General features: G+C 44.0%; 2 pseudogenes; both read right to left on the bottom strand.

Annotated features, from left to right (window-relative positions):
* Nucleotides 1-10,408: 10,408 nt before the first annotated feature.
* Nucleotides 10,409-10,526, bottom strand: LOC126425399 (5S ribosomal RNA; annotated as a pseudogene).
* A 229,156-nt stretch (nucleotides 10,527-239,682) lies between these two features.
* LOC126425558 (5S ribosomal RNA) lies at nucleotides 239,683-239,800 on the bottom strand (annotated as a pseudogene).
* Nucleotides 239,801-288,358: the final 48,558 nt, after the last annotated feature.

Raw genomic sequence — 288,358 nt, 5'->3', positions numbered from 1 at the left:
ACGACCGACCCACTGCGTGACGCGTCCACGGCGGTGTTGGGCACAGCTGAGGTGAACTTAAGTGCCAATGTGACGTCACTAACCCACCTTACAACGCACATGAACGGCAGTGTGGTGTCCTTTTTTTGTCTTTTTTGTCATATGTCGACACCTTTCTGTTCGAAGCGACGCCAAATCTGAAGGTGACATGGCAGAGCGTCGTGCTTTTGCACCATTACAGAGAAAGTTTGTAGACACCTTTGAGATACTTGTCGAAGCTATGTCCCAGACAAGGGGAGGCCACGACGTTTGGAACGCGGATTTACTGCAAACACTTCGTACGCTCGTAGTACTCCATGAGGTCAACAAAATGTGTAGGCAGTAGCGCGTACTTCTCAAGCGTTACTGAGAATATCACAAGATAATTTCGGTCGTCAAATATATATCTGTGCGTGGCCATTTTAACCATAAAGCGGCTGCAGCCGAGTGGATGTAAAAAAAAAAAAAAAAAAAGTGGTTAGCGTTCAAGTCCCGTAATCACCGGGTCGCTGGATCGACTCCCACTAGTCAGTTTTTTTAAATTTCTAACACAGTCATTTTCTTTCTATTTATATTACAATTGATGTAATGGGTAAATTACGTGTAGTAAAAAAAAAAGAAAAAAAGTGGTCAGCGCGACAGAATGTCAATCCTAAGGGCCCGGGTTCGATTCCCGGCTGGGTCGGAGATTTAAAAAAAAAAAAAAAAAAGTGGTGCCGTCACGGTAGCTCAGCGTGTTCAGTCAAAGCGTTAGCTTTCCTTTCTAATAAAAGAACTGAACCAACGGACCATCGGATGTCCGCCCTGAACAAATTCAACGAATAATATAGAACAAAATATTTTTAAAAAAAGTGGTTGGCGTTCAAGCCGGTGGATCGCTGGATCGAGTTCCGTTCGTCAAACGTTTTTTTATTTTCATCACAGTAATTTTCTTTATTATTTATATTACAATTGATATAATGGGGAAAATACGCGTAAACAGATGAACTTTTATTACATTTAGAATGTTATTTGGCAGTCTACTACTTTTATATGACAAATAATGTAATATTCATAACTATCGACTACTGATACTGAAAGTGTATGCTTGTCCGTGATTTGAGAAATCCCTTAGACCTGGAAGGAGCCCGAAACGGCTTGTTACCTCCAAGTTTCAACCGGCAAAGATGGCTTTCTTAAGATTTGCAATTAATCGTCGCTTTCGACTTTACGAGTACAAGTTGCAGGATGGTATTTTTCGTAAAAACATAGAAATCATAAAGTTAAACGGCACTAGCTGCATTGAATAAATGCTACGTTTCCGCATACGCAAGGTCTTTTGACGTTTTCCGTGGAAAAACAAATCTCTTTAACATTTTCAAAAACCTCTCTTTCAGACGATAGTTTGGAAGCAAACCATGCATAACGCAGTATTTCCTTAAAAATCGGAGCTGATAATTGGTTATGCAGTATCGAGTGTGTTTTAATACCGTCTTCCGATAAGCACTTTCTCGTTCTCTTTCGATTAAATACGAACAGTTTTGAAGGCACGGACAAGAATACATTATCAGTATCACTTTATGCGTTTGGTCGTGTACTAGTCGATAGTTATGAATATTGTATTATTTGTGAAACTAAAAATTACTAGACTGCCAAATAACATTGTAAATTTAATAAAAGTCCATCCGATTACACGTATTTTTCCCATTATATCAATTGTAATACAAATAGTAAAGAAAATGACTGTGTTAAAATTAAAAAAAAACTGACGAACGGAACTCGATCCAGTGATCTAGTGGCTTGAACGCCAACCATTTTTTTTTAACATCTTGTTCTATATTGTTCGTCGAATTTGTTCAGGGCGGACGTCCGATGACACCCGTTCAGTTTCTTCGTTCATCCGTTCGCTCAGTTTTTTACTAGAAAAGAGAGCTGACGCTCTGACCGAACACGCTGAGCTACCGTGCCGACAGCACTCGGCTGCAGCCGCTTTATGGTTAAAATGGCCACGCACAGATATATATTTGACGACCGAAATTATCTTGTGATATTCTCAGTAACGCTTGAGAAGTACGCGCTACTGCCTACACATTTTGTTGTCCTCATGGAGTACTACGAGCGTACGAAGTGTTTGCAGTAAATCCGCGTTCCAAACGTCGTGGCCTCCCCTTGTCTGGGACATAGCTTCGACAAGTATCTCAAAGGTGTCTACAAACTTTCTCTGTAATGGTGCAAAAGCACGACGCTCTGCCATGTCACCTTCAGATTTGGCGTCGCTTCGAACAGAAAGGTGTCGACATATGACAAAAAAGACAAAAAAAGGACACCACACTGCCGTTCATGTGCGTTGTAAGGTGGGTTAGTGACGTCACATTGGCACTTAAGTTCACCTCAGCTGTGCCCAACACCGCCGTGGACGCGTCACGCAGTGGGTCGGTCGTCACGCCTCCTCCTACTTACATTTCACCCCTTCTTTTGACGACTCTGCGAGTGCGGTCAGAACCACAGGGGATGGCATATAGGGCGCCAATGAAACCATGCCTTCCCTTGGGGCATTGTTTCTCACAGGGTTGGAACACTTGCACGCAGTGACATTTGCAACGAAGTGACACTTGCACGGAGACAAAGGCTCTCGCCAGACTAGCCGAATTTTCACAGGTAAAGCCACACTAGTGAAGCTAGCAGTTCGGCGCCGCTGCTCATTCGAGCTGGCTCGCGCTCACACCACAGCAGTGAGCAACCAGGTGTCGGCTCACCGTGGTTCATTAACGTGTTTCGTGGCAAAGTTACTTTTAAGACCGTTATATTAATGAGAACGGACAAAGAAATTCAACATGAAACTTCCTGGCGGATTAAAACTGTGTGCCGGACCGAGATTCGAACTCGGGACCTTTGCCTTTCGCGGGGAAGTGCTCTACCACGGGCACTTGCCCGCGAAAGGGAAAGGTACCGAGTTCGAGTCTCGGTCCGGCACACAGTTCTAATCTGCCAGGAAGTTTGATATCATATTTTGTTGTATATTATTCGTTGAATTTATTCAGGGCGGACGTCCGATGGTCCGGTCGCTCAGTTCTTTTATTAGAAAGGAAAGCTAACGCTCTGACGGAACACGCTGAGCTACCGTGCCGCCACCATGCGGCTGCAGCCACTTCATGGTTAAAATGGCCGCGCACATATATATATATATATATATATATATATATATATATATATATATTCGACGACCGAAATTATCTTGCGATATTCTCAGTAACGCTTGAGAGGTACTCGCTACTGCTTACACATTTTGTTGTCTTCATGGAGTACCACGAGTTTACGAAGTTTAGAGTAAATACGCGTTCCAAACGTCGTGGCCTCCCCTTGTGAGTGGGAGACAATTTTGGGGTTTCGAAAAAGTGATCCCTCAATTTTGTTGCACAGTGTATATTTACCAGCGTCACTTAAAGTGGTACAGTTGTTAAGTGAGTGTTATCCAGATGCAGAGTTTAATTTTATACAAATTAGAAACATGTTTAACCCAAACGGAATTTTGTTGGAAGTACAAAAATTAATAAAAAAACGCGTTTCAAATAATTGGTCTCGAAAGGCTAAAGAGAAAGTTTGATTCTAAGTTTCTCAAAAGTTCTCGTACAAAACCTGAGAATTTATTACAGTTCGATATTTGGTTAATTATTCGTATATATTTTTAACTTAATTTGAAGTCAGAATATTCTGTGCTGCAATCCTCTACAAAGCAATTTATTATAAAATAATAATATGACAACCAGCGGTATGCTTTAAAGTATAATGACATTCGCAGTCTCGTTCTACATTAAAATTAAGGTTATCAGTGTACAGCGTGTCCCACTCAAACCTCCCTGATTTCAAGGACCCTGGAGAGGAAAACCACAGTAGAAACGACAGTGAAAAATGCACCACATTGTAGAGCATCTCAAAGAATTTGTATTCCCGCATCAGAAGTGCCAAGTATCGTCGCCAGAGTGCAGCGTGGTCGCATGAAGTGAAAATGGCTACTCCACAGCAGCAGGCGCAAGTAGTCGTGCGGATTGCAGAAACAAAATCGCCGAGTACTGTGCAAACACTTTATCGTCGTGTGTATGAATGTGATCCACCTGATGCGAAAACGAGTAAGGAATGGTATGGGAATTTTCCGGCAAAAGGAAATGTTCTGAAACATTCTGACAGTGCATGTTACGGAATTTCGGAAGAGACAGTGGAGCATATCAGACAAACGGTTCTCACAAGCCCACGTAAGTCAATTCGTCAAGCGTCTAGGCAATTTGATGTACCTCGATCAACATTGCATCGAGTAGTTCCCCAGCGTCTTCGTATGTGTGCTTACAAGGTGCAAATTCTGCAACATCTGACGACAACAATTTGCTGCGGATATGCTGCAGCGTATTGATGTGGATGCCAGCTTCCTGGAAAGATGTTTATTTTCAGATGAGGCAATCTTTCATCTATCAGGAAGGGGTAATAGGCATGATGTTCGGATTTGGGGTTCGCAAAATCCACACGTTGTCATTGAACACGTTCGTGATAGCCCTACAGTAAAAGGTAGGTGCAGGGTAATGCACGACAGGATAGTTGAACCGTTCTTCTTCGCGGAACAAACAGTGAATGTGTCAGTGTGTCTGGACATGTTGGAGCAGTTTCTGTACCCTCAGATACAAGACTTGCAACCCATCATTTTTCAACAAGATAGAGCTCCACCGCATTGGTCAGCGGCTGATTGCAAGTTCCTGGATAGGACCCATTGCCTGGTTCACTCGACGTTAAGTCGCTTGATTTCTTCATGTGGAAATTGGTGAAGGGCCGCTTGTATGCGACCAAGGTGGACCATATTCCTGCGTTGCGACGTCGTATCACTAAAGCGATTGCAACAATAACAGAGGAAATGTTACAAAGAAGTTGGCAGGAAATTGAATATAGGCTCGATATTCTTTGTGCTACAAGTCGTTAACATGTAGATGTGTATTGATGATAAATAAGTTCTTTGAGATGCTCTACAATGTGGTGCATTTTTTACTGTCGGATATAATGTGGTTTTTTGTGTTAGCAGAAGAGCCAACACCGTATTACGAGTGGAGGACGAAATGCACGCGTTTTAGCTCACGCAGGCTGGCGTGAGGAGGGAAGAACTATACTGACGTGGTCTGGAACATGACAAGCAATGAGAATTCGGAAAGCGGACGTAATTAGTTTGATACTTAACTTTAATCCATTAATGATGAACGTCGCTCTTGACGGTACATGAGTCACAATATTATCTGTTCAGAATACATTCATAGTAACTGAATATGGCGCCCTGTTAGGTCGTAGCAAATGACGTAGCTGAAGGCTATGTTAAACTGTCGTCTCTTTAAATGAGAACGTATGTAGACAGTGAACCATCGTTAGCAGTGTCGGCTGTACAACTGGAGCGAGTGCGAGGGAGTCTCTCTTGACTAGACCTGCCGTGTGGCGGCGCTCGGTCTGCAATCACTGATAGCGGCGACACGCGGGTCCGACGTATACTAACGGACCACGGCCGATTTAAAGGCTACCACCTAGCAAGTGTGGTGTCTGGCGGTGACACCACAGTTTTCTTCTCCTGGGTCTTTAAAATAAGGGAGGTTTGAGTGGGACACCCTGTATTTTGTTAACTGAAGGTAGAGGAGCCGACCGCTGTGGTCGAGTGGTTCTAGGCGCTTCAGTCTGGAACCGCGCGACCGCTACTGTCGCAGCTTCGAATCCTGCCTCGGGCATGGATATGTGTGATGTCCTCAGGTTAGTTAGGTTTAAGTAATTCTAAGTTCTAGGGGACAGGTGACATCAGACGTTAAGTCCCATAGTGCTCAGAGCCATTTGAATCGTTTGAAGACTACATGTCTGTCCGACGCCATTTGAACCATTTGAAGGTGGAGGAAGGAGAATGGTAAGGAAAGGGAATGGACTATCAATGTAATTAGCAACTGCTACGAACACTGTTGTTCCCGCTTCTTATGTGTCGGTTTCTTCATTAATTTAACATTTGGTGGCGTGGGGTAACCTATTCTGATACTTTACACCATGCAACAGCTTACTTGCCGTTCTGAGTGCCGTCATTAGCCGAAAACACGTTTTCGTGATCTATAACCCATCACGAAAAAACGGGTGTTTCACCTTGACGCGTGTCACCCTGCATATCGCTTCAACCTTCAGCTTTCCACCTGAGTTTTTAATATTCGTACAGGAGTATCTGTCACCTCCAAATCTTCCAGCAAAAAAATTGCGTGGATTAACGCTGTCTGCTGAACAGATTGGTCTTGGTTCGACTCTCGGTCCGCCCTTCAGTTTTAAATGTGGCAGCAAGTTTCCCAGCAGAAGTGTCGGCATCCGCCGCGGTAATGACAGTATGTATTTCACACAGGCGAGAACTGGGAGTTGGGCCGCACATTAGCGATGTAAAGTGGCGGCAACTGACGCCGGATGAATTCGCCACAGCGTAGCGACAGCTGCGCAAACACGGGTTGCCTGGCCTGCTACAGTGTAGGCGACGCGCCTAGACGGCGCTCATTGGCAGGCAGAACACAGATCGGCGATCGCCGAGCAGAGCTCGTCCCGCGACGCGCAGAACCGGTCGCCGCGGCGCGCCTCGCCCGGGGCTGTCATTACGGGACATTAGGCTACCTGACTGCTGTTTCTTCAATTTTCCGCTCCTTTCACCCGCCGCTGCGGCCGCGAGTTTGCGGGACCGGGGAAGAAGCGGCGAGGTTTCTCCTCGGTGGCCGCGTGGGCAGGCTGACGGAGAGGCAGGGAGAGCGAGAGAGATTCGCAGCACAATGGGCCATCCATCAGCTGGCGCGGGGCATACCAATCTGTTAATTATGGTAATGCCTATCAAGGGGCGTAGCGGCCAATGAACACTCAGGTCGCCACCACCAAACAAGCCAAGGCAAACACTGCGCCCGGTGCTCTCCACCTCCGCCACTATCTCCCTCATTCCTCGCTTTTTTCCTTCCTCTGCATCTGGCTCTGCACCCTGTAACCCACCGTACAGTCAGTGATAGAGAGTACGTATGAGTAGAGTTCAATCAGGAATGAAACACATTTCCTTTTCTCGGCCAATTTCAGTTCAAAAAATGCGGAATTTGTTGTTTGGAGAACAAATATTCCCGCTTCAGCTCCTATGGTTCCATGAAGTTCCGAAATCTGGCGGCCCTATACGTGGCCTTCAGAATGCCAAGCAGAGAGATGTCATTGAGTTCGTTTTGGCATCGCAGATAGTTGCTTGCAGAATGTCTACGCAAACCTGGCAGTGAACAAAAACACAGTGACTCGTTGGGCGAGGCGTCTGCCATCATCGCAAGGTTATGCAGACCTGTCCGAGCTCCCACGTGCCGGCTGGCCGAGCTCAGCTGTGATTCCTGCAGCTTTAGAAAGTGTGGACACTCTCATTCGAGGTGATCGACGGATCACAGTCAAATATGTCGCTGCTCAACCGGACGTCTCTGTTGTTAACGGTGACACACTCGTCCACCAAATTAGAAGAGCATTTTGCAGGTATCGTTGAATCGCTAGTAAAACAACACTGACCTGTAAGTAGAGGCATCGTGTGCAGCGAGAACAGGAAACGAAAGGTATCAAATTACTAGTGTGACCAGTGTGATGTGGAACTGTGTGTTGTGTCTCGTTTCGAAATACATGTTACAAGGGGTAGAAGTGCAGGTATTTTTATATTTTGTACCTTAATGCGTATACACATCGGTGTGTTGCTTCTTTTTTCTCTGCGTGGGATACTCTTCTCACGAATTCGTCACAGACTTTACGACTGATGTTATTACACCACCTAGTGGACTACACCTGTCAGTATAGACTACCCGTTTTGCGGTCACGCGTCCAAAATGAACACCTCACTTGGTGCCCAGGGGAAAATAAGCGTTAATGACCATGGATGAAGGGTATCAGATGGATGCCATATTCCTTGACTTCCGGAAAGCGTTTGACTCGGTGCCCCAGTGCAGACTCCTAACGAGCATATGGGATTGGTTCCCAAGTATGTGACTGGCTCGAAGACTTATTCAGTAATAAAACCCAGTACGTTGTCCTCGATGGTGAGTGTTTATCGGAGGTGAGGGTATCATCTGGAGTGCCCCAGGGAAGTGTGGTAGGTCCGCTGTTGTTTTCTGTCTACATAAATGATCTTTTGGATAGGGTAGATAGATATGTGCGGCTATTTGTTGATGATGCTGTGGTATACGGGGAGGTGTCGTCGTTGAGTGACTGTAGGAGGATATCAGATGACTTGGACAGGATTTGTGATTGGTGTAAAGAATGACAGCTAACTCTAAATATAGATAAATGTAAATTAATGCAGATGAATAGGAAAAAGAATACTCCATTAGTAGTGTAGCGCTTGACACAGTCACGTTGATTAAATAATTGGGCGTAACATTGCACAGCGATATGAAGTGGGACAAGCATGTAATGGCAGTTGTGGGGAAGGCGGATAGTCGTCTTCGGCTCATTAGTAGAATTTTGGGAAGATGTGGTTCATATGTAAAGGAGACCGCTTATAAAACACTAATACGACCTATTCTTGAGTACTGCTCGAGCGTTTGGGATCCCTATCAGGTCTAATTGAGGAGGACATAGAAGCAATTCAGAGACGGGCTGCTAGATTTGTTACTGTAGGTTTGATCATCACGCGAGTGTTACGGAAATGCTTCAGGAACTCGGGTGGGAGTCTCTGGAGGAAATGAGGCGTTCTTTTCGTGAATCGCTAATGAGGAAATTTAGAGAACCAGCATCTGAGGCTGACTGTAGCATAATTTTCTGTCGCCAACTTATATTTCGCGAAAAGACCAGAAAGAGAAGATAAGAGAGATTAGAGCTCTTACAGAGGCATATAGGCAGTCATTTTCCCCTCGTTCTGTTTGGGAGTGGAACAGGGAGAGAAGATGCTAGTTGTGGTACGAGGTACCCTCCGCCACGCATCGTATGGTGGATTGCGGAGTATGTATGGAGGTTCAGATGTAGATGTACTCTTGCCAAATGGAGGTACTAACCAACCTAAAACATGCGACATTTAATAGCTATAATTATTAGTCTGAAAATGACGTAAATACTGATGTTATGCTGTTCAATATACCGGCCTGTCACCAATACGAATATCTCCACTTATACCCATTACGCCCTGTATATCACCCAAAAAAGTGTTTACGAAATGTGCTTCTTTGTAATGTTATCCAGTTTTAGGAACCTCAGCAATAGAAAGTATTCAAAGTAGACTTTGTTTTAAGAACTGAGGTGAGAATAAATACGGGACAGACTGCTATGTCAGCAGTTTAGCCCAGCGTCCAACAATACCACCACTTGCAAAGTAGGTTAGGAATCAGATTCATAATGTTGCTCACGCAGCATATGTTCGCTTTTTCGCGCAACAACAAAGTTATTGACTGTGGATGGTATCGTCAGAATGGAAATAATGAAGTCACTGTAAAAAATTCATTAATTTTAGCACTTATCTTGAATGGATTCCCATGTAGATTTCGTCAAAGTAGTTATGGCTCATCTTGTTGATTCTAGGGTGATGCCACTTTGACTGCTAGAAGGTTCAAATCTGTATTTTAGCAATATTTGAAGACCTAACAAATGCGTTTATCGGGAAATTCTTAATGATCAAACAATCCCACATCAGAACAATGGTATGGTAGAAATAATTTTTGACTTGGTGTTCACGATCCACATTTTTATTAAACTTCTTGTAAATTCACATATACTTCTTCTTAATTGCCACATCATCAAGAAAACAGTTTTGTATCAATCTTCATATATTTAATTTCCACTTTAACCAAACACATGACTTGGCTGTTCTTTTACAAAGCAAAATAACAGCTTAACTCCTGCAAAGTGAAAAAGACTGCTCTGTGCGCATTCGCGCCAAAACGTTTACAAGTAAGTCAAAGATTATGACAGTCTCACAGAAATGAATATACACAAGAACCATATCATTGTCATATATCGATACATCGGAGTACCTATACATTAATAAAACCAAATGTGAATATTGTCACAAAAATATGTCTGTTACTATTACTAGTATCGAGAACTGGGGTTCGAGTGCCGTAATGGTCACGTAAATAAAGAACCATTTCAAGCGGGCGATGCAGAACACACGTACTGCAGCCTGGAGTGGGCCGCTACGGCACGCCGAACAGTGAAATAAACTAATGTGAACTAAACTCCGCCGGAACAGGCCTTGAAGGCCCAATGGTACCGACCGGTCGCCGTGTCATTCTCGGCCTAGAGGCGTCAGTAGGTGCGGACGGAGTGGCATGTGTTCAGCACACCACTCTCCCGATCCTATGTCAGTTTAAGAGACCGGAGCCGCTACTTTTCAATCAAGAAGCTCCTCAGATTGCCTCACAAGGGCTGAGTGCAGCCCGCTTGCCAACAGCACTCGGCAGACTAGATGGTCACCCATCCAAGTGCTAGCCCAGCCCGACAGAGCTTAACTTCGGTGATATGACGGGAACCGGTGTTACCACAGCGGCAAGGCCGTTGGCTGAACAGTGAAATGTCCCTCAATATTAGTGAGTTAGTTAAAAATCCTTATTATTCAGGTAAATTAGTTTCTGTCGATTTATTTTAAGTCGGTTGTTCTTTTAGCCCCTTCTGTATTCACCATCCTTCCATTTTCTACGTCAGGTATCGTTATTTAAAGTTTCACGAAGACCCAAATTTAAAATAACGATATAATACATAATTTCAGTAGTATTCACAACTTCACGATCACGGTTTCTTCAGAAACACTTCAAGTTTACTGATGTAATAGCCCAGCGAACACAATCTTACCAAGTACTCAAAACCCTGACTTTATCTTGGAACTCTTCCATTTCGTCCGTGTTTGCATACAAAAACAACGATATGGGAATTGTGAGTCCGCCTTGATACATAACGCTTTTGTTATTTATTGACTAGTTTCAGCGACAAATGTCGTCATCATGAGTTGGTTATTTAAACCTAAAACATGTAAAAAATAGCATATTTATAAAACACAGTAAAACATTATTACGTTTATAATGTTTGCTCTTTAAATATTGATTTTTTTTCTTTTACAATGTAGGTTTAAGACTGTTGTCTCTGATTGCGCCATATCTTCTGTGTTTCTCTGTTGCCGTTTTTCTCGGCATACGTCATATGATTTGCAACTATGTGAGCAGCAGTTAGTACGCAAATACAAAAATGTGATCTTGTCAGTGCTATTCAATTTGGTATTGCGTTAGTGTTGTGGATACAGGTTTGGTGTGTTCTAGCCTGTTACTTAGTTTCTAGTGCACTCACGTTCGTTGGACCGCATGCAGCTAATTTTATACACCGAAAAACGTAACTTTCGCACTTAGTTCATAGTCAAAAACATTATGCCATACTGCTGTTCGAATTCGTCGTGAGAAATGTATCGCATGTTGCCAGAAGGCTATGAGTTCTGACGACCTCTGTTGCTCGTTTATATCTCTGTGAGTGATGGGGGAGTGGTTCTCTTGCGAGCGAGTGCTTTCTGTTTCGTGTCCTGCGTCATTTCTCTCACAGCGGTAAAGAGAGTGTTGTTGCAAAGTGTTGAATTTTCGTTCATAACGTTTTTCCCTTCCACTGTAGCCTTTTGTATGTAACAATTTTCTTTTTTGTTAGTTTTCAGTGTAAACTGTTGCTGCATTTCAGAATCACTTTCGGCATTAGTGCGGTTATGGTTTTTGTTCATTGGGCGTTCTGCGAAAGTGGAATCAGTGCTGCCACTCTTTAGAGCTCTCATGTGCTCTGTTTACCTCGTTCGGAAATTTCTGCTAGTTTGTCCTGTGTATTGAGCCACACAGGAGTTACACGTGAGTTGGTACATTCCAGCACTGCAGAATTTCTCTGAGTTCTTTTGTCTGATCTTAGCCTTTTTTGAACTGTGTTGTTTGTTTCGAATGTTACTGGAATGCTTTTTCAAGATGTTTCTAGTTCTACGTATGTGATACTTTACTATTGTATGTTAGTGTGTACCATCTGTTTCTTTTTCCTGATGTGGTGTAGTCTGCTGTTTTGTCTGTGTTTTCTACCTCTGGGTTTTCAGACCCTTTGGTTGTGCTCTTGAGTGCATAACCAATATTTTTATTTTTCACTTTTACCTTGCTTTTGAGTTTGTTCATGGTATCTGCTTTGTAGTCGTTTTCGGCAGCAATTGGTTCGATTATATTTATTTCCTGTGTGAATTTTTCTGGTTTAAGAGGTGCTCTGTTTATCCTGTGGAGCATGTGTGTTAAACTGGCATATTTATGCACTGTCGGGTGGTTGGATGAGCTATGGATAGCAGTCCTTTTGAATGTGGGTTCTCTGTACAGGGAAAATTCAGGTTGGTTGTTGTTTCTTGTAATTGTAAGATACAAGAAATTAAGTTTCTTGTCTTTTTTTTCTGTTTCCACTATGAATTGGATTTGTTGGTGTACTGTGCTGATCTTACTGTGTAGCTCTTCTATCCTATTTTGTGTTTCACCTACGAGACAGATTGTGTCATCCACATATCGGTACCAGTAAATTATTTTGTACCCTTCTCGTTTTACAATGTTATTGAATACTGTGTTCTCTATATGATCCAAGAAAATGATGGCTAAGGTTCCACTGATGGGGGACCGGATGGGTAGCCCCTCTTGTTGCAAATAGAAGTTGTTGTTGAAAGTGAAGTAGTTTTGTTCTGTGATTAGCCTAAGAATGGATGAGATTTCATTTATTTCTATGTGAGGGAATTTCTTGAATTTTAGCTGTTTGCTCTATAATGTTTACAGTTTCTTCTGTGGGTATGTGTGTGTACATGACTACAATGTCAAGAGACACCAGTTTTGCTGTTGGGAGGGGGGGGAGGGGGGATGCTGATGTTCTTAATTTTCTCTATTAAGTCTCCTTCGTTTTTGAGGCTTCTGTTGTTTTTGTATGTGTATGTTTTCTGTAGGAATGTGTGCATGTGTCTCCCTAGTAAGTAAGATGGGGCTTTTCTGATGCTCACTATTGGCCTTGTTAAGAGAAGAGCTTTAGGATTCCTTTATGTTGTTATTCTTTTTGTCTCGTTCTGTGCGTGGATGTGTGTGATGCTTTTTAAGAGAGTCTTTAGGTTCCTTTGGTATCTTTGTGTTGGATCACTCGTTTGATTGGTTATTTTATTCCCCTCCAGAAATTCTTCTACTTTAAAATATGTGGGAGCAAACTGCTGAGGTCATCGGTCCCTAGGCCTACACACTACTTAATCTAACTTAAACTAACTTACGCTATGGACAAAACACACACCCATGCCCGAGGGAGAACTCGAACCTCCGACGGGGGCAGCCACACGGACCATGATAAGGCTACACCGAGCGGCAATTCTATTTTGTGTATTCTGCCTCTGTTATTAAGAGTAGAAGCTCCCTTTGTCCGCCTTGGAAATGAGTGCATTATGTTGTTTTAATTTTCTGTGTTTTCCCATCAGATGTTTTTGTATTTGCGCTTATGGATGGTTTGTTCTTTCTGATGATTTGTTTCATTTCCTATGTCACTATTTCCCCGGCAACTAAGAACAGAGAAAAATCGTTACATACAAAAGGCTACAGTGGAAGGAAAAACGTAAAAGACGAAAACACTTTGCAACAACACACTCTTTACCGCTCTGACAGAACTGAAGCAGGACACTGAACAGAAAGCACACACACGCAAGAGAACCACACACCAGAGATCTGAATAAGTAAAAGAAATCGTTAGAACTACCGCTGCAACTTTCATAGCCTTCTCGAAAATGTTCAAAATGTTCAAATGTGTGTGAATTCCTAAGGGACCAAACTGCCTTCGTCATCGGTCCCAAGACTTAAACACTACTTAAACTAACCTGTGCTAAGAACAACACACGCATCCATGTCCGAGGGAGGACTCGAACCTCCTGCGGGAGGGGCCGCGCAGTATTTGCCTTCTCGCAACATGCGACACATTTCTCGCGACAGACGCAAACAACAAGATGGCATAATGTTTTGGAGTACGAACAGGGTGAGAAAGTTATGTTTTTCTGTATATAAAAGTAGCTGCAAGCCGTGCAACGAAGGTGAGTAGCCACAACACTCTCGTAATCCCTGTTCTGTAACTCTGACATTCGTATGTTCACGTTTTTGTATTTGTTTGTAACAGCCGCTCACTCAGTTCCATATGACGTGATGTATAACAAGAAAAAGGGGAACAAAAAATGGTTCAAATGGCTCTGAGCACTATGGAACTTAACTTCTAAGGTCATCAGTCCCCTAGAACTTAGAACTACTTAAACCTAACTAACATAAGGACATCACACACATCCATGCCCGAAGCAGGATTCGAACCTGCGACCGTAGCAGTCGCGCGGTAAAAAGGGGGAACAGAAAAGCGCAGGAAATATGTTGCTAACAGTGAGAACAATCTTAAAGCCATGTTGTAACGCATAAGAAATAAGACATTATGAAAGTATTCACAGAAAATAATATTAAAAAACAAACATTACACATGTAATAACCTTTTGTAGTGTATTACAACTATGCAATTTTGTGCATGTTTTGAAGAACCCACTGATGATGGCGATATTTGTCGCTGAAAGTAGTTTGGGGAATAAACAAAATAAATAACAAAAGTGTTTCGCATCAATGTGGACTCACAATTCCCGTATTTTTGTTTTCAAAACCTTTCAGTAATATAAAATAAGTTATGTATACTAGGAGTTCAAATGGAAAACGTTCTGAAGGCCATTTAAGAAAAAAAAGCGTTTCCGTTGCTACTGTGTTCTCGGTGCTCTGTTGCATGTCCCTCCCAAACTGTGGGGAAAAATCTGACAAACATGCGTTAGTTGATGGAGCATACTGTTTGTAACAAGCTCCTCTCTAGATTACCAAAACTCAAAAGTAACTGGTTTTTGTTGTACCACTTAAAAAGTTAACAAGTATATCCGTACTTAAATAATCACAAATAAAACATACTGTGTCGGTATTAATGGCACCTGGAACAAAAACTTTCTCCCTCTTGACTTTTTTGAGACTGTGGATGTTTGATAAATAGAAGCTGATTCGTGCAAAGGCGAAAACAACAACCAGCAACTGTTAATAATGCTCTTTATTCAAACAAATAGCACCGTTAGCGGTTTCCAACCGACAAGTTCTCCTTCAGACAGCTGTTTGCGTTTCTATCACATTCGTTGTCGTTTACATTAGATGTTGAAAAAAAACCCAGCAACAACTAAAGTAAGCAATGACAGACGTAATATAAACGCGAACAGCCGCCTGAAGATAAACCGGCAGGCCGCTGTGGCAGAGCGGTTCTAGGCGCTTCAATCCGGAACCGCGCTGCTGCTACGGTTGCGGGTTCAAATCCTGCCTCGGGCATGGCAGTGTGTGCTGTCCTTAGGTTAGTTAGGTTTAAGTAGTTCTAAGTGTAGGGAACTGATGACCTCAGATGTTAAGTCCCAAAGTGCTTAGAGCCATTTGAACCATCTGCAGTTGAACCTGCCGGTTAGAAACCGGTACGGTGCCACTTGTATAAATAAATAGTGTTCTTAACAGGGGCTAGTTCCTGCTTTCTTATCTGCAAGAATAATCTTGTAGAAAATTGTTGGCAGGTAGAACCATTCGATTTCCTGAAACGGCAGTTAGAATGTTCTTAGTAAACATTTATTTACGAATTCGATCATTATTTTTTGCTGTGATGTGATGAGCAGCATTGTCATGTGGTATCACAATGTCTTCTCAGTTTATTGGGTGCAAATCTAGTATGTACAAACAGATATAGCCTACATTGTTTTCTTCATTCTCCCGACAAGCGTCAGAAATAGCAATAAGAAAGTTTTGCATTTCGACTCTTCGTATAATGATAGTATCATGGCCTGAACATAATAGATTATGCCACGATTATTCAGAAAGACTTTTTTTTAAACTTTTACTTGTGAAGAGCAGGTTTAGGGCAAAGCAGCGAAAAAATTCAAACTTTTTAAATGCTTTTGTTTATTAGACTGTTACTTAAAGAGTGACGTTTCGAAGTTTCGTAACAGAAATTTGCTTAGGAATATATTTTAAAAAAGTTTCTTCGGCTGGCTGTCTGCACCTGTACGCCACATTTTTACGTGCAGAGATCCACACCTTCCTTAGGTTAGAAATTTGTTGTGTTAATGTTGCGTGGGGCAAGTTTAAAAGTGTTAGAAAGGCAGATTTCTGAGACGGATGAAACACTTGAAGGGCATGAAATCAGAAGATGGAAAGCGTTAGGAGGTGCTAACAGACTCACACACAAAGAAGTTCACACGTTACAAATATATTAAGGTAAAGCTATCAGGGACAATAAATGTAGTGCGGAAGCAATGTGTGGACAATATTCTTCCACAAACTTTCCACCGATAAGAATCCTCATTACTCCCTCTTTGACATTTGGTGGTGCGGATATCTTCAGGCAGAAGGCAGTTAAAAGTCATACGTCCTTAATCGTAGTTTGCCACTTGCTGTTTTCAGTGTTCTACTAGTCAGAGCTGAACTGCTCACAAAACTTTCACATGGGAAAGCGCAAAATACGAATGGGAGCTACAATCATTTTGTGCGGAAGCGTTGTTCAAAAACAGTATTTGCGACGGAAAATGTTCTGGAAATAGCTGCAAGTGTTTAATATTGTAGGTGGAGTTAAGTGCCTGCAGAGATTATGCTTCCATCAAAGTGCATTCACACTGACGATAAGCGGAAGCTTCGAAGAAGCAAAGCTTGACAAAGCCCAGGCAGCAAAACAAAACTTGCGAAAGTTGGCTAGGTGAAAGAGGCCGGGGAATAGAGTACTTCAGGGAGACAAAGAAGAGAATGAAGATTATAGAAATGGACAGCATTAGTGACTATAACTATGGCAATACTGTTAAAAATTTAAGGGGCTCCGGAAAGGCTCAAAATCATGAAAAGTTCAATTTTTACTTTTTTGCGTTTTCTGAATCTGCAGACTATTACCTTTTAATAGATATATAATTTATTCAATTCCGAAGACTACAACTATTTTTAAATTTTTTTTGAAATGTGTTCTACATGGGCGTGACCCACTGTGGCGCTGTTAAACTGCTGTCAAATGGTGTTATTATTAACGTCCGTGTTCATCAGGTACATTTTAGTGATGTGAGATAAAGTATGTGTTGTGGCTAACCTGTGATGGTTCAATATATATCGCTGGTGTGATTGTCGATTGTTTCATGTTTATTTACTCTGTCATTATCTCGAAAATATTCGTCATTAATTCTGTTTCTTGAGTCCCGGTTTTGTTGAAGTATAATAATGAGTAAAAGTAAAGTTATTAGAAATCCTCTGAAGGCTTTTAAGAAAAGGAGAAATGTTGGAAAGCCAAAGGTATGTAATATTACTGTAAACAATAAAGACGATAACCAAGTGAGTGAACCTAACCTCTCAAGTACACCTGCCCATAGCAGTCAAAGTGGGAAAGAAAATACTTCACAGAAGAAGCTTGGTTCAATGAGTGAAAACTATGAATATTTTATGGGCGAATCGGATGTGAATGAAATATTTGATATGTCAGTTCTCAAAGGAATTTTTTCAAACTGTGTAAGATGTATTCATTGTAGTGAAGTTGGTCTGGAACTCTCCATAATAAAGCACGTAGGACTTGCTAGTGAAATACAACTGAAATGTGATAAGTGTTCATACATGACCACCTTTTGGAACAGTGTTGCAGTAACTGCAACTGAAGAAAATGGTAGCAAAATCTACGAACACAACAACGAGCGATGCTTGCTTTAGACAAGGAACGCCTTCGGGCTGCAGACAGGGCTGTAAAGAGTCTAGAAATACAAGCAAGAGTAAACAGGAGGAGGAACTAGAGGAAGCTGGAGGAGGAGTTTGCAGAGGATGAAGATAATCCATCCTATGGACCTGGAATGCACTAAAAAGTTAATCCAATCTTTGTCGCTCGATTCCCAAAACTTTTATTTTCTCATACTAATTACATGTTTTCTAAGGATCTTCCAAACATATTTGTTTCAAACTTTCAGTAAATGTTACACAGTACCTTCTGCATAATTTAACACAGCCTTTTTCCAAAAAACTGTATATTTTTGAATATATAAATAAAAAATTGCAAAAAAATGTTGTGAATTTTCATTACAATTGAAAAAAAAATCATCTTTAATAACTGAACTAAAATTCTGTAGACTCCCTGTGTTAAGTTGTAGCCCATATTCCAATAAATAATCTGTAAAAAGTTCAACTTCCTACCTCAAATACTTTGTGAGGAAAGATGTAATTTATAAGCGTTATTTTAACATTGCAAGTATAGGGCGTTCCGGAGCCCCTCAAATATAAATTTGAAATAGCATTTGCCGTAGACTGATTTTTCTGGATGATCATGTACCTCTTCTCAGGAGCGACAAATGCTAACATCCCGAAATTTTTAAAAATCTCTCACTGAATAGCCCTGCGCAGCACTTTCTCTTTACCTCGACTGTGAAACGTTCTCCTCGACTGTGTGAGGAAAATGGAGCAAGGTTGGTTGACATAAAACTGTAAAATTAATTTGGAAACAAGTATGAGCTTAAACAAAAATCTGTTGCACACTTTTACCAGCCTTTATGAAGATATAAACCGTAACGTTTCACCTTTAATGCTCGATGTCTTTATGAGGAAAGGTATATTACATGTATAACGGTAATAAAAATTCAAATCCTGATAAAATGAATGTTCATGGACAATATCAAACAAAAACTACACATAATACTGTTCACTATGTTCTAAATGAAAGTCTCAAGTTTTAAGATTTTAACTGTAGTATTGAAGGAGATATCGATGTTTAAATGTCTATGACCGTCCTTCATAATAGCCACGGGAGATTTTGCTTTTTGCTGCAGACAGCGAAAATTTAATCTTGTGATGTGCATGAAAAGCCATAAGTTGTCACCTAGTCGCTGCGTCTTTCATGCAACAAGGAAACGAAAAACGAACGTTTTGCGGTGTTGTGTTAATAAATGTTACTAAAAATGTTATTAAAAATTTTTTATAGCGTATTAGTCGCAGTGGGGACGTTTGCTAGACAACAACCATCTGCACGAACAGTTCGATAACGTTTGCAGCAGCATGGACTATCAGCTCGGAGACCATGGCTGCGGTTACCCTTGACGCTGCATCACAGACAGGAGCGGCTGCGATGGTGTACTCAATGACGAACCAGGTGCACGAATGGCAAAACGTCAGTTTTTCGGATGAAACCAGGTTGTGTTTACAGCATCATGATGGTCGCATCCGTGTTTGGCGACATCGCGGTGAACGCACATTGGAAGCGTGTTTTCGTCATCGCCATACTGGCGTATCACCCGGCGTGATGGTATGGGGTGCCATTGGTTACACGTCTCCGTCACCTCTCGTTCGCATTGACGGCACTTTGAACAGTGGACGTTACATTTCAGATGTGTTACGACCCGTGGCTCTACCCTTCATTCGATCACTGCGAAACCCCACATTTCACCAGGATAATGCACGACCGCATGTTGCAGGTCCTGTGCTAGCCTTTCTGGATACAGCCGTACGACTGCTGCCCTGGCCAGGACGTTCTCCAGGTCTCTCACCAATTCAAATCGTCTGGTCAATGGTGGCCGAGCAACTGGCTCGTCACAATACGCCAGTCACTACTCTTGATGAACTGTGGAATCGTGTTGAAGCTGCATGGGCTGCTGAACCTGTACATGCCATCCAAGATCTGTTTGACTCAATGCCCAGGCGTATCAAGGTCGTTATTATGGCCGGAGGTGGTTGTTCTGGGTACTGATTTCTCAGGATCTGTTGTTGTTGTGGTCTTCAGTCCTGAGACTGGTTTGATGCAGCTCTCCATGCTGCTCTATCCTGTGCAAGCTTTTTCATCTCCCAGTACCTACTGCAACCTACATCCTTCTGAATCTGCTTAGTGTATTCATCTCTTGGTCTCCCTCTACGATTTTTACCCTCCACGCTGCCCTCCAATACTAAATTGGTGATCCCTTGATGCCTCAGAACATGTCCTACCAACCGATCCCTTCTTCTGGTCAAGTTGTGCCACAAACTTCTCTTCTCCCCAATCCTATTCAATACTTCCTCATTAGTTATGTGATCTACCCATCTAATCTTCAGCATTCTTCTGTAGCACCACATTTCGAAAGCTTCTATTCTCTTCTTGTCCAAACTATTTATCGTCCATGTTTCACTTCCATACATGGCTACACTCCATACGAATACTTTCAGAAATGACCTCCTGACACTTAAATCTATACTGGACGTTAACAAATTTCTCTTCTTCAGAAACGCTTTCCTTGCCATTGCCAGCCTACATTTTATATCCTCTCTACTTCGACCATCATCAGTTATTTTGCTCCCCAAATAGCAAAACTCCTTTACTACTTTAAGTGCCTCATTTCCTAATCTAATTCCCTCAGCATCACCCGACTTCATTAGACTACATTCCATTATCCTTGTTTTGCTTTTGTTGATGTTCATCTTATATCCTCCTTTCAAGACACTGTCCATTCCATTCAACTGCTCTTCCAAGTCCTTTGCTGTCTCTGACAGAATTACAATGTCATCGGCGAAACTCAAAGTTTTTATTTCTTCTCCATGAATTTTAATACCTACTCCGAATTTTTCTTTTGTTTCCTTTACTGCTTGCTCAATATACAGATTGAACAACATCGGGGAGAGGCTACAACCCTGTCTTACTCCCTTCCCAACCACTGCTTCCCTTTCATGTCCCTCGACTCTTTATAACTGCCATCTGGTTTCTGTACAAATTGTAAATAGCCTTTCGCTCCCTGTATTTTACCCCTGCCACCTTTAGAATTTGAAAGAGAGTATTCCAGTCAACATTGTCAAAAGCTTTCTCTAAGTCTACAAATGCTAGAAACGTCGGTTTGCCTTTCCTTAATCTTTCTTCTAAGATAAGTCGTAAGGTCAGTATTGCCTCACGTGTTCCAGTGTTTCTATGGAATCCAAACTGATCTTCCCCGAGGTTGGCTTCTACTAGTTTTTCCATTCGTCTGTAAAGAATTCGTGTTAGTATTTTGCAGCTGTGACTTATTAAGCTGATAGTTCGGTAATTTTCACATCTGTCAACACCTGCTTTCTTTGGGATTGGAATTATTATATTCTTCTTGAAGTCTGAGGGTATTTCGCCTGTTTCATACATCTTGCTCACCAGATGGTAGAGTTTTGTCAGGACTGGCTCTCCCACGGCCGTCAGTAGTTCCCATGAATATTGTCTACTCCGGGGGACTTGTTTCGACTGAGGTCTTTCAGTGCTCTGTCAAACTCTTCACGCAGTATCATATCTCCCATTTCATCTTCATCTACATCCTCTTCCATTTCCATAATATTGTCCTCAAGTACATCGCCCTTGTATAGACCCGCTATATACTCCTTCCACCTTTCTGCTTTCCCTTCTTTGGTTAGAACTGGGTTTCCATCTGAGCTCTTGATATTCATACAAGTCGTTCTCTTATCTCCAAAGGTCTCTTTAATTTTCCTGTAGGCGGTATCTATCTTCCCCCTAGTGAGATAGGCCTCTACATCCTTACATTTGTCCTCTAGCCATCCCTGCTTAGCCATTTTACACTTCCTGCCGGTCTCATTTTTGAGACGTTTGTATTCCTTTTTGCCTGTTTCACTTACTGAATTTTTATATTTTCTCCTTTCATCAATTAAATTCAATATTTCTTCTGTTACCCAAGGATTTCTACTAGCCCTCGTCTTTTTACCTACTTGATCCTCTGCTGCCTTCACTACTTCATCCCTCAAAGCTATCCATTCTTCTTCTACTGTATTTATTTCCCCCATTCCCTTCAATTGCTCCCTTATGCTCTCCCTGAATCTCTGTACAATCTCTGGTTCTTTTAGTTTATCCAGGTCCCATCTCCTTAAATTCCCACCTTTTTGCAGTTTCTTCAGTTTTAATGTACAGGTCATAACCAATAGATTGTGGGCAGAGTCCACATCTGCCCCTGGAAATGTCTTACAATTTACAACCTGGTTCCTAAATCTCTGTCTTACCATTATATAATCTATCTGATACCTTTTAGTATCTCCAGGGTTCTTCCATGTATACAACCTTCTTTCATGATTCTTAAACCAAGTGTTAGTTATGATTATGTTGTGCTCTGTGCAAAATTCGACCAGGCGGCTTCCTCTTTCATTTCTGTCCCCCAATCCATATTCACCTACTATGTTTCCTTCTCTCCCTTTTCCTACACTCGAATTCCAGTCACCCATGACTATTAAATTTTCGTCTCCCTTCACAATCTGAATAATTTCTTTTATTTCATCATACATTTCTTCAATTTCTTCGTCATCTGCAGAGCTAGTTGGCATATAAACTTGTACTACTGTAGTAGGCGTGGGCTTCGTATCTATCTTGGCCACAATAATGCGTTCACTATGCTGTTTGTAGTAGCTTACCCGCATTCCTATTTTCCTATTCATTATTAAACCTACTCCTGCATTACCCCTATTTGATTTTGTGTTTATAACCCTGAAGTCACCTGACCAGAAGTCTTGTTCCTCCTGCCACCGAACTTCACTAATTCCCACTATATCTAACTTCAACCTATCCATTTCCCTTTTTAAATTTTCTAACCTACCTGCCTGATTAAGGGATCTGACATTCCACGCTCCGATCCGTAGAACGCCAGTTTTCTTTTTCCTGATAACGACATCCTCTTGAGTAGTCCCCGCCCGGAGATCCGAATGGGGGACTATTTTACCTCCGGAATATTTTACCCAAGAGGACGCCATCATCATGTAATCATACAGTAAAGCTGCATGCCCTCGGGAAAAATTACGGCTGTAGTTTCCCCTTGCTTTCAGCCGTTCGCAGTACCAGCACAGCAAGGCCGTTTTGGTTATTGTTACAAGGCCAGATCAGTCAATCATCCAGACTGTTGCCCTTGCAACTACTGAAAAGGCTGCTGCCCCTCTTCAGGAACCACACGTTTGTCTGGCCTCTCAACAGATACCCCTCCGTTGTGGTTGCACCTACGGTACGGCTATCTGTATCGCTGAGGCACGCAAGCCTCCCCACCAACGGCAAGGTCCATGGTTCATGGGGGGGGGGTGGGGGGGGCTCAGGATCTATGCACCCAAATTGCATGAAAATGTAATCACATGTCAGTTCTCGTGTAATATGTTTCTCCAATGAATACCCGTTTATCATCTGCATTTCTTCTTGGTGTAGCAATTTTAATGGCCAATAGTGTAATATAACACAAAACAGGTTCTCAGTTGCTAAGTGCAAATAATCCCAGATAAATGTCACAGTATATAGCAGATGCAATTTACAACAACTGTCTGTTCACTTCTAAGAGTTCACTAAACGATGTTCCTTGTCTAAGTCAGCCCTGGGCGATGATCTGCAACCAATCGCGCGAGAGCTGCTCTTGTATCTTCCGAGCAGGCTATTGTCGTCCGCTCATTGGCGGATTGTACTCGGCCAGAAGGTGGCCGAGGCGAAGTCGATATCTTCATCCTCAGCGCCGCCCATGGCGCTGCTGGAACTCACGCATGTGGCGAGTCTCTATGGCACTGGCAACAGTCGCATCTTTGCACCTCTGATGCTTTGCCCTGACATTGTCTTGTTCGGACGACACAGCACGGTGGAAAACATTCTCAGTGGTACAGCTCTAATTCGGTATCACTACAGCTACCACAGGATTTATGTTGCGGCGTAAAGTCAGGCGCCAACACGACAGTCGGCACCGACGGGAAAGAGAAGGCTGTGAGAACAACATGGATTCGTGTGAGACCCAACTCGCTTTATGCCCTTGACTTCCGGAAGGCGTTCGATACCGTTCCGCACTGTCGCCTGATAAGCAGCCTACGGAATATCAGACCGGCTGTGTGGCTGGATTGAAGAGTTTTTAGCAAACAGAACACAGGATGTTGTTCTCATTGGAGAGACGTCTATAGACGTTAAAGTAACCTCTGGCGTGCCACAGGGGAGTGCTATGGGACCATTGCTTTTCACAATATATACAGGGTGCTACAAAAAGGTACGGCCAAACTTTCAGGAAACATTCCTCACACACAAATAAAGAAAAGATGTTGTGTGGACATGTGTCCGGAAACGCTTAATTTCCTTGTTAGAGCTCATTTTAGTTTCGTCAGTATTTACTGTACTTCCTCGATTCACCGCCAGGTGGCCCAATTGAAGGAAGGTAATGTTGACTTCGGTGCTTGTGTTAACATGCGACTCATTGCTCTACAGTAATAGCATCAAGCACATCAGTACGTAGAGTCAACAGGTTAGTGTTCATCACGAACGTGGTTTTGCAGTCAGTGCAATGTTTACAAATGCGGAGTTGGCAGATGCCCATTTGATGTATGGATTAGCACGGGGCAATAGCCTTGGCGCGTTACTTTTGTATCGAGACGGTTTTCCAGAGCGAAGGTGTCCCGACAGGAAGACGTTCGAAGCAATTGATCGGCGTCTTAGGGAGCACGGAACATTCCAGCCTAAGACTCGCGACTGGGGGAGACCTAGAACGACGAGGACACCTGCAATGGAAGAGGCAATTCTTCGTGCAGTTGACGATAACCCTCATGTCAGCGTCAGAGAAGTTGCTGCTGTACAAGGTAACGTTGACCACGTCACTGTATGGAGAGTACTACAGGAGAACCAGTAGTTTCCGTACCATGTACAGCGAGTGCAGGCACTATCGGCAGTTGATTGGCCTCCACGGGTACACTTCTGCGAATGGTTCATCCAACAATGTGTCAATTCTCATGTCAGTGTAAATGTTCTCTTTACGGATGTGGCTTCATTCCAACGTGATCAAATTGTAAATTTTCACAATCAACATGTGTGGGCTGACGAGAATCCGCACGGAATTGTGCAATCACGTCATCAAGACAGATTTTCCGTGAACGTTTGGGCAGGCATTTGTTGGTGATGTCTTGATTGGGCCCCATGTTCTTCCACCTACACTCAATGGAGCACGTTATCATGATTTCATACGGGATACTCTATCTGTGCTGCTAGAACATGTGCCTTTGCAAGTACGACACAACATGTGGTTCATGCACGATGGCGCTCCTGCACATTTCAGTCGAAGTGTACGTACGCTTGTCAACAAAAGATTCGGTGACCGATGGATTCGTAGAGGCGGACCAAGTCCATGGCCTCCACGCTCTCCTGACCTCAACCCTCTTTACTTTCATTTATGGAGGCATTTGAAAGCTCTTTTCGACGCAACCCTGGTACCAAATGTAGAGACTCTTTGTGCTCGTATTGTGGACGGCTGTGATACAATACGCCATTCTCCAGAGTTGCATCAGTGCATCAGGGATTCCATGCGACGTAGGGTGGATGCATGTATCCTCGCTAACGGAGGACATTTTGAACATTTCCTGTAACAAAGTGTTAGAAGTCACGCTGGTACGTTCTGTTGCAGTGTGTTTCTATTCCATGATTAATGTGATTTGAAGAGAAGTAGTAAAATGAACTCCAACATGGAAAGTAAGCGTTTCCGGACACATGTCCACATAACATATTTTCTTTCTTTGTGTGTGAGGAATGTTTCCTGAAAGTTTGGCCGTACCTTTTAGCAACACCATGTATAAATGATCTAGTAAATAGTGTTGGAAGTTCCATGCAGCTTTTCGCGGATGATGCTGTAGTATACAGAGCAGTTGCAGCATTAGAAAATTGCAGCGAAATGCAGGAAGACCTGCAGCGGATAGGCATTTGGTGCAGGGAGTGGCAACTGACCCTTAACATAGACAAATGTAATGTATTGCGAATACATAGAAAGGAGGATCCTTTATTGTATGATTATAGGATAGCCGAACAGACGCTGGTAGCAGTCACTTCTGTAAAATATCTGGGAGTATGCGGGCGGAACGATTTGAAGTGGAATGATCATATCAGATTAATTGTTGGTAAGGCGGGTACCAGGTTGAGATTCATTGGGAGAGTCCTTAGAAAATGTAGTCCATCAACAAAGGAGGTGGCTTACAAAACACTCGTTCGACCTATACTTGAGTATTGCTCATTAGTGTGGGATCTGTAACAGGTAGGGTTGACAGAGGAGATAGAGAAGAGCCAAAGAAGAGCGGCGCGTTTCGTCACAGGGCTATTTGGTAAGCGTGATAGCGTTACGGAGATGTTTAGCAAACTCAAGTGGCAGACTCTGCAAGAGAGGCGCTCTGCATCGCCGTGTAGCCTGCTGTCCAGGTTTCGAGAGGTTGCGTTTCTGGATGAGGTATCGAATATATTGCTTCCCCCTACTGATACCTCCCGAGGAGATAACGAATGTAAAATTTGAGAGATTCGAGCGCGCACAGAGGCTTTCCGGCGCACCATACAAGACTGGAACAGGAAAGGGAGGTAACGACAGTGGCACGTAAAGTGCCATCCGCCACATCCCATTGGGTGGCTTGCGGAGTATAAATGTAGATGTAGAAGAAGTCAGCCAATCGCACGCTAACCGGACCTCCTTCCAGGATGACAATGCGACAGGAGTGGCCCCCATATGAAGAGGACATAAGCGCCGCGATCGACTGGTGACCGCCCGATTCAGCAGTATTTTCATGATTAGCGACTTCTATATCAGCGTCAACGCTGTCACTTCGCTTGTATTCTCTATGTAGCACAGACTTGGGATTGTCTATATTGGAGAAGATTGATTATTTCCGAACCGAGTATGCAGGTGTCCTAGACACTGCAATTTAAATGCTTCGTAACAGGTTGAAACTGTGTGCCAGAGCGGAACACACACTTCACCTTTCATGGTCAGTGACCTTACCAGTTGAGCTATCCACAGACGACTGGTGACCCGCTCTCACCCCTTGACTGGTGCCTGAGTCTCTCTCTTACCTTACCAACTTCACAGCCACTATAGAATTCATTGCCCCAACAAGACATAGATTCCAGGAGTTTTGAGGTTTTTCTATTTTTTAATTGCAATATTAATTTTAGTTTCTAAGAATAATTTAATTGCCTGGGACAAATAAGGTTCATAAGATTTCGGGTCTGGAGGTGCAATATTTCAATTTTTTTTGTTTAACATCAAAAGATCATGATCCTTTTGTGGTGTCAGAAAAGTGACTTGCCAAAGCAGCGTACGCTTCTCGCGCCGAAACCATGGATAAGCTTAGTTGCTGTGTGCCGCACCGACAAATGAGCAACGCCGGAGGAGGCTCGCCTCCTAGAGCTTCGCTACGACACTGCAGAGGAGGAAAGTTGGACACCAGTTTGCAGTCAACGACCAAGACGCCAGCATGTCTGTGACAGGCAACAGCGCACCAGATCTCTGTAAGTCCATCTTTATACAGGATGGTTGTGGGACTTCGGCTGTTCAGTCTCAATTGTCAAATCAAAATCACGTTCAGCTGTCTACATTTCCAATTTTATTTTTGTGGTGTGCGTACTGTAAGACCTTCGGTTCACACACCATCAGATTATTTGACTTGTCGCTCTAACGAAGTAGGCGAGTGTCAGCAATATGCCTCGTGGTCTTATCGTGGCGTGTTTATTTTCTGCCGTTAGGTCTGACTATAGAAATGCCACTTGCACGCTTACAGTAGCAGATTGACGGTGACCAACTTTAAACAGAACTTGATTAATTTTCACACACATTTATTAAAATAATAAAAAGCATAGACATTACGTAACTTGATCCTGGATGCTGTTTACAATTGACAATCTGATGTTCCTTTGGTCTTGGTATGTTAATCTTATTCTCACATACCTCTGATACTTGACAAAGTGTCTATTCATTTATCTTCATGGTTATGTACAGGAATATGATAATCTTCTTAGGTGCAGACTGAAACTTGACTATATACTGGTACAGACTAACGGAGACTGGTACAGACTGGTGCAGACAAATGCAGACTGACTAATCGGAGGTCTGTACATTCGTTATAATACCTCGCACGTTCAGGTATCACTTCACGAGTGTCATCCGCGAGGAGAGAAGGTTCTACGTTAGCAGCAATCTCCTTAGCTGCGTTAGATATTAATACGCCGATCGGCGGAAGCAGAATTTGGTCCGTCTCTAAGGCAGCGCCATCTCGTAGTGCGGAGACGGACGAGCGCTGCGCCTGCGCTGTTGTGCTTAGCGGGGCGCGCTCTAGTGGGAAAGTTGAGCACGCCCTGACTATGCTGAACTATGTAGCCTACACAACAATTTGTTTGCGACCAGTTTTCGCCTTCCGCTACGCCATCTTCAGGCCCGTTTTTAAAGACACCAATAATAACAGAGTAAACTACACAGCAAATCGCCCATTTTGTTATATTTTTTACACTGCTATTATTGTCTTTACACTGGGGTATGAAGATGACGTTGTGGAATGCCAAAAATGAGCACAGAAATCGATTAAACTGGAAATCTAAACGGCTGAATGTGTTTTTGATGTGACAGTGTATTAATTCTCAACATTATGTCCTTTATTCTTCAAGTCTTCAAGTGAAGAGTTCTGTATACTTGTCTGTATCAAGGGATACTTTAATTTTCGGAGACAATACTCAGAACATTCCTCCGGAAATGCTTTGTACAAAGTTAGCTAAATCTTCATATTATTGTAATAATGTGAACTAATGTTTGACATTGATTGGCGACTCCATGGAGTGTTGTGTGCACCACGACCAAATAGTGGATAGAATTGGAAGGAAAATCAGCATTGGCCGTATTTTGTTGTTTTATTGTCAGCAAAATCGATTTTCAGTCACTTGGTGACCATTCTCAGTGCTGTAATATACAATTAAAATTGGTAGGCACTGATATCAAGCTATAACCACAAGCTTAGAGCGATCATATATGTCATCGCTCTAAGCTTGTGGTTATTGTGGTGTCACCGACAGACACCACAGTTGCTAGGTGGTAGCCTTTAAATCGGCCGCGGTCCGTTAGTATACGTCGGACCCGCGTGTCGCCACTATCAGTGATTGCAGACCGAGCGCCGCCACACGGCAGGTCTAGAGAGACTTCCTAGCACTCGCCCCAGTTGTACAGCCGACTTTGCTAGCGATGGTTCACTGAAAAATTACGCTCTCATTTTCCGAGACGATAGTTAGCATTGCCTTCAGCTACGTCATTTGTTAGACCTAGCAAAGCGCCATTACCAGTTACTATTGATGCTGTAAAACATGTACCGTCAAGAGCGATGTTCACCATTTACGGATTAAAGTTAAGTATTCCACAGCTACGTCTTTTTTTGCTAGTCTCATTTCCTTGACCTGTTCCAGACCTCACGCCAGCCTGCGTGAGCTAAAACGCGTGCCTTTCGGCTTCCTCTCATAGTGGGTTGGCTGTCTTGCCAATCCACAACAGTTATAGCTTGATACCAGTGCCTACCAATTTTAAATGTATATTGCAGCACTGAGGGTGGTCACTAAGTGACTGAAAATCGATTTTGCTGACAATAAAACAACAAAATACGGCCAATGCTGATTTTCCTTCCAATTCTAATGTTTGACATATTATAGTTCCACTCAATCTCCTCCTGGAGCTAACCAAAGAACACACAGTTGTACCGGCGAGTGCATTTTCATGCGGCACAACACCTCTGAATTTAAATTTGACGTATAATATTTTCGAGAAGCCGGTTACAGAATTTCAAAATGAGACGTTCTTTGAAGCCGATAGCTTGTTCTGCAGAGAACAATTAATGGGGAATGCTAGGGTGCTTGTTTGAGGAAGGAGGAGACAAAGCGATTATCAGCGCACCTATACAAATGTAATGGGTCCAGTTCCCCCTCGGTTATTCCATTTTTTTTCTGGCACTTGTAGTTTCTTTCACCTCTGGAAATGGTATGAGAGTGATAAAAAAAGTTAAAAATTGCACTGTAGGCCCCCAGTCAGAGTAAGGCAGTTCTAAGCCAGAAGAAGGCAAGTGCATTCCGCCGCCCACAGAAACCTGCCTAGTATTGTTCTGCAGTGTTCTTTTGCGTTAGGACGCCTTTAGATTTACACTTTTAACAAGGAAACAAATCGAAGGAAGAAAAGAAGATTGGGCTTAACGTCCCGTCGATATGGAGGTCATTAGACTTGGGCACAAGCTCGGATTCTGTCGAGGATGGTGAAGGAAACTGGCCGTTCCCTCTCAAAAGAACCATCCAGACACTTGCCTAGAGCGATTTAGGGAAATTTTGGGAAACCTAAATTTTGATGGTCGAACGCAGGTTTGAACTATTGTCTACCGAATTAGAGTCCAGTGTGCCAACCACTGCGCTACCTCGCTCTGCAATAAATCGAAAACCCTATATGTGCGTGTTCTGAGTGTGTGCGACACAGAGGGAGGGAGGGGGAGGGGAGCGAGAAACTGAGAGAGAGAGAGAGGAAAAGGGAGAGAGCTACACATCAATTAGAGTGTAGCGGTACTGCATTTGCAGTGGTCAGCCTTAGCCACGACCATAAAGCGACGCTGAGGGGGCAATGTTTTACAGCGGGACAGCAGGTAGAGAAAGAAGCTCTCAAGGCTAGGTCGGCAGACTCGAGCGTTACCGTGGGGCGTGGCTGATCTCCGTGCAGGCTGCAGCGCGGGTTAATGGCCAGACATTACTCCCACCGCTTCATTCGCAAACCGCAGTGGCGCTCTGGAGCTTTCGCCGGGGTCGCACCGCGCTATGCGGGCCGCTGGGCGGCTTCCGCTTCGTGGCACATTCAGAGACACAACAGGAGCAAAAAAAGGAGAGTGGGACAGAAAGAAAGGAAAGAGAAAGGGGAAGGGTGGAGAAGAGGTGAAGTGTGGGCGAGGGTGCCAATGGGCACGTACGCGAGGCGAACGGGAATAGCGAAGGATGCAGCTACAGGAAAACCCTACCTCTTCCCTGAACCTTTCATACCGGCTTCCACAACCCAGCAACTCTCTCCATCCCCCTTCCTCGACCTCCCCTCCCTTTTCTCTCCTCTTCCTCTTCTTTCACTACACCAGGAGAGGTGGTGCAGTGGTTATCACACTGGACTCGCATTAAGTGGGACATTGGTTCAAATACTTGTCTGGCCAGAAAAATTTAGTTTCTTCCTGATTTCCCTAGATCGCTCTAGGTTCCTTCGAAAAGGGTAAGGTCAGTTTCCTTACCTATCTATCCGAGCTTCTATGCCATCTCTAATTACCACACTGTCAACTGGATCTACCTTCCTTCTTACTTCTTCTACCCCCTTCCCGCAGTCACCCTCTTCATTACGGTTTGGGGCATTGCAGGGAAGGCGTAGAAGAATGTGGATGTTGGAGTAGGAAATGAGGGAGATGATGGAGTGAGTAGGAAAAGCATGGGGATTTGGGACCATGAAAGAATCGTGGTCTAGGAGAGGCATTTTTGATTTGTGATTAAAACTACATGGGTCCTAGGTTCGAACCCAGCCACTGATAAAATTCTGAATAAAAGTGATCACCAGTAGCGGCCGAAATCACCCGGCATAAAGAGCCATCCTTCCTCTGTCAACGGCCTTGTCAAAGAGAGCGGAGACCAGGACAGAGTTCCAGGGCTCTCTATTTACCTTAAGGTGGGAAATTCCCCTAAAAGTCGAACGAATCAGAAATGATGAAGTGTATGAGGATGTAGAAGGTGATGGAAAAGACTTCATTAAAGACAAGAAAAGTATCATCATGATCCCTCCATAGAAAATCTGAAATGCAAAGACCCAGTCTAGATATTGTGTAGTACGTGTAGTGAAATCGAAAGAAAATATGGAATTTTGGTCGGAAGAAGGTAGGGTAACATCAACAGCATCAACAAAACATATAACTTGAGTAGAGTTCGCTATGAATAGGAAGGTACGGCAGAGTTTGAGATACCGCGAACAGTTCTGTGATAGGGTTGTTCTTATCAGATTCTACAACAATAGTTGAGGTATACATGCCGATGTCGCAGACAGAAGACGAAGAGACAAAGTGAGTACATAAAGATATTCAACGGGTATTCAACATGTATAAGGAAACTTTGTACTCATCTGAGTCTATATCAGCTCCTGGCTATTCCTTACAATCCAATTTCTGATTTCGGAATCTCTGCCTGACCACCAAGAACCCGTTTCTCCAGTGAGGATGGAAGTGGGACACTGAAGTACAAAGGAATGATGCGACTTGTTTGAAGTTCGCTTAGGGTGTGGATACTAAGCTAAAGAACATCACAGTAGGCAGTTGAGATGAAGAGCGGACAGCGCTGAAAAGAGCACTCACCGATGTTGAGCAGCCAGACATAAGTACACGGAAAGTAACTCCAAAGAAGCATTCGGTAACAGAAGAAATACTTCATTTAATCGGCAAAACATGGAATACAAAAACTTCCAGTGAATAGTGCAATATAAATCCCTTGAGAGTGAAATAAATCTGAACCGCATCGCAGGGAAGATCAAACGGACACACGCAAAAGTGTAGAAATGAAAAAAAGAAACGATCGTCGGAAGGACTGACCGAGCAAATAGAAAAGCCAAAGCAGCCTTCGGTGAAATTAAAAGCCAGGGCGGCGATGCTAAGAGTGCAGTGGGAATTCCGCTGTTAAACGCAGAAGAGAGGGCGGATAGGTCTCTTTGCAAAGAAGTGATCTGTATCCAAAAAACTGAGAAGGCATTCTGATAAATGTAACAATAGCAAATGTAATATAAATGTGAACAGAAGATGAAGCTGTTGTTCGAAACCAGCAATGGGATTATGTGTGTAAATAGATACCATTATTATCAGTGATTGATTGATGTTTTCGTCCTTTCCTTCTTGTATTTTGTACACAGACGCTGTCTCAAAAGCGGTAGATTTCAAGAAAATAGCAGGAAGAGTTTTTTTCCAATTGCTGTTAGTGCTGAGGTACTTCTATTTACTACAATCCAATTAGGAAATACGGCAATAGGTTTTTAAATAGTAGAACTGTAATCAACAAACACTTCTCATATTTTTTTTCAATTTTGGAACTCCAGAGAGAATCACAGCTTGCTGTCCACCAGTTACCAATCATGTTTGAAAGGCTTTCTCCATGCTTTGGCAAATTTATAAAGTCTAGCGACATGCAGCGGAGTGCCGAGAACACAAAAGCATCCAAAACGTAGTTTTTGAAGAAGATACCCTTAGAAGTTTTTCCATTTTCACTCTTAATATGTACTTAATAATATACAACTCGGCAATGCTAAGTGCTGCTTAGCGAAACGCCACCCTTAGTATATTCACTTAATGACATCCTAGAAAATAGAATACAGAGACTTTATCTCGGCGTGTCTAAGAAAATGCAAAATATTCATGCACAGAAATACACGAAGACAATCATTAAACAATTAATTGCTTACCGTGTCCACTAACATGAATGCAATAGCAAGGACAACATTTGGGTTTGGCTTCATTCTATATCGAATTTTTCCTTCTCCTTTACAGAAATAATGGGTATTAGAAGTTTTTTCAAGAAACGAAAAATTGACATAAATTCAACCAGTAGCGAGAATGAGTAAGAAAAAGATAACAGTGTAGTACCAAGACGAATTTCTTGACCTCAAGTCGTAGAAAAATCAATCGCTTCAACGTCTGGCACATCTAGGTCATGAGCAGAACAAAATTTTGACCCCGGTGTGGTTGTTAATAACTGTATAATGTCTTTGTCTGTCGAACAAAAATATTTAGTTCTGAGGAATTGCGGAATCCAGTCAGAAATTAAAGCTTTAAGAATGACAATTTCTGCAATAAAAGGTTCTTTCGCCAATATAAACATTAAGATGCGTACTCAAAACTTTTGAAAGGAGTCCTATGTAAATTTTGTGTGTTATTTCTACAAAAAACGAAAAGGGTTTACAGAGGGGCATTTATTGCCAGTGCGTTTCAAAAATATATATGTTTCCATGAATCTGCAAGAAAGCGTGAAAATTCTCAGTGGCATAAATTATCAGTTGTTGAAGCCAACAACCGTACACCAATAATGGAAGGTAAACAAATGGCTCTGAGCACTATGGGACTTAACATCGGAGGTCACCAGTCCTCTAGAACTTACAATTAGTTAAACCTAACTAACCTAAGGACATCACACACAACCATGCCCGAGGCTGGATTCCAACCTGCGACCGTAGCAGTCGCGCGGTTCCGGACTGAAGCGCCTTGAGCCGCTCGGCCACAGCGGCCAGCAGGAGGTAATCAGCTGCCAGTAAATTTACATAATGTTGCTGATATACACGTTGCAGGAAACAGGAAAAAATTTTATTCAGTCGTATCGACTATAGCTATTTGGGAGCAAATGATATTGCCATTCGGCATAACAACATTTGGAAATTTATGAATTTATTACATTTTTTAGTTGAAGCCGTGATGATGCTGTAAGAGAACATTTGGAAATAAGCAGCTGAAACGGAGAAATGGAAAAAAAATATTCGAAATAACACAGTGGTTGTAGCTAACGCTGCTTTTGGCTTCTCAGTTTTGACAGATTAAACAACTGATATTGCAGCAGTTGAGCAGCTATCTCTAGGAGTATGATGTCCCAAACAAATTAAACGGCAAGCAAATATTTGAGAAGAATTTTAGGGATCTGTGTCAATCTTAAATCGTAGTCCAGACAGTATATACACAGAAAATTCGATAGCTTGTTCAAATTTTGAACTGTAAATGGAAAATTTATTTGTCCAAGGGTACGACGATTGTTCTGTAGTGGTAAGAAAGGAAAGAGGTGTGCAAGCAAATAATTAAAAATGAGAACCAAAAAACGATATTTTTCGTTGATCCTCTCATCGACTCGGTTTGGTGGTGTTCGACATAAATAAGTGATATCCGGAATATAGTTGATACAGCAAAAGTCGTAATTTCTTTTTTCGAGAAATTTTGGCTTGTTGCAGGAATTCTCATGTTGTATGAAACGCGATGGTTGCAGAAACAAATTGTAGACAATTTTAAAATAATTGTGAAAAATTGCTAAGATAGATGGAATACCTGTTGTACAATGCTTGCAGCACTCTGAAGAATATTTGCTAATCACTACTATAGACACGATATCGTTAATGTTAGCATCAGTTTGTCAGGCTTTGCATGCTGCTGAGCTGGATTTACAGAAAGCAATTATCGATGTACAAGAAATAATTAACATCCTTAAAAAGCACAGGAAAATTCAAAATTAGTGTTTGAAAATATATTTACGACTGGTAAAAATGTGACATGAAATAAATGTGAATCTTTCAGTACCAAGGGGAACAAAGATACGATCCATTTTAATTCCATGTTTTCATTTTTATTTTCTCTTTGTTGTACTGACTTCCATATGAGCATATAGAAACATTATATTTGTTTCAATTAGATCATCAGAAAATAGACCAGTTTACAAAAAAGAATTTGACAAAATAGCAACATATATTCAAAAATGTTATACAAATGAAACTATACGGTTCCAGAGACCTTTTCGAGACTCAAACATATGTGATGTATGCATTCAGACGGATTCGATGAATGAAAATTTGTACTAACACTGGGATTCACACCCAGGTCTCCTGTCCACTGGGCATTGGTGAGCTTTTGCAGAGCTGCTCGGGTTTATGAGGAATACCAATTGGGCTGAAGAGTGAATGGGAATTCGGAATGAGGAGGGAGTTTTGCTAGGGTAGTACGTGGAGTAGTGTGCAAAACCACTAAATCGTTCAGTGTAGTTTTAAGCAATTGACGCAGTTGGAAACCCGAGAACATTTTATTCAGTTTGAATAGTGTTTATTTCCTCCTAAGAACTATTAAGGCCGTCTTCTGGGACAATTTAATAAAGGAAGCTATTGAAATAAAAATTACCGCAAACACCCTGAATAGAGATGGTGGCTTGCAGCTCAGCGCTACGTGGAATCCAGCGATCGCGCGGTTGAAGAGGGCACATCGAACGCCGACTCAAAACACGCCCATGTATGGCAATATCACGGGCAACAGTGACGTCACAGCTGGCAGCTAGCGTATATAAGGGCCCACCAACAGCCCACTGGCAGTCATAACACTTGACAAAGGAGTGCTTAGCCGAAAGCTCGAGTAGTTTCAAGCAATTGACGCGGTTGGAAACCCGACTACCTTTTATTCAATGTTATCGCCGCGAGATTCTGCATTCATACACTATTCCAGTTGTTTACGCACAGCTGCCAAATGAAAAGCGAGAAACATATTGACGTTTTTTTTAGAGCTATTAACACTAATGTGACTGGATGGAACCGTGAATCTCTGATGATGTATTTCGAAACTGCCGTTTTCAAGCAGCTAACAGTTTGTTTACTGGAAGCAAGATTACTGGTTGCGACTAGCATTTTAATCGAGGTTTTTGGAAACGAGTTTAGTGTTGTCGCCTCGCTCCAACCTATAAGTAAAATGAGGGGATACGCTGTAGCATAAGAATGTGTTCTGCTCTAGCATATCTTCCCCTGGAGATGTCGAATGATGGTTGGCTGTGTACTGAGGACAGCACGCCTGAAAACAAATAGCTTCAAGACTTTTACGAATGGTTCGATGACGAACATAAGAGACGCGTGGCGCCATCGCACTAATAACGTCTCTCCATTAATACTAGAAGTCCATCCGAATGTTTACTCATTAGTGAAAAAATCTTCGAGAAGATGTAGGGTACCACGGCCACTAGTTTGACAGACTAATTTTAAACTTTGATGGGAAAAGAAGGGAAAAGTCACTAATGAAGACTGACGAAACAATTGCAGAGGTTTTAAGGGGGGGGGGGGGAGGGGGGGAAGGGGGTAGGATATGAAACGGGCCAACTTGGAGCTTGAAGCAGGAGAGGCACCACAGGACATTTTAAATTCCACTGTCTAAATTTTTACAAAGAAATCCATAAAACTTTGTCAGCATGACCAGTAAGGATTCAGGATTCACACTCATAGCAGTGTAAGTTCAAAAACATAACAAAATAATTTTTTATGTGAAATTTCATCATTTTTTCACTTACTATTGGCTGAATTTGTTGCTTTAGGTACACTTTTCGTCATAAGTAAGACAGAGTCTTCGATGAATTTTGCACAGCCTACAAACCATACTCACAGGTGTATGGAACTCTAGAATTTATTTAATTTATGAATAAATGGATAAGCTGTTACATTTTAAACTTCATGTTTAGAACAAAACTCAAATGTTATATTTAATTATCTCAATTTTTACTCCATTTTTAATAGAGTTGGAAAATTTGGAATTTCAAACACCTGTAAAATCAGTTTGTACGATTTGCAAAATTCGTCGAAGAATGTCTCTGACTTACGAAGAAACTGTACCTATAGCAACAACATAAAAAATTATTTTGTTATGTTTTTGAACTTCCACTGCTATGAGTGTGAATTCTGAATCCTTCCTAGTCATCCTGACAGAGATTTATGAATTTATTTGAAAAAGTGTAGACAGTGGAAATTAAAATGTCCTGTGGGGTCTCACCTGCTCCAAGTCGGCCTCTTTGACGTAATACCCCCTTAAAGAAATTAAAAACTAATGGGCACTTAAAAATGATCATAAGTTCCCATCAACTTAAAATCATTTTTAAGTTGTGTGGCCTACGCACAGAAGTTATAATGACGAAGAAAACGTCAAAATCATTCAAAAATTTGTAAATATGGAAAAGAAGTTTAATGTAATCTTTCGAAATTATCATAAAAAGTGTGACTGGCCGCAATTTTCCAACCTACCACTATATGTCGAAAGTTATTTCTAGTAACACGTATCATAGAGTACAGCAGGCCCGTTGTAGATGCGGCTAGGCAAGCAAGAGCGGTCACGCTCGCTCGCCGGTTGGGTTGTGGGCACTCGACGTAAAACAGGTCTGTTACACATCGTTACGTAGCGCAGCACACCGACTGGTAGCGCAGGAGTGTAAAACAATGTGCTGCCCTCAGCAAAATGACCATAATTAAGTTCGGTGTAGCCTCATACACGAACATACAGTTTATACGGCTCGGTGTTTAAGGGGAGACTCCGCCCAAATATGTAACTTTTCGTCTATTTTGTCGATAGTAGTCTAATTTTACAGTCTTGTTTATTCCGTAAAAACGTAGCAACACCAAAGATATGAAGCCCATAACTACATTGGTTTTCGAGTTTTGAATTTTTAATGTGATTTTAACGGTATTCTTGAAAAAAAAAAGTTTGCTACGCACACCACAGTTTCCACATGCGGGATTTTGTAGATATTGTCACAAGACATAGTTCAACGGTTCTACGCATTCCTTTTATGAGAAATATTACACTACTGGCCATTAAAATTGCTACACCAAGAAGAAATGCAGATGATAAACGGGTATTCATTGGACAAATATATTATACTAGAACTGACATGTAATTACATTTTCACGCAATTTGGGTGCATAGATCCTGAGAAATCAGTACCCAGAACAACCCCCTCTGACCGTAATAACGGCCTTGATACGCCTGGGCATTGAGTCAAACAGAGCTTGGATGGCATGTACAGGTACAGCTGCCCATACAGCTTCAACACGATACCGCAGTTCATCAACAGTAGTGACTGGCGTATTGTGACGAGCCAGTTGCTCGGCCACCATTGACCAGACGTTTTCAGTTGGTGAGAGATCTGGAGAATGTGCTGGTCAGGGCAGCAGTCGAACATTTTCTGTATCCAGAAAGGCCCGTACAAGACCTGCAACATGCGGTCGTGCATTATCCGGCTGAAATGTAGGGTTTTGCAGGGATCGAATGAAGGGTAGAGCCACGGGTCGTAACACATCTGAAATGTAACGTCCACTGTTCAAAGTGCTGTCAATGTGAACAAGAGGTGAGCAAGACGTATAACCAATGGCACCCCATACCATCACGCTGGGTGATACGCAGTATGGCGATGACGAATACACGCTTCCAATGTGCATTCACCGCGATGTCGCCAAAGACGGATAAGACCATCATGATACTGTAAACAGAACTTGGATTTATCCGAAAAAGTGACGTTTTGCCATTCGTGCACCCAGGTTCGTCGTTGAGTACACCATCACAGGCTCTCCTGTCTGTGATGCAGCGTCAAGGGTAACCGCAGCTATGGTCTCCGAGCTGATAGTCCATGCTGCTGCAAACGTTGTCGAACTGTTCGTGGAGATGGTTGTTGTCTTGCAAACGTCCCCATATATTGACTAAGTGATCGAGACGTGGCTGCACGATCCGCTACAGCCATGCCGATAGCCGGCCGGAGTGGCCCGAAGCGGTTCTAAGCACTACGGTCGCAGGTTCGAATCCTGCCTCGGGCATGGCTGTATGTGATGTCCTTAGGTTAGTTAGGTTTAAGTAGTTCTAAGTTATAGGGGATTGATGACCCCAGAAGTCCCATAATACTCAGAGCCATTTGAACCGTTTGAACCATTTGAACCACGCGGATAAGATGCGTGCAATCTAACTGCTAGTGATACGAGGCCATTGGGATCCAGCACGGCGTTCCGTATTACCCTCCTGAACCCACCGATTCCATATTCTGCTAACAGTCATTGGATCTCGACCAACGCGAACAGCAATATCGCGATACGATAAACCACAATCGCGAGTGGCTACAATCCGACGTTTATCAAAGTCTGAAACGTGATGGCACCCATTTCTCCTCCTTACACGAGGCATCACAACAACGTTTCACCAGGCAACGCTGGTCAACTGCTGTTTGTGTATGAGAAATCGGTTGGAAACTTTCCTCATGTCAGCACGTAATAGGTGTCGCCACCGGCGCCAACCTTGTGTGAATGCTCTGAAAAGGTAATCATTTGCATATTACAGGATCTTTTTCCTGTCGGTTAAATTTCGCGCCTGTAGTACGTCATCTTCGTGGTGTAGCAATTTTAATGGCCAGTAGTGTAATAATCTTTTTTCAGTGTTTATTTCAAATTCCAGCCTTAAATTTTCTGTAATCGTCGGTGCATAAATATAATTATAAAATAAGTAAACTATGTTAACTGAATCTTCAGTCGGTTCTTGGTAGAACAACATAAATGCAAAGCGCTAGTTTGCTTTTGTTCTACAGTAGCACTTTTATTGTGCTGACCGGTTTTCGGCTTACAGATACCTCTGCAGACATGTGTTGGCTGTGTATCTAGGAGGGGTATACAGCCTGTAGCAAAATACTGAACGCCTGCAAGTATAGGCTTTCCTACTCTGTTAAGAACACCACAGTTCAATGTGTTTTCAGTAGCAAAGATCCAGTTATTAGCCAAAGAAGGGGTATACAAAATTACCTGTTCTGATTGTGACAAGTTTTAGTTTGGCAGAGATGTAGCATCCAGGCCGGCTGGACATAAACACAGCTGGAGGTTGCAGAATTCCGACTTTGTATTTGCCCAGCAAGGGTCACAAGTACCAGCTGGAGTCCCATGTCCTTCAATTAGTAAACAAACAAAGGCCAAAAACTCAACCTGCTGGAAGCCGTGGAAATTAACAAACACCTAGCTCACAGTAATGATCTAATATTTAATGACCAGGCGCAGCTTAATACTTCCCCTCTCCTAAACGTCATTCAATCCCCTCCATTTTCCATTACTTCCCACACTGTCTATACCTACATATTCCCCCGTTTTCCTGTATTCATTGAATTCTTTTATTTTATTGACATTGTCTGTGTAATCCATATAGACTGTTGTTACAATTGTTAAGTCGCCCTTTAATTAGTACTTGTATTACTCTCCGTGTTTAATACATCTTGAGGTGTGTCACCAATTATCATTTTCATTTTACTTGCTTTATTTATTTAATGCAAACTGTTACACAGGCACAATTTTGAGCATAGTGTTAATGTTTTTCCTGTTTGCTCCATTTCTATTTGTATATTGTTCAACTTTACTCTTTTTTAAAATGCAATACCACCACACTCCCAGAGATAGCATTTACTGTATGTTCCCTCTCACTCCACCAGTTTGCTGCATTTATTCATTTCTGTTTCTCTTATTTATATTGCTTAAGTTCCCCATATATTCTGTAGTTACATTCATAATTGATAATTCTTTCTTTTAATTGCTTTGTGTATCACTCTCCATGTTTTATGGTTCCTGAAGTAGCCTTGCGAAGAATTAATTTCATTTTATTCTATAGGTTTTATTTATTAATGTAAACTGTTGTGTGCGCTTGCTGTTAAAGTTTTTCCTGTTTGTTGTTGTTGTTGTGGCCTTCAGTCCTGAGACTGGTTTGATGCAGCTCTCCATGCTACTCTATCCTGTGCAAGCTTCTTCATCTCCCAGTACTTACTGAACCTACATCCTTTTGAATCTGCTTAGTGTATTCGTCTCTTGGTCTCCCTCTACGATTTTTTCCCTCCACGCTGCCTTCCAGTGCTAAATTTGTGATCCCTTGATGCCTCAAAACATGTCCTACCAACCGGTCCCTTCTATTTCTCAAGTTGTGCCACAAACTCCTCTTCTCCCCAATTCTATTCAGTACCTCCTCATTAGTTATGTGATCTACCCATCTAATCTTCAGCATTCTTCTGTAGCACCACATTTCGACAGCTTCTATTCTCTTATTGTCCAAACTATTTATCGTCCATGTTTCACTTCCATATATGGCTACACTCCATACAAATACTTTCAGAACCGACTTACTGACACTTAAATCAATACTCAGTATTAGCAAATTTCTCTTCTTCAGAAACGCTTTCCTAGCCATTGCCAGTCTACATTTTATATCCTCTCTACTTCGACCATCATCAGTTATTTTGCTCCCCAAATAGCAAAACTCCTTTACTACTTTAAGTGTCTCATTTCCTAATCTAATTCCCTCAGCATCACACGATTTAATTTGACTACATTCGATTATTCTCGTTTTGCTTTTGTTGATGTTCATCTTATACCCTCCTTTCAAGACACTGTCCATTCCGTTCAACTGCTCTTCCAAGTCCTTTGCTGTCTCTGACAGAATTACAATGTCATCGGCGAACCTCAAAGTTTTTATTTCTTCTCCATGAATTTTAATATCTACTCCGAATTTTTCTTTTGTTTCCTTTACTGCTTGCTCAATATACAGATTGAATAACATCGGGGAGAGGCTACAACCCTGTCTCACTCCCTTCCCAACCACTGCTTCCCTTTGAAGTCCCTCGACTCTTATAACTGCCATCTGGTTTCTGTACAAATTGTAAATAGCCTTTCGCTCTCTGTATTTTACCCCTGCCACCTTCAGAATTTGAAAGAGAGTATTCTAGTTAACATTGTCAAAAGCTTTCTCTAAGTCGACAAATGCTAGAAACGTAGGTTTGCAGCTGTGTCTTATTAAACGGATGGTTCGGTAATTTTCACATCTGTCAACACCTGCTTTCTTTGGGATTGGAATTATTATATTATTCTTGAAGTCTGAGGGTATTTCGCCTGTCTCATACATCTTGCTCACCAGGTGGTAGAGTTTTGTCATGACTGGCTCTCCCAAGGCCGTCATTAGTTCTAATGGAATGTTGTTTACTCCAGGGGCCTTGTTTCGACTCAGGTCTTTCAGTTCTCTGTCAAACTCTTCACGCAGTATCTTATCTCCCATTTCGACTTCATCTACATCCTCTTCCGTTTCCATAATATTGTCCTCAAGTACATCGCCCTTGTATAAACCTTCTATATACTCCTTTCACATTTCTGCCTTCCCTTCTTTGCTTACAACTGGGTTTCCATCTGAGCTCTTGATATTCATACAAGTGGTTCTCGTTTCTTCAAAGGTCTCTTTAATTTTCCAGTAGGCAGTATCTATCTTACCCCTAGTGAGATAAGCCTCTACATCCTTACATTTGTCCTCTAGCCATCCCTGCTTAGCCATTTTGCACTTCCTGTCGATCTCATTTTTGAGACGTTTGTATTCCTTTTTGCCTGCTTCATTTACTGCATTCTTATATTTTGTCCTTTCATCAATTAAATTCAACATTTCTTCTTTTACCCAAGGATTTCTAGTAGCCCTCGTCTTTTTACCTACTTGCTGCCTTTACTACTTCATCCCTCAGAGCTACCCATTCTTCTTCTACTGTATTTCTTTCCCCCATTCCTGTCAATTGTTCCCTTATGCTCGCCCTGAAACTCTGTACAAACTCTGGTTTTGTCAGTTTATCCAGGTCCCATCTCCTTAAATTAGTACCTTTTTGTAGTTTGCCGGCCGCGGTGGTCTAGCGGTTCTAGGCGCGCAGTCCGGAACCGCGCGACTGCTACGGTCGCAGGTTCGAATCCTGCCTCGGGCATGGATGTGTGTGATGTCCTTAGGTTAGTTAGGTTTAAGTAGTTCTAAGTTCTAGGGGACTGATGACCACAGTGTTGAGTCCCATAGTGTTCAGAACCATTGGAACCATTTTTTTGTAGTTTCTTCAGTTTTAATCTACAGCTCATAACCAATAGATTGTGGTCAGAGTCCACATCTGCCCCTGGAAATGTCTTACAATTTAAAATCTGGTTCCTAAATCTCTGGCTTACCATTATATAATCTATCGGATACCTTTTAGTATCTCCAGGATTCTTCCATGTATACAACCTTCTTTTTCCTGTTTACTGCCTTTATATTTATTTACTGTTCAACTTTTTACATTTTACGTTACATTACAACCATACTGTCAAAGATGTTACTTACTGTACATTTCTGCTTCAGTCTAGATGTGTAACTTCTTTTCCAATGTCATTTAGAAACATTGTAACTTATTTGCCGACAATAGCCAGCAAATGTCTGAAAATGGCCTTGTAAGCCGAAAACCGATTAACACAATAAAAGTAATTCTGTAGAAGATAAGCAAACTAGCCCTTTTCATTTGTTATAAACAAATCACATTTTCGATCATGTTAATACAGGGAAGTATGCGAACACATCAAGACCACTTCCTGCAAAGTTTCACTCATTGCTGACAAAAAGTTGGCGCTGAGGTTAGAAAAACAATCGTATGGTAGAATGGTTTTCAACCTTTTATCAAAAAATGAGTGTGTTTACAGCCATAGATCCACTAAAATTCACCAGCATCACAACGTTTTCCCTACCAGCATATATGAGGCTACTTCTTGTATTTTCAAGATGAGGGTAGTCTTCTCTTGAAATTTCTGAATAAAAATCTACTCGCAGTCTGCCTGAGGAGATGCAGAGAAAGGGAGTCAATTCCTATTTTCTTCGAGCTTGTTGACTGTACTAAAGAGGACTTCAGTGTATTCCCTAACTTTATATTTACACAGTCAAAGTAACTGATTTCCAATGAATGGCTGCCAATTGTTTCACTTCAGTTTTTCTGGACATCTGGCAACTTGTTATTCCTATATTGAGTTTATCCCAAGTTCAGAGTAAAGTTGTTTCTGTTTGATAGTGGCAGATATCAAAAATTATCTTTGACATTTTTCAGTGTGTCACAGCCTCTTACGTAGACCACATTTCAAACATTTCTTAGACGTACGTATAATTCGAATACAGCCAAATTGTTTTGGGATCCAAAAGTAAACGCGGCAGACATGTGAAATACCAGTTAATTTTTCTTTTATTTTGAAAAAAAAAATCGAAGTATTAGGGTGGACTCCCCTTAAAATGTTTTTAAAGGGATAAAAAGTAGCATGATGGTCGGGTTAGGAACTTCAAAGCGGTTAGGCACAACATCAATTTATCAGTGCAGGACGCCTGGTGTACATATTTATTGTATGTGGTGGTGTCTTATTTAGTGCTTAGTACATACGTAATGTGCTTCAAAACTTTGATCGCAACGAAAAAACTCAGTTTATAAAAAGATGACAATAGGTTCAATGCAAAAGATTATGGACACTTGGAAGGCGAAAAGCGAGAAGCCAATGTGAGAGGAACTTTTTTAAGCGATGTGACTGAAGGAAGTATTCATAATATAGGAGCAGGGAAATGAATATATCAATAATTTTTCCAACATTTTCAGTACGAAAATACCTTTTCGTTTTCAGGATTACCACTCAACAAATGAATCTGCAATTAGATCAAGATACCATACTGATTTACAAATTGCAAAGGTATGTGCAGTTTCACATATTTTCGGGTTCCGTTGATACTGTGAAACCTCAGCTGCAGTTAGAAGTTATACACCTACAGGGTCACGTTTGCGTGATTAGTTTTATAGCAAAATCAGTTTCGTAAGACTTCTGTTTCCTCAGTGTAAACCGTGTCGATTTTACAAGTCTGCAGCTACGATTATATCGATTATATGGATGTCTACCGTTATATTGATGTTTAGACTTCGAATTAGCATTACTCGAAAACTGGTACCAGACTTTACTGAAAAACATTACATTCATTGACATTCTGTGTTTTTATGTTTGATGTTTAAATAAAATAGATACGAAATATAAATCTGTTAAAATACAAATTTCATCCTGAAACGGCAGTTATCATTAGGCTGTAATAGTCGTAAGAAATATAGTGTTCCTTACTTAGCTTCCCCCCCACCCCTTGTTTTGCGTCGTAAAAATAGTAAAATAGATGTTGAATTTCATTGACAGTTCTCATTGAATTCCATTGACAGTTCTCATTAAGCTGTATTTCATTGACAGTTCTCATTAATACAACAGTCGTAGAAATAAATTTTCTACGAAACGCGTCGATGAGCCACCTTGCAGCGACGCATGGATGCTCTGTGCTGTGGTGTGAGTGCGAACCAGCTCGCAAGAGCGGCTGTGCTGAACTGCTAGACTCCCTAGCGCGCTTGTACCTGTGGAAAACCGGTTAGCCCCGTGCAAATACCACTCCGTGCAAGTGTTCCAGCCCCCTTGCACCCTACGTCCTAAATTATTTGTTGTATATACTCCATTCTCCGTCTTCCCCTACAATTTTTGCCAGGTACATCTCCCTCTATTGGCGTGCAAGTTATTCCCTGATGTCTTTAACACGTGTTCTACCATCATGTACTTTCTTCATCGAGTGTTTCTCACGTGTCCCTGTCCTCACTGGTTCGATGGAGAGCCTCCTCATTTCTTACCTTACCAGTACATCCATTTTTCAGCATATTTCTATAGCATAACATCTCAAAGACATCGATTCTCTTTTCCAGTTTTCTCACAGTCAATTATTCAGCAAAACACCATAATTTATGTCCCAGGCGTACGTTCTTAAAAATTTCTTCTACAAATTAAAACTGATGTTTGATATTAGTAGTCATCTCTTCCCTAGGAAGTTTGGTTTTTTGTGCTCCTTGCTTCGTCCATCATGCGCAAATTAGCTTCTAAGGCAGCCAAATTCCTTCACTTCCTCTGCTTCGGATCCCTGATTTTAAGTTCGTCGCTAATTTCATTTGTGATATTTCTCTTTACTTTCATCTGTCTTGTGGTTTACTCTCGATCCGTACTCTGCACTGAATAGAGTATTCGCTACATCCAGTATATGATGACCTTAAAATGAATGTAATGTCTCACCAGCTCTTCCCATAATTACACCAACTAAATCGCCTGTTGTCTTTGTATTTGTGATTAGAGAAGAAGTGTAATAAGCGTTGCAATCACTCATAAATACTGGTATTTTACTGAATTTATTTACTGCACTCAAGCGTTAGTACACTACTGGTCATTGAAATTGCTACACCACGAAGACGACGTGCAAATGATTAGTTTTTCAGAGCATTCACGCAAGGTTGGCGCTGGTGGCAACACCTACAACGTGCTGACATGAGGAAAGTTTCCAACCGATTTCTCACACACAAACAGCAGTTGAACGGCGTAGCCTCGTGTAAGGAGGAGAAATGCGTACCATCTCATTTCCGACTTTGATAAAGGTCGGATTGTAGCCTATCGCGATTGCGGTTCATCGTATCGTGATATTGCTGCTCGCGTTGGTCGAAATCCAATGACAGCAGAATATGGAATCCGTGGCTTCAGGAGGGTAATACGGAACGCCGTGCTGAATCCCAACTGCCTCGTATTACTAGCTGTCGAGATGACAGGCATCTTATCCGCATGGCTGTAATGGATCCTTCAGCCCAGTTTCGATCCCTCAGTCAACGGATGGAGGCATTTGCAAGACAATAACCATCTGCACGAATAGTTCGACGAAGTTTTAAGTAGCATGGACTATCAGCTCGGGGACCATGGCTGCAGTTACCCTTGACGCTGCATCACAGACAGAGCGCTTGCGATGGTGTACTCAACGGCGACCCTGGGTGCACGAATGGCAAAACGTCACTTTTTCGCATGAATCCAGGTTCTGTTTACAGCATCATGATGGTCGCATCCCTGTTTGGCGACATCGCGGTGAACGCACATTGGAAGCGTCTATTCGTCATCGCCATACTGATGTATCACCCGGCGTGATGGTATGGGGTACCATTGGTTACACGTCTCAGTCACTTCTTGTTCGCATTGACTGCACTTTGAACAGTGGACGTTACATTTCAGATGTGTTACGACCCTTGGCTCTACCCTTCATTCAATCCCTGAGAAACCCTACATTTCAGCAGAATAATGCACGACCGCATGTTGCAGGTCCTGTACGGGCTTTTCTGGATCCAGAAAATGTTCGACTGCTGCCCTGACCAGCACATTCTCCACGTCTCTCACCAATTGAAAACGTCTGGTCAATGGTGGCCGAGCAACTGGCTCGTCACAATACACCAGTCACTACTCTTGATGAACTGTGGTATCGTGTTCAAGCTGCATGGGAAGCTGTAACTGTACACGCCATCCAAGCTCTGTTTGACTCAATGCCCAGGCGTATCAAGGTTGTTATTACGGTCAGAGGTGGTTGTTCTGGGTACTGATTTCTCAGGATCTAAGCACCCAAATTACGTGAAAATGTAATCACATATCAGTTCTAGTATAGTATATTTGTACAATGAATACCCGTTTATCATCTGCATTTCTTCTTGCTGTAGCAATTTTAATTGCCAGTAGTGTATATTAACATGCTTGAGGTCCGTCTTGTGGTCTAATTCTATTTTTGACTTAATAAATTTGTAGCCGACCGGGCAAATTATTTGACATAACATAATAGGATACAGGAATCAAGGACTTAAATAGATGCTTATCAACGTGTGCTTTCTTTTGAATTTCCGACTTATGGATAGAAGTAATCGTTACTCTTCCCCGACAGTTCATTATGTTCCACACTTCTCGCTGGTTTCGTTCATACAGGTGGTAGACAGAAATACGGAACCACCAAAAACACTACAAATTATCATGCCTAACAAGGTGTGGGAAACCTCTTTGGCATTCAAAACATCGACCACTCGTCTCGGAGTGGGTAAATACACGTCTCATATGGTTTCTAGGGAATCTCATACCATTATTCCTGTAAGATAGTGCCTAGTTTAGGTAATGGTGATGGAGATGAATAACGGTCATGCAAAATTCCCTCCAAAGCATAAAATATCAGTAATATTGAGAGCTGGCGCTTCTGGTGGCCAGGGGAGATACGACATTCTCGAGCTCACAAAACCAGTCCTGGTGGATGCGAGCAGTGTAAGCAGAGGCGCTGTCGTGTTGAACCTCAGGATCACCACAGGAGGCAAAAAGTTGTACCATGGGATGGACCTGATGAGCCTAAATGGTCACAAAATCCTTGCCAGTAATGCGACTTTTGGAGCTCAGGATCACCATTGGAGGCAAAAAGTTGTACCATGGGATGGACCTGATAAGCCAAAATGGTCACAAAATCCTTGCCAGTAATGCGACTTTTGGAGCTCAGGATCACCATTGGAGGCAAAAAGTTGTACCATGGGATGGACCTGATGAGCCAAAATGGTCACAAAATCCTTGCCAGTAATGCGACTTTTGGAGCTCAGGATCACCATTGGAGGAAAAAAGTTTTACCATGGGATGGACCTGATGAGCCAAAATGGTCACAAAATCCTTGCCAGTAATGCGACTTTTGGAGCTCAGGATCACCATTGGAGGCAAAAAGTTTTACCATGGGATGGACCTGATTAGCCAAAGTGGTCACAGAATCCTTGCCAGAAAAGTGACTTTCGGAGCTCAGTATCACGAGTTGAGGAAAAAATTTGTACCATGGGACGGACCTGATGAGCCAAAATGGTCACAAAATCCTTGCCGATAATGCGATTTCTGGAGCTCAGAATCATAACTGGAGGCAAAAAGTTGTACCATGGGATGGACCTGATGAGCCAAAATGGTCACAAAATCCTTGCCAGTAATGCGACTTTTGGAGCTCAGGATCACCACTGGAGGAAAAAAGTTTTACCATGGGATGGACCTGATGAGCCAAAATGGTCACAAAATCCTTGCCAGTAATGCGACTTTTGGAGCTCAGGATCACCATTGGAGGCAAAAAGTTTTACCATGGGATGGACCTGATTAGCCAAAGTGGTCACAGAATCCTTGCCAGAAAAGTGACTTTCGGAGCTCAGTATCACGAGTTGAGGAAAAAATTTGTACCATGGGACGGACCTGATGAGCCAAAATGGTCACAAAATCCTTGCCAATAATGCGATTTCTGGAGCTCAGAATCATAACTGGAGGCAAAAAGTTGTACCATGGGATGGACCTGATGAGCCAAAATGGTCACAAAATCCTTGCCAGTAATGCGACTTTTGGAGCTCAGGATCACCATTGGAGGAAAAAAGTTGTACCATGGGACGGACCTGATGAGCCAAAATGGTCACAAAATCCTTGCCAGTAATGCGACTTCTGGAGCTCAGGGTCATAAATGGAGGAAAAAAATTGTACCGTGTGACGGATCTGATTAGCCAAAATGGTCACAAAATCCTTGCCAGAAAAGTGACTTTCGGAGCTCAGGATCACGACTTGAAAAAATTTGTACCATGGGACGGACCTGATGAGCCAAAATGGTCACTAAATCTTTGCCAGTAATGCGACTTTTGGAGCTCACGTTCATTACTGGATGGAAAAAGTTCTACCATGGGACAGACCTGATGAGCTAAAATGGTCACAAAATCCTTGCACGTAATGTGACTTTTGGAGCTCAGGATCACCACTGGAGACGGATAGTGAACGAAAAGCGAACGAACGGTAGCGGTTTCAGGGGCAGAGGAAAAAAAAAAGTGCCACGGCAAGCCCCAAGGGGCGACAGTCTGTCCGGGTAGTAAGAGCAGTAGCAGTTTACTGCTATCTGCGACAGATCGTGCAAGGGTAGGGCGGTTGTTGGTTTTGGGTATCGTGCGATACTCGGTAGCGTTATCACAGCTCAAGTCGTCGTAAATAGTGTCATTTCTTTCGAGGAGGGGTTCTGCTGGGCTGGGCACCTGTTAAGTCTTCTGGACCAGCTGCAGCGTTTATATCTGTAAGATGCCGAGACTGTCATGCAAGTGGTCGACTGATCATAAATACTGAGAGGCACCCACATGCCTTGCCCATACTGTGACACCAAGCAGTCAGGCCTGCAAGATGAGTGGTCTGCCAAGCGAGTGGATTTGTTCTTATTTCTCGAGTAACAGCAATGACTGATTACGAGTTCTAGTACCCACAATTAGGCTACAAATTATTCTCCTGTTTGAATATTACGCAACGGAAACGGATAACGCCCATCTGACTATTAGGAATTTACACAACTCTGATTGTTCACTGCGCTCTGGCAATACCACATTTTCTTTCTTACCCAACGGATTTGATCAACTCGTGGCCATCACACTGAATATGAATGGCGCACACATTATAAATTCTGGATATCATGACTACACATTATTCGAAGAACAAGGCCACCAATCTTTTTCTTTTCACTATCTTTTTTATTCCGATAAATTCTATTATGATTCAGAGATAACCTAAACACACCATTACATTTTATACAGCAGTTACACATGAGAAACTCCGCTCAGTGGGCATGGCTTGAGATTGGTGATTCTCTATCTTATGGTCTCGTAATTATCTAATGCTACAGTGCACTTTCTGGATAGAATGGTGGATCTTTTGCTATATCTCACACTTCGACTCTCACACCCATTATCACGAAAATTTGCTCCAGACCGAGCGGTACAAAAAGGAACATGCATAACCCACTCCCTCTGAACCTATCTTGCTACTCTCCCATGTAAACCACACATGCTTAAATTAAATGAAATACATCACACTGGGAACATAGAATAGTCTCAACGTTAGAATCACTTCACTCTCAGCTTTCCCACTTCAATTAGTAGCCATCCCTGTTTCACGGGACACTGCGCCACTTCGTAACTTTTCTTTCATACTACGAACCATGGAGGATATATGCACGTCTTCCTATGCGATCCAAGCCAAGTGGCGTTGCTGGATAGATGGCTGACTCACCTAGCTTCTCTCTCAGAGTATTAGAGTTTGAATCTAGAGTCACACGGAAACATAACACGCAAAGTAATATTAAGATCATATTCGCCACACACGCAAGTCCTCAACTGATACCTTGGACGAGTACTTCTCTTTATCCTTTGTCTCATACACAGATTGAGACTCACACAGTACTCACCACGTGGAAGTACTCGTCTCTAATTTCAAGTTCTGCACGCGCCATTTCTTAAATATTTCAACTTATAGTGCACACGCTAGTAATTCAGCTTAACTTAAGCACTCGGAAGTATTTCAACTTATTGCTACACGTGGTTTCATTGTGACTGTTGGTCACTTCCGAAGATAATATTACCAGCCTATCATTTAATTCTCTCTCCAAAAGCTCCTGAAATAGAGAAATAATTATTCCAAACTATTCACATGCATACCATTCTCTCCACTCTTTTGTCTTTACGGAGCACACCTAAGACAGGTCTCACCAACACAAGATCCAGCGCCGGAGTGCTGAAACATGGCCGTTCTTCAGGTCATCTCGCACCTCCGCCGAGGTGAGGGAGCACCATGCTACCGTATTGGTCAGCCACATTTCAGGCGCTCAAAGCTCAGGTAAATTTCGTCTCTTTGGTTCCACCAAAGGATACCAAAGGACCGTCTCAAAGATGATCATATATTGCACATTCACTATCTGCAGTTAGCAGACAACCATACATTCATTCATTTCACGGATCTCACTAAACTGGGTGTAGGGATTTATTTTGTGGGAGTGCACATGTGATTAATTAAATAAATAAATTGTCCTTCTTTCCTACACTGGTATCCAGCTTCGGTGTGTTAAGTGAAATTGAGTTATTATTACAAAAAATATGGTGTTCTGACAAGAATAACAAAGAATGCTGTACCTATTTTCAGTGTCGGGCACTACTGTACCCTTTCAATACATCACGGTGTAGGGGTTTTGGTTGGGTTTGTCTGCCTTTAGTGTGCGATACGACTTCTCTGCGTTGCCAGTTGGTCGGCTAGGTTGCACCAGGAAGTGGCATTTAATTTTGCTGTGCTACCGGGGTTCACAAGTATTCGTCAAGTTCGTGTGCTGGTGTTCTCCATAGGTGGTTATTTGTCCCTAAGTAGTAGTACGTGGATGCTGGAAAAGGAACACCTTTATATGAGAAATATGCACAAGCATCAGAGGTGGAGAGTATTTAAGAAGGTATTACTAAACATGTACCATATAAAACTCTCAAGCAGTTAGTTACAAAATGAAGCATCTACACCGACAAACACATTTTCGTGGGAAACGTTATCTTAAGGGTAATGACGGTTCCATAGAGCCATACATACACTGCGTGATCAAAAGTATCCGGACACCTGGCTGAAAATAACTTACAAGTTCTTAGCGCCCTCCGGCGGTGATGCTAATTTAATGCGGTGTTGGCCCACCCTTCGCCTTGATGGCAGCTTTCACTCCCGCAGGTATACGCTCAATCAGGTGCTAGAAGATTGCTTGGAGAATTGCAGCCCATTCTTCACGGAATGCTGCACTGAGGAGAGGTGTCGATGTCGGTCGTTGAAGCCTGGCACGATGACGGCGTTCCAAAACATCCCAAAGGTGTTCCATAGGATTCAGATCAGGACTCTGTGCAGGCCAGCCCATTACTGGGATATTATTGTCGTGTAACCACTCCGCCACAGGTCGTGCATTATGAACAAGTGCTCGATCGTTTTGTAAGATGGAATCGCCAACCCCGAATTCCTCTTCAAGAGTGGGAAGCAAGAAGGTGCTCAAAACATCAATGTAGGCCTTTGCTGTTATAGTGCTAAGCAAGACAACAAGGGGTGCAAGCCCCATCCATGAAAAACTAGACCACACCATAACTCCACCGCCACCGAATTTTACTGTTGGCACTACACACGGTGGCAGATGACGTTCACCGGGCATTCGCAATAACCATCGGATAGTGACGTTGTCTACCGTGGTTCGTCACTCCACACAACGTTTTTCCACCGTTAAATCGTCCGTTGTTTACGCTCCTTACAGCAAGCGAGACGTCGTTTGGCATTTACTGGCGTGATGTGTGGCTGGACCATGAAATCCAACTTTTCGCACGTCCCGACTAACGGTCATAGTACTTGCAGTGGATCCTGATGCAGTTAGGAATTCCTGTGTGATGGTCTGGATACACGTTACGACCCTCTTCAATTGTCGGGGGTCTGTGTTAGTCAACAGACGAGGTCGGCCTGTACGCTTTTGTGCTGTACGTGTACCTTCACATTTCTACTTCACTATGACATCGGAAACAGTGGACCTAGGGATGTTTAGGAGTGTGGAAATCTAGGGTACGGACGTATGACGCAAGTGACACTTAATCACCTGACGTCGTTCGCAGTCCGTGAGTTCCGCGGAGCGACTCATTCTGCTCTCTCACGATGTCTAATGACTACGGAGGTCGCTGATATCGGCTACCTGGCAGTAGGTGGCAGCACATGTTTTTGGGGATGTCCGGATACTTTTGATCACATAGTGTGTGTGGAAAGAGCCTCCAGGAACATGAATCATTCATCGTCTGACGCTAGAAACTAACTGAGTGTCTATATGGTAAATGTACAAGTATGAATTTGTTGCAATTTGTAATTCGGGACTTGCAACGACTTTTATGAGGTCAGCAGATCCTTTAACCAGGTAATTTTGTCAGTGTAGTAGAGCCTACCTGCAACTCCTTTCCACTTCCTGGTGGATAGGCGGAATATTCAGCAACAGCTGGTTGGTACATTACTGGTAAGCCGCAGTGGTAACAGAGGGCAGGTTAGCTTGGCGATGCGACGCAGGGAGCTGTTGCAGAGAGCGGCCGTGGCTAGAGGTGAGCCCCAGGTACCGTACAGAAGGCTGGAGAGGCGGCGCCGCGCTGAGAGTACATACGGGTGTCTCTAGCCGAGTCCTAACTCATCGACACGACGTCCACCGTGCTGATTTACGCCCGGCCTCTTCCACGTACGGCGTCTCTCAAAGTTACTGCCAGTAAATTTCCCCGTCGGCATTTTAAAGGGGAAACTGAACCACCACAGGCTATTAGCCCTTCCAAACGGATTCTGTAAGGTGTTAGAGCTGCGCCGATTGCATCTCCATAATTTTATTGAAGCGCTCCTATCTCTTGCCACCTTTCTCTTAGTACCTGCCATTTCCATTTGCTCACAGTGACACACACGGCGGCCTGAACGTTTGCAAAGCTGACCTCACGACCGTATGCCACTCCGACTCAGTGGAGCTCCTGCAGCCACGGCAGCTTACAGCGTCTGTCAGACCTCGCGTCTGCAAGGCTGCGTTCCCGACTTTTCATTTCTCCGTCGTGCCTACCCAAGAGAAAGCAAGAAGGAAGACTGGGGTTTAACGACGAATTTTTACATCCAAATTAGCATGCAACAAAAAGGTATCGAGTGAAACAAGTGTACAGGGTGCCCGAAAAGTCATTCCCTGATTACATAAATTGATAACTCATGCTAGAAGTAAAATACAAATATGAAACTTGTGTCGAATTGTTTACAACTATCAAAGGTTTTTTTCTGTTTTAGGTTCACAATACGTAAGTAGTGGATGTGGTGCAGTGCCCAGGAAGCCATGTTAACCAATCAGGAGAGGGAACAGTGTGTCCTATGGATCCATGAGACACGATCACCAACCACAGTGCAGAGACACTTCCAGTCAACATTTGGAAGGAATCCACCTGATGTCAAGAGCATTAAAGCCTGGTATGAGAGGTTCAAGAACACAGGATCGGTTGCTGACTTTCCGAGGTCTGGTCGACCAAGAACGTCAGCAAACAGGGTGGAAGCTGCAAGGCAGTCTTTTCTGTGAAGTCCGAAGAAATCGGTGCGCGGGACCTCACGTGAATTACAGATGCCAAAAAGCTCTTTCCATGACATTTTACACAAACGTTTATTGTTTCGTGGATACAAAGTGCAAATCATTCAGGCCTTGTTGCCCAATGACAGTACACGTCGATATAACTTTGCGGTCGAAATGCTATCACGTGCCGGCCGGTGTGGCCATGCGGTTCTGGGCGCTACAGTTTGGAACCGCGCGACCGCTACGGTCGCAAGTTCGAATCCTGCCTCGGGCATGGATGTGTGTGATGTCCTTAGGTTAGGTAGGTTTAAGTAGTTCTAAGTTCTAGGGGACTGATGACCTCAGATGAGTCCCATAGTGCTTAGAGCCATTTGAACCACATTTGGTATCACGTATTGAGGACGATGATGGTTATCTCAGACGAATTGCCTTTTCCGACAAAGTGACATCTTTTGTCAGTGGAATAGGCATAATGTGCGCATTTGGGGTTCACAACCCCCTGGCGAGGTCATGGAGTGCACCAGAGGCAGTCCAAAGGTGAATGTTTGGTGCGTGCTATTGCACGATCGAGTTATCGGGCCATTCTTCTCCTCTGAGGCTACCGTCACATCTGCAGTGTATCTGGACATGTCGCAACTGTATTCTGTTCCTCAGCTGCTTCAGTATCACCCCGATGTCTTGTTTCAGCAAGACGGTGCACCGCCTCATGGGGGTTTGGACGTCCGTGCCTATCTCGATATGACCTTTCCTGGGCGATGGATTGGTCGCGGTGGGCCAACGGTTTGGCCTCCACGCTCTCCTGTCATAACCCCATTAGGCTTCTTTTTATGGGGTTATGTCAAGGACGAGGTCTACCGAACACGTATACCAGATCTTGAAACCCTGCGGCAACGGATAACCACAATCGCTGAATCGATCCCTCCAGTGATGTTGGCTAACGTGTAGACGGAAATTGAATATCGCCCATATGTGCTACGTGCTACCAAGGGTGCTCGTGTGGAAGTTTACTGACGTGTGAAAAAAACTTTGATAATCTGTAAACAATTAGACACCAGTTTCATATTTGTATCTTACTTCTAGCCTGAGTTATCAATTTATGTAATCAGGGAAAGACTTTTCGGACACCCTGTATTTTGGGTACAAGTGTTCATTATTTCTCTGTTTAAGTGCCACTAAGATGAAAAAGTTACAAACAAAATATCTTATATCTATCTTACCCTCTTGCTTCTTGCTCATTGTCTAAGGTCGGGTTCGTTATGTGATGATTAAAACAAATTTCTTCGTGTTTTTTCACCATTTGTTGACGTCAGATCAGCTGTTCACCGTGCAACTGCTACTGAGAAGGCAGACAGATGGCGAATATCGTCAGACGAGTGGCATAGTTCTAGACAGTCTGGCATAGTTCCTTTGCAGGTCAAAAGCTGAATGCAAAATGCAATAATTGCAGCGCAACGTCCATATATATAATCTTACATTTCCTTACGGGATTTTCGAGGAACAGAAACTTTTCAATTACAAAGTGGTTCAAATGGCTCTGAGCACTATGAAACTTAACTTCTAAGGTCATCAGTCCCCTAGAACTTAGAACTACTTAAACCTAACTAACCTAAAGACATCACACACATCGATGCCCGAGGCAGGATTCGAACCTGCGACCGTAGCAGTCACGCGGTTTCTTTTCAATTACAATAATTACGTAATTAGCACATTAATTTTGAGAAAAGTATACATGCTTAGAAACCTGTAAATTAGCTATACCAGACAGTGTTCCTTACTGAAATCTTATTCAGTTTTGCAAAAAATAATTCGATAGTGCTCAAATTTTTATCATCAATAACTTCAAACAAATTCAGTAAACACTACTCAAGGATTATTTTATTTAACCAGATCTGATTAGGGCCACCAGGCCCTGTCTTACATCGGACGGGTGTTGCATGCATACGAGAACAGTAAGTTTTTTCTTTTTACGTCAAACCTAAGAGTTTTGATATGACAAGTAGTAATACAATGATCTAAGTGTCTATAGAGGCAATGTGAGTAGATAATAATGTCTATAAAATATGTGGATGTATGAAAACTAAACGTTCCAGGTTCAACATCAAGGTCTGCTTTCAGATCCAATAGCGGAGAAAACAGGAGTTAAGCAAGGGTGCATGCTCTCACCGATTCTATTTAACATAGTTCTGTATCTTGTAATGGCACAAGCAATGGACAAAGTGAGAGGAATAAAATGGAGCAATGGAAAACGCGTAGAAGACTTAGATTTTGCAGATGAACCTTTGTCTTCTATCCCACAGCCTCAACGACCTGAAAGAGAAACTCGAAGATCTGAAATTCGCAGCGAAGTTTGTTTGAAAATTAGCACCCAAAAAAGAAAAGACTTGCGGGCAAGTGATGATAACACCGCAGATCTTAATCTTGTGAGACAGGCAATCAAAAGGCTGGAAAGTTTTTCTGCCTTGGAAGCATGATTACGCCATATGGTGGTGCAACAGAGGCTATTAACAGGCGCATCAACAAAGCCCAAAGGCGCTCTTAGAACTCTGCGCTATATCTGGAGGTCGAAGGAAACAATATTGAGGACCAAACTGCGGATATTTGAAAAACTTTATGCAATATATATTATGTAATTTCCTTGAATAAATTTTTTCAATAAAACCAGTTACACTAACACCTGACTGAAAATGACTTACAAGTTCGTGGCGCCCTCCATCGGTAATGCTGGAATTCAGTATGGTGTTAGCCCACCCTTAGCCTTGATGACGGCTTCCACTCTCGCAGGCATATGTTCACTCAGGTGCCGGAAGGTTTCTTGGGGAATGGCATCCCATTCTTCGCGGAGTGCTGCACTGAGGAGAGGTATCGATGTCGGCCAGTGAGGCCTGGTACGAAATCGGCGTTTTAAAACATCCCAAACGTGTTTTATAGGATTCAGGTCACGACTCTGTGCAGGCCACTCCACTACAGCGATGTTATTGTCGTGCAACCACTCCGCCACAAGCCGTGAATTATGAACAGGTTCTCGATCGTGCTGAAAGGTGCAATCACCACGCCCAAATTGCTCTTCAATAGTTGCAAGCAATAAAGTGCTCAAAACATCAATGTAGGCCTTTGCAGTAATAGTGCCACCCAAGACAAGGGGTGCAAGCCCCCTTCATGAAAAAGACGAGCACACAGTAACACCACCGCCTCCGAATTTTACTGTTGGCACTACTACACTCGCTGGCAGATGACATCCACCAGGCATTCGCCATACCCACACCCTGCCATCGGATCGCCACATTGTGTACCGTGATTCGTCACTCCACACAACGTTTTTCCGCTGTTCAATCGTCCAATGGTTACGCTCCTTACACCAAGCGAGGCGTCGTTTGCCATTTACCGGCGTGATGTGTGGCTTATGAGCAGCCGTTCGACCATGAAATCCAAGTTTTCTCACCTCCCACCTAACTGTCATAGTACTTGCAGTGGATCCTGATGCAGTATGGAACTCCTGGGTGATGTTTTGGATAGATGTCTGCCCATTACCCATTACGACCCTCTTCAACTGTCGGCGATATCTCTGTCAGTCAGCAGACGAGGTCGGCCTATACGCTTTTGTGCTGTACGTGTCCCTTCACTATCACATCGGAAACAGTGGGTCTAGGGATGTTTAGGAGTGTGGGAATCTCGCGTACAGACATATGATACGACACAAGTGATACTCTATCACCTGACCACATTCGAAGTCTGCGAATTCCGCGGATCGCCCCATTCTGCTCTCTCACGATGTCTAATGAGTACCGAGGTCGCTGATATGGAGTGCAGCACAATGCAGTAGGTGGCAGCACAATGGACCTAATATGAGAAACGTTTGTTTCTGGGTGTGTCCGGATACTTTTGATCACATAGTGTATGTTAGGTATTTAATAGACAGTATAGAAATTAGAAATATTATTTGAATCATTGATTATCCCTTTTATTTTTCATTACTTCCCTTATCTTAAAACAAATGACGTGATGAGAACCTTTATTACTAGTGTAGCACGCTACTAAAATTCAGGTCAGTGATTGTGGTGTAATTCACAAATGACGTAGTAACCGGTAGTACCACCGGCAGTACTGATAGCGTTGGCAGGGAAGTAAACGTAAATAAATATGTGAAGAGGAACTGCGAGCCGACGACTTCTCTTACTTATTTGTTTGTTTTTTTTCACATAATTAGAATCGCACATTATTCAGTGTTAGTTAATTGTGTATTTTATATCCTTAAAAAAATAAATTGCATTTTATACGCAAAAATTATTTGTTCGTGTAACCTCTGCTGTTTTATGTAAGCAAAACAATTACTTCCGATTCAAGTACGTTTACATGTTCAAACAAAAAATAATCTCTATAATTGTTGCGACTTTTTACTCGATATAGCATACTGCATCATGATCAAAGGTAAGAATTTCTTGTTATAATGCGAAAGTTGTTTAACAATAACAGAAACATGTGTTATATATGCTTGACGAAGTAGTGAAATGATGGTTGACATGTTTTACTTTTATATTTTTCAACTTTTAGCTTTTTTTTGAGGAACTTACAGTTTCCAGAACTATATCGTAAACATGTATTTTTTAGATTTTTGCTACAGCGTCCCTTCGTCTCACGTTAAAAATCAACAGCTCTCGAATGAAACCCGAATTAAACAATGGCAGTTCAATTTTACTGTAAATGCCATTTATATGTAAGTAACTGCCAATAGGATAACTAGGTAGAACACAAATGTCCGGTAGGTTAATCGTCCACAGTTTCTAGACAGTTCACCACTTCCAGTTTCTAGGGGGATCCAGTAAGACACTGAGAGTATGTGCAGACAAAGCTATCGAAATGAGGTAACGCCCGATGTGTACTCAACAGCCTGCCGGAGTGGCCGTGCGGTTCTAGGCGCTACAGTCTGGAGCCGAGCGACCCCTACGGTCGCAAGTTCGAATCCTGCCTCGGGCATGGATGTGTGTGATGTCCTTAGGTTAGTTAGGTTTAATTAGATCTAAGTTCTAGGCGACTGATGACCTCAGAAGTTAAGTCGCATAGTGCTCAGAACCATCTGATTTTGTACTCAACACACGTAACGTACGGGTAATGCGGTTACGATCTTCACTGGTAAAAGCTACTAGGAAAACTACCCTAATCTGTGTTTACTTGCTACAGTCTGTGGTAGTTTTACTACTCTATTTACCACTGTATGTTAAACGTACATGTTGTACTTAACTAAGGCTCAAAAGAAATGCTCTTATTAGTTTCGACCCATTCTGAATGAAATAACTACATACATGTGATTACAAGTGCCGCATAATTCAGATATAGAGTAGTATCTATAGCTATTATAAACTTTGTTATCGAGTACTACAGTAAAGGAAATTTAGCTACATACTCTCCTCATTCCACCTCCCCAAAGATACAGTTCAACATTCTGTCGACGACACGGTCATTAGCGATTAAGCACAGTGCGGAATGATGGGAAATCGAAACGGCCGTCTCCACACGAAGGAACCATACCCACATTTAACTTCAACGATTTAGGAAAATCAAGAAGGACCTACATCTGAGTGTACATAAAAATAATTATCCTGTACCGAGGGAAGTGTTTCAGTGGTTATCACACTCGACTATCATTCGGGAGGACGACGGTTCAAACCTGAGCGTCCGGCCATCCTGATTTAGGTTTTCCGTGATTTCCCTAAATCGCTTCAGACAAATGCTGCGATGGTTCCTCTGAAAGGGCAGGGCCAGTAGCTTCCCCCTCCTTCCCTAATGCTGTGGGATCGATGACCTCGCTGTTTGGTTCCCTCCCTCAGATCAACCAACCAACCAATTATCCTGTCTTGGCCACAACATTTTCTTAAGTAAATCACTAGTCACCATCAAAGACCCGTGTATGAACAAGAATAAGTTTTAGAAAATAATTAAGCGTAAAAGGTGATCTGCTGGTCTGTGATTGTATCCTATTTGGAAAACAGAAGCTAATCTTTAAGCCAGCCACAAATGTCCTGGCAGAAGCACGAATAGAGGCAACAGGAGTTGATTTCATCCCATCAGTTGCTTGGAAAAGACTCTGTGAAACGGAACTAAGGGCTAGACTTAGCAAGAAGAAGCCATTTTTAGCAGCTGCAGTGTGGAAAAAGGGGCTGGCACGGGCTACACTGCACGTAAACTGGACAAAGGAGCAGCGCGGACCGTGAAACGTGCTCCATAGTTAACGGTGTATGGAGCAATAACATACCGAGATGTTGGAAGGAAGCAGTTCGTTCAGAGAACAATGAACAGTGATCAGTACGAAGTTGTGATTCAGCGCCCTCTGATATTCATTGCTCGTGATGCTTTCCCGAGATGCAGATTTTCCAAAATGATCTGGCTTTATGCCACACATAAAAACACTGTGCTTTCGTTATTTTTATCTTTGTAATACAATTCATAACGTTACCGCTGTTACACATCAACCGAGTCTATAATTTCAAATTCGTCCTGCCATGACTGAATTGGATATCAGGAACTTACGTTGCCGAGAAATTCGCCAGACTCTAATGCAGTTGAGAATTTGTGGCGACTGGTTGGGAAAGGGGTTCAGAAGAAGAAGCCTGTAGCAAAACAGGAGCTGTTGGAGATGACTGTGAAGGTGTGGCACCCTGAAATTGACATCACTACCAATTGTTCAATTGTGTGTGAATTCCTAAGAGACCAAACTGCTGAGGTCATAGGTCACCAGACTTACACGCACTACTTAAACTAACTTATCCTAAGTACAACACACACACCCATGCCCAAAGGAGGACTCGAACCTCCGGCGGGAGGGCATCAGTCCCATAAGAAAATCAAACGACTCCATACCTGGTAGAGTGAAGGGTGTTGTAAGGGCCAAGGGGCTCCAGCAAATACTAAGGTCATTTTAAGTATGACTACTCTATAATTCACTTGTGATACCCAATATTTACACTACTACCAAATTAAAGAGAAATTTCAGTCCATATTGAACTGATCAGTGACATGGCATATCATTGCACAGATATCTACATCTACACCATATATCTAATGGTGTGTGGCGGAGGGTACTTTTGGTACCACTACCTGGACCCTGACCTGAGTCGAAACAAGGCCCCCGGAGTAGACAACATTCCATTAGAACTACTGACAGCCTTGGGAGAGCCAGTCCTGACAAAACTCTACCATCTGGTGAGCAAGATGTATGAGACAGGCGAAATACACTCAGAAAAAAAACGGCTCTGAGCACTATGGGACTTAACTTCTACAGTCATCAGTCCCCTAGAACTTAGAATCACTTAAACCTAACTAACCTAAGGACATCACACAACACCCAGTCATCACGAGGCAGAGAAAATCCCTGCCCCCGCCGGGAACCAAACCCGGGATTCCGGGCGTGGGAAGCGAGAACGCTACCGCACGACCACGAGCTGCAGACGAGATACCCTCAGACTTCAAGAAGAATGCAACAATTCCAATCCCAAAGAAAGCAGGTGTTGACAGATGTGAAAAGTACCGAACTATCAGTTTAATAAATCACAGCTGCAAAATACTAACGCGAATTCTTTACAGACGAATGGAAAATCTGATAGAAGCCGACCTCGGGGTGGATCAGTTTGGATTCCGTAGAAATATTGGAATACGTGTGGCAATACTGACCCTGTGACTTATCTTAGAAGAAAGATGAAGGAAAGGCAAACCTACGTTTCTAGCATTTGTAGACTTAGAGAATGCTTTTGACAATGTTGATTGGAATATTCTCTTTCAAATTCTGAAGGTGGCAGGGGTAAAATACAGGGAGCGAAAGACTATTTACAATTTGTACAGAAAGCAGAAGGCAGTTATAAGAGTCGAGGAGTATGAAAGGGAAGCAGTGGTTGGGAAGGGAGTGAGACAGGGTTGTAGCTTCTCCCCCATGTTGTTCAAACTGTATATTGAGCAAGCAATAAAGGAAACAAAGGAAAAGTTTGGAGTTAGTATTAAAATCCATGGAGAAGAAATAAAAACTTTGAGGTTCGCCGATGACATTGTAATTCTGTCAGAGACAGCAAAGGACTTGGAAGAGCAGTTGAACGGAATGGACAGTGTCTTGAAAGGAGGATATAAGATGAACATTAACAGAAGCAAAACGAGGATAATGGAATGTAGTCGAATTAAGTCGGGTAATGCTGAGGGAATTAGATTAGGAAATGAGACACTTAAAGTAGTAAAGGATTTTTGCTATTTGGGGAGGAAAATAACTGATGACTGAGGGGATATAAAATGTAGACTGACAATGGAAAGGAAAGCGTTTCTGAAGAAGAAAAATTTGTTAACATCGAGAATAGATTTAAATGACAGGAAGTCGTTTCTGAAAGTATTTGTATGGAGTGTAGCCATGTATGGAAGTGAAACGTGGACGATAAATAGTTTGGACAAGAATAGAATAGAAGCTTTCGAAATGTGGTGCTACAGAAGAATGTTGAAGATTAGATGGGTAGATCACATGACTGAGGATGATGATGAGCGTTTGGCGTCATTGGCCGGGAGGCCCCTCGCGGGGCAGGTCCGGCCGCCATATCGCAGGTCTTATTACATTCGGCGCCACATTGGGCGACCTGCACGCCGGATGGGGATGAAATGATGATGAACACAACACAACACCCAGTCCCTGAGCGGAGAAAATCTCCGACCCAGCCGGGAATCGAACCCGGGCCCAGAGGACGGCAATCCGTCACGCTGACCACTCAGCTACTGGGGCGGACATCACATGACTAATGAGGAGGTATTGAATAGAATTGGGGAGAAGAGGAGCCTGTGGCCCAACTTGACAAGAAGAAGGGATCGGTTGGTAGGTCATGTTCTGAGACAGCGAGGGATCACCAATTTAGTATTGGAGGGCAGCATGGAGGGTAAAAATCGTAGAGGGAGACCAAGAGACGAATACACTAAGCAGATTCAGAAGGATGTAGGCTGCAGTAGGTACTGGGAGATGAAGAAGCTTGCACAGGATAGAGTAGCATGGAGACCTGCATCAAACCAGTCTCAGGACTGAAGACCACAACAACAACAAACCTGAACCCTCGAACCCTGTTCCACTACTGATGTACGTAGTGTTGTCATATTTAATTGAACTAAAATATTAGAAAGAATCTTGTCCTTCGTTGCAATGTTACTTGTCACTTGTAAATAACGTTAGTAAATATCTGAAAGTTCGAAGACTAATGGATTTTTAGATGTTCTGTACCATAATACTCAGAATTCTATAATGAAGTCAATTACTTTAGACTAGTAGTGTACAATCACAGATGATGTCTATTGTGTCTGTTCAGGTAGGAGGGCTTCCAAAATGGCAATCATCCCGTCTATCATAACTGTGGAGTGTGGGTCCAGCTTGTACAATCCTTGTCGTTGGATTCGTGACACCCAACAGGAACTACCAGCGCCGTCACTGGAATTGGAGCCATCAGTATACACGATGTACACGTGGTGATAGTGAGACAGAAATTCCACTGCCGTTGCGTCGCAAACGACTTCACCACCCAAACAGCACCATTCGGTGCGGTACATGATGTCGTGCTGGGACAGCCGCAGCCAGAGCGGGACACAAAAGGCAGGCGTGACGCGACCAGAAGCCGGCTACGGGCCGCGGCGGAGAGGCGGAAAGTGTGCGCGTGCCCGGCCGGTCTGCGGACACACACAGCCAGACGCAGCTGCGACACCTGCGCCGCACCTGCGGCCATTGTCCCGCACCGTCCTGGACTCGCGCGGCACTTGTTTGCCAGCCGCGGGCTCTGGCGCAACACGCGACACCCCACAATGGCAACTGCGTCAACACCCGATCCTTCCGGCCTTCTGTCCGCAAGCAGGCTCCTGTCGCGCGTCCACCTGCGTGTTGCGAAACCGTCAGACAGTACGTACGTCAGCCAATTGCTTCCTGGTCTGGGACCCTGTTCATGTGCAGGAGCCACCAACACATGCTGAACGATTCACCAGGAGTTCTTTTTTTTCTTTTTTTTCCGGCCGGAGTGGCCGAGCGGTTCCAGGCGCTACTGTCTGGAACCGCGAGACCGCTACGGTCGCAGGTTCGAGTCCTGCCTCGGGCATGGATGTGTGTGATGTCCTTAGGTTAGTTAGGTTTAAGTAGTTCTAAGTTCTAGGGGACTGATGACCTCACCAGTTAAGTCCCGTAGTGCTCAGAGCCATTTGAACCATTTATGTGCATTTTGGCGACCCAGTAGCAGTGGCACAAAGACTAGCACCGCGGATTCACACTACCCCCTTCCCCCCCCCCCCCCCCAGCGTGATCGAAACCCGATTTTTAATTCTAGGCCACGCGGGATTAGCAGAGCGATCTGAGGCGCTGCAGTCACAGACTGTGCTTCTGGTCCCGGTGGAGGTTCGAGTCCTCCCTCGGGCATGGGTGTGTGTGTTTGTCCTTACGATAATTTAGGTTAAGTTGTGCGTAAGCTTAGGGACTGATGACCTTAGCAGTTAAGTCCCATAAGATTTCACACACATTTGAACAAAATGGCACAAACGGCTCTGAACACTATGGGACTTAACATCTGAGGTCATCAGTCCTCTAGAATAAATCTAACTAACCTAAGGACATCACACACATCCATGCCCAAAGCAGGATTCGAACTTTCGACCGTAGCGGTCGCGCGGACACATGTGAACATTTATGCATTCTATTTTTGTTCTTCATTTATCTACCCATGAAGATAGAGGATTGCGACATGAATGTTTTCCAATGTATACCGAATTAAGGCTGTCCTCACTCGTCTACTAATTGTATGTCTGGCGAATAAAATAAAAAGAATCGTATAGTGTTCCTCGATTCGTAATCATTGACAAGCGCCAGTTTTTGGGAAAGCGATCGCCGCGAAATTATTGCCAACACTTGAAATCTTCAGGAATATGAACGACGTTTCTTTCCCGAGTGTGATTCATACGAAGAAATACCACTATGGCAAACATGCCTTCACACGACGCTTGCAGTGTTGCGAATTTCTATGTTTCGAATGTTTCTACTACCAATATCATCCACGGGAATGCACCAAACCTTCCTGAAGAATAAGGATGAGCATAAACTATAAGAATTTAGAACTGATACAACAATGAAACACTAGAATATGGGGACTCAAAAATATGGTAACCCTTGTAAATGCTATACACATATATACTATATAATAAATGTATGCCACTTATCGTGAAACCCAGTTCTAAATTTACAATTAATATAACGCCCTTGTATCCCCAAACCCGATAAGAAACATTCGTGTAGTAAGCGTCTACTTACATACAAAGATAAACGATAGTATTGGTTAAAAACATTTCTTGGTTGCAATTTTAGTATTTTTTATTTTTCAACGACGCGTTTCAACGTATTTGGGCATCTTCAGGTTATCTTTTCTAGATGGACGCGAGAGGCACCAAGATCTGCATAACGCGTTCCCGTTCACAGGAGCGAGTAAAATGAAATAATAAAAAGATAAAATGAAATAAATAATAACAATAATCGGTTTTTGAACGTGGGACCGAAGAGTGGGAGGCCGCGACGTTAGCCACAGCGCCACCAATTTTTGTTTCTTTTTTTTTCTTTTCTTTTACAATGTAACCTTCCTGGAACCCAAAGGCACAGGCGGGGGCAAGGAGGACAGGAGTCGCAAACTGGGGCCAAGGAAAGCTTAGAGAACGAGGATGCCAAAAACGGATCAATGAGTCAAGTTTCTTTTTTCTTTTTACTTTTTTACTACACCCAGAGTGTAAGCAGGAAACCGACGCTGCGAGGAGGAGGCATCGGCAATTCGCCATACTCGGCTCGAGCGCATAGTTCAGTTCGGCTGCGCCTGTCGCGGGCTAGAAGACATCTTAACTACGTCGGAAATCTGGACGCTCGTCTTATCAAAATGGTTCAAATGGCTCTGAGCACTATGGGACTTAACATCTGAGGTCATCAGTCCTCTAGAATAAATCTAACTAACCTAAGGACATCACACACATCCATGCCCAAAGCAGGATTCGAACTTTCGACCGTAGCGGTCGCGCGGACACATATGAACATTTATGCATTCTATTTTTGTTCTTCATTTATCTACCCATGAAGATAGAGGATTGCGACATGAATGTTTTCCAATGTGTACCGAAATAAGGCTGTCCTCACTCGTCTACTAATTGTATGTCTGGCGAATAAAATAAAAAGAATCGTATAGTGTTCCTCGATTCGTAATCATTGACAAGCGCCAGTTTTTGGGAAAGCGATCGCCGCGAAATTATTGCCAACATTTGAAATCTTCAGGAATATGAACGACGTTTCTTTCCCGAGTGTGATTCATACGAAGAAATACCACTATGGCAAACATGCCTTCACAAGACGCTTGTAGCGTTGCGAATTTCTATGTTTCGAATGTTTCTACTACCAGCATCATCCACGGGAATGCACCAAACCTTCCTGAAGAATAAGGATGAGCATAAACTGTAAGAATTTAGAACTGATACAAGAATGAAACACTAGAATATGGGGACTCAAAAATATGGTAAACCTCGTAAATGCTATACACATATATACTATATAATAAATGTATGCCACTTATTGTGAAACCCAGTTGTAACTTTACAATTAATATAACGCCCTTGTATCCCCAAACCCGATAAGAAACATTCGTGTAGTAAGCGTCTACTTACATACAAAGATAAACGATAGTATTGGTTAAAAACATTTCTTGGTTGCAATTTTAGTATTTTTTATTTTTCAACGACGCGTTTCAACGTATTTGGGCATCTTCAGGTTATCTTTTCTAGATGGACGTGAGAGGCACCAAGATCTGCATAACGCGTTCCCGTTCACAGGAGCGAGTAAAATGAAATAATAAGAAGATAAAATGAAATAAATAATAACAATAATCGGTTTTTGAACGTGGGACCGAAGAGTGGGAGACCGCGACGTTAGCCACAGCGCCACCAATTTTTGTTTCTTTTTTTATCTTTTCTTTTACAATGTAACCTTCTTGGAACCCAAAGGCACAGGCGGGGGCAAGGAGGACAGGAGTCGCAAACTGGGGCCAAGGAAAGCTTAGAGAACGAGGATGCCAAAAACGGAGCAGTGAGTCAAGTTTCTTTTTTATTTTTACTTTTTTACTACACCCCAGAGTGTACCAGGAAACCGACGCTGCGAGGAGGAGGCATCGGCAATTCGCCACACTCGGCTCGAGCGCATAGTTCAGTTCGGCTGCGCCTGTCGCGGGCTAGAAGACATCTAAACTACGTCGGAAATCTGGACGCTCGTATTATCAAAATGGTTCAAATGGCTCTGAGCACTATGGGACTTAACATCTGAGGTCATCAGTCCCCTATAACAGAACTACTTAAACCTAACTAACCTAAGGACATCACACACATCCATGCCCGAAGCAGGATTCGAACTTGCGACCGGTGCGGTCCCGCAGCTCCAGACTGAAGCGCCTAGAACCGCTCGGCAACACTGGTCGGCCTCGTATTATCAGAAACATTCGAATATCCACGGATAAGCCGAGACACGTTATCGCTTATTCTGGCTCCTCTTCACCGAGTGAAGTTCCTGCGAAATCGAGTTACGGCACTTGCCGTGTTCTCCTCGTCAGTTTCTTCCCGTTCTTCGGGATTATCTACGGGTGGCGCCGCTTTTCCTCCCACAGTCGTCATCTTCTTCTGACTTCCGTCAAAGTTTGTATTCCTTGCTTCCATTGCCTCCTCCACTTCGTCTTGCCAGTTGCATCGTAGGCGATCTTTCTCCTGCCGCAAGGATGACATTCATCGTAGTACCCTATCTGATAGCCTGTCTTCGTTCATACTGTTCCCGTGGCTAGACCACATCAATTGTTTCTATGTACGTGTAGTCTGCGAAACGCTGGATAGGTCACTCAGAAAAAAGTCATTGACTGAAAGCAAAATGACTTTATTAATTCAACATATATGTTTCGGCATTTTCCATCACCAGATTTTATGGAACTCCAAGTAACCAGTGAAGATAATTGTTACAATCATGAGCTCATTCTTCAGTCTGAGCTTTAACTGTGTGGATATAAAACTGACTGAAATGATTATTAAATCAAGACCCCCAAGCTGTTGACAGGGGTTGATATACATCAATGGGGACGGTTGAAAATGTATGCCCCGACCGGGACTCGAACCTGGGATCACTCGCTTACATGGCAGATACTCTATTCATCTGAGGCACTGAGGGCACAGAGGCTAATGCGACTGCAGGGATTTATCCCTTGCACGCTCCCCGTGAGATCCACATTCCCAACTTAAAGTCCCCACACTACATTCGTAATGTCCCTGTCCATTACACTCATTACTCGCGGCAGACAATCTTACCGAGTCCCGTAAGAGTTCGGGAAATGCGTGTACATCCAGCACAGAAGAAGAAGTTCAATGGCCGGTTAGCCTTAACTACTTGAAGATGGTATCTGTTCTTTCGGAAATGTCCGAATGTGGGTCTCACGGGGAGCGTGCAAGGGATAAAACCCTGCAGTCGCACTATTCTTTGTGCCCTCAGGGGCTCAGATGGCTCGCCGGCAGGGTACCTCAGCGTGTCCGGTCAGAGAGGCGGTCCTCTGTAGTAAAAATTTAAAAAAAAAAAACTGAGTAAAGGAATCAACGATCAACTTGAACCGATGACATGTGACGTCCGCCCAGACCAAACGCAACGGAAAAAAATGGATAGAGCGTCTGTCATGTACCCCGGGCTCTAGTCCCGGTCGGGGCACAAATTTTCAACTGTCCCCGTTGAGGTATATCACCGCCTGTCGACAGCTTAGGGTCTTGATTTAATTATCATTTCATTCTAAGAGAACTGCATGGTCAGCGATGGTATCTGTTCTTTCGGACATGTGTGAAAGAACAGATATCATATTCATATAAAAATGTCTGCTCGCATTGCTTGTTAAGTTAATGCTTCAGGTTTTGAGATTATTTCCACTTAATTTGCAGTTATTTAATTTTCATTAATACAGAACTGCAAAAGATGGTAGCTGTTGTGTTGGCCGAAGAGCCAACACCGTGTTACTAGTGGAGGCTGAAATGCATGCGCTTTAGCTCACGCAGGCTGGCGTGAGGAGGGAATAACTATACTGACGTGAGGTCTGAAACATGACAAGGAATTAGAATTGAGAAAGCGGACGTAATTAGTTTGATACTTAACTTTAATCCATTAATGATGAACGTCCCTCTTGACGGTACATCATTCACAATATTATCTGTTCAGAATACATTCATAGTAACTGAATATGGCGCCTTGCTAGGTCGTAGCAAATGACGTAGCTGAAGGCTATGCTAAACTGTCGTCTCTGCAAATCAGAGCGTATGTAGGCAGTGAACCATCGCTAACCATCGCTAGTAAACTCGGCTGTACATCTGGGACGAGTGCTAGGGAGTCTCTCTAGACTAGACCTGCCGTCTGGCGGTGCTCGGTCTGCAATCACTGATAGCGGCGACACGCGGGTCCGAAGTATAGCTACTAACGGACCGCGGCCGATTTAAAGGCTACCACCTAGCAAGTGTGGTGTCTGGCGGTGACACCACAGTAGCCATTGAGCTATGTCAGAATCTCGCCAGCTCGATTCCTACTAGAACAATTAACATTTTAGTGCCGGTCGCGGTGGTCTCGCGGTTCTAGGCGCTTAGTCCGGAACCGCGCGACTGCTACGGTCGCAGGTTCGACTCCTGCCTCGGGCATGGATGTGTGTGATGTCCTTAGGTTAGTTAGGTTTAAGTAGTTCTAAGTTCTAGGGGACTGATGAACGCAGCTGTTAAGTCCCATAGTGCTCAGAGCCATTTGAACCAACATTTTAGTATCATAACGAAAATTAATTTCAACAATAGTTAAATAACTTCTGAAAACATAAATTTCAGTGGCCCCTTAGAGCTGGGAACCACAAATCTTTGTAGCACTAGTATCTTTGATAGAGGGACCGTTATGGGGTAAGAATTTGTCTACAATTTGTTCGCTGGTGTGGTGGCGATTGAATTACAACATAAGCTGTGACGTGTTTATTGAGTGTAATATCTTTTTTCGGTGTAACATCCCTTGCTGTTTGCCGAAATTATTGCAAATCTAGCCCCGCTATCCTCATACCGCCTTGGGCAGACGTTCAAGAGAAAAATAACTGCCTAAAATTAACAATATTTCGTTAGGTTACACATAAATCAATAATTAAATATTGTTAGAGTCAGCAAAACAGAAGCAGTTATGTAGGACAGATTAAATGCAAGTGCTCTACCGAGCGAACAAAAATACTTTCGTTTCCTGCGAAGAGTGAGAATTTGGTGACTTAATACGTTTTGGTGACGATACGCGAGTTAGCTGCGGCTTCGTGCGCTGCGACCTGTTTCTTCGGATCTCCGTAGGCGTCGAAACATTTTCTCTCCAGTAAATTAAAATACCGTTCTGTACCATACTACACGTCACAGAAAATTTTCTCATTTCCCTGATGAAATTCCTCACCTATACGAACCTTTTCATCTCAGAGTAGCATTTGAAAGCGACTTCTTAAATTATTTGCTGGATGTAATGCAGTCCCTCAATTTCTCTACAGTTCACTCTCTACAGCTCCTTCTAGTATTCCCGGACGTCTTAAAATGTCCTAACGTTCTGTCTCTTCTACATGTCAGTGTTTGATTCCGCGGAAAAACGTCCTCGTTCCTTATCTCATTAGTCTATTTAGTGTTCAACATTCTTCAGTACCACTACATCTCATGCTCCGGTTTTTCCATAGGCTATGTTTCACTACAGTACAATGCTGTACTCCAAACGTACGTTTCCAGAAATTTCTATTTCAAATTAAGACAAAAAATGGTTCAAATGGCTCTGAGCACTATGGGACTTAACTTCTGAGGTCATCACTCCCGTAGAACTGAGAACTACTTAAACCTAACTAACCTAAGGACATCACACACACCCATGCCCGAGGCAGGATTCGAACCTGCGACCGTAGGGGTCGCGCGGTTCCAGATTGTAGCGCCTAGAACCGCTCGGCCAACCGGGCGGCCAAATTAAGTCCTATGTTTCATATTAGTAGACTTCTCTCGGTGAGAAAGGCCCTTTTTTGCAGTGCTAGTGTTCTTTTGCAATCTTCCTTGCAACGTCCGTCGTAGATTATTTTGTTGCATAGGTAGCAGAATCCTTACGTTCGTTTATTTCGTGGTCAACAAGCTGATGTTAAGTTTCTCGGTGTTCTCATTTCTGATATTTCTCAGTACTATCTTGTTTCTTCGATTTACTATCGGTCCATATTTGTTACTTATTAGACTGTTTATTCCATTCAAGCAATTTTATAATTCTTCTTTATTTCACTGAGGATAGCAATGACATCAGAGAAGCTTATCATTGATACCTCTACTCCTTGAATTTTAATCCCACTTTCAGCCTTCCTTTTATATCCCTCATTGATTTTTCGATGTACATCTACTCAAATTAGTTTTTCCATTCTTCTCTATATTGTTCTTTTTAACTTCTTGGATGCATGAGCTATTAAGCTATGGTTCAAATTGCTCTGAGCACTATGGGACTTAACTGCTGTGGTCATCAGTCCCCAAGAACTTAGAACTACTTAAACCTAACTAACCTAAGGACATCACACATACTCATGCCCGAGGCAGGTTCGAACCTGCGACCGTAGCGGTCACGCGGCTCCAGACTGTAGCGCCTAGAATTGCCGGCCACTCCGGCCGGCTATTAAGCTATGTTTTAGATAATTTTCACACTTGTCGGATCTTGCAATCTTCGGAAATGTCTGATTGCATATCGTTATTCTTATGAATTGTTAACACCAACGTGAACAATTGCCTTGTTGCCATCTCCCCCAATGATCCTAGTAATTCTGATGGAATGTTATCTACTCCGTCAGAGTTAATTGATCTTAAGTCTTCCAAAACTGGTTCAAACTCCTATTCTAGCATTGGATCCCCTGTCTCATTCCCACTAACTATTGTATCTTCCTCTGCCACGTGTAAGACAAGTCATCCATCTTATACAAGCCTTCAGTATGCTCTTTCCACGTGTCTGCTCTCTCCTCTGCAGTTAGTGGAATTCCCATCGCAGTATAGCCGGAGTGACCGCGCGGTTAGAGGCGTCATGTCACTGATTGCGCTGTCTCTCCCGCCGGAGGTTCGAGTCCTGGGCGTGTGTGTTGTTCTTAGCGTGAGTTAGTTTCAGAAGTGTGTAAGTCTAGAGACCGATGACCTCAGCGGTTTGGTACCTTAGGAATTTGCACACATTTGAACATTTTTGTAAAATGGTCTACGTCTACATCCATACTCCGCAAGCCACCGGACGGTGTGTGGCGGAGGGTACCTTGAGTACCTCTATCGGTTCTCCCTTCTATTCCAGTCTCGTATTGTTCGTGGAAAGAAAGATTGTCGGTATGCCTCTGTGTGGGCTCTAATCTCTCTGATTTTATCCTCATGGTCTCTTTGCGAGATATACGTATGAGGGAGCAATATACTGCTAGACTCCTCGGTGAAGGTATGTTCTCGAAACTTTAACGAAAGCCCGTACCGAGCTACTGATCGTCTCTCCTGAAGAGTCTTCCACTGGAGTTTATCTATCATCTCCGTTACGCTTTCGTGATGACTAAATGATCCTGTAACGAAGCGCGCTGCTCTCCGTTGGATTTCTCTATCTCTTCTATCAACTCTATCTGGTACGGATCCCACACTGGTGAGCAATATTCAAGCAGTGGGTGAAAAAGTGTACTGTAACCTACTTCCTTGGTTTTCGCATTGCATTTCCTTAGGATTCTTCCAATGAATCTCAGTCTGGCATCTGCTTTCCCGACGGTCAACTTTATATGATCATTCCACTTTAAATCACTCCTAATGCGTACTCCCAGATAATTTGTGGAATTAACTGCTTCTAGTTGCTGATCTGCTATATTGTTGCTAAATGATAAAGGAGCTTTCTTTCTATGTATTCGCAGCACATTACACTTGTCTCCATTGAGATTGAGTTGCCATTTCCTGCACCATGTGTCAATTCGTTGCAGATCCTCCTGCATTTCAGTACAATTTTCCATTGTTACAACCTCTCTTTATACCACAGCATCATCCGCAAAAAGCCTTCGTGAACTTCCGATGTTATCCACAAGGTCATTTACGGTCCTACGACACTCCCCTGCGGCACACCTGAAGTCACACTTACTTCGGAAGACTTCTCTCCATTGAGAATCACATGCTGCGTTCTGTCTGATGAATTTTTATGTCTGGAAATGCATGGTTTCCACACTACAGACGATTTATTCAGTCATTCATCGTTACAGAGACTGCAGTCTAATACATGCTGTACCGTGTAGCCACAGACAGGATATATGTTGAAAATGGTCTCCATCTGCCTCAACGCACGCTTGTACGGGTCGGAGCACGTTCCGTCCTACATGTTGGCTTCGGCAGGCTGCATCTGAACAGTGGCAAAGGCAGCTTGAATACGCTGCATCATTGTCTCCACATCTGGAATGGGCCCTGCACACTCGATACTTTTGACATGGCCCTATAACCAGAAATAGCACCGGTTGAGATCCAGCGAACAAGCAGGCCATGCCACTCGTCCGATCCATCGACCAGGGAAGACACGACTGAGACGCACCTGGACGTTAACGGCGAAGTGGGCTGGAGCACCACCATCTAGCAGCCACATAACCCTTCTAACCATCATTGGCACTTCTTCCATCAGGAGAGGCAAAGTCGCGCGCAAGGAACTCCGATAGCTCTGGCCCGTTAGGCGACGTGGAGCGAAGATAGGCCCAACATTCCGGCTGCACCGATGCTGATGATTCGCTGTCGCCATACCATGGGGGGCACTGCATACTATCCCACACATTACTGTTACGAAAGCTGAAGATACCACTCCGCGTATAGGTGGCCTCATCTGTGAGTAGTATGGATGGCACAAATCGCGGAATCGTGGTTGCCTGGTGAAGAAACCAGTGAGAAAGCTTCTTGTTATGTGGAAAGTCGGCCGCTAGGAAGTCCTACATACGTTGTGAGCAGTAAGTGTAGTAAAAATTGTCACGGAGAATATTCCACGCAGTCGTCTGGCTTTCCCTGTACCGGCGGGACAATTGCCTGGTACTGACACGGCGGGCGACTTTCATATTTTTAATCACATTTTCCTCCAAGTCTGGCGTCCGAACATTTCGGGTACGTATTTCATCATTCCCTGCTTACTGAAACGACCCTGTCTCAGACAAACGGCGGCACTGTTGCAAACATTGAATGCTGCCGTGATTGTCGGTGGGGCTAGGTCTCCTGATACAACCTTGCTGCCCGCCGCCCGTTGCCATCTCCCTTTCCGTAAGTAAACACCATGTCGGCAACATCTCGATTAGAATACGGAAACATTGTGTACAACGCTGAATCATATCCACTAAAAGGTGAGTCAGCAAGAGAAGCGAATAGGACACACATTACCAATTACTATGGCAGGAGAGGGTGCTAGAGCCTGACATATGAGGAGCAGTACCTCCCTCTATGAGGAAACCATGCATTCCGTAGGGGAAGGCGGGGCAAGATGGGGAAGCTAACTTTAAACCTTTGCAAAAGGGTCAAAAATAAACAAATTCAAGTAGGTTTGATTATCATTTGTTTACTTAACCATTGAATTACAATAGCACGCAAAGAAACCTGCAAGCTTGTTACATTTAATTAGATTAAAAACAGCCGCCCCGTTGCAAAGGATAAAGTAGTCTTTACCTAGGTTTCGATAAGTTTAAACCTATCTTCTTCAGAAGTCGGCGTGAGGAAAATGAACATCGTGATTTATATAAAAGGTATACACATAAGTCAAGATTAGAGTTTAACATATATTAAGAGAATCTTGTGTTACAGAATATGAGAAGGATTTCTTGTACTTACAGTATTATACTAACATGGAGTGATACGTCATTGCCATTTTTAAACATCTAGAACTCAAAGACGGTAATATACTCAACGATCAGTTGAACCTTGCCTGTAGACAATTTTTTGAAGGCTTTAAACCCGTACTATTTAATTCATAACATTAATGTTGATAACCTCAGTTGTCTATTTCCTCAGGAAGCTATAATGCATTTTTATATCTCTAAGCTCACTACCTTTTATGCAATGTGATTTACTCATGATGTATGGCTGCCACTACACTGGCCCTCATGTAATTCTCGCTTATCCTAAAACCTCGGATCCCAGTGAATATATATTAACTAGATTGTGGACCAGCTTTCATAATTTACGTCTTAAGACACCATTACTGTTTATTCTTAAAGTTTTGACTTATGTACGTTCTATGTGCTTCACTAATATGGTAATATAATTATATTTTGGCTGTATATGCCACTGCATGTAACTCATGGCGTATGCGCCACCTACCTTTTTGAAACACGTTTCTACGTTATTGTTTCTAAGGCTCCCACATTGTCATAATGGGAATGTTAAATTGCTTTCCTTTTATTTACTGTCACTCTATCTAAGGACGCAATTAATATTTATATTTTACATGTTGCTTCAGTACTCCAATCGGCACATAGTACGCGACCTGAGCGCCACCTGCCCTGGTCGCAGTGCTACCACGCAGGCCGATTTTACTCAGTTGCTTATGCGCTCTCCAACTTCCATATACTTAATTTTATTTATCTGACAAACCCTACTCTTAGGGCTATATGTAATTTTGACTAATGGAGCTATGGAGATGTTTGTAAAAATGGCAATGACGTATCACTCCATGTTAGTATAATACTGTAAGTACAAGAAATCCTTCTCATATTCTGTAACACAAGATTCTCTTAATATATGTTAAACTCTAATCTTGACTTATGTGTATACCTTTCATATAAATCACGATGTTCATCTTCCTCAGGCCGACTTCTGAAGAAGATAGGTTTAAACCTATCGAAACCTAGGTAAAGACTACTTTATCCTTTGCAACGGGTCGGCTGTTTTTAATCTAATTACGTGGAACCGTTGCTGTTACGCAGCTATGTTTAAAATAATTGTTACATTTAGTTAGAAATATCTCGATTTGAAACATAAACTACCAATTCCCCGTCTTGCCCCATATGCGGGGTAAGATGGGGAACTAGCACAAATTCATCTCTAAAGCTTAAATATGGACTGGAATAACATGATAATGTGACGATAAGGTTTCGAAACATGGTTCTGCGAATTGTAGAATCAGGTATTGCGTTTTATTTAGGCCTCTTACTTTCACACAGTACACAAGTGTGGACAGCCTCGCCATCATCACTTTCTATCCCTGCACAAGTGCCGTGGGCCCAGCGTCCGCAGCTGACACACCGTGTCCAGCCTCCTTCAGAGAAGTCATAGCAGTATAAACATTCTTCACTCTCTTCCTCGTTGTCATTCGACCTCAGTTTATTAGCCCTTGAGCATTAAGGGGTGGTTAAGACGTCAGTAACGTTCGTCACTTTTTCGTTGTCATTATGTCCTTTTGGTAGTATCCCAGGTTTATTAAACGTCTTTGAGAAGAGTTTTCGTTTACATGCAGCACATTTGGGGACTCCTTTTCGTTTAATTTCTTCAGATAGTTCACTTCTATAAGGAGATTCGGTTGAAACAATGGGTTTTCCACGCCTGTTAGATGGTTTCCTTTTGGTTTTTTTATCCACCTTTGCAATAGCTAACACCATTTCTGGGCTGGTAACCTGAAAGATAGACGAAACAGAGGCTTGGTCGTCAGTTGTTAATTGTTCAGGTGTTTTACGTCTTGACAACATCTCTGGTATTTGGTCTTCCGTTTCTGTAACTTCAGATGTGTGAGCTTGATGAATGTCTGTAGTTGAACAGGGAAGGTAACCATTTTCCTGAAACACATTTCTGTTTACGGGCAAGATGCCTGTTTCCGAAACCCCTTCACTGCTGTGGACATTGTAGCTGAATGAATGAAGGCATTGTCGAATAAACTTCAACGTACAATTTACGTGTTCAAAACCCGCAGCGAGGTAAACACATGAGCCGGTAAGAACGTAATGGTTGGAAAAATAGTAGGGGCAAGACGGGGAAGCTCCCCGTTTTGCCCCACCCCGTCTTGCCCCCTAATATGCTGTCAGGTTATGTTACGCCTACATGAACACTATTTAGCGAACATTGACTACTGACACAGCAGTTTACTGTTAATAAGACGTACTATTCAGTGCTATATATACAGTCTGGACAAATGTTCACGAAACACATGTTTTAGGAACTCGAAAGGTGTAAAACATTGCAAATCAGTATAACAATTGTACATACCTTGCAAAGCTGACAACAAACCGCCGAGAAACTAAGGTTCAGCAATGTCAACACACTGAGACCTGTGTAATGATGATGTTGACGTAGCTGTCCACAGATGGGAGCACTCTAACTGTAGCTTATAGCCCTTCCCCGTCTTACCCTTACCTCCCCATCTTGCCCCGCCTTCCCCTAACTGTGGCTGCACGGTACAGTGCGTATTATACCACAGTCTTGGTAACGAAGTATGATTGGATAAATGGTCCCTAGCATAGAAACCATATATTTCCTGACATAAGTTCATCACACCTTTCTTGTTCGTATTCTCTCATCTATCAATCGCTAGAGTTCGTATACGGTGGAAAAAATGACCTGTATATACCGAGTCGGTTCTTCCGACATCATTTCTTTTTAGATTGCTTCACTTCTTTCCATTTCGTCTTAGCTTTCCTTTACTTTAGATTTATTTATATCCTAAGTGACTTGTATGTCTTTGTTCCTGAATTTCAGTGAACATTTTGTACTTCCTTCATACATCGATAAACTTCTCTGTTATTCACGGGTTTTTCGCATTTATCCTCCATTTATTTATGTTTTTCTTTCGAACTTCTGTAATTGCCCTTTTTAAAGATGTCCAGTCCTTTTCAAGTGAAGCGCCTGCTGGGCTATTCATTACTATTGTATGTATAGCCGCAGAGAGCTTCCAGCGTATCCCTCCATTCCTTTGTACTCCTGTGCTCCACTTCCTTGTACACTGAAACTTCCTGACTAGTATCTTAACTTCAGCCTGCTCTCTATCATTACTAAGCTGTGACTTGAATCTGTATCTGCACCTGTGTACGCCTCACAATCCAATATCTGATTTCGGAATCTCTGCCTGAACATGATGTAATCTGTCTGAAATCTTCCCGTATCTACCGGACTTTCCCAAATATTATTCCTCAAATTACGATTCTTGAACAGATTATTTGGGTATTACTAGCTAAAATTTATTGCAGAACTGAATTCTCCTCTCTCATTCCGAGTACCAAGCCCATATTCTCCTGCAACAACATTCCTTTCCCACATAATCATTATATTTTTCTCTTCCTATACGGACTGAAGTAAATTTTAATTATCCTCATAATAATTTCTCTATCTCTTCCTCTTCTGCTTGCTGTGTCAATATGCATACATGAGCTATTGTTGTCGGTGTTTGTTTGCTGCCGATTTTCATGAGAAAGACTCTATTACTGAACTGTTTAAGACTCTATTACTGAACTGTTTACTGTAACTCACTTTGTATCCTACTGGAATTCATAACGAATCCTATTCGCGTTATACCATTTTCTGCTGCTATATATTATAATGTACTTGTTAGATTAGAAACCCTTGTCTTCTTTCCGTTCACTTCACTGGTCCCTTCCATAGAAAGGTTGAGCCTTAGCATTTCCATTCGAGGTTTTCTAGCTTCTCTACCAGTTCAAACTTCGGATATTTACGTTTCATTATTATTCCGCTGGTTATTCCATGTTTGTGTCATGCGTGGTGACCTCACTCATGGCAGTCCCACCCTGCAGGTCCGAACTGTGGACCAGTCCGTAACCTTCTGCCAATGGAGAGATCATCATGACTTATTGAATGTGGAATCATATTTCTTTCCTAAGAATTTTGCCTGCTCAACTTCTGTCTTTTTGTGGCCATATTTTAGGCATGTACAGGGAAGAAACTGCTTACAAGTGCCGCATTGCATCTAGTGTCGTTTCAGTGATTACTGGCGAAGAATTGATTAGTAGTCATTTATGAATGACTAAGACAATTTCATTAATCGTTCTTTCTAAAATTCTAAACCTATTCTCGGATTGCCATTTATTGAGACGTTTGTAACATTTACAAAAAATCATACCTATCACCTGTAAAGGTTACTCCTGAAAGGTCATCATTGTACACAAAAAGGTAATGCCCTAATGTGGACCCCTGTGGGACACCGTGTGTAATTCATTCCGAGTTGTACGACTGAGACAGGACTCTTACCATAGTTTTTTATGTGGACCATATTAGCAACAAATCGCCATCATGTCGAAAATATCACTTCGTTCACAAATACGGTACAATGTCTTTTTCATTTGTGTGGCCATATTGTCCAGAGTTGTTTTATATTTACGGAAGGTATTTTAATTCCGTCAAGTCCAAGTCATACCAACACACACAAGCAGCGCAACCACATGAAAGTGGCATGCAGTGAAATACTGCATACAAAATGGATAATATATTCAAAAAGCAACACATAAAAATTGCGTACAAAACCCCATTCAGAAATGCATTCCTAAACTAAAACCAGATACATTTCAGAAATTTAGTATTGCAGCGACTGTCTAAAAATCTACGTTGGGATGGCCGGCAGCGCATTTGACACAGGCTATAAACAGCACACTGGGACATCGAAATATGTTACAAACCACTTAACATTTGCAAACATCCTTGAACAGAAGTACCATTGGCCAAGCACAACAGAAAAAAATTTGAACATATATTCGTAAATATCATTAGAGACTGACGCGTCCTACCTTCTCAAAAAAACTCCCATGTACACAGATCCTTAGCAGAACGTAGTTACATAGTGACCAAATAAATTTTGGAAACCAGCACTATATTAAAATAATTAAAAGTCACATTTTGCGGGACAAAAGAATACTTTCCGTTTCTCATAACTCACTCTCTGTCTCACGCTACCACCCCCTCCCCCATCCCTCCCCTCCTCCTCCACCACCTCGCCGCCATTCTCTAGTTCATTTCATCTGTCTCTCCTCATCCCTTTTCCACCAGTACATTTCCTATTCCACATTTATATTTAGACGAAGGTATATTTAGAGCAAAGGAAAAATTAGCGGTAAAGTTAGTAATACAACACAGAACACACGAGACATATTTAGCTAGACATACAAACAGGAGTGGTGCTACATTGCGGTGTGTTTTACATCAAGAAAGGCGTAGCACATCGATAGTGAGCGAGAATCACTCGAAGGAATACATCAAAAGACCAGCAAGCAGACTACAGATGTCAGCTGCAACCAGACATTTCATACCATAAATAACACAAATGTCTCGTGTAACGAACTGTTTTTGGACCCAGAAATCTAGGCAAATTGTACGTATCTTTAATTTCATTAAACAAAACAGGTTTAGTGTCAAAAACATGCATTTCCAGGAAATTTCAAAGACGGAATTCAAATATATTTAACAATGATACATTCCGTCTGTGGAAACATGCCTACATTTTGTCCATTTGCATTAGTATTTTTGTTTTTTGTTTTAATCTTTATCTACAGCTAAGTTTTATAAATGCTACCGAATCCCATACACATTACCTGCTTAGAAACCCACCTATGGAGGAGGAGAAGTTGTCAGTCCGAAATAATGTCTACAATGTATCGAAAAGGAAACGCCCTGAACGATTTACTGACTCATCATCGCCCAGCCGAAGCTGCAAAGGGCAGAAACTTGAAATCTGAAGACGGTGTTAATGTTCTGCTGCAGGTATCGTGTAAGAACGGATTTTTCAAAATTCGACCGATAAGGGAGTGAAATAAAATATAAAATGTTTTATGAAAATATGTTCCTATTAATTTAGTTTTGAAAACGGAACTATAAAAATTGGCATTCTCGGTCAGAAATAAAAGATACGTGTTGCAACCATTTTGGAAATTCTATCCTTAATGCTCTGAAGTAGTGGGTGAAAGTTTTTTTTAAGAAATATACAATTTTTAAAGCAACCTCTATGAAAACTGATATTTGACTTCTCGATTAGAAATAAAAAAATACTCGTTTGAGTGTTTCTGAAAATTAAACACCTAAAGGAATGGTATACGGGATGAAAATATTTCATTATGAAAAATTATGTTTGGCTTCTAGAATACAAATTAAAAAATACGCGTTTCACTGTCTTTGGAAATTTGACCCTAAGAGGTTGAAACTGGGGATGAAAATTTCTGTGAAAATATTTCGTTGTATTAAATCATTTTAAACCCAAATGTGTAACAAGTGGTAGTTGCCTACTCGGTTAGAAATAAAAGTGTATGTGTTAGCGGATGAAAGTTTCAATGGAAGTATTACTACAGGAATTAAAAAGGCAGGTTTAACAAAAACCTCTCGCTGCAGCTACAATAATCGCTTTTTGCTCAAAAACATTTGAATAAGACCATTCTTCTACGGCCTTAATTAGCGTGAAAAGTTTAGATGTTGGCATTTGTGACCTAAGTCAAAGAAAACTATATAACAGTCACCACGACAAATCGGCTTTGTCACACTTGCATAGAAAGAGGAACATCTGTTTTAAACATTAATTTTTATGTTGCGAAAAATGTGTTTACAAAATTATTTTTGCTGTAATTACCACGCACACGCGAACGAAGTAGATGGCGCTAAGCTAGTTTAGCATTTTTTAAAAATGCATGTTATCTGCCAACATCTTCAACTCACAAGGCAAGTAATCAACTGTTTTTATAGCTGCATACTTTCCTCCTTTCGGCAGAGTAAGGCTAAGTGGTGCGTAGTTGTGGCTATTTTTGTTCCTTGATGTACATTGATGAAAACCATTGTTATTTCCAGATAGTTCTTCACAACGTACTTGATGAGACGGTGTACTGTGAGGGTATTGTTGGTATGTCTCATTTTTTAGTTTCCTACATGAATTTCGAGGATGGATGCTATATATCTTTCTCGTAACAACTTTCTATACAAAGTTGCGGTTCACCAAGCAAACAACACTAAGGAAAAATGAAGACAAGTTCATAAGATTCGTCGACGTGAGAAAATGGGAAAACTATAGGTAAAGCCGGATAAAATATTTTATACAAAAGAACCAAGAGACAACAATAAGAGCAGAAGGTAAAGAATGAAGTGCTCGGATTGAAAGGGTTGTAAGACTGGGATGTAATCTGTCGCCCTTACTGTTCTGTACGTACATCGAACAAGCAATGACGGAAATAAAAGAAGGGTACAAGGGTGGCATTAAAATTGAAGGTGAAAGGATATCAATGTTAATATTCGTTGATGACATTGCTGTCCCCAGTGAACGTAAAAGAGAAGTACTAGATCTGATGAACAGAATGAACAGTCTAATGGATACAAAATATGGACTGAGAGTAAATCGAAGAGAGAGACCAAGGTAATGATAAGTAGCAGAAATGAGAACATCAATTTTGTTGATGGTGATGTAGATGAAGCTACGGATTTCATCTACCTTGACAGTGAAGTAGCCCATGACGGACGGAGTAAGGAGGTCGTAAAAAGCAGAGTATAACTCGCAAAAACGCGATTGCTGGCCAAGAGTAATCTACCAGTATAAAACATAGGCCTTGATTTGAGGAAGAACCTTCTGAAAATGTACATTTGGAGTAGAGGATTGTATTGTAGTGAGACGTGGACTGTTGGAAAAGCGGAACGGAAGAGAATCAAAGCATCTGAAGTGTGGTGGTGCAGAGGAATGTTGAAAATTAGTTGGAGTGACAAGATTTACAATGCGGAGATTTTTCAGAGAATCGTCGAGAAAAGGAGAATATGGAAACCACAGACAAGAAGAAGGGTCGGATGATACTAAACGTGTTAAGACATCAGGAAATAAGTTCCACGGTACTAGAGTGAACTCCTGCGGATACAAACTGTAGGAGAAGGCACAGGTTTGAATACATCCAACAGTAACTGAGGACTTAGGTTGCGAGTGCTACTCTTAGGTGAAGAGGTTAGTACAGGATAGGAACTCATAGCGGACCACATGAAACCATTCAGAAGACTGATGACGAAAAAGAAGGCTTGCATCATCATCATCAAGTATTACAATTTCTGTTGTTTGAATGTCAGGTGGAGAGTCATCTACATATAGCAAGATCAGGAATGGTCCTTCAATTGAGCCGTCTCGAGCACCAATAGCAATTTTTGCCTAATCCGAAGAAGATTCATCATGAGAGCTACATGACCCTTTGGTTCTTTATAGTCAGATATGAAGTAAGTCACATATTCATTATACACTCCTGGAAATTGAAATTAGAACACCGTGAATTCATTGTCCCAGGAAGGGGAAACTTTATTGAGACATTCCTGGGGTCAGATACATCACATGATCACACTGACAGAACCACAGGCACATAGACACAGGCAACAGAGCATGCACAATGTCGGCCCTAGTACAGTGTATATCCACCTTTCGCTGCAATGCAGGCTGCTGTTCTCCCATGGAGACGATCGTAGAGATGCTGGATGTAGTCCTGTGGAACGGCTTGCCATGCCATTTCCACCTGGCGCCTCAGTTGGACCAGCGTTCGTGCTGGACGTGCAGACCGCGTGAGACGACGCTTCATCCAGTCCCAGACATGCTCAATGGGGGACAGATCCGGAGATCTTGCTGGCCAGGGTAGTTGACTTACACCTTCTAGAGCACGTTGGGTGGCACGGGATACATGCGGAAGTGCATTGTCCTGTTGGAACAGCAAGTTCCCTTGCCGGTCTGGGAATGGTAGAACGATGGGTTCGATGACGGTTTGGATGTTGTTGTTGTTGTGGTCTTCAGTCCTGAGACTGGTTTGATGCAGCTCTCCATGCTACTCTATCCTGTGCAAGCTTTTTCATCTCCCAGTACCTACTGCAACCTACATCCTTCTGAATCTGCTTAGTGTATTCATCTCTTGGTCTCCCTCTACGATTTTTACCCTCCACGCTGCCCTCCAATACTAAATTGGTGATCCCTTGATGCCTCAGAACATGTCCTACCAACCGATCCCTTCTTCTGGTCAAGTTGTGCCACAAACTTCTCTTCTCCCCAATCCTATTCAATACTTCCTCATTAGTTATGTGATCTACCCATGTAATCTTCAGCATTCTTCTGTAGCACCACATTTCGAAAGCTTCTATTCTCTTCTTGTCCAAACTATTTATCGTCCATGTTTCACTTCCATACATGGCTACACTCCATACAAATACTTTCAGGAATGACTTCCTGAGACTTAAATCAATACTGGATGTTAACAAATTTCTCTTCTTCAGAAACGCTTTCCTTGCCATTGCCAGCCTACATTTTATATCCTCTCTACTTCGACCATCATCAGTTATTTTGCTCCCCAAATAGCAAAACTCCTTTACTACTTTAAGTGCCTCATTTCCTAATCTAATTCCCTCAGCATCACCCGCCTTAATTAGACTACATTCCATTATCCTTGTTTTGCTTTTGTTGATGTTCATCTTATATCCTCCTTTCAAGACACTGTCCATTCCTTTCAACTGCTCTTCCAAGTCCTTTGCTGTCTCTGACAGAATTACAATGTCATCGGCGAACCTCAAAGTTTTTATTTCTTCTCCATGAATTTTAATACCTACTCCGAATTTTTCTTTTGTTTCCTTTACTGCTTGCTCAATATACAGATTGAACAACATCGGGGAGAGGCTACAACCCTGTCTTACTCCCTTCCCAACCACTGCTTCCCTTTCATGTCCCTCGACTCTTATAACTGCCATCTGGTTTCTGTACAAATTGTAAATAGCCTTTCGCTCCCTGTATTTTACGCCTGCCACCTTTAGAATTTGAAAGAGAGTATTCCAGTCAACATTGTCAAAAGCTTTCTCTAAGTCTACAAATGCTAGAAACGTAGGTTTGCCTTTCCTTAATCTTTCTTCTAAGATAAGTCGTAAGGTCAGTATTGCCTCACGTGTTCCAGTGTTTCTACGGAATCCAAACTGATCTTCCCCGAGGTTGGCTTCTACTAGTTTTTCCATTCGTCTGTAAAGAATTCGTGTTAGTATTTTGCAACTGTGACTTATTAAGCTGATAGTTCGGTAATTTTCACATCTGTCAACACCTGCTATCTTTCGGATTGGAATTACGACCATCATTGGCACCAAGGCAGAAGCGACTCTCATCGCTGAAGACGACACGTCTCCATTCGTCTCTCCATTCACTCCTGTCGCGACACCACTGGAGGCGGGCTGCACAATGTTGGGGCGTGAGCGGAAGACGGCCTAACGGTGTGCGGGACCGTAGCCCAGCTTCATGGAGACGGTTGCGAATGGTCCTCGCCGATACCCCAGGAGCAACAGTGTCCCTAATTTGCTGGGAAGTGGCGGTGCGGTCCCCTACGGCACTGCGTAGGATCCTACGGTCTTGGCGTGCATCCGTGCGTCGCTGCGGTCCGGTCCCAGGTCGACGGGCACGTGCACCTTCCGCCGACCACTGGCGACAACATCGATGTACTGTGGAGACCTCACGCCCCACGTGTTGAGCAATTCGGCGGTACGTCCACCCGGCCTCCCGCATGCCCACTATACGCCCTCGCTCAAAGTCCGTCAACTGCACATACGGTTCACGTCCACGCTGTCGCGGCATGCTACCAGTGTTAAAGACTGCGATGGAGCTCCGTATGCCACGGCAAACTGGCTGACACTGAGGGCGGCGGTGCACAAATGCTGCGCAGCTAGCGCCATTCGACGGCCAACACCGCGGTTCCTGGTGTGTCCGCTGTGCCGTGCGTGTGATCATTGCTTGTACAGCCCTCTCGCAGTGTCCGGAGCAAGTATCGTGGGTCTGACACACCGGTGTCAATGTGTTCTTTTTTCCATTTCCAGGAGTGTATTTCGAAATCCATATTAAGCTATTCCAAAATAACGTCATCAGCACAGCGTAATACCACAAATTGATAAGAAGAAATCTCGATAGGTCTAATCTTGACGTTCAGATATTTTAATACTCGTTTAGTGAAATGGTCAGTGGAATGTTAAATGGAAAGACCCTTTTTGGAATAAAAATTGTGTGTGGCTAATGTCTTTACACCAACGGGAAAGAATCGCAGCATGAAAATAGTTAATGTAGACTAATGAAGTTTCGGGAGTACGTTTTTCTATGTAACATATTTAAATGATTAACACATAAAGAACACACGTTTATGTAAATGCGAGATAAGCCATTGCAAATGTGAAGTGCTGGTACATTAATAACCGGTGTAACAGCCACAATGTTGAATGCAAACATGAATGCATTGCGCTGTACCTGTGCAGGATGTCACTTCATAGGATAGAATTCTTTGCCTGTTGCACTTGGTCGATCAGTACAGGTACGGTTAATGCTGTTTATGGATGACGTTTGAGTTGTCATCTGATGATGTCCCATATGTTCTCGATTGGAGACAGACCTGGTGATAGAGTAGAGGGAGAGCTCTACAGTCTGTAGGGCGTGTTAGGTTACAACAGCGACATGTGGGCGTGAGTTATCCTGCTAGAAAACACGGCCTGTTCGTGAATGGTAGCACAACAGGTTGAATTACCAGAATGGTGTACAAATTTGCAATCACGGTTATTGCGATGACAGCACTCCTGCTGCCATACAGAATCGAACCTCCAAGTGCAGGTCCTGTAAGTTTAGCAAGCAGCCATGTTGGTTGCAGGCCGACATCTGGCCTCCTTTAAACCAAAACATGGCCACCACTGGCACCGACGCAGAACCACCTCTCATCAGAAAACACAACAAACGACCACCCTGAAGTCGTGTGCGGTCAGTGGCAAAGCGCGCGCCAGGGAGTTGGCTCGGATCTGTCCTTGAAGTAACCGATTTGTGACAGTTCGTTGTGTCACTGTGGTGCCAACTCCCGCTCAAATTGCCGCTCCAGGAGCAATACGATGCACCGGACTATACGCCGAATACCATGATCTTCCATCTCGGTAGCGCCACGTGGTCATTCGAAGCCCGGTCTTCTTGCGACCATCCAGACCATCCACTGTCGCACCGTCACTGCCAGCAATAATGTAAAGTGGTTACATTTATGTCCTCTGCAGTATCGCAGAAGGAACATCCAGCTTCTCGTAGCTTTATTACATCACGTCCTTCAAACTCAGCGAAGCCAGTGGCCTTGCCGCAGTGATAACAGCGTTTCCCGCAGGTCACTGAAGTTAAGCGCTGTCGGGCTAGGCTAGCACATGGAGTGGTGACCATCCGATCCGCCGAGCGCTGCTAACAACCGGGGTGAACTAAGCCCTTGTGAGGCAAACTGAAGAGCTACTTGACTGAGAAGTAGCGGCTCGGTTTCGTAAACTGGCAAACGGCTGGGAGAGTGACGTGCTGACCACATGCCTCTCCAGACCCGCACCCAGTGACGTCTGTGGTCTGAGGATGACACGGCGACCGGTAGGTACCTTTGGGCCTACATGGCCTGTTCGGGTAGTTTAGTTGTTAGCTATTTTTTTCAAACTCAATGAGGCGTTGATAATGCCTTAAAGAATTCTTGGCTAACATCAAAAATGGTTCAAATGACTCTGAGCACTATGGGACTTAACATCTGAGGTCATCAGTCCCCTAGAACTTAGAACTAGTTAAACCTAACTGTTGTGTTGGCAGAAGAGCCAACACGCGTTTTAGCCCACGCAGGCTGGCGTGAGGAGGGAAGGACTATACTGACGTGAGGTCTGGAACATGACAAGGAATTAGAATTCAGAAAGCGGACGTAATTAGTTTGATAACTTTAATCCATTAATGATGAACGTCGCTCTTGACGGTACATGAGTCACAATATTATTTGTTCAGAAGACATAGTAACTGAATATGGCGCCTTGCTAGGTCGTAGGAAATGACGTAGCTGAAGGCTATGCGGAACTGTCGTCTCTGCAAATGAGAGCGTATGTAGTCAGTGAACCATCGGTAGCAAAGTAGGCTGTACAACTGTGTCGAGTGCTAGGCAGTCGTCCTAGACTAGACCTGCCGTGTGGTTGGCGCTCGGTCTGCAATCACTGATAGTGGCGACACGCGGGTCCGACGTATACTAATGGACCGCGGCCGATTTAAAGGCTACCAACTAGCAAGTGTGGTGTCTGGTGGTGACACCACACTAACTAACCTAAGGATATCATACACATCCATGGCCGAGGCAGGATTCGAACCTGCGACTGTAGCGGTCGCGCGGTTCCAGACTGAAGCGCCTAGAACCGCTCGGCCACTACGGGCGGCTAACATCAACTCATCGTGTACAGTCTCAAAGGTAACTAACGCTCTCGAACGTTGCAGCGAGTATATAAAGCAAACCTGAATTGCATCTTCATAGCGGCGCTGCTAGCGCCTCTCTTACGCGACTGGCGCGGAATTTGACTATACATCATCTCTCAGATGTAGAAACCCGCGTAGCAACTTTTGTTTACGCCGCACAACTCCTTTTTGGTGTTGCGACGTCTTTTCGGTCAATGTATTTGCAAATACACTCACCCATTGTTAAATTCATTACGCTTTGTTTACTTGCTTCATTGCTGAAACAGCTTCTACAAATGCAGTGGTTCGAGGAAAGCCCGTGGTGATCGGAAAAGTGGCGTCAAAACATTGGCGCGGGAGTATTTGACCCCTGCGGAGGGGTCAACAGCCACAATCGGCCGAAGGCGACGCGCCGTGTAATGGGATTTGTGCTGCGCCGTGTTTGCGCAGTGCGTACGTGTGGGGTCAGCGGAAGCGCCGTGAGAAAGGAACGTTATGACTGGCGTGTCGCCGGCCGACCGGCGATCGGCGTTTCCAGCGGCCAGTTGTAATGGCGAGCAGCGGCCGTAAAAGTCGTCCCGCCGCCGCCGCCGCCGCCGCCACAGTGTTGCGGGCCTGCGCCGCCTGCCACGGCAGGCGTCAACATGCTGTCCCGGATCTGCACGCGGGGGTCAGCCGTGGTCGCCCAAGCACCGTTCCCCGCGCTCTGCAGCTGGCCTACTGTCCGGAGAGAACTGTTTCTTGCGTTGCTTCTCGGTGGAACAACTTCCTACTTATAACTGAAAAGCACAGTGGACGTTCGGAAGTCTTACTTTATTTCTCATTGACGTTTTGCTTACAAAACAAGTTGGCCTTATTACATCTGAATGTGACACGCCACAGAAAAACCCCAAGAGCTTTAATGTTACGTTCTTCTCAGTCAGCCTATAAAATGAGCGATACTTATGATTTTCTTTGGAAGAAACTAATGAGGCAACTCAAGTAAATATTTTTGAGCATTATTTCTTGATCGTTGGGTAACACTTTCCGAGTTTCTTAAGAAATTAAGTCATCACTAACCACCCTCCCAATACGAAGAATTAAAGTTGATCCAATCGAAACGAGGAATGTCCTGCAATCTAAAAATCTGACACGAAATAAAAAAAATTCTGAATCACTAGGATACTACGATTCAGCTAGCACAATTTTTATAAAAGTGAAAAGTGTAGTAACATGATAGAAAGTCTTCACGGGTTTTCCGCCGAATAGCATTGTGGAATATGCTCAACGACATCCGGTGGCAAACCCGTGAAAACTGTTTGCAACATATCCGCCAGGAAAGCTCGAAGAGTCACAATAAGACAGACGTTTGAGACACAGATGTGGTTTTGTCGCGTGTCTTTGGTCATGTTTTTTTGCAATCCTAATTAATAAATAGAAATAAAAAAGTAGCTTATAAGTCCTGGTGGACATACACGAGGAATAATTCAGCTAGATTTCTGAAAGATATCTTTATTAGTGTGCCCGCAATCCAGTGATACAGTGCATTTCATACTGACGGAATGGTTTTCAGATTCACTAACATAGATATCTTTCCGAAATTTAGCTGAATTACTCCTCGGCCATGTCAGCTCGGAGTAAGAATCTAATTTTTCTAACCGAGCGAGGTGGCGCAGTGGTTAGACACTGTGAGAGGTACCCACTTGCCTTTCTCATACTGTGGCATCAAGCAGTCAGGCCTGCAAGATGAGTGGTTTGCCAAGCGAGTGGATTCTTCCTTCATTTATCGAGTAACATGAATTCTCGTATCTTACTATTTAGTTACAAATTACTCTCCTGTATGAATAATACGCAACGGAAACACGCATCTGACTATCAGTGATTTATAGAACTCTGACTGTACACTACGCACTGGCAATACCACATTTACTTTTTGTCTTTTATTTAACGGCTTTTATTAACACGTGGCCATCCCACTGAATACGAATGGCGCACACATTATAAATTCGGGACATTATGACAACATACAATTCAATGAAAAAGGCCACTAATCTCTTTCTTTTCACTATCTGATTTATTCCTAAACACACAAATTCTACAACCCACAACAATATCACATGAGAAATTCCGCCCAGTGGGCATGGCTTTACAATGGTGAATCTCTATATTATGGTCTCGTAATTTATTTAAGGCTACAGTGCACTTTCTGGATAGGATGGTGGATCTTTTATTATACCTCACACTTCGCCTCTCACAATCATCATCACGAAACTTTTCTCCAGATCGAGCGATACAGAAGGAACAAGCATAACCCACAAATCTTTTGAAACTACCTTGCTACTACCCCATGCAAACCACACATACCCAAATTACATGACATACCCCACACAACAATATGAAATACTACACAAAGAATGGTTTCAACATTATCACTTTCAGCTTACCCACTTCAATCAATATTTATCCCAGTTTCACACGACACTGCCCCACTTTGTAATTCTACTTTCCTACCGTGAACTCTGGAGATAAATGCACGTCTTCCTGTGCAATGCAAGCCAAGTGGCGTTGCTGGATAGACGGCCGACTCACCTTGATTCTCTCTCAGAGTTTAAATCTAGCGTCACACGGAATCATATCATGCAGTTTAATATTAAGCACACACGCGAGTTCTCAACTGATACCATGGACGAGTACTTCTCTTTATCTTTTGTCTCATACACAGTTTGAGACTCACACAGTACTCACCACGTGGAAGTACTCGTCTCTAATTTCAAGTCCTGCACACGCCATTTCTTAAATATTTCAACTTATGGTACACACGCTATTTCTTAAATATTTCAACTTATTGTACACACGCTAGTAATTCAGCTTAACTTAAGCACACGGAAGTATTTCAACTTATTGCTACACGTGGTTTCATTGTGACCGTTGGTCACTTCTGAAGATTCCTACAATCCCATTAATATTACCTGCCTGACATTTAATTCTCCCCACAAAAGTTCCTGAAATAGAGAAATTATTATTTCAAACTACTCTTAAATATTCCACATGCGTACCATGTCTCCACTCTTTCATCATTACGAAGCACAACTAAAACAGGTCTTAACAGCACAAGATCCAGCGGCAGAGTGTCGGAACATGGCCGTTCTCTAGGTCCTCTCGCACCTGTGTCGAGGTGGGGGAAGCACCTTGCTATCGTATTGGTCAGCCACATTTCAGACGCTCAAAGCTCTGGTAACTTTCATCTCTTTGGTCCCACCAAAGGTGGCCAAAGGATCGACTCAAAGATGGTCATATATTCACATTCACTATCTGCGGTTAGCAGACGACCATTCATTCATTCATTTCACAGATCTCACCAAACTGGATGTAGGGATTTACTTTGTGGGAGTGCACATGTGATCAATTAAATAAATAAATTGTCATTCTTTCCCACACTGGTATCCGGCTTCACTGTATTAAATGAAATTGAGTTATTTTACAAAAAAAATGTGTTGTTCTGACAAAAATAATGAAGTATGTTGTACCTATTTTCAATGTCGGGTGGTACTGTACCCTTTCAACTGGACTCGCATTCGGGAGGACGACGGTTCAATCCCGCGTCCGGCCATCCTGATTTAGGTTTTCCGTGATTTCCCTAAATCATTCCAGGCAAATGCCGGGGTGGTTCCTCTGAAAGGGCACGGCCGACTTCCTTCCCTAATCCGATGAGACCGATGACCACGCTGTCTGGTCTCCTTCCCCAAACAACCAACCAACCAATCTAATTTTTCTATTATAATTTATTCATTAGTTATTCAGAAAACGTGATCAAAGTAACACGACAACACAACTTTGTTAGAAACGTCCATCTTTGTACTCTTTTTTCAAATTTCAGGAAACAATGTTATTACTGCGTATTAAATGTCGCTTATATTAAGAAAACTGATTGTTTTTTATTTCAGGTAAGATTTTCTGGCTGCAGGGGTTTTTTCATTGTCACACTTAATTTTGGACAGAGTAGTTGCAATTCCTTAGATGGTGGGGCTAACGATGATTAAATTTCCTAAAAGAATCAGAAATTGCTGTCCAAGATCAAGTAATAGTGTTCAAAAACATTGATTGCTTCATAAGTTTTTCAAAAAAATTGTAAAGATAACTTATTGTATAGCTTGACAGAGGAGAATCGACCCTCACTATATAATTATACAGAACAGGAAGGTCTCTTCTTGTTTAAGTAATAGGAAGCATAGATACTTCCTGAAGCTCTCATAGATGACTTCCTCTTCAGAATGAGAGCAAAATTTTACTCGTGTTACACAGGATACAATTCTTGGGCCCATCCTGTTCTTGCTATGTGTCCACGGCCTTTCCATCTCACACTGATGCAGATCCTATGCCTTTTGTTGGTGGTGCAATCATCATAATCAAGCCTACCTAACTTAATGGCTTACAGGGCAGTGACCAGAACTTAATTATATTCCCAATGAGGGTATAATACTAGTAAACAATAGTGCAAAATATGTCAATTACTAAACTGTTCTGAGCTGTCCCTCTGCGAGGGACTTTTTCAAGGGAGATCGTAGCTTCCTTGAATGTCGTCTTCACACCCTGGCTCGTTAGTGACTGCTAAAAAATCCCGCTTCCGCGGGCTTCCGCGCAGTGGCGTGTCGCCACATGTTATGAATACCCCACCAATGTTGGCAGTTGTCGGCTGCCGTCGTCCGCTTTTGCTATCACCCCGTGATGGAAGACTGATACACATCGTTTTCATCATCCGTGTCAGGATGTCACTAAATTTCACACACCCCTCCCTCCTACTGAAATTCCTCGAATGTTTTACAATGTTAGTCGGCTCTCTGTACATCTACATCTACATCTACGTGAATACTGTGCTATTCACAATTGAGCGCCTGCAAGAGGGTTCAATGAATCACCTTCAAGCTGTCTCTCTACCGTTCCACGCTCGAACGGCGAGCGGGTAAAACGAGCACTTAAAGTTTTCTCTACGAGCCCTGATTTATCTTATTTTACCATGATGATCAGTTGCCCCTATGTAGGTGGGTGGTAACAGAATGTTTTTGCAATCGGAGAAGAAAACTGGTGATTGAAACTTCATGAGAAGATCCCGTCGCAACGAAAAACGCCATTCTTTTATCGATTGCCGATCCAATTCACATATCATGTCTATGGCACTATCTCCCCTGTTTCGCGATAATACGAGTCAAAGCTGCCCTTCTCTGAACTTTTGAGATGTTATCCGTCAGTCCCATCTGATTCGAATCCCGTGTCGCCCAGCAATACTCCAAAATAGGACGGACAAGCATGGTGTAAGCAGAGACTGCTTTAGTAGACGCACCTTCTGACTGTTCTACCAATGAATCGCAGTCTTTGGTTTGCTCTACCCACAACCCTACCTATGTGATCGCTGCAGTTTAGGTTATATCTAATTGTAATCCCTAAGTATTTAGTTGAATTTTCAGACCGGCCACGGTGGCCGAGCGGTTCTAGGCGCTTCTGTCCGGAACCGCGCAACTGCTACGGTCGCAGGTTCGAATCCTGCATCGGGCATGGATGTGTGTGATGTCCTTAGGTTAGTTAGGTTTAAGTAGTTCTAAGTTCAAGGGGACTGATGACCTCAGATGTTAATTCCCATAGTGCTAAGAGCCATTTGAACCATTTGTTGAATTTACAGCCTTCAGATCTGTGTGACATATCGCGTAATTGAAATTTAGAGCATTTCTTTTAGTAATGATGTGAATAACATCACACTTTTCTTTATTCAGAGTCAACTGCCACTTTCCGCACCATGCAGACATCTTTTCTAAATCACTTTGCAATTCATTTTGGTGATCTGATGACTTTACAAGACGGTAAATGACAGCGTCATCACTCAGATTGTCTCCTATGTCGTTAATATAGATAAGGAACAATAGAGGGTCTATAACACTTCCTTGGAGAACGCCGGTATTACTTCTGTTTTACTCTATGACATTCCGTCCATTATTACGAACTGTGACCTTTATGACAGGAAATCACGAATCCAGTCGCCCAACTTAGGCGATATTTCATAGGCACGCAGTTCTCCTGGCTGCAAGGAGGAGGGGGCGGAAAGCGGAATGACATCTGGATTCTGGCGCTGGATTCTGACAGCAACAGCGGACTACGGCAACAGACAACAGGGAGTTGCGCCAAGGTATTCTGAGCCAGGAAGTACGAGGAAGACAGATTTTGCGCCAGTTAGTAGCGAACCAGGTTGTGCAGACATTCAAAGAAGCTACTGTCCTCCTTGATAATGGCCTTCCCCAGATGGGGACGAATGTTGAGTTTTAACGCGTAATCCATTCCACCACGACCTAATACCCAGGATCATTTTATTCACTGTGACATTTTTGGCCTAGAGAGTTACATTTTACAGTGCAAAGATGTCACACATCGAAAGTAAATGTCATCTTTGGCAGAACATTGCTATTGTAACTGAAAATGTTAAAGTTAAACAGAAAATAAATGTAAAGCTGAGAAAGCAGAAAAGGAAAACACTGAATCTTAAAAATAAAACTGTGTGTGTCTGTGGGTGTGTGCGTGTCCACTCGCACCTGAAAATGAGATGGAAGAACGGGGAACAACATTAGCAACGCACTCAACAGAAGAGAGAATTTATGTAAGGGGAAACAGGCTAATAGCATATACGAGTCAGTTAAATGAGCAGTCACAAAATATAATTTTTTTTTTAAATGGAAGATAATGCAGAATCAGTGAAACGTAGAATTCACAATTGTAACAGGAAGGACATAAGCTAAATAGTGCATCATTGGCATGAAAAATTTCTCTTACTGTAGAGACAGCGTACATATTACAGAACAACACATTATACGTACATTGACCACCACATCAAAAAAATAAGTACAGGGAAAATTGAGGAGTAGGAATGAACAGACGGTGTGGGAAGAAGAGGAGAAACGAATTAAATGAAGTTTGGAAGACATATGACGCCGTGTTTGGTCATTTAATATAAAAAAATTTGTTCCTCCGTGTGGTGTCACCGCCAGACACCACACTTGCTAGATGGTAGCTTAAATCGGCCGCGGTCCACTAGTACATGTCGGACCCGCGTGTCGCCACTGTGTGATCGTAGACCGAGCGCCACCACAAGGCAGGTCTCGAGATACGGAATAGCACTCGCCCCAGTTGTACGACGACTTTTCTAGCGACTACACAGACGAAGCCTTTCTCTCATTTGCCGAGAGACAGTTAGAATAGCCTTCAGCTAAGTCCATGGCTACGACCTAGCAAGGCGCAATTAGCCTTACATAGTTTGATAGTTATCGTATGAAATGTCTCATCAAGAACGTTGTAAACCAAAGGACTATATAAAAGTTAAGTATTCCCAAAGCAACGTACTTTTCTTGCTACCATTCACTACTTATCCTGTTCCAGAATTCACGCCCGTCTGCGTTAGATAGCGTGCATTTCGGCCTCCTCTATCTACAAGGTGTTGGCACATTTGCCAACACATCACTCCGCCTGCCTCCTCCTCCTCCACGGTAACCTGAATCCTCGGATTAATCCTGTTGAGACGCTTGTGGAAACGACGTAGCTCCTGACTGGCATGCCTCCTGTTGTATTCTCTTTAGACGCTTCTATGTCGTCTCGTTGTTTCTGTAGAGCTGTACCGTGGGAAGCAAGGAGAGGATGTTGGTCGGTGGCTGGTATCTTTGTTCTATGACACAAACTGCCCGCAATTAATAACTGGGGTCTTTATTCACAAACAAAGGGCTACTTAACTTTAGTTCCTATATGCTGTGGTACAACCTCTCCTCTGTATAATCCACGTAGCCTCAATGCTGCTGAAATAGAAGTCTGCTATGTTCACTGTAAGGTTGCTATGTGGTGCATGTCTCTGTGCTAGAGACTAAGTCCGTGGCTCCGTCATGGTGACAGGCTGGGACTCACACAACGTATAGACTAGAACTACCTGGCCGAACTGGAACTAACCAGTTAGCTAATCTCACTGGGTAAACTGGCCCCCTGGTCCGCGGCGGCGATCCTAAATACTGGCAGCTGAGAGGGCGTTGGCGGCGCGTTTCCAGCGAGTCTTGTCGTTGGCCTCTACCAACACTCTCTTGACCACTATGCTGCCAGCGTACGCCAGTGCACCTCCAAAAAAAAACGTATAATCCCTTAGCGGGATCAAATACCCTACTGTTTGTTGATGGATTTCAGTGCCAACTCCTCGAATTTTTCCATATACAATAGGACGGAAGAGGGCATGAAATTAAATGACATTTGAATCCTGGTGCTGAAAAATATAAGTACCAGTCTTCCACCGTGGACTGAAAATAACAGCAGAAGACGGCAGTTGACAGCGGCCAATTGCTCTCGGGTATTCAAGGCAGGTGACATCACGCCATTATAAAATTTGCAGTTCCTGAACAAAGTGATATATCACTTATAAACTCACATGGCAAGTATTTAATTTTATTTTTTTAAAATATAATCTACGCTAGTTCAAAATGCTAAAATTACTTCAAGATCTAATAAAATCGGTTTTTTCGAGGAAAAGTGACGAATAGATTGGTAAATCTCTCAAAAACTAAAGTGTGACGCCAAACGAACTGTTTTTAAGAAACGTGGCCACTGTAGCAACAGAATTCTTAGAACATAAGAGGCAGATTGACAGACAAAATGATTGATGAAGTATAGCAGTGTTATGGGTTGGCCATTAGAAATAATGCTGAGGATTTGTCGAAAATGAAGCAGTTAGTATGGGCTACCTTCTTCCACAAACTGTCAACTGATGAAGAACCAGTACACCACCTTTGCCCTCCTGGACCTGATTCATGGTGCAATTACCACAATGCTCAGTACTCAAACAGTTCATCTACATCTACTACATCTACATTTATACTCCGCAAGCCACCCAACGGTGTGCCGCGGAGGGCACTTTACAGGCCACCGTCATTACCTCCCTTTCCTGTTCTAGTCGCTTATGGTTCGCGGGAAGAACGACTGCCGGAAAGCCTCCGTGCGCGCTCGAATCTCTCTAATTTTACATTCGTGACCTCCTCGAGTGTTATAAGTAGGGGGAAGCAATATACTCGATACTTCATCCAGAAACGCACCCTCTCGAAACCTAGACAGCAATCTACACCGCGATGCAGAGCGTCTCTCTTGCAGAGTCTGCCACTTGAGTTTGCTAAACATCTATGTAACGCTATCACGCTTACCAAATAACACTGTGACGAAACGCGCCGCTCTTCTTTGGATCTTCCCTATCTCCTCTGTCAACCCGACCTGGTATGGATCCCATACTGATGAGCAATACTCAAGTATAGGTCGAAAGAGTGTTTTGTAAGCCACCTCCTTTGTTCATGGACTACATTTTCTAAGGACTCTCCCAATGAATCTCAACCTGGCACCCGCCTTACCAACAATTAATTTTATATGATCATTCCACTTCAAATCGTTCTGCACGCATACTCCCAGATATTTTACAGAAGTAACTGCTACCAGTGTTTGTTCCGCTATCATATAATCATGCAGCCATAAACATTCCATCCATCATAAAACCTATTTACAGAGACCTGGTAAATCCTGAATTACTGAAGAAGTGTCTGCATGGTCAGACTCAAAATCGCAATGAGTCGTTCAGCAATCTTGTATGGACTTTTTGCTGGAATGAACACTATTGTGGGGGGTCAGTGATGCTGTTATTGCTTTTAATGATGGCAACATTGGTAGGGTGACAGTGCTACAGGATGTGAGAATTAATCCTGGAGCAAACTGCATCAGAGGAGAATGGATAGACGAGGTTGATAAAGCAGAGTATGCAGTACAGTTAGCCAGTAAGGAGTTCAGAAAGAAGAAAAGAAGGAAAAACTCGGAAAAAGATCAAGAGGATGATATACAGTATGGTGCAGGGTGCTTCTGAGTAAAAATAAATAAATTAAGCATATATTAAGTCAGTTACAGCTCTTTCAAACTTTAGAAGCCATTCCTGAAAATTTACATTTTCTGAAGCATTTTTTCGTAAATTTCAGAACCCACTTCTAGTATTTGCATGGAGTAACAACATACATATCCTGAGCCTACGGAACTAAAAGAAGATCGTAATGTTCTGTATAATTAAAATTAATTAGGATAATGTACAAAAAAAGTACACAAAATTTTAACTGTGTAATTAAAAATAGTATTTTCGAAAGCAGTTGCTGAAATGCAATAGTTTGTACTTCAGTAGACTCAGAACATACAGTTTAAAGTCCTGTAAAAGTTTCATGTCAATGGCTACAATGGTTCCTGAAATACAGGGAAGTCAAGTCACTAAATTTAACATTGTCCGGATAGGGCGTTCCAACTCCCCTTAACTTAAGCTGCTTGTTGTGGTACAAGCTCGTCCGTGCTATTCCCCGTTAGCTCCACTGCTGGTGAAGTACAAGTCCACTATGTACACCATTCCGGTCGCCATGTGGTGCCTGACCCTGAGCTAGAGGCTGAGCTAGATGCGAATGCGACTCCCCCCACTGGGCTGCAACTGAAGACTCAACTAGTTGACTTGTTGACTCACTGAAACTGACTGGGCACCCCGGTCTGCAGTTGCGATCTAAATACTAGTGGCCAGAAGGGCGTTGGCTGCACGTTTCTTGTGAGTCTGTCCTTGGCCTCTGTCGATCTTCTCGCTACCTCTTTGCCGAATGGTGCGCTGGCAACAGCTTACGCCAGCACGTTGTTTCTCACTGAATACTCCAGAAGAACAGAAGATCGTTAATATTGGTAAGCTACACCCTCCACCCTGAACTGAACTCTTGCTTGCGGAATGTATATGGTGATGAGGATGTAGATATATGACTGCTCATTTTTATTCGCTTTTTCTCTACTCAGCGATAATTTGTCCAAGTGTGTCTCGCCTGTTGTAAGTCAAGGCACGGCAGTGTCAAGACCAGTTCTTGAAACGAGACAGCACTACGCAGAGGCAATGCTGCGCAGAAAGAAGCGAGTGGGCAAAAAGACGTTTTCGGCGTGTGTTGTCGGACAGGGTGGAGAACCACCAGTTGCTGGGCTGGACGGCACGTGGGCCGCGCGTGGGCGGCGCCGGACACGCTGAGTTAGGGGCGGCGCGTGCAAAAGTGCAGGGTGACCCGGCGCCTCTACGTCATGAGCGGCCATTGCTGGCAGGAGATTTACAGGACAGCTAACGAGCTAACCGCGGCGTTGCGTTATTAATCCGGCGTGTGTGTGTTTGTGTGTGTGTGTGTGTGTGTGTGTGTGTTTCTGCGCGGCCTCGCTGCTCAGTATTCCGAATAGCAAGTCCGGGCTGGTCAGGTCCATCAGCTGCGGTCCGCGGAACGTGCCCTGCGGGAATGTCTGCTCCGGGATGCTGAACCTTGACATTCAGTCCCTGGGAAAACTAGTCCGCTACAGTATTTCTTGAAACCTCACACGTCGAACTTCACACTGCTCATGGGGTCGTTCTTTGCAGGTACGCATCGTCAGAAGCAAACGCAGCGTTTCACATCTATAGGATATCTCAGCGGGAAAGGAATGCTTACTATTTAACAATTTTTGTAAAACAGAGAAATTCAAGAACAGTTCTTAAAGGTTAAAACTATGTGCCCGACCGAGAGCACTTGCCCGCCAAAGGCAAAGGTCCCGAGTTCGAGTCTCGGTGCGGCACACAGTTTTAATCTGCCAGGAAGTTTCATATCAGCGCACACTCCACTGAAGAGTGAAAATCTAATTCTGGAAACATCCTCCAGACTGTGGCTAAGACATGTCTCCGCAATATCGTTTCTTTCAGGAGTGCTAGTTCTGCAAGGTTCGCAGGGGAACTTCTGTAAAGTTTAGAATGTTGGAGGCGAGGTACTGGCAGAAGTAAAGCTGTGAGGACGGGATGTGAGTCGTGCTTGAGTAGCTTAGTTGGTGCCGGCACGGTAGCTCAGCGTGTTCGGTGAGAGGACCGCGTGCTCTCTGTAATAAAAAAACTGAGTCAAGAAATCTACGATCAATTTGAACGGATGTCTTGTGACGTCCGCCCCGACCAAACGCAACGAACTATATCGAACAAATTGAGTAAAAAAAAAAAAAAAAAGGCAAAAGACCGGAGTTCGAGTCTCGGTCCGGCACACAGTTTTAATCTGCCAGGAAGTTTCATATAAGCGTACACTCTGCTGCAGAGTGAAAATCTCATTCTGGAAAGTTCTTAAAGGAATTAAAAAATCGTCTTCTAATGTAACCTAACATGCCTTTCTTTCAAATCACTAAAAACTGTAAGTTACGTATTTTTTCCATTTTTCAGATAAAAACCTGCATGTTTCCCGTTCTGCCCTACCAGCAGAACAGAAAGGGATAAGGTATTTTTTTTCTTTTTTTTGGGAAATTCTTACATTAGTGCTGAAATTCTTAAGGATACCATCTTAGAACTAGAACATAGAGCTGTTTAATGAACAATTTAGATTAAGGAATATGGATTCTTTTGATGTAATCGTTCAGAATACGAAAATATTTTGATGCGATTTTCAGTGTTTTATACTAAGTTTTTGTTTACGTTACTTTATTGAATCTCATCGCTTGTGTACCAAATACATTTTCTGACTTGAGAACAGACTACACAGGATGCTTGGTCATAAATCTTATAACCAATTCCAGCCCACCAAGACAAGTTTCTTTGGCAACTCTGCGTGCTAAGCCATTTCCTCCTGCTAACTGATAAACTGATGATCCGACACCCAGATGTTTCATCGTTGGACTAAAAGGTCTCCTTTCAATTTACTTGAGCTATGTTACACGTTAGTCTTTTTGCTCTGGGGTGAACACATTTTTAAATTTTCCATCCAATTTGCCGGCTTAGGCTATTCATAGCATTACGAACGTATCTTTCTAACGTTGATTTTCGAGACAAAACAGCTGAAACTGCCACTTCAGTGGCCTTAATATCTGTCTAATGTTAGTTAAAAACGTATTGGAAAGCTAGAATAAGAAAATAAATACATTGACAGAAAAAAATAGCAGCACCATAAAATAATTACTGTAAAGTAATGAAATTTGCGGAATACATTCGTCTAGGTAACATATTTAAGCGATTTACATTGCAAGATCACAGGTTATTGTAAGCGCGTGATAAGCCATTGCAAATGTGAAATGCTGGTACATTTACACTGAAGCACCAAGTAAACTGGCATAGGCATGGGTATCCAAGTACAGAGATATGTAAACAGGCAGAATACAGCGCTACGACCAGCAACGCCTATATAAGACAGGAAGTGTCTGGCGCAGTTGTTAGATCGGTTATTCCTGCTACAGTGGCATGTTATTAAGATTTAAGTGGGTTGGAGCGTAATGTTATAGTCTGCGCACGAGCGATGGCACACAGCATCTCCGAGATAGCAATGACGTGAGGATTTTCCCGTACGACTATTTCACAAGTGTACCGTGAATATCAGGACTCCAGTAAAACATCATATCTGCGACATAGCTGCGGCAGGAAAAAGATCTTGTAAGAACAGGACCAACGATGACTAAGAAGAATAGTTCAGGGTGACACAAGTGCAACCCTGCCGCAAATTGCGGCAGATTCCAATGCTGAGCCATCAACAAGTGTCACCGAGCGAATCATTCAACGAAATATCATCGATGTGGGCTTTTGGAGACGAAGGCCCAATCGTGTACCCTTGATGACTGCACAACACGAAGGTTTACGTCTCGCCTAGGCCCGTTAATGACTGGAAACACGTTTCCTGGTCGGACGAGTCTCGTTTCAAGTTGCATAGAGCGGATGGACGAGTACGGATATGGAGACAGCCTCATGATTCCATGGTCCCTGTATGTCAGCAGGGCACTGTTCAAGCCGGTGGACGCCCTGTAACGGTGTGGGTCGTGTGCAGCTGCAGTGATATGGGACCCCTGATACGTCTAGATACGACTCTGACAGGTGACAAATATGTAAGCATTCTGTCTGATCACCTGAATCCATTCATGTCCATTGTGCACTTCGATGGACTTCGGCAGTTCCAGCAGGCCAGCGCGACACCCAGTCCAGAATTGGTGCAGAGTTGCTCCAGGAACACTCTCCTGATTTTAAACACTTCCGCTGGCCACCAAACGCCCGAGGCGTTAACATTATTGAGCATATCTGGGATGCCTCGCAACCTGCTGCTCAGAAGAGATCTCCACTCCCTCGTACTGTTACGGATTTATGGACAGTCCTGCAGGATCTGTGGTGTCAGTTCCCTCCATCACTACTTGAGACATTAGTCTAGTCCATGTCAGGTCATGTTGCTGCACTTCTGCGAGGTCGCGGGGGCCCTACACAGTATTAGGCAGGTTTACCAGTTTCTTTGGCTCCTCAGTGTATAATCGGTACAGCCACCAGAATGTTGAATGGAAGCATGGAAATACGCATGAAATGTGTTGTATAGATGCCTGCTGTCAGTTTGTGGGTTGGTATTCCACACTTGCCGCTTGTGGTCGGTCAATGCAGGAACGATTAATGCTCTATATGCTTGACGCTCGAGTTGTCATCCAGTCATGTTCCATATGTGCGCTATTGGAGACTGATCTCATGATCGAGCAGGCCAAAGCAACATGTCGGTACTCTGCACTTCATGGTGGATTACAAGAGTGCACAGACGTACATTACTAGACTGTCAATACGGTACACATTATGACTTGTATCACTGAAGCCAACAATTTAGAACCACAATACGGCGGCGAGCGCAAAGGACATGCAAACAGCTGTTTGCATTCTGATAAAACAGTCGCGAGAAATGGCGATAAACTGATATAAATACGTTACCTTTAGAGTTTTGACGTAATGGTCAATACATGCTACGTATTTCGCTGTACTTTTTCGTACAGCAGACGGAAGAGACACAAAAAGATACATTTATCAGTACAAGCACAACTAGAAACATCTTATGAATTTTTGCTTTTGTGCTCTGTGTAAGTCTTTTCTTCGAATACCATGTCGTTATGGAAGCATTCCTGTAAGAAGAAAGTGTTATTATTTATCGTTGATAGAGGAGCTTTTATTCATTTCAGTGCACTTACGATAACTACAGTCCGCTTTAAATATGTATTACTGTATGATCTCTTCTGATAACACTATCCTCCAATGTCCGCAGGTCGTGGTCTTGCGGTAGCATTTTCGCTTCCCGCGCACGGGATCCCGGGTTCGATTCCCGGTGGTTTCGGGGATTTTCTCTGCCTCGAGATCACTGGGTGTTATGTGTCTCCCATCCTCATTCACTCACAAGTCGCCGTAGTGGCGTTAAACAACTTGTGGAGCGGCGGCCGAATCGCCCCGCGAGGGGTCTCCCGGCCACCAATGCCATACGCTCATTATTATTATTATTATCCTACAATGAGTGCGTTAAAGTCAACAAACACTCAGATATTAACACAGCTGTAGAACTTGTCGACGTCGCAAAGATTATTTTCGTATCAAAAAATCTTAGTTGCACCATAAAAGAACTGTCTGAAACTGCAGTCTTACCTCACTAAACCCCAGGCTTCAGTAGAAGATACGCCTTTGCCATTCTAGTAACGTGTTTCTGCGCAAGGGCGGATGTGGCCGGGAGTTACGCTGTTGGAAAACACCCGTTGGAATGCTGTTAGTGAATGGCAGCACAACGGGTCGAATCACCAGATGTCATACAGATTTCCAGCCAATGTGTGTGGAATAAGAACGAGAGGGCACGTGTTGTTATAGGAATTTGGTCTCCAGACCATAACTCCAGGTGTAGGTCCAGTGTGTGTAGCATGAAGATGGGTCAGGCTGTCTGCAGGGCCTCAGCGGGCCTCTTTCTTTCTAACACACAGCCATCTCTGGCCCCGAGACAGCTCATCTGTAAACACGTCAGACTTCCACCCTCCCCTCTAATGAGCTCTTGCTTGACAACAGTCCAGGCCGGCTGGTGTGACCTAGCGGTTCTAGGCGCTTCAGTCTGGAACCGCGCTACCGCTACGGTAGCAGGTTCGAATCCTGCCTCAGGCATGGATGTGTGTGATGTCCTTAGGTTAGTTAAGTAGTTCTAAGTTCTAGGGGACTGATGACTTCAGATGATGTCCCGTAGTACTCAGAGCCATTTGAACCACTTTTGACAACAGTCAAGTCGCAAGTTTGGGGTCAATGAAATGCACGCACGCTACAGGGCGTCTGGTTCGGAGCTGTCCTTGAAGCAACCGACTTGTAGTAGTTGTGTATCAAATATTCATACTGCTGCTGCAGATGCAGTACGATGCGCCAGAGCCATAAACCGAACACGATGGTCTTCTCTCTCTGTAGTGACACGTGGCCGTTCGGAGCCCGGTCACCTTGCGACCGCACATTCACTTTGATGTGTTGGCAAATGTGCCAACACCTTGTAGATAGAGGAGGCCGAAATGCACGCTATCTAACGCAGACGGGCGTGAATTCTGGAACAGGATAAGTAGTGAATGGTAGCAAGAAAAGTACGTAGCTGCTATACTTAACTTTTATATCTTCATGTGAATACAGCATTCGTGATGAGACATTTCATACGATAACTATCAAACTATGTAAGGCTAATGGCGCCTTGCTAGGTCGTAGCCATGGACTCAACTGAAGGCTATTCTAACTGTCTCTCGGCAAATGAGAGAAAGGCTTCGTCAGTGTAGTCGCTAGCAAAGTCGTCGTACAACTGGGGCGAGTGTAAGTCCGTATCTCGAGACCTGCCTTGTGGTGGCGCTCGGTCTGCTGATCACACAGTGGCGACACGCGGGTCCGACATGTACTAAATGGACTGCGGCCGATTTAAGCTACCACCTAGCAAGTGTGGTGTCTGGCGGTGACACCACACACTTGACCACCGCACCCAGCGTACATGTACAGTGGCTACATTCCTGCCAAGTCTTTCTGCATAATCCCTCTAGGAGAACATCCAGCTTCTCGTAGCTCTGTTGTACGACCTCGTTCAAACTCACTGAGGTGTTGAGAATGGACTTTCTGTCGCCTTAAAGGCGTCTTTGACCAGCGTCACCTCACAACGTCCAATCCCAAAGGTTACTAACGCTCTCAGCTGTTACAACGTGTCTTTAACGCATATCTGATTTGCTGGCGTGAAGTTTGAATACACATCATCTTTTAGATGTAGAAATACGCTTACCAACTCTCGTTATGTTGCACAGCTCCTTCTTGTTGTTGCGATTTTTTCCCGTCAGTGTATATAGTTTGAAATCAACTAACATCAAAAAATGAAAATATACACTACTGGCCATTGAAATTGCTACTCCAAGAAGAACGCAGATGATAAACGGGTATAAATTGGACAAATATATTATACTTGAACTGGCATGTGAACACATTTTCTCGCAATTTGGGTGCATAGATCCTGAGAAATCAGTACCCAGAACAACGACCTCTGGTCGTAATAACGGCCATGATATGCCTGGGCATTGAGTCAAACAGAGCTCGGATGGCGTGTACAGGTACAGTTGCCCATACAGCTTCGACACGATACCACAGTTCATCAAGAGTAGTGACTGGCGTATTGGGACGAGCCAGTTGCTCGGCCACCATTGACCTGACGTTTTCAATTGGTGAGAGATCTGGAGAATGTGCTGGCCAGGGCAGCAGTCGAACATTTTCTGTATGCAGAAAGGCCCATACAGGACCTGCAACATGCGGTCGTGCATTATCCTGCTGAAATATAGGGTTTTGCAGGGAACGAATGAAGGGTAGAGCCACGGGTCATAACACATCTGAAATGTAATGTCCACTGTCCAAAGTGCCGTCAATCCGAACAAAAGGTGACCGAGACGTGTAACCAATGGCACCCCATACCATCACGCCGGGTGATACGCCAGTATGGCGATGATGAATACACGCTTCCAGTGTGCGTTCACCGCCATGTCGCCAAACACGGATGTAACCACCATGATGCTGTAAACAGAGCCTGAAAAAGTGACGTTTTGCCATTCGTGCGTCCAGGTTAGTCGTTCAGTACGCCGTCGCAAGCGCTCCTGCCTGTGATGCAGCGTCAAGGGTAACCGTAGCCATGATCTCCGAGCTGATAGTCCATGCTGCTGCAAACGTCGTCGAACTGGTCGTGCAGATGGGGATCTGTTGGCTCAGGGATCGAGACGCGGCTGCACGATCCGTTTCAGCCATGCGGATAAGATGCCTGTCATCTCGACTGCTAGTGATACTAGGACGTTGGGAACCAGCACGGCGTTCCCTATTACCCTGCTGAACCCACCGATTCCATATTCTGCTAACATTGGATCTCGACAACGCGAGCAGCAATGTCGCTATACGATAAACCGCAATCGGGATAGTCTACAATCCGACCTTTATCAAAGTTGGAAACGTGATGGTACGCATTTCTTCTCCTTACACGAGGCATCAGAACAACGTTTCACCAGGCAACGCCGGTCAACTGCTGTTTGTGTATGAGAAATAGGTTGGAAACTTTCCTCATGTCAGCACGTTGTAGGTGTCGCCAACAGTGCCAACCTTGTGTGAATGCTCTGAAAGTTATCACAGCATATTCTTCCTGTCGGTTAAATTTCTCGTCTGTAACACCCTATGTTCGTGGCGTAGCAGTTTTAATGGTCAGTAGTGTAGAACGGGACACTCTCTCTTTCAGAACTTTCCCATTCCACCCCAAGATAATAACCGACGGATTTAGACGTACTGTGTAACTGACGTATAGCTAATAGCATGCACTTTAAGATTACGTGTCACGTAAGGCGTAAAATTAGAAATGAATGACTTATCTTTCCATTAAATTAATCAAAAGTTTTAAAAACAAATCTGGAACCCTCACGAGCGACGGTTCACTTACAAATCGCTGTCCTAACTAAGTCAAAATGACTGCCGCACCTTTCTTCCTTTCAGAGACGTACCTACATGTCTCTACGATAGGTCTAGGCATTCTCCAGTCTAGAGAACAGTAGAATCCTGTCGTGTCCCGTTATCCTGTTGTGCACTAAGGTCCCATAAATATTATAAATTAGTCATGGCATCGTTTCCTTTTTTTTTTTTTTTTTTTTGCTATTAGGTTATGGCTTACCTCACACAGGTTTCACTACTAGGTACCCCAAGACGAAACGAAACGTTGTTTATATCATTCTTGAGGGTAGTTTTGTTCTGTCGTTGCAACTACAAAAATGCAACTACGGATGCTATGACCACACAAATGTGGAAGTTGTGTATATACACTCCTGGAAATTGAAATAAGAACACCGTGAATTCATTGTCCCAGGAAGGGGAAACTTTATTGACACATTCCTGGGGTCAGATACATCACATGATCACACTGACAGAACCACAGGCACATAGACACAGGCAACAGAGCATGCACAATGTCGGCACTAGTACAGTGTATATCCACCTTTCGCAGCAATGCAGGCTGCTATTCTCCCATGGAGACGATCGTAGAGATGCTGGATGTAGTCCTGTGGAACGGCTTGCCACGGCATTTCCACCTGGCACCTCAGTTGGACCAGCGTTCGTGCTGGACGTGCAGACCGCGTGAGACGACGCTTCATCCAGTCCCAAACATGCTCAATGGGGGACAGATCCGGAGATCTTGCTGGCCAGGGTAGTTGACTTACACCTTCTAGAGCACGTTGGGTGGCACGGGATACATGCGGACGTGCATTGTCCTGTTGGAACAGCAAGTTCCCTTGCCGGTCTAGGAATGGTAGAACGATGGGTTCGATGACGGTTTGGATGTACCGTGCACTATTCAGTGTCCCCTCGACGATCACCAGTGGTGTACGGCCAGTGTAGGAGATCGCTCCCCACACTATGATGCCGGGTGTTGGCCCTGTGTGCCTCGGTCGTATGCAGTCCTGATTGTGGCGCTCACCTGCACGGCGCCAAACACGCATACGACCATCATTGGCACCAAGGCAGAAGCGACTCTCATCGCTGAAGACGACACGTCTCCATTCGTCCCTCCATTCACGCCTGTTGCGACACCACTGGAGGCGGGCTGCACGATGTTGGGGCGTGAGCGGAAGACGGCCTAACGGTGTGCGGGACCGTAGCCCAGCTTCATGGAGACGGTTGCGAATGGTCCTCGCCGATACCCCAGGAGCAACAGTGTCCCTAATTTGCTTGGAAGTGGCGGTGCGGTCCCCTACGGCACTGCGTAGGATCCTACGGTCTTGGCGTGCATCCGTGCGTCGCTGCGGTCCGGTGCCTGGTCGACGGGCACGTGCACCTTCCGCCGACCACTGGCGACAACATCGATGTACTGTGGAGACCTCACGCCCCACGTGTTGAGCAATTCGGCGGTACGTCCACCCGGCCTCCCGCATGCCCACTATACGTCCTCGCTCAAACTGCACATACGGTTCACGTCCACGCTGTCGCGGCATGCTACCAGTGTTAAAGACGGCGATGGAGCTCCGTATGCCACGGCAAACTGGCTGACACTGACGGCGGCGGTGCACAAATGCTGCGCAGCTAGCGCCATTCCACGGCCAACACCGCGGTTCCTGGTGTGTCCGCTGTGCCGTGCGTGTGATCATTGCTTGTACAGCCCTCTGGCAGTGTCCGGAGCAAGTATGGTGGGTCTGACACACCGGTGTCAATGTGTTCTTTTTCCATTTCCAGGAGTGTAGATTACCAGCGAACGCGGCTGTGCTTCACAACAACCAAATGTCTACTCTACGTCCCAATCTCTGCCCCTCCCTCTCTCTCTCTCTCTCTCTCTGTCAATCACATTTTGTCCTTCTCTGACTCGGTCCAACTCCTCCTCTCCCCTGTCTTTACATCTCCTTGTTCCTCCTCTCTATGTCCGTTTCCTCCCCCTCTCTGTCGATGTCCACTTCCCCCATCCCCGTCTCTCTGACCCTGTTTATTGTTACTGCAAATGCAAACAATATCTTGATTGGAAACTGACGTCACTCAAAATGAGTGGGTACTCCAGGTGGAATCCTTTGATATTGGGGGTGTGAGACAGACCTCTCCAGGTGCTGTATCTGTGAGTGTAGCAGCTTCAGTGACAGTATTTTGCATAGTTAAGAAGGATTTCAAAGCTTCGAACGATTCAGATTTCGTAGTAGAATTTTTATCATACGTCGATAAGCCATAAATGCAATATTTCTATAACAGCCAACAGCGAGTAAGAAAACAAAAGAGCACATTGTTGTGTTCTGTTTGAAAATGTATGTAAAGAGAAAGAATATATATGGGAGAAAGAATTTATCTATTGGTTTAAGTGCATATTTTAATAACGCACCACAGCACAGCGGTTTCTTCTCTCTGTAGGTCTTAACAGAACTCCTCTACATTGTTGTTTAAAAAAAGAAATGTAGCCCATTTCTGTATGAATGTTTAAGTCATATTGTGCAAAAATTTGATGTAAAGCAGTCGAGAACTTTTGACGATTTTTGGTAACAACTTGTATCCTTTCATATTATATACGCATTTATATGTATTATACATAAAAATATATAGCCTATGTTCATCCCAGGGATTATCAGAGAATCGTGTAAAAGTTTGAGACAAATCTGTCAAGAACTGCTCCAGAGTTTTAGTAGTAAGAATGATAAACCATGTGTTACGTTATACAGAGTGTTCATTTTAACTGAAGACATCGGAAAATCTCGAAACCAACACAACGGATAAAAAAAAGTTATAATTCCCATTTTTTTGTCTCGGAGGGGGACATAGAACGATACCACATTTGAACCGCCAACCCACCCTGTGCGTGGGTGGCGCTGAGCAACTTTGAAATCGCCAATGAGAACCCCCCCATTTTTTTACTGGAGATTGCGGTTCTACGGCAAAATATTCATATATTTTTTTTGAATCTTTTTCTGGGTTTCGCCACACAGGAATAGAAACTGATGCACAATCGTAACTTACGATATGCTGTTCAATGGCCATTGAATACCTAATGGCACGTGGGACCCCCCACCTCTAGGCTGCGAGTTTAGGGTAGGCCAGTATTTGGTAACTTATAATAGGAAACCGCATTCGCAACGCTGTATTCCACCCATCGAAGCGCGCCATGGCCGAGTAGCCAACTACGACGTATCATAGCAGACAAATGCGACCGGTGTTCACCTATTGTGCAGACGTAGAACGGGTAGCGGCTCTAAATATTACAAAACTTGCGCAGTGTTTATTACCGGCACACCTATTACCTATCATCTGGAGAACAGATGTACAAGTGGACGATGAATGTTGCTACCACAGAGGAAAAAATTCGAAGTGATCCTTTAATTTACGTCTATGGTCACAAACTTTTTGTTAACAAGTTACCGGTTTCGGTCTATAATGACCATCATCAGACCTCTTTTATAAAAATAAAAGTCCTAATGTACTGCATCCATAGTGGCAGTACATTAGGACTTTTATTTTTATAAAACAGATCTGATGAGGTCATTATAGACCGAAACCAGTAATCTGTTAACAAAAAGTTTCTGACCATAGACGTAAATTAAAGGAAACTTATTGTATATACGGGTCAGTGTTCTATTCGCTACAGTGTCGCAGCTTGTGATGGAAGAGATCATTATTTAGGAGAACGTAGGAGAAATTTTCAGACTGCTGTTGACTTGTACGCCGAGCATTTTCCAGAGAACGCTCGCTCTTTTATTCTTGTACAAGAATGTGAACGCCTTTATGTGTGCTGGCAGGGTACAGACCAACAGAAGGAAACGAAGCAGCAGAAAGCTAATGAAATAGCTGTACTAGCAGCAATGCACCACAACCCACGTTAAGTGCTTGGCAATTACACCGCTGAACCCGTATGTCCGTAGGTAATATTGTCACAGTAGTGAGACGTCATTAGTGGCATGAATACCGCGTGTCCCTGTAATAAGAACTTTATGGCGCCGATTTCAATTAGTGGATAGTGTTTTCTGAAAGGGCGTTATCGAATGCAAACGACCCCCACTTTCTTTGCCGAGACACTATTTCCGATGAGTATACATTTACAAACCATGGTAGCGTTTATCGGTCTTCAGAAATGGCTCCGAGCACTATCTGAGGTCATCAGTCCCCTAGAATTAGAACTACCTAAATCTAACTAACCTAAGGACATCACACACATTACTGCAAATGACGTGTCACTGAGCACATTTGTAGTGTGCATGCAGTATACGTGAGGTGCCTAGTTGTTTCCACTGACCTGTGTGAAATACGTAAGTTCTTGTACACTTCACTAACCTGCTGTCCTCATGATGACGATGTCCCCAGCGCAGGAAACAGCATGCAGGTCGTGGATTCTTTTTCTTGAGGCTGAAATTAACTTCGCAAGGAACTGCTGCTACGAATAAACTATAACTCATTTGGGATGCCACTCGCGTTTTTATTGATATAGACACGAGAAACTATTCTTGATAACAACGTATTGAACATATCTTTCCACAGTCATTATATCTGGCTAAAATAACATGAAATACATCCTGCCACAGACAACATATCTGTCTACTGGAACCGCCAGAACTGGAGAATAAAATTACATAAAGCAAATACTACTATTACAAGACAACATGTCTGTACCTAGCGACGGTCGGAACTGTAGTAAATAAAATTGCATGAAACAAATACTGCTACAACAGACAACATGTCTGTCTACTGGAACGGTCAGAACTGGAGAGCCGGACTGCCCGAAACACTTCGCGCGTCAAGCCAGCAAGGTGTGACCCGAACGAAGTGCATCGGCAGTAATATCGTCAGTCTTTTGTTTTAGTAATAGTTTAATAAGTTTGAAATGGCTGACTGATATCTGGCTGTTGAGGGATGTTTATTTAAAAAAATGAAGTAATTTGGGTGACAGGTTTAATTAATAATAGCAACTAAAGTTTAACGTTTTGGCGACCTACCGCCGAACACAGCAGCCAATCACAGAGCAGCAGCATCATGCAGGCGGTCTTTCTCACGGGAATGGTACCGAAACTAACATCTGTCACCGGTACCTCATCCCACATTGCGTCATCTCTATGAATCTTGCATCTCCACTGCTCTGGGAATAACTTCCTGGAGCGTAATATGATGGCTGAATAAGCCAGAAATATTACACTGTGCTACATTCCCGCAGATGTGGTTCTGTCCTGTGTACGGTCATTTGGAACGCCTGAGCTGATATTGACGCAAATATGCTTCTGTCCCTTTACACATTTGAAAATCAGATAATCAAGTATATTGAAGTTGGCTTTACTACTTCTTAACTCTTACTCTAACCGGAAAAGTAGAGTAGCGTTCGCCTCGAGCCACGGCCATAGTGCCTCGTAGAGTAGTCCACTGTTCCATACGTCGGAAGTAAACAACATTGTCAATGGGGTTTCCAATTAGAGGCTATGAAATACTTGCCTGTTCTACTCTCGCAGTCTGGAGGTGAGGTTACCGCGTGCCATTGGATATTCAGGGACTATTGAGTAGCATGTCGTAAGTTACGATTGTGTACAAATTTATTTTCCTCCGATTACAGTGCCATCTGTGGCGAAACGAATGAATTGCTTCAGGCTAAACATATGTAGGTTTTACCGTAGACTAGAAATCTGCAGTAAAAAACGGGGGTCGTACTCAAAATTTCGAAGTTGGCCCCCTCACCCATGCACGGGGTAGGGTGGGGAGTCGAGTGTGACATCACTGGATGTCCCTCTCGGAGAAAAACAAACTGGAATTATAACATTATTTGGTAAGATGTACAGTTTTCAAGATATATATTAGTGTCTTCAGTTAGAATGAGCAGCCTGTATAGTAGTGTGGAGTATAGATTATCGCTCCCCGTACTAAACCGTGGCCGTGAAATTAAATGTAGTACAGAGAAAGTCCTCTACACGTGTGACTGCACCTATGCAGCGGTGTTCGGCTGCGTGTGCTGTGTGCCGTTCCTCACACTGGTGACCTCATCGCGTGCATGGCCTCATTCCATCCGCACATTCGTCACAGCTATCGGACAAGCAGACAGGGTCAAGAGTAACAGGCCTCACCTTAGCGGATTCTGACGCTGGTTCGACCCCTCGGTGATTTACTCCTCTCATTACACCGTGAGGAGAAGCGGAGCGAAGTTGCTGGTGTTTTCGTTCAAGGGAGTATGGGAAGTAGACGGCTTTCTAACCGTGGGGCTATTGTAGGCAGACAGTTTGTGTCACGCAGTGTCCAAGGGAGAGCTGTCATCAGTCTGTAGCTCGACCGGCTAGCCGCGCGGTCTAACGCGTTACTTCTCGAGCGGGACGGCCGCGGTGGTCTAGCGATTCTAGGCGCTCAGTCCGGAACCGCGCGACTGCTACGGTCGCAGGTTCGAATCCTGCCTCGGGCATGGATGTGTGTGATGTCCTTAGGTTAGTTAGGTTTAAGTAGTTCTAAGTTCTAGGGGACTGATGACCACAGATGTTAAGTCCCATAGTGCTCAGAGCCAACCCGAGCGGGAAGGCGTACCGGTCCCTGGCACGGATGCGCTGGCCAGCCTGTGCCGGTTTTCCATCTATCTCGGCGAATGCGGCCTTGTTTCCTTCATTCCTCCTCAGTTAATGTCGGCGATTGCTGCACAAACACTGCCTCCACGTAAGCGTACACCATAATTACGCTACCACGCAAACATTCGGGGCTACATGTGATGTTCACAGGTTTCCCGGCGTACTGATTGTTCCATAAAAAGACGGGAGAACTGCCGGATGTCAGTAACGTCCTGAAACGATATTTCGGCGCAGAGTCTTGTGGTCATCTTCAGATGAGTACCACTGTAGTAGTACTGGCGAGTCTGCAGCTCGTGTTCGTGCGGTAGCGTTCTCGCTTCCCGCGCCCGGGTTCCCGGGTTCGATTCCCGGCGGGGTCAGAGATTTTCTCTGCCTCGTGATGACTGGGTGCTGTGTGATGTCCTTTGGTTAGTTAGGTTTAAGTAGTTCTAAGTTCTAGGGGACTGATGACCATAGATGTTAAGTCCCATAGTGCTGAGGGCCATTTGAAGCAGTACTGGCGAGTACGCGCTGAGCTCTGCTATTTAAAGCCATACTGAGGTGACATTGCGCATGCGCTGCTCAGCGTGCGTTCCTATCAACTCCGTGCGCTGCGCCTCGCGCCCTCCACGGTGATAGCTTGGCGTATCGATATCAAGTCCATTTTCATCTTTATGCAGGTAACTACGTCGACTACGAAGTTTCTCTATAACAGGATTCGAAGCAGAGTTTAGCTGATAACCTCTATCACGATCGATGAGAGTCTCATTGTCAGACAACACAATAAAAGGATGACAGCCAAAAACAGTTGCAGGCTGTCATCCTTTTATTGTGAAGAATTTTAACGGTTGCTGCTACAGCCATGTCTAAAATCTTGAAAATTGTCAGACAATCTTATTTCCACAGATTCATTGATAATCGAGCTCCAAAAGTTCGATATATGGACAAAAATTTTTGTGTCGTAATTCATGGAGTGGTCTGTGGAAACACAATGTTCGGCGATTGCGGACTTGCTGGGCTGGAGAAGTCGAGAATGCCGTTGGTGTTCCACAATGCGTTCCTGCACGGTTGGTGTTGTTTACCCTATACATGATTTGCCGCATTCACACGGAATATTGTAAACACCTGATTAACGCAGGCCCATGTCGTCCTTGACGGATTCCACCAGTGATGAAATTTTGGAAGGAGGCCGAAAGATGACTCTCACTTGATACTTTCTCAATATTCTGCTTATCTGTGAAGAAATATTCCCAATAAATGATAGATAAGCAGTCGACCTGAAGGCCTCTTCGTCTTCCTTGATCCCTCGTTTGTAGGTCTGCATCACTCTATTCACTTGCCTAGTTGAACAGCCATTCTTCAGAAATACTTTTTTCAGGTGTTCCGCTTGAAGACTGTCGGCGTCACAGTTTGTATGGGCACGGTGGACTAAGGTTTTGAGAAGGTCCATTGTGTGTGCTGGATGGTGGCAACTAGTAGCTTGCAGATACAGGTCTGTATGAGTGAGCTTTCTGTACACCAACTGACCAAGTGTGCCATCACTCTCACGTCGCACCAAGACGTCTAAAAACGGCAAGCAACCGTCTTTCTCCATCTCCATGGTAAACTTTATGTTTTCATATATGGAATTCATGTGACGTAAAAATTCTTGGAGACGGTCCAAACCACGAGGCCACACTATAAAAGTGTCGTCAATGTATCGCCAAAAGTCGGTTTAAAAGTGGCAGAGTCGAGTTACTGACATCCTGCAGTTCTCCCGTTTTTTTTTTTTTTTTTTTTTTTTTTATGGAACATTTGGGGGTACACTCGTCTGGTATGAGACGTTCCCATCGGCGGGGAGAGGGGTTTACTGGGGGCCGAAATGCACAATAACCCTGGGTTGGGTGTGGGGGAGGGGGGGGGGCGTTGTGATGGGTGGATTGCTGTGGCTTATTATGGGGTTGTGTACCACTGAGGACTATGGCGGGACGAAACCTCTCCGTCGTTTCTAGGTCCCCGGTGTAAATACGCAATACAATGCACAATACACACTCTGTAACAACATGGAGTTCAACAAGTAGAGATCGTATTGAGAGTGGTATGATCTTGGTTTCCTCCCACCACTGAACCAGATCTCTTCAATATGGTATCATCGTAAACACCATGAACAAAAATCTGTCATGGTGGAGCAGCTGAGCGAGTCTGAGTGTTCACTTCTGGGAATGGGGGACATTCGCCGAATCTGGATAGAGTTAGCCCGGGGTTCGGTGTGCTAATCGGCCTGGGTAAGGACCCAAAACCACAATACCAAAAATGGTTCAAATGGCTCTGAGCACTATGGGACTCAACTTCCAAGGTCATCAGTCCCCTAGAACTTAGAACTAATTAAACCTAACTAACCTAATGACAGCACACACATCCATGCCCGAGGCAGGACTCGAACCTGCGACCGTAGCGGTCGCGCGGTTCCACACTGTAGCACCTAGAACCGCTCGGCCACCACGGCCGGTGAAACCACAATACAGCTCACCATTCTTTACTTTATAATACGATCGTCAGAAGTGAAAAATTAATTAACAGAAAAAATCCTAGGATCGAGTTTTTATACAGGAAATTGTAATTATGATTACAAATGGCAATGTCAGTGAATTACAGCTGTGTGATGCACAGATTTTTTGTTTTGTACGTTATTTTAAGACTTTTTTACTTTGTAACTATGTGTAAGTGCACATTTTTGTCCTTCTGACTTCCTTTTTTCCGTCGTGTGGCTCTCCTCCTTACTCCCCAGGTATATAACGTAAAGTCTCATTACAAAATGCGTAACTAACGTATAGTTGACCCGTGGTCAACTATACGTTACCGGCACGGTAGCTCAGCGTGTTAGGTCAGAGGGTTAGCTGCCCTCTCTAATAAAAAAACTGAGGGAAGGAATTAACAACGAACTTCAACGGGTGTCATGAGAAGTCCGCCCCGAACAAGCAAAACAAAAAATAACGAGCAAAAGAGATAATAAAGGGGGTGGTAGCGTCTACGACTAGTAATCAAAACGTCCTCAGTCCAGGATTCGAAATGCACCGTTCAAATATTAATTAATAATCAGCATTGGCAGCCGAAGACTTCCGGCATAAGAAGTCACCCTCATTCTGCCAACGGCGTTGTCAAAGATGGCGGAGAAGCGGACAGAGGTTCAGGGCACTCTCTTGTCCTTAAGGTGGGAAACTGTCCCTAAATGCCGAAGAATCTGCAATAATCAACGTCATGATGATGCAGAAGGCAATGTAATCCACTGCATTAAAGATACATAACGTGTATCCACAGGACATGTGGCCTGCAGTTGAAAAAGTGACCTCACTGTTGGCAAAAGTTTGCGGAATAGTCCCCCATACGGATCTCCACAAGAGGACTGCCAATGGGGAGGTGACCATAGGAAAAAGATTGAATAACCAACGAAAGGATAAAGTTCTACAAATCGGGGCGTGGAATGTCAGAAGCTGTAATGTGGTAGGGACGCTAGAAAATCTGGAAAGGGAAATGCAAACGCTCAATCTAGATATAATAGGGCTCAGTGAAATGAAATGGAAAGAAGACAAGGATTTCTGGTCAGAAGAGTATAGTGTAAAACCAACTGCAGCAGAAAATGGTATAACGGGGTAGAATTCGTTACGAATAGGTCGGTAGGGCAGAGGGTGTGTTACAACGAACAGTTCAGTGATAGGTCCATAAGTGAAAATCATCAACATACCGTAGTATTACGCGCAACTGAGGAGGACAGGACCAAAAAATTGAAGTTCAGTGATAGGGTTTGTGCTTAAGAGAATCGAGAACAAACCAAAACCAACAACCATACTTCAGGTATACATGACAACGTCGCAAACTGAAGATGAAGAGAGAAATAAAGTAGATGGGAGACACTGAAGGAACAACACAGTACGTAAAGGGAAATGAAAATCTAATAGTCATGGGCGACTGGAATGCAGTTGCAAGGGAAGGAGTAGAAGAAATGGTTGCATGGGAATATGGGCTTGGGACAAGGAATAAGAGAGGAGAAAGACTAGTTTAGTTCTGCAATAAATTTCAGCTAGTAATAGTGAATACTCTGTTCAAGAATCACAAGAGGAGGAGGTATAGTTGGAAGACGCCGGGTGATACGGGACAATTTCAGATAGATTACATTCTCAGACAGAGTTTCCGAAATCAGATACTGGGTTGTAAGGCGTATCTAGGAGCAGTTACAGACTCACACCACAATGTAGTAGTGATGAAGAGTAGGTTGAACTTTAAGAGGTTAGTCAGGAAGAATCAGTATGCAAGGAAGTGGGATATGGAAGTCTAAGTGGGATACTATTCAAGGCTGTAGATACAGCAACACGAAATAGCACAGTAGGCGGTATAGGTGAAGAGGAATGGACATCTGTGGAAGGGCAATCACAGAAGTTACAAAGAAAAACATAGGTACAAAGAAGACAACTGCGAAAAAGCCATGGAACGGAAGAAATACTTCGATGAAAGAGGGAAGTACAAAAATGTACAGGGAAGTGATTGTCGAAGTATTGACTCAGCGTATAGAAAAGCCAAAAGAACCTTCGATGAAATTAAAAGCAAGGGTGGTAACATTACGAGCGTAACGAGAATTGCACTGCTAAATGCAGAGGAGCGAGCGGATGAATGGAAAGAGTACACTGAAGGTCTTTATTAAGGGGAAGACAAGTCTGATGTGATAGAAGAAGAAACAGGAATCGATTTGAAGAGATGGGGGATCCAGTTTTAGAATCAGAATTTAAGAGAGCTTTGAAGGATGTAAGATTAAATAAGGCAGAAGGGATAGATAATATTCCATTAGAATTTCTAAAATCATTGGGGGAAGTGGAAACAAAAGGACTATTCAGGTTGGTGTGTAGAATGTGTGTGTCTGACGACATACCATCTGACTTTCGGAAAAATATCATACACACAATTCCGAAGACTGCAAGAGATGACAAGTGCGAGAATTATAGCACAATCTGCTTAACAGTTCCAGCATCCAATTTGCTGACAAGAATAATATACAGATGAATGGAGAAGAAAATTGAGGATGTGTTATTTGACGATCAGTTTGGCTTTAGGAAAGGTAAAGCACCAGAACTCCAATTCTGACGTTGCTGTTGATAATGGATGTAAGAGCAAAGAAAAATCAAGACACGTTCAGAGAATTTGTTGACCTGGTAAAAGGGTTCGACAATGTAAAATGGTGCAAGATGTTCGAAATTATGAGAAAAATAGGGGTAAGCTACAGGGAGAGACGGGGAATATACAATGTGTACAAGAGCCAAAAGGGAATAATAAAAGTGGACGCTCAAGAACGAAGTGCTCGTATCAAGAAGGGAGTAAGACAGGTATGTAGTCTTTCGCCCTTACTGTTCAATCTGTGCGTCGAATAAGCAATGATGGAAATAAAAGAAAGATTCAGGAGTGGGATTAAAATTCAAGGCGAAAAGATCTCAATGATACGATTCGCTGATGACATTTCTATTTTGAGTGAAAGTGAAGAAGTATTACATGATCTTTTGAACGGAATGGACAGTCTAATGAGTACAGAATACGGTCTGAGAGTAAGAAATACGAAAGAAATGAGAAGTAGCAGAAATGAGAACATCGAGAAACTTAGCACCAAGATTGATAGTCACGAAGTAGATGAAGTTAAGGAAATCTGCTATCTGGGCTGCGAAATAACCAATGACGGACGAAGCAAGAAGGACATAAAAAACATACTACCACTGGCAAAAAGGGCATTCCTGGCCAAGAGAAGTCTACTAATATCAAATATAGACCTTAATTTGAGGAAACAAAATCTCAGAATGTACGCTTGGTGTACTGCATTCTATCGTAGTGAAACATGGATTGTGGGGAAACCGGCGCAGAAGAAAATCGAAGCATTTGAGATGTAGTGTGCAGGCGAATGTTGAAAATTAGCTGGACTGATAAGGTAAGGACTAAGGATATTCTGTGCAGAATCGTAGAGCAAAGGAATACGTGGAAAACACTGACAAAGGAAAAGGGACCAGATTATAGGACATCTGCTGAGACATCAAGAAATGAGTTACCTGGTGTTAGAAGGAGCTGTAGGTGGCAAAAAGTGTAGAGGAAGACAGAGATTGGAATACACCCAGCAGATAATTGAGGACGTAGGTTACAGGTGCTACAGGTTGGCACAGGAGAGGAATTCGTCACTGGACGCACCAAACCAGTCGGAACACGGATGGCTCAAAAAAAAAATATTAATACCTAACTGGCACAGAAAGGGGTCATGAAGCTGCATCACGTTACATAAAACTATAGACAGGAAAACACATAAAGCACACCTCACAAGTAAATAACGAAACTACAATCTATCCCATCGCTCTTCCATATATAAATTAAGTAATACAGGGCGCTTTCTGTTTCTATGTTAGGGCTAATCTCAGAAGCTATTGTTAGCGATATCGACAATGTTTTCACTAATCGATTGTACAATGGCAATGTCATCTCCGTCGACTGCCACAACGCGGCGCGCACAACTAACAGCTACGGCAGAACGGCAACTTCAAGCCTGGAAATCCACTGGGATCGTATTCGTCCGACTGTCCGTCTTCTTACGGCTACAGCCGGCCGGCAGCTGAACTGAAGACTTTCTTGATGAGGCAGTCCCTGGCGTCAAAACTCGGACCAAACCAAACTACATTCGACAAACGTCTTTCTAAGACTCGACAAGGGAAATAATGTTCATTTGGAACAATTAACGCAGAATCGAGATTGCTCCAAACAAATGTTGATATTGATAATCCTGATAGTGTTGACATACTCAGATGTATATGCTCTACGCTGGTAACACAAAGCCATAGGTCTAATTGACAAGGAGGAGGGAAGAACCAGCATATAAAATCACTTGTCAGACACACAATAGCCAAAAACATAATCGTCTGTCGGCGAGACTCACTGTCTCGGTGCAGCGTATTCCGTCTGAGATAAATTTATGACGTTCTCTTGCTCAAAGAAAGAACACGAATGGAAGTAGTTTGAGTATCTTAGAGAACGTGACTTACATAGGGGGAACGTATCGTTGAAGGTGCTCTTCTCCATTTTGTTTTTAAATACAGTTTCTAGAATATATGCCGGCCGATGTGGCCGAGTGGTTCTAGGCGCTTCAGTCTGGAACCGCGTGACCGCTACGGTCGCAGGTTCGAATCCTGCCTCGGGCATGGATGTGTGTGATGTCCTTCGGTTAGTTAGGTTTAAGTAGTTCTAAGTTCTAGGGGACTGATGACCACAGATATTAAATCGCATAGTGCTCAGAGCCATTTGAACCATTTTTTTTTCTAGAATATTTTTAAACAGCCTTATTAAATGGAGTGCTTGCAATAGGTCTTTGAAATGCAAAATGAGCTCCGGATTGAATAGGAAATCATCACAACATGTGCTTTTTCTGAGATCTGCTTTGCGTCTGCCACCTTACCGCAGTAAAATGATTGTACAGACGTAGGCGGGACGGTATTGTGGATCTTCTTTAGGTTTATATCGATTTTTCTTTTAAATACAGTTTTTTAAGCAGTCTTATTCAGTGTATACCGTACATGGCGTATCACATATTCAATAAATCACACGACACAGTATTAAGTTTTTTGCTACTGTACCGTGAATTTATTTTCAAAACTTTTTCTTAAGTATTTATTTTATTTACTAGCGATTCATCAAGAACATTAACACATTTAACCACACTATGTGAGCGTGGAAGTAGTTGCCAGGGAGTAACTGATGAAATCAAAGTGAAATTGCTTTTAACAAATGGGAATTTTATTCCTAAAAGCTTTAAAATTATAAGCAGAATGCTCCCTCTAAATATCAAGTTACAATTTATTCAGAGGCAGAAAGAAACTAATTTTTGGGTGTATGAGCTTTCGGGCTGAGAACCTTGCCGCTCCCATTTGACACGGCCGTAGTCACGACCGCTCACAACAACCTCTGAAAGACTACACAGGTGCCAATCTGCAACACACCAGATTACCTTAAATTAAAGGTTTTAACAATTCGTACAAGCTCACAAACTACGTACCCAGTAGGATGCAAGGAAATGGTACAAAACACTAAAATTAAAAGATTAACTTGCCACAGAAGGTGCAACTTGATTTTAACTTCTAAGAAAAGTCTTACGGTGGAAGGGTGGCAGATTTATATACTAAAATGACCATTTAAATAAAAGCCCATGAAATGCAATCTTACATAAAATTATACAAGGTTGGCCAAACATGCCCTATAGTACACACATACCGCCTCTCAAGATGATAGGCAAGATAAAAACATATTTCAGGAATTAGGCTGTTACATTTCAAGCAATAAATTCGTTAATACACCGAATCCGACGATCATGACAGAGGCAGCTATTAACGTACGGCAGATTGATAAGGAGATTACCGAACAACCCCGAACCGCAGGTTGCTCTAACCCGCCCTTACTCCACATGGGAAAAACGTACCACCCAATTCATAAATAACCACCTTCCCGCGGGTGGGCAAGCGGAGAAGAATGGTGGAACAACCCCAAAAACAAGTGGCTGGTGACCTCACCAAGAAAACAAGTAGAATTTAACAAGTAGATCAAACAGCATATCACGAATTACTTAACTTCTAATAAACTGCGATTTCTGGCGAAGACCTGGCGCAGCACCCCCAAAACACTCTCTTGAACCGTTCGCTGCCAGCCTCTTCAACGGACGCAGGAAGGCGGGCCGATCTCCCGTCTCACAGCGTCGCAGCTCGCCCCGGCGAGACTGATGTCGCGGGTTGACTCCTGTTGCTCTCGTGTCGGCGGCGAAGTCACTACCCCTCGCTGTACGGCGCGGCCCACTGGACTCACGTGGCGACCTCACATGCGCCGACGCTCAAGGCGGACAAGTCATCTTGTGTCTCAGTGCGCGACTGACCAACCGATCGATCCAACCGCCAATGACCGATGCCTGAGCAACTCGAGCAGACTGGCGGCCTAACGCGCAGACTCAGATACAGGAACTAAGCCCCCCGACTGGGAGATCATTCATTGAGTTCTCTCGCTGCGCCACAAATTCGGACAAGAGGCAGACTAGCAAGCTGGGGACGAGAGACTGACCCCAGACTGACTCCACTCACCCAGACTGATCAACTGGCGAGCTCATCGCGCCCCTATATATAATGTGTGACGAGGGCCTCCCGCCAGATAGACCGCTCGCCTGGTGCAAGTCTTTAGATTTGGCGCCACTTCGGCGACTTGCGCGTCGATGGGGATGAAATTATGATGCACGTGAACAGGCAGCCCCTCCCCTTTTCCACCAGAAGGAGACACCAAAGCTGCGATTGCCACAGCGGCGCCACCGTCAGAAACGGAGGGCGACTGCTTCACTCTACGCGCTGCGGCGCGCTCTTCAAAACAGCAATTTTTACCGCGGCTCAGCTACTTTATGATTAGAATTTCCATTTCGTTTCCACACTCGTCTTCTCTGCAGTGACCTGTTGTCATTCACAAGACTTATACGCTTCTCTAAGTCCATGGTTGGTAATTAAGTCCGAAATACACACAGACAGTATCAGCAACTGGCGCTCGCTCGCACGTGTTATATCCGACTGCGTCCTACCATCTCCACTTCACTTGGATCCGTCCGTTAGCCGGTCCTGTGCTGGGGACGCATCTCAGTGCCGCTACATGTCTTGCATTTAATCGGCCGCGTGCGGTCGCATACGAACGTCCAACTATACTCTGTTCATCATAAGAATAAACCTCATGTAAACATTACTCCATGTAGTCTTTCGCATTTGCTTGAATCTCATTCGATTTCGTTTCACGTGGAGCGGAAACCACGTTCTGATCAGTACCGTCAAGTACAGCATAAGGATACATTCTGTGCTGTGTTACGCGCGCATAGACTGGGCGATAATGTACGGGACAACAGCATTAGACAGTCCTGCTCAACCAGCGGTGCAACTGACCTCCAACGACGTGAGCAGTTGCAGTTCATAGGTAAAAAGGGACGGGAAAAGAAACAATATAGCCTCGAATGTCCTTTAATTTTTAAAGAAAATGAAATAATATTCGCAAAACTCCAGCACTACTGCGCTCTTCTTAGGTGACCAGACGGAAAGCATCAAATGCTCTCGTTCTCACCTGATGTAGTTTTCATAGTTACAAACAAGAGTGATGAGCGAGCCATGTGTGATGCAAAAGTATACTACAGGGACTTCACCGTACTGTTGAATACTGAAGCCACTCATGGTATTAATTACAGTCAGTCGTCTGGTAATCTATTAGCTTCTTCCTTATCCGAATCTGAGAAATAAATATCAGTACTTGAACTGTCATCTGCTACGTTGATAACGAGTTGATCAATAACAGAATGGACGGAGCCACCCAGGCGCCATATTTTCTTCCCTTCTTATGTGACGTGTCATTCTGCACTACTGGCCCTTACAATTGCTACGCCACGAAGATGACGTGCTACCGACAGGAAGAAGATACTGTGATATGCAAATGATTAGCTCTTCAGAGCATTCACACAAGGTTGGCGCCGGTGGCGACACCTACAACGTGCTGACATAGGGAAAGTTTGCAACCAATTTCTCATACACAAAACGCAGTTGACCGGCGTTGCCTGGTGAAACGTTGTTGTGATGCCTCGTGTAAGGAAGAGAAATGCGTACCATCACGTTTCCGACTTTGATAACGGTCGGATTGTAGCCTATCGCGATTGCGGTTTATCCTACCGTGACATCGTTGCTCACGTTGCACGAATGACTTTTAGCAGGATATGGAATCGGCGAGTTCAGGAGGGTAATAAGGAATGCCATCTGCGCGAAGAGTTCGACGACGTTTGCAGCAGCATGGACCATCAGCTCGGAGACCATGGCTGCGGTTACCCTTGACGCTGCATCACAGACAGGAGCGCCTGCGATAGTGTACTCAACCACGAACCTGAGTGAAACAATGCCAAAACGTCATTTTCCCGAATGGATCCAGATTCTGTTTACAGCATCGATGGTCGCATCCGTGTTTGGCGACATCGCGGTGAAACATTTGAAGTATGTATTCGTCATCGCCACATTGGCGTATCACCCGGCGTGATGGTATGGGGTGCCATTGGTTACACGTCCCGGTCACGCATTAACGGCACTTTTAACAGTGGACGTTACATTTCAGATATATTACGACCCGTGGCTTTACCATTCATTCGATCCCTGCGAAACCCTACATTTCAGCAGGATAATGCACCACCGCATGTTGCAGGTCCAGTACGGGCCTTTCTGGATACAGAAAATGTTCGAGTGCTGCCCTGGCCAGGACATTCTCCAGATCTGTCACCAATTGAAAGCGTCTGGTCGATGGTGGCCGAGCAACTGGCTCGTCACAATACGCCAGTCACTACTCTTGATGAAATGAGGTATCGTGTTGAAGCTACTTGGGGAGCTGTACCTGTACACGCCATCCAAGCTCTGTTTGACTCATTGCCAAGTCGTATCAAGGCCGTTATTACTGCCAGAGGTTGTTGTTCTGGGTATTGATTTCTCAGGATCTATGCACCCAAATTGCGTGAAAACGTAATCACATGTCAGTTGTAGTATAATATATTTGTCCAATCAATACCCATTTATCATCTGCATTTCTTCTTCGTGCAGCAATTTAGTGTATTTCACCTTATCAGTCCACCTAATTTTCAAAATTCGTCTGTCGCACCACATCTCAAATGTTTAGATTCTTTTCTGTTCCGGTTTTCCCACAGTCCATGCTGTGCTCCAGAGGTATATTCTCAGAAATTTCTTCCTCAAATGAAGGCCTATATTAGACACTAGTAGACTTCTCTTGGCCAGAAATGCCCTTTTTGCCAGAGCTAGTTTGCTTTTGATGTTCTCCTTCCTCCGTCCGTCATTGGTTATTTTGCTGCCCCGGTAGCAGAATTCTTTGACCTTATCTGCTTTGTGAACATCAGTATTAATGTTAAGTTTCTTGCTGTTCTCATTTCTGCTACTTCTCATTACTTTCGTCTTTCTTCGATTTATTATCAATCCATATTGTGTACTTATTAGATTCAGCATATCATATATTTCTTCTCCACTTTCACTCAGGATAGCAGTGTCATCAGCGAATCGCATCATTGATATCCTTTCACCTTAAATTTTCATTCCACTACCGAAGATTTCTTTTATTTCCATCATTGATTCTTCGATGTACAGATTGAACAGTAGGGGGGAAGACTACATTCAAAGGTTATACACCATAAAAAGTCCTCGCGGGGTAGCCGCGCGGTCTCAGGCGCGTTATCAGTGTCCGTAGGGCTTCCTGCGTCGGAGGTTCGAGTCCTCCCTCGGGCATGGGTGTGTGTGTTGTCCTTAGCGTAAGTTAGTTTAAGTCAGATTAAGTAGTGTGTAAGCTTCGGGACCTATGACCTCAGCAGTTTGTTTCCATAAGATTTTACCAGAAATTTGCAAATTTTCCATAAAAAGTCCGTAAACGATAATATTCTTTCGCAAAGGAAACATGAGCGCCGCTGGATGTTCTTACTATACGTCCATTAAGCATGGATACGGAGGAACTATGCGTCGCAGAATATTGTAACCATCAGGCTGTGTCTCCTTCAAAAAAAAACAAATGTACCTTTTCAGTACCAAGCATATTCTCGAGAGACGAATACAGTTTTCCTTATTCGACGACGCAATTACTTTGGTAAATGAATCGTTACAGTTACTGTAACACTGCATGAAACGAAAATTCCTGTAGTGGCGACTGCCAACAAGGTTCAAATGGCTCTGAGCACTATGGGACTTAACTTCTGAGGTCATCAGTCCCCTAGAACTTAGAACTACTTAAACCTAACTAACCCAAGGACATCACACACATCCATGCCCGAGGCAGGATTCGAACCTGCGACCGTAGCGTTCGCGCGGTTCCAGACTGTAGCGCCTAGAACCGCTCGGTCACCTCGGCCGGCTGCCAACAATGGTTAAACCACACAAAAGATAGACCTACTTCTTACAGCATTAAGACAATTCTCTTCTTTGTAAAATATCATTACGGCGAGTAAGTGCTGTAGTACAAGAAGTGCTATTGCTCTCTCGCCATCTTTTATAACGTCTACGCGTATTTCACGCGACACAGGAATGATAATGTGAGAATGCCCCACAGGTGAGCGCAAAGCCTTCTTCGAATTCTGTATAGTCAAAACGTCGATCACCTAACCAGATTGACTACAATTTGAAGGGAACACCTCCGCAAGCATTTTTTTACTAGGCTGATGATGCACACCTGCGCCTAACCGTAGATGAGATTTTCGTTTCATTTAGAAAGGCTTCACCACCTGCGCCTAACCGTAGATGAGATTTTCGTTTCATTTAGAAAGGTTTCACTTCCTTTCAAAAGAAGCAGTCCGTTGGTACTTTACGCAGTCTGATGTCCGTCCCTACTTCGAAATAACCCATTTCCTACCTGAACAAGTCGTGTCCTACAAACGGTTTTGATAGGCCGGTACTCGAGCCCCTATACCCTGTTTATCAAAAATGGCTCTGAGCACTATGGGACTCAACATCTTAGGTCATCAGTCCCCTAGAACTACTTAAACCTAACTAACCTAAGGACATCACACACATCCATGCCCGAGGCAGGATTCGAACCTGCGACCGTAGCGGTCACGCGGTTCCAAACTGAAGCGCCTAGAACCGCAAGGCCACACCGGCGGGCCGCCGTACACTACCCCTACCTACCTACAACAGTCAGGTCAACATGGTGCACTGTAGTGAACCGCAAATACCCAGCGATGATAAAAAGTAAGTAATACAATTGGCAGGTTCGCCCATGTGTCTATAATTCGACATGCTTGATACAGACGACCACCGGCTTGTCCGCGCCGAGGCATTGGCTGTCTGGACTTCAGCAAAGAAGATAATAGCGTTGATGTGGCGCATTATATGTACAGCGATGTTTTCCGACATAGTGTTTTTTTCAGAGGAAACGTATTTTCCGCGTCATAATACGAATGTCGATGCGTGGATAACAGGTATGACGCTCCATTACAAATACAGAGATACACATCTGAACGTACTGCAAGATGGACACACAAAACTGTTACGCCTACGATAGTACAAGGACTGGTATGCAAGTTTCCTAGGAACGGTTTTTGCGGATACACCATATACTTGGGGTGTGCCGGGTGCAAAAAAAGATGAGCGGCTGTGATGACGTTGTGTAACCGTCCAATAAAGATATTAGTGAAAGAAAACTACATAAGCACGCGACCCAGGAACAACTAACACTCGCACAGATAGCAGTGGAATGTTTCTTTTAATTGTGTTTTAATATCTACAAATACTTTATTTTCAGTGTGCCGGGGTGCCCCAACTTTGACTTTGCTGTTATTTCCTGCAGCATGGTAGGACGGCAGCGAGGTTCCTTCCAGGGCAGTTATAATGTTATAAGGTCGTACTAAATTTTGTGAATATTAAAGGTTTCTGTTTCTCTTACATTCCTTAAAAACAAAAGAGAGCAAAATTTTAAAAATAAAAGAAACAAAATAAAAAACAAAAAAGTGGTAATGCAATTGCTCGAAAAAAAAAGACGCTTTGTAAAAAAAAGTCGCTAGAGCACTTTGCCCCGAAACGCAAAAACCCCGAGTTCGAATCTCGGAAAAAAAATCGGTAGAGTCTTCTGAGTTATCTCAGCACATGGTTCGCTGGTTCAAGTCTCGCCCGAGTCAGTTTCTTTTCTCGTTCAATTTAAGTAACCTACATCTAGTAATTGTAAAATTCGTCACCATTTTTTATGCATAATGCACGTCTTCTTGATTTTAATTACATATTCTACGCAAATTTCCTGTTTTAATTTCGAATATAAATTCCCCTGATAACAAAGGTTGCTTAAATTAACACAACAATTTAACTTTTTAAAGCAAAAATGAAAAACTAAATACTCATTATCTGGACTGCGTCCATTCTTTTATACAACATAACTGTCCTAGAGACATGAAAAACCATCATTTTCACAGCATCGAGCACACCACACCAATGCTGCATTTTTACTTTTGCCACTGTACCACTACAGTAGCAACCCAACAGCACTGATCTGGAGCCACGTTAAGAGACTCGGCACGAGAAATAAAAAGACTGTTAAGCTGCCAGACGTAGTAGATATAACGCAAGCAGTTTTCTCATGCCACTGCCGAACGTTAGCAGGATATACACTACTGGCCATTAAAATTGCTGCACCAAGAAGAAATGCAGATGGTAAACGGGTATTCATTGGACAAATATATTATACTGGAACTGACTTGTGATTTCATTTTCACGCAATTTGGGTGCATATATCCTGAGAAATCAGTACCCAGAATAACCACCTCTGGCCGTAATAACGGCCTTGATACGCCTGGGCATTGAGTCAAACGGAGCTTGGATGGCGTGTGCAGGTACAGCTGCCCATGCAGCTTCAACAGGATACCATAGTTCATCAAGAGAAGCGACTGGCATACTGTGAAGAGCCATTTGCTCGGCCACCATTGACCAGACGTTTTCAGTTGGTGAGAGATCGGGAGAATGCGCTGGCCAGGGCAGCAGTCGAACATTTTCTGTATCCAGAAAGGCCCGTACTGGACCTGCAACATGCGGTCGTGCATTATCCTGCTGAAATGTAGGGTTTCGCAGGGATCGAATGAAGGGTAGAGCCACGGGTCGTAACACATCTGAAATGTAACGTCCGTTAATGCGAACAAGAGGTGACCGAGACGTGTAACCAATGGCACCCCATACCATCACGCTGGGTGATACGCCAATGTGGCGATGACGAATACATGCTTCAAATGTGCGTTCACCGCGATGTTGCCAACACCGCAGCCATGGTCTCCGAACTGATAGTCCATGCTGCTGCAAACGTCGTCGAACTGTTCGTGCAGATGATTGTTGTCTTGCAAACGTCCCCATCTGTTGACTCAGGGATCGAGACGTGGCTGCACGATCCTTCACAGACATGCGGGTAAGATACCTGTCATCTCAACTGCTAGTGATACGAGGCCGTTGGGATACAGCACGGCCTTCCATATTACCCTCCTGAACCCACCGATTCCATATTCTGCTGACAGTCGTTGGATCTCGACCAACGTGAGCAGCAATGTCGCGATACGATAAACCGCAATAGCTGTGGACTACAATCCGTCCTTTATCAAAGTCGGAAACGTGATGGTACGCATTTGTCCTCCCTACACGAGGCATCACAACAATGTTTCACCAAGCAACGCCGGTCAGCTGCTGTTTGTGTATGAGAAATTGGTTGGAAACTTTCCTCATGTCAGCACGTTGTAGGTGTCGCCACCATCGCCAGCCTCGTGTGAATGCTCTTAAAAGGTAATCACTTGCATATCACAGTATCTTCTTCCTGTCGGTTAAATTTCGCGTAAGTAGCACGTCATCTTCATGGTGTACCAATTTTAATGGCCAGTAGTGTATGAGGACGTTCTGCACAGTATCGGAGAGAAAAGGTATATGAGGAAAACACTGACAAAGAGAAGGGACAGGATGATAGGACATGTGTTAAGACATCAGGGCAAAAACGGAAGAGGAAGACAGAGACGGAGATTGGAATACATCCAGCAAATAAATGAGGACGTAGGTTGCAAGTGCTGCTCTGAAATGAAGAGATTGCCACAAGAGAGGTACTCTTGGCGGGCAGCATCAAAGTAGTCAAAAGACTGATGACTCAAGGAAAAAAAAATCTTTGGACGACTATAACCCACTTTTCCTCGGACGTGGCATCCTATCACACGGACGTATTCTGGGTGGTCTCTGTAGATCGCATGATGCATTCTTTTCACTTTCAGCTTTGGAACAAGCTGCTGCACTATCGGCGAGAGTGCCTTAGAACAAATCTACGGAAGTTCCAACGAATGAAAGTACATTTCATACTTAATATGCAAGCAACAGCTGTCAAATAAAGAGAGCAGTAACTTTTCTCAGGTGTTTGATAAATTATAGTAATAAAATATCTCATCACTTATAAGTTTCAACTTTATGGAGTACTTTAACTTTTGTTTTAGCATATATAGGGAAGTTGATTAGCGTTATTTTAAAATCTTGGCCTGCAACCGTGAGCAAGCCTCAGACCTCTCTTGGAATGCCTACCTCGTCGTAAAACATTTTATGTCTGCAGCTTTTAACAGCTCGTAACGCACACCTGTGAACAACTATTGCGAATGGGAAAAGAGAACTGCTCAGATATCACATTAAACATTACTACGTACGTAGTGGCGTCGGCGCTCAATTAAAATGATGTAAATATCGATATGCGAGCGTGCCTTCCTGTCGCTAAGATCCGTGTATAAGATAAAGAGTTTCGGACATTGGCACGTGGGTGAGGAAACTTTACTTTGGTTATGCCGTCGGGCGACACATTTTTTTATCAGCAGATAAATTAAAAGACGGTGTTGTGTAAGGAGGTGCCGGCCATTGTGGCCGAGCGGTTCTAGGCGCTTCAGTCTGGAACCGCGTGACCACTACGGTCGCAGGTTCGAATCCTGCCTCGGACATGGATTTGTGTGATGTCCTTAGGTTAGTTAGGTTTAAGTAGTTATAAGTTCTAGGGGACTGATGACCACAACAGTTAAGTCCCATAGTGCTCAGAGCCATTTGAACCATTTTTGTGTATGGAGGTAGATCAGGGTTAAAAATTTTTAGGTTAATTTTTTTGGATTGAAATGTTAGTTGGAGAGGTTATTTTTACGTTTCATCCGTATAAAGTGTGCCGTTATTTTTAAAACATGTTAAAACCGCGATTTACTTCACGGGGATCTGGCGCGTCCGAGCTCTCGAATCCAACCGATGTAACACTGTAAGAGTTAGCGAATGAATAGGGATTTGTTAGTTTCGGACAGTATCGCAGAGTGCATTAGTATAACTGAAATCCTATTCTCAACAAGATTTCTCTTCGTAACATGATTATGATAAACTGTCTGAAAGCACGTGCTTGCCTCGCGTCCGCTTAACTTATCATTTCGCCCGTTTTTTATACGAAGTAAACCGTAAGTTCTCAAAAAAAATGACAAACAAAGGTATTTACAAGGATAGAAAACGTTCGAAGAGTACTCCGTGTCGTGCAGAAAAGGCCTCGATTGGTAAGCGGAAGCCAGTTAATCGATATAATTTCGTGAAAATATGAGCGCCTCGACAGTGACGGAGGAAAGGTCAGCTGTACGCCGCTGTTACTGCCGATTTGAAGGTTTGTTCAGCTGCAGTATCAAAAAACACAAGTTCAGACTTAAACGCTTGTTTTTTGAAAACATTTTTCGAATTGGCGCGAGATATGACACATGATATATACACGCAATCACGTTATACCTTTCTTATAACTTGTCAATCCGTGTTATTTCTACAGCAGTACCCAGGATTTTAGCACTATATTTTAATTTAGATTTTTGGTGAACATTTTTACAACTACTTTGCTCTCAAAAATATTGATTTTATTGCAGAGTGCCGCCATTTTGCTAAAAGGAGTTTTGTTAAATATCCCTACGTACTACATCGGACTACATCATCCGTTTGAAAGCAGTTCTCTCGGTGTCCAGGGCTCCCACCAATCGCCCTAACACTCCACGATGTCATTTCGTCGACGTCGTTTAGCATCCTCTGCGTGGAAGTTTTTTACTTAAAAAATGCATAATACAATGAAACTTCCTGGCAGGTTAAAACTGTGCATGCCGGAGACTCGAACTCGGTAGTTTGCTTTTCGCGGGCAAGTGCTCTACCAACTGAGCTACCCAAGCACGAATCATGCCCCCTCCTCACAGCCTCACTTCCGCCAATTCCTCGTCTATCTTCCAAACCTCGCAGAAGCTCTCCTGCGAATCTATAGAACCCTCCTGGAAGAAAGAATATTGCGGAGACATGGCTTAGCCACAGCCTGGGGGAGGTTTCCAGAATGAGATTTTCACTCTGCAGCGGAGTGTGCGCTGATATAAAACTTGCTGGCAGATTACAACTGTGTGCTGGACCAAGCCTCGAACTCGGGACCTTTGCTTTTCGCTGACAATTACTCTATTAACTGAACTACCCAAGCACGACGTAAGCCCCCTCGTCACAGCCTCCTCAAATAGATCACTTGCCCGCGAAAGGCAAAGGTTCCGAGTTCGAGTCTCGTTCCGGCACACAGTTTTAATTTGCTAGCAAGTTTCATAACAGCACACACTCCGCTGTAGAGTGAAAATCTCATTCTACAGAATACAATCTTAATAGTGTAGAACGGTTAGTTTTATAATTAGTGCGTTATTTTATTGAAAAAAAGTCATGAATGTTTGTTCCAAAGTAGAGGATCACCCTGGTCTATCCCTTTAAGCCGCAACTGCTGTGTTTGACAGTCCCTCATTCTGAGTCAGGTGGTGCCTCGTGTGCCGAAGGCGATGAGGTTCGGCAGAACGGCTTGCTAGCGGCACTTGTGTCTGCGTCCAAACGGAAAGGTTCTCTTCAGGGACGAGGACCGCAGTTCGGCAAGTGGCCAGAAAGTGAAAATACCTGCTGTAGCATTGTACTGCAACGGAAGAGAGCGCTGCATATTGTAATGTAAGTTACTTAGTTACTGAACCGGTCTGGTACAGTGTCCACTGCCGTGGATCGATTGCCATAATTTATGCACTTTATCGCCGGGCAACATTCGTTGCAGACCTAGGTGGTGTGATAGTGGCACTACGAACAGATGATTCATTATTATCAGTGGCCCGGTGTCTCTTCAGAGGGTCGTCCGGCAGTCGCTTAGATGCCTAACTCCCTGTGACTTTGTCATTCCAGTGTGAGCGTGTGTTTAGTGGTGCCGCAGAGGCATTAATTTGACTGGGATTGCGACGATTCTGGCAGACGTGTGGTACAGTTCTGAAGACTGGTACTTTCACAGGTTGTACCTGATTGTGTGGTGCGATGTGAAGCCAGTTACAGTCTGCTGCACCTTGGGAGTTGATGACTTGTAGCTAATGTATGCAGGACGAAGAAATGGCTCTTATGCACTTATGTAGGTGGGCATCGCCAGTGTTTGATGCATCAGCTTGTTGACATCACAATTACTGGTTAATTACAGCCATATTATACCAAATACAACTGTTTTAAGGTGTTTGTTTAAGGGAAATTTTATTAAAAATGGCCTTAAGACGGTAGATTTGTTATGTTCGGACATGTCCGAAAGAACAGGCACCCTTTGGTCCACCATCCATTATGAATTAAGACAGAAAGGAATTACAGACGCTGGCTGCGAGCTAGCATTGATTGGAATCCATGAGGAAAGTTGGTTTAGTGGTGTGTCTAGTAAGCGGGAGACTCGGGTTCGAATCCCCGTCCGGTATAAATTTTCAAATTTCCCCACTGATTTCAATGAATGCCCACTCGTAGCCAATGTATGTAATTCTTTTGAGGCACTAGATTTTTGTAAATTGTGTTGCATCGTCAACGTCTTTTACGTTACGTGTTGTGCTCCCTAAACAATTCTATGCGCTCAGCTATCTGTGAGTCTTTTTACTTTTATTGTAAATGCCTTTAACACTGCTACTACTGAGATGTAATGCTTTTAATTTCATAATTTTTTAAGCTATTGCTTTAAAGGTTTATAGTTACTAATAATTCATTTCTTTTTAACTGATTAAATTTGTGTCAGGATGGTGTGGATTCAGGTTATTTGCATTAAGTTGTATCTTGTGATCTTTAACAGTGTAATCTTTTCTGTGTTTCAGTCCTGTTTACAAACTGTAGCTAATCATTTGTGCACGTGGATGGAGGAGTAAACTAAAATTCCTGTCTAAACTTCCGTGATGAGAATTGAGCTTAAACTGTTTCCTGTTACGCTTACCGACAGTTTGGTTAAGTTGGTTCAGTTTGTGTACACTGAACCAACGAATTTTGCTGTCACTTGTGAAATTTAAAGGTTTTTTTTTTTTTTTTTTTTTTTTTTTTTTTTTTTTTTTTTTGCGTGGTACCTTTCACTCACCCAGATCCTCTCTAGAAGTTTCAGATACATTTTCCACACATCATTTGAACGATTCCTTATCTAGACGATATGGAACGATTCAGTTTACTGGATGTGTACACACGATTAATGTTTACATTAATGAACACATTATTCCTTAGTCATATTTTTGCAACTACATTAAAACTTGCTTCTTTTGTTACAGAACAATAATTTTTAAATAGAAATTCGTCCATGGAATAGAAGGAGTTGTTCGAGATAGATGATTTTATGTTAGATTTAAAATTAGCTTTGCTACCTATTAGATATTTTATGTTACTGACCAAATGAGCAAAATTTTTTGTTATTGCATTGTGAACTCTGTTCTCAACCACTTTAAGAGTGGGTTCCAATTGTCATTTTTTTTTCTGATGCTGTACGTGTGGTCTCAAACTGCGGTGAATTATGTATGACGAAAGTCGTTACTACCGAATTACGTATTGTGATAGCGAAGTTAAAATGCAAAACTCCTTGAAGGTGTACCGATATGACGACCGCAATTGGCCACCACATATTATTCTTACTGCTCCCTTTTGTGCAATCGCCGGCCGGAGAGGCCGAGCGGTTCTAGGCTATTCAGTCTGGAACCGCGCGATCGCTACGGTCGCAGGTTCGAATCATGCCTCGGGCATGGATATGTGTGATGTCCTTAGGTTAGTTAGGTTTAAGTATTTCTAAGTTCTAGGGGACTGATGACCTCAGCAGTTAAGTCCCATAGTGCTCAGAGCCATTTGAACAATTTTTCTTGTGCAATCAATACTTTCTTTCTAAGTGATGAGTTACCCAAGAAAATTATTCTGTACGACATTATTGAGTGGAAATATGCAAAATATGTCAGGAGGCTGATTAGTTTGTTTCCAAGAATATCAACTTCACGAAGAGCAAAAGCAGCTGAACTTGATTGTTTGAGAAACTTAGTAATATGCTTCTGCCAGTTCAAGTTTTCATCAAAGTGTACATCCAAAAATTTGGAATACTGTGTCCTGTTTACTGACTCCTGTTCATGTGTTACATCAGTAGCTGGTATGGCTGTTTGTTGTACAGAATGAGTATATTGTATTTTCTCTAAATTTGGGGAGTGTTCATTTTCAGAGAATGACCTAATAACTCTTTTAAAAATTCATTGACAATCTCTTCCGTTGCTTTCTCTCTAGGGGATTTATTGTAACACTGCATCGTCTACAAAAAGTACAAAATCTGCTTGCTGAATGTTAAATGGCAGATCATTCACGTGTATAAGGAATAGGAGCGGACTCAAAACTGGACCCTGTAGGACTCCGTTTGTGATTTCTCCCAAGTCATTAAAGTTCTCTGAACTTCCTACATTGTTCGAATTATTCAGCTCAACTTTTTGTATTCTCTTTGTTAAATACGTTTCAAACCAATTGTGTATAACGCTCCTTACTAGTTGCAACAGCGCATGGAAAGCGAAGAGGAATTCAGTACAGCGCGGTACGCTAAGGATATACTAGACCAAGCTGTTGTTAAGAAACTTTAGTTCATTCGTTTGATAGTAAATGAATTTCCAGGAGCGAACATGTATAAGAGGAGATGCAGTTCATTCAACAACATCATGAATTGAATTGGAATGTTCTGTTTTGCCCTCCACCGAGGTGCTTCTTAATTTTAAGACTGGGTATTTGTCTGTCCCCTCATGTCATGTACCTGATTTGTTAGGGTGTCGAAACTACTATGTAAGAAGACTGCACTACCTTGGGATCAGGCTCTAGACAGCAATGTTCCGTGGCCCTTAAAACGGTCTGAGTTTTATGAGTTGTGTTGAAGCAACTCTCCGGTCATGTTTCAGACACTAGGATTTGTTTGACCTGTCATGATGGCTCCCGTCTAATTGTATTTCCTTAGGCAAGTGTTGGCTTATAACAAAGCTTCGAGGCTGCATATTTCTTCTCCTGTGCCCTCCTTTCCAACTGGCACCCTGCGACCTGAATCATCTGTCAGATTCATTCCCATCTGCGCCTTCCTCTGCAGCTTTTATCCACTGCAACTCCTTGTGGTATCATGAAAGTTATTCTGTAATGTCTTCGCATCTGTACTATCGTCGTGTTCCTTGTCAGTGGCTCCATGTCATGCTCTCCTTGCCGAATCTGCAGAGGAATATGTTTCTCATCAGTCCACATAATTTTCGGCATCCTTCTGTGGTACCACAAATCACGTGTTTTCACTCTCTTCTTTTCCGGTTTCGCCACAGTCCATGTCTCGCTTCCATGCAATGCTGTGACCAGACGAACATTCTCAGAAATTACTACCTCAAACTGAGGCCTTCTTTTGGACAGGAATATCCTCTTTGCCTGTCCCGGGCTCCTTTTGATGTCCTCCTTGCTTCAAGCGTCATATCAGGAAGAAATAAAAATAAATAATAACTGGTCATTATGTTTTAATATCTTGGAGATACTATACAGCAAAATCGACTAGTAAAATTTGCAGTAAATGTGACGACCAGATTTTGTGTCCATTTGCATTCTTAAAGTGCTGAACAGAACATAGGTACGTCAAAGGAAGATTATCAGAAAAATAATTGCTACAGTAAATCTATAATGAGAAGTAACAAGAAAATCTATGTAAATATGTGGAAATAATACCAGAAGTGATGGTAAACCGAAGGTTATACTTCCTTGGAGAATGAATGAAAACAGATTAACGAAACAAGTATTCGTGTATTTCTGCAAATTGAAATCGACAATAGCAGTAATAAGAGTGATAAGGAAAGATCTAGAAAGAAACGTCATCCAAGAATCGGAGATAACAGAGAGAAATCTTTTTAAGAATAAAACGGTAAAATTAGGAGGCTCTCCTGGCTGAAAAAGAAGAATGAACTTGGACAGAAAAAAAGGAAACTGCAACGTAGGGAGAATATGGAGCACTGGAAAAATACGAAACAACGAAAACGTAAGAGACATCGATATTGTTACGTGATATTCCGACTGTAGCAAACTTCCATGAAGTGTTTCTTTCCTCTCTTGAAAACGTACTGGACTCGCGTTTCGCTCAGTGAGGAACCCTGAGGTTCGCTTTGTGGCTCATTGAGAGGGACGGGAAACAAAGAAATCGAGCAGAGAACATTAATGCATAAGATTTGATTATGATAGTAACGTAAATGGTGTGGTGGTGACCGTGATTTGTAGACAACCGAGTGGGAAGTAGATGGACTATTGGAAGCTCTTCTATAGATTCCGAGAGAAGGATAAAGATACAATGACCTGACCGGAGGTGGGTTGATAATCTTATAAAAAAAATGTAGCAGCAAGATGGGTGTATGGAAGTATCTGGTTGGTTGTTTTTGGGGAAGGAGACCAGACAGCGTGGTCATCGGTCTCATCGGATTAGGGAAGGATGGGGAAGGAAGGCGGCCGTGCCCTTTCAGAGGAACCATCCCGGCATTTGCCTGGAGTGATTTAGGGAAATCACGGAAAACGTAAATCAGGAGGGCCGGACGCGGGATTGAACCGTCGTCCTCCCGAATGCGAGGAAGTATCTGAGGGAGACCTTTATCCACTAGTGGGAGGCGGACGGCAAATAAAAGTCTAACTCGGAGATACTTAGCGGTCTGACTAGAAAGATAGGTACACGTACCTCCAGATATTTTATCGCACCTAGAGCTTTGCTTGAATGAAACCGGGCCAGCAGTGACTGCAAAATTAAGAGGTAAACTTACCCTGGAAAAGCTCACCTGAGCAGGCAAAATACGAGAACGCGTAACTGTCACCATCTGCTTCGCCGCAGAATAATCCTCCATAATTTCTGCCGGGGTCTCAGCGGACAAAGCACGTAGGATTAACACACACACACACACACACACACGTAGAGAGAGAGAGAGAGAGAGAGACAGAGACAGAGAGAGAGAGTGAGATACACACAATATCCTACATTACGTCATGGCACACTATTATTGTCTGTCGTACGTCACAAGTCTCGCCGAACAAACTGGAGCAAAACGAGACCGCTGGTGTGAGGGACCACCGCACGCCGCGTTACGGCTGTCACCACTAAGGCGGCAGCCCAGACCGTCATCAGAGGCGTCGTGCATTCTCCTCGTGGTCAGCCATTACATAAAGAGAAGCCACATAACAGACACGTATTTAACTTTATTACAGCTTATTAGGGTACTTGTATTAAAATCACGAACAGTAGTTGGCGGTTATAGATAGCGTCATCGAGAATTTCGTGTCACTAGAACCTGAGACTCTGTAACTACTGAACAACAAAATCGTGTTTTAGGCTCTTCGAAGAGGAAAGAGAAGACTTTCTCATTCTCATATTAACAATCGATAACGTCCGTACTTTACTAAGGAGCACAGAGTCTTCGGCAGATCGTGAAATGGAAACATACACTATCGCTAAACGGAGAAAACAGCCAAGATAATGATAGTGTTTAGTTGCATGGAAGGTCCACTGCTTATTCATTGCAACAGTGAAGATCAAACAGCGAGTAGTGATAGCCACAGCGAGCATCCGCGAGATCTGAAAACCAAACTCAGAACGAAAATGGCAGGGAGGCACTGAATGCGTGTGAGTTTGCTTCGGGATAACGCCCGCCGATATGCAGATGGGAAAAAAATAATCCACTGCGTTCAGAGTCATGGTTTGGAGCCACGTCATTTTTCACTCTTTTGCGACCGGTCTAGGATTCCCTGTCATAATACATGTTTTCGTCGAGTGTCGGGATTGCAGAGATCACGCAAGATTTGATATACACGCTGGCACAGTGCCATTTGCAGGATGGAATTAGAATGATGAGTTTAGGAGCATGAAAGGTCCACTGGTTACTCATTGCAACAGTGAATATCAAACAGCGAGTAGTGATAGCCACTGCGTGCAACCCTGAGATCTGAAAGCCAAACTCAGAACGAAAATGGCAGGTAGGCTTTGACGCCCGCATCTCGTGGTCGTGCGGTAGCGTTCTCGCTTCCCACGCCCGGGTTCCCGGGTTCGATTCCCGGCGGGGTCAGGGATTTTCTCTGCCTCGTGATGGCTGGGTGTTGTGTGCTGTCCTTAGGTTAGTTAGGTTTAAGTAGTTCTAAGTTCTAGGGGACTGATGACCATAGATGTTAAGTCCCATAGTGCTCAGAGCCATCTGAGGTAGGCTTTGAACTGCGTGCGAGTTTGCTTCAGGATAACGCCCGCCCATATACAGATTGGGAAAAAATAATACACTGCGTTCAGGTTCATGGTTTGAAGTCACGCCATTTTTCACTCTTTTGCGACCAGTCTAGGATCCCCTGTCTTAATCCATGTTTTCGTCGAATTGCAAAAAATGGTTCAAATGGCTCTGAGCACTATGAGACTCAACTTCTGAGGTCATCAGTCCTCTAGAACTGAGCCTCGTAACGAGCAAGCAATTCCGCACAGATGGTCCTTCCGTGCCCTTTATGGTCTTCTGTTAGGCTTGGGCTGTGCGGCTGGTCCCGGCGGAGGTTCGACTCCTCCCTCGGGCATGGGTGTGTGTGTGTTCGTCCTTAGGATAATTTAAGTAAGCTTAGGGACTGATGACCTTGACAGTTAAGTTCCATAAGATTTCACACACATTTTGTTGTAACTGCGACCAGGTCGGTCGCGGGGCAGCAATGACGGAAAGCGCGAGGGGACCCTCGGAGAGGCCTGCGAACAACAACACAACGGGAGAGGACGGACACGATCAACGAAGGACAGAACGAATACAAGATCGAACAACGGAGTCACAAGGAAACCTAACAAACACGTCCATTCGTACACAGAACAAGGAAGTAAGCTGTCTAGAGCGAAGTGAGGTGTGAACCGACGAACGCCGAGCGCGAGGCAAGCGCTTAAGTATGCTACCGGGGACGCCGCTATTTGCCGCTGGGACCACGTGTTCCACCATGGCGCCCTCACACTAAAAGCGGGCCAGGAGGGGCGCGCCGCCACAGCTTACGGCGCGATGGTGCAGCGACCTCTATGGGTCTTCGACGTCCATGACGTCTGGCGCGGATCCAAATTCCGCGGCGCGTGGTACCAGACATTTGAACATTTTTTCTTCTGTTAGGCGGTGAGGAACAGCCGGTATCAGACATTTGAACATTTTTTCTTCTGTTAGGCGGTGAGGAACACAGCCGGAAAACACGTTTGACTGTCGCAACTGGTGAACGAGTGTGCCACCACTACCAGCCCACGCTGATAAGACAAAACACTAAACACTACGACGTTCGACGTCGTGCAGTGGCGCTGCAAGCACGTGACGCGAAGACAAACGTATGTAAGCGGAGCAGACACGCACGGAGGACCATCCTAGCTAAGGTATGGGCTGCAAAATGGGAAATCCATTCAGATAAATGGACAAAGGGCTGATTACACTACTGGCCATTAAAATTGCTACACCATGAAGATGACGTGCTACAGACGCGAAATTTAACCGACAGGAAGAATATGCTGTCATAAGCAAATGATTCGCTTTTCAGAACATTCACACAAGGTTGGCGCCGGTGGCGACACGTACAACGTGCTGACATGAGGAAAGTTTCCAACCAACTTCTCATACACAAACAGCAGTTCACCGGCGTTGCCTGGTGAAACCTTGTTGTGATGCCTCGTGTAAGGAGGAGAAACACGTACCATCACGTTTCCGACTTTGATAAAGGTCGGATTGCAGCCTATCGCGATTGCAGTTTATCGTATCGCGACATTGCTGCTCGCGTTCGTCGAGATCCAATGGCTGTTAGAAGCATAGGGAATCGGTGGGTTGAGGAGGGTAATACGTAAAGCCGTGCTGGATCCCAACGGCCTCATGTCACTAGAAGTCGAGATGACAGACATCTTATCCGCATGGCTGTAACGGATCGTGCAGCCACGTCTCGATTCCCGAGTCGACAGATGGGGACGTTTGCAAGACATCAACCATCTGCACGAACAGTTCGACGACGCTTGCAGCAGCATAGACTATCAGCTCGGAGACCATGGCTGCGGTTACCCTTGACGCTGCATCACAGACAGCAGGGCCTGCGATGGTGTACTCCAGGACGAACATGGGTGCACCAATGCCAAAACGTCATGTTTACAGCATGATAATGGTCGCATCCGTGTTTGACTACATCGCGCTGAACGCACATTGGAAACATGTATTCATCATTGCCATACTGGCGTATCACCCGGCGTGATGGTATGGGGTGCCATTTGTTACACTTCTAGGTCACCTCTTGTTCGCATTGACGGCTCCATTTCAGATGTGTTACGACCCGTGGCTCTACCGTTCATTCGATCCCAGCGAAACCCTACATTTCAGCAGGATAATTCACGACCGCATGTTGCAGGTCCTGTACGGGTCTTTCTGGATACAGAAAATGTTCGACTTCTGCCCTGGCCAGCACATTCTCCAGATCTCTCACCAACTGAAAACGTCTGGTCAATGGTGGCCGAGCAACTGGCGCGTCACAATACGCCAGTCACTACTCTTGATGAACTGTGGTATCGTGTTGAAGCTGCATGGGCAGCTGTACCTGCACACGCCATCCAAGTTCTGTTTGACTCAATGCTCAGGCGTATCAAGGCCGTTATTACGGGCAGAGGTGGTTGTTCTGGGTACTGATTTCTCAGGATCTACGCACCCAAATTGCGTGAAAATGTACTCATATGTCAGTTCTAGTATAATATATTTGTCCAATGTATACCCTTTATCATCTGCATTTCTTCTTGGTGTAGCAATTTTAATGGCCAGTAGTTTATTATTAGTCAGAGCCTGTGAACGAGTATCTCGAAACCAGCAAGGCTGGTCGATTGTTCACGTGCTAATGTGGGCATCTATGGAACTGGATAGAAGGACAATGAAACTACAGCTAGGCGCAAAATGGTTGGACGTCGACGACTGTTCACTGAACGTGGGGCTCGGAGGCTTGTCTGCTCTGTAAAGTAGGACAGATACCAATCTGTAGCATCTCTACCGACAGAGCACACTGGTAGTAGACGTTCTAGTGTTTCGGAGCAAACCGTTCATCGTACATTGTTGAACATGGAACTCCGCAGCAGACTACCCCCACGTCTTAACGTGTTAACCTAACGACATCATCAGTTACAATTGCAGTGGGCACGGGAACATCAGGATTCGACCGACGATCAACGCAGACTTGTCAGCTCATCTGGTGGATCACATTTTTGCTACAGTGGGTCGAGAAGTGGCCAGCGCACCCCGGGCGCAGGCTGGTGGGGGCAGTGTTGTGCTGTGAGGGACACTCTCATCCGCTTGCATGGGGCCTGTGGTAGTAATCGAAGACACGCTGACAGCTGCGAAAACCTGCATCCCTTCATGCTTGATGTCTTCCCCGATAGCGATATCGTCTTTCGGCAGCATGATTGCGCTTGTCTCGGAGCCAAAATCGTGATACAGTGGTTTGAGGAGCATCTATGGCAAGAAGTAGAAGGACAATGAATCTGATCGCTGTCGGATGCCATCAACGCGTACGCAAATCAGCGGCCAGTTATTTACACGAATTACATCGCCTGTGCGTAGACATCTAACTCCACATACCTTCACAAACCGACCAACAAACTATCCGACACCTGACACTCAGAATCAGTGATGTATTTCGTTTCAAAGCCTGACAAACAACCTATTAAGCAGATGGTAATGATGTTTTTGATGTCCACTGTAGACGTCCAGTTGAGCTGCGAGATGCTTGATTCTGATACGTTGATCACCTCGAGTGAGAGTATCCACACGTTACGACACTGCAGGAGTCATAGCCGTGTGCGGCCGGCCGGCTCGCAGTGTATCGGACAGGTTTACGCCATCTTGTTGCGACGATTACAAACGCCTCGGCCAACGGCTCTCCGTGCTTTTGTTCACTGCGACGCCTCCGTAGGCATTCTGCAAGCGTCTCCAAATGCCTGAGACACCCTGCTTTTGCGCCAAAAGAAACGCATTGACACCTCGGTTGCAGACGTCCTTTTGAAGGCTACATACAGCGGTGCCACTTATCGGAACTTCATAAAAATTAGGGCCTGAAACGGGAATATTCCACGACGTTACGCAACAGATTCTTTCTCTTTCAACCGCAACCGGCCGAGAAAAGATATTGTTGCATTACTTATTGGACACCCCTCGTATGAACAGTGAAAATCAAGTACGTCGCCGCTCGGAGTGGCCATGCGGTTCTAGGCGCTACAGTCTGGAACCGAGCGATCGCTACGGTCGCAGGTTCGAATCCTGCCTCGGACGTGGATGTGTGTGATGTCCTTAGGTTAGTTAGGTTTAATTAGTTGTAATTTCTAGGCGACTGATGACCTCAGAAGTTAAGCCGCATAGTGCTCAGAGACATTTGAACCATTTGAAGTACGTCGATGAGGTAGAGAGTACGAGAGACATCCTTACAATCTCTGTGATTGAGAGAAGATCGGCTCTAGGTGAACGCACTTGACTCGCTATCGCTATGGGTTTCAAATAGATTTCGTAAATCAGTTAAAGCAATCTCAACACTTGCGCCTTTGATAAAGCACACGGCTGTTTCCTTCCTCACCATTCCCGACTCAGAGCTTGTGACCGGTGTTTAATGACCTCCATTCTGACGAGACATTAAACCTTTTTTTTTCCTTTAGAGCACCGTGGGAAAGTCACACTGAATTTAAGGAATGCTGATATAAAGACAGACAGCCGTTCGCAATCGTTTAAAGCGTGCAATTACTTGTAAAAGTTCGGAAGATGTGGCTTAACGTTTACCTGCGGTTAACCCTCTTCAGCACGCCTAAATCTGCCGTGCCAATATAAACACGAGTGTAGCTGCTATCGCTATTAAAGAGCACCTCTTCAAGACCCTTCTCCCTGTTTCGGAACTTAGCGTTCCGTGACAAGAAGCTATTATCTCAACTTCCGGACAATAAAAAAAAACATTATTATTCTACATTCTGTGAGTCTGAAAGTACCTGTATTTCGAAAAACTCCTACTACTGAGGGCTGTCGTATTGCTCCCGGCAGCAATTAAGGCATGACACGTACCGCCTATCTAAACGTTTTGTGTCTATGCGTGTGTTTGTGTGTGTGGGTAGTTCAAGTTAATCTCCAAGGGATTGAAAATACAATACGTAACTTATGGAAGAATATCACCGAAACATTCCTTAAGACAGAGAGCTGATTTATCCAAGTTACAGACCAGTAAAGTATACAGAACAATGGAAAATCGAATTAAGGAATCTGTCGAGTGCCGATGGTTTCTTTTAAATGAATGGACCCTAGATATGACACATGTTAATCAATCACCCTCCAAAACAATCAATAAGGAACTGCTGGAGAAGGCGTTGGCAAAATGTTGGTTGAACCTCCAAAGTAACGAGTTGGGAATCAAAAGACTGGAAATCAGACAAGAATCACTGTTATTTCGCTTTATTCCGATATAGTTATCCATAAGACAATTTGCTTTAGAAAAGATAAAGGCTCCAGGGAGCCAATTCTGACGTTGTGGTTGATAATGGAAACCAGATTAAAGAAAAACCAAGACACGTTCATAGGATTTGTCGTCCTGGAAAAAACATTCGACAATGTGACATGGTGTAAGATGTTCGACATTCTGAGAGGGAGAGACGGGTAATATACAATACGTACAACAGTCAAGAGGAAGCAATAAGAGTCGACGACCAAGAACGAAGGGCTCGGACTAAAAATGGTTTAAGACGGGGATCTAGTCTTTCCCCTCAGCCGGTCGCGGTGGCCGAGCGGTTCTAGACGCTTCAGTCAGGAACCGCGCGACTGCTCCGGTCGCAGGTTCCAATCCTGCCTCGGACATGGATGTGTGTGATGTCCTTAGGTTAGTTAGGTTTAAGTAGTTCTAAGTTCTAGGGGACTGATGACTTCAGAAGTTTAGTCCCATGGTGCTCAGAGCCATCTGAACCATCTTTCCCCACACTCTTCAATCTATACATCGAAGAAGCAATGATTAAAATAAAAGAAAGGTTCAGGAGTGAAATTAAAATTGAAGGTGAAAGGATATCAGTGATAAGATTTGCTGATGACATTGCTGTCGTGAGTGAAAGTGAAGAAGAACTACATTATCGGCTGAATGAAATGAACAATCTATTGAGTACGGAATACCGAGCGAGGTGGCGCAGTGGTTAGCACACTGGACTCGCATTCGGGAGGACGACCGTTCAATCCCGTCTCCAGCCATCCTGATTTAGGTTTTCCGTGACTTCCCTAAATCGCTTCAGGCAAATGCCGGGATGGTTCCTTTGAAAGGGCACGGCCGATTTTCTTCCCAATCCTTCCCTAACCCGAGCTTGCGCTCCGTCTCTAATGACCTCGTTGTCGACGGGACGTTAAACACTAACCACCACCACCACCAGCAGTACGGAATATGGACTGAGAGTAAATCGAAGAAGGACGAAAGTAATAAAAAGTAGCAGAATGAGAATAGCGAGAGACTTAACATGAGGATTGATGGTCGCGGACTAGATGAATTTCAGGAAATGTGCTGCCTAGGCAGCAAAATAACCAATGACGGACGGAGCAAGGATGATATAAAATGCAGACTAGCAATGGAAAAAAGGGCATTCCTGGTCAAGAGAAGTATCAAACAGACGTCTTAATTTGAGGAAGAAATTTCTGATAATGTACGTCTGGAGTACAGCATTGTATGGTAGTGACATATGGACTGTCGGAAAGAAGAGCTGTCGGAAGAAGAGAATCGAAACATTTGAGATGTGGTGCTACGGACGAATGTTGAAAATTAGGTGGACTCATAAGGTGAGGAATGAGGAGTTTCTGCGCAGAATTGGAGAGGAAAGGAGTGTGTGGAAAACGCCGATAAGGAAGATTAGATGATAGGACATGTATTAAGGCATCAGGGAATGACTTCCGAGATACTAGAGGAAGCTGTAGAGGACAAAAACTGTAGAGGAAGACAAATACTGGTATACACCCAGCAAATAATTGAGGACGTAGGTTGCAAGTGCTACTCTGAGATGAAGAGGTTGGCACAGGGGAGGAATTCGTGGTGGGCCGATTCAAACGATCACAAGACAGATGCCCCCCGCCCCTCCCCCCCCCCCCCAAAAAAAAAAAGAAAAAGAAGAAGATAATGGACTAACAATGGCAGAATTTGTGTTATAATAACTTGGTGTATCTCACAAAGGGCGTCAGGGGGAGATTATACTGATGGAAAAATGTAATAAGTGCAATTACAAAGTTGCACCATGACTGTCGTGATGTTAATTGAAGAACATTTCGTTCTTTAAGAGGAAATATATTGTTGCCGGTGGTCAGGGCTGAAAGCAGATTGTTAACTGAATCAAAATGTAAAAGCTTCAAATAACAGGTCTACTACAAAATGATTTTAAGTTCCCTACGCTTCATCATACGGCTGAGGCTCGGTTTCACCATACCAAATTTTAGGCGGAGGCTGACATGGCGGCATAATCTGTCAGTTCAGCCCGAAATTTCTCAAAGTCCCTCGAGACATCAGCTCTTGTGGCGGCAAGCAGGTGGCGACACGGACAGTCAATGGAAGCGTCCGAAGATGAAGTTCCTCGATGGACGCTGACGGTCAAGTAATTTCTGATCGAATGTTTACCAAAAGGAAACCACATTATCCCCGATTATTCCTCGATGCTTACTGTACTTACATCGACTGCGTTTCGAATCTTCCGGACGTCGACGGGTAAAACTGCTCCTCAGAATACACCAGTCTCCTCCCCTGGGCTGTTCCCTAATTGGCTAACCAGTAACATGTGCTCTAGGTCTTCACACAGAAACAAATTGTCTCTCTCTCTACCCGCCACTCTCTGTGAACAATAAGATCGCCCCTCATCAACGGAGTCAAGATTATCTAACTTCTAGTTTATTCCTTTTAGCAAATCCTTGCAGTTCTTATGTCACACAAACATTCTGAGAATTCAAACGTACAGCGGGATCTCATACTTAAAAATCTCAAAATCTGCAGGCCCTTTTCCATATTCGAGATGTTTGTCTGCGGTGTCTGGTGCCTTCCAGAAATAACTCTGCATCCTAAACTTGTGCACAATAGTGCCTTCTGCTAAAAACTTTCCTCCTCCTTTCACTCCTCGGTCGTAAAAGTTTGCAGCTGGGAGCCTGCGCCACAGGAGGGCCTATCTGTGTTTCTCCACTATGGTCTAGGGGCTCGGAGGTGGCGTTACAAAAGCGACTATATGGCGATTGACCTGCGCTTTCCCCAGTGCATCTTTCTGCAAAATTTCACCAAGGGTACTAGCAACTTTTCTCCATGGCAACCTGAATGCTTTTTCGCTGTCCCAAATCTGCTTTCAACGTATATAAGGCATCCAAATGCAAATGAAGAGGAAATGAAGAGTAAGGTTACGTAGGTCATTGCATATTTAGCGTTTGTAATCCTTTATATACATTTGTGACAAGTTAATTTACATATTTCCTTTTGTGCTTTACATAGTTCTGGAACAAAGTAGACTTACAAAGTATTTTTATTCATGTAGTATTATCTTCATTTTTCTTAACATTTTAGTTTTGTACTTGCAGAATGGCACTGGAATTTATCAATGCATAACAAATAACATAATTCAAGTAATTATTCACTTAAAATTTGTTATGCTGAATCTTCGAACTTGAATGCATATTTATTTAGTGAGTTTTTTATACAAAAACGTAGATTACACTTTTTTAAAAAAAAACTAGAGCTAAATATTTATGAAGAAGATGATATTGTATTATTTTATGTTGAAATAAACATAAAAAGCTCAAAATCATGTAATTTACACACTTTCACTTCAAATTTGTTGTTCAGTGTTATCGATAACCGAGCGGCAAGATTCTTCTCTGCACACACCACAATCGTCGCATCCCTGCACCCGCTACCCTTAAGCTGAAACCGGCGCTGGAATGACGTAGTTGCGCAAAAGACACTCATAGCGCTTACCAGTGACGGTACAAGTAACAGTACCGGAAGCACCTGTCTCTTCCTATGATAAATGCTGCCGTAAACCCGCACCACACAGTGACCTTTTCAGGATGAAGTAGTACTGGTTGATTTGCCTGTGAATTGTCCGTTGCCCATATTCGACAATTGTGTGTACTGACGTACCCTGTCAGGTGGAAGTGGGCTTCGTCTGTCCACAAAATCCTCCACCGCAAAACATTGTCCACTCCCATGCGAGCAAGAAATTTCAAAGCAAAGGTCTCTTTTCATTTAGGTCAACAGGAAGCAACTCGTGCGCATGGGTAATTTTGAATGGATAGCAAAGAAGGATGTTTCGTAGGATTTTACCCACCGCGCTCACGGGTATGTCCAATGTTCGGGCAATTCTCCGTGCACTACACGTTTGCAAACCGCCACTCGTCTCCTCCCGCATTTCTGTGACCACTGCTTCCACTGACGTCGAATCAATTCGTTTCCTCCCTCTACCAGGTTGCACACCAAAAGAGCTCGTCTTTTAGAATTTCCGAATCATTTTCTCCGACCAACGACAGTCGTCGGACCAACGCCATTTTTCAAACCCTTCAGCGTCCGTAACTTCTGCAGAGCGACGTGTGCACAGACATCATTCTTGTAATACAGCTTTACAAGCAGAGTGCGATCCTGCTTTGCGACAGTCATGGCGAACGTCCTAGACGCGAAAGGAGGAAAAGCCGTGTACGCAGCGTGTTTATACCAACTTCAGTGGGTCGTGCCCATGAAGGGTGTTTTCATTTACGTATTCTGCCACATAAGCGCCATGTATTGCTCAGTTTTCAAGCTATTTTTTTTTCTTCTGCCATACGTTTTCCCTCTTCTCCGATAATATTCCGTTCCAGTTTGACGTCATTTTGACCAGTGGTGTTATTTATACAGCATTTGGGAGTTTAAATTTAATTATAATCACCCTGTATATCCATAAATATTATAAAAATGGAAGAGTTTTTGTACGTGTGTATGTGTGTGTGTGTGTGTGTGTGTGTTTAGATTTATTACTTCTTCGCTACTAATTCTATTTGTATCATATTTCGCAGACATACACAAATATATTATTGTATGACGGATATTTCAAGAGATAAGACGTCAAAGACACGGGGATGCGTGAAAAAATACCGCATCAAGCATGGCGTTTTTGTATACTTATTCTTACACTCCCACAGTCAAGTCAATTTAAGGAAGTCCCTGACACTGAAATGACGGTGAACGTATATTCAAAATTATATCATTGTGCGACACATAGATCAGATGATATGACATCATAAAAACGGAGGTGTGTGGAAGACTGCCGCATCATGCATAACGTTTAAATTTATTACTTCTTTGCTACTGACTCTATTCGCAACTTATTTTCCACACAGATTACACATATGCCTTGAATGCGCCTACACCGAGCGAGGTGGCGCAGTGGTTAGAGACTGGACTCGCATTCGGGAGGACGACGGTTCAATCCCGCGTCCGGCCATCATGATTTAGGTTTTCCGTGATTTCCCTAAATTACTCCAGGCAAATGCCGGGATGGTTTCTCTGAAAGGGCACGGGCGACTTCCCTCCCCATCCTTCCCTAATCCAATGAGACCGATGACCACGCTGTCTGGTCTCCTTCCCCCTCTTAAAAAAAAAAAAAAAAAAAAAAAAAAATTTGCCGACATAAATACTTTATTGTATCACAAATAGATCAACAGATAAGTCATAAACACTGAGGTGAGTGAAAAAATGCCATATCATGTATGGAGTTTCAGTGCATTTATTCTTTGCTACTCAGACGCTCTTACAGTCAAATAGGAAATCCTTGACACCTGACAGCGCTTTCGACGGCGTTGGACTGGGAAGCACAGACGACTGTAGACGAAAAGAATAGCTGTTTATAGTGCTATGAAGAGGCATTGGTGTAGATACGTCTACAAAAATCTCGGACACTGTATTTACACGTTTGTACGTTATGCATACAACTCTGTACCAGTGTTTCACAATTCCAAAGGTGTCTTTGTGGTGTCACCGCCAGACACCACACTTGCTAGGTGGTAGCCTTTAAATCGGCCGCGGACCGGTAGTATACGTCGGACCCGCGTGTCGCCACTATCAGCGATTACAGACCGAGCACTGCCACACGGCAGGTCTAGAGAGACGTCCTAGCACTCTCCCCAGTTGTACAGCCGACTTTGCTAGCGATGGTTCACTGACAAATTACGCTCTCATTTGCCGAGACGATAGTTAGCATAGCCTTCAGCTACGTCATTTGCTACGACCTAGCAAGGCGCCATTATCATTTGCTATTTATCTTGTGATGCATGTACCGTCAGACCGATGTTCCCCAATTATGAATTAAAGTTAAGTATTCCAGCAGCTACGTACTTTATATGCTAGTCTCAATTACTTTAACTGTTCCAGACCTCACGCCAGCCTGCGTGAGCTTAAATGCGTGCCTTTCGGCTACCTCCTAGTGGCTAGTGGCTTGGCTGTCTTGCCAAGTCACAACAGTCTTCACGAAAACATGTATATGGAACTACTTAGATATTAAGCTACAAATATAATTATATATATATATATATATATATATATATATATATATATACTAAGATGGTATCTGTTCTTTCGGAGATGTCCGAAAGAACAGATACCATCTTAGTATATATATAGTTAAGGCTCACCGGCCACTTGACCATCTTCTTCTTCTGTGCGAATGCACAAACAGTGCCCGAACTCGTACGGGAATCGGCAACGCGCCGCGAGTAATGAGTATAATGGGCGGGGGCACAACGAATGTAGTGCGGGACAATACGTTGAGAATGTGGTTTTCGCGGGAGGCGTGCCAGAGATAAGTCCCTGCAGTCGCGCTATCTTCTGTGTCCTCGGTGGCTCAGATGGCCCCGGGCGAGCTGGCCCATAGTACTTCAAGCCGGCACAGTAGCTCAGCGTGTTCGGTCAGAGGGTTAGCTGCCCTCTGTAATAAAAAACTGAGTTCTCCGATCAACAACGAACTAAAACGGATGTCTTACGGCGTGCCCCCCGAGCCAATGCAACGAACGAAAGCGAACAAAATGATATTTTAAAAAAAGATGGATAGAGCGTCTGCCATGTAAGCAGGAGATCCCGGGTTCGAGTCCCGGTCAGAGCGCACATTTCATCTGTCCCCGTTGACGTATGTCAACGCCTGTAAGCAGCTAAATGTGTTCATTTCTTTGTAATCACAAATATAATTGATTTTTCGTTTTCGTTTGTCAAAGAGAAAACTGGCAAAATGAATACCCAGACAATGCCGGATTTGTCAGCTAGTATCAATAAAAACTGACAGATGCAGTAAAAATTATTTCATGTAGAATCGTAAACGGTTCCAGAATTATTTTAGCTGAACAAGCCTTAGTTCAGCGACGTCTGGAGTCACGTGTCGCACTTTGGTTATGCTACGAAAACGGGGGCGCGACACGGCCAATACGGGCTGTTTGCGAGGTACCGCTTACGAACCGCCAGCAGGATCAAAGGCAAAGTGTCTGCGGGTCGGCCGTTGGATTACGGGGACTTTTCCGCGCGTTCAGCAGCCTGATCTCTCGCCGGTATATCCTGCGAACGGCGGTGGAGAATCGGAAAAGGGCTGGACACTGAGCGCGTTTGTAGCAGGGCAGAAGATACGTGCCTGCTTGTTGCGGATATCGCGGCGCGGCGATCAGAAAAGAGATGTGGAGGGCCATCATCCGCGGACGTGACCGCGGGAAGGGTTGCACGACGCTGCGGGGAAGTCCCGAACGAGTTGCACGCAGCCGCGGGGAAGTCCCGTCCCGTTGGAGAGACTGAGAGCGGGTGGAGCCAAACACAAGCTGGTCTTCCGAAGAGCTCTCTAGGCAACCCTCCGTTGATTGAGAAATCCTGTTTTATTCCGAACACGTAAGCAACACATTCTCACTCGGGTTTACATCTGTTCACCGCGTGCCAATTTCAGCGTTTGGCGGAGAGAACTGCTAATACCAACATTCCCTCGAATGGTCAGCAGGAAGCGTGACTGGTGATAAGCGTTTCACATCTACAACGACGGCTACATACATACTTCGAAATCTAGCATACGTTACATGGTGGAAGGTGCCTTCTCCCATTGCTAATTATTTCCTGTTCTTTAACAGAATAATTTTCAGTACTCGGCGGCTTCATTACGAAACGCTGAAACAACTAAAGTAGCAATGTTACCGCGACTAACTACTGGGTTCTGGTGATAGCCACCTCTCAGGTGCAGAAGGCTATTGGTTGACGGGTGATGGGTAGGCAACAGCAACCGTCAACTTGTACCCACGGGTAGTTCCTTTTTCCAGCAAAGAGACGTTGATGTCTCTAATGAAATGATAATTAAATCAAGACCCTACGTTGCTGACAGGCTTTGATATACCGAGTCATCAAAAAGTCAGTATAAATTTGAAAATTTATTAAACCACGGAATAATGTAGTGCTTGGAATGACATGGGGTTTTAAAAGAACAAAAAAAAAAAAAAATACTACTACACGCGTGAAAGATCTCTTGCGCACGTCGTTTGGTGATGATCGCGTGCTCAGCCGCCACTTTCGTCATGCTTGGCCATACATGTCCCCAGACCTCAGTCCGTGCGATTATTGGTTTTGGAGTTACCTGAAGTTGCAAGTGTATCGTGATCTACCTACATCTCTAGGGATGTTGAAAGACAACATCCGACGTCAATGCCTCACCATAACTGCGGACTTGCTTCACAGTGCTGTTCACAACATTTTTCCTCGACTACAGCTATTGTTGACGCCATCTGTCGGATATTTTTGAGCTTTTTTATTTTTTCGGTTCTAATAAAACCCCATGTCATTCGAAGCATGTGTGTCAATTTGTTCCTCTCTATCTACATTATTCCGTGATTTATTCAGTTTTAAAACTTATACTGACTTTTTGATCACCCGGTACATCAACGAGGACAGTTGAAAATGTGTGCCCCGACCGGGACTCGAACCCGGGATCTCGTGCTTACATGGCAGACGCTCTATCCATCTGAGCCCCCGAGGGAACAGAGGATAGTGCGACTGCAGGGATTTATTCCTTGCACGCTCCCCGTGAGACGCACATTCCCAACTTAATGTCCACACACTACATTCGTAATGCCCCTGCCCACTACACTCATTACCCGCGGCAGACAATCTGACCGATTCCTGTAAGAGTTTGGGCAATGCGTGCGCATCCGCACAGAAGAAGTAGGTCAGTGGGCGTTTAGCCTTAACTATATATGGAAATGGTATCTGTTCTTGCGGACATTTCCGAAAGAACAGATACCATCTCCATATACATTCCTGGAAATGGAAAAAAGAACACATTGACACCGGTGTGTCAGACCCACCATACTTGCTCCGGACTCTGCGAGAGGGCTGTACAAGCAATGATCACACGCACGGCACAGCGGACACACCAGGAACCGCGGTGTTGGCCGTCGAATGGCGCTAGCTGCGCAGCATTTGTGCACCGCCGCCCTCAGTGTCAGCCAGTTTGCCGTGGCATACGGAGCTCCATCGCAGTCTTTAACACTGGTAGCATGCCGCGACAGCGTGGACGTGAACCGTATGTGCAGTTGACGGACTTTGAGCGAGGGCGTATAGTGGGCATGCGGGAGGCCGGGTGGACGTACCGCCGAATTGTTCAACACGTGGGGCGTGAGGTCTCCACAGTACATCGATGTTGTCGCCAGTGGTCGGCGGAAGGTGCACGTGCCCGTCGACCTGGGACCGGACCGCAGCGACGCACGGATGCACGCCAAGACCGTAGGATCCTACGCAGTGCCGTAGGGGACCGCACCGCCACTTCCCAGCAAATTAGGGACACTGTTGCTCCTGGGGTATCGGCGAGGACCATTCGCAACCGTCTCCATGAAGCTGGGCTACGGTCCCGCACACCGTTAGGCCGTCTTCCGCTCACGCCCCAACATCGTGCAGCCCGCCTCCAGTGGTGTCGCGACAGGTGTGAATGGAGGGACGAATGGAGACGTGTCGTCTTCAGCGATGAGAGTCGCTTCTGCCTTGGTGCCAATGATGGTCGTATGCGTGTTTGGCGCCGTGCAGGTGAGCGCCACAATCAGGACTGCATACGACCGAGGCACACAGGGCCAACACCCAGCATCATGGTGTGGGGAGCGATCTCCTACACTGGCCGTACACCACTGGTGATCGTCGAGGGGACACTGAATAGTGCACGATACATCCAAACCGTCATCGAACCCATCGTTCTACCATTCCTAGACTGGCAAGGGAACTTGCTGTTCCAACAGGACAATGCACGTCCGCATTTATCCCGTGCCACCCAACGTGCTCTGGAAGGTGTAAGTCAACTACCCTGGCCAGCAAGATCTCCGGATCTGTCCCCCATTGAGCATGTTTGGGACTGGATGAAGCGTCGTCTCACGCGGTCTGCACGTCCAGCACGAACGCTGGTCCAACTGAGGCGCCAGGTGGAAATGGCATGGCAAGCCGTTCCACAGGACTACATCCAGCATCTCTACGATCGTCTCCATGGGAGAATAGCAGCCTGCATTGCTGCGAAAGGTGGATATACACTGTACTAGTGCCGACATTGTGCATGCTCTGTTGCCTGTGTCTATGTGCCTGTGGTTCTGTCAGTGTGATCATGTGATGCATCTGACCCCAGGAATGTGTCAATAAAGTTTCCCCTTCCTGGGACAATGAATTCACGGTGTTCTTATTTCAATTTCCAGGAGTGTATATTGATGTCTCTTGGCGCCGGTGGCTTGGTCGTAGCCACACTCCATGTTCATGTTGTTGGATGCGCTTAACTATTTCGATAGCCTCTCTCGTTTTTGGTAGGTGTATCCACGGCTGCTGAGCAAGCACACGAGGTTGTTGAAAATTATTAGACGGGCCGGAGTCTTAGTGGCGTTCTGCTATAGCAGTTATGTTGTGTTGCCCTTGTCACACGTAGCCTTCATGCGCCGACACGCGAGACCTGGTTGGTTTCCTGGTTTCGCCAACGTTGTGTTCAGTGGATTCACATCGAAGTACGAAGACGCCTGCAGTGCGGAGAGCATCTACAGAATCAATCGTGGACCTCAACATGCAAAATAGCAACTATGTTACCTGGTATCTGTAAAAATGTGTCACCATTTATCTTATTTTTGTGGTGTCGTCCGAAGAGCGAGGTTCCAAAGCGAAGTATGGACCTCGCAACGCAACCACAAGAAAAGGTAGTCACTTCCAGCCGCATCGGAGAATGAACGACTCCGATGTAGCCTCGGCCAAGAAAGTTTCGCTACGCCGTCGCAGCCGCTCTTCCACGTACGGCCGAGCGCAGGACCGCTCAACCTTGGATGCAATCTTCCACAGAACTCTACGGGAAGGTTATTGTTTAATGTGTACTCTGAGGCAGAGAGATTTGTTTTTTGTTTGTATCAAGGGATGCGTTAATACTCAGAGGCAGTTGTGAATACTCACGATATTATTGTGGAAACAGATTACAAGAAATTAAATAACACTTATCACTTGTCTTTTAATAAAGAGAACCAATATTTCATTCGTTACAGTATGCACTCGGTTTCCTCCCAGAGCGAACAACAGAGCTACAGTCTGGAACCGCGGGACCGCTACGGTCGCAGTTTTGAATGCCGCCTCGGGCATGGATGTGTGTGCTGTCCTTAGGTTAGTTAGGTTTAAGTAGTTCTAAGTTCTAGGGGACTGATGACCTCAGATGTTAAGTCCCATAGTGCTCAGAGCCGTTTGAACCATTTGGCTGCCGGTCACGTTATTTTTGCTGTAGTACAACTAGAACTGCTGTTATTATGAAACTTGTCATAATTAAAGGTTCCTTTTTAGACTTTGAACTGATATTGTTGTTGTTGTGGTATTCAGTCTGCGGACGGGTTTGATGCAGCTCTCCATGTTACTCTATCCCATACAAGCCTCATCATATCCGATTACCAACTGCGATCTACAGCCCTCTGAATCTGCCTTGTGAACTCATCCTTTGCTCTCCCACTACGATTTTTATGCCCTCCTCCCTACATACTTCTCTCCAGTACTAAATTGGTGATTGCTTGATATCTGAAAATGTGTCCTATCAACCGATTCCTTCTTCTAGTCAGGTTGTGGCACAAGTTTCTTTTCTCGCCAATTCTTTTCAGTACCTACTCATTAGTAACACAATATACCCACCTGATCTTCAGCATTCATCTACAGCGCCACAATTCAAAAGCTTTTATTATATTGTTGTCTAGACAATTTATCGTCGATGTTTCACTTTCATACGTGTCTACAATCCATATAGATACTTTCAGAAAAGGCTTCCTACACTTTGATATATGTTCGATGTTAACAAATTCCTTTTCTTCAGAAACGTATTTCTTACCATGGCCCTCTACATTTTATATCCTCCCTACTTCTGCCATCATCCATTACTTCGCTGATCAAATAGCAAAGCTCATCTACTACTTTGTGTCTCATTCCCTAATACAGTTCCCTCAGCATCTCCTGATTTCATTCCATTATATTCGCTTATACTGTTCTGCTTTTGTTGATTCTCGTCTTATATCCTTCGAAGACTCTGTCCATTCCGTTCAACTGCTTTTCCAAGTCTTTTGGTGTCTTTCACAGAATAACAATGCCATCGGAAAAACTCATAGATTTTATTTCTTCCTGAGGTTTAATTCCTACTCCAGAGGCCGCGCGGAGTGGCCGCGCGGTACTAGGCGCTATGTCATGGATTGCGCGGTCCGTTCCGCCGGAGGTCCCAATGGTCTCTCGGGCATTGGTGTGTGTGTTGTTTTTGGCATAAGTTAGCTTAAGCAGTGTGTAAGTATAGGGACCGATGTCCTCAGAAGTTTGGTCCCTTAGGAATTCACACTCCAGATACTCCTTTTGTTTCCTGTACTGCTTTCTCAATATATAGATTGAATAAAATCGGCGATAGGCTACAAACCTGTCTCACTCCCTTCTCAACCACTGCTTCCCTTTCATCCCCTCTATTCTTATAAATGCAGTCTAGTTTCGGTACAAGATGTAAATAGCCTTTCGCTCCCTGTATTTTACGCCAGCTACGGTCAGAATTCGAATCAGACTATTCCAGTCAACACTGTCAAGAGGTTTCTCCAAGTCTACAGATGCTATAAACATTGGTTTGCCTTTTCTTCTTCACCTATATTCTGAGAGAAGTCGTAGGGTCAGTATTGCCTCCCGTGCTCCTACATTTCTCCAGTCCAAGCTAATCTTCTCTGAGGTCGGCTTCTACTAATTTTTCCACTCTTCTGTTCAAAATTCATGTTAGATTTTGTTACCCTGACTTACGGCACTGATAGTTCGATGATCTTCACACCTGTCAGCATCTGCTTTCTTTGGAATTTGAGTTATTACATATTTTTTGAAGTCTGAAGTTCTTCCGCCTATCTCATACATCTGGCACACCAGATGGAAGAGTTTTGTCTTGGCTGGCTCTCCATAGGCTGTCAGTAGTTCTGACGGAATGCCGTCCACTCCTGTGGCCTTCTTTCGGCTTAGATCTTTCAGTGCTCTGTCTAATTTTTCTCGCAGTATCACGTCTCCCATCCCATCTTCATCCACTTTCTCTTCCATTTGTGTAATATTGCCTTCATCTCCCTTGCATAGACCCTCTATATATTCCTTCCACCCCTCTCCTTACCCTTTCTTGTCTAGGACAGGTTTTCTGAGCTCCTGATATTCATACAGCTGCTTTCCTTTCTACATAGGCCTCTACAATTTTCCTCAAGGCTGTATTTGTCTTTCTACTAGTGAAACATGCTTCTAAATCTTTACGTTTGTCGTTTAACCATTACCGCTTACCAATTTTTAATTTTTTATTAATCTTTCATTTGCCACATTTTTGTATTTTCTACTTTCATCAATTAAATACAATACCTCCTTTGTTATCCAAGTATTTCTACTAGGCATTGTCTTTTACCTATTTAATCCTCTGCTATCTTCACTATTTTGTCTCGCTAAGCTACCCATTCATTTTCTCCTGTATTCCTCTCCCCTTTTCTAGTCATTCGTTGCCGTGCTCGCTCTGAAACTCTCAGCAATATCTCGTACTTTCAAACTATCTAGGTCCCATCACCTTAATTTCCTGCATTCTTGTAATTTATTTAGTTTTAATCTACAGTTCATAAGCAATAAATTGTGGCTAGAGCCCACATCTGCCCCTGAAAACGTCTTACAATTTAACATCTGGTTCCGAAGTCTCTGTCTTACCATTACATAATAAAAACCTATCTGAAACCTTCTGGTGCCTCTACGCCTTTTCCACATACAAAACCTCCTTTCATGATTCTTAAACCAAGAGTTAGCGATGATGTCAGCGATGACAAAGCTACCTGGTGTAGAAGTATGAAACCGGAATTTTACAATAGACAGTGCTAGCTGTCAGTGTAGGGCCCGTGAGACCGTGTCTGCAGCGTCATTTGCTTTCTGTGACGGCTCATGACAAATGTCAACACGAAGTAAATCAAGTAACGGCTGAAGACAAATGTCGACACGAAGTAACCCAAGTTCAATAGATCGGTATCTGTTTCAAACCCCTTTTGTGCCTACGAACTACGATTTGCGGACAACATTGGTTTTATGTTATCATTTGAAAAAAAACTGCTGCGGAATCGAATCGAATACTTCTCGAAGCTTTCGGCGAATGTGTTCTTGGGAAAACACAGCGTTTCGAGTGCTTCTACCAATTCAAAAGTGGTGATTCTGACGCGAGAAACGACGAGCGCGAGAGACGACCGAAAAGTTCCAAGACAACGAATTGCAGGACTAATTTAATGAAGATGATACTCAAACTCAGCAGGAACTCTCAGAACAATTGAATGTGACGCAGAAAGTTGTGGGAAAGATGCAGAAAGTGGGAAAATGGGTTCTGCATGAACTGAATGAAAAACAGCAAGCAAATCGAAAGACCACTTGTGAATTGCTGCTCACCATATACAAATAAAAGTCGTTTCTCCATCGAATAGTGACAGGTGATTAAAAATTGATATATTTTGAGAATCCTAAGCGTCGTAGATCATGGGTGAATTCAGAGAAACCATCGACATCCACTGTCAAGACCAAATCGCTTTGGAAAGAAGACAATGCTCTGCGTTTGGTGGAATCAGAAGGATGCCATATGTTAGGGAGCCGCTAAAACCTGGTGAAACTGTTAACACTTTTCGCTACCGGCAGCAAATTATCGATTTAAATCGAGCATTACGTGAATAACGACCGCAATATGGAAAAAGGCAACACAGAGTTTTATTGCTCCATGATAACAACCCATCACACACAGCAAAATGGGTGAGGGAAACAATCGAGGCGTGCAGTTCTGAAATACTATAACATGCGGCTTACTCTCCAGACTTTGTTCCGTCCGATTATCGTCTATTTGCATCACTTGGAAACCCTCTCATTGAACAACCCTTCAGTTCATATGAAAATGTACGAAAATTGCTCGCTGATAGGTTCACTCAAAAGAAGAACTCTTTTTTGAACGTGGCATTCATAGCCTGCCGGAGAGGTGGGACAAATGTATAAATTACAATAGAGACTATTTTGAATAAAATATTGTTTATCAGTTTCAGGCAACAGACGTGTCATTATTGCAACCAAATTCCGGTCTCATACTTCTACACCTGGTATGCTACGTGCAAAATTCTGTCAGGTGGCTTCCACTTTCATTCCTTTCCCCAGTCCATATTTGCCTATAATTTTTCCTTCCTACCTTTTCCTTATTGTGTACTTGTTCCCCACAGTTCAAAATCTTGCAGATTCAGCATGAGATATAGGAAATGGCGGACTCGCATGACAGTGGACACTTTGACAGTGGATGACCATCTCACTGGCTGAATACGATACCGTCCGCATAAGCTGAGTAATTTTTTGCTAACTTCATTTACTCTCTTGCGAATTGTTACGTAATTATACTTATTAACTATTTATGTATGTTACCAGCTTGAGTCTTGATATTACCTTATTATTCTTCGAGAAGCTGTCATATACAGTTTCTATGAGCTACTCTCACAATATATTGCCGATTTTTAAGGCAAGTGTGGAATTTTAGGTATGGTACAGTTGAACGCCGAGTTCTTGTATTATTACTAGTCAGACTTTTGTTAATTTCATGCACTTACAGTTAGAGTTAACTAAGATTGGCTCTATAGAAATATATTTAAGTTTTAAGTGTATTTCATTGTTGTGCTGATGCTTCATTAGCTTCCTGTGGTGTGGCCTTAAATTCCACTCTGTGGCATTATAAATTTTTTAATTTACTTTCTTAAATCTTAACTTACTTCAGAATAGAGTGTTAAAAATTTACTTTTTAAAGAATCTAACTCGAATATTTGGGTCAAAGGTTTTGAATAAAGTTTTTGATAATTTTATGCAAATGCTTAAAGGTATCATCTTATTAGTTTTTACAGTTCTGTATTGTGTTTTAACACCGAGTGTAATAAAATATTTGTTAAAACGATTCCTTTAATTTCTTCCCACCATCTCACCACAACTTGTCCATTAACTATCGTAACAGAAAGAAACGATGTATGCGTCTCAGGCAGCAGCTGTTTGACAAGCACTTTAGGCCGAGGTCACTATGCATGGTAACTTTAGCCATTTCGTCTATCAGACGGAGGACACAGGTGGTGGAGTGTGTGTGAGCACCCACCAGCCCCACACCTCCATTCCCCTCCGAGCGGTTCCCACCGCAGAAGCCCGGTCGGCAGCCACCCTACCCTCGCCTCCGGCGCGCTCCCTTAAGTAGGTCACTGCCTGACCGCCGGATGCAATAAGCTGGTTTCCGGTCCCCGTCTCAGGGCGGGGGTGCTTGGACACACACACACACACACACACACACACACACACACATATGTGGCCCGCAGCTCAGTAGCGAACCCCGCCTGCTTCTTGTAAAAGCATGGTTAGGTCAGGGACACCGCATCGCCCTCTGTAGTTCCCAGCGAACGGTCTTGCTTACCACAGGGATCAATACTGAGCCCAATTTTATTCTTGTAACGTACACAGATAAATTGCAGCAACAAAGGGTACAATTCGGTAGAGCATATATGAGTATAAGCTGGAATCAGTTAAAAAATTTTATGATTAACGAATGCATTAATCACATGGAAAAATAATTATTTAAAGATGAAATAATTTATTACAAAATGTACTTTGATGATACCATTATCCTGTGTAGTGTTAGACTTACTTAACTTAAACTGTGTAGTGTAAGACTTAGAGAAAGCTTTTGACAATGTTGAATCGAATACTTTCTTTCAAATTCTGAATGTGGCAGGGGTGAAATACAGGGGGAGAAAAGCTATTTACAATTTGTACAGAAACCAGATGGCAGTTATAAGAGCCGAGGGACATCAAACGGAAGCAGTGGTTGGGAAGGGAGTGAGACAGGGTTGCAGCCTCTCCCCGATGTTATTCAATCTCTATATTGAGCAAGCAGTGAAGGAAACAAAAGAAAAATTTGGGGTAGGTATTAAAATCCATGGAGAAGAAATAAAAGCTTAGAGGTTCGCCGGTGATATTGTAATTCTGTCAGAGACAGTGTTGTGGCCTAACAAGCTTGCTACGCCACACTGGGAAGGGAGCCGAAAGAAAGGCACGCGTACACACACGCCGACTGGCGTCAAGTCTGGAACAGGATAACTATTGAATGGTAGCAAGAGAAGTACGTAGCTGCTTTATACTTAACTTTTAATCTTTGTTGGTGTACAAAGTTCTTCTTGAGACATTTATACGATAACTCTCAAAGTAGGTAAGGCTAATGGCGCCTTGCTAGGTCGTAGCCATGGACTTAGCAGAAGGCTATGAGAGAAGGGCTTCGTCCGTATTGTCGCTAGCAATGTCGTCCGTACAACTGGGGCGAGTGCTCTCTCGTATATCGAGACCTGCCTTGTGGTGGCGCTAGGTCTGCGATCACACAGTGGCGACACGCGGGTCCGACATGTACTAAATGGACCGCGGCCGATTTAAGCTACCACCTAGCAAGTGTGGTGTCTGGCGGTGACACCACAGACAGCAAAGGACTTGGAAGAGCAGTTGAACGGAATGGATAGTGTCTTGAAAGGAGGATATAAGATGAACATCAACAAAAGCAAAACGAGGATAATGGAATGTAGTCGAATTAAGTCGGGTGATGCTGAGGGAATTAGATTAGGAAATGAGACACTTAAAGTAGTAAAGGAGTTTTGCTATTTGGGGAGCAAAATAACTGATGATGGTCGAAGTAGAGAGGATATCAAATGTAGACTGGCAATGGCAAAGCAAGCGTTTCTGAAGAAGAGAAATTTGTTAACATCGAGTATAGATTTAAGTGTCAGGAAGTCGTTTCTGAAAGTATTTGTATGGAGTGTAGCCATGTATGGAAGTGAAACATGGACGATAAATATTTTGGACAAGAAGAGGATAGAATCTTTCGAAATGTGGCGCTGCAGAAGAATGCTGAAGATTAGATGGGTAGATCACATAACTAATGAGGAAGTGTTAAATTGGATTGACTAGAAGAAGGGATCGGTTGGTAGGACATGTTCTGAGGCATCAAGGGATCACCAATTTAGTATTGAAGGGCAGCGTGGAGGGTAAAAATCGTAGAGGGAGACCAAGAGACGAATACATCAAGCAGATTCAGAAGGATGTAGGCTGCAGTACGTATTGGGAGATGAAGAAGCTTGCACAGGATAGAGTAGCATGGAGAACTGCATCAACCGAATCTCAGGACTGAAGACCACAAGAACAACAGTGTTAAAACTGAGGAGATTAAAAAAACTTCTAAATACTCTTACTATCACGCATAATTTCAAATTTACTGAAAACGAACAACTTCTCCTGTCACCCAGTACAACAGAAGATGAAAACCTTAAGATCTGGGCTTTAATAGTATAGATAAAGTCGGATTAATTCCCTTTATGAATAAAAAGAAATTAACATTATCAAAGGAATAGCACAGAGGAATGGATACAACTCACATACGGGGTGTTCAAAAAGTTTCTCCGCAGTGCTGTCAGTTAGCCGCGCTTGCCGTGTGATTGTTCGCCTGCCTGGGTTACTTCCCTTCAAGTGGACTCTCCCAACATTCTACTGTTTCGTTTATCTCAGCCAGCATCAGTAGTATCGATGGTGAGTGTTGTTACGTGTTGACGTGAACGTTTAAGTTTAGTTCCTTTGTTATTTTGTTTAGTTTTTGTCACTGTTAAAATGTGCTTTTAGTCGAACAAGTGTTCAAAACTGGCGGTAAATACACAGTTTCAGTTCGTCAAACATTTAATTGAGTTTTCCCGGAGACATCACTCCCACATCGCGATACTGTTCGAAATTTGATTAACAAATTTCGATGTATGGGTTCAGTGAACCATGAGTCCGAACAAGTCAGTAAGAAAATTCGCCTAGGAAATCGATGTTAGTGTCGGAACGGCCCACTCCGCTGTAAGGAAAAAATTCGGTCTTTTCCTGTACAAACTAACAGTCGTGCAAGAACTGAAAGATACTGATCATGGAAAGAGACTGCATTATTGTCAATAGTTCAAAAATTTCGTTCAACAAAATGGAAAGGATATTCTTAATGAAATGTTTTTCACTGATGAGGCGTGGTTTCATTTATCCGGGTACATGAACTCGCAGAATTGTCGTATGTGGAGTACTGCAAACCTGTTGTGTATTCATGAGGAACCACTTCATTCTGTGAAAATAGGAGTTTGGATTGCAATTTCTAGACGTCGGATTGTGGGTCCCATCTTTTTCAACGAATCAATAAACGCACAATGATACTGCAGTGATATTCTCTACCCATTCATAGAACTTGTGTTAAGTGAAATACTGAAGGGTTATTTTCAACAAGATGGTGCAACCACGCATACAGCTCGCGTTTCAACGTCACTGCTTGCTGATGTTTTTGGTGATCGCATAATTTCACAGGGACTTTGGCCTACATGATCACCTGACCTAACACCACATGACGTTTTCTACTGTGGTGCAGCGAAAGCAAGTGTCTATAAAAACCGTCCAAAATCTATCGATGAATTGAAAACTGCAACATCCACTTTCACTGCTTCTGTTATAGAAGAAATGTTACAGATTGTGTTAGGAAACATGATTAGACGAACTGAATTGTGTATTCAAGAACACGTGGGACACTTTCACCATTTAATGTGAAAATTTGTAAGTAAAAACGAATATGCAATAAATTAATAACTTGTATTTCACTGAGTTTCATTTCGGTGTATTCACTGCGGCGTACGGCACGCGCGGCTAACAATCATACGGAAATTCTGAGAGACTTTTTAAACACCCCGCATAATTGATAGACTTCACAAAAAATCAAAAAGAAACAATGCATATCTTCTAAATCAGAGCCACAAGAACAAATTCACACATTTTTTCTCATGTCCTCAATAGGTAAAATTTCAAACCACATAGCCAACATTTTTCGTATTGAATACTTTCTCAAAAAATTATTTTCAACAATTTGTTCAGCGGCAGACTCTTAATAAAAATTGATACTAAAACACACTTGATCTCTTAGCAACAAATAATCATAAGCAAATTGGGAACATCATGGCGAGTATAGGAATTAATTTCCCACGAGGCTGTTGTAGCTAGACTGAATACCGTGACATCCAAACCCACCAAAATAAACGCAAAACACGTCTGTTTAAGAAAGCAGATAAAAATTTGCTTGACGCCTTCCTAAGAGACACTCTACACTCCTTCCAGTCTATGTAAGCGTCGATCAGATGTTTCGGTTCAGAGAAGTAGTATCAACGAGAGTTGTGAGACAAATACCAAATAAATTAATAAGGTGTTGCACTGAGCCCCCATTCTAGACTAAAAAGGGCAAGTAGCAAAAGCAAAAGAAAAGCATACCAAATGTAAAGGAACTAAAAATCCCTAAGATTGGAAAAATTATAGAGAAGCTTGGAATTTAGAGCTAACTACAATGCGACATGCTTTTAACAGTTTCCACAATGAGACTCTGTCTAGAAATCTAACCCAAAGAGATTATTATAAGGAAAGGAAACACCTGCAGACGTTCTTATGATCTTAGTTATTTTGTAACAACCAATGCGTCATCTCCGTGCCGTAGTTGATGCTGAAGGGGTTGACACGACAACCCCTTCAGCATCAACTACAGCATGAAGCACCGAAGCGCCGAAGCCGGCAGCTACAAAATAAATAAGATAGTAAGGACGGCTGTAGGTCTTTCGTTTTTTTCAGTAGGAAACGGCCGTGATCCCCAAGACCTCCAGTCAAAAGAGTGGACATACAAGAACTCAAAGAGATTATAGTCGTATGTAAAGACCAACGGCAAGACGGGAACAGCTCCATTGCGCAATAACAGTGGTGATGTTATTGATGACAGTCCCACTGAAGCACAGTCACCAAGCACGATATCCGGCATTCCATTACCAGAGAAGACTAAGTAAATATTCGTCACTTTGAATCAAAATCTTCTGGCAACATGGGTAAACTAGAAGTAGGTACCATTGTTAAATCACTTACTAAAGCAAGGCCTCCGTTTCTTTTACAGTATGCTGATACAATATCTCCATACTTAGCAATCATATACAACCGCTCCCTTGTCGAAAAATCTGTATCTGTCGACTGGACAGTAGCACTAACGGAGAACGGAAACAGAAGTGATCCCTGAATTACAGACGCATGTCACTAACGTTGATCTGCAGTAGGATTTTAGAATATATGCTGTGTTTGGCGTCATGAATTACCTCGATGAAAACGATATGTTTGCAAATAGCCAACATGGATTCAGAAAATCTCATTCTTGTGAGAGACAGCTAGCTCTTTATTCTCACGAAGTAATGAGTGTTATCGACAGGGGACGTCAAACTGATTTCATATTTTTAGATTTCCAAAATTCTTTTGACACATTTTCCAAAAGTCACATGTAATCAACTGCATGCCTGTGGACTGTCATGGAAAAGACCCCGTGATGTAGGGGTAGCGTCTTTGATTGATAATCAAAACTTTGTCAGTCCCGTGTTTGAAACACACCATCGCTTAAATTTTGAATAATAATCAACATTGGCGGCCGAAGACATCCGACACAAGAAGTCACCCTCATTTTGCCAACGGCCTTGTCAAAGATGCCGGAGGAGCGGACAGAGGTTCAGGGCACCCTCTTGTCCTTGGGGTGGGAAACTGCCCCAGAGGTGGAACAATCAGCAATGATAAACGGCACGAGGATGCAGAAGGCAATCGAAACCACAGAATTACAGACATATGACGTATACACACAGGAAATGTGACCTGTAACTGAAAAAGTGTCATGATGATCTCTCCATTGGCAAAAGATTTCGGAATAGTTCCACATTTGGATCTCCGTGAGTGGACTGCCAAGACGGAGGTGACTACGAGAAAAAGATTGAATAACCAACGGAAGGATAACATTCTACTAGTCGGGACGTGGAACGTCAGAAGCCTGATCGTGGTAGGAAAGATAGAAAATGTGAAATGCAAGGCTCAGACTAGATATCGTGAAGTGAAATGGAAAGAAGATAAGGATCTGGTCAGATAAGTGTAGGGTAATATCAACAGCAGCAGAAAATGGTATAACAGGCATAGGATTCTTTATGAATAAGAAGCTAAGGCAGAGAGCGATGTTACTGTGAACAGTTCAGTAATAGGGTTGTTCTTATCAAAGCCGACAGCAAACTAACACCGACAACGATAGTTTAGGTATACATGCCGAGGTCGCAAGCTGAAGGTATGGAGAAGCCATATGAGGATGTTGAGAGGATAATACAGTACGTAAAGGGAGATGAAAATCTAATAGTCATGGGTGACTGGAATACAGTTCTAAGGGAACGAACAGGGGAAAAGGTTACAAGCGAATATGGGCTTGGGACAATGAATGAGAGAGGAAAAACACTAATCGAGTTCTGTAATACATTTCGGCTAATAATAGTGAATACTCTGTTCAAGAATCACAAGAGGAGGAGGTATACGAGGGTTGTTTTTTAAGTAAGGGCCGTTTTTATTTAAAAAAAAGATACAAATACTTTTGTAAAAAAACTTTTATTTTCTGATTCTACACACTTTTACCTATTTTTCTACATATTGCCTTGTTTATTTAAGCACTTGTCATACCGTACAACTAAGTTTTTAATTCCCTCTTCAAAGAATTCGGCCGCCTGCTCCGACAGCCAAGAGTTCACGGCCGCTTTCACTTCATCGTCGTCATTGAAGCGCTGCCCACCAAGATGAGTGATATGGGATACCCATGTTTCATCTCCAGTGACAATTTGACTCAACATGTCTTCCTCGTAACGAATCAAAAAGTCCAATGAAGTGGCAAATCTCCTCCCTTTGTGAGGTTCTTAAAGTTTAGGTTTTCAGACACAATTTTGTACAAAACCGATCTTAAAACTTTTGGAAATTCCAAAGAAAGAGTGGAAATTGTGAATCTTCTGTCCTCACGAATCTTTGTTTCGACTGCAGCCACCAAATCATCAGTGATCACAGAGGGCCGGTCTGAGCGTTCTTCGTCATGGACGTTTTGACGGCCATTTTTAAACACTCTAACCCATTGACGCACTTTACCTTCACTCATTGCATTCAAGCCATAAACTTCTGTTAACTGACGATGAATTTCTGCAGCTGATAGGCTTCTCGCGGTCAAAAAACGTATCATTGACCGTATCTCACACGCGGCGGGCGATTCAATAATCGTAAACATTATTAAGTAGCACAGCGATGCGTACACGTCAGCCACAGAGCTGCAACTTGCATCAGTGTGAACGGGAAGGATGCCGGCAAGTGGCGCGGTGGCTTGTTGCGGCGTCCGCGCGAACTACGGGACTATACGCGCGAACGGCCCTTACTTAAAAAACAACCCTCGTACTTGGAAAAGGCCGGGAGATACGGGGAGATTTCAGTTGGATTATATCATCGCCAGGCAGAGATTCCGAAATCAAATTCTGGGTAAGGCGTACCCAGAAGCAGATATAGACTCAGATCATAATGTAATAGAGATGAAGAGTAGGCTGAAGTTTAAGACATTAATTAGGAGGAATCAACACGCAAACAATTCGGATACGGAAGTACTAATAAACGACGAGGTACGCTTGACGTTCTCTAAGGCTATAGATACAGCAATAAGGAACAGCTCAATAGTCTGTACAGCTGAAGAGGAATGGACATATCAAAAAAGTGCAATCACAGAAGCTGGAAAGAAAAATGTAGATACAAATATGGTAACTGCAAAGAAACCGTGGGTAATAGAAGAAATGCTTCAGCTGATCGATGAAAGAAAGAAGTACATACACGTTAGGGGAAACAATTTGGAAATTTTTGGCAAGGTCTTATGGGACCAAACTGCTAAGGTCATCGGTCCGTAAGCTTACACTCTACTTAATCTAACTTAAACTAAAATACGCTAAGGACAACACACATACCCATGCCCGAGGGAGGACTCGAACATCCGACCGGGAAGCCGCGCGGACCGTGACAAGGCGCCTCAGACCGCTCGGCTACTCCGTGCGGAAAAATTGTGCCGTTCCGGAAAATTCAGGAATGCAGAGAAACAAGTGGCTGAGGAATGAAGTAAACCGGAAGCGCACGTAAGCAAAGACTAAAGGGTTGCATGAAAAATGTGAAGAAATCGAAAAAGAAATGATTGTCGGAAGGACAGACTCAACATATAGGAAAGTGAAAACAACATTCGGTGAAATTGGTAAGAAGGGGGGTAACATTAAGAGTGAAACGGGAATTCCGCAGTTAAATGCAGATGAGAGAGCCGATAGGGTGATAGAGTACACTGAAGGCCTCTATAAGGGAGAAGATATGTGTGATGTGATAAACGAAGAAGCAAGAGTCGATTTAGGAGAGATGTGGGATCCAGTATTAGAATCAGAATTTGAAAGAGCTTTGGAGGACTTAAGGTCAAATAAGGCAGAAAAAACAGATAACATCCCACCAGAATTTCTAAAATCAAATGGCAACAAAACGACTATTCACGTTGATGGGTAGAATGTGTGAATCTGGCGACATACCATCTGACTTTCGGAAAAGCATCATCGACATGTTTCAGAAGGCTGCAATTGCTAACAAGTGCAGGAATTATCGCACAATCAGCTTAACATCTCATGAATCCAAGTTCCTGACAAGAATAATATACAGGAGAATTAAAAAGAAAATTGAGGATGTGTTAGATGATGATGAGTTTGGCTTTAGGAAAGATAAAAAGAGGCACTTCTGACGATGCGGTTGATAATGGAAGCAAGACTAAAGACACATCAAGACATTCTCATAGGATTTGTCGACCTGGAAAAAGCGTTCGACAGTGTAAAATGGTGTAAGATGTTCGAAATTCTGAGGAAAATAGGAATAAGCCATAGAGAGAGATGGGGAATACAAAATATGTAAAAGAGCCAGGAGGGAGTAATAAGAGTGGACGACCAAGAACGAAGTGCTCGGATTAAAAAGGGTATAAGTCACCGATGTAGTCTTTCCCCCCTATTGTCCAGCCTGTACGTGGAAGAAGCGATGAAGGAAATAAAAGAAAGGTATCGGAATAGAGTTAAAATTCAAGGTGGAAGGACATCAGTGACAAGATTCGCTGATGATGTTGCTATCCTGATTGAAGGTGAAGATGAATTACATGATCTGGTTCAAATGGCTCTGAGCACTATGGGACTTCTGAGGTCATCAGTCCCCTAGAACTTAGAACTACTTAAACCTAACTGACCTATGGACATCACACACATCCATGCCCGAAGCAGTATTCGAACCTGCGACCGCAGAGGTCACGCGGTTCCAGACTGTAGCGCCCAGAACCGCTCGGCCACTCCGGCCGGCAATTACATGATCTGCTAAACGGAATGAACATTCTAATGAGTGCCGGCCGGTGTGCCGTGAGGTTCTAGGCGCTACAGTCTGGAACCGCGTGACCTCTGCGGTCGCAGGTTCGAATACTGCTTCGGGCATGGATGTGTGTGATGTCCATAGGTCAGTTAGGTTTAAGTAGTTCTAAGTTCTAGGGGACTGATGACCTCAGAAGTTAAGCCTCATAGTGCTCATAGCCATTTGAAACATTTAGTCTAATGAGTACGTAATATGGATTGAGAGTACATCGAAGAAAGACGGAAGTAATGAGAAGTGGCAGAAAAGAGAACAGCGAGGAACTTAATACCAGGATTAAAGGTGACGAAGTACACGAAGTTAAGGAATTCTGCTACCTAGGCAGCAAAGTAACCAAGCAGACTAGCACTGGCAAAAAGGCATACCTTGCCGAGAGAAGTCTACTTGTATCAAACATAGGCCTTAATTTGGCGAAGAAATTCTGGCAATGTGCAATACATTTGGTGTGCAGCATTGTATGGTAGTGAAGCATGGACTGTCGAAAAAACGGAACATAAGAGAATCGAAGAGTTTGAGATATGGTGCAAGAGACGAGCGTTGAAAATTAGGCAGACTGATAAGGCAAGGAAAGAGGAGGTTCTGCGCAGATTTGCAGAGGAAAGGAGTATGTGCAAAACACTAATAAGGAGAAGGGTCTGGGTGATAGAACATCTGTTAAGACATCAGGGAATAAATTCCATGGTACTAGAGGGAGCTGTAGAGGGCAAAAGCTGTAGAGGAAGACACAGACAGAGATTGAAATACATCCAGAAAATAATTGAGGATGTGGGTTGCAAGTGCTACTCTGAGATGAAGACGTTGGCACAGGAGAGGAATTCGTGGCGGGCCCCATTAAATCAGTCAGAAGACTGATGACACTAAAAAAAAGTCATCCCATCTGTGTGACAGAATTTGTGATTTTCTGTCAGAAATTCCACAATTCGTAGTAACTGACGGAAGTCATCGAGTAAAACATCTGGTGTTTCCCGAGGAGGTCATGTTGGCCCTCTGCTGTTCCTATTCTATACAAACGACTTAGGAGACATTCCGAGCAGCCCTCTTAGAACGTTGACAGATGAAACTATCATTTATCGTCGTGTTAAGTCGTCAGATCATCAAACTCAGTTGCAAAATTATTTAGACAAGAGATCTGTACAGTGCGAAAAGTGGCAATTGACTCTAAATGATCAAAAGTGTAAAGTCATCCACACGAGTGCTAAAAGGAATTCGCTAAATTTTCGTTACACGATAAATCACAAGTAGTTAAAGGTTGTAAATTCAATTAAATACTTAGGGATTGCAATTACGACTAACTTAAGGTGGAATGATTACGTATATAATATTCCGGGGAAAGTAAAAGGACTCCGATTTACATCCAGAACAGAAAATGCAACAGATTTACTAAAAAGTCTCCTTACGGTACGCTTATCCGCCCAGTTCTGCAGTATTGTTGTGTGGCTGGGATCCATGTCAGACAGGACTGTCGGAGGACATCCAACTATTTCAGAGAAGGGCAGCTCGTTTTCTATTGTCATGAAATAGGGCAGACAGTGCTACGCATCTGATACCCCAAAGACGTTTTTCGTTAGTAAAGAATCTTTTTATGAAATTTCTTTCTCCAGATTTCTGCTCAGAGTGTGAAAATATTTTGTTGGCGTTGGGGAAATTATCAGCATAAAAAGTAAGACAAATCAGAGCTCCCACGGGAATATATTGTTTGTTTTTCCCCCGCACTGTTCGAGAGTGCGACGGTAACTCGAAGTTCCACTGCGACGCACTTAACTGTGATTTGCAGAGTACTATAATCATGTAGATGTAGATGTACACAGGTATTTAAATATCTTTCAGCACTAACAATAGGCTAAAACATCACATCTTTTACTGGAGCTAGATAAATAGCCAGCGTCATAGTAAATCAGGTATTTTCTAATTTTTGTGTGAGAAATTCCCACCGTTGTACATAAGCTAGACAGAAAGGAGCTTCACTAGAAGATACAGGGTACACGTGAATGTCTTCCGGCTAAATAACTTTGACAAATCCACTTTCGCAACACATCTGAAACAACTTGACCACTCAACCATGGCCAGTGAAGATAGCCTGCAGATACTACACACTGGCAGCAGGAGAAAGAAAATGAATCTTTTTGAAGAATTCGATAATTACATTCGCAGCTCCAAATCACGACACCTCATTATGAATGAACAAGTGGATCTTGCAGACGAGTCGTTTAGGCACATCTCAAAAGAAACATTTAAAAATGAAAACAGGCAAAGAGAAATACAATGACTCTCTGAACATTATATGATTTGCCCAAAACCATATATATAATAGCGTGGTTCCACAATTACGCAACAATTTCATTTTCATAATGAGGCAATGTGCGAACTGACTGCCTCACTCACAGACTCGTCCTAGCCCAGTCCGAACCACTGAGTACAGAAACTTCAACTTTGGACAGGGTGTGGATCTTATACTGTAGGATTAATCTAAGAAGATATTCCGTGCCTAAGAGCGTGAAATAGGGGATAGAAGGCTTTTTTAAACAATATGTCGCTGCTAAGACAATTTTTAAGCTAGAACTACGAAAATTGGTATTTGGTTTCTCGGGCAGAAATACGGTACTACGTCTTATACCATTCTCGGAAATGTAGGCAGTATCATGTGGAATAATGGGTGAAAGTCTTTTCTCTGAACGTAAATCATGATTAAAGAACTGCTAAAGTTTTTTTTTTTAAAGCTGTATCTTTGAAATTTAGTATTTGACTTCTTGGTTACAAGTATAAATACGTGTTTCGGTGATCTTGCGGAATCGACCACTAAGTGGTTCAAATAAGGGTTGAAACGTTTTTTTGAAAATATTTCATTATGAAAGCATTTTTAGAGCTAATTCCATAAAAAATTTGAATTTGGTTTCTCGGTTGGAAATAAAAAATAAGGTGTTTCACTGTTTTTGGAAGTTTAATCCCTATGAGAGTGAAATAAGGGATAGAAGTTTTTATGGAAATATTTCATTATGCAAGCCATTTTGAAGCTAGACCTCTCTCTTGGAAATTAAAAAAAAAAAAAACGCCTTTCATTGTTTATGGGAAGTCACCCCCTAAATGGGTTACATCGGGAGTGACATGTTTCCTGGAAATATTTCATTGTGAAAGCAGTTTTAAAGCTTATCTTAGAAATTTAGTATTTAGCTTCTTGGTTGGAAATGGAAAAAAATGTGTATTTCACTGTTTTTGAAAATCAGTCCCTAAGGCGGTAAAATAGGGCCAGATTGATTCTCTGAATCTTTGTCACCCTGACCAAACAGATAAGGACAGAAATTTGAAATCTGGAGAAGGTGTTGGTCTTACACTGTAGGCAGAGTTCATAATTCCACTCGTCAGGGGGCGAAATAGGAGATGAAAGGCTTTTTGAAAATATGTCGCCATTAAGATAATTTTTAAGCTAGAACTACGAAAATCGGTGTTTGCTTTCTCAGTCGAAAGTGAGAATTTCAATTTCTGTAAACTCAACGACTAATGGCTTAAAACAGTGGAAGAATTTTTTTGAAAATAAATCATTATTGAAGAACAACTAAAGCAGTTTTAAAGATACGCCTCTGAAAACTGTTATTTGACTTCTTGGTTACCATTAAAAATACGTATTTAAGTGTCACTTGAAATGCAACTCTCTCAGGAAATGAAATATAGTATAAAAAGTTATCACAACATCTCCAAAGATAAATCTATGAAACTTTGTATTTGGCTTCTGTGTTTGAAATAAAAAAATCGTGTTTCACTGTTTGTGAACGTCAACCTCTGAGGCAGTGAATAGGGGATGAAATTTTTTAGTAAAATATTTCATTATACTAAATAGTTTTAAGCTAAATTTATGAAAATTGGTATTTGGCTTGACGGTTGCATACAAATAAAGATATGTTAAGGGATGCATGGATTTATGGAAATATCACCAAAAGAACTCTAATCGCATGATTAACAAAAGCCTTGGACTCCAGCTACCAGAATCGCCATTTAGACAGAACTGCATTCGGGAAAGGTCATTCTGCTATGGCCATAATTAGCGTGAAAAGTTTAGACGTTGCAATTAGTGAGTAACATAAAAAACTGGTTAAAGAGAACCAAAAATATCTGTGCAGACCATACAGCCTATGCACACGAAGCAGCGGGCTTCGTTAATATCTGTTATGTCTATGTTGTTGAAACAACTCTGTAATTCTTAGAACTATGGTCTTTGACCGTAATTTCTGTTTTCCCATGTAAACACGTAGGTTGTTGTGAATGGATGTGCTTCTGTAGTTATTAACATCCACAACTGTATCAAACGCATAATACTGAAGTACCAGTGATTACCATGGTGACTAACATACAGTTAACGTGAAAGAAATCGAAATATTTTTGGAATAAATGTGATACATGTAACATGGAAAGAATATGGATAGTCCAGCACATGTCGCTTACCTACTTCCAGTTGTTTAGGTTGTGTCTGTTTAGTCATCATCACACTGTTCTCTTTTTTTACTTAAACAGTGATCCACAGCATTTAGTGCGGAAACGTGTAAATGAACGTAAGCCATCTGAAGATGGGGACAAACTCGAAACCGGCCGGGTGTTACACGAAACCACCTTTTATTGTCACTGGTAACGTTTATTATTCTACAGCCTTAAAAATCGTTAATCACTAACTTGGAAAGAAAATAATGAAATTAACAATGAAATCGTAGGGCTTGTTGACAAGTTTCTGTGTATAGGGCAGACGAAAGCATTGACTGTTTGCACACGAGTATAAACCTATATAAAATTAAAAATGGTGTTGAGTGATTTTGATAAATAGGCTTGTGCTATACTGGTATCGACTTCTCACTACCGATTAGTGAGCACGCTACACACGCTCTTCTCCTTCCTCCTCCTCTTCTTCTTCTTCTTCTTCTTCTTCTTCTTCTTCTCAATCTTCATCCTATCTACTCCCCGACGTAAGTTTCTGCCACAGATTACCATTCCGATCTTTACTGGACTGTTTGGATCCAGTTTTCCTTGTGCATTTCATTGAATGTCGTCTTTCCGTCTCGCCAGACGACATCTGACTCTTCTCTCTGACTTCCTCGGACTCAGTGCCAGTTTTTGGGTCCCTATGAGGCTCTTCTTGCCAACACGTCCTCTCCAGTGCACACATTATATCATAATCCAAGACAACACGCGTTATCAGCTGACATCAGGACCATGGTGACGACGTTTGGCTTCTGTTTTGCGTACCGCAATTCCTTATTCGCTTCCCTGAAAAAAATGAGTCAAAATCCCATCATAGACAGTGAGCTATTAAGCAAAAAAAAGGGGATACCATGTTATTGTCATACATTGCAATACTTTGCGAGTAAGGTTTTCCCAAAGGGAAAGAAGAAAGGAAAATAGGTAAAACGATTTTAGTGCCCAGTAAATAGATGGTTCATTATTATTACTACTACTATTATTGTAATTCACTAGTGCTACACTAAAAAAAAAGGTTCAAATGGCTCTAAGCACTATGGGACTTAACAGCTGAGGTCATCAGTGCCCTAGAACTTAGAACTACTTAAACCTAACTAACCTAAGAACATGTCCGAGGCAGGATTCGAACCTGCGGCCGTAGCGAGTGCTACATTTTATTCGAAACCCTTACTACGTGTAGTGCGCTGGTGTAAGCTGTGGTTCGCACACCAGTCAGCAAGTGCCTATAGCGGGACCAGCAGTGAAACTAAATTTTGTAATAGCAAGATTGCCGATATTGTGTGCAAGAGGACTTTTACTGATGAGCTTGTACCACAACACATGGACCCCACTCAAGATAAGTAAATGCAGCCAGTTCGTGTAAATAAAGGACTCGTGTTAATAAAGAACCATATTAATCCACGTGTGCATTTGTGTTGCAGATAGGGGATACTGACCACCCATAACAACATCCTCTCCCTTGCCTCCTTGCGGTACAACATTCTACATGCAGTGTAAGTAATACTTCACTGTATGGAGTGTGTCGTTAATCAGTAAGGGAGAGTGCTGTGCGCTGGAATACTTTGCAGACTTTTACATCCAGCCCCTTAATGGAAGTTTAATATATTTTCTTATTCCGTTTTGAAATGACAGCATTCAGTTAATGTGTACTGTAGTATTTTTCTGAAATTACGAACATCACCTCGCAAACTATAGTTTTACAAAATGTGAAAAACCGTTCCAAGGCACAACATGGAAATGTACCTACGGACAAACTTTCTATTCAAATTTACAAATGGTGCAATCGGGAAAGCCAACGGCCTTTTCGCAGTGGTAACACCAATTCGAGTATGAGCACCGAAGTTCAGCACTGTTGGACTTGTGTGTGTGACTGTCCGGGTCTGCCGAGCGCTGTTGGCAAGTGGGGTGCCCTCAGCCCTTGTGAGGCAAACTGCTCACAATAGTCAACTGTAAAACCATCCAACAAAACACAAGCTAACACCAGCAACAGAAACACTGCAGGTATAACAACTGACACAACACGTATCTTCACAAGCGTTCCCTGTTCAGGCACATCATCACAAAAAAATTGCTGACTCATTTAGAAACACCAGTATTAACATATGCTTCTCCACAAACGACACACCTGGACACCATTTACCTCGCACAGTAAACACAAACACCTGAATAACAGAACGCAGTGGAACATATGCATTGTAATATCACTGTTGCTATGTATTTTACGTAGATAAGACAGGAAGAACTTCCCATATATGTTACAAAGAACACACTGATGCTTTTAGACTTAACCACTTGGACAAATCCACAACAGGTAACCACATGTATGTCAATGCTCACAAACTGAATGACATCCACGGCAGCCTGACTATTCGCACAAAAACTGTGGCAAAAACTTTATGTACTAGAACAATTATAAATAATGTTACACTAAGAAAAACCTTCCATTAACGTTGCGAATGAACAGAGTTTAGAAGCCACTATTTTATCAGTAATTTTAAAAATTTTACTCGCACAGTAAACACAAAAAACTGAATAACAGAACGCAATGGAACATATGCATTGTTATGTCACTGTTGGCATGTATTTTACGTAGATGAGACAGGAAGAACTTCCCGTATATGTTACAAAGAACACACTGTTGCTTTTAGACTTAACCAGTTTGACAAATCGACAACAGGTAACCACATGTATGTCAGTGCTTACAAACTAAATGACATCCACGGCAGCCTGACTTTTAGCACAAAAACTGTGGTAAAAAATTGATGTACTAGGACAATTATAAATAATGTTACACTAAGAAAAACCTTCCATAAATGTTGTGAATGAACAGAGTTTAGAAGCCACTATTTTATCAGTAATTTTAAAAGTTTATTTTTCCTAAATAAACAAATATTTAAAAGTGCAATACTTTGACACTATATAGCCACATTTGACATATTCACAAGCATTTGTTTTAAAAATGAAATCTATGTCTGATTATTAATGTAACAGCTTTATAACTTCTTTGAAATAATATCGCCTATGCATTTGAAGAAATGCAGCATCTTTGCTGTGTAATGGAAAGTGTACACGCTTACATAAAGATGTCTACACATACTGTATTCCAAATCTTTGTATCCTCTACTGGAAACAGTAAGCTACTTTTCGATTTGTCTTAGTTCTGTAAAATTTTATTTACAATGTACCACATTGCAATATACCTGTGTAACCTTACCAGGACCAGAACTAAGCTAAATTTGGGAAATTAATTCTTGTGGGCTGTAAAAGTACCTGTAGATGAGTTCTCCGGGTTGGAAATGCATTGTGCATTCAAATAAAATAACGTGTGTGACTGAAAGGGGTTGCCCTTTGTTTTAGGAAGGAAATCCATGACACAGCTTGACTGAAAGCAGGGGGAAGGTGCGGTTGATAGGGCGCTTTGGTAATGGAGTCAAGTATGGAGCGTAAAAATTAAAGAGGGAGATCAAGGGTGTAATTTAAATGGATGTATGTTGCAGGAACCGTGCACACAGTGAACTGCAGATCTGTAACACACAGTCATCCAACTGAAGTCAACAACACAATAATAAGTTAAAATTCTGCTCTAAACAGCTCTCGTTTATGACTGGAAAGTCATGAGAGCTTCAGGGCCAGTTAATTTGAGACGTGGGCTAGCATCAACTATACCCTTGCGTAACTGACATGCAAAGTGAATTCGAAAAGTATCGGCAGCTACAAACCTGTGTATAGTCACTTATCTGAAAGAAGCGAAATCTGTCAAGTGTCCTGAGAGGCAATTTAGCTCCCTGCAGTCAGGGCAAAACCTGTTCCTGCAAATCGGAATGCGCTAACGAGATTGCCTGACACCGTATTCAATATTGCGGGTATGATGTACGGCGTAAGCCGTGTGTGACTGCGCACTCTGCATCGGCAATTGCAGTTCCAGGAAGTTCGCTGCATCTCAGAACGAACGAAAAGAGCAGTACGTATATCATTGTCCTCTGTATTAAACTCCCACTGCAGTGTTGCCATGAGTCAATGTTTTCTTTTGAGGGTAAGTGCCTTGCCTCTATTTGATTTCGCCGTCGAGAATAATCACAGTCACGAGTTAATTTTCCAAACCGGTGTAAACAGGTAAGCGGCCCCAAGTCAGTAATATCTGTCAGGCAAGGACGTAACCAGCATCACAAACATAAGACTCTCTGTTTGTGGGACCTCATCTTTTTTCGTTCATATCAACAGTATTCCAGTGAGAATTTTTAAGGAAAGTTGTTACGGAAAAGTGGTCAGCGTCGATATGATTACTTAACTGATTTATAAAATGAACCTTCCTTTCTGCAGATTAAATTGCACACAAAATATAGAATAAAATATTTGATGGTAGTAATATTACATACACCACTGGTCATTAACATTGCTACACCAAGAAGAAATGCAGATGATAAACGGGTATTCATTGGACAAATATATTATACTAGAACTGACATGTGATTACATTTTCACGCAATTTGGGTGCATAGATCCTGAGAAATCAGTACCCAGAACAACCATCTCTGGCCATAATAACAGCCTTGATACGCCTGGACATTGAGTCAAACAGAGCATGGATAGCGTCTACAGGTACAGCTGCTCATGCAGCTTCAACATGATACCACAGTTCATCAAGAGTAGTGACTGGCGTATTGTGACGAACCAGTTGCTCGGCCACCATTGACCAGACGTTTTCAATTGGTGAGAGATCTGGAGAATGTGCTGACCAAGGCAGCAGTCGAACATTTTCTGTATCCAGAAAGGCCCGTACAGGACCTGCAACATGCGGTCGTGCATTATCCTGCTGAAATGTAGGGTTTCGTAGGGATCGAATGAAGGGTAGAGCCACGGGTCGTAACACATCTGAAATGTAACGTCCAATGTTCAAAGTGCCGTCAATGCGAACAAGAGGTGACCGAGACGTGTAACCAATGGCACCCCATAACAACACGCCGGGTGATACGCCAGTATGGCAATGACGAATACACGCTTCCAATGTGCGTTCAAACACGGATGCGGCCATCATGATGCTGTAAACAGAACTTGAATTCATCCGAAAAAATGACGTATTGCTATTCGTGCACCCAGGTTCGTCGTTGAGTACACCATCGCAGGCGCTCCTGTCTATGATGCAGCGTCAAGGGTAACCGCAGCCATGGTCTCCGAGCTGACAGTCCATTAGTCCATGCTGCTGCAAACGTCGTCGAATTGTTCGTGCAGATGGTTGTCGTCTTATAAACGTCCCCATCTGTTGACTCAGGGATCGAGTCGTGGCAGCACGATCCGTTACAGCCAAGCGGATAAGACGCCTGTCATCTCGACCGCTAGTGATACGAGGCCGTTGGGATGCAGCACGGCGTTTCGTATTACCCTCCTGAACCCATCGATTCCATATTCTGCTAACAGTCATTGGATCTCGACCAACGCGAGGAGCAATGTCGCGATACTATAAACTGCAATCCCGATACCCTACATTCCGACCTTTATCAAAGTCGGAAAGGTGATGGTATGCATTTCTCCTCCTTACACGAGGCATCACAACAACGTTTCACCAGGCAACGCCGGTCAACTGCTGTTTGTATATGAGAAATCGGTTGGGAACTTCCCTAATGGTAGCACGTTGTAGATGTCGGCACCGGCGCCAACGTTGTGTGAATGCTCTGAAAAGATAATCATTTGTATATCACAGCAACTTCTTCCTGTCGGTTAAATTTCGCGTCTTTAGCACGCCATCTTCGTGGTGTAGCAATTTTAATGGTCAGTAGTGTAAATAGCTAAACCGCTCGCTTTGAGAAACTAATACAACACATGTTTTTCTGAAAGCAAGTTGGTTTTATTCAGGATTCCAACACACCATACTGTCCCATACTTTAAGCTACAAAACCTTATTTGTCAACATAATCTATGTTCAATGCACCACCTTACTGGGAGGGCCCGGATGCCGGGGTCAGCGTCTCGCTGCACCAATAACCTCGCCATCATCCATGAATTGCTTCCCATGGAGTCCATCTTTTATTGGGCCAAACAGATGGAAATCGGAATGGGCGATATCCGTGCTATTGGGTGGCTGAGGAAGAACAGTGGAAGAAATCTTGTGAGAGCCTCTCGAGTACGGAGACTTGTGTGCGACCTTTCGTTGTCATGGAGAAAGAGAAGTTCGTTTGCGTTGTAATAGCGTCGCACGCGTGCCTCAGGATAGCACAGCTGTATCCAGCCGGCTGGCACGCGCGTGATCGGACAGGTTTACGCGACCTTGTTGTGTTTATGACAGTTGCCTCGCACAACGACTCACCGCGCTTTTGATTATTGTCAGTTCTCCGTAGACATTCTGCGAGCGCCTATGAGTATCTGCGATGATGTCTAAAGAAACTCAATGACAACTCTCTGCTAGGAACGCACCTCTTTTTCAGACGCCATTTTGAAAGCTGCTCATAGCGTGGCCACCTGCTGAAACTTCATGAAACTACAGGGCATGAGCGGAAATATTCCACGATGTCCTACAAAGAATTCCTTAGCTTTTTAACTGAAATTGGCCGAGAAAAGAATTCGTTGCATTATTTACTGAACACCTCTCGTTTATTAATATTGTTTTTCGTAATTGTTTTTAGCTTCAATTGTTTCATCGTAGTTAATATCGATATTTTTGGGCTCGAACATTGAGGCAAATGATCTTGAACTGCTATTTAAGTGTATAACACTAGCTTGTAAAATCGAACATACTATCTATCAAGATAAGAATTTTCTGTTGCTACGATGACCGAACTTAAAATCATAAGATGGGACTTCAAAAAGTAAGTTACACGCTGCTATGACGGGCCATTAACTGAAATATGCACTTCATTTCAAAGTAACACAGATGAGTGACATTATTTTTCAGCGTAGTCGGCAACTTTTTGTGAACAACGTTGGAAACGTCCTACCAATCGTTCATTCCTCGACGGCAGAAATCCGCTCTTTGGTCATGGAGCTGTCCCAGAACCGCTGTGTCAACTTCCCCATTATTGGAAAATCTGCGACTGCTGTGAATTCTGCCGTCTGTGCTCGATGTCGATGGCCTTCCTTTTGGAGCAACATGACCGACGTCTATGCGGCTACCATCAAACTGATGACGCCATTTCACTATCGCTGGTGGGACTTTGCATTTGTTCCATATACGCCGAGAATTTCGTTGTGAATCTTTGTGCAATTTGGACGTTCCACCAACAAGAGTTGTACCGTCCGCCTTACTTCAATTTCGATCATCGTTGCCAGTGGGTGCCCCATTTCGCACAGTGGGAAACCTTTACTCGAAGAAGAACTGCGTCTCCAGAAAACATTGGAGATGTACTCCCTTCTGACAAAAAGCCACTGTTGCCGCACAGTGGTCATAGCGTGGGACGACGTGTGTAACTAACATTTTGAAGTCTCCACGTATTTACACCGAAGTGATAAATGTCGTGGGATACCTTCCAATGTTGTGTCGGATCTCCTTTTGCTCGGCAAAGTGCAGCAACTCGACGCTGCATTGACTCAGCAAGTCGTTGGAAGTCTCCTGAAGAAATACTGATCTATGCTGCCTCAATATCCGTCCATAATTGCAAAAGTATTGCCGGTGCAGGATTTTGTGCAAGTACTACTGACCTCGCGATTATGTCCCGCGATTGTCGATGGGATTCATGTAGGGCGATCTAGGTGGCCAAAATCATTCGCTCGAATTGTGCAGAATGTTTTTCGAACTAATCACGAACAACTAAGGTCCAGTGACAATTCCATCGTTGTTTGACAAGATAAAGTCCACGATGGCCTGTAAATGGTCTCCAAGCAATATGGAGCCACCAGCCGCTAGCACAGCGGCTTGTTGACAAAGTGAGCCGCCTTCAAGGTCCGTTAATTTCCATCTTGCGGCCAGAATCACGTCGGAAAACGTTTCACATTAACCACCTGAGTAAGAATGATAGCTACGCCAATGCACTACCCTTCTAAATCTTGTGTACGCGATACTCCCGCCATCTATGTATGCGCATATCGCTATTCCATTACTTTCGCCACCTAAGTGTAAATTATTGCTTGCACTTATCTCAGTGTAGTACAGTAAATTCTCGATTATACGCTGTAATTGTGGACTTGAAAACCGTGGATAATCGAAATCCGTAGATAATTTGCAATTAAAGTATGTAGTAATGTATTAAGGTTGCTCGAAACTACAATATCATAATTTAAAATAATTAACTTGCCTTTACTATAATTTCTTTCTTAATCATCATGGTATATGTGAAATTTCGATACTTACAACGAATGTCGTACAATCAAATTTCGCTCTGTCTTACAATACTTTGAAGCCGTGCGGGATTTGCCGAGCAGTCTCAGGCGCTGCAGTTTTGGACTGTGAGGCTGGTCCCGGCGGAGGTTCGAGTCCTCCCTTGGGCATGGGTGTGTGTGTTTGACCTTAGGATAATGTAGGTTAAGTAGTGTGTAAGCTTAGGGACTGATGACCTTAGCAATTAATTCCCATAAGATTTCACACACATTTTGTCACACTACTTTGAAAGAAAACACAGTCCAGGTCTTGCAGTTTTCGAGCGGCACGTTGGTTACTAAACTCGATGACCACTCCCACATTAATGGGAAATTTTCAGGAGTAGGAAAAGTAGGAGAAATAGGCCGCGGATAATCCGCAGAGGGCATATTCCGCCTGCAAATAACCGAGTGTTTACTAAATGTCTGTACTAAGCATCTTCCTTCCTTCTACAACCGCGAAAACGTTGATGAGAAATATGACATAAAGTAACATACACATATTTTAGCTATAGACGATATATCTAAAATAGGCTGTCTGAATCAAAGTCAATACCGAAAGAGCTAAACTGCACAAAGGGACATTCCATGCAGCTTCAACACGATACCACAGTCCATCAAGAGTAGTGACTGGCGTATTGTGATGCGCCAGTTGCTCGGCCACCATTGACCAGACGTTTTCAATTGGTGAGAGATCTGGAGAATGTGGTGGCCAGGGCAGCAGTCGAACATTTTTTGTATCCAGAATGGCCCGTACAGGACCTGCAACATGCAGTCGTGCATTATCCTGCTGAAACGTAGGGTTTCGCAGGGATCGAATGAAGGGTAGAGCCACGGGTCGTAACACATCTTAAATGTAGCGTCCACTGTTCAAAGTGCCGTCAATGCGAACAAAAGGTGACCGAGACGTGTAACCAACGGCACCCCATAACATGACGGCGGGTGATACGCCAGTAAGGCGATAACGAATACACCCTTCCAATGTGCGTTCACCACGATGTCGACAAACACGGATGCGTCCATCATGATGCTGTAAACAGAACCTGGATTCATACGAAAAAATGACGTTTTACCATTAGTGCACCCAGGTTCGTCGTTGAGTACACCATCGCAGGCGCTCCTGTCTATGATGCAGCGACAAGGGTAGCCGCAGCCACGGTCTCCGAGCTGGTAGTCCATGCTGCTGGAAACGTCGTCGAACTGTTCGTGCAGATGGTTGTTGTTGTCTTGCAAACGTCCCCATCTGTTGACTCAGGGTTCGAGACGTGGCTGCACGGTCCGTTACAGCTATGCGGATAAGATGCCTGTCATCTCGACTGCTAGTAATAAGAGGCCATTGGGATGCAGCACGGCGTTTCGTATTACCATCCTGAACCCATCGATTCCATATTCTGCTAACATTCATTGGATCTCGACCAACGCGAGCAGCAATGTCGCGATACGATAAACCGCAATCGCGATCGGCTACAATCCGACCTTTATCAAAGTCGGAAACGTGATGGTACGCATGTCACCTCCTTACGCGAGGCATCATAATAGCGTTTCCCCAGGCAACGCCGGTCAACTGCTGTTTGTGTATGAGAAATCGGTTGGAAACTTTCCTCATGTCAGCACGTTTTAGGTTTCGCCACCGGCGCCAACGTTGTGTGAATGCTCTGAAAAGCTAATCATTTGTATATCACAGCATCTTCCTCTCTCTTAAATTTCGAGTCTGTAGCACGTCATCATCGTGGTGTAGTGTAGTTTAATGACCAGTAGTGTATTACGATAATCGTGTAATAAGTTACATCCAATACAGAATGCAGGATTTAGGAATTAGTATAGTGCAGTAGAAAACACATTCGTTCGTGAGAAGTACAACAGTAATAATGAACTGCATTAAGGATGATTTAAACTGCAAGAACTAGCAAGCATCGATGTGTGCGAGACAAAGGATGGACGGAGGGGGAGTAAGGAGAACGTGATAAACCACAGATAAAGAAGATAGGGGTATAACTAAGTAATGTCCCTGACTGAAAAATGAAGAAAGAAAAGTGACTTGGAACTGTTGGCAGCGGTTGCTTTGATGTTTGACAGAGGGAAAGACGGCCACATACAGAAATTCTTGCTAAACATCATTAGGTTGGCTTGATTGTCGCTCTTGATAGAGAAATCGTCTATTAGTAAGCACATGTATAGTAATGTATATAAGGCACAAACTTTGTTTGTAGTGTCATCAGCTACAAAAAATAATTAAAACGAGGATTCAGTCACACAGTTTCGTTGGGAATATTGACAGGGAGTGGAAATCTGCGTATTTGACGCAATTATAAATCAAGGACTATGTTGTAATAGCTCTGCCATATATGTGCTTTCTACACACTCAAAGAGACTTTTTTCACACAGAACTTCGCTCATGAATTTCATGGAGGGGATAGGGGGGGGGGGCGAGGTATATGTTTGGGGGGGGGGAGGGGGTAGTGGTTGAGATGTGAGTAATTGTGGGTAAGATGTTCTTCAAAGTGGCAATGAAAATTTGTGGAGGTGATCTTGATCTTTCCTAGTCCTGATTGGTTTTGTACATTCTTCCCGCATTGTTTATGCGTGTTCCCAACGAAGATAGATCTCCTTTTCCACTTCGCTGATCGAATGGTGGTGGGTCATTTCAGGCACAACCTGGCGCTACGCTATTTGTTTTTGACTCAGAGTATTTCAAACAGTGGCCGTGCGGTTCTAGGCGCTACAGTCTGGAGCCGCGTGACCACTACGGACACAGGTTCGAATCCTGCCTCGGGCATGGATGTGTGTGATGTCCTTAGGTTAGTTAGGTGTAAGTAGTTCTAAGTTTTAGGGGACTGATGAACTCAGAAGTTAAGTCCCATAGTGCTCAGAGCCACTTGAACCATTTGAAGTATTTCAAACAGATGGACGGTGTTGTGTTGGGGAGGCTTTTAGTTGCAAGCATGGCTAATCTATTCATCGAGAGCTTCCAGCATATCGTCTTGGGCACGAGATCCAGGATACCGAGTCATCTTCACCCTTAGACACCGTAGCCGTCTAGTCAAGGTAGCGTGAAAAATTTCTATAGTTCTTGGAACACCTCAGCACAGTTCGGATCAACATCGAGTGGACGATAGATGTAGCAAAAGCCGGCGCCTTACATTTCATTGTCGCCTACCACATGCGTTGAAAATCCATCTGCTGTCTCAGCCACAAGGTTTACAGGACGCGAACGGTTAAGGAACCGTTTCTGTTCGATTTCAGCTATCAACAGCCGGCTTCAAAGCGGACTGACGCAAAGGTCTTAGTTCATTCGGCGAGATTCATCCCTGATGTTGAGAACTACCCGACAAAGGAAGGGAGGTACAAGAATATATTGTCGGAGGCCAATGTACTTCGTAAATGTAAACACCATAGTTGGGCATGTAAATGATAGTATGACATTTGTTGGGAGACCCCCTACGGGATTTTTGCACCGCTTAGGAACCATTTGACGCCACTTGAGTTGCGCGTCGATAGTATGAGATGTAATGGTTAGGACAACCGAAACATCCTGTCCCCGAACGAAGAAAATCCCGACCCGGTCTGGAATCGAAACCGGTATCTCGAGATGTAGAGATGTCGAGACTAACCGCTGTCCCAACATGTAGAGGTTTAGGTAGAACGGCCAACTTAGTGCGTTAATGTAGTTGGTGTTTAGTATTGTTACCAGACCTGACAGGGTTATACACTGATCAGCCAGAACATTATGACCACCGATCGACGATCGATATAAACCAATCCAGGAGATGGCAGTGTAATCTGGCAGGAAATGGCTGCTAGTCAGACACAATGCGCGCGATCTGTCTGAGTTTGACAGAGTGCAAATTGTGATGACCCGGAGGATCAGCACGAGCATTTTGGAAACTGCACGACTTGTCGGATGTTCGAGGAGTGCTGTGGTGAGTTTCTTCGACACGTGGCGAAAGGAAGCTGAAGCCACGTCCAGACGCCACCCCTCACTACAGATGCCAGAGAATGTGGGCTGGGCAGACAGGTAAAACAGGATGGGAGGCGAACTGTGGAGGACCTAACGTAAGACTTTAATGCTGGCCAGATTCCAGGTGTGCCAGAACACACAGTGCACAACAGTGCTAATGATGGGACTCCTCAGCCGACTACCTGTGCGTGAGCCAATGTTAACACCACGACATTGGCAACTACGACTGGAATTGGCACGTAACCATCGGCACTGGACCTTGGCGCATTGGCAGAGCCTTGCACGATCTGATGAATACTGGTATCTTCTTTATCATGCCGATGAAAGGGAGCGAATTTGTCATCTTTCAGGAGAACAGCTCCTTGACACCTGTACTGCGGGATGGAGACGAGCTGGAGGAGGCTCCATTATGCTCTGGAGAAGATTCACGGGGCATCCATGGGTTCAATACAAATCGTGCAAGGCATCACGACGGTCAAGGAGTATCGAGCACTGGCTGCAGACCAGATCTGTTTACATAGCAGTGGCATTTTTCAACAAGATAATACACCACATTACAAGACCACGAATGTGATGGAGTGGTTCGAGGAACACAGTGGCGAGTTCCAGTTGATCTGCTGGCTCCCCAACTCGCTAGATCTAAACCCGATCGAACACATCTGGAATGTGGTCGAACGTGGCGTCAATAGCTTATCGCCTTCTCCACGGAATTTACTGCAATTAAGCGACTAGTGTGTGGAGATGTGGCGCTAGCTCCCTCCAGCAAGCTAATAGGCCTTATTGCTTCTTTGCCACAATGCGTCATCACTGTTATTCGTGCCAAAGGTGGACCTACCGGATTCTACGAGGGTGAGTCAAATGAAAACCTTAAATATTTTTTAAATATTATTTATTGTGCAGAAGTGATACAAAGCTGTATCACTTTTTAACATAATCTCCCCCACGCTCAATGCAAGTCCTCAAGCGCTTACAAAGTGCATACATTCCTGTAGAAAAAAATTCTTTTGGAAATCCGCGCAACCACTCATGCACCGCGTGGCGTACCTCTTCATCAGAACGGAACTTCTTTACTGCCATTGCGTCTCTGAGTGGTGCAAACATATGGAAATCACTTGGGGCAAGGTCTGGTGAGTATGGTGGATGAGGAAGAACACTCAAAATGCAGGTCTGTGATTGTTGCAACTGTTGTACGGGCACTGTGGGGCCTTGCAGTGTCATGCTACAAAAGGACACCTGCTGACAGCAATCCATGTCACTTTGATTTGATTGCAGGCCGCATATGATTTTTTAGATGATCTTTCTGTGATGCACTGGTGACAGTGGTCCCTCTAGGCCTGTAATTCTCCAAAATGACGTCTTTGTCGTCCCAAAAGAGAGTCAGCATTACATTCCCTGTTGATGGTTCTGTTCGAAACTTCTTTGGTTTTGGTGATGAGGAATGGCGCCATTCCTTGCTCGCTCTCTTCATTTCCGGTTGGTGGAAGTGAACGCAGGTTTCGTCGCCAGTAACGATTCTTGCAAGGAAGCCATCTACTTCTCGTTCAAAGCGCCAACACATCGTTCTCTCATTTCAGGAGTCAGCTGCCGTGGCACCCATCTTGCAGGCACTTTGTGAAACTGGAGCACATCATGCTCAATGTGGTGTGCTGACCCATGAATTATCTGTAAACATGCTGCAATGCCATTCAGTGTCACTTGGCGGTTTTCCTTCACTATGCCTTCAACTGCTGCAATGTTCTGTGGAGTCACAACTCGTTGTGCCTGACCTCGACGAGGAGCATCTTCCACTGAAGTCACACCATTTGCGAACTTCCTACTCCATTCGTAGACTTGCTGCTGTGACAAACATGCATCACCGTACTGAACCTTCATTCGTCGATGAATTTCAATAGATTTCACACCTTCACTAAGCAAAAACCGAATAACAGAACGCTGTTCTTCCCTGGTGCAAGTCGCATCTTTATACTGTAGGCGCCCCGGTGGTCCCGGTCACCTATGGTGGACTGGAAGCTGAGCGGTGACCTCTCCAGTTGTCAGGATGCTAGGAAATGACTGTGGACGCGTCAGAAACGCCAAAGAAACGTTATTAATTCACGACACCTTTATTCCTGCTAAGTACAATGTGGTCCACGTAACCCAGGCTGGCTGAGCTTGGTGATATCAACGACTTTCCCTGAGTCCTCACTGACTTGGAGCGGGCCGCACCAGTCTTGCTAGCGCAGCAGCGCGTGCTGTAATGTAGCGGTGGAATGCCCTTACTTTGGCCGCGCGTGTCTGGCGGCGACCGGCTGGCCGGCTGGCTCGGCGGCGGACAGCAGGCCGCTGCATGTAGGAGGCTCCGGGTTGGAGTCCCGGCTCTGTCGGCACGAGAAGCGTTCTCGTAGTGCGGGGTGTACTCTATCCCACCCCATCTTCTTCCCTGTCCCTCTTGCTGGCTCGTCCGCCGTGGACGGGCGGAACGGGCTGCAGTCCCCCAGCGTCGTCGGCTCACCCGGTTGTGACGGCGGATGCACAGGGCCTAGACCCCGCACGATCTCGACGACGGCTCACTGATGTGGTCAGCATTGGCGGCGAGGGAGTCTGCCGCGATGTCTGCTAATCCTAGGTTGATGATTGACAGTGGCAGCAGAGAGGACCAGAGCTGGAACTGTCCCCGCACGTCTGCTGCTGGATGGGCTGCCCTTACTGCCACATCTCCTTGACAAAGATTAGCATGTCGATCTCCGAGCTGAGCGCTACGCAGCGTCCCAGTACACACCTAATTTCAAGTCTAACTGCGAGTGCCTTGTTGCTATCAAAGCTGGCGTATTTAAAGGAAGCACGAGCGACGTCCTGACGTCATGCTCGTTTGTAATGAACGCATTCGTTCCACTTATACTGCTGATTTATCTGTCGTACTTGCCCCTTAGGTGTTCTTGTGACAGAGTTACGTGTTGTTACGGCAGACTTACGCGAATTTATGAAATGCAGTACAGCTGACGCTATACCTCTGTCTTACACACTACGAAAGTCTCCGTCTAATACAAACCCGCGTGCTAAGCAATTCTCTCTCGGCTGTTGTGTGTAACCAGGCCACTGCCCCTGCGTGACGACACATTCCGATACATGTGCAATCCTCTTACCTCTCGGCTAACCTACTGCCTCTGGCTCTTGGCATAGGCAACAAAACTTTGACAATATTCCACGTTTCCAACTCTTTACTATTCCGCGACACTACAATACTGATGCTGTGACGGTATGTGTGCATCTGCACCATGCTGCCACCTACAGGCCATTCTGCTCGCTGTTTGTAGTAAGCTTACCAACTTACACGATAACGGCGCAAAATTTCGATTTGTTATTACAAATTTAAGATTTTCATTTTACTCACCCAAGTACGTACGTTGTAACAATGTTCTGGTTGACCAGAGTATAAGGGGCATGAACACAATAGACAGCATCACAAACAAGTTAGTTTGGGGCGGGTGTCGAGACTTGAAAGCTGTTGTTTGCTATTCTGGATGACCGTTATCGGTGAGTTCAGAGGCGACCTGGAAGAGGTCCCATTGTTCACATCTTTTGGAGGGACACAGCGGTGTTACTCTGGCGTCATGGTGTGGGAGCCTTTGGGTAAGAATTCAGACCAAAGCTGCCGCTGACTGAGGAAATTCTGTCGACACAACGGTATGTCCCAGACATTCTCGTCCTATTGCATTACCTCATATTTGACAAAATCACTGTGCCGTTTATCAACAGGTAAATGATCGTCCACGCATGCTGCGTATATCTACGAACTGTCTGCGTGATTTTCAGATACTCCCGTGGCCAGAACAGTCTCCAGATTTGTCCCTGATGGAACACATGCGGGGCCAGCTAGAACGCCAACTCCATCCCACTGCCAATATCCATGCCAATATCGAGCTGTATCAACTGCGGGTAAACATCCCTCAGAAGAGGATACGACTGCTGTGTGGCATCTGTCCTAACGTAATCAGTGCTTGCCTACAGGCCAAAGGTGGTGCAACGTCGTACTGCTAAGGGGCTCCATTGTAATCGCGACTCGACTTTGGAATTAGTGAAATAACGTCTCAACATGTAAAGCTGCATTTCGTTTCCTCCTATCCTTCTGAGTGATTCAGTTTTTCTCGCGTGACAGTGTATTTCAGTTTACCAGTTCCTCAGCTTACTTTCGGAGAACAGATCGGAATGGACAATTTAGTCAAGCAAATGACAAGAAATATGTAGGCTACACTTAACGGGACCTACCCACGTGGTTGGGTTTGGGATTTTAACATTTCATGAGGGTAAAGGCACACATATGCACGGAGTGATATCTACATCTACACCTACATCCATTCTCCGTAAGCCACCTGACAGGGTGTGTGGCTGCATTTCGTTTCCTCCTATCCTTCTGAGTGATTCAGTTTTTCTCGCGTGACAGTGTATTTCAGTTTACCAGTTCCTCAGCTTACTTTCGGAGCACCTCTATCGGTTCTTCCTTCTATTGCAGTCTCGTATTGTTCGTGGAAAGAAAGATTGTCGGTATGCCTCTGTGTGGACTCTAATCTCTCTGATTTTGCCTCATGATCTGTTCGCGAGTTATACGTAGGAGGGAGCAATATACTGCTTGACACCTCGGTGAAGGTATGTTCTCGAAACTTTAACAAAAGCCCGTACCGAGCTACTGAGCGTCTCTCTTACAGAACCTTCCACTGGAGTTTATCTATCATCTCAGTAACGCTTTCGCGATTACTAAATGATCCTGTAACCAAGCGCGCTGCTCTCCGTTGGATCTTCTCTATCTTTTCTATCAATCCTATCTGGTACGGATCCCTCACTGGTGACCAGTATTCAAGCAGTGGGCGAACAAATGTACTGTAATATACCTCCTTTGTTTACGGACTGCATTTCCTTAGGATTCTTCCAATGAATCTCAGTCTGGCATCTGCTTTACTGGCGATTAATTTCATGTAATCATTCCATTTTAAATCACTCCCAATGCCTACTCCCAGATAATTTATGGAATTAACTGCTTCCAGTTGCTGACCTGCTATATTGTGGCTAAATGATAAAGGATCTTTCTTTCCATGTATTCGCACCACATTACACTTTTCCACAGTGAGGTTCAATTGCCATTCCCTTCACCATACGTCAATTCGTAGCAGATCCTCCTGCATTTCAATACTACAGCATCATCAGCAAAAAGTCTCGGTGAACTTCCGATGTTATCCACAAGCTCATTTATATATATATTGTGAACATCAACGGTCCCACGACACTCCCATTCGACACACTTCCGAAGACTTCTCTCCGTTGAGAATGACATGCTGCGTTCTGTCATCTAGGAACTCTTCAATCCAATCACACAATTGGTCTGATAGTCCGTATGCTCTTACTTTGTTCATTAAACGACTGTGGGGAACTGTATCAAACGCCTTGTGGAACTCAAGAAACACGGCAGCTACCTGGAAAACCGTGTCTATGGCCCTCTGAGTCTCGTGGACGAATAACGCGAACTGGGTTTCACACGATTTCGAAACCCATGCTGATTCCCACAGAGTAGATTTCTAGTGTCCAGAAAAGTCATTATACTCGAACATAATACGTGTTCCAAAATTCTGCGACTGATCGACGTTAGAGATATAGGTCTATACTTCTGCACATCTGTTCGACGGCGCTTCTTGAAAACGGAGATGACCAGTGCCCTTTTCCAATCATTTGGAACGCTACGCTCTCCTAGAGACCTACGGTACACCGCTGCAAGAAGGGGGCAAGTTCCTTCGTGTACTCTGTGTAAAATCGAATTGGTATCCCATCAGGTCCAGTCAACAACAGAACAACAGAACTGACTTCATTCGAGAATGCACAGGTAGAACCGGTGAACGTCAGGAAGCTGAGCAGGGTAAGACAGAAAGGGGAAACCCTCCACAAACAAAATACAACAAATGCAACACTTTTTTTCCTTGGTCAGTTTAGGTTGAAAAAAATGTAGAAATAGTTCTGACACATCGCAGAATATTCCCGCTTTAGCCCATGTAGTTTCATTAAGTTTTGATAGGTGGCGGTGTCATACGCAGCCTTCAAAATAGCGTCCGTAGTGGAGGTGCCTTCCAAGCAGAGAGCTGTCATTGACTTTCTTTTGGCGGGAAACGAAAGCATGGCAGATATTCATGGGTGCCTGCAGAATGTCTACGGAGGCCTGGCAGTGAATCAGAGCACGGTGAGTCGTTGGGAGAGGCGCCTCTCATCACAGCAACCAGGTCGCGCAAACGTGTCCCACCTCCTGCATGCCGCCCGGACTCAGATTGCTGTGACTCCGGCAGCGTTGGAACGTGCGGACACTCTCTTTAGAAGTGATCGACAGATCACAATCAAACATCTCGCAACTCAGTTGGACGTCTCTTTTGCCAGTGTTGACAGAATCGTCCCTCCTCTTGGTGCTGTCCGCAGACGACCAACCACTTGCCGATTCTATGTGCTGGAGCGGGATATCCTTGTAAACAGAAGAGGGCAGGTATTTATTGTGGAAACGCCAGAGCTTTGACCCCTTCCGGCCAGAGTGTTGGGCACGTATTTTTCAGTTGGACGTCTCATGTGGTTTTAAGCGGAAAGCACGATCTCTTCTTGGGCACCACAAGCAGAAGCGATTCAGATATTTATCCTGTGTATTTTGTACCGGCCCATTCGACCAACATCTTTCGGCATAATGCTTGTAGAAAGCTCCGACAATTCGGGTTGTATTGACGTAACTGGAAATTATGAGAGTGTTGGAGTTATGAAAACTCGTGCATTTTGCTTTAGAACTTGCCGTAGAATGTGTAATGCGTTTGTTCCCGCTTTTTATCTCATCAGAACACGTGGTGATCGATACCCTTTTCTGAGTTAACCACCCGTAAATTCAGATGACTTAACAGATTTTCTCACTCACAAAGTCTTTTCCAGAACTACGCAAATTAGTTTCTACTTTTGTTTCCTGGTTATTAGGGAGTGTAGTTCGCAGATGTGAAATATATTTGTCCCGCTAAAATTGAACGCATGAGGCCCAGTTTTAGGACACTCTAAAAGAGTACCGTATTGTGTTAGCCGTCAGAGCTCTTTTCAAAATCTTAGTTGTGTTGCTTTCGCCGGCCTGAGTGGCCGAGCGGCTCTAGACGCTTCAGCCTCGAACCGCGCGACCGCTACGGTCGCAGGTTCGAATCCTGCCTCGGGCATGGATGCGTGTGATGTCCTTAGGTTAGTTAGGATTAAGTAGTTCTCAGTTCTAGGGGACTGATGACCTCAGATGTTAATTCCCATTGTGCTCAGAGCCATTTGAACAATTTTTGTTGCTTTCGAGTAACGCCCCACCGTGTCGTCGCGCTTTGCGTTAAGTTTTGCCACTTCGCAATATGACGAGAGATTGCATTATTAATGTGTCATATTCCGTGTTTGAAGTGTGCGTATATTTCAGGGCAGACACCAATTCTAGTGTTATACGAACACTCGGGTACAGTTTGAAAACGAGTGGCAGGTTTTCAACTTCGATTTCACGTTGACATAGTTAACAGAACTTTTGCAATAAATTACACGATGCATGATCTAAAGTTTTTCGGAAATGCATTTTCTTGGACGTTATGCTAAAGCTATTTGTTATTCACTGGCGTAAACAAATTATTATTATTTTTGTTATTGCATTGAGATACGTGCTTAACTATTACTAAAATCATTCATAGCTGTGGCACAACAAAACTGATGGCCAACGGGAAATATTATAAATTTACAACGATCTTTCCCCCATCTCGCCCTCTCCCCACCCCACGCTCTACCACCAAAGCGGAGCCTTCAATCCAAGCGTGTCTCAGGTTCAGTGGCAGAGCGAATAATCAGCATCGTAACTGGACATAATGTCAAGGTCAGACTTTACTCCTGCGGCTAAGATATGCCGGCCCCAGGAATATCGACGCTTACCAAACTCCGTCTGAATGGTGAGATACGGATAGAACATGAGAGGTGTCAGAGACTACGATACCTACAGAAATCGGCAGGAACCAACCGTCATGCATCGGAAATCACACATAAAACTGCAGCCGACGACCTCTTTATCACAGCGACGGCTAGCGGTTTGTGGGATAGCGTAATAAAAGAAGAAATAGAGGTCTAAATACCTAATAAGACGCCCAATAAAAAACGCAAGCTTGCAGCTGAGTCCTGCGGGGAACGCAGATAAGTTAATGCGTCTGCGTCAGAAGCGAGACAAAAACATAGCCTTATTCGGCGATGGTCGCAGCGGCAGTGACGTCACAGTCTTCACTACGGCTACAAGCACTCCGGACAAAAAATTTGTCATGCTCAGGATACATTACGCTGATACCGGACAACAAACCGCCAGTGAACTTGATAATGGCCTCAATTCGGTGAAGAATAGACTCCGTGATTTCTTGAGGTGTGTTACACATTCAGCTAATGTCATCATTTATGATTAGATTCTGTAGAGTTACAAAATTACGGAGAAGATGACTGATACATTTCGGCTGCAGTTCCCCATAGTCCCAGACTTTTTCTGTGGATTACGGACTGCTGATTTTGTGAGCCACTCGATGTTGACAGGGCAGCTAGAGTTCGTGAATGCAGGACTGCATGCGTGAACCCATGCTTCATCTTGGAGGACCGAAGTGTTGTGCTGTGTCAAGCTGAAAACGCACATTTCCTTTTTTCGTGTTTTGGAAGTCACCTTCACTTACCCAATCAGCATCCGGAAATAGGTTTAATATGCTAGGACTGAAGCAACTAGTTCCTCACTTTTCCGCTAGAATCAGTTAAACACTAATATATTTGCATCACTTTTTTGATTCGACACCACCATTATTCCGTTTAGTCCCTTCTTTCTCTCGCTAGCTCAGGGCGTGCTGCTTATCTGAAACTAATTCTATAGGTGAGTGAAATTTTGACGGTTTATTTATGTACTTCAAAACATTTGTATACTTTGGCAAATTATTATTTTTTTTTTTTTTTTCGGTCATCAGTCTACTGACTGGTTTGATGCGGCCCGCCACGAATTCCTTTCCTGTGCTAACCTCTTCATCCCAGAGTAGCACTTGCAACCTACGTCCTCAATTATTTGCTTGACGTATTCCAATCTCTGTCTTCCTCTACAGTTCTTGCACTCTACAGCTCCCTCTAGTACCATGGAAGTCATTCCCTCATGTCGTAGCAGATGTCCTATCATCCTGTTCCTTCTCCTTATCAGTGTTTTCCACATATTCCTTTCCTCTCCGATTCTGCGTAGAAACTCCTCATTCCTTACCTTATCAGTCCACCTAATTTTCAACATTCGTCTATTGCACCACATCTCAAATGCTTCGATTCTCTTCTGTTCCGGTTTTCCCACAGTCCATGTTTCACTACCATACAATGCTGTACTCCAGACGTACATCCTCAGAAATTTTTTCCTCAAATTAAGGCCGGTATTTGATATTAGTAGACTTCTCTTGGCCAGAAATGCCTTCTTTGCCATAGCGAGTCTGCTTTTGATGTCCTCCTTGCTCCGTCCGTCATTGGTTATTTTACTGCCTAGGTAGCAGAATTCTTTAACTTCATTGACTTCGTGACCATCAATCCTGATGTTAAGTTTCTCGCTGTTCTCATTTCTACTACTTCTCATTACCGTCGTCTTTCTCCGATTTACTCTCAAACCATACTGTGTACTCATTAGACTGTTCATTCCGTTCAGCAGATCATTTAATTCTTCTTCACTTTCACTCAGGATAGTAATGTCATCAGCGAATCGTATCATTCATATCCTTTCACCTTGTATTTTAATTCCACTCCTGGACCTTTCTTTTATTTCCATCATTGCTTCCTCGATGTACAGATTGAAGAGTAGGGGCGAAAGGCTACAGGCTTGTCTTACACCCTTCTTAATAGGAGCACTTCGTTCTTGATCGTCCACTCTTATTATTCCCTCATGGTTGTTGTACATATTGTATATGACCCGTCTCTCCCTATAGCTTACCCTTACTTTTTTCAGAATCTCGAACAGCTTGCACCATTTTATATTGTCGAACGCTTTTTCCAGGTCGACAATTCCTATGAAAGTGTCTTGATTTTTCTTTAGCCTTCCTTCCATTATTAGCCGTAACGTCAGAATTGCCTCTCTCGTCCCTTTACTTTTCCTAAAGCCAAACTGATCGTCACCTAGCGCATTCTCAATTTTCTTTTCCATTCTTCTGTATATTATTCTTATAAGCAGCTTCGATGCATGAGCTGTTAAGCTGATTGTGCGATAATTCTCGCACTTGTCAGCTCTTGCCATCTTCGGAATTGTGTGGATGATGCTTTTCCGAAAGTCAGATGGTATATCGCCAGACTCATATATTCTACACACCAACGTGAATAGTCGTTTTGTTGCCACTTCCCCCAATGATTTTAGAAATTCTGATGGAATGTTATCTATCCCTTCTGCCTTATTTGACAGTATCTCCTTCAAAGCAACTTTTAAATCGATTCTAATACTGGATCCCCTATCTCTTCTAAATCGACTCCTATTTCTTCTTCTATCACATCAGACAAATCTTCACTCTCATAGAGGCTTCCAATGTATTCTTTGCACCTATCTGCTCTATCCTCTGCATTTAACAGTGGAATTTCCGTTGCACTCTTAATGTTACCACCGTTGCTTTTCAAATGTCACCAAAGGTTGTTCCGACTTTCCTGCATGCCGAGTCTGTCCTTCCGACGATCATATCTTTTTCGATGTCTTCACATTTTTCCTGCAGCCATTTCGTCTTAGCTTCACTGCACTTCCTATTTATTTCATTCCTCAGCGACTTGTATTTCTGTATTCCTGATTTTCCCGGAACATGTTTCTACTTCCTCCTTTCATCAATCGTCTGAAGTATTTCTTCTGTTACCCATGGTTTCTTCACAGTTACCTTCTTTGTACCTGTGTTTCCTTCCCAACTTCTGTGATTGCCCTTTTTAGAGATGTCAATTCCTCTTCAACTGTACTGCCTACTGCGCTATTCCTTACTGCTGTATCTATAGCGTTAGAGAACTTCAAACGTATCTCGTCATTCCTTAGTACTTCCGTATCCCACTTCTTACCGTATTGATTCTTCCTGACTAATGTCTTGAACTTCAGCCTACTCTTCATCACTACTATATTGTGATCTGAGTCTATATCTGCTCCTGGGTACGCCTTACAATCCAGTATCTGATTTTGGAATCTCTGTCTGACCATGATGTAATTTAAATGAAATCTTCCCGTATCTCCCGGCCTTTTCCAAGTATACCTCCTCCTCTTGTGATTCTTGAACAGGGTATTCGCTATTACTAGCTGAAACGTGTTACAGAACTCAATTAGTCTTTCTCCTCTTTCATTCCTTGTCCCAAGCCCATATTCCCCTGTAACCTTTTCTTCTACTCCTTCCCCTACAACTGCATTCCAGTCGCCCATGACTATTACATTTTCGTCCCCCTTTACATACTGCATTACCCTTTCAATATCCTCATACACTTTCTCTATCTGTTCATCTTCAGCTTGCGACGTCGGCATGTATACCTGAACTATCGTTGTCGGTGTTGGTCTGCTGTCGATTCTGATTAGAACAACCCGGTCACTGAACTGTTCACAGTAACACACCCTCTGCCCTACCTTCCTATTCGTAACGAATCCTACACCTGTTATACCATTTTCTGCTGCTGTTGATATTACCCGATACTCATCTGACCAGAAATCCTTTGTTTTCCTTCCACTTCACTTCACTGACCCCTACTATATCTAGATTGAGCCTTTGCATTTCCCTTTTCAGATTTTCTAGTTTCCCTGCCACGTTCAAGCTTCTGACATTCCACGCCCCGACTCGTAGAACGTTATCCTTTCGTAGATTATTCAGTCTTTTTCTCATGGTAACCTCCCCCTTGGCAGTCCCCTCCCGGTGATCCGAATGGGGGACTATTCCGGAATCTTTGGCCAAAGGAGAGATCATCATGACACTTCCTCAATTACAGACCACATGTCCTGTGGATACACGTTACGTGTCTTTACTGCAGTGGTTTCCATTGCCTTCTGCATCCTCATGTCGTTGATCACTGCTGATTCTTCCGCCTTTAGGAGCAATTTCCCACCCCTAGGACAAGAGAGTGCCCTGAACCTCTATCCGCTCCTCCGCCCTCTTTGACAAGACCGTTGGCAGAATGAGGCTGACTTCTTATGCCGGAAGTCTTCCGTCGCCAACGCTGATTATTTATCAAAATTTTGGCAGTCTCGGGGATCGAACTCGGGACCGAAGACGATTTGATTATGAATCAAAGACGCTACCCCTTTTTTTTTCTTTTTTTTTTTTTTGTTGGGGAGATGGATCAGGTAGTGGGATGGCGGTGGCAAGGTGGGCAGGGGTCGCGACCCGAGGCCTGTCCACGATGTCTCCCCCCTCCCATCCTGGGGATGTGAAGTGGTACAAAGGATGCAGTTGGTGTATTATTGTGACTTTTTATTTTATTTATTCATTTATTTGTTTTTAATTTTTTTAATTTTTTCATTTTTTTATTTTTTGTTTTTTTAGCAGTAAGGAACTGAAAACTAGTAAGTGCACGCGTTGCGTCGAGTTGGAGACGCACATAACTAAAACCATGCTAATGGTTGTAGAAAAAGGCATAAAGAAAGTGAGCAATGTGCGGGGCGATGGAAACCATGAAACAAAACTGAAGGGTGGAATCCATACCACCATTAACCAGTGCTACATCTTGCACCGGATGGGGAAACTAAAACTGCGAAGACCTTTTCGCACCGGGGACAAAAAGAGGAAATGGGGCAAATACTGCTACAGAGTGTGAGGGTTCACAACGAAACTCCCCGTCTGCTGTATCATCCAGGTATGACTTCTCGTAATGATGAAAGTAGATCTCATGTTGTACCGTGTAGTGTTCTATCATCGTATTGTAATTTTAGCTTCTCTTACCCGTGATGTTCGAGCTACGTGGAGGGTCGTGGAACGCACTCCACAAAAAATTGGAAAAATAGTGTCGATACTTTGGGTTACGGAGGATATTGCAATGTCGTTCCTGCAAATAGTTCCAAAAGTCTAAAGTGTCCTTAGTGCCGTCTTGAAACAAATAATGCACTGCATGTCCACGAAGCCACGTCATTGCGTTAGTTTTAGTGCGTGGGTAATGCGTTTCATCCGGGAATAAGATAGTCTTGGAGTCGATATGATTCGGCGTTACCCGAAGGAAGTATGCTGACATTTGCCTCACTAAGTGCCACACTGCCGCAGACTCGCCACAGCTAAGACGGTGTTCATCGTTGTCTTGAAAGCCACAGCTCGTGCGCGTGGGTGAGTCTACCATGTGGATCGCACGTAGCCTTCATCTGGTCACCTGCTTACCGTTGACGGTGATATACCACATCGCGTGACGTCAGTGTCCAGGGTTACGTGGTGAATTGTCCTCCACACTATTCGCCAGTTGACGTTCGGGTGCTTCCTCTCCACGACGTTATCGGGTCGTTCACGTTGCAGGATCCTATAAACCGTCTTTGCCAGTTCAGTCGCTGGTAAGGCGAGTCGAACGTAACTGAGTCCGAGGTAAAAGACACGGATGTAGAAGAGCGAAGAGGGGACGTGGTGTATCGGCACAGGTGGCAACAGGGAGGGCGGCGCTGGTTCTTCTATTAACAGACTGGTCAGACTGTACGGACGGCGGTGCCATAGTTTGACTAATGTGCTCATAAATAGGGCGACCGCTCTGTCATAAACGTGATAAAGGACAAGCCCTCCCCGATCCGGGGGAAGGGTGAGAGTCTCATATTTGATCTTGAAAAGCATTCCAGAACTCACGAAGGACCCAAAAGCCGCAAGTATACGGCGAGCTAACATCACCGGTATAGGTAATATCTGGGCGATGTGTGGAATGCGTGATGCTAAATGTGTGTTAACATACTGGGTCCGTTGAACGATGTCCAGGGCTCGTAGGCGGTTGTTGGCAATTCCAGTCCGAACATTTCGTAAAAGCCGTCGAAAGTTGTGAACAGCGGTCCGTCGTATATCATCTGTAAAATCAATGCCGAGACATTTCAAACTATCTCTGAGCTGTAAGGGGATGACACTGTTCTCAGACAATCCGACCCCGATGTTCATCGCCACCGATTTTGCGACGTTGATACGACTACCAGTGGCCATGCCATATTTCGCCATCCAATTCAGTGCTCTAGCGGTGTCGTCACCGTTGCGGATGACAATCACCAGGTCGTCAGCGTACGCTTTACAGCGGAAAGTGTGGCCTCGTAACGTCATTCCCGTTAGTTGTTGGCGCAGGCCGCAGAGGAGTGGTTCCATGGCCACAGCGTAACGTAAAGTGGACAGAGGGCAGCCTTGGCGTATCGATCGAGAAATGGTGAGGGGCTGCGAAGGTCGGCCGTTGACGATCACCTTGGAGGTCGCGCCACGGAGTAGTCGCATGACGACAGTGACGAATGGCTGTGGGTACCGCATATGTTGGAGGACCGCTTCAAAATAGTTGTGGTCCACTCGGTCGAAAGCTTGACTAAAATCGATTGCGGCCAGTGCACCCTTCAGACGACAGGCCCTCGCCAGTGAGATCAAGTCACGATATTCACTGAGTGCTGTTTGAATATTATTGTCGCCTCCTAATAACGTTTGATCTGGTGAGATAACATTTCGTAGGGTCTGGCGTATCCGCGCCGCCAACAGTCGAGAAAAGATCTTAAAGTCGCAGTTCAGTAGCGTCAACGGGCGGTAGTCCTGCAGTCGTGAGCCACTGGACGGTTTGTGAATAGGAATAATCATCCCTTCCACAAGGGCCGCAGGGAGCGGCACGTCCGGGGATAGTAGTTCACGACAGATGTCCGTCCATCGGGAGGCTAATAAATATTGAAAAGTCCGGTAAAATTCCAAGGGGAGGCCATCAGGACCCGGGGACTTGTTGACAGCTACTTTTCTAATGGCGTCGTTCACTTCTTCTTTTGTAATTTCTTCCATCAAGGCCGCTGCCATTGCCGGGGTGACGGTGCCGTAATTCGTCTGAGAGACGTCCAGTGCTGTCGGATCAGGGGTCTGAAGGGAATAGAGTTGAGAATATTGATCGTAGAACGCTGTGTTTGTGTCTTGTTGCGTGATGAGGCGATGACCGTCCTCCGTGTCGATGAAGCGTATCAGCGCTCGTTGGCGTCGTTTACGTTCACGAAGGACGTGCAACATTGACGGGCGTTCGCTAGGTATCCGATCCAGCGTCCTCGAGCGGAAGACTACCCCCTCTAGGTGGCGTCGCATATGAGCGAGGATCTGAGCCTTAGCACGGTGGACCGCCGTTTGTCGTTCCGGAGACGGGGCCATAGCATCGCAGTCGCGCAGGACCCGGAAGTAAAATTCGAGTGTATGTCTTCACCAAGTAGCGTGGTCGCGACCGTAGGTGATCAACGTTCGCCTCAGTGCCGGTTTGGCGCAGTCCAACCACCAGCGGAGCGTTGTGGGATATGCACGGAGGCGATTGTCACACGAATGCCACGTATCCTCAACGGCTTGGTGGCAATCCGGGTACGACAGGTGAGCGATGTTTAATTTCCACGGGCTGCGGCTTCTCCACACTTGTTGCCGCCGCAGGATGACGGCACAAATGTAGGCTGAGTGGTCCGAGAATGCTGCATGTCACAGTTCCGCATCCTGTGTTCCAGCGGCGAGAGAGCGTGAGACATAAATCCGATCGATACGACTGGAAGAGTGACTCGTGAAGTACGTGAATCCCGGTCGGTGGCCGTGAAGATGTTCCCAAGTGTCCACCATCTGCAGGTCTTGAATTAGCGTCTCGAGTTCCGGGCATGGATTATGTCGTGGGAGTTGGTCTCTGGGCGCCAGTACGCAATTGTAGTCACTTCCAAACACCAGATGGTCGTGGCGGCCTTGGAAGAGCGGGGCGACGTCTTCCGCAGTGAACGTTCGCGACGTTTGTCCGTCCCGGAAGGTGCGTAGATACTGATAAGGCGGACCCCCAGTACTGTGAGTGCCATTCCTCTTGCCCCAGGCGGAAACAGGATATCGTCCGCCACTATCCCTTCCCGAAGAAGTACAGCGACACCGCTGCCTGTTGGGGAAGCTGGAGAGACGCAAGCATCGTAACCGTACATGCCTGGGAAGTCGTCGACATACACTTCCTGGAGAAGGGCCATGTCGATGGAAGCAGAGTTCAACATATCCTGAAGCAAGGATAACTTAGCGCGCGTCCGTATAGTGTTGATGTTTATAGTTGCAACGCGATAAGTTTGAGGTCTATCCACAGCATCCGTGTTGGCCATCAATACCCTGGTAAGGCTGTCTCGTCACTGTAACTGACGGCGGGAAAGGATCAACACTGGTGGGGTAAATTTCCCCCCGTGTCGTCCGACACGATGGGCAAGGAGTGTTCCTCACAGTCGTCCGCCCAGTCGCCATGAAATACCATCGGCTGTTGGTGGCTGTTAGTGGCTGCTGCGGCACTCGGCGCTGACTCCATCGGCTCTGCTGGCTGGGAATCGGCAGCGGCTGTCTGCTTGTGATCCTGCTGTTCTGTGGGGTCGGAGGGGCTGAAGCCGTCACCACGGCGAACTGTTGAGTTTGAAGTTACAGCGGCCTCTGTACCGCCGGTACCGTCGTCGGAATTTCCATAGTCCATGTCAGACGATCGCTGCAAACACTCGTCCGATGGAGCACGCCGCCGTCTCTTGTGTTTTCACGGGGAACGCTGTTTACGGACGTGTGTTTCAGTATCTGAATGTGGGTGGATTTCTTCAGCTGCTCCGGTGTCTGGAAGAAAATCCGCTGTCGGCACAACCCGTGGGTCAATGTCCATCCTGGCATCCACGCCTTCTTGCAAGGTCGGTCGCTGATTATCTTCAGGTGGGAGCGCCGTTGTAGAGGCCGGATCCTGTACTGCAGAAGCCATTATAGTCTCGCCATAGGGGGCGGCTGTCGGACTATTGTCGTCAGCATCGGAAAATGTTGCTGCCCGTGTAACTTCGGCGTAATTGAGAGGAAGGGTCGTCACCGTAGAAGGAGTCGTAGATTCACCTGTCGGGATTTGAGTAAGCCGTCGTCGGAGACAATCCGACCGGACGTGCCCTACTTGGCCACAACCAGAGCAAGTGCGTGGCTGACCGTCATACATAATGATCGCCCTACATCCGCCGATGACAAGATATGACGGAACATGTTTGGTCAGTTCAATTTTAATAGGTCGTACCCCGTCAAGAACGGGGTACGTTGTAAAGGTGGTCCATTTTTCGGCCATATGGCTGATCACTCTGCCGTAGGGCTGGAAAGCCGCGGTGACTACGTCCGGCGGTACTTCGAAAGGGAGTTCGAAGACGCGTATCGTACGGAGGCCAGGCACCGCGTGATCGATAGAGACCGCCCCAATATGGCCATCAGAATGTTTGAATTTAAGATCGTTCGCATGTGCGCTCACGATTCTGTTGCACACCTCGTCACTTACTAGCTTGACGTAGACAACACTGCTCGTGATAGAGAGATGGATACCAGTTATGTCTCGCGGGTCAATTTTAACGTCGTCACGTAGAAAACGTTCCACTTCAGAAGCTCGCGGTCGTGAGTGATCGGGATGGAAACTGGTCTTGATGGTGGTTTGTCTGTATGAATGTGCCACGTTGCGTCGGTAGTGATGGACTCTAAACTAGCGGCGACGAAGTAGTAAACAAACACGGGCAGTCGCGACCGCGCGGACGGGATGTAAACAAGACGTCCTCGCCGCAGCGCTGCGGAAAGCAGACTGACCCTAGACCACGGGTCTTGGCACGTATAAAGAACAAATACATTTTTTTCTGAATACTTTGCTCATTGATCGCAATTCATCGAAAACGCCAGGCTTACGATTCGTATTTTAAAAAAATAAAATTGTTAGAAATATTTGATTGAATTTTGAGTATTTGCAGTGTAGCAGTTTTTCGCAGACATTCCACTTTCTTTTCAGGCATGTTATCACCCTTTTTAGCTCCTTTTTGTCATTGTAGTGCCAGTTTGGCCACATGGCTTTGGGTAGAAAGTGCCCATTATTCGGAGACAGAACGTCGCAGAGTTTTGTTGGTGTACAAATGCTGACTAGAAGGATCCTACAACCATTGCCACGTGTTCACTAAGTCAGTTGAAACTACATTTACGTTTCAGATGGGATATTAGGTGCATATTTCACGTGGGTACGACTATTTACTGTAAATTTGAACCTGTGTATCTCCGTAACGTCTAATAATAACGAAAAAATTTTCAACTTTTCCCCGTTAACATCACTGTAAAAGCATATGGTAAAAATTTTGACGATTTGTCGTGAACGAAAATTATAGCCGTGGCCATCCCGACAACTTGTAGTTTTGGTACTCAAAAATCATGGGTTTGCGCATGTATCTTGATAACGGATACAGATTTTCGAAAAAGCGATGAACTTCTACAGGACGAAGAGTTAAAATTTGAGCCATTTGCTATTGTTAGTTATTTAGATAATTGCGGCCCCCGTTGCAAAAACGGCTAAAAACTTACTTATTTATGGGTTTCTGCAAAAGAACGATACTTCCAACCGCCTGTATCCCAGTAAAGGATGACGATATCGTAAGAAGTTTCGAGGATCCCCGAGAACATCATCGTAAGAACGTATGGTAAAAATTTGGACGATCTGCTCTGAATAGAGTTAATAGAAGTGGCCGTAACCATAAGTGGTATTTTTCGTACCAAAAAAATCAAGCTTTTTCGGGGTTTTCTCGGGAACCACTCATGAACAAATGGCGCTTTTATAAGTCCCCTATGACCCACCCTCGACCACACGTGCTGCAAGAGAACCAACCTGTCTGCTGGAATTGCCTGGGCTGGAGAATGTAGTGCTTCAATTTTGGCACTGTTCTGTAGGATGGCTACAGCATGCCCATTCTTCCGCATGGGCCTCAAATGGTCACTAGGCCAGCGGCTATACAAAACACTGGACGCCTTGTCTCTGTGATCAACAGAAGTCGAGGTACGGCCGCCTGGAAAATCGTCGTGTGCTGACCAATGGGGCGTGAGAAGGACGACTGAGGTAAGCCATAATTTCCCCGATTTTCTATTCCTGACCATTTAGCGAGACACAGGTATGGGGTGGTAATAGACTGCCTGACGTTTTAGGAACATATTTAATAGCAGTTTTTACAGACAACTTTTCCTATGCCACTGGAGTTTGTGAATCATCTCCGTAGCGCTCTCTCGCTATCTGAACGATTCCGTGGAGTAACGTGCCATTGTTCTTTAGATCTCCTCTATCTGTTCCATTAACTTAGCATAATACGGGCCAGACTAACGAGTAATAGTGATGAATCGAACGAACGAGTACGTCGTAAGCAGCTGTCTTGTCGAAAGATGACATTTCGAGAAACTGGAAATTTGTGGTTAGGTCTTATGGGACCAAACTGCTGAGGTTATCGGTCCCTCAGCTTACACCCTAGTTAATCTAACTTAAACTGACTTACGCTAAGGACGACACACGCACCCATGCCCGAGGGAGGACTCGAACCTCCGACGGGGGGAGCCGCGCGGACCTTGACAAGACGACTAAGATCGCGCGGCTATCCCGCGCGGCTAAATTTCGAGAACTATGGCTGAAAAAATTATAAGTTTATAATTTAAAAAGCAACCAACGACCAGTATGGTTTAAAATGTCCATTTAAATCCAACCACTACCGTTTTCTAATTTATTGCAAATCCATCTTCAGACGGCTTTTACTGATTTCCTAGCATTGCTGCTGGGGCTACGTTTTGTGCTCGTTATTGGTTTGGTGCAGTATCGTATACTTTTGTGCCTCGAATTCGTCCTGTATTTTTGCCAACGTCGCAAGCCGAAGATGAAGAGGTAAAGGAAGTAAATGAGGATACTGAACGGACAATTCAGTAAATAAAGGGAGATGAAAATCTAATAGTCATGCGGGATTGGAATACGGTTGTAGGGGAGGGAGTGGAAGAGAGGGTTACGGGAGGATATCTGTTTGGTACTAGGAATGACAGAGGAGAAAAACTGAGTTCTGCAATAAATTTCTGCTCGTAATAGCGAATGCTCTGTTCAAAAATGGTTCAAATGGCTCTGAGCACTATGAGACTTAACTTCTGAGGTCATCAGTCCCCTAGAACTTAGAACTACTTAAACCTAACTAACCTAAGGACATCACACACATCCATGCCCGAGGCAGGATTCGAACCTGCGACCGTAGCGGTCGCGCGGTTCCAGACTGTAGCGCCTAGAACCACTCGGCCACGATTGCTCCGTTCAAGAATCGCAAGAGTAGGAGGCGGACATGGAAAAGGCCGGCAGATAAGAGCAGATTTAAGTTAGATTGTATAATGGTCAGACAGAGATATCAAAATCTAGATTATAAGACTTACCCAGTATCAGATCTGGACTCAGATCACAATTTGGTAGGGATAAAGAGCAGGCTGAAGTTCAGGAGATTAGTCAGGAAGAATCAGTGCGCGATTAAGTGGGATACGGTAGTACTAAGGAACGAAGAGACAAGCTTGAAGTTCTGTGAGACTTGAAATACTGCGATAACGAATAGCTCAGTAGGCAGTTCAGGTGAAGAGCAATGGAAATATCTAAAAAATGGGCAATCACAGGAAGAAAACAGTAGCTGCAAGGAAGGTATCTGCGAAGAAAGCATCGATCATAGAAGAAGGAAGCAGAAAAATGGTCCGGGAAATTCAGGAATACAACAATACAAGTCACTTATGGACGCAATAAACGGGAAACGCAAGGCAGGTAAGGCAAAATGGCTACAGGAAAAATCGAGAGAAATCTAAAAAGAAACGTATATCGAAAGGACGGATTCATCATACAGAAAAATGAAAACAATCAAAGTGATCCAAATGCATGAGCAGAGAGGACTGTTCGCGCGATTTCTAAGATTCTCTGCGATGTAGGGCTGAAGGCTGTCTCAGAATGATTGACGACCACATTGCACACCTCCAAAACTGTCAACAGGCAAATGGCTATCATTGTATGGACTGAACCATATTTCAGCCTGTATGTATTTCCAAGCAAAGTCCCTGTGTTTATAGGACACTAGTTGACAAACCTGAAATCTCCCGGGTATATTTTTTGCCGGTTTTCTAATAGAAGCGAAAGCAAAAAGTTAACTGTGTTTGTAGCGTAATATCGCGGAAAGTTTCTGTTCGCTGGGCGCATCTGCTTTGCGTATTTACGAGTTTTGTAAACGTCCTTATTGTAACGGTTCTTCGTAACTTAATAGACGAGTATCGTTTCCGCCCACAGCCATTTGTACTTCGCAGTTGAAAACTGTCAAAAGGCTGTCAGGTGTCAGGGATTTTCTTAAGTTGACTCCACTGTAGGAGTGTCTTAGTGGTAAAGGAGAAATGTGTTAAAAGTTCATGCATGATGAAGTATTTTTTTACGCATCTTAGTTTACTACACCGTATCTCTTGAAATACCTGTCGTATACTGAAATATTTGTGTGGGCAAATTCAGTGGCATCTGTGGATACTGTTTGCAAAATGTGTTGCGAACAGAGTTAGTAGCAAATAAGTAACAAACGTAAACGTAATCTACAATGAGACAGTTTTTTTTATGCGTTTCTATGTTTATTACGTTATGTCTACTAAACTATGTGTGGTTCCATGATATTATTCTGTAGATGCATTTTGCGGTATGTGTCGATACTGTCTGTGAAATTTGTTGCGAATGCAATTAATATCACAGAAGTAACAAATCTAAATGTCATGCATGTTGTGGCAGTTTCTGACGTATCTCATTGTTTATAATGTCACGTCTCCAGAACTCTGATAGGTGCTTCTTACCTCTATACCGATTGTTGTCTAATAGTAACGGATATGTGTACAAGGTTTTGTTGAAACCGGTTCATTGTTTTAGGTGAGACGTGGGAAAAAGACACAAATCCATTCCTATTGCGTGATCGGTTTCTTTCTTGTTTTGAGCAGTAATATTTTACGTAAAAGTACGATATACTTTGTATATTGTGTATTCACTATCTGATCCAAGGTACCTACCTGCACACCTGCTACTAGACATTAACATGGGCTGTGTCCATCCCTCACCTTTTCTTGAACTCTACTGCAGAAACTCCCAGTGGGATGTATGAATGACTGTGTGGTAATGACAGCCCATTCTTTCCAAGAGATCCACAGCACCAAGAGTGCGTCGAGAAAATCAAATTTCAGGCATTACCTTTCACCACGGACAACGCAGTACCCGATGGCCTTTACTTAGCGACCAAGAGCAGCGGCGTTTACGTAGAGTTGTTAGTGCTAACAGACAAGCAACTATGCTTAACCGTAGAAATCAACGTACGACGAACGTATCCTTTAGGACAGCGCGGCGAAATCTGGCGTTAATGGACTGTGGCAGCAGACGACCGACGCGAGAGCCTTTGCAGCACACCACCCGAGCCGCCCATTGTGGCCGACCGGTTCTAGGCGCTTCAGTCCGTAATCGCGCTGCTGCGCGGTCGCACGTTCGAGTCCTGCCTCGGGAATGGAGCTGTTCCAATGGCTCTGACCTCTATGGGACTTAACATCTGTAGTCATCAGTCCCCTAGAACTTAGAACTACTTAAACCTAACTAACCCAAGGACATCACACACATCCATACCCGAGGCAAGATACGAACCTGCGACCGTAGCGATCGCGCGGTTCCAGACTGTAGCGCCTAGAAACGCTCGGACACAGCGGCCGGCCAATGGATTTGTGTGCTGTCCTTAGGTCAGTTAGGTTTCAGTAGTTCTAACTCTAGGGGACTGATGACCTCAGATGTTTTAGTCCCTTAGTGCTTAGAGCCATTTGAACCATTTGATTTTGACATCGCCCGCAGCGCCTATCCTGGGTTTGGAGCTTAGACGACTAGAAAACCATCGACTGGTCACATGAGCCCCGATTTAAGTTCATAAGAATGACACCGGGATTCGAATGTTGGTGCGAACTCTGCGAAGCCATGGACCCAAGTTGTTAAGAAGGTACTGTGCAAGATGGTGGTTGCTCCGTAACAGTGTAGGCGGCGTTTACACGGAGTGGACTGGGTCCTGGCTATGTCTGGCTATTTGGAGACCATTTGCAGCCTTTCATGAACTTCACGTTCCCAGACAACGATGGTATTTTTATGGATGACAGTGCGCCATGTCGCTGATGCACAGTTGTTCGCAGGTTCGAATCCTGCCACACGCATGGATGTGTGTGATGTCCTTAGGTTAGTTAGGTTCTACGTTATAGGGGAATGATGACCTCAGATGTTAAGCCCCATAGTGCTCAGAGCCATATGAACCAATTTTTTGAACAATTGTTCGCGACTGGTTTGAAGAACATTGCAGACAATTCGAGCGAATGATTTAGCCACCCAGATCGCCTGACATGAATCCCATAGCACACTTATGGGACATAATCGAGAGGTCTGTTCGTGCACCAAGTCCTGCATCCTATCCCTACCTCGATGTAGTTCGCAAACTTTCCAAACTCAGAACGCCTACTGCAGGATTACTGGTGAAAAGTAGAAGGGGGCATCAAAGACTTTCGTGACTAACTCTATAATCCACAAGTAGATGACAGCAGAGCAATGTAAACAATTCGCACACACGATTTCAACATGCGACGTGTTACTGCCAAGTTCGTCCACTGACTGCTGAGCCATGGCCAGAAAAGCGACTCCACTGCTAGCAAGTCTGCCTCCATCTGGAGGATCGTCAAGGGTGACAAGATGAGGCTGTACGGGCACGACCAGAAGACAAAGTCTACACTGAAGACAGCCAATCATCTTGCCGTTTCGCCACCACTGCGGAGGTCCCACGCAAATCGCAGAAGATGCTGGACAGGCTTCGAAAAGAAGACTTCCAGAGCAGATTTCAGCAGTCGCGAGACCCTGGGAGCGTTATTTTGAAGACGATAATATGTAAACATAGAAACATCAGGAAAGAACTTTACTGTACACATAGCGATTCTCGAAACTCTTCGATATCCCTATATTCATTTTCGGTGTCGTGACATCGACTTGGTGATTCTTGTGGTGTCACCGCCAGACACCACACTTGCTAGGTGGTAGCCTTTAAATCGGCCGCGGTCCGGTAGTATACGTCGGACCCGCGTGTCGCCACTGTCAGTGATTGCAGATCGACCGCCGCCACACGGCAGGTCTAGAGAGACTTCCTAGCACTCGCCCCGTTGTCAGCCGACTTTGCTAGCGATGGTTCACTGAGAAATTACGTTCTCATTTGCCGAGACGATAGTTAGCATAGCCTTCAGCTACGTCATTTGCTACGACCTAGCAAGGCACCATTATCATTTGCTATTTATCTTGTGATGCATGTACCGTCAGACCGATGTTCACCAATTATGGATTAAAGTTAAGTATTCCAACAGATACGTACTATTTTTGCTAGTCTCATATCCGTGACCTGTTCCAGACCTCACGCCATCCTGCGTGAGCTTAAACGCGTGCCTTTCGGCTTCACCTCGTAGTGGCTTGGCTGTCTTGCCAAGTCAGAACAATTCTGACCACAGATATTTTGGCCGCTGGTTTTCCGTCCGTCAAAGGAAGCCGCAACAGTGGAGCAGGCTCTGCCGACCGTTTTGTAAGAACAGCATCCCTGTTACACATTTTACCGAGGCTTAGGTTCAAATGGCTCTGAGCACTATGGGACTTAACATCGGAGGTCATCAGTCCCCTAGAACTTAGAACTACTTAAACTTAACTAACCTAAGGACATCACACACATCCATGCCCGAGGCAGGATTCGAACCTGTGACCGTAGCTGTCGCGCGGTTCCAGACTGTAGCGCCTAGAACCGCTCGGCCACTCTGGCCGGCCCCAGGCTTAGGATTGGCTTCGCATGTAGGCCTTGTACACAAGCATGGTTAAATGCTTTTCTGTTAATTTACTTTTGTACCTTTTTTTGCTTTGTTATTAATGTTTTAATTTCTATCCTTCTCCGTTCTATAACATGACTGCAGAAAATGATTAAACATTCTACATTATTTTATCAATTTTAGTTCCACAATAAAACTTTTGTAAGAAAAAAAGATATGCGAAATATCTTATATCCTCCAAGTCGTTATAATATTCTCTAATAATGTCTATTAACCTTTCGTCAAGAACATTTTGCTTCTTTTTAAAGTGGACGGGCAAACACAGCCTTTATTAATAAAACATTCTCGGGTTTCAAGCCGCGTAAAGTGGTTTACTGCCCACGAGTTGAAGCAGGTCCGGCAGTCGCGCGGCCAAAACATTACCATATATGGTACGGGACCGAACACCAGTGACGTCACTAGCGACGGCGCGGCTATATAAGCACGTCAATGACAACCACACGACAGTCATCCATTTGACAATGGCAGAGCTCTGCCGAAAGCCCTTGGCCAGTAAACCACTTGACACGGCTTGAAACCCGAGAATGTTTTATTGACGGATATCAGCGCGAGAGCATGCATTCGCACACAGCCTTTATAATTTCCTCCTTGTGCTTGTTCATTAGGAAATGTATGGGCGACCGAGGCGCTCAGATGCCTGTATTAAATGTCGGGGGTGAGGGGGGGGGGGGTAAAGCGGACAAGCAGGAGTTTAGTGTCCTATGCCACTATTATACAGCATTCGTGGTCCTGTGCCGCTGGATAAAACCATTCCAGCATTATCTCCAGCTAATTTCCAAATGTCTTAGCTCAGTTGAATCTCAGAATTATTGCCTGGGTTCTGGTCGTCCCAACAGCAAATCCATAACATTATCCTTCAGATCATGAATGTCCTGTTTAAAAATCTGGAAAACTAGCAGTGGTTTTTCGTCGTGGATTCCTTTTCTGCAGTCATGCATTCATTCGTACGTCTGGTTCGTCAGCGGGGCGATAATGCTGCTGTTGAGCCACTATTCTGCTATTTGCAAGTTTTTAACGGTCCTGGGACTTCCTCCGTCCGAAATTAACGCCCATCCATTTCATATACACATCACATTTCCCATTGACTGGGTAGCGATGATCATCCTCGAGAAGACACGGCTTCCCTTTTGTCGCTGTAGTTATTTCCGTTACCCGTGTTTGGGCTGCCAAATTGTACCTTAACTAAGGTTTGAGCCAAGGCCCTTTGCGTGACTGACAGTGACAACACAGCCACCGCTGGTCAACGACTGGCGGAAATCACCAGGTGCGAAACTGCTTGATCGGAAGTCCCACTGAACGTGCTGCAACTGCAGACTGGTCTGAAACACCACGTTCGCCAAGTTAATATAGCCTTTACTTTCAGCTAGCTTAGCTGCAGGGCGCAAGTGTGACGCTACGCTAGCGCTACGGCGGATAACGTGCCAGCATGAACGTCATACATTTGACCAGACAAGCAGGTAATATATATACTAAGATGGTATCTGTTCTTTCGGACATGTCCGAAAGAACAGATACCATCGGCGACCATGCAGCTCGTTAGAATGAAATTACAATGAAATGAACACCCTTGGCTGCTTACAGGCGTTGACATACGTCAACCTCCAACAATATCATCTTTTTTTTTCTACCAACTTTTTTTTCCCTAGAACCTAGAACTATTTTTTTTCCTATCCATCTTTTTTTCTGATAAAATAAAATTAAAATAAAAACGCGGTTCCTCCGCTTTATGGTCCAACAACGCGACCACTTTTTTTTTTTTTTTTTTTTTTTTTTTTGGGAACAGGAAGGCAGGGTAAACAAACAATCTTTATTCATACAATTGTGCTGTCCTAGGGATAAGAAAAGTATGGAGGCAGCAAAAACAGTTTGGAAACCATAAAATCAACGCAAAGGCCGCCCTCTTTTTTTTCTTTTTTTTTGTAACAGGAATAAAGTAAATGACAATCCTAGTCACGGGCGAGAGTGAAAATGAAGTTATCATCTGCATCACAATCCCTGCAGCACGCGGTGTCGCATCATAAACCTGGCAGAAAGCCATATAATCTTGACCATTTCTGCCAGTGTGGGCGGTATTTATTTCTCCTGCGTCGACCATTCCAAGGACCATTATCTGAGGCGGTTTCGGTGTTTACCATCGTTGTGTGTGTGTGTGTTTTTTTTTGTTTTCTTTTCACGTTAACATAACGCAGACATAACTGGCGCCAACAGGTATGGGCCAGTTTTCTTCTCAGTGTGCTATAGGCCAATATAATTGAACCGCACAGTACTGTCTCTAGTCGTTCTGCTGCAGGAGTCTTCTCAGTTCTGGGACACCCCAGCTGTCTGGCGGATTGTGAAACACACTTCCTAAAAAATTGGAAAAGTAAGTCCTGCATTTCGTATGACTCCGTATGAGCTCGTGTTGTTCTTGTAAATACATCCAATAATCCATCACGGACTTAATATCGTACGAATACAAATATTTCGTCGCATGTCCAGCGATCCAATTGACCGCATACGTCTTTTGTTTCGGAAAAAAGGTCTTGTCCGGTAGAAAAAGTACATCCGATGTGATTTCTGTGTAGTTAATGCGCCGAAGGAAGGCCAGTATTCGACGCGTCAGCATCCAGACGTCCCTCGCTGCGCCACACACTAAACCATGTTCTTCCGTTGCTAACAGTTCACAGTTTGTGCAAAGAGGAGAATCGACCATATGAATTGTATGTAATCGACTCCTGGTCATAAGTTTACGGTTCATAAGAATATACCACAATGATCTCGCTGCTGTTGACAGTAATGGAGTATGCACTGCACACCAAATGTGGTTCCAATCTGAGCCACCGAGGACACAGAGGATAGCGCGACTGCAGGGATTTGTCTCTGGCACGCCTCCCGTGAAACCCACATTCTCAACGTATTGTCCCGCACTACATTCGTAGTGCCCCCGCCCATTATACTCATTACTGGTGGCGCGTTGGCGATTCCCGTAAGAGTTCGGGCACTGTTTGTGCATTCGCACAGGAGAAGAAGATGGTCAAGTGGCCGGTGAGCCTTAACTATGTATATATACTAAGAGAATGCGAGTTTCGCGGGAGGCGTATCAGAGATAAATCCCTGCAGTCGCCCTATCCTCTGTGTCCTCGGTGGCTCAGATGGATAGAGCGTATGCCATGTAAGCAGGAGATCCCGGGTTCGAGTCCCGGTCGGGGCACACGTTTTGATCTGTCCATGTTAACGTATGTCAACGCCTGTAAGCAGGTAAGGATGTTCATTTCGTTGTAATTTCAAGCAGGTAATAGTTCCCTTTAACGACCGAGGCGCTCAGATGCCTGTATTAAATGTCAGGGGAGGGTAAAGCGTAGAAGCACCTCTGTGACGCTCTCTCGGTTGCTAAATTAGCGTGTGACGAAACGCCTTGATTTACTTCCGATCTTCACCATTTCCACTATCAACTCTGCCTGATAGGATTCCCAGACTGACAAGCAATACTCTCGGCTAAACGAGGTATAACCTACCCCTTCATTGCTGTGCTACATTTTCCGAGAATTCTTCCGATGAATGTCTGCCTTCTGGCTTTCCTGCGATACTTTTGTTAAACTGTAAGTCGTTCCGTGCGTATATTCTCAGATATTTAATAGATCCAGAAACTGTTTAGCAATCTTTCAATCACACGATAACCTGCATTTTGTGCGCAATAACTCACATATTTGTTTCTGCTGAACGTAATCGTTAATCGATGCACCAAGCATTGACACAATGCAAGTGTTTCTGCATTGTCCTACAATTCATTAGAGTCACAACCTTCTTAAAAAAAAAAAAGCCATTCTCGAAAGGCCGCATGGGACTTCCTACATCATCCAAGTGCGGTATCCCAGTAATGCTCCTATGACGTTCATTACTGAGTACAATCATTTATCACAAGTGAACTTTCTGGCTGTACGGTACCTTCACGCGAGTATTCTCAAGGCAGAGGGTCACGGATAAAATCAGGTGCTGTACACGAAAACAAAAGAGTGCAACTATTTATTTAGATTTTTTTTCGTATAATCTCGCTGCATCGGAGTAGTCATTAACGGCTCCTGTCACCCGCTCAATTTGTCGGTGGATGAAACGAACCGCGGAACAAGTGAGCGGCTTAATAACCCCAGTGTAATTCTGCTGCGCCGTGACGCAAATCGCCCGCCCGCGCCGCTCGGCTATCGTTCCGTGTCTTCCCTGTACCTGAACAGCCGTCCACCTCACACGAGGCGTGAAAGCTGACGTGGACGTGCAGCTGGTCCAGTTTTGCGACGTCACAATATGGAACTTCACGTGACGGAGCATTCTCAGCCGTGAAAGGCAGAATCAGGCGGATGAGGTTTTCACAGTGTGAGCAGAAACGTCGCCAGTGAGACGTTACTTCGCTGTACTACGTCACGAGCACCTGTTCGGGGACGCAGTACTGGATTACAAAGGTCGCATCGTAAGCTCATGTTGGATAGTTTTCATACCAGCGGAAATCTGCTCCTTTCGGACCACAAAAGACGATAATGTGCTACTGTTTTAATACTCTGACTAAAAAGTGGGACACCAGCTGCGTCATTCTACCTTTCTCAGACCATTTAGCAATGTCCCGAAAATGTTTGCCTTCGAACATTCTGTAGCTCTTTTTAATATGCAACTCACGTCGCCGGCCGTGGTGGCCGAGCGGTTCTAGGCGCTTCAGTCCGGAACCGCGCGACTGCTACGGTCGCAGGTTCGAATCCTGTCTCGGGCATGGACGTGTGTTATGTCCTTAAGTTAATTAGGTTTAAGTAGTTCTAAGTCTAGCCGACTGATGACCTCAGAAGTTAAGTACCATAGTGCTCATAGCCAACTCACGTCTCAGTCACCCAAGCTCGCCGGCTGGAGTGGCCGTGCTGTTCTAGGCCCTACAGTCTGGAACCGAGCGACCGCTACGGTCGCGGGTTCGAATCCTGCCTCGGGCATGGATGTGTGTGATGCCATTAGGTTAATTAGGTTTAATTAGTTCTAAGTTCTAGGCGACTGATGACCTCAGTAGTTAAGTCGCATAGCGCTCAGAGCCATTTGAACCATCACACAAGCTCCCCTAACTGTAACTCGCTCACACCGACGTGTCTGTCGCTCCAAGTTGCTCACAATCATCGACTCCCACTCTCTCATTTAACCCAACCCAGTACCATTATCGCTTTGTGTCTCTCTGTCACTGTCCCCTGTAACACATCCACAGTCTCTTTCATTCTGTCCTACAACTACTGTCTACTACTGTCTCCTCTCACTGTCAGTGTCTCCCTCTTGTTCTCTCTTACTTCTGATGTCCCATTCATTCCCACTGCTGTCCCTTCTCCCTGTGACTATCCCTTTCTTCCTCACTGTGATAGACTCTGTCCCTAGTTATTACTGTCTTTCACCCACTACTACTTCTATTTATTCCACTCCCAATGGCACTGTCTCCTTCATTCTTTTCCTAGCACTGTTCTGTCACTGTCAACTGTGTGCGATTGCCATTTGTCCCTTTTTCTCTCTCAGACTGTCATTGTCCCTTTCGATCTTTGTATACCACAACCACTGTCTACTATCTTCCAATATTTATTTCTTTGACTGAGGACAGGTTTTGATGGCCCGGAGGCTCGGCACGAGCACTTCAGAAACTGTACAACTTGTCGGGTGAAAGATATATACCTATGGACTTCCTCATGTTTGTATTTTTACAGTAAGTCTCAATTTCACTGCTCAAATTTCGGGCTTGCTGCAGGTCGTCGCACAGTGCATCCCACGATATTTCAGTCGGGCACCTGCCAGTCTTCCTCAGGTTAACCGTCGAAGACTGACGAAGACGACCTCCGTTCCGCAACATATAACGCATGCGTACGCGCCAGAATCAAGCGGACTGCACTTCCTGGCGACAGCACCTTCGCTGGTGGAGCCGCGGAACTCAGCTATCCTCTGTGGTACCGCTCGCCACGGCCGTTGGCGCACCCTGTTGTCTTCGGTTGAACCAAATCATGGAGATTATGTGGTTCCACGCAGTATCCAAATTGTAGCTCCTGTCGCGGTTCGTCAGATTTTCCGCCAGGCGTGTCTCCAAGGATTCTTTAATAATGGAATCCCAACAAGGTTTTGCCGTAGTCAGAATCATTGTTGTGTCATACTCCATTGTATGCCCTGTGAAAATACGGTGTTCGGCAATAGCTGAATTGCGTGGTTGCAGAGACACGTCGCAGTGATGATGTTCAGCTCAGCTTTTTTGCACGGAACGTATGGTCTGCCCTATGTAAGCCATACCACACTAACAAGTGTAATCTGTAAATACCGGCCTTTTGCAATGGCAAATCGTCCTTCACTGATCTCAGAAGGTCTGCAGTTTTAGAGATGGATGGGAAATCACTTTCACCTGAAATTACGGAGGATTCTTGCTACCTTAAATGAAATGTTGCCCACAGATCGATGAAAAGCTGATGATATGTCTGCCTTGTTGTTCTCTTTATCCGCTTCCTGGTTCCTGTTTTTACTAATTCCTGCTAATCGGCCGGGTAGGATATCCACGTTCCCTCAACACTGGTAAGCGAGCTCTTTAGGCAAACTGTCTAGACCCGTGACTGTGTGAGGTTGGTTGGTTGGTTGATTTGGGGGAGGGACCAAATAGCGAGGTCATCGGCCCCATGCCATTAGTGATGGACGGGGAATTAAGTCGGCGGTGCCTTTTCAAAGGAATCATCTCGGCATTTGCTTGAAGCTATTTAGGAAAATCACGGAAAACCCAAATCGTGATGTCCGGACGCAGGTTTGAACCGTCGTCCTTCCGAATGTGAGACCAGGGTGCTGACCGCTGCGTCACCTCCCTCAGAAGATTGTGAGAGCTCTGTGCACAAGTGTTTTAAGCACGCGCATTGCCTGCCTCGCATGCTGACAACTCCACCCTTGTAAATACAAATCAGTAAGATTCTCGGTAAAATGGCATAAACAAAATAAGTCACAATCATAGTGAAATGTTGTCTAAGTCATCTTGTATCCTCTTACAGTCACTTAACGACTGCACCTTCCCATGCACCACAGTATCAACAGAGCACAGCCGCAGATTGGTACTCTCCCGCTGTCCGCCTGATCATTTATGTATACAAAAAACAACAGCGATGCTATCACACTCCCTGGGATTCTGTTCTATTCACCTTCTGTACAATGGCACTTGACTCGCTTTTACGAAAAAAAAAAAAGAATAATCGCTGTCCCAGTGTGCCGGCACGCACCAAACATGACAAACTGCACTGTACCCATGCACTTTCCGTGCGTATTTATCCTCTGACAAATTCACTGCTCAGACTGTGCACTAACTGTATACTACACTGCGTCACTCTACTGTCGATTGCTTTTTTTCTATTTTTGGTCATCAGTCCCCTAGAACTTTTTTTTTTTTTGGTCACCAGTCTACTGACTGGTTTGATGCGGCCCACCACGAATTCCTTTCCTGTGCTAACCTCTTCATCTCAGAGTAGCACTAGCAACCTACGTCCTCAATTATTTGCTTGACGTATTCCAATCTCTGTCTTCCTCTACAGTTTTTGCCCTCTACAGCTCCCTCTAGTACCATGGAAGTCATTCCCTCATGTCTTAGCAGATGTCCTATCCTTATCAGTGTTTTCCACATATTCCTTTCCTCTCCGATTCTGCGTAGAACCTCCTCATTCCTTACCTTATCAGTCGGTCACTAAAGCACTCAATTAGTGCTTCTCTTGTAATCTGGAAGTCATTGTAATCCGCAATCGCCGTTCTCTCACTCGGTAAAAGACACCAACCGTCCCACTGGAGTCTCTGTGAAAACACAACATCGGCGCTCGGCGCTGACCATACGCAGCTCCTTGGCGCGCCAGACAGGAGAATGCTTCCTGGTCTTGGCTCTGTACCAAATGACTCCCTCCAACCGCTCAACAGACACCAGTGGGCAGCACGGACGGCTATGCTTGCGATGTGCACAGCATCGCGAACAGCCCCTGCTATCTGCAAGACAATTTCGGATGACAATCCCTTATTGCCACAAGTGTATAAGAAGGATAAAAGAACGACCAGCAAAATTACAGACCAATATCCTTAACTTCAGTTTGCCACAGATTCCATATTGCCAGATTTCAGAAAAGAATTTAACGCGGCGCCACTCTGTAGGCAAGTAACGAAAGCAGAGCGTACAGAGTGGGCTCTCAGATGTGAGTGTGCCGTCGTCGACGGCGAGAGTTCTAAGATGTCGCCAGGGATGTCCCAGGGAGTGTGATAACCTGCCGGGGTAGCTGAGAGCGCTAACGCGCTGCTTCCTGGACTTGGGTGGGCGCGCCGGTCCCGGATCGAATCTGCCCGGCGGATTGACAACGAGGGACGGTGTGCCGGCCGGCCTGGATGTGGTTTTTAGGCGGTTTTCCACATCCCGCTAGGTGAATACCGGGTTGGTCCCCACGTTCCGCCTCAGTTTCACAGCTCGCAGACATCTGAACACATTCACACTCTTTCATGCATTCCATTTGGCGCAGAGAGTTGGGGTACACTAATTCTGTCCTGGGGGGTACAGGGTGGCCGCAGGAAGGGCATCCGACCAGCCCTTAAAATTAACACGCCAAATCCGATTAACCATGGCCGACCCTTCGTACCTGCGGGACAAGGCACAAGCGGTAGAATAGAATCCCAGGGAGTGTGATAGCATCGCTGTTGTTTTTTGTATACATAAATGACCAGGCGGACAGCGGGAGAGCAGCAATCTGCGGCTGTGTTGTGTTGATACTGTGGTGCATGGGAAGGTGTACTAGTTGAATGACTGTAAGAGGATACAAGATGACTTAGACAACATTTGTAATTGGTTTGGTCAGTGGCAACTAGCTCTAAATGTAGTAAAAAATGGTTCAAATAGCTCTGAGCACTATGGGACAACATCTGTGGTCATCAGTCCCCTAGAACTAAGAACTCCTTAAACCCAGCTAACCTAAGGACAACATACACATCCATGCCCGAGGCAGGATTCGAACCTGCGACCGTAGCAGTCGCGTGGTTCCGGACTGAGCACCTAGAACCGGCAAATGTAGAAAAATGTAAGTTTATGGAGACGAGAGGAAAAACAAGGCTGTAATAGCAGAATACAGCATTTGTAGTGTGGTGCTTCACGCACTCACGTCGATTGACTATCAAGACGCCATGTTGCAAAGGGATATGACATGGAACAGGTATTTGATCATTGTGGTAGCGAAGGAGCATGGAAGACTTCGTTCTATATGGAGACTTTTAGGTAAATCTGGTTTATCTGTAAAGCAGACGACCTAAACTTGTGTGACCTATTCTCGAGAGCTACTCGAATCTTGAGGATCCCCAGCACAGGTCAAACTGAAATAAGACGCCGAAGCAAGTAAGGTGTGCTACTAGATTTGCTACCGGTAGCTTCGAACGACACGCAAGTATTATCCAGATGCTTCGGGCACTCGAATGGGAATTCCCGGAGGGAGGCCGGCCGCGGTGGTCTAGCGGTTCTAGGCGCTCAGTCAGGAACCGCGCGACTGCTACGGTCGCAGGTTCGAGTCCTGCCTCGGGCATGGATGTGTGTGATGTCCTTAGGTTAGTTAGGTTTAAGTAGTTCTAAGTTCTAGGGGACTTATGACCACAGATGTTGAGTCCCATAGTGCTCAGAGCCACTTGCACCCGGAGGGAGGGCGCTGTTCTCTTATAGGAACACTACTGAGAATCAGTATTTGAATCTGACTGCACAGCAATCCTACTGCCACCAACACACATTTAACGTAAGGAGAACGAGGATAAGATAAGAGAAATTAGGGCTCGTGCAGACGCGTTTTTTTTTTTTTTTTGTCTTATGGGACTTAACTGCTAAGGTCATCAGTCCCTAAGCTTACACACTACCTAACCTAAATTATCCTATGGACAAACACACACACCCATGCCCGAGGGAGGACTCGAACCTCCGCCGGGACCAGCCGCACAGCCCATGACTGCAGCGCCAAAGACCGCTCGGCTAATCCCGCGCGGCAGACGCGATTTTTCCTCGCTCTGTTTGCCAGTGGAGCAGCAGGGGAAATGATTAGTATGGTACAGGGTACCCTCCGCCACACAACGTACGGTGTTCTGCGGAGTATGTACGTAGACGTAGATGTCGAAGTCTACCACTCACAGTTCAAGGCCCGACTGCTCTTTCCGCCTCGTCAGTTGGCCAGTCCGAGACTTGAGTGCTGGTCACCCCGGGACTCCGTGCTGCCTCACGCGGTGCCACGGCTCGGCCCGGAACACGGTCAACAGCGCCACAAACGCCGCCGACGGCGCCCCCCTTTCCAGGCCCTGGCGCCTGTGCAGTTATGACGCGGCCGGCTGGCTAGCTCAGGAACGAGACGTTCCGCGTATTAGCAACTGACGGTACAGCATTTTATGGAAATTAGCCCTTAACTCGCGGGGTGACTTTTCTGTAACGTATACCACGACGTGGGGTCTCTGCGACCCCTATATTTATACCGAGATTATAAGCAAAAACCATTTGAAATTTGTAATTTACGCTATATAACATTTATTTCTATAATTATTTAACTGCTGTTTAAAAACCGGGTGATCTAAACGTCAGTATAAATTTGAAAACGGAATAAACCACGGAATAATGTAGATAGAGAGGTACAAATTGACACATGCTTGGAATGACATGCGGTTTTATCAGAACCAAAAAAATACAAAAGTTCAAAAAATGTCCGACAGGTGGCGCTTCATCTGATCAGAATAGCAATAATCAGCATAACAAAGTAAGACAAAGCAAAGGTGATACTCGTTTCAGGAAATGCTCAATATGTCCACCATCATTCCTCAACAATAGCTGTAGTCGAGGAATAATGTTGTGAACAGCACTGTAAAGCATGTCCGGAGTTACGGTGAGGCATTGGCGTCGGATGTTGGACTTTGAGCATTCCTAGAGATGTCGGTCGATCACGATACACTTGCGACTTCAGGTAACCCCAAAGCCAATAATCGCACGGACTGAGGGCTGGGGACCTGGGAGGCCAAGCATGATGAAAGTGGCGGCTGAGCACACGATCATCACCAAACGACGCGCGTGAGAGATCTTTCACGCGTCTAGCAATATGGGGTGGAGCGCCATCCTGCATAAACATCGTACGTTCCAGCAGATGTTTATCAGCCAGGCTGGGGATGATGTGATTCTGTAACATATTGGCGTACCTCTCCCCCGTCATGGTAGCAGTTACAAAACCAGAATCACGCATTTCCTAGAAGAAAAAAGGCCCGATAACGGTAGATGTAGTAAATTCAACCCATACCGTGACTTTCTCGTCGTGCAACGGAGTTTCTACAACAGTTCTAGGATTTTCGATAGCCCAAATTCTGCAGTTGTGGGCGTTGATAGACCCTCGGAGCGTGCAATGAGCTTCGTCGGTCCACAACACGTTACTCAACCAATCGTCATCTTCCGCCATCTTTTGAAATGCCCACACCGCAAGTGCCCTTCGCTTCACTTAATCGCCAGATAACAGTTCATGATGCAGATGGATTTTGTACGGATAGCATCGGAGGGTACGCCTCAGTGCCAACCAAACAGTAGTGTATGGAATGCCGGTGCGACATGCGACTGCACGAGCGCTGACTTCCCCGTGCATAGACGAACCCGCTACAGTCTCCATTTCTTCCTGAACTGTCTCAGCAGCATTACGCGTTATGCACGGTCGGACACTACGGGGTCTATCGTCTAAACAACTTCGAACTTTGAAATCATTCTCGCCACAGCTGCATTTGTCAACGGACCTTTACCCGTTCGAATCCCCTTCCTATGGCGATAGGATCGTAACGCTGAACTAGCACATTCCCCATTCAGATAATACAGCTTCACTAAAAGCGCCTTTTCAGGTAACGTGAACATGCTGCGACTACTGGCGCATATGATTCTCTCATTACAGCTCCTTTTATACACGATTGTCATGCGCAGTTACTGACGTTTTGCTGTCCAGCGCTATCTGCCGAACATTTTGTGAACTTCGTTTTTTTCTTTTTTTTTGTTCTAATAAAACCCCAAGTCATTCCAAGCATGTGTGTCAATTTTTACCTCTCTATCTACATTATTCCGTGGTTTATTAAGTTTTCAAATTTATACTGACTTTTTGATCACCCGGTACTTCTAGTTTATTTTACTGCCATAAACAAAGCCTGCAGCATTTTACTGTTCGTCACGCAAAAACAGTACGCATAAATAGACTGTTACAGTACTGAATTTTACAAAAATTATATAATCTCTGTAGCAAATAAATTTACAAATAAAACTAAATTCCAGGGTTTAAATTTACGCAAAAAAATTCTGCCCGATAGGTGCAAAAAGAAACTCTACCAAATTGACATTTATTGCAAGTAACTACATTTTTATTATCGATGAGAACACATTCGATTTTAAAAGACGGTATTTGAGCCGGCCGGTGTGGCCGGGCGGTTCGAGGCGCTTCAGTCTGGAACAGCGTGACCACTACGGTCGCAGGTTCGAATCCTGCCTCGGGCATGGGTGTGTGTGATGTCCTTAGGTTAGTTAGGTTTAAGTAGTTCTAAGTTCTAGGGGACTGATGACCACATATGTTAAGTCCCATAGTGCTCAGAGCCATTTGAACCATTTTTTTAAGTATTTGATTGAAGGAACAGACAGATATCCATTGCAACTGTGGTTTCACCGCCAGACACCACACTTGCTAGGTAGTAGCCTTTAAATCGGCGGCGGTCCGTTAGTATACGTCGGGCCCTCGTGTCGCCACTATCAGTGATTGCAGACCGAGCGCCGCCACACGGCAGGTATAGTCTAGAGAGACTTCCTAGCACTCGCCCCAGTTGTACAGCCGACTTTGCTAGCGATGGTTCACTGACTACATATGCTCTCATTTGCAGAGACGACAGTTTAGCGTAGGCTTCAGCTACGTCAATTGCTACGACCTAGCAAGGCGCCATATTCAGTTACTAAAATTACTATCTTCAAGAATGTATTCTGAACAGATAATATTGTGAATCATGTACCGTCAAGAGCGACGTTCATCATTAATGGATCAAAGTTAAGTATCAAACTAATTACGTCCGTTTTCTGAATTCTCATTCCTTGTCATGTTCCAGACCTCGCGTCAGTATAGTTCTTCCCTCCTCACGCCAGCCTGCGTGAGTTAAAACTCCAGGGTAATAAATATAAATATTCTTAAATACTAAATGATTATGGTAAAAAGGTGGTAGGGGAACGCCCCCACTCTTGGTGATACGAGCGTAGCTAGGGGTAGCTGGAGACACAGGGACTGAACAATGGAATGGCCTGGGGAGTGTTGACGTGACCGGACGTGCGTAACTGTGCTCACGCAAAAGTGATGGTGCAACAGCGAAGAGGCGAATATCGTCGCCGTTTGTGGAGTAGAACGCGACGAATTGTAGTCGAAGCCGTCTCTATGCCACTGGGGCTGATTGTAAGAGTTCCTGCGCCCAGATATTATGGCGGACGTGCAGTAGCTTATACGAGTGCTACAGCTCGTAGTTCCAGCCGCCATTGAGGGCATGAGACGTGAAGAGCTGCGTTAGCCACATGCATCTCACCACCAGCACCGACACGTCTACCCAAGGCAAGACTGCTTGCAATTGTTAAGTCGAACTTTATATACATGTAAAAGGAGAATACCAGTTTTCTTTTATGCAAGTGAAGAGGACAGAATATAGTAATGAGTAAAATTACGACGCATGTTGTTCATTGTAAGGTGTAGTAACGTGAAACATAGTGTAGTGAATTCAGACTGAGGCCACCATCGCCTCTTTCATTTACAATTCTTTTGGTTGTAGAATACTTTAGCGTATAAGAATGTTGAAAAGAGCAATGGTCACACCAGAATGAATCGCCTATTTATAGTTACTTAAATTTTTCTGAGTAACCTTTCAAGTAAAGTCACTTAACTGATTCTATATCAATTATCCAAAGAGTAGTATCCAAAATCATTAAATAAGTTGAAGGATAGAATTTTGTTAACCTAAGTTGCATAAATTGTATTGGTAGTAATTACCAAGCCAACTCACAGAAATTGAGAGAGTATTTGCTTTGTAGAATCACCTAGAATGATCAGAAATAGTAATATTCAGAATTAAGTTTAAATTCAACTCAAGCCGTTTCACTTTGAAACGAGCCAAAAGATTGATTTATTATTTTGCTCCTTTAGAGCTGGCGACCGTAGTTATAAGTATTTTCAGGAGGATTCGACGGTAAGTCTGCTGCTCTCGTCATGCTGATAGGATTATCCACTGCTGCTAGCAGTAGTGATTGGATACGTAAGCTCACTACCAAGTTAAGTGGGTCAGGTAGGCAGTGTTACCGTGTGAACTGTAGGGCACTGTAGGCCGTGGATCGAACCCGTTCAATCATCACAGCTCTTTGGGAAATAGTCCGGTTAGGAGTGTACTAATCATTAGGTAAATACTGGCGAGTAACGGTCAAAAATGTTAGGTCAGTTCTTAGTTTCTGCTCTGAGTTGGAGTTTCCTAAGTAGATTGTCTGAGATATACGGTGACTTTCCTCGAGTTTACGACAGTTACGACTTTCTCGTAACACTATGTTGGTTCTTTTGCTAACACAAAAACAACTTTTCTGAAGTTGTTCCTCTGAATGATACGCTTGTTCGATACCAGAAGGGTGATCACTAGGACTGCGCGGGGTAGCCGTGCGGTCTCGGGCGCCTTGTCACGGTTGGCGCGGCTGCTCCCGTCGGAGGTTCGAGTCCTCTCTCGGGCTTATGTGTGTGTGTGTGTGTGTGTGTGTGTGTGTGTGTGTGTGTGTGTGTGTGTGTTTGTTTGTTTGTTTGTTGTTTATAGCGTAAGTTATATTAAGTAGTGTGTAAACTTAGGGACCGATGACCTCAGTACAAATTTAAAATGTGATCACTGGATAATGTAAAATCGTCGTATTTTTCGTTTATTTCTTGATGTATGTCACTGACACCTTCCTCCACAGACAGCGAGGCAGACATCGCGCGCAAACAGTAAACTCTCTGCAGTCGACACCGGTGGTTTCATTGTCTACAAAAACTATGGAATACGAACACTTGTATGACCCATTCTTGAATACTTTTCAGGTGTATGGAACCAGTATCATATCGGACCAAAACGGATCTTCGAGCTAATTAGGTCAGTGCGAGTGCCACAATCTTCTCCCATTAACGGGACAGTGTTACAGAAACACTAAAAAAGTCGTAACTGTCGTAAACTCGAGGAAAGTCACCGTATATCTCAGACAATCTGCTTAGGAAACTCCAACTCAGAGCAGAAACTAAGAACTGACCTTTATTTAACCTTGTAACGTTTCTGTCAATTCGCAAATAGATTTACGAGAAGTCATTCCTTTCTCCCTACCTTAAGTTTATTTCAAATGGTCGTAACTGGAGCCCCCACTAATAACGCAAAAACCTGCGATTATGCTTATCCTGTAGTCGTCTTTTATGCAGCGTTGCAGGTTTACGACTTCGTACAGTGATGAGGTTCTAATTGAATAAATAACTAAAGAAAAGTAATGTTTGTTTGTTTAACTTAAAAACAAAAACAATATACCGCCACCTTGGAAAACTTTGCTCTTGTGTAGCAGTCAAAGTGCCTGCTTGCTACACCCTTCGACAGCGTGCCAGGACTCTCACCATAGTAGCTACAAGTGGCCAGGTGCCCGAACTGCCCCTACAGCGAAGGTAGCTGCTTTTATCCCAGAGGAAGATGTCGTAATTCCCAGGGAAACAAACGACGTCTATGTCAGAATTACGACGTGTCCTACAAATCATTTTTCAGTTGCACTGAAGTCTCCTCCTCGAGGAACACGTAGAAACACTGTCCGTGTGGGCGGAGAAGCTTTCATGTGTGCGAGAAGCTGAGGGCAATGCCGGAGGTAGCTTAGCTACAGGCAGGATATTCCACGCCGAACAGGCCTCAGTGCATGAACCGGAAGAGGAGCGTCCCATGACGTCCCATCCCTCCCACATCCAATTCGATAATCTTGCCCTATTTTCTCAGATACCCAACTCAAGGTGCGATGCGATCGATGCTAAGGAGAGCGTGGCACATTAATGGAGCCCTAGAAATACCAGGCAACCTCCCTGAGTAACTAGCCTTGTAACACTTGGAGTTTCATGGAACTGATTGAATATATCCCTTAACCTCATGCGGCCAAACTGGAGGACACGTAGCAAGAAAAACCAAAAACTGAAGGACAGCAACGAAACGTCGTAGCTGAAACCGATATAAGCTGTTTCCGCAACTGGATGAGTTGACAGATCAGTCCAAGAAGTGGAAATTGTCATGGAGATGTCGGATCAGGTCAAGACTGAATCCTTGTTTGGGGCTCAGAGAAGAAAGAGTCTCAAAAAACAGAAAAAAGCACTCCATCTTCAGGCCACGAGTGGCCTACCGGGACCATCCGACCGCCGTGTCATCCTGAGAGGAGGATGCTGATAGGAGAGGCGTGGGGTCAGCACACCGCTCTCCCGGTCGTTGTGATGGTATTCTTGACCGAAGCCGCTACTATTCGGTCGAGTAGCTCCTCAATTGGCATCAGGAGTCCGAGTGCACCCCGAAAAATGGCAACAGCACATGGCGGCTGGATGGTCACCCATCCAAGTGCCGGCCACGCCGAGCAGTGCTTAACTTCGGTGATCTCACGGGAACCAGCGTAAACGCTGCGGCAAGGCCGTTGCCCAAAGAACAGAAACAAAAGGAAATTAAGGAATGGGTTCCTAAACAAAAAATTGAGGGAACTGAAAAGCTTGCACCTAAGATCTCCTAAAAACCACTGTCTCAGAGTGAAGAAGGCAAAAGGACACCTTCCAAGATAGGAAACAGGAAACAGGCTTATCAGATCCAAAGAAAGTCGAGCCAGGAAACAAGGAAATAGACCTATAGTCTCAGTTTTGAGGATGGCGTTTATCCATTGGGCATATCCACACGTCGTCATCACCCCGCACGAGATGGAGCTTGTACAGATGGTCCACTTTGAGAAGACGTGGGGAGGGGGGGGGGCGGGGCACATATACAGAACCCAAATCCAGCAGGGTCTTTCTGAACAAAGGTCCTCTTATCTTTGTATGTGAGGGATTGGAAACAGTGGATTGGGTTAAGGAGATGGGGCCAAACATACTTGCGTAGGAGGGAGGAAAAGGAATCTTTAACGTATCAGAACTTACTAACTCTGTTCAGGGAAGTTAGGGTGCAGAACCAGTAGGTATCGTCAGAGGACTAGAGAATAATCAACCGGATGATTGTACCGGACGGCTAAACACTCGTGTCGGAAGTTAGTGAAAAATCCCTTAGGGCAGTGAGGGAATACAGCCTGAGACTGTACTCAGAGTTATCAAAGGTTACCGTCAGGGGAATCAAAGTTACTGGAAAGGTTTCCAGATTCCACCGCCAGTCACAGGTTTTTGTTGAATACCAAATTATTTATTTAGCAACATGTTTCATCAGGCTATACTGACATTTCAAACATAACATAAGTATATACAGACACTGAAGTTTCTTTACACGACTGTAAAAAAAATAGTCAAATGTGTGTGAAATCTTATGGCACTTAACTGCTAAAGTCATCAGTCCCTAAGCTTACACACTACTTAACCTAAATTGTCCTAAAGACAAACACACACACCCTTGCCCGCGGGAGGACTCGAACCTCCACCGGGTCCAGCCGCCAGTCCATGACTGCAGCGCGTCAGACCGCTCGGCTAATCCCGCGCGGCTACACGACTGTCATGATCATCCTGTCAAGAGAGAGAAAGATAGACTAGTATTACCTAGTACTAATTTCTTTAAAATCTTCCTATGAATCTCCATCTATCATCTGGTTTTCCTACTGTTTGTTTTATGTGGTCTTTGCTTTTTTGTTCGCTCCCTGTTGTTACTCCTACGTATTTTATGTTAGTCACAATTTCCAGCGAATTGTCACAAATAGTGTAATTGCACAGTATTGGATTTTCTCTCCTGTAGATGCGTAATATGTTACATTTATTTCAGCTCAGGGTCAACTGCCACACATTGCACTGTTCATCAGCCCTCTGCAGGTTCCCTTGCAAATACACTCGTTGTAAACAGTAAAGGTCTTATCACTCTTCTTTGGAGAGCGCCTGGAATTACATATGTCAATTTTGTTCGGCTAAAGCTACCAGGCTACCGCTGACATCACGACACCGCCAAGCATGACGACTCTTGTGTCGTGACAGAGTCGACTGGAGAGTGGAACAGTGCTCTGTTGTCTTCTGTCTGTTTGTACGCGAGTGATGGGAGTACAGGTGTGTGGGTGTTGACCTGATGAGCTGCCTACTCCAGAATGCAGTCGACCGCGAGACATAGGTCTCATCCTAACTTTCATGTTGAGGTGAGAGGAGCGGGGGAGTTCCTACTCGCGGCCTCATGAGCACATCACAGTTTAATAGAACCTAAACACACTCAATCATTACGAGGCCTATTCTTCACTGCAGCGTAGAGCAACCAGCGCCCGTCACATTGCACAGGCCGTTATCGCCGTCCAGCTGGAATTTCTTAGACACAAAGGTGGTGCTCTTTTTCAGCAGGACAATGCACGCTCATGTACGACTACTGTCGCGCAACGAGCTCTTCGTAGCGTGCAACAACTGCCCTGGCCGGTAAAATCACCAGGTGTTTCGGCAGTGAAACAAGTATGGGACGTGGTGAAGTCGGAACTTTCTCGATCTCCAGAGCCTACAAAACCACTGCCGAATTGCAACAAATGGTGCAAGACGCTTGGGCTATCCTTTGCAGGATTCCTTTAGGCATATTTACTACTGTTTGTATGCGAGAAGACACTTCTGCACTGCCGCTAAAGAGAGATACACTGTGTCTTGATCCGCCTGTTTGGGCACTCTTTACTGTGACACGTGTCTTTCATTTGGCCTGAGTTTGTTATCATACACTCCTCCAACACTCCACTTCAGAATGACGTTCTCCTTCAATATACTGCATTTTTCCGACGCTTTAAGCTATGACAAGCAAAACAGGTTTATCAGAAGTCTTAGTTTTTTCCCGTGGTCCTAACCGACCTTGTACGTCCGAAAAAAACTGTAATTTCAAAAGGATTATTTCACATTCTTACCGTATAGTGAGTGATCTGGCCTTTCAAAAACTACTCACCATATTATAGTTAATAATGTATCTTATTATGCTTATTCATTATGGATGTTTTAGAACCGTGACTGTATATTGAATGTAAATAATTTGTATAAAACTACAACCGGTCACTGTTTTGAATAATTATGTTTTATTCCTTGAACCGGTTGTTTCAGTAAGTAACATCATTAATGCTATCATAATACTGGGTACTGACTTGCGACAGTATAGGCGGCTTTTTTCGGTTAGTGTCCATCTGTGTGCCTCCGTTTTGATGTCCAGTTGTTATATCACTACACACACTTCCACACAAACTACACCACTGGCCATTAAAATTGCTACACCAAGAAGAAATGCAAATGATAAACGGGTATTCATTGGACAAATATATTACACTAGAACTGACATGTGATTACATTTTCACGCAATTTCGGTACGTAGATCATGAGAAATCAGTACCCAGAACAACCACCTCTGGCCGTAATAACGTCCTTGATACGCCTGGGCATTGAGTCAAACAGAGCTTGGATGGCGTGTACATGTACAGCTGTCCATGCAGCTTCAACACAATACCACAGTTCATCAAGAGTAGTGACTGGCGTATTGTGACGAGCCAGTTGCTCAGCCACCATTCAACAGACGTTTTCAATTGGTGAGAAATCTGGAGAATGTGCTGGCCAGGGCAGCAGACGAACATATGTGTCCAGAAAGACCCGTACAGGACTTGCAACGTGCGGTCGTGCATTATCCTTCTGATATGTAGGGTTTCGCAGGGATCGAAAGAAGAGTAGAGCCACGGGTCGTAACACATCTGAAATGTAATGTCCACTGTTCAAAGTGCCGTCAATGCGAACAAGAGGTGACCGAGACGTGTAACCAATGGCACCCCATACCATCACGCCGGGTGATACGCCAGTGTGGCGATGACGAATACACGCTTCCAATGTGCGTTCACCGCGATGTCGCCAAACACGCATGCGATCATCATGATGCTGTAAACAGAACCTGTATTCATCCAAAAAAATGATGTTATGGCATTCGTGCATCCAGGTTCGTCGTTCAGTACACCGTCACAGGCGGTCCTGTCTGTGATGCAGTGTCAAGGGTAACCGCAGCCATGGTCTCCGAGCTGATAGACCATGCTGCTGCAAACGTCGTCGAACTCTTCGTGCAGATGGTTGTTGTCTCACAAACGTCCCCATCCGTTGACTCAGGGATCGAGACGTGGCTGAACGACCCGTTACAGCCATGCGGATAAGATGCCTGTCATCTCGACTACTAGTGATACGAGGCCGTTGGGATCCAGCATGGCGTTCCATATTACCCTCCTGAACCCACCGATTCCATATTCTGCTAACAGTCATTGGATCTCGACCAACGCGAGCAACAATGTCGCGATACTATAAACTGCAATCGCGATAGGCTACGATCCGACCTTTATCAAAGTCGGAAACGTGATGGTACGCATTTCTCCTTCTTACACGAGGCATCAAAACAACGTTTCACCAGGCAACGCCGGTCAATTGCTGTTTGTGTATGAGAAATCGAATGGAAATTTTTCTCATGTCAGCACGTTGTAGGTGTCGCCACCGGCGGCAACCTTGTGTGAATGCTCTGAAAAGCTAATCATTTGCATATCACAGCATCTTCTTCCTGTCGGTTAATTTTCGCATCTGTAGCACGTCATCTTCGTGGTGTAGCAATTTTAATGGCCAGTAGTGTAATTAATTTACACCCTGACAGCGACACTTTTCCAGCGTCCAGCATGCGCTTTACAACTCAGCTGGATGCTGGAAAAGTGTCGCTGTCTGAGGATAAATTAATATAGTTTGTGTGGAAGTGTGTGTAATTATATAACAACTGGAGATCAAAATGGAGGCAGATAGATGGACACTAACCGAAAAAAGCCGCGTATATTGCCGCAAGTCAGTTCCCAGCATTATGATAGCAATAATGATGTAAGTTCCTGAAACCATCTGAAGATGAACCTGAAAATGTTCGAAAACCGGTTCATGGAATAAAACGTAATTATTCAAAAAAGCTACTGGTTGCAGTTTTGTAGAACTTATTTACATACAATAATACATCTACTCCTGAATGAAACGGGTACAAATTATAACATTCGGTACAGTAAAATGTAGCTCTGCCTTGAGCTTCACAGTGATTTGAGACGCTTAGATGTAGATGCATGTTTGTGAGTGTTGTTATGTAGCTTCACCAACAATGTGGCCAAGTTCGAAATCTGTAAGGTCCACCATAAAGTTAATTAGCCCGATTACATACAGATAGTTTAGTGCACAACAGAAAATTCAGGAACTACTTGTCAGATGTGAGGAAGTTGTTAGCAACCGCCACTGTGTAATACTCCTCCAAATCCGATTTCTTAAATCTACTTGTCCGTGTGGTGCCTTGTCGCAGTGGTAACACCGGTTCCCGTCAGATCAACGAAGTTAAGAGCTGTCGGGTTGGACTAGCACTCGGATGGGTGACCATTCGGTCTGTTTAGCGCTGTTGGCAAGCGGGGTGCACTCAGCCCTTGTGAGGCAAACTGAGGAGCTACCTGACTGAGAAGTAGCGGCTCTGCTCTCGTGAACTGGCGTACGGCCGGGAGAGCGGTGTGCTGACCACATGCCCCTCCATATCCGTATCCAGTGACGCCTATGGGCTGAGGAAGACACGGCGGCCGGTCGATATCGTTGGGTCTTAATGGCCTGTTCGGGAGGAGTTTAGTTTTTGTCTGTGTGATTGCCTTACACATTCCACACATCTGTCTCATGTACTCACCACCACGTTCAAAAGTACTTCTGCGTGAGCCTGCAACTTTGTCTTTTGCGCGGAGGAACGCTTCCTTCTTCCTTTTTCAGCGCGGATCGTAACAGTTGCCATATAGCGCTCTCCTCAGGTGTACACAGGACACTTCAGGAGTAACGGACGTACTCCAAAAGCGGTAGCGAAAAACGTCAAATTACGCAGTACTTCGTTGTCAGTAGTTTCCGAGAATTACGAAGAGTGTTAACGGTGCGGGTAATAGGAAACTGGCTCTAAGTTTATACTGTTAATTGTTCGTTTTACGGCTCGTGTTAACGAATACTGCTTCCAACTTCAACTCGGGTGACGTGGGAAGGTGGAGTTTTGTTAATCACAGCCTCTATCTGCATTCTTCTCTAATGAAGGTGCACACAGGCATTAGAAAAGAGAGGTACCATACAGTGCTGGTAGATTTACGGTTTTAACAAGAAATAAGAAATAATTTATGAGAGACGTGTTACAGACGACTCCACTGCGACAGATGCAACGCCTAGGACAGGTTTCACTAACGAACTGCAGAAAGTACGACGTCCCTCGTGAAACGTAACATTCCTTCTCCTGTTGTCCCACGTCAGGTCATTGACTGTTGCGCAATTATTTACATAGTGAGGGTTTGAACGTAAGAACTTTAAAACTGACGAGGGTTCGATACAAACATGTGATTACCTCGTCGAAAAATTTAACCTGCTACTATGGAACTGATGCTTGTGTCAGACCCTGTCTGCATACTCACTTTGCAGTGAGACTGGGAGCCAAAGCTTTCCACGATACTACGTTATAACAGCCTCCTGTACCCTTCTCAGGGCATTTCGTTAGTATGGTCTTCTGACGATCTGCCTGTTACGAGAAAAGTCTGTTAGTACAGAGCATCGTAATCCCAACAAACACGCAGACTTATCTTCTCTCTAGATGACTCGGCCTTCGCTTTTTTATATGGGGATGAATCCAGATGTCTCCATTTCTTGCGTTTCTCATTTGTTTCTCGCTGCTAGTGATAAACGTAACAATTGTCCATGGGTATTGGGTGTACAAAGAAATCATCCGGGTTGTCCGGTTACATACGCAACATTTCCGCTGCTGACTCAGTTTTGAATAGCATGAAGGGAATTACCCTCTGCCACGCACTTCACATTATAAACTGAGGTGACGAAAGTCAAGGTGTGGTGTCACCGCCAGACACCACACTTGCTAGGTGGTAGCCTTTAAATCGGCCGCGGTCCGTTAGTATACGTCGGACCCGCGTGTCGCCACTGTCAGTGATTGCAGACCGAGCGCTGCCACACGGCAGGTCTAGAGAGACTTCCTAGCACTCGCCCCAGTTGTACAGCAGACTTTGCTAGCGATGGTTCACTGACAAATTACGCTCTCATTTGCCGAGACGATAGTTAGCATAGCTTTCAGCTACATTTGCTGCGACCTAGCAAGGCGCCATTATCAGTTGCTATTTATCTTGTGATGCATGTACCGTCAGACCGATGTTCACCAATTATGAATTAAAGTTAAGTATTCCAGAAGCTACGTACTATTTTTGCTGCTATAAGACCTTGACCTGTTCCAGACCTCACGCCAGCCTGCGTGAGCTTAACGCGTGTCCTTCGGCCTAACCTCCTAGTGGCTTGGCTGTCTTGCCAAGTCACAACACAAGGAATACCTCCTAATATCGTGTCGGACCTCCCTTTGCCCGGCGTCGTGCACCAGCTCCACGTGGCATAGACTCAGCAAGTGGTCGGAAGTCTCCTGCAGAAATATCGAGCTATGTTGCCTCTGCAGTCGACCGTACTAGCAAAGTGAAGTCGATGCAGGATTTTGTGCATGAACTGACATCTCAATTATGTCCCATAAATGTTAGATGGGATACATGTCAGGCAATCTGGATGGCCAAATTATTCGCTCGAAATGTCCAGAACGTTCTTCAAACCAATCACGAATACTTGTGGCCCACTGACACTTCCATCGTTGTTTGGTAACATGAAGTCCATGAATGACTGCAAATGGTCTCCAAGTAGCCGAACTTAACCGTTTACAGTCAATGATCGGTTCAGTTGGACGACCCAGTCCATTAAATCCAAACACAGCGCACACCATTACGGAGCCACCACTAGTTTCACAATGGTTCAAATGGCTCTAAGCACTATGGGACTTAACATCTGAGGTCATCAGTCCCCTAGACTTAGAACTACATAAACCTAACTAATATAAGGACATCACATACATCCATGCCCGAGGCAGCAGCGCGGTTCCGGACTGAAGCGCCTAGAACCGCTCGACCACAGCGGCCGGCACCACCAGTTTGCACAGTGCGTTGTTGACAGCTTGGCTCTATGGCTTCGTGCTGTTTCCGCCACACTAGAACCCTACCATCATCTCTTACCAACTGAAATTGGGGCTCATCTGACCAGGCCACGATTTTACAGTCGTTTAGAGTCCAACCAATATGGTCAGCAGCCCAGGGCAGGAGCTTGCAGTCGCTGATAGCTAAGCCACTCGCGGTTCTGTTGCTATAGCACATCAACGCCTGATTTAACCGCTTTGTACTAAAGGATAGGTTTTGCATACGTCCCCCATTGATTTCGGTGACTATTTCTCGCAGTAATGATTTCCTGGTAGCACTGATAACTCTAAGCGAACGCCGCTGCTCTCGGTCGTTAAGTGAAGGCCGTCGCCCACTGCCTGAAATCTGCTGTTCTCGGCACACTCTTGACTCTGTGGATTTCAGAATATTCAGTTCCCTAACGATTTCCGAAATGTAATGTGCTATGCGTCTCGCTCCAACTTCCATTCCGCGTTCGCCGGCCGCTGTGGCCGAGCGGCTGTAGGCGCCTCTGTCCAGAACCGCACTGCTGCTACGGTCGCAGGTTCGAATCCTGCCTCGGGCATGGATATGTGTGATGTCCTTAGGCGACTGATGACCTCAGATGTTAAGTCCCATAGTGCTTAGAACCTTTGGAACCATTTTCCATGGCCGAGCGGTTCTAGGCGCTACAGTCTGGAACCGCGCGATCGCTGCGGTCGCAGGTTCGAATACTGCCTTGGGCATGGATGTTTGTGATGTCCTTAGGTTAGTTAGGTTTAAGTAGTTCTAAGTTCTAGGGGACTGATAGTGCTCAGAGTCATTTTAACCATTTGAACCATTTTCCATTCCGCGTTGAAAGCCGACGAGCGGCCATAATCACGTCGGGAACCTTTACACTTCAATCACCTCAAATAAATGACAACTCCGCCAATACACTATCCTTTAGTGCCTTGTGTACCCGATTCTACCCGATCTGCATATGTGCATAGCGCTGTCCCATGACTTTTGTCACCTGAGTGTAGAGACAGCAGAGTAGTCGGCTGTGGCCACGGCGTCGTCCACTTTTGTGTGGTTATTTACCTGCTGTGTAGAAGCGACGGCCGGGAAGGGCAGCGGAATTTTCACGTGTGTCCAGCGCCGCTCCCACACGCACAAATTGGCCGCCTTCTCCTTCGAGGAAGCCATTCCGATGGCCTCTCGCTCGCGCGTTATGTCGCAACAGCCTTTGTTCTCGCGGGCTAATCACCCGCCAGCTACTTAATTCGGCGCGCCAGCCCCGCGCTTCGGATAGTGCAAACTCACCGCGGGGACGCGGGAAGTGGCGTACGGGTCACGGCGGGGGGAAGCGAGCAGCGAGCAGCGAGCAGCGAGCATTACCGCTGGAATGCCGACTGCTGCGTCATCAGCGCCGCTCTGTGTGTAAACAGCCGCGCCGCGGTTCATTCACGCGGCCGCTCCTCGCCGGTCCGTTAGGCGACGTTCGCGGTTGCGTACATTTTTTAGAGTCCTGTCACGGTCGCCATTTGGCGAACGCTTAAAGGCCTCAATATTACCGCTGTCTCCCTCCTCCGAAATTGCTTTGTCTTAACAGGCAGTCATTCTGTCATGACCATCTGCTACGCTTCGTTATAGCCTGCTCAACGTTTCACATCGCTTATGGCCAAGTATTGCATCGTTTATCTTTACACAGTTAACGACAAAATTTCTATGCAAGTGTTATGTCCAGCAAAGACCCTGTAAACGACGTATCCGCTGTGTTAAAGGGCATCAGAAATATAAAATTTATAGCTATGAGGTAATTTTAGCGCAATAGGGAGAGGACAACATGTGTCAAGCGACACCGCAAGCGGAATTTGACTGATTAGTGAGGGAATTCGCTATTCTGACATCTGTAAATTGAAACAATACATCTAGAGTGGACCACATTCAGCAAGAAATATTTATTTCTGGCGATAAGCAGTCACGACAAAAATGTTCCTTCTGGAATTCAGAATGTACGATACAGTTGAAATATCCTGAGACCTTAACCCTAGCAATACCAACATACCATGAAGGGATGTATTTTATGCCCATTACAAAAAATAAAAAATAAATTTCGTTAATTGTTGTTAACCTTCACTAACAATATCCTTTTTAAATACGTCCTGAAGTATTAGAAACGTCCAGAACCTGATGATATCTTTTAGCACAATCTGAGCAAAATGGTTCTAACGGCTCCGAGCACTGTGGGACTTAACTTCTAAGGTCATCAGTCCCCTAGAACTTAGAACTACTTAAACCTAACTAACCTAAGGACATCACACACATCCATGCCCGAGGCAGGACTCGAACCTGCGACAGTAGCGGTCGCGTGGTTCCAGACTGTAGCGCCTAGAACCGCTCGGCCATCCCGGCCGGCACAATCTGAGCAGTACGAACACATTGTCCACAATATGTAACCAGAGAGGAGGGGTCTTTTATGACCAACAAAATTAAAAAAAAAATAGAGATTTCGTTAATTATCGTAAAGATTTATCCACAACAAACTTTTTAAAGAAACATATGTGTGTAAGAAGGGCCCTGAAAATATGAATACGACATTTGTTGCAAATAAAACCAAACTAAACTCCGTCCGAGCAGGTCTTGGCAGGCCTAATGATACCGACCGGCCATCGTGTCATCCTCGGCCCACAGGCGTCACTGGGTGCGGATATGCAGGGGCGTGCGGTCAGTACACCGCTATCCTAGTTGTATGTCAGTTTTCGAAACCGGAGTCGCTACTTCGCAATGAAGTAGCTCCTCAACTTGCCTCACAAGGGCTCAGTGCACACCGCTTATCAACGGCGCTCGGCAGACCGGATGGTCACCCATCCAAGTGCTAGCCCAGCCTGACAGCGCTTCACTTCGGTGATCTGACGGGAACCGGTGTTACCACTGCAGCTAGGCCGTTGGCTTTGTTGCAGAAAGACACATTTATTACTAAGGCTCAATTTTTTGGGTTACTTGTAACTGTAAAATACAAAATAATTACGGAAATTCATGTAAGGAATCACTACAAACAGTAAATAATTAAGTTTCAAAATTTTAAAATGTATTAAGTGCATGACTAGACAGCAATATTTTCAAAAGGTGGGCAGAAAATACCCTCCTGCCCTTCGTACTGTGAGGGTTAATGGCCCAATCCCAAACAAGGTAGACGCTCACAAAAATAGCCCTATTACCGACTCATCAGTTTAGTAACTCACAGTTGCAAAATACTAACAACAGTTGTTCAGTGAAGAATGGCTCTGAGCACTATGGGACTTAACATCTGAGGTCATCAGTCCCCTAGAACTTAGAACTACTTAAACCTAACTAACCTAAGGACATCACACACATGGAACGACATATAGAAACTGAGCTGGCAGAAGATAGGATTTGATTCCACGGAAATGACTATACAATGGTACACTAAAGAGGAAGAAACCCTCATTCATGATGTCTGTTGATTTGGAAAACAAGTTTCCACGACATTAACAGGCTTTGCTTCAGTCAAGAGGCCATACCTTGTGGTCCTGTTAGATGGTATTCGTGCTTGCAGAATGCTCTCACAGTCACCGTTTGGTAAGTGCTTAAACCTCTCTGTTTCCTCACTATGTCCTGCTCCAAAATTGCTTTCTGTTAACAGGTAGTCGTTGCGTCCTGAGCATCTGCTGGGCTATACCTTCCTAGCACTTCACGTTGCTTATTGGCAAGTGCTACGTTATTTATCTTTCCATTGGTAACAACCAAATTCTTGTGCAGATTCCGTATTTGCTTCCAATACAGACTCTCTAAATGACAAGAACAACCAGGAAAATAACAGCTTAGACCTGCAGAACCGTGTTAACAGAAAAGTAGAAGAAGTGAGGTAGGCTGCCACGCAACACCGTACCGAGACGACCCTGCATTTATTACCAAACTGCCCCCTCCCTTTCAGCAACTTTTCTACGCAGATGAAGTAAATGCTATAAATTGGTGAAGTAAACAAAAGTAAATCAGATATCAGTCCGAAGGTATGTGGGAAGTGACACGCTATTGCCTTCCTCTGACCCTTAGACGGTCTATCTAGACGTTACAGGGCGACCTACGATTCCATGCAGCTTCTGAACTATGGTGCAACTCGGCATTTTGGCGTCAACAAACATTTACAGATGTGAAGGAAGTGATAAGTTACAGATGAAAATCCTAGACTCGATCGGGGATCGCACCAGAGGACTTTGGATTTGTAGTCTCGCACTTTTAACTAGCATTATTGGCAAATGTTAAATTAACTATGTTGTTGAAAACTATTGTAGCTAGTACATTGAAAATGACATTACAGTAAACAGCTTAAAAACTGCATACCCCATTGTTTATAACTGCTTCCGTATATCGGTTTAATTACGATATACAATAGAGAGGGAATTTTTTTTGCTCCTCATAAAGTGTTAATTATTCATTAGAAATGAAAGAAAGCTTCCGTATATCGGTTTAATTACGATATACAGTAGAGAGGGAATTTTATTTGCTCCTCATAAAGTGTTAATTATTCTTTAGAAATGAAAGAAAGAAGACTACAATTCATATTTGAATACCGCTTTCCAGAAATTTTACTTTGTACTTCCTTCATTTGAGCACTGCTATCATACTGATTATTTCACTGAAGTTATAACCAAATACGCAATACATTAGCTATAAAAGCTCTTGAGTTTTCAGCCAGATGACAGCGTGGAGATACTGCAAGTTTCATCGAGAATCATTCTCATTATCTTGTCGTGAAGCCGGTGAGTGTTGCATTGCTCGAAACGTCGCAACATCCTAACATTTCCTACCGACTCGAAACCCGAGATCTTTTCATCAATAGTGCACTCACATGTACTGCATATGTAAGGCCTACCTCCAGTGGTCTTACCAAACCAGATGCTTTAGCGATGCAGCCGCAGACAAACTGCATAGCATACGTTTGTTTACACGGGCGGTTCAGTATACATGAACAGATTACAGCTGTCTGTAGCCGCAACGACTAACGTCTCCGATAATATTATTGATCAGTTTGAGAAATCTGATTCTCTAATTATATTTTATTTACACAGCAGATTGTCCTAGCCATGACTTGGTGACAGAAAAACTAGTGGCTGGAGGGGACATACCCTCCGCAAACTCTTTGTTCGTTTCTGGACTGTCACGTCTCGCTCCAGCTCTCAATGGAGAGAGATCGATAACAACCGGAAACCTTCGGTCAAATATACAGGGTAGCCATAACACAGACCGATTATAATTTTAAAAATATCATAAATTGGAAACTACAAGAGCATCGCTTTTTATTGTATGCACCAGGATTTCGTTGTACGACCCACTCCTCGCTCGCAGAACATCAAGATAATGCTGTACTACGACCAAGTGCAAAATCCGTTATTCTGATTGCTTCACAGATTCGTGCACAATGGTTAGCGAGGTCATTGCTGTGCAGTACGCGTGATCCTTAACGTTAACCAACAGGAAGAAGTCTAGTGGCGTGGTATCAGTAGAGAGCGGGGCCCTTACTGCAGGACCATCATCACTTTCAGAAAAATGTCATTCAGCACGTCCTGCAAAGTTCAATCTCCTGTGTGATGGTGTGCCAACGTGCTGGAAGATGGTGGACGGCAACTCTTTGGCCTGTGGTGGCAGGAACGGTTCAAGCACGACCAGGTAAACATTTACCGATATGGTTTTCTCTGCGACGAAAAATGGACCTATCACTCTATCGTGCATTAAGTCACAGCAAACATTAACCCTTAAAAGGAAGTACGTCCACAGGACGAACAAGCACATTCATTTTGTTAAACTGGCAATAATGTTTGCATTGGCGTGAACACCTATGCAGCTTCATAAAAGTTCTTTGTCAGCCCAGTGTTGTGAGTCTTTGTTGATGGCGACAGTTATATGTGAAGTAATAGTTGTTTTCTCATACGTCATGGTATCTGTGAAACACGTATTTCCTGTAATGCAAGATCTGTTGCGTGTCAGTTACACGGTATTTTAAAAAAATGATACTTTTACTACTGGTAAATAGAACCAGATGCAGCTAATTTCCTTTTCTTGTAGAAATTCTTTTATGGTACAATGCTTAGCGCTTCTACAGTATACTGTAAAGGTGGGAAAAATGGAGCAGGTTCCATCTACGTCACTAAAAGGAAGACGAACCGAAATATTGAGAGGGGATTATTCAAATTTTGAACAGAAATTTGCTAGGATGTGAGAACTAGTGGACAGAGAAGAAACATATGTAGAGGACTTACTTTCTGAAGATCCCGACTGTGATCTTTCACTTTCTCTTGAAAAAGCAACCTGAAGTAGTGCCCTTCAAGAACAGCACCCAGAGTGGAGAAGACAGACCGGACGAAAAATGTGACAACAGCTCATCTAACAGAAAATGTAGACGCTGGCCTCTATCAGCGTTTTTTACATTAATGAACATCTATAGAGTGAACGGCTGCATTCTCCGCTTCTGATTTAAAAACAGTAAAAGTGTCTCCAGATACAGATTTGTCAACGAACTGTATGTAAATTTAATGAAACCTCATTTTGAAAACAGGCTACTTATCTCCAATTTCAGAGGAGATTTGTAAATAATAATTCAAGATCTCCAAGGATAAAGACTGAAAGAAGAAGAACGAGAGATGGCAAAGAGCGGCAAACTGGAAACAAATACGAACTGCAGTCTTAAGCTAGAAGGGTCTAATTCAAAATGGCTCTGAGCACTATGGGACTTAACATCTATGGTCATCAGTCCCCTAGAACTTAGAACTACTTAAACCTAACTAACCTAAGGACAGCACACAACACCCAGCCATCACGAGGCAGAGAGGGTCTAATTCAACATGTGTTAGTATACTGAAGTACGTATGCGCCTATCATGTGGGTTGCGTTGCCCTTCATCAGAATAGGAAAAATCCTCGAACTTAATGAGTAGCCAGTGTGGTCTTACTTATCTGTTTGGATTATTTATCTGATTGTGAGTTCTCTAAACCGTATAAACCGACGTATTTTCGTCGGCACAGGAGATCGATAATTTCATTCTGTGTAGTCTCTCCGTTGTGGTCTAAAACATTTGGTTGTACGTTCGCTCTTCAACAAGTGAAAATATCTAATACAGGAAGTAACTGGGATGATAACAGCAATTAGCTTCTTCAGCATATTCTGCAGTCACTTAACTCAAATATATACCTCGTAGACAAAAGAACGTGTATACGTAAAATTTTCCTGAAAGCCTACGTAATAAAATCCTTTCCAGTTCTAAAAATTTTCTGTAAGTCTTGCTCTAACTTCGAAGCAGCCAAAAATAAATAAATCCCTCATCGAAACTACTCTTCGTGTATTAATGAACCTGAGATACAGAGAAAATCGCCAATTTGCTGACAATGAGTTTCATTTTCTCTGAAATAAATCTGATCATTTCTCTGCAAAATTTCAGCTATAACTGCGGCTCTTCACAACATTATAGAACGAGACAGTGTCTATCTTCACTAAAAGAAAAACCATATATCGTAATTTTTACAATGAATGGAACTGTGTATACCTGAGTGCTCACAGTTCTCTCGCCACATTTGCAGCAGAAAAGACAACACACAGGTATTTACAGTTCTGTAAGAGCGCCTGGACTTTATCATTACTAAATTGTGATCTGAGTTTATATCTGCTCCTGGATGTGCCTTACAATCCAATATCTGATTTTGGAAACTCTGTCCGATCATGATGTAATCTAACTTGGATTTTCCCTTATCTTCCAACCATTTTCAAGTATACCTCCTCCATTCTACAGCTGATGAATGTCCATATTAAAAATTGCGAATATATTTAATGTATTATCGCAAAAGATTTTGCGACAAAAGTATCCTTAGCAGTGGTAGACGAAATTTTCAGATGATTGTATTGGAAAAATTAAGAATAAATCTGTGACCACAGAATATATCTGAATCGTCATTGTTTTTCCTGATACGCTCTTCCAGAGTCAATTATAATCAGAGTAGTGTATAAGCCACACACTGTAGATAAAACCGTACAAATTAAGAAATGCAGTTAATTAGTTTTACAGTTGAAGACAATGAGAGCTTGGACTGGGAAACGATATAACACAGTAAGTGTGTAACACTCTCCTGATGTGGGTTTGCTAAAGTAAATAGGATTTTTACAACTACGTTTCCGATGTATTCAAAAATGAATTTTCACATTGATTAGTTAGGAAATGTGGTTTTACGGCACTGAGACATGAATGATCTGGATTGGTCATCAAATAATGAAAAGAAGCATATTGGGAATTATGGACAGGGGCAGGTAAACAAGTATTGTAGGGGAGAGATTGGAGCAGAAATGATAGTTGAGTTGTGAGGGACATGCAGCAAGAGAGTGGATGTTTCTTTCTACATCTGCATCTACATCTACACACATACTCTGCAAGTCACCGTGTGGTGCGCGACGGAGGGTACTTTGTACCGCTAATGGTCATTTCATTTCCTGTTTTCGTCTTCTCATTCTCCTTCTCCTTCTCCTTCTCCTTCTCCTTCTCCTTGTCCTTCTCCTTGTCCTTCTCCTTGTCCTTCTCCTTGTCCTTGTCCTTGTCCTTATCCTTGTCCTTGTCTTTCTCCTTGTCCTTCTTCTTCTTCTTCTTCTTCTCTTCAGGTATCAGGCGAAATTGCGTGTTAAAGTACACATCGTTACTGGGATCCCCCTCTGTCTCTTCTTCCTTTGCATTTACAATTTCTAGTCTTTAAGGACAGTCTGTAACTCTCCATTCTTTCTAGGTTTTTGTTCCATTTCCTCCTGTAATCTAGAATTTTATAATTTTGAACAATTCGTTTTTAGTTTTTCTCGAATATCTTGATTCCTTAGTCTGTATTCTATTGTACGACCTATAATTCATCTATTTCATTTCTTATGCCTGAATACGATTTCCGTGCTTTTTGCTAATAACCCTGGTCTCGCTTTCATAGAGCAATGTGGGGCCTGCATCTTCTTGTAGAATTTAATTTGAGTATATTTGCTAGTTTTGTTTTTAACGTTCCTGTTAATGATTTCACATACCCGGCTGCATTTACTAAACTTAAATTCTATACCTTTGCTACAAACATATGTCACCTCACATCATAGATAATTGAAATGGTTTACCTGCTCCCAAATTTTCTGATCTACTTTTGAACCTCTGCCTTGACTGTAGTGTGTTCTTTCCCCATGAAGGCCAGTGTCTCGTTCTTTCTGTTGAGATCTCCATGTCAGATTTCGCACTTACTTGTTTCACTGAGTAAATTCCTTTCTGAGGGTCCCATTCCTCATCTGCTAGAATCACTGCACGTCAGCATATAGTAGTCCCTCATATATGAATTATTTCATGTATGTAAATGTTAAACTAAGTTAGGAACATACAAGAGCCTCGTCGTACTCCTTTGTTAACTGTTATCTCATTAGTAATTTTTTCATTGAGATCTAGAGTGACAGTCATGTCTTGATATAAACTTTGTATCGCATTTATTAAATGTTTCGGATGTCCGCAATTCGTCGATTTCTTTCAAAGTTTCTATCTATTGACACGTCAAAACCTTTTTTAAAATCTATAAAAGTAATGTGCGTTTCTTTATTATATTCTCTGCGTTTTTGAATCACCTGCTGTAAAATAAAAACTGCATCTAGGTAGAGCGTCCATTCCAAAATCAATTTGTTCCTCATGCAGTACTAATTCCGTTATCTTTTTGTCTTGTGTTTAAAATCTTAGGATATATCTTCTATGCTGAGTCCAGTGAACTTGTTCCTCTATAGTCACCGCACAGCCTTTTGTCTCCTTTTTTAAAAATTGATATTACTCTAACGGTCTTCCAGTCTATACGAAAATTCTTATTCTTCCAACATTCGTTTAAGAGATGTAGCGGTTGTAGATGTTGCATCTTTCCTCCATATGTTAGCAATTCAGCAATAATACCATCGCTTCTAGTCGCTTATCTCTTCTTAAGCGATGTTAAGTCAGATTGATGTCATCAGACTGTATTTCATCTAATCCCTTGTCATGTATTGTTTCACTTTCATTTTCTTGTGCTATATCATCATACTGTAATCCTTTATAATAATCTACCCATCGTTTTTCTTCAATATAATTTATTTGTGTCTTCTCATTACTGTTGTGTTTAAAGTTCTTAAAACCTTATTGGCTAGTTCTGTCTTCCGTGAACATCCTTTTCGATATTAGAAATAAATCTATCATACTGTCCTTGGTGTGCCTTTGTCGTTAAACATTTAGGAATATTTCTTCTTTCCTTATACGACTGGTTTCATATGCATGCTGTTTTTCTTTAACAGCTTTTCTTACATTCTCGTCCCAGATTTTTAGGCCCTTTATTTTCCTTATTTTTTCTCTTTTTATGGAGAGCTTCTCCTGCTACTCTATATGTAACATTCTTTAGGTTTTGCCATTCTTCTTCTATATTTACTTCAGTTTGCAATTTAGCTATCTCTGCTTTGATAAAGAGGATTGGTGGTGTCCTCTTCAATCTAGTATACATTGATCTTGTTAGTTACACATTTGTTTTGTCATTTTCTTCCATTTCGCAAAACATCTATTCCAGAGATTAGCAGAAAATATCTGATTCTATATTTTGTCCTCTATAAATCTTGTGTCTTTTACTTCACCCGCTGCCTTATCATTTACTAAAATGTAGACGATTAATAATATAAGACCTATGTTGACCCAAATTTACTTATGTATATCTTTCTTAAAGACTGAGTTTATTATTTTTAGGATATTTTAAGTGGCAAAATCTCTTAGTATTTTTCCATTTTCATTACAAATCGGTTCTGCAACAGGTCCTCTAATATTCGTTCCTGTGATACAATATTTCCTATTGTGCTATTGAAATCACCTACCATAATAATAAGATCAGTACCGCGGTTTTTATTTAGAGTCTTCTGTAGTTCTTCATAGAAAACTCTAGACTCATCCTTCTTTCCTTCCTTTGGTGCATACACGTTATACTGGTGGCGTTGCCTCTTCTCAGTTTTGGTATAACTGTGAGCATTCTTTCGCTTATGTAATTACAATTTTTTACCTCTTTTTCTCATCCCGTACGCGGGAGTAAAGCCAAACCTTTGCTTGCTCTTGCAGTTTGCTCGACTCCACTATAGAACGTAATGTAATCACTTACATATTTATTACTCTTATTTTCATTTTCGTTTCTGTGATTACTATAGCATCGACATTCATGTCCTTTACTATAAGGGGCGTTCAAAATAAATAAATAAATAAATAAAATAAAAATGAACGAGCCAGAGGCATAATTATAGAAACCAGTACCTGTATGTTAGAAGTATTGAGCCTGGCTGTTGGGACACTTGTCCCACTGTGACACAAGGCGATGAATGGCTGTCTCATAAAATTCCCGGGGCTGCGATGTTAACCAGTTTCGCACATACAGCTGGACGCCGTCGTCCGAGGTGAATCGTTTGCCCTCAGAGCCTTTTTAAGGCGACCAAAAATGGCGTAATCACAGGGAGAGAGGCAGGACTGTATGGAAGGTGGCCGAGAACCATCCATTTGAATTTGTACAGGAGTGTCGCGACTGTGTTGGCCGTATAGGGTTTATGGATTGTCGTGGAGAAAACGACCCCCACGGGTGAGATTGCCTGGTCGTCTTGATTTGATCGCTTGGCGAATGGTGGTCAGGGCTTGCGAGTAGCGCTGGGCATTCACTGTTGTCCCGTCCTGCAGAAAATGAATCAGAAAGGGGGCCATATTGGTCAAAGAAGAACGTCAGCATAACCTTTCCTAAACTTGTGTGGACGGCGACGTCCAGCAGTACGTGCGGAACTTTTTAACATCGCAGCCCCGGGAATTTTATGAGACAGCCATTCACCGCCCTGTGTCACAGCGGGACAAGTGTCTCAACAGCCAGGGTCAATACTTCTATCATACAGGTACTGGTTTCTGTAATTTTGCCTCCAGCTCGTTTCTTTTTGGACGCCCCTTATATATTTACTAATTCTGTCTCGTTTTGGAAAATTCCTCAGACATTGCAGGTTTCTACACTGATATATTGGTTGATCCATTTCTGTTTGTCATAGCTATGTCACTGACCTCTGAGATCATCCTGTTTCCAGGGTCTACTGGGTTAGGGTGATTAGTGTGTGTTTTCCGAAAGTTGGTTACCAGGCATCTGAAGTCTGATTCTGAAGAGTTATCGGAGCCTCAAGAGACTCTGGGATTCTTTCCCAACCATTGAAATCAGAGACAGGGAAGGAATAGAAAAATGAAAGACCCCTCAGGCTCAGAAACCAAGTACCGTTGGAGTCGGAAAAATAAGACAAGAGTTGGCTGAAGGAGACCGACGGAAAAGAAAAAAAAAAACAGAAGCTTGCATGAGCGTCAGACTCTGCTAAATGCCGATGTTGTTGCCACCGACATGCTCGCAGGAAAGGAGTCCCCTAGATGATCTACACTTTTCTGTTCCACTCGCAAACAGAGCGAGGGAAAAGCGACTATTTATATGCCTCTGTACGAGGCCAATTTTCTCTTATCTTCGCGCTTCTTACGCCAAATGTACGTTGGCGACAGTAGAATCGTCCTGCAATCAACTGCAGAACAGGGTTCTCTAAATTTTCTCAAAAGTGCTCTTCGAAAAGAACTCGTATTACCTCCAATGATTCTCTTTGAGTTCCCGAAGCATCTCCATAACACTCGCGTGCTGTTTAAACCTACCGGGAACATATCTATCAGCACACCGCTGAATTGCTTGGATGTCTTCCGCAGTATGAGCTGGTGCAGTTCCCAAACAATAGAGCAGTACTGAGGAACGGGTCGCACTGGTGTCTTATACGCTATCTTCGTTCCAGATGAACCACAATTTCCTACAATTCTTCCTATAAACTGAAGTCGAATATTCACCTTCCCTACTAGAATCCTTAGGTGCTATATATACACTCCTGGAAATTGAAATAAGAACACCGTGAATTCATTGTCCCAGGAAGGGGAAACTTTATTGACACATTCCTGGGGTCAGATACATCACATGATCACACTGACAGAACCACAGGCACATAGACACGGGCAACAGAGCATGCACAATGTCGGCACTAGTACAGTGTATATCCACCTTTCGCAGCAATGCAGGCTGCTATTCTCCCATGGAGACGATCGTAGAGATGCTGGATGTAGTCCTGTGGAACGGCTTGCCATGCCATTTCCACCTGGCGCCTCAGTTGGACCAGCGTTCGTGCTGGACGTGCAGACCGCGTGAGACGACGCTTCATCCAGTCCCAAACATGCTCAATGGGGGACAGATCCGGAGATCTTGCTGGCCAGGGTAGTTGACTTACACCTTCTAGAGCACGTTGGGTGGCACGGGATACATGCGGACGTTCATTGTCCTGTTGGAACAGCAAGTTCCCTTGCCGGTCTAGGAATGGTAGAACGATGGGTTCGATGACGGTTTGGATGTACCGTGCACTATTCAGTGTCCCCTCGACGATCAACAGTGGTGTACGGTCAGTGTAGGAGATCGCTCCCCACACCATGATGCCGGGTGTTGGCCCTGTGTGCCTCGGTCGTATGCAGTCCTGATTGTGGCGCTCACCTGCACGGCGCCAAACACGCATACGACCATCATTGGCACCAAGGCAGAAGCGACTCTCATCGCTGAAGACGACACGTCTCCATTCGTCCCTCCATTCACGCCTGTCGCGACACCACTGGAGGCGGGCTGCACGATGTTGGGGCGTGAGCGGAAGACGGCCTAACGGTGTGCGGGACCGTAGCCCAGCTTCATGGAGACGGTTGCGAATGGTCGTCGCCGATACCCCAGGAGCAACAGTGTCCCTAATTTGCTGGGAAGTGGCGGTGCGGTCCCCTACGGCACTGCGTAGGATCCTACGGTCTTGGCGTGCATCCGTGCGTCGCTGCGGTCCGGTCCCAGATCGACGGGCACGTGCACCTTCCGCCGACCACTGGCGACAACATCGATGTACTGTGGAGACCTCACGCCCCACGTGTTGAGCAATTCGGCGGTACGTCCACCCGGCCTCCCGCATGCCCACTATACGCCCTCGCTCAAAGTCCGTCATCTGCACATACGGTTCACGTCCACGCTGTCGCGGCATGCTACCAGTGTTTGCGATGGAGCTCCGTATGCCACGGGAAACTGGCTGACACTGACGGCGGCGGTGCACAAATGCTGCGCAGCTAGCGCCATTCGACGGTCAACACCGCGGTTCCTGGTGTGTCCGCTGTGCCGTGCGTGTGATCATTGCTTGTACAGCCCTCTCGCAGTGTCCGGAGCAAGTATGGTGGGTCTGACACACCGGTGTCAATGTGTTCTTTTTTCCATTTCCAGGAGTGTATTTCATATGGCTTTGCAACGTTACGCTTAGGGATTTAATAGATGTGGCTGTGTCGGGCACCACACTACCTTTACTGTAATCGAATATTACGGAATTTTTCCCTACTTACCTGCACTAATTTACATTTTTCTATATTTAGAACTAGCTGGCATTCATCACACCAATTAGAAATTCTGTGTAAGTCTTGCATCCTCCTAGAGTCACTCAACGACGACACCGTGCCGCAAGCCACAGCAGACACCCTCTGACTGCTGCTCACCTTGTTCATGTATACAGAGAACAACAGCGGTACTGTCACACTTCCCTGGGGCATTCCTGACGATACACTTGCCCTGACGAACACTCCCCGTCGACGGCAACGTTCTAAGTTCTACAACCTAGGATATCTTCGAGACACTTAGATATCTGGGAACGTATGCCCGTACCTTGGTTATCAATGTGCAGTGTTGCACCGTGTCAAACACTATTCGGAAATTCAGGAATGTCGAATCTCCTTGTTGTATTCATCCACAGTTCTCAAGATATTCATGCACGGAGAGAACTGAGTTTCACACGAGTGATGCTTTCCAAAATCGTGCTGACTCAGATTTTTCATCTCACATTAATTTACTGAGAATATGTTAGAGAATTTTGTAGCAAATAGATGTGAAGAATATTGGTCTGTACTTCTTGGGGTCCGTTCTCCTGCCTTTCTCATATGCAGGTGCCTTGGATCTTTCCGCTGGGCCTGGGCAAGGGATTCGAAATGAATGTAAACCATGTAGGGAGCCAGTGCCATAGTCTTTGTAAAACCGAACTGGGAGTCTTTTCAGTTGTTTCTCTAAGCCAGGGATGCCTGTCACCATGTCCTCCACACGGGAGTCTGTGCGGAGGTTGAACGACGGTATGGTTGTACGATTTTACTGCGTGAACGATATCTGAAAAGCGAAGTTTGAAACTTCGACTTTCCTTCTGCAATCTTCTACCGCCACACCAGACTCGGCAGAAATCTTCTACCCGCTTAGTGATTTTACGTACCACTAGAATTTCCTGGATTTCTCAGTAAGGCCTTTTCTTAAGGTGTGACGGTGGTAGTTGTTGTATGCTTCGTGCATCAAACTTTTTATAGACCCACGAATCTCTAGCTAAGTTAGTCTGTCGTCAATTGCGCGTTCTCTTTTTACCCGAAAGTGCAATATTTTTGATTCCTCAGGAGGTTTCCCAACGTTTTTGTTGAACCACGATGGATCTTTTCGGATCTAAATCCACGTACTAGACACAGGCTTCTTCAGAGCGGGATTAGAAGAGATAAGAAAAGAAGCAGGTGATCACTTAATGAAATGTGGACGGACGATATTACACTCATGCTCATAATTTAGGGATAATGCTGATACATGGTGAAACAACGCTCTGGTGGGCTGTTTGTGGGTTTAAATCACCTCGGGGTATGACCACGCGGTGCATTTGACCTGCGGTCGTCGCACGGTGGCGCTGGCAGCAGTCCACATTCGCAGAGGTGTGTTGGTGCGTGTCAGAGTACGGTGCAGCGAGTAAGTGTGCAGACGTTTTCAGATGTGCTAATGGTGACTGTGTCTTGAAAATGGCTCAAAGAACACATATTGATGATGTTATGAGGGGTGGAATACTAAGGCGGCTGGAGGCTGGACAAAAACAGCAGGTCGTAGCACAGGCCCTCCGTGTGACACAAAGTGTGATCTCAAGATTATGGCAACGACTACAGTAGACAGGAAACGTGTCCAGGCGCTACATTATGGGACGTCCACAGTGTACGACACCACAAGAAGACCGATATCTCACCATCAGTGCCCGCAGACAGCCACGGAGTACTGCAGGTAGTCTTGCTCCGGACCTTACCGCAGCCACTGGAACAGTGGGCTCCAGACACACAGACGACTGAACAGACCTGCAAGTGATCACCTGCAAGGTACATTTCACTGACCCCTGGTGGCTGGAGAGCACGTAAAGCCTGGTGTCAGGAACGCAGTACATGGTCATTGGAACAGTGGTCCCCGATTATGTTCATGGACGAGCCCAGGTATAGTCTGAACAGTGATTCTCGCCGGGTTTTCATCTGGCGTGAACCAGGAACCAGATACCAAACCCTTAACGTCCTTGAAAGTGACCTGTATGGAGATCGTGGTTTGATGGTGTGGGGTGGGGCTGGCCGGAGTGGCTGAGTGGTTCTAGGCGCTACAGTCTAGAACCGCGCGACCGCTACGGTCGCAGGTTCGAATCCTGCCTCGGGCATGGATGTTTGTGTTGTCCTTAGGTTAGTTAGGTTTAACTAGTTCTAAGTTCTAGGGGACTAATGACCTCAGCAGTTGAGTCCCATAGTGCTCAGAGCCATTTTAACTGATAATGGCGCCTTGCTAGGTCGTAGCAAATGACGTAGCTGAAGGCTATGTTTAACTAACGTCTCGGCAAATGAGAGCGTATTTTGTCAGTGAACCATCGCTAGCAAAGTCGGTTGTACAACTGGGGCGAGTGCTAGGAAGCCTCTCTAGACCTGCCCTGTGGCGGCGCTCGGTCTGCAATCACTGATAGTGGCGACACGCGGGTCCCACGTATACTAACGGACCGCGGCCGATTTAAAGGCTACCACCTAGCAAGTGTGGTGTCTGGCGGTGACACCACAGAAATAAAACTATTAACTTCGCAAGATAGAGGCCTTTGCTTGTATTACATGACGTAAACTAAGACTGTTCTATGTTGCTGTAAAGAAGCACTTCTATATCCTTCTGCCTACACACCTGTAACAACATACGGTATCATGAACTACCGTGAGTTTGATGAAATGTCACGAAAATGGTTTGTTGCTCAAAGTGGATTTGATTTTATAACGTGGTGTTCATTTATTGTTCTGGGTAAGTAAATTAATTTTCATTCTGTAATTTTTCCTTCTATTTTAGCACTGAAGATGGCTATTGAGAACCGAAACTTTGATTTGAAACAATAATAAAAACTAATAGAATGAGATTTTCACTCTGCAGCGGAGTGTGCGCTGATATGAAACTTCCTGCAGATTAAAACTGTGTGCCAGACCGAGACTCGAAATCTGAACCTTTGCCTTTCGCAGGCAAGTGCTCTACCAACTGAGCTACCCAAGCACGACTCACGCCCCGTCCTCACAGCTTTACTTCTGCCGGTACCTCGTCTCCTACCTTCCAAACTCTAAAGAAGCTCTCTTGCCAAACTTGCAGAACTAGCACTCCTGAAAGAAAGGATATTGCGGAGACATGGCTTAGCCACAGCCTAGGGGATGTTTCCAGAATGAGAGCTTCTGTAAAGTTTGGAAGGTAGGAGGCGAGTTACTGGCAGAAGTAAAGCTGTCAGGACGGGGCGTGAGTCGTGCTTGAGTAGCTCAGTTGGTAGAACACTTGCCCGCGAATGGCATAGGTCCCGAGTTCGAGTCTCTGTCCGCCACACAGTTTTAATCTGCCAGGAAGTTTCAATGATAAAAGCTAATGGGATTGCGAATAACTTTTGTGTGCCTCTCTTTCCTCGCAGCCTATGGTCGTTGTGCACAACGGTTCCTGATAATATCAAAGTTGGTCTTACACGTGTTCTGTCGGACACAGAGCTGAAAGTGTTGCTGGCGACGGGAGTACGCATACAGGTTATAAAGACACGTGACCTGTGGACGAGTATTATCGTGTTGAAAAATGGCACCGCGATACTGTCGCATGAGAGGTAATTCACTACAGTGCAGGATGTCCGTGACGAACCGTTGTGCCTTCAGAGTTCCCTCAGTCACCACCAGGAGTCATATCCGACGGCTTCCCACAGTACGACGCCAGCAGAAACACCGCTGTGCCTCTCCAAAACAATGGAAGAACAGGAGCTCTTCCCTGGCCATGGCCGTACTCGCCGACGGTGGTCATATGGTGTTGTGCAGAGCCGCTTTCCATTGATGAACACAGTGCGGTGCCTTTAAGTAGTCCCTGATTCCCTTCCGGCTCCCGGTATCCGCACCACTCCAAATGCAGCCGTTTATGTTGCGGTGTCAGCGGCAACCTAGGCTTGGGACGGTAATTTCCTCGTCCGGCTGCTGCTGGTCTCTGTAGACCAACGGTGCGGCATAAAACACAGTGTTGCGGATAATATACTACAACATCTCGATGACAGCCATAGATGTGAAGGGGTTACCACGTGCTTTTTACGCAGTATGGGGATTATCCCCTTTGGTGGTCAGACGTGGTCGATCGCGACTCTGCTAGTCCTCCGATCCCACACAGTCGAAACGTCGGGTGACGCTCATATCCGAATGCCCCACAAATCTGGATACGGCACGGATCGCCCATCGTGTCAAGCGCAGACCATAATGAGGCGGCAGTCTCAGGTGCTGATAACGCTGCCTCACACGTGTACGCGCCATTTCTGTGTTCTCAAGGTGATCCCGTAAGTTGTGACAATGTTCACACTTCCTGTATCCCCATCGACGCCTGGTAGCAACACTTATGCACCCTGGTTTGCCATTCTGCCTGTCACACAGAATTACAGTTAGGTATAATCATTTTAAAAAAATGGTTCAAATGGCTCTGAGCACTATGGGACTTAACATCTATGGTCATCAGTCCCCTAGAACTTAGAACTACTTAAACCTAACTATCCTAAGGACAGCACACAACACCCAGCCATCACGAGGCAGAGAAAATCCCTGACCCCGCCGGGAATCGAACCCGGAAACCCGTGCGTGGGAAGCGAGAACGCTACCGCACGACCACGAGATGCGGGCTATAATCATTTACATAGTGGCAATGCACGAAGCTACACTGACATTCTACTATGTCTTATATGTGCTTCACTTTTTTTGCCAACACGATGGAGCTCCGCCGCACTCGTCAACGGCTGTTCGCAAATTCCTGGGTAGGAAATTTCCCAATCGTTGGATCGGACGTTCACCCGACATTACGCCGCTTCATTTCTTCACGTGGGAATTCGTGAAGGACCGCGTGTATGCGACCAAAGTGGACGATTCCATTCTTTCATTAAAATAATACACGGTGTAGTAGTTTGGCAGCTAGAAACGTTAAAATAGTTTACATATGTGAGAAAACTCGCTGTGCGCTTTGCTTGGTAGAAACAACACCTCTGCGTGATTGCTCTTTCCGGATGTATTTTGAGTGGCGCGTCTTAGCTGCTTCAGTCTGTCTGTGTTTCAGCATTTTATTGTTTTCCGCAGGTATCCGCTCATGGGTGTAAAGGGACAAACCGTGTAGATCAACCGATTATTACAGCACCACTTGTTAGCATACGGCCGGCCGGTGTGGCCGAGCGGTTCTAGGCGCTTCAGTCCGAAACCGCGCGACCGCTAGGTGGCAGGTTCGAATCCTGCCTGGGGCATGGATGTTTGTGATGTCGTTAGGTTGGTTAGGTTTAAGTAGTTCTAAGTTCCAGGGGACTGATGACCTCAGATGTTATGTCCCATAGTGCTCAGAGCCATTTGAACCATTTTTTGTTAGTATACGAGCCGATACCAAACGTCTTACATCTCTGTACATTTCACATGCGCGTATTACAAAATGGTTCAAATGGCTCTAAGTACTAGGGGTCTTAACATCTGAGGTCATCAGTCCTCTAGAACTTAGAACTACTTAAACCTAACTAACCTAAGGACAGCACACAACACCCAGTCATCACGAGGCAGAGAAAATCCCTGACCCCGACGGGAATCGAACGCGTGAACCCGGGCGCGGGAAGCGAGAACGCTACCGCACGACCACGAGCTGCGGACTGTTATCCACAAAAGCGAATTTTTAATTAAGGAGAAAATCCGAAATTTTTATTTTGCGTTACTGGATCAGGTATAAAAGATATTTTTCACAATGAATTACGAAATTCACAATTACAGCCACTATGCATCAATTCGGTAATTTATCTCATCTAAAACTACTGCAGCAAAAACCTTTGCAATTAATTTTTTAAATTGTAAGTTATGTATTTGGTTCCCGTTTACTTTAATGATAAAAAGATATACACACGAGACCTGCAGAGGTAAGAGAGGAGAGGTTTTACTTGTTGTTGCGAGTTTTGTACTGTTTATGGTGGCGTGGAGGAAATTCTCAATAAATACGAAGAAGATGTAAAGTGGTAAGAAACTTCCCGGCAGATTAAAACTGTGTGCCCGACCGAGACTCGAACTCGGGACCTTTGCCTTTCTTTTTTTTTATTCAATTTTATTTTATTTTTTTAAATTTTTTTTATAGAAAGTCGTCGTGCGACTTGTAGTTAAAGACCAGTTCTTACAGGAGCGCCTGAAGTGTCTCCGCCTACAGCAGGCCAGCTCGTCCAAACGTGTCTTCTCATTGCGTAGGCGTGGGTTCTGGGTAGCAGATCTATTCAGTTCGGTTCGGTTAATACAGTTTTCAGCTTCTCAGGGCTTGGACGTTCCAGCTACGAGGTGGGTCATCGAAGGTGCTCCTTAAGAAATTGGAAAAATATTGCTTATAGCGTGGGTTGCGGATCAGGACGCAGTGTCGTTCGTTAAGTCCAATATCCTAGCGTAGACTTGTCGCCAGAAGTAAAAAGATAGCGGATCGTGTGGCCACAGATCCAATTCACAGAGTGAGTTTTGGCAGAGGGGTAGAAAGTCTTATCGGGGTACAAATGCATGTGGACGTCGATCTGAGCTGGTGTCTGTCGAGTAAGAAACGCCAAAATTCGCCGCGCAAGTGTCCAGACGTCGAACGCTGTGCCACAGTGGAACCGGTGGACATCCGTGTCATCCACTCCACAGTAGGTGCAAAGAGATGAATCGGCGAGATGGATGCGGTGTAGACGATCTCGGTTGACTTGTTTGCCATTCACGGTGATGTACCACGCTGATTGAACGTCTGATTCGAGAAAACGCGCATGAATCGCCTTCCATATTTGTCGCCACACGTACTGTGGATACTTACGTTCGATGGGGTTGGACGGGCGGCACTGTTGTAACAATTCCGAGACTGTTTTCGTGAGGTACAAACGTGTAAGTGGTAAGGACCGGTAGAGATAGCTGAACTCCAGGAAAAATCGTTGGATGTAATAAAAGGGGGTTGGAATGGTCGATACCAGTACTGGGGCGGACAAGGAGGCGAGCGCAAAGTTGTGAAGCAGGAGGCTAGTAAGGCTCTGCGGGCAACGATGCCAAAGTTTTAGTTGGGAGCTGACGTATAGTGCCTTGACACGAGTCGGCACGTGGATGAGTCCCACCCCGCCACGATCTCGTGGCAGTGGAAGGGATTCATACTGCACCTTGAATAACATCCCCGAGCTGACGAAGGAGCCGAAAGCCATCAACAGTCGTCGGGCCAGGAGATTTGGGACGTAGTACTTGAGCCACGTGTGGTATACGGGAAGCATGATACATGTTCACGTATTGCGCGCGTTGGATAACGTCGAGAGCTCGTAGCCGGTGATCTGCGAATTTGCTCTGATTGTCTGTAGCAAGCGTCTACCATTGATAGTCGCTTAGCGGCGCAGATCTGCTGCGAAATCAAGTCCAAGACATCGTATGGTGGCGGCGACACTAAGGGTGGCAACGCATCTCTCCGGCAAGCCCTCACCAATGAGCAGGACCTTGGATTTTGACACTTTGAGGCAGCTCCCCGACGCTTCGCCGTAAGTCGCCACCCATGTCAGTGCCGCTCGTACTTCATCTTCACTGCGCAGATATAGTACTATGTCGTCTGCGTAGGCTGTACAACAAAAACGGTGGCCATGCACAGCCATACCTTCCAAACGTTGGCGCATGCCCTTGAGCAGGGGTTCCAAGGCGAAAGCGTACAAAATCGTGGAAAGAGGGCAGCCTTGTCGTACAGATCGTGCGATGACCAGGGCCGATGTGAGGCGACCATGGTGCATGATTTTAGAGGTTGCACTACTCAACAGGCGCATAACCACTGTGACAATACCGCCAGGAAATCCCATATGCTGAAGAACTGTCCGTAAATAGAAGTGGTCAACACGGTCGAAAGCCTGGCTAAAGTCCAGTGAAACCAAGGCGCCAGGGAGACGTTGATAATGCGCCAATGCTATCATGTCTCTGTAACGGCAAAAGGCCGTACGGATGTTGTCGCCTCCTAGGGAAGTCTGGTCACAAGATGTGACGTAACGTGCGACCTTCTTGAGTCGCGATGCCAATAGCCGTGTGACTATTTTCATGTCGCTGTTGAGCAAAGTAATTGGTCGATAGTCCTGGACCCTCGATAACCCGTGCGGTTTGTGTACGGGAATAATAATGCCATCTAGAAAGGCGCTCGGGACCACTGTCATCGGTGACATCAGCTCTTGTGCGATTGCCGTCCACGTGGAAGCCAACAAACAGCGAAAACTTTTATAAAATTCGATGGGTATACCGCCAGGTCCAGGAGATCTGTTATCGGTACCCGCCTTGATAGCATCCACCACTTCATCTGTGGTTACGTCGTCTTGGAGATCATGCACTGCATCCTCCGGAAGAGTGTAGTAAGCTGAGCGACTTCTGTGATCAGTGCTGCAGAATGCGGTACGGCTTCGTATAGCCCGCCAAAATGAGCATTGTTGGGTGTCGTACCGGCGCCCCTCCACATCAGTGAGGGATCAGAGCTGGTTGTCGTCGTTGTCGTTCCTGAAAGAGGTGGTACATCGACGGACGTTCTTGAGGGATACGATTAGAAGCACGAGAACGGACTACAGTTCCTTCCAAGTAACGCCGCATGATCGAGGAGATCTGCGCCTTCATGCGATGGACCACCGACTGCCCGGCTGGCGACAAAGGCATCGTCGCACAGTCACGTAGTATGGTGTAGTAGAAGTGCAGGGTATTAGTTTGCCACGCTTTAAATTCCTTCCCATAACTCATCAGGGTCGGCTTTGCACAGGAGAGCCACCATGATAAGGTGGAGTCATAGGCTTCTCGACGATGGCGGCAGCGTGCCCACGCTTCTTCGACCATAAGGCGACAGTCTGAGGAGGTCAGGTGAGAGACATTGAGTTTCCACAGACCACGACTATGCCACACTCGCTGTCGGGCAAGGGTGACGTCACAGAGGTACGCATCATGGTCTGAACAGTCCAAAGGCCAGACTTCCGCATGACGTGTGCCATCAGCGAGGGAGCGAGTAGCGTAGATGCGATCTATGCGGCTGGACGAGTGAGAGGTGTAGAATGTATAGCACGGTTGAATTCCGTGGAGCTTCTTCTAAGTGTCAACAAGTCGTAGACGGTGGATGACCACTGAGAGAGATGCACAAGGTGAATGTCACTGGAGTTGGCTCTTGTGTCGAGTTAAAACCCCACCGAGTACCAAATCGTCCTGCGGACCTGTGAAGAGGGGTGTGACGCTTTCCGCAAAAAAAGTTTGCCGGTCATGACGGCGGCCAGTTCCGGAAGGAGCGTAGATATTAATGATACGCACACCGAACAGTGTGAGGGCCATACCTTGCGCAGTGGGGAGGTAGATGACGTCCTCTGCAGGGAGTCCGTCACGTAGCAGGATGGCGACGCCGCTACCGGTTGTTGGATGCGGGGGAAACATGGGCGTTGTATCCGGTGGGAACTAGGAAGTCAGCCACAAACACCTCTTGTAAGAGTGCGATATCAACACCCGCAGAGTAAACAGTGTCTCGGAACATGGCCAGTTTGTGGGGGGCACGAATGGTGGCAAGATTCATCGTGGCGATACGATATTGTACTTTCAGGGGCTAGTGCTCTACCATCTGAGCTACCGAAGCATAACTCACGCCCGGTCCTCACAGCCTTACTTCTGCCAGTATCTCGTCTCCTACCTTCCAAAGTGGTGTTCACTTTTAGAAAACCCGGATCCTATTGGTTATGATTACTCAAGCTGCGAAGACAGATTCACACCCTGGATTCGACGTAGAGAGTTAGTAAATATGAAATGAGTATTCCAATCTATTTAAGTTAGTCGTAATGACAAAAACTTGTTTGGAAGTACGTCGCTGGCTGGTATTAAAACATAAACATTCATAGTTGATTAGTAGACGGTACGTCGTACTGGTTAGCACATAATGATGAATCGTGCTGTAGAACCTCATGACGATGTGACTCAGCCCTATGAGTAGCGTGATCAGTGACAGAAAAAAAAAATATTATTCCGGACGCCACCCGCTGGCCGAGGAAACTCGCGGGCAGTCGGAGCTCCGCTGTCCCACGGTACCTGTGGCCGGTGACGTCATCGGCAGCGGGTCCTCATTTCAATAAAGACAATCCGCGAGTAACGAGCGGTGACGGATGGCGGCGCTGACCTCAGCGGCTACCGCAACCCGACAAAGCCTGCCGTGCCGTGTTGTGCTGTACTGTCCCGTGCTGTGCTGCGCTGTACCGTCTGAAGGAGCCGCGGCGCGGACTCGTCGAGGGGGAACCACCTGGGGACGCTGTGGCTCGCGTCGCATAGGGCGCCAGGGACGTCGGCCCGATGGGATTTGCAAACACAACCTTCAACAGACAAGTCATATACCTTAAGCGCTACAATTATTTCCTTCCCTTATACTTATAACAATTAATTATTATAAAACAAAAAAAGAATAAGTTAATCCCCACAATTGTTTCTGTTGCGGCTATGGTGCCGCTTTGAAAATTAGAGTCATTTTCAAGGCTCTAGCAGATCAAGAGTTCTGTTTTACTGATTACTTTCAAACGAGGGCCCATCTCAAGCCGTGTCGATCGGAAACTGCGTCCACGTGTGAAACAGTCCTGGTTAGCAAGGACATCAAAACGGAAGTTACAGGGGCTGGTTACGCAGAAAAGAAATATTTTTGTGAAGCTATAACATATTTATTTCCCAGAGTCGTTTGTTTCCTATATATATATATATATATATATATATATATATATATATATATATATATATATATATTATTGGTGTTTTGCCCTTAAAGAGCGCATTTGGACTAAACTACATGGTCAGTTCCTTTTGCTGCCTTCCTTGCTGCCCAAACTTCCCTCATTCGCTCGCTGTGTTTCTGTTTCCGGTCCTCTGTCCACGCTTTTTGTCGGCTTTGTGTCTTCGGCTTCATCTTGATTGCCTTTTTGGTTGCCCATATTTCTTTCATCTTCTGGCTATGATCTTGCTTGCGTTCTTCGGTCCATTTTATGCCTGTTCGTTTGTCACATTGTATCTCATGTAGTTTACTTTTCTTAATGATGTTTATGAATTTTGTTCTGTCGTTTATTGTGTCTGCTGTTATGTTGAGTTGGTTCAGGTCGTTTTCTACCTCTGCCACCCATTTGTTGTTTCTAGTGGTTACCCAGTCAAAGATCTCTTTGGTCAGCCTGTGTGATGGCATTCTGTATAGGTGTCCATAGAATTGTAGTCTGTGTTTTCTAATCTTTTCTGTGATTGTCTCCGTATGTTTGTACAGTTCCTCTGTAGGTTTCTTGATCCATATTCCATTGTTGTTAGTTGCGCCAAATATTTTCCTAAGTATTTTCCGTTCTACTTTTTCTAATTGTCTGATACGTGTATGCCCTAGGATTAGTGTGGTCTCTGCTGCATATAGTGCCTCGGGGAGCACCACCGTGTCGTAATGGCGTAATTTGGCTTTTTGTGAGATAGACTTCTTGTTGTAATGATTCCACACTACTTTGTATGCCTTGTCCAGTTTAGTCTTTCTTTCTTCGTTTGAGTCTCTGTTATGTCCACTCATTTGTAGTGTTTCACCGAGGTATTTGAAGTTTGCCGTTTTGTAAATCGTGCCATACTTTGTGTTCAGAGATGAAAGTTTCTTTGTGCTCATAAACTGTGTCTTTTCGTAAGAGATCTGTAGTCCAGTTTAGGAAGCGATTTCGTGCAGTTTTTCAATAGCGTCTTTTGTTTCCTTTATACCTTTCGTGACAATCGCCAAATCGTCTGCAAAAGCCAGGCATTTAATCTGTAGGTTTCCTAAGGTTATCCCCTGTTGTGATGTTTCCCATTCTTTTATGACCATATATAACACCAGATTGAAAAGGAGAGGTGAGAGGCCATCGCCTTGTCGGACACCTGTGCGAATTTCAAAGGTTTCTGATAGTTCCCCACAGAACTTTACTTTGGAGGTAGTGTTGGTTAAAGTTTGCTCTATGATAGCCCGTGTTCTGTTGTCTACTTTGTATTCTGCTAGAATTTTGAAGAGAGTTTTCCGGTCGATAGAGTCGTACGCCTTTTTGAAGTCAACAAAGGTAATGATCAGGTTCTGTTTGTGTTGTAAAATCATTTTCAGGTTCCAAATTTGTTCCGCACAAGACCGCCCTTTACGGAAGCCTGCTTGGTATTCCCCAATCAAGTGGTCGGTCTGGCATTCTAGTCTGTTCAGTAAAGCTTTAGAGAGGATCTTGTATGTGACCGGTAGTAGAGATATTCCTCTGTAGTTGTTCGGGTCAGTCTTGTCACCTTTTTTGTGTAGTGGGTGTATCAGGGCAGTTTTCCAGTCGTCAGGAATTTTCATGGTCTTCCAGATGTCTTCCAAGATCCTGTGGATGTCTTTGGTGAGTTCTGGGTCCTGTAACTTCCAGATTTCCGCGATGATGCCATCTTCTCCTGGTGCTCTTGAGTGACTTAATTATTTCTTTAACTTCTTCTAGAGTTGGAGGTTCAATATCTGGATTGTATGTGCTCGTTTCTGTCATTATTTCTTCCATAGGGGGGTCCATGTTGAGCAGTTTTTCAAAGCACTTTGCCAGAATGTCACAATTGTTTTTGGTATTGGTTTCTAGGGTTCCATCCGGCCTTCTGAAGCACAAGTTGGGTGGTTGATATCCAGTCATATTTACTCTGAACGTTCTGTAGAAGTTTCTTGTATTGTTCTTCATGAAGTCCGATTCGATCTCTGTCAGTCGCCGTTTGTCATAATGTCGTTTTTCACTGCGAATGATTTTGCTTGATTGCTTCTGTGTTTTCAAGAAGTTCATCCAATTCTCTTGGGATTTATGGCTACTAAATTTTTTCCATGCACTGATTCGTTGGTCAATAGCTTGGTCACATGTGTGGTTCCACCAACGGTGTTTCCGTGTGCGTGGTGCTTGTGCTAGTGTCATGGCCTCTCGGATTCTTCGTGAAAGTTGTGTCTAGTCTGTCGTTTTCTTCATTTTAATTTTGTGTAATATTTGTGTCTGGTTTAAAGTAACGTATTTTGGATCTGGTCTAACAATTTTGTTCTTCTGGAGCTTTTTCTTGGGCAAAAGGCGAATACTGATCTGTAGTAGGTGGTGGTCTGAGTCGAAGTAGCCTTTACGGGTGTCTATGTTCAAAATTTCTTTTTGTGAATCTTTCTGGACTATTACGTGGTCGATTTGTAGTTCTTGCTTTCCGCTGGGGAATTTCCATGTGGTAAGTTTTCGTGTTGGCTTCTTGAATTTTGTTGACATAATGGTGAGGTCGTGGCTTTTGCAAAAGTCTATCAGATGTTTTCCGTTTTTGTTGGTGTCCTTGTGTGGAGTATGTATTCCTGTGATACGTCTGTATATCTTTTCTTTTCCGAGTTTAGCTTTGAAGTCTCCCAGGATTATTTTGACTCTATGTGCAGGAATTTTTCTGATAGTTTCTTCCATTGTCGTCCAGAAGTAATCAATTTCGTCCGGGTTTTTCCTGTTGTAGTCATTAGTGCGTTGATTATTGTGTAGGATTTATTGGCTGATTTCACTGTGATGGTGCTGATTCTTTCGTTTGGTGACGAAAAGTCGATTATGCTGTCCGTGATGGACCTGTGTACTGCAAATCCTGTGCCAAAAAGCCTTAGGTTTTTCAGTTGTCTCGATGGTTTTCCTTTGTATATTCTGAAATTCTCCGTGTTGAAATGGTCTTCGTCTGTGAATCGTGTTTCTTGCAGTGCACATATTTTGATTTGAAATTTTTCCAGAGTGTCTGTCAGTTGTTTCATCTTTCCTGTCTTCATCAGTGTGTTCACGTTGAGTGTGCCGATGTAGTGTTTGCGTTTGGTCTTGAGGGAGTTTGAGAAGCTCCGATTCTTCTCATGATGTCCGTGAGCTCCCGGAATCCGATGCTCACGACGATCCCAGTCTATTGACTGGGGCCCGGGGTAATGAGATTTTTCTCGTTGTACCATCATAATGTTTAGTAGTTGGATGTATGGCATGCTGCCAACTACAACCTGACTTTCCAGATCAGGAGGTTGGTTGAGGCCGCCACTGACATGTGGAGTAGACGCCTTTTGTAGCCGCCCACTGTGGGAACAGACGCTACTAGTAGTTTTGGTCCGCCCCGAGTATTTCAGTTCCTCGGTACCACCTATATCTAGGAGGCATTCCCCTATCCGCCACCTGGGGAGGCGCTCGGTTGCGGGTCTACTAAACGCCCCAAGATATATATATATATCAAAAAGTCAGTATAAATTTGGAAACTGAATAAATCACGGAATAATGTAGATAGAGAGGTACAATTTGTTCACACATCCTTGGAATGACATGCGGTTTTATTAGAACCAAAAAAATACAAAAGTTCAAAAAATGTCCGACAGAGGGCGCTTCATCTGATCAGAATAGCAATAATTAGCATAACACAGTAAGACACAGCAAAGATGATGTTCTTTACAGGAAATGCTCAATATGTCCACCATCATTCCTCAACAATAGCTGTAGTCGAGAAATAATGTTGTGAACAGCACTGTAAAGCATGTCCGGAGTTACGGTGAGGCATTGGCATCGGATGTTGTCTTTCAGCATCCCTAAAGATGTCGGTCGATCACGATACACTTGCGACTTCAGGTAACCCCAAAGCCAATAATCGCACGGACTGAGGTCTGGGGACCTGGGAGGCCAAGCATGACGAAAGTGGCGGCTGAGCACACGATCACCACCAAACGACGCGCGCAAGAGATCTTTCACACGGCTAGCAGTATGGGGTGGTTCTAATAAAATCCCATGACATTCCAAGCAGGAGTGTCAATTTTTACCTCTCTATCTACATTATTCCGTGGTTTATTACGTTTTCAAGTTTATACTGACTTTTTGATCACCATATATATATTTCTCTCTCTTCCTTTCCTTTTTTTGAAGAAAATTCGGTGCAATAGTAACCTTTACACGAAATAAACTCTTCATTAACAATAATTAAAACACTAAATGAAAGTAGTACGCTCAGTTGTTACTGCTTGTATCTTAATATGGAATAAAAGGTTTCAAGTAAAAAGAAAGAATTAAGAAAACCTATCGTGTTTTAACGCAAATGGACTTGGGTGAATCTTTCGATATTCAGTATGGATTTGCATAAACCTTAATTGACCAGATAAAACTTAAGATTCTGAAAACATTACGTCTAGTTGATTTTAAAAAGAATACACTTGCTTCTGATACACTTAGCAGGATATGCATTTCTTACACAGTAAGTAAATTTAACGACGAAAAGAAAAAAAAATGTTCAAATGTGTGTGAAATCTTATGTGATTTAACTGCTAAGGCCATCAGTCCCTAAGCTTACACACTACTTATCCTAAATTATCCTAAGGACAAACACACACTCCCATGCCCGAGGGAGGACTCGAACCTCCGATGAAAAGGCATGAACCAAATTGATGAATTAACTGGCTTCTGTACGAAGGAGCGAAATGGCGCTGCTGCCTGCATCTTACACCCTCGTCCAAACGTTAGAAGGAATCAGCTTAATACAGACAAGGAATCACGCAGCAGTCGACTAACTACAACACAGGAAAAAAAAGGAAAAACAAGAACGGCAACCACAGCTCATAACAGATACCGCGGAACTGTGGAAACAAAACAGACAACTTTTTCCTAATATTCTGTACAGTTGACATTGAAAGGCTGCTGACTCAGAAAACGATTCAGAAACTGACTGCTGAAGCTATTGCCATAAAATAGTCAAGTAGAGGTGACAACAATTGCTTGCCGGCCATAAAATGTGCGCTCTGTTTCACAAGCTGAGCAGACTAGTGAGAAGGAAATGAATGTTAGAGCGCGACCAGGAGCAATGCAAGAACACGCGGGTTTGAACACAGCGACAAAATTCTTCCCGGAGTCAGATGCTCAGCAGTTTCAGTTACGGCGGCCCAAATCCAGCATCTAATAGTCCAAAGCACCCTCTTGGCAGCCAACCCGGATGAGCGCTCATGTAACGTGGAGCGCACTCTGGAGCGACTTGGTCCGACAACATCCATTTAATGTTCCAGGCAATAGTTATTCCCACACTGAGGAAATGGCGCTACTAGCCCAGTCCCGTGTTGGTGCCCAGCCGTGTTTCCATCCACCAACCATCCTGAACGGGAAGCGGCCAACTCTACTCGTGAAGGCGCCACAGGCTCTAAATACACACTTACTGCCACTTCCCCGGCGTCCACGCGGCCACCAGAGAAAACGTACGAGCAGCAATGATATCATCTCTAACTGATGGTCGCCAGAACCAAATCGAACCGTAACATGGTTAACGTTTATCAACGAATTACCGCAGACTCTAATCTTACCAACTTGGGTTGTTCCAGATGGTTTGTTCTCAGTTTCTCTCCGAGAACAATGGAACCCACCTGTCCTTTCAACTGGGAAACTTACATACTGAAAGCTCTACATCCGTTTTTGATACCAATTCACTTTTTCTCTATAATCTTCTCCACCCTCTTCCTTCCTACCACACTCCTGCTCTTTCTTCTTTCTCCACAATCCTCTCCATCCTTTTCTCTCCCTTCCTATCCTACAGCTCCTCTTTCTTCTTCTCTTCCATCCTGCCCTCCATCAACTCATCCTTCATCCTCTTCTCCTCTCCCATTCACCATCTTGACCTCAGAATTTAGACTGACACTTCTACCGTCTTTATTCTGTTTCTTTTCATCTACTGTTTTGTTTTCTACATCTACATTACCTTACTAACTTTGCAAGGACACCAAACGGTGCGTGGTAGATTTTACTAATGTTAGTCATCTCATTCCCGTTACCACTCGCTGATGGACAGTGTGAGAAACGACTGTCTATAGACTTCATTACGAGGCATGATTTCTCATGTTTTCACGATCTTTGCGCGAGGTATATGTCGGTGGCAGTAGGATCATTGTGCAGTGTGTCGCAAAAGCCGCTTCTCTATTCTCAGTGTGTCGTGAGAAGGATACGTTCTTCCTTCCAGGAATTCCCATTTGAGTTCACGGTACATTCGCGTAATATTCGCACATACATCGGAACGGCCGCTAACAAATCTATCATCACGCCTCTGAATTGCTTTGCTGTTTTCCATTAAGCCGTCCGTGTGGGCATATCCATGACAGTCGAGCAGTGGCTTGTTACACCTAGATATTTAAGCGATGTCACAGTGTCATGCTGAACTATAGATCTGTTTCTGGAGGAGCAAAACACAATTTTATCTTTACTTCTATTTTCTGTACATGATTCACTGAAGTTGCAGCATCATCAGTTGGCTTTTATTTTCTTGCTACTAAACAGGAATAGTGCTCTTTACTCCCTGTACGCAAATAAATTTTAGGTTTCCACACAATATTTCCAAATTTGTTGTTTCTGTGTGTGAGTGTGTGTGTGTGTGTGTGTGTGTGTGTGTGTGTGTGTGTGTGTGTGTAAGTAGCTGAGGGTTGTTGGTTTGGTTTAATTTATTTAGTTTTTGTGTGTCTTTGAGGGGGGGGGGGGGGGGGAGAAATGTAAGTGAAACATATTGAAAACACGCATACACACACACTAAACCTTCGACGTAGAGTCAGTTAACGTTGGACTTAACTAGTCGTAAAATTTCGGAGTAAATAACTTCTCTACATTAAGTTATATATGGTTCAAGATGACAAACTGTAAAAGCAAACACGTGCAATAAAAAACAGGAAAATCACAGGATGTGGTAACAAAGTATGTATCTATACAAAACTTTGTTTTCTCTTCAGATTTATAAATACTGTCTTAAAAACTTTAATTTATGTGGGCACAAGTGGGAAAGAGTATTTTTTTCTGTTTAATAGAAAGAAAATAAAAGCCCACTGGCGACGATCGAACTTCTGCTAAACATGTCTGGGAAACAGAAGGAAGAGATAAAATTGTGTTTTTCGCGGATCCCCTCCAAAAACAAATCTGTTTGTAAGCAAACACGGACAGAAGAGTTTCAACGTCAAAATGAATAATAGTATATTCGATGATTATACTGTTGATTTTCCTATTTATCTCTTTTAATTTACATTTTCCACATTTCGAGTAAGCTGCCGTTCATCACACAAAATACACGCTCCATGTCAAACTTCCCCATACACCACAACGTCACCAGTAAACATTTGCACGTTCCTGATAACCCTTTCCATCAGATCGCGTAGGTAAGGGCGATCCTGCCGCATTCCCGTTTGGCATTCCCAAAGATACTCTTCTTTCTGATCAACGCCACCTTCCAAGACAAAGTTCTGGAGTCTATTACTTAAGAATTCTTTGAAACACTCAGGTATCTGAGAATCTGTTCCTTGTTTGTTAACTGCAGTGTGGCACTGTGTCAAATTCTTTCCAGAAATATTGGAATATGAAATATGCCTCTTACTCCTCATCCATGGTTCCCACGATATCGAGCGAGGAAAAGGCAAGCTGAGTTTCGGACGAGCGATGCTTGCTTGCTAAATCCGTGTTGTTAAGCGAACAGAACCTTTCCTGTCTTTTACCGTACTCGGACTCACAATTGCTCAATAATTTTGAGTCTGCAATTTGGTCTTTCGTTCTTCTTATGTACGGTGTCGTAACCCGGCATGTGTCCCAACATTCTCACTTAGAAGCTCACGCTCAAATCCGACTTAAAGTAGGACTCAAGATTGTCCGTACCATTGGTACACGAGCGGGTGCGTATAGGAAAGGCGGCAACAGAGTCAAAATGAAATTTTTCAGCTCTCTGTGGTTTGAGACTGTAGAGAATGATAGGGAAATAAAAATGTGTGTTGCCTTGCTGGTTTGCTTTTTATTGCTTCTTCACATGAGTGTAATGAACAAGTAGAAAAGTACAGACACTGGTTTATAAATTCAGTAACTGTAAAACATAGATGAGGCTCCAACGAATTACCAAATGGCCACCCGTCGTAACACATCTTTAAAATTCAGGTGTACACATCCAATACGACTGTTACCATTGGTTAGTAGAATGTATGAGTCTAGCGTATACCGTCTGACTTTAGGCAGAATGTCACCCACAAACTCCAAAGACTGCAAGAGCTGACAGTGCAAGAATTACCGCAAAATCAGCTTAACAGCTCATGCATTCAAGTTGCTGACAAGAATAATGTACAGAGGAATGGAAAAAGAAAATTGATGATGTGTTATTTGACGATCAGTTTGGCTTTAGGAACGATAAAGGCACCAGAGAGACAGTTCTGATGTTACGGTTGATAACGGAAGCAAGACTAAAGAAAGATGGAGGCACGTTCAAGAGAGAATAACATAATAAGAGTAGATGACCACAAATGAAGTGTTCGGATTAATAAGGGTGTAAGACAGGGATCTAGTCTTTCATCCCTTCTGTTCAATCTGAGCATCGAAGAAGCAGTGGTGGAATAAAAGAAAGGCTTAGGAGTGGTATTAAAATTCAAGGGGAAAGGATGTCAATGATACGATTCGCTGATGACATTGCTATCCTGAGTGAAAGTGAAGAAGAATTAAATGATCTGCTGAACGGAATGAACAGTCTAATGAGTACACAGTATGGTTTGAGAGTAAATCGGAGAAAGACGAAGGTAATAAGAAGTAATAGAAATCAGAACAGCGAGAAAGTTTACAGCAGGATTGATGGTCACGTAGTAGATGAGTTTAAGGAATCCTGCTACCTAGACAGCAAAATAACCAAGGACGGACGGAGCGAGGAGGATATCAATAGCAGACTAGCGCTGGCAAAAAGGACATTCATGGCCAAAAGAACTCTACTAGTATCTAACATAGGTCTTAATTTGAGGAAGAAATTTCTGAGAATGTACGTTTGGACAACAGCATTGTATGGTAGTGAAACATGAACTGTGGGAAAACCGGAACAGAAGAGAATGGAAGCATTTGAGATGTGCTGTAGACGAATGTTGAAAATTAGGTGGACTGATAAGGTAAGGAAAGGAATATGTGGAAATCACTGACAACGAGAAGTGACAGGACGATAAGACATCTGTTAAGACATCGGGGAATGAGTTGCATGCTACTGGAGGAAGTTGTAGAGGGCAACAACTGTAGAGGAAGATAGAGATTTTAATACATCCAGCCAGTCACTGAGACAGTAGGTTGAAAGTGCTACTCTGAGATGAAGAGGTTAGCACAGGAGAGGAATTCGTTGCGGGCCGCATCAAACCAGTCAAAATGCTAATTACTCAAAAAAAGAAAACAGTGGATTGTGGTCTGTAGTACCATACATTACTGGTTTTACTTTTGTAGTTTTATTTTATTTTTATTTTTTTAGTCATTAGTCTTCTGTGTGGTTTGATGCGACCCGCCGTGGTTTCTTTGACACTTCCCCCAATGATTTCAGAAATTCTCGTGGAATGTTATTTATCCCTTCTACCATATCTGATCTTAAGTCCTCCAATGTTCTCTTAAATTGAAGATTCTAATAATGGATCGCCTATCTATTCTAAATCGACCCATGTTTCTTTCTCTATCACATGAGACAAATATTCCCCTTTATAGAGGCCTTTCCACCTATCCGCTCTCTCTTCTGCATTTAACAGGGGAATTCCCGTTGCACTCTTAATGTTACCACCCCTGATTTTAATGTCACCGGATGTTGGTTTGACTTTCCTGTACGCTCAATCTGTCTTTCCGACAATCATTTCTTTCCTATTTATTCACATTTTCATGCAGCCATTTCTTCTTAGCTTCCCCGCACTTCCTACTTATTTCATTACTCAGAGACTTTTATTTCTGTCTTCCTGAATTTCCCTGAACATTTTTGTGCTTCATACTTTCCACTTTTAACTCAAGTATTTCTTCTGTTACTCATGGTTGCCTTGTTTGTACCTATGTTTTTCTTTCCAACTGCTGTGATTGCCCGATTTAAAAGTGTCCATTCTTCTTCAGCTGCACTGCCTACTGAGCTATTCCTTATTGCTGTATCTATAGTCTTAAAGAACTTCAAACGTATCTCGTCATACCTTTGAACTTCCCTGTCTCACTTCTTAGCGTATTGATTGTTCTTGAGTGTATCTTCAGCTTGCTCTTCATCACTACTACATTGTGATCTGAATCTACAGGGGGAGTCACTGACTATTGACGCCAAGAATAAATCCGAAAGTATGATAGGAACTGAAAGATTTGCGAGACAAATGTTGCATAGGACAACGGGGGCCAATAATATGTTGTCGGCTTTTTGTTTCTAGGTGCGGTTGCGTCAGGGATATGAAGATCAACTATGACTTCTAAATGGCATGCTATAGTTTGGTTCTTATTTTCTGATAGCGGCTCTCGAGACGAATCCAATGATGTGTAACAGTAAGATCATTGAAGATCAACGAAGGTCACGAAGGCGGCGTGAACGTCCATTTGCAGAAGGTGTTCGAAATGATGGCCACTGGTGTCAATGCAGTGCTGCAATCTTCTTATCATTTTTTTTTTTTTTTTTTTTTTTTCATCAGATCAGTCTACTGACTGGTTTCATGCGGCCCGCCACGAATTCCTTTCCTGTGCTAACCTCTTCATCTCAGAGTAGCACTTGCAACCTACGTCCTCAATTATTTGCTTGACGTATTCCAATCTCTGTCTTCCTCTACAGTCTTTGCCCTCTACAGCTCCCTCTAGAACCATGGAAGTCATTCCCTCACGTCTTAGCAGATGTCCTATCATCCTGTCCCTTCTCCTTATCAGTGTTTTCCACATATTCCTTTCTTCTCCGATTCTGCGTAGAACCTCCTCATTCCTTGCCTTATCAGTCCACCTAATTTTCAACATTCGTCTGTAGCACCACATCTCAAATGCTTCGTTCTCTTCTGTTCCGGTTTTCTCACAGTCCATGTTTCACTACCATAGAATGCTGTACTCCAGACGTACATCCTCAGAAATTTCTTCCTCAAATTAAGGCCGGTATTTGATATTAGTAGACTTCTCTTGGCCAGAAATGCCTTTCTTGCCATAGCGAGTCTGCTTTTGATGTCCTCCTTGCTCCGTCCGTCATTGGTTATTTTTCTGCCTAGGTAGCAGAATTCCTTAACTTCATTGACTTCGTGACCATCAATCCTGATGTTAAGTTTCTCGCTGTTCTCATTTCTACTACTTCTCATTACCTTCGTCTTTCTCCGATTTACTCTCAAACCATACTGTGTACTCATTAGACTGTTCATTCCGTTCAACAGATCATTTAATTCTTCTTCACTTTCACTTAGGATAGCAATGTCATCAGCGAATCGTATCATTGATATCCTTTCACCTTGTATTTTAATTCTACTCCTGAACCTTGAGTTCCATCATTGCTTCCTCGATATACAGATTGAAGAGTAAGGGCGAAAGGCTACAGCCTTGTCTTACACCCTTCTTAATACGAGCTCTTCGTTCTTGATCGTCCACTCTTATTATTTCCTCTTGGTTGTTGTACATATTGTATATGACCCGTCTCTCCCTATAGCTTACCCTTACTTTTTTCAGTATCTCGAACAGCTTGCACCATTTTATATTGTCGAACGCTTTTTCCAGGTCGACAAATCCTATGGAAGCGTCTTGATTTTTCTTTAGCCTTGCTTCCATTATTAGCCGTAACGTCAGAATTGCCTCTCTCGTCCCTTTACTTTTCCTAAAGCCAAACTGATCGTCACCTAGCGCATTCTCAATTTTCTTTTTCATTCTTCTGTATATTATTCTTGTAAGCAGCTTCGATGCATGAGCTGTTAAGTTGATTGTGCGATAATTCTCGCACTTGTCAGCTCTTGCCGTCTTCGGAATTGTGTGGATGATGCTTTTCCGAAAGTCAGATGGTACATCGCCAGACTCATATATTCTACACACCAACGTGAATAGTCGTTTTGTTGCCACTTCCCCCAATGATTTTAGAAATTCTGATGGAATGTTATCTATCCCTTCTGCCTTATTTGACCGTAAGTCCTCCAAAGCTCTTTTAAATTCCGATTCTAATACTGGATCCCCTATCTCTTCTAAATCGACTCCTGTTTCTTCTTCTATCACATCAGACAAATCTTCACCCTCATAGAGGCTTTCAATGTATTCTTTCCACCTATCTGCTCTCTCCTCTGCATTTAACAGTGGAATTCCAGTTGCACTCTTAATGTTACTACCGTTGCTTATAATGTCACCAAAAGTTGTTTTGACTTTCCTGTATGCTGAGTCTGTCCTTCTGACAATCATATCTTTTTCGATGTCTTCACATTTTTCCTGTAGCCATTTCGTCTTAGCTTCCCTGCGCTTCGTATATATTTCATTCCTCAGCGACTTGTATTTCTGTATTCCTGATTTTCCCGGAACATGTTTGTACTTCCTCCTTTCATCAATAAACTGAAGTATTTCTTCTGTTACCCATGGTTTATTCGCAGCTACCTTCTTTGTACCTATGTTTTCCTTCCCAACTTCCGTGATGGCCCTTTTTAGATATGTCCATTCCTCTTCAACTGTACTGCCTACTGCGCTATTCCTTATTGCTGTATCTATAGCGTTAGAGAACTTCAAACGTATCTCGTCATTCCTTAGTACTTCCGTATCCCACTTCTTAGCGTATTGATTCTTCCTGACTAATGTCTTGAACTTCAGTCTACTCTTCAACACTACTATATTGTGATCTGAGTCTATATCTGCTCCTGAGATTCCGAAATCAGATACTGGATTGTATCTGATTTCGGAATCTCTGTCTGACCGTGATGTAATGTAATTGAAATCTTCCCGTATCTCCCGTCCTTTTCCAAGTATACCTCCTCCTCTTGTGATTCTTGAACAGGGTATTCGCTATTACTAGCTGAAACTTGTTACAGAACTCAATTAGTCTTTCTCCTCTTTCATTCCTTGTCCCAAGCCCATATTCTCCTGTAACCTTTTCTTCTACTCTTTCCCCTATAACTGCATTCCAGTCGCCCATGACTATTAGATTTTCGTCTCCCTTTACATACTGCGTTACCCTTTCAATATCCTCATACACTTTCTCTATCTGTTCATCTTCAGCTTGCGACGTCGGCATGTATACCTGAACTATCGTTGTCGGTGTTGGTCTGCTGTCGATTCTGATTAGAACAACCCGGTCACTGAACTGTTCACAGTAACACACCCTCTGGCCTACCTTCTTATTTGTAACTAATCCTAAACCTGTTATACCATTTTCTGCTGCTGTTGATATTACCCGATACTCATCTGACCAGAAATCCTTGTCTTCCTTCCACTTCACTTCACTGACCCCTACTATATGTAGATTGAGCCTTTGCATTTCCCTTTTCAGATTTTCTAGTTTCCCTACCACGTTCAAGCTTCTGACATTCCACGCCCCGACTCGTAGAACGTTATCCTTTCGTTGATTATTCAATCTTTTTCTCATGGTAAACTCCCCCTTGGCAGTCCCCTCCCGGAGATCCGAATGGGGGAGTATTCCGGAATCTTTTGCCAATGGAGAGATCATCATGACACTTCTTCAAATACAGGCCACATGTCCTGTTGATACACGTTACGTGTCTTTAATGCAGTGGTTTCCATTGCCTTCTGCATCCTCATGTCGTTGATCACTGCTGATTCTTCCGCCTTTAGGGGCAATTTCCCACCCCTAGGACAAGAGAGTGCCCTGAACCTCTATTCGCTCCTCCGCCCTCTTTGACAAGGCCGTTGGCAGAATGAGGCTGACTTCTTACGCCGGAAGTCTTCTGAGTGGTATTCATTATCACATTGGCACTTAATCAAAGCACATGTTCTGACAATTCAATCTCTCTTATCTTCAGGTGTAGTTGGAACGTCTTTAAAAACAATGTCTTATATGAATCCCGACAAGCAAAAATCCAGAGGCGTCAAGTCTGGCGAACGAGCCGGACACGACACATCTCCTCCGCGTCCAATCCATCGAGTTGTGAATTGTCTGTGGAACTCATATCTAGCCATCAGCGGAAAATTTGCCGGACACCCATCGTGTTGATACCACATTCTGTTCCTTGTTCCTGAAGCTATTTCTTCCAATAACAGAAAAAGTTTCTTGCAGGAATGTGGTATACTTCCTACCATTAAGACTTCCTTCGATGAAATAGGAGCATATAATTCTGTCCTCCAGAATCCCTCACCATGCACTCACCGACCACGGTTTTTGGTGTGCAATTTTCCGCAGCCACCGTGGATTTTCAGTTGCCCAATAATGCACGTATGCAAATTAACATTTCCATGGTTCGTGAATGTAGTCCCGTCAGTAAATAAAATCAAGTTAATAAATGTGTCATCCATCTGAATCTGAAGTTGAGCTCATCGGCAGAATTCAATGCGTTGCATACAATCCGTACTAGTTAATTCTTGGTAAGGATGATTTTATGGCGATGCAGCACACGAACAACACTACTCTAGTTCATGCCGGATTCCCTTGTGATTTGACGCCATCTACCTCTAGGACGTCGAACCACAGAGGCAAGAGTATCAAGTTCCGGTCTGGTAGAAGCCGACATCGGGGAAGTTCAGTTTGGATTCCGTAGAAATGTTGGAACACATGAGGCAATACTGACCCTATGATTTATCTTAGAAGATAGATTAAGGAAAGGCAAACCTACGTTTCTAGCATTTGTAGATTTAGAGAAAACTTTTGACAATGTTGACTGGAATACCGTCTTTCAGATTCTGAAGGTGGCAGGGGTCAAATACAGGGAACGAAAGGCTATTTACAATTTGTACAGAAATCAGATGGCAGTTATAAGAGTGAAGAAGCATAAAAGGGAAGCAGAGGTTGGGAAGGGAGTGAGACAGGGTTGTAGCCTATCCTCGATGTTATTCAATCTGTATAATGAGCAAGCAGTAAAGGAAACAAACAAAAAATTTGGAGTAGGAATTGAAATCTACAAAGAAGAAATAAAAATTTTGAGGCTTGCCAGTGACATTGTAATTCTGTCAGAGACAGCAAAGGACCTGGAAGAGCAGTTGAACTGACTGGACAGTGTCTTCAAAGGAGGATGAAAGATAAACACCAACAAAAGCAAAACGAGGATGATGGAGTGTAGTCGAATTATATGAGGTGATGCTGAGGGAATTAGATTAGAAAATGATACTCTTAAAGTAGTAGATGAGTTTTGCTATTCGGGGCGCAAAATAACTGCTGATGGTCGAAGTAGAGAGGATGTAAAATGCAGATTGGCAATGGCAAAGATAGCGTTTCTGAAGAAGAGAAATTTTATAACATCGAGTGTAGATTGAAGTGTCAGGAAGTCTTTTCTGAAAGTATTTGTGTGGAATGTAACCATGTACGGAAGTGAAACATGGACGATAACTAGTGTCGACGATAAGAGAATAGAAGCTTTCGAAATGTGGTGCTACAGAAGAATGCTGAAGAATAGATGAGTCAGTACTGAAAAGAATTGGGGAGAAGAGGAATTTGTGGCACAACTTGACTAGAAGAAGGGATCGATTGGTAGGACATTTTCTGAGGCATCAAGGCATCACAAACCTAGTACTGGAGGGCAGCGTGGAGGGTAAAAATCGTAGGGGAAGACCTAGAGATGAATACACTAAGCAGCTTCAGAAGGATGTAGATTGCAGTAGGTACTTGGAGATGAAGAACCTTGCACAGGATAAGGTAGCATGGAGAGCTGCATCAAACCAGTATCTGGACTGAAGATCACAGCAACGTTAGTAACTTTATTTTTTCTGATATGTTTCCGATGCGTTAAAGATCCAGTTGTTCTCAATTTATCATACTCATATTTAAATGTACGACGTGTAGGGTGAGTACGTTGAGGATATCTTTCAGCGTATAAGTTTCTAGCTTTCACTGAATTTTGTTGGCATTCTCCGTAAATAAGAAGCATATCGACTTTTTCTTCGAAGGAATACATCATTCACGTTCGCTTGATTCGACGATACTAGACTTGCCATTCCTGTTAGTGTTGTATTGCGAAACCGTCGAATGGTGTTTACATGTCAATGTCACGTTATATGGATACGGCGTTTTCGGTGAATATTTACTATTCGCATTATAAACGAGAGAGAATTGTCATAGCATGTTGAAAGGGTACAGTACCGCCCGACATTGAAAATAGGTACAACATACTTAATTATTTTTGTCAGAAGAACACTTTTTTTTTTGTAAAATAACTCAATTTCAATTAATACAGCGAAGCCGGATACCAGTGTGGGAAAGAATGACAATTTATTTATTTAATTGATCACATGTGCACTCCCACAAAGTAAATCCCTACATCCAGTTTGGTGAGATCTGTGAAACGAATGAATGTATGGTCGTCTGCTAACCGCAGATAGTGAATGTGAATATATGATCATCTTTGAATCGATCCTTTGGCCACCTTTGGTGAGACCAAAGAGATGAAATTTACCAGAGCTTTGAGCGCCTGAAATGTGGCTGACCAATACGATAGCAAGGTGCTTCCCCCACCTCGACAGAGATGGGAGAGCACCTCGAGAACGGCCATATTTCAGCACTCTGCCGCTGGATCTTGTGCTGTTAAGACCTGTTTTAGTTGTGCTCCGTAATGACGAAAGAGTGGAGACATGGTATGCATGTGGGATATTTAAGAGTAGTTTGAAATAATAATTTGTCTATTTCAGGAACTTTTGTGGGGAGAATTAAATGTCAGGCAGGTAATATTAAAGGGATTGTAGTAATCTTCGGAAGTGACCAACGGTCACAATGAAACCACGTGTAGCAATAAGTTGAAATACTTCCGTGTGCTCAAGTTAAGCTGAATTACTAGAGTGTGTACAATAAGTTGAAATATTTAAGAAATAGCGTGTGTACCATAAGTTGAAATATTTAAGAAATGGCGTGTGCAGGACTTGAAATTAGAGACGAGTACTTCCACGTGGTGAGTACTGTGTGAGTCTCAATCTGTGTATGAGACAAAGGATAAAGAGAAGTACCCGTGTTGGTATCAGTTGAGGACTCGCGTGTGTGATGTTCTTAATATTACTTTGCGTGATATGATTCCGTGTGACGCTTGATTCAAACTCTGAGAGAGAAGCAAGGTGAGTCGGCCGTCTATCCAGCAACGCCACTTGGCTTGCATTGCACAGGAAGACGTGCAAATATCTCCAGAGTTCATAGTAGGAAAGTAGAATTACAAAGTGGGGCAGTGTCGTGTGAAACTGGGATAAATATTAATTGAAGTGGGAAAGCTGAAAGTGATAGTGTTGTGACTATTTAGTGTAGTATTTCATGTTGTAGTGTGATGTATGTCATGTAATTTGGGTATGTGTGGTTTGCATGGGAGAGTAGCAAGGTAGTTTCAAAAGATTAGTGGGTTATGCTTGTTCCTTCTGTATCGCTCGATCTGGAGGAAAGTTTCGTGATGATGATTGTGAGAGTCGAAGTGTGAGATATAATAAAAGATCCACCATCCTATCCAGAAAGTGCACTGTAGCGTTAAATAATTACGAGACCATAATATAGAGATTCACTAATGTAAAGCCATGCCCACTGGGCGGAATTTCTCATGTGTTATTGTTGTAGGTTATAGAATTTGTGTGTTTAGGTTATTGAATTTATCGGAATAAATAAGATAGTGAAAAGAAAAAGATTGGGGGACTTTTCCTTCGAATTGTATGTTGTCATAATGTCCCGAATTTATAATGTGTACGCTATTCATATTCAGTGCGGTGGCCACGTGTTGACAAAAGCCGTTAAATAAAATAAGAAAGAAAATGTTGTATTGCCAGTGCGTAGTGAACAGTCAGAGTTCTGTAAATCACTGATAGTCAGATATGCGTTTCCGTTGCGTATTAATTATATAGGAGGATAATTTGTAACTAAATTGTGAGTACGAGAGTTCATGTTACTCGATAAATTAAGAACGAATCCACTCGTTTGGCAGACCACTCATCTTGCAGGCCTGACTGCTTGATGCCACAGTATGAGCAAGGCATGTGGGTGCCTCTCAATGTGCTTCGATAACTGCCGAAGTAATGAGGAATATCACTCAATACATGATAATGAGATTGCAGTACTGCACTGATACCAATGGTCATCACTTCGAAGACCCTCTGTAAATGGACTTTTATGCCGTCTTTTTGACCTTCGTTGACTATCAAAGATGTTACTCTTACACATCATTGGATTCGTCTCGGTAGCTGCTATCAGAAAATATGTACCAAACTATAGCATCCCATTTAATAATCAAAGTTGACCTTCATATCCTTGACGCGACCCCACCTAGAAACAAAAAACCGGCGTCATATTATGGCCGCCGAGGTACCATGCAACTTTTGTCCCACAAACTTTTCGGCTATTGTCATACTTGCGAAGTTAATCTAGGTGGCAATAGTTAGTGACTCACCCTATATATCTGCTCCTGGGTATGCCTTACATTGCCGTATCTGATTTCGGAGTCTCTGCCTGACCATGATGTAACCTAACTGAAATTTTCCCGTATCAACCGGTCTTTTCGATGTATACCGCCTCCTCTTGTCATTCTTGACCAGAGTATGCGCTATTACTAGCTGAAATTTATTACAAAACTCAATTAGTCTTTCGCTTCTCTCATTTCTTGTCGGAGGTCCTTATTCACCTGTTATCTTTTCTTCTAGTATTTCTCCTACAACTGCATTCCAATCCCCCATGACTATTAGGTTTTCATCTTCCTCTACGAACAGTATTACCCTTCCAGTATCCTCATATATTTTCGCTATCTCTTCATTTTCAACTTGCGACGTCGGCATGTATACTGAACTATCGTTGTCGATGCACAGAAGTGGCAAAATCTTTTGCTCTGATCTCAGCTTTAGGTGCAATTAGTCGTCTTTATGAAAGTGACATACAGACGTATGTACATATAGACAAATGTACGACTGAAATCAGTAACCCAAGTCCGGAGATATGGACAGGAGGAGGAGGAGATTAGTGTTTAACGTCCCGTCGACAACGAGGTCATTAGAGACGGAGCGCAAGCTCGGGTGAGGGAAGGACGGGGAAGGAAATCGGCCGTGCCCTTTCAAAGGAACCATCCCGGCAGTTGCCTGAAGCGATTTAGGGAAATCACGGAAAACCTAAATCAGGATGGCCGGAGACGGGATTGAACCGTCGTCCTCCCGAATGCAAGTCCCGTGTGCTAACCACTGCACCACCTCGCTCAGTAGATATGTACAGACAAGCTTTTGCAAATCTTTCTTATTGTGCAAGTATCTGCTCTGCTGTAGGCTGTGAGCCGTGTCGCGGATGGTCCTATAGCGCCAGGCTTCTGTGAGCGCTTATCTCTGGCTAGAGGGCATCCACAGGCGGCTTCTAAGAGGTCTCTGGTGAGCTCGCTCTCTCTCATAGACGCTCCTCCGAGGAGGCAGGTGTGGCCTAACAGTAAGTTGGTGAGACACGCGCAACACTTGGGAGTCCTGGGTTGTCAGCTGTTCAAATGTTCAAATGTGTGTGAAATCTTATGGGACTTGACTGCTAAGGTCATCAGTCCATAAGTTTACACTCTACTTAACCTAAATTATCATAAGGACTAACACACACACCCAAGCCCGAGGGAGGACTCGAGCCTCCACGGGGACCGGCCGCACAGTCCATGACTGCAGCGCCTCAGACCGCTCGGCTAATCCCCCACAGCCTGTCAGTTGTGCTTTTGAATACACTCCTGGAAATTGAAATAAGAACACCGTGAATTCATTGTCCCAGGAAGGGGAAACTTTATTGACACATTCCTGGGGTCAGATACATCACATGATACACTGACAGAACCACAGGCACATAGACACAGGCAACAGAGCATGCACAATGTCGGCACTAGTACAGTGTATATCCACCTTTCGCAGCAATGCAGGCTGCTATTCTCCCATGGAGACGATCGTAGAGATGCTGGATGTAGTCCTGTGGAACGGCTTGCCATGCCATTTCTACCTGGCGCCTCAGTTGGACCAGCGTTCGTGCTGGACGTGCAGACCGCGTGAGACGACGCTTCATCCAGTCCCAAACATGCTCAATGGGGGACAGATCCGGAGATCTTGCTGGCCTGGGTAGTTGACTTACACCTTCTAGAGCACGTTGGGTGGCACGGGATACATGCGGACGTGCATTGTCCTGTTGGAACAGCAAGTTCCCTTGCCGGTCTAGGAATGGTAGAACGATGGGTTCGATGACGGTTTGGATGTACCGTGCACTATTCAGTGTCCCTTCGACGATCACCAGTGGTGTACGGCCAGTGTAGGAGATCGCTCCCCACACCATGATGCCGGGTGCTGGCCCTGTGTGCCTCGGTCGTATGCAGTCCTGATTGTGGCGCTCACCTGCACTGCGCCAAACACGCATACGACCATCATTGGCACCAAGGCAGAAGCGACTCTCATCGCTGAAGACGACACGTCTCCATTCGTCCCTCCATTCACGCCTGTCGCGACACCACTGGAGGCGGGCTGCACGATGTTGGTGTGTGAGCTGAAGACGGCCTAACGGTGTGCGGGACCGTAGCCCAGCTTCATGGAGACGGTTGCGAATGGTCGTCGCCGATACCCCAGGAGCAACAGTGTCCCTAATTTGCTGGGAAGTGGCGGTGCGGTCCCCTACGGCACTGCGTAGGATCCTACGGTCTTGGCGTGCATCCGTGCGTCGCTGCGGTCGCTGCGTGCACCTTCCGCCGACCACTGGCGACAACATCGATGTACTGTGGAGACCTCACGCCCCACGTGTTGAGCAATTCGGCGGTACGTCCACCCGGCCTCCCGCATGCCCACTATATGCCCTCGCTCAAAGTCCGTCAACTGCACATACGGTTCACGTCCACGCTGTCGCGGCATGCTACCAGTGTTAAAGACTGCGATGGAGCTCCGTATGCCACGGCAAACTGGCTGACACTGACGGCGGCGGTGCACAAATGCTGCGCAGCTAGCGCCATTCGACGGCCAACGCCGCGGTTCCTGGTGTGTCCGCTGTGCCGTGCGTGTGATCATTGCTTGTACAGCCCTCTCGCAGTGTCCGGAGCAAGTATGGTTGGTCTGACACACCGGTGTCAATGTGTTCTTTTTTCCATTTCCAGGAGTGTACAAACGCGCGGGCCGCGCGAACCGATTCATACTACAGCGCTGCAGCGCGGCAACGGCAACGGCAAGGCTTTTCCGCGCTACGAGGTGACTCGCGAAGTTGACTTTCCCCTTTGGAAACATCAGACGGTAGCGGTAGGCCAATGACGGACAGCCACTGAGGTATGGGGTGGGACTCACTGAAACGCCCGGTGCATTTGATTAACTATACCTTGAACCTACATGATGGAAAGACGAAGTTGGGTCAAGACAAACAAGTTTTTTATTTTCTTTCCGATGTGCCATTCCATATAGTTCATGATTCATATGTTCTGATTTCATTGTAAACTGAGTTGGTGATTACTGTTCACGACTGTTTACTGTCTCATTTAGAAAAACCGATCGCCCCAGAAGAGAAACTTATTGTTACTTTCATAACAGCTTTTAGTTTTGCTAATTGCAGTACCTAAACCCAGTTTACGTAAATGATGGTGTTGTGTACATGGTTCCACGTAGTCAGCGCGTACACAACTTTCCCACTAGAGTGTGCCCCGCTAAGCACAACAGCGCAGGCGCAGCACTCGTCCACCTCCGCACTACGAGATGGCGCTGTCTTAGAGATGGACCAAATTCTGCTTCCGCCGATCCGTGTATTAATATGTTACGCAGCCAATGAGATTGCTGCTAACGTAGAACCTTTTCTCCTCGTGGATCACACTCGCGCAGTGATACGTGAACTCGCGAGGTATTCTAAAGAGTGTACAGACCTCTGACTAGTCAGTATGCATTAGTCTGCATCAGTCTGTACCAGTCTGCATTAGTCTGCATCAGTCTGTACGAGTTCTACATTTGTCTGCACCAGTCTATAGTCAAGTTTCAGTCCGCGCCTAACAAGATTACCATATTCCTGTACATGGCCATGAAGATAAACGTATAGAAACTTTTGTCAAGTGTTAGAGATATATGTGAGAATAAGATTAACGTACCAATATCAAAGGAACTTCAGATTGTGAATTGTAAATAGCATCCAGAACCAAGTTAAGTAATTTTTATGCTTGTTATTACTTTAATAAATGTGTGTGAAAATTAATCAAGTTCTGTTTAAAATTGGTCACCGTCAATCTGCTACTCTAAGCATGCAAGTGGCATTTCTATCGTCTGACCTAACGGCAGAAGATAAACACGCCACGATAAGACCACGAGACATATTGCTGACACTCGCCTACTTTGTTAGAGAGACAAGTAAAATAATCTGATGGTGTGTGTACTGAAGGGCTTACAGTACGCACACTAGAGATGGTACATTACCTGTTAGGTGATAGTCATTTATTTATGATTACAAACGTCTGACAGTTGATCCTCAGTATGTGCTGTGTTAAGGTAATGTGTTTTAACCACTCTGTGAGTGTCAGTTATTGAAACTACCAGCAAAGTAGCATCACGAAACACAGATCCATCTCTAAACTTCCATTAATATTACCATTACCAAGATAGACATAAAGCTAACGCACACACCACAGTAATACAGGTTTACATGCTACCGATACCACAGACGATGAACTGATTGAACAATATACGAGAAAGGAGATTATTCAGATAGTTAAGAGAGACAAAAATTTAAAATGTGGTGAGAGACTGAATTTCGATAGCCGGTACAGGAAACGAAAATAGTAGGAAAACAGGCTTGGGGAAGGGATGAAAGGGGAAGCCACGTGAAAAAATTTTTGCACAGAGCGTAATTTAATCATCGCCAACACTTTGCTTAAGAAACATGAAAGAAGGATGTATATTTGGAACAATGGTTTCGACACCAGATTTTAAATTGTAAGAAATTTCCCGGTGCAAACGCAGACCGACCATAATTTATTGGTTATGAACTGTAGTTTACCACTTAAGAGATAGTAAACGGTCGCAAATTAAGGAGATAGAGCCTGAATAAGTTAAGATCCAGAGTTTTTCGATAATCTTAAAGGGACAATTAGGCAGAGGCTGATTGAAGTAGAGGTAAGAATCCAGTAAAATACGCATGGATATCTTTGAGAGAAGAAGCGGTAAAGGCAGCGGAGGATGTAAATGAAAAAAAGGCCCAGAAGAAAACCTTGGATAAAACACAATATATTGAATTGAACTAGAAAGAGGGAAAATATAAAAATGCAGCAAATAAAGTAGGCCGTAGGGAATAGAGTATCCGGCAAATAAAGTAGGCAGTAGGGAATACAGAGTCCAAAATCGCAACTGCGTTTCTGTAGTTAGGAAACATAAATGTCGAAACTAAATAATAAAAAAATAGGAAAAAAAACTTTGCTCAAAAGAGAAGCAACTGTCAAGAGGTGATTTGTCAAACTAGAAAGTGGAAGGAATATGTAGAAAGGTGAGGGGAAGGGGCTATACAATGTTACATGAGGGCAATATTAGAGTCCTGTGAAATATCTGAACACCCAAGGCAATACTGATCCTACCATTTAACTTAGCAGACAGGCTGAAAAAAGGCAAACCTGTGTTTGTAGCATTTGTATGTTTACAAAAAGGTTTTGACAATCTTAACTGGTAGATATTCTCTGAACCTCTTGAGATACCAGCGAAAAACACAGGGATACAAGATGATCTACAACTTGTATAGAGACCACACTGTACTTTGAATACTGCAATGACTTGAAAGGGAAGCAGTAATTGAAGAGACAGAAGTAGAGAGCATATAAAAATGAAGAGAAAAAAGGGGTGCTAATTTTCTGATAGTAATTATCTTTTGAGGTGTTGCTATACTATTTTATATATTTACGTACATAGTGAGTTTACACTTACATGAACCCCTTCACAAAATATTTAAACCAAAACTCAAATCAGCTGAACACCAAAACTTTCAACCTCTCTGACAACTATTTCATCCACTTCTAGTTTTCTATAACTCGCACTGACTAGCCACACACATACAGGATATAAGGAGAACTGAAGTTAGTTTTCAGCATATAATTCGTTATATTGCCAGCATGTACATAAACAAACCAAGGAGGAAGAGACATAAGGTGAACACACTGTAGTTACGACTTTAAATCATAGTTTTCGGTGAAATGTCTACAACTAGTGACAAGAAGAATAGTACTCCACGCCCATTACCGCAAAGAACACGAAAATTATGAAGAAAAAACAGCGAACTTGAAAATGTGCTTATGTTCCATAAGCTAAGTTTTAGTTCAACCTTCAGCATGTGATCAGGTGAGAGGAAACGCAGATGTCTGCCAAAAGCTCGATAAACTGTAGTAATCACTTATTTATGTAAAAAGTAAGGTCTGAACTGTTTTATAATCTACAAATATAACAAATAAAAACAAAACTGAATCATTATAGATTGCACCGAAGATGCCTTAAAGTAAAAGGCGAAACGCATGTTGAACAAATGGAGTATATTCCAGCAAGAAAGCGTTTGTTACTTGCAAAACTAAATAATCAATGGATGTAGATACTTGGCAAATTACATCATATGACATACCAGAAAATTAGTTTTGGTTTAACTTCTGTATATCTATATAGAATATAATAAGAATTAATGTGTCATGTCACTTTACTTCTCAGTTCCCATGTTGTTAACTGCTGATTAAAGAAGTTCACCTATCCATTGCGAAGAAATATAGTTATTTTCACATCTAGACTAATAAGAAGGTTTAGCATATTTATCATGTGACAAAATATATGACTCTAAATGACTATCACTTGCAAAAAAAAAAAAAAAAAAAAAAAAAAAAAAAACACTTTTTGATGTCTTGAACCATTTCTGCTCTGAACTTGAAAAACAATTTCGAAATGTTGGCTAAATTTCATTCACAGTAATGTATTACCCAAAATTAACTATACGCAAAGTCTACATAATGTGCTTTTACCCCTGGACACTCAATAAAATTTCGTGTAATGATTCACTTATCCCACAGACAGCAAGTAACCACGACGAATAACGAAAAGGAATTCAGTCCTTATTCGAGCGAAGATATCAGGCTGTAAGATGCAGAAGTTTCAAAAATTTTCACCTAGTAGTTTCCTTAAAATCGAATGATAAGTACTTTACAGCTGCTGCAGCACTCGCGTCAGCACTTCGACGAAAGTTCGTATAGCCAGGGGTTCTGTACCTGACGTTAGGCTGAACGCATTCTGTGATTGGTGGCGCGAACCTGCAGTGCGGCACGCGGCAGTGGGAGCAGTTCGACGTGGGCAAACTGCGACGCAGAGCAGGCTATGCCGCGCCGCTGACGGCGTTTCCATGGCAACCAATAGTCTGCCGCGCGGTTTTGATACGCGGCAGCCCTAGTGGGAACCGGGCTTTTAGCTGGTGGTATTGCGGGAAGGGGCCCTCCTCAACCGTGGCCTAAGGACTCGTGCCAGAGCTCTACTCTGCGTGCCGCCGTGTGTCCACAGGCTGCACGTTCACATGTCTCCGTCAATATGTGGTGAGGAGATTTTGAAGTGATTGCTCACACTGAGTAGTGGGGCGACTACGACACGTTACACCATCCGAGTGTCTTCCAAGGTGCTCTAACTGGGCTAATGCTGGTTAACTGGGTGGACCTCTCAGAGAATCTGATAACTGCTGATTATCATCTGACAGTTTAAACACTTGATTTGTTTGACAAGGTTGTGGCTCCCCTGGATAACCTATTGCGTAGGTCCTTTGGTGGGAAAAGTGAATGAGAACATACGAGCTCATTTTTAGTAAATTTTACTGTTGTCAAAAAGTAAAGTTCTGGTGTGACTTTTAAGGCTCTACCTGTTCAAAGTTATTAATTGAAATGTTTTATTATGCCCAGCAGTGTGGGTTTTGCAACCAAAAATTTTCTACTTTTTAAAAATGCACCAAAGTTGTGTTAACGAATTGTAGTTCTCTGTTTTGTCACCTGGTACCAGGAATTTTTACTTGTTCCTTTTTATATTGGACAGCAGAGTGGCACTGAAGGAAGAGGAACAGTTAATCCCTAAATATAATCCCTGTAGTGTGAGATTCATCTATTTGTTGCCACGCAATACTGCGTGTTTGAAATTTATTGTGTTTGTAGTAAAATATAGTAAATGATTTAGAATCGGTTTACTTGGGCTACTTTGCCATGTTGTTCCGGAGTGTCACAGGTTCTACCACCCGGTGCACACTTCTTGCAAAACTAGGAGATTGCTCAAGGTATTTTGTAAAAGTTTCATCTTCAAA

This window comes from Schistocerca serialis, chromosome 10 (assembly GCF_023864345.2).
Source record: "Schistocerca serialis cubense isolate TAMUIC-IGC-003099 chromosome 10, iqSchSeri2.2, whole genome shotgun sequence".
Lineage (NCBI taxonomy): Eukaryota > Metazoa > Arthropoda > Insecta > Orthoptera > Acrididae > Schistocerca > Schistocerca serialis.
The sequence above is the reverse complement of the archived record's forward strand: the minus strand, read 5'-3'. Positions and strand labels throughout refer to the sequence as shown.